Genomic DNA, 218,837 nt, shown 5'->3' with positions numbered 1-218,837 from the left:
GGGGGATGGGGTCGAGCAAAGGGAGGGGGGATGGGGTGGACAAAAGAAAGGGGAGGGAAGATACTTGGAGAGGGGGCGGAGGAGGGGGGGATGGGGTGGACAAAAGAGAGGGGAGGGAAGATACTTGGAGAGGGGGCGGAGGAGGAAGGGGAGAGTGGAGTGCGGGAAAGGGGGAGTGAAGAGGGGAGTATGGTAAGGAGGAGGGAATGTGGAGGAGAAGGAGGAAATGAAGTTGGGCGGAGGTGAAGTGATATGTTTTCAGCTACACAGGGTGCTTGACGTGGTGAGAAGCTGGTTCTTCACACCTCATTAAGGATGAAACAGCCTTTCGTGTCTTACCTGCAAGATGTTGCATTATACACATCCTAGCTAGGGACAGAGCAAACTTCTTAGGTAGTAGGACAGCATGGTACAAAACCAGTGAGCAATACCTAACTTGGCACAAGGCTGGCAGAGTGTGCGTTTAGGCCAAAGGGCCAACACATGATTTGATGCCAGCCAGGCCACACTAGTGAACTCCACTACACCGTGCACAAACCTGCGGTTGGAATAAGGTGTCAAAGGCACCAGGCACTGGAGTAGTACATCTGTCAGGTAGGTTTCAGCACAGCCTGTGGCTTCTTGGGGCCTTGGAGGCCTGTCATCTGTCGTGGCGTGCTTAGTGCTATGTGCATGGTCCTCACAAATGAGCTGTGGAATGATGTCTGAGGGACCTTTTCTGGGGGAGGAATTAATGTAAGAATTTGGATTTTACCTGTGTTGCTTGAACAGAACTGATTTTTAACTTACAATATTTCCGTAATGTTTAATTGAGCATTTTTTCTCAACAATAGGCCAAGTGCAAAACCGGGGGAGGACCACCTAACCTCATGATCCTCAATGAGCTGGAGCAACAAGCCATGTGAATTTTTGGGCCTGCCAGAGCTGTGCGCAATGGCCATTTTGAAGCTGGGGGCTTCACTGAGCAGAATCTCTGACAATTACTTGTACCCCTTCACTAAACACTGAAAAAATGCACATTCAGCCAGCATGACTACATCAAATTACATTGTGATGCATGTCTTCTGCAACTGTTCAGCCTCCCATTGCCATCTTAATTCTTGTCCCTTTTCTCTAGGTCCTTCTCAACAGCAATAGCCTCTCGAAGAAGACACCAAAGAGGAGGAAAGTCTTTCTGAGGAGGCACCATCACGCGCTCCATCACTCGCAAACACCAGTGCCAAGATTGCCACCGCAGCTGAGTTAGAACGGTCTGCACACAGTGATGCACATAGCATTAATGCGCAGGAGCAGGTACTGGTGGCAGGGACAGTCTAGGAGACTGCTCGCCAGAGAACGAGGTCCTCTCCCCTCTCTGCTGAGGAAGACAGAGATGAGGACTTCAGGGATGCAGCATTAAGAAGAAAACCTGCTTGCTTCAACTGCTCCCTGACCCCTCTGCCCATCTTTCTTCTGGTTCTCCTCACCAACACCCAATTCTTCCATCAGTGGTGATCACACACAGGTTGGACATTGATGGAACGATAATCCTTTCTGATGAGAAAAGCTCCTGGTCCCCTGAAAAGCAACATGCGCCCAGTCAATGATGCCACTGCTGCAAATCTCAGAGCTCTTTCATTCTGGCTGTTGGCATCTGTAGTGATTGGCTCTGGTTAAAAGGGCATTGTTGACCTGCTTAATGCAACTGTGCATTACAGACTGGGAGATGCGGGTGATGTCCCTCCTATAACAGCCTAGAAGGAGCTGGAGGCGAAAAAAATTCAGGGCGGTGGTAATTTTCACAGACACCGGCAAAGCATGGTCCCCTCCAGCAGGTAACAGGTCCTGCTTAAGAATGCTGCACAGCTCTGTAACATCCTTCCTGGTGAAGCGCAGCCTCCTGACGCACTGCTCCTCTGATGTCCAGGAAAGTGATCCTTGGCGTATCAACCCAATGGGCTGGGTATGGACTTCTATGAACAGCCCCCTCACCTGCTGGTACTCTAACAGGCCCAGCTGCTGCTTCTGGTTTTTTTTTTTTATTCGTTCACGGGATGTGGGCGTCGCTGGCAAGGCCGGCATTTATTGCCCATCCCTAGTGAGATTTTTTACAACTGAGTGGCTTGCTAGGCCATTTCAGAGGGCAATTAAGAATCAACCACATTGCTGTGGGTCTGGAGTCACATATAGGCCAGACCGGGTAAGGACAGCAGGTTTCCTTCCCTAAAGGACATTAGTGAACCAGATGGGTTTTTACGACAATCCGGTAGTTTCATGGCTATCATTACTGATACTAGTATTTTAATTCCAGATTTTTATTTAATTAATTGAATTTAAATTCGCCAGCTGCCGTGGCGGGATTTGAACTCGTGACTCTGGATTTTAGTCCAGGCCTCTGGATTACTAGCCCAGTAACATAACCACTACGCTACCGTACCCTTATGAGATTTGTTGAAGCGGCTGCTGCTGCTGCTGTGGCTGCTCTTCCTCCAACTGTTCGTCTAATCCTGCTTGAAACTTGAAACATGTTTATGTGGACGGTGGGTGAGAACAAGAGCTTGGCTGTGATGGACTCCACAGTCGGCTATCCTGCTGCTGATCTCTGTCTAGGCTCACGTGATGAAGGGGATTGAAACCTGAAACCTTTGTAGTCTGTACGGTTCTGCTACTTAGGATAAACTTGCTGAGCCATTGGCGAAGCTAAGCCTTTTTACCATTGTTCCAATTAAAAGGAATAGGTAGGAAAACTGAAAACTTCCACACAAGCAAAATCAACAATAAACTTTCATGTTCCTTTTAGCTTTCTTCCCTTTTTTGGTGGGGGGCATCTCTCGCATCACTCACGATACCCCAGCCAAGAGAGTGGGTATACATCTCATTTTGCTCTTGAGCCAGCTGCTGCAAGGTTGAGGAGTGTGGCCCTTCCTTACCTTTCATAGTGCAGCTGAAATCAAAAACTCAAGATGAGAAATTGAAAACATCACCATACATTCATGTGAGTCAGTTGTACACCAATGCAGTCAAATCTATGTGTATAGAATTGTTACAAGCAAATTCCTAGCAGTATTCTAATATATACAAATATCCAGATTGTTCCAAACTACCAATTTTATTCCACATATAGTAACACTATGGAAAGAATTGTTGTAAACAAGAAATAAAAAGAAAAACCCAAAAGCTGGAAATCTGAAATTTAAAAAAAATGAAAATGCTAGAATCTCATAGCAGATCAATATGCTATCTAAAACAAAATGGCCTGGAAGTTCGATGGCACTGTTTTTTAGATGCTGAACTAGCGCCTAAGCCTCTAATATGGCAGGCAGGAAGTGCACGCTACCATAAAGAGATGGAAGTGCGCTACCCGCCATATTGGTATAGGCAAAAGAATTCACGTTCAGCATTCACCCTTTGCATATGCAAAATTAGGTTGCCCCGAACGCAACCGGTGCAGAGCCGGCTGCGTTCAGGAAAAACAGGTTTACATGTGTCCTAAGCGGCAGTCCTTAAAGGGGCCTCTGTGGGCCGCCACCAAAAAGATAAGTTTGCAAAAACTACATATCTGAATGTGGAGTTAGAAGGAGCACAACTGCTCCTCCCAGCTTCACATTAAAACCACAGGCTGCTGCTAACCATCTCTTGCCCCTCCCTCCCTCCCACCGTTTGCCGTTTCAAACCCCCCCCCAACTGCCACCTCAGCCCCCCCATCCCGATGTCCCAATCACACCCCTGTCCCGATTGCCCTCATCCCCAATGCCCCCATCCCAGTTGCCTGATCAACCCTCTCCCAGTTCACGCCCTCCCGATTGCCCTACCTTTCTTGATCACTGCCCTCCCAGTCGCCCTTCCTTTCCCAGTCGCCCCCCGTTCCGATCGCATCCCCTTCTCTTTTAATGACCTACCTGAGGGCCGCTGCTGGCGATACAGGTGCCTGAAATTCAAACCCTCTTCACCGGCAAGCTGCCTTGGGACGCCCAGCAGGTGTCTGCAGCTTGCTGGTCTCATTTAAATGAAGCCCAAGGCCCAATATCGGGCGTGCAGCGGGGCTGACCCTGGATGTTCAGCTCTGGGAAGTAAATACCTCTTAACTCAGTAAATATTCTCCCCACATTGTTCATGTCTATCCTGTTTCTTTGCCATTTCTGCCACAGATCAGCCTGAACTCATTTTTATACCACCTGTTCCCATCTTTAATTATGGACAGCTTCAAATCTATGAGACTCCTGGCATCTGTGGACGGGTTTTACTGCTGACTGACAACACAAGCAGTGAAATTCACACAGATCTGTAAATGGTCCAATGGGAAGAGTGAGGAAAAGAAACAAATGAACAAATGTATTGGCCATCTATCTGTGGAAGACAAGGCAAGAAGGAATAAATAGAAAGGGAAAAAATTAAATTTGAGAAGAACAAATTGAAATTGTATCAAGAAAATGTAAATATTAATAGAAATAATAAACCTAAATAGAAATAGGGAACAGTCACGGTGATACGAAATTTATTGTGTGAATCAGTGATTCTGAAATCTAAAATTCAAGGAAAGTTAGTCCTCAAACAGCAGCCCTAACAAACAATCCAACTGAAAGATAGCGTGACAAATACCTGTGGTGAAGCAAAGTCCAAAGTCATATACTATAAATATGTTTTCAAACTTTTTTAATTCTATTTTTGGCTAACCAATGGGCAGAGAGGGTGTTTACCTAGAAAGGTAAATTACATAAACTACATTTGTCATGGTGAATGAGGATAGCTAATGTTTTAAAACTTGGACTGTATGAAAATATAGATGGATATTTGCAATATCCTAAATGCATTTTGCTACCTTATAAGGTATGGTATGGGAAGGAGACATGTGATGATCCATGAATTTTATATCTGGATCATTGCAGCCAAGCTAGATTTTTCCTTGGCGTTCAGAGCAGACATATAATTATGAATATGACTTAATTCTTTCACATTTTTTATCCCACTTTAATAATCAGCTACATTTCTTTATCTTTTTTAATACAGGGAATAAAGGAAAACAAGACTTGCATATATTTTAAGGATTTCACTAGTTCCTAAAGGCCTTCTGTTTATTTTAAAATGATAACAAAAATAAGTACAGATGAGGGAGACTATTCTGCCCATTTAGCTTCTCCTTCCAAAACAAAACTATGCTCTCCTCTCCATAGAATCTAACTGTATCTTTAATGGTTCTGAAGTGTTTACTTTCACGATCATACCCGGAAGACCATTCCAGGTATTGCTCACTCATTGACTGAAGAAATGCCTCCTGACATCGATCCTGAACCTGCCTCTTACAGTTCATTCCTTTTGCCTCTTGTCTTGCCGTCATAATCTAACTTAAAATAGTCATTGTAAAAAGTTTAAAAGAAGAAGAGTAATGAGACTTTGCTCTTCTTAAGGGTTGAGATACACAAAACTTTAAAAGTGGAAGAATATAAGAAATAGGAGCAGGAGTAGGCCATACAGTCCCTTGAGCATGCTCCGCCATTCAATAAGCTCATGGCTGACCTACTACCTCCACTTTCCCGCCCTTTCCCTTAGTGAATTGAAGGATATTGAAAAAGCTGTGTAAAAAAATCAAATAGTACCCTAAGTGTTATATATAGGGGAATAAAGTACAAATGCTAAAGTACAAATGCCAGGTAATGTTAAACTTATAGAAATTGTTGATTAGTCTACAGTTAGAATATTCGTGTCCGGTTTTTGGTGCCCTACTTTAGGAAGGAAGTTAAGACCATAGAGAGGGTGCAGAAGGATTTACTCATGATACCATGGTAGAGAGGCTTTAGCCATGAAGAGAGACTGTAGAAACTGGGGGCTCTTTTCACTACAGCAAAGAATGTTAAGAGGAAATCTGATAGAGTCGTTCAAAGTTATGGGAGGCTTTGATAAAGTAAATCAGGAACAAACTTTCCACTGCTCAGTTGGTAGTACTCTACCCTCAATGTCAGAAGATTGTGGGTTCAAATCCCACTCCAGAGATTTGAATACAATTGCTAGGATGACACTCCAGTGCATCACTGAGGGAGTGCTGCACTGTCGGAGGTGCTGTCTTTCAGATGAGACGTTGAACTAAGGCCCCATCTGCCCTCTCAGGAGGATGTAAAAGATCCCTTGGCACTATTTTGAAGAAAAGCAGGGGAGTTCTCCCTGGTGTCTTGGCTGATATTTATCCCTCAACCAACATCACTAAAAAACAAATTATCTGGTAATTATTACATTGCTGTTTGTGGGACCTTGATGTGCTCAATTTGGCTGCTGCATTTCCTACATTACAACAGTGGCTACACTTCAAAAGTACTTAATTGGTTGTAAAGCGCTTTGGGACTTCATGAGAGGCACTATATAAATGCAAGTCTTTCTTTCATATATAAGACTCGAAATTTATGTCGTTGTTTAGGGATCATTTTAAATGCAAGCCATTGTGCTAGATGGTACTATAGTTGAGTCTGAGAAGAATGCTTGCTCCTGGCCGGTTCCCATTCTGTAATTTCCAGAGCTACCCCCTTCACTCTAGTTCCTGTTTTTTTTTATTCGTTCATGGGATGTGGGCATCGCTTGCGAGGCCAGCATTTATTGCCCATCCCTAATTGCCCTTGAGAAGGTGGTGGTGAGCCGCCTTCTTGAACCGCTGCAGTCCGTGTGGTGAAGGTTCTCCCACAGTGCTGTTTGGAAGGGAGTTCCAGGATTTTGACCCAGCGACGATGAAGGAACAGTGATATATTTCCAAGTCGGGATGGTGTGTGACTTGGAGGGAAACGTGCAGGTGGTGGTGCTGCCCTTGTCCTTCTAGTTGGTAGAGGTCGCGGGTTTGGGAGGTGCTGTCGAAGAAGCCTAGGTGAGTTGCTGCATTGCATCCTGTGGATGGTACACACTGCAGCCACAGTGTGCCGGTGGTGAAGGGAGTGAATGTTTAGAGTGGTGGATGGGGTGGCAATCAAGCGGGCTGCTTTGTCCTGGATGGTGTCGAGCTTCTTGAGCGTTGTTGGAGCTGCACTCATCCAGGCAAATGGAGAGTATTCCGTCACACTCCTGACTTGTGCCCTGTAGATGGTGGAAAGGCTTTGGGGAGTCAGGAGATGAGTCACTCGCCACAGAATACTCAGCCTCTGACCTGCTCTTGTTGCCACAGTATTTATGTGGCTGGTCCAGTTAAGTTTCTGGTCAATGTTGATGGTGGGGGATTCGGTGATGGTAATTCCGTTGAATGTCAAGGGGAGATGGTTAGACTCTCTCTTGTTGGAGATAGTCATTGCCTGGCGTGAATGTTACTTGCCACTTATCAGCCCAAGCCTGGATGTTGTCCAGGTCTTGCTGCATGCGGGCACGGACTCCTTCATTATCTGAGGGGTTGTGAATGGAACTAAACATTCCCATTCCCTTCTCCTGGTCTCCCATTATCCTTTCTCTGGCTTCTAGTCTCACTACTTATCTGTGGAAACATAGGAACAGGAATAGGTTATTCAGCCCCTCGAGCGTGTTCCGCTATTAAATTAGATATATATATCAACTCCATTTTCCCGCCATTGCTCCATATCCCTTAATACCCTCACCTAACACAAAAAATTATCAATATCTGTCATAAAAATTTTAATTGACCCAGTATCCACAGTCCTTTGGGAGGGGAGAGTTCAAGATTTCCACTACCCTTTGAAAAAGTGCTTACTGATTTCACTCTTAAATAGCCTAGCTCTAATTTTAAGATTATGCCTCATTTTTTTGAATTCCCCCACCAGAGGAAATAATTTGTCTGTGTCTACTCTAATGAATCCTTTATCATTTTAAGACCTCAATTAGATCACCAATCTACCTTTTAAACTCAAGGGAATACAAGCCAAGTCTATGCAACCAGTCCTCATAATTTAACCCTTAAAGCACTGCTTTCATTCTGGTGAATCTGCGCTGTACACTCTGCAAGGCTAATATATCTTTCCTGAGGTTCAGTGCCCAGAACTGAATGCAATACTGCAGATGGGATCTGACCAAGACTTTGTGCAACTGAAGTATTACTTCCTCATTTGTTTATTTCAGCCTCCATGAGATAAAGGCCAACATTCAATTAGCCTTTTTGATTACTTTTTGTGTTTGTGCACCAGCCTTTGGTGATTTATGTACATGAATACCTAAATCTTTTTGCTCCTCCACAGTTTTTAATAACTCACTGTTGAGAAAATATTCTGATTTATCTTTCTCGGATCCAAAGTGAAGAATCTCACACTTCCCCACATTGAACTCCATCTATCATAGTTGCCCACTCACTTAGTCTGTCTATGTCCCTTTGTAACTTCCTGCTGCTATGTACACAACTTACTGTGCCTCCTAACTTAGTGTTATCTGCAAACTTAGATATACAACTCTCTATTCCTTCATCCAAGTCATTAATGTATATGGTGAAAAGCTGTGGCCCCAGTACAGATCCCTGGAAAATACCACTTGTCATATGCCGCCAATCAGAGAACATTCCCTTTATTGCTACTCTGTCTCCTACCTTCCAACCAATTACCAACCCATGTCATAAGGTTACCTCGAATTCCGTGTGCTTTCATTTTTGCTAATAATCTCTTGTTCGGAACCTTATCAAATGCCTTCTGGAAATCCATATGGGCAACATTCATAGACCCTCCCCTTTCCACCATGCTAGTGACCTCCTCAAAAAATTCAATTAGATTAGTCAGGTATGACCTACCCTTCACAAATACATGCTGAGTTTCTTTGATCAGCTGATGCTTGTCCAAGTACTCAGTCACTCTGTCTTTGATCATAGATTCCAGTAACTTCCTCACAATTGATGTTAAACTAACAGATATGTGGTAACCAAGTTTCTCCCTCTCTCCCTTCTTAAATAATGGAGTGACATTTGCAATTTCCCAATCCAAAGCCACAAATGGAAAATTATGACTAACGCATCTGCAATTTTCTCACCTATTTCTTTTAATACTATGGGGTAGAAACCATCAGGTCCTGATTTTTGTTATTACCATTTTTTAACTCATATTAAATCCACTAAATTATTCCTCTTGACTTATTTTTAGGTTCCCTTGTGCCACTGGTATTTTGTTCCCTTCCTACTCAGTAAAATCGATACAAAGAACTCATTTAACAAATCTGCCATTTTCTCATTATCCATTATAGTCTTACCTGCATTTGTCTTTAATACGCCCACATTCCCCTTTAACACTCTCTTTCTCTAATATATTTATAAAATCTTTTGTTCTTAACTTTGATATCCCTTGCAAGTTCTTTTTTCATATTGCCTTTTTGATCCTCATTTCTTTCTTTGTTTCCCTTTGTTGTTTTTTATAACTCTCCCAGTCCGCTGGATTTCTACTTTCCATTGCATTTGTGTAAGTCTTTTCTTTTAGCTTGATACTGTCTCTTAATTCATTTGTTGACCATGGTTGCTGAACTACATAAGTGAAGCCTTTCCCTTTTAGGGGTATGTACTGGCTTTGTATCATACTAATTACTTCTTTGAATACTTCCCACTGTTTTTCTGTAGGTTAACCCATTAACAGTTAAGTCCAGTATACTGTGGTCAATTCATTTCTCATCTCTTTGAAGCAGGGATGGCAGGGCGTGGATCTGTCAGCATACATTAAAATCAAATTTTCTGCCCTCTGGGAAGGTGTGGGGACATCTTACTCACAGGTCGTAGATTTTTTCAATTTTTTTTTTGTTTGGGCACAGTGGCTAGAAATTTATGTCTCCTGTCCTATTTGTTTGGCTTAAGTTGAAGCTAAATGTCCTCTGGTCGTATTTTCCTGGCTTAGGTTAAACCTAAAGTCTGCTCCCGACCTTAATTAAAAATTGTTATTTGCTCAAAAAATTGAATTATCCAGTAATTTGAATTAAACAATTTAAATAAGCAGCACAGGAGGCATTTTGTGCTCGAAAAAATTTGAATTAATGGATAATTTGTGTTAAGTAGCTACAAATTAAAAGGAGTAAACAACATACTATTTAATATTTTATTTACCTTGATGACATTCCTCTTTAACTATCTTCTTTCTAGATTCTATTAATGACTTGGACTTAGGTGTACAAGGAACAATTTCAAAATTTGCAGATGACACAAAACTTGGAAGAGTAGTGAACAGTGAGGAGGATAGTGATAGACTTCAAGAGGATATAGACAGACTGGTGGAATGGGCAGACACGTGGCAGATGAAAGTTAACGCAAACAAGTGCAAAGTGATACATTTTGGTAGGAAGAATGAGGAGAGGCAATATAAACTAACGGGTACAACTCTAAGAGGGGTGCAGGAATAGAAAGATCTATGGGTATATGTGCACAAATCATTGAAGGTGGCAGGGCAGGTTGAGAAAGTGGTTAAAAAAGCATACAGGATCATGGGCTTTAATAAATAGAGGCATAGAGTACAAAAGCAAGGAAGTCATGATGAACCTTTATAAAATATTGGTTTGGCCACAACTGGAGTATTGTGTCCAGTTCCGGGCACCGCATTTTAGGATGTGAAGGCCTTAGAGAGGGTGCAGAACAGATTTACTAGAATGATTCCAGGGATGAGGGACTTCAGTTACGCGGATAGACTGGAGAAGCTGGGGTTGTTCTCTTTAGAGCAGAGAAGGTTGAAAGGAGATTTGATAGAGGTATTCAAAATCATGAAGGATCCAGAAAGAGTAAATAAAGAGAAACTGTTCCCATTGGTGGAAGGGTCAAAAACCAGAGGACATAGATTTAAGGTGATTGGCAAAAGAACCAAAGGCGACATGAGGAAAAACGTTTTTTACACAGCGAGTGGTTATGATCTGGAACGCACTGCTTGAGGGGGTGGTGGAGGCAGATTCAATCATGGCTTTCAAAAGGGAACTGGATAAGTACTTGAAGGGAAAAAACTTGCAGTGCTACGGGGATAGGGCAGGGGAGTGGGACTAGCTGGATTGCTCTTGCATAGAGCCGGTGCAGACTCGATGGGCCCGAATGGCCTCCTTCCATGCTGTGACCATTCTATGGTTGTAGAGCTTGAGTTTCATTAATCTTTCCTTATAGCGCATTACTGTTACACTTAAGACTAGTCTTGATGCTCTTCTCTGCAGCTTCTCCAATGCTTCTATGTTTTTAGGTGGTGTGATCAGAACTGAATGTAGTACTCCACTGTAAAGTGCCAGCATAACCTTTGGAGACTTGAACTTCACTGTTCTGGCTGTACACCCGAGGTTTCTTAATTGCTTTGCCATATTGCTGCCAGGTCAATTTCTATTTATAGCAAAATCATTCAAACTTTCCACATACACAGGCTTACAATTCCATTATAAATAGCAAATAGTGGAAATCTTTCCCAAAGTCTCCCTCTCACAATTCAGTCTCATTCAATGTATACTATTGTCAGTGTCAGCTTGGGCCAATTGGTAGCATTTTCATCTCTGAGTAGTGGGTTAAAGCTCCACTCCAGGACAAAAGGACATAATCTAGGCTGGCACTTCAGTGCAGTAGTATTGAGTGAGTGCTGTATTTTGGAGGTGTTGTCTTTTGGATGAGGATAAGGTGTTTGCAACCTGCATCAAATAGGGAAAATTTCTGTATTATATTTTTATATCTACATACTTAGGTGGATAGAGAAGATTCAGTGGTAGTATTTGAAGAACAGGCAGTTTTTTCCCCACTGTGCTGCCTCATTCATCCCTCAGTCAACATCACCAAAAATAAAACAGTTTTTTCTTTACTTTTTAATTTTTTTTGACCATTGTGCAACCATTTATCAGTGTGAAGTTTCATTTGCCAGTTATCTAATTGCATAACTGATCTAAATCTTTCCAGAAATCTCCAGCTGCATCCTTTGACTCCACTGATTCTCCTATTTAACTATCAACAAATGTGACAAGCAAGCTTGCATTTAGTTTTGACTATCTGACTTTGCAACTCCTGTGAATACTCTGTTTCCTACTTTAATCAATGTCTCATGTACTACCTTGGAGCTAGGTGGCTTTTAGTTTAATTAGGATTTTTTCCATGTGGGACTTTCTCAAAATGTTTATGATAGTCCAAATGTACTGTTGCTCAATTACGTACTCTGTAACACCCATAAATAAATCAAGGAAGTTTCACCCTTTCTAAATCTATGCTGGTCATTTCTTATTGCAGTTACACCCTGATATCCAATATTATAATCATAGAATTTTACAGCACAGAAGCGGGCCATTCGGCCCATCGTGCCAGTGCCGGCTATTTGAAAGAGATATCCAATTAGTCTCTCTCCCTGGCTCTTATAGAATCATAGCATCTTACAGCACAGAAGGAGGCCATTCAGCCCATCGTATTGATAGTTAGTTTGATGATTCCATGGAAGAAAGAAAGAAACTTGCATTTATAAAGTGATTTTATCACATCTCAGAAATGTATTGAAGTGTTCTACACACAATCCAGAAAACTTTGGTGCAGATTGGTAAGAACCAAGACTTCGTGACCCCCTAGTGTGCTCAGGGGTACTACTGTTGTAATCAGATAAAATTATGCAGCCTACTAGCACAGTCTGCCGATAATGGTAAAGAATGATCTTGGAGTATCAGAAGCAGAGTTTGCATTCTGCATCAAATAGGGAAAATTTCTGTATTATATTTTTATGTGACTTAAGATAAAAAGGTTCAATGTGAATTTAAAACTGGCCTCAGCTAGGTGCCGCTGAAAAAGAAATCCATTGTCTCTGTGATAGTATAGCCAATACATGAAAAATCCAAAGATACCCAGTTTCAATCAGAGAGCGACAGCCTTTATTGTTCGTGCTACTGCCTAATTAGATCAAACTGTGTTTGGGGGCTGGGCCATCCTTTTTTGAAAATGCTGATACACGCGAGTCAGCAGACTGGGGGGAACAGACAAAATTCATTATCTTAAATGGCTGTACCGTAAAGGGAGCTTTGTTTTAAGAGGAATGTCAAAAACAAACGGACCATTAGATGGCCAGGAGACTACTTGTGTATACCATATCTGTTTAAGTATTAGAATATTTCCATTGCTTAACCATTAAGAAGAATTAATTTCATCATCAAATGTCTGCTTTAACATCAAAGTAAAATCTGACATGTAATTGAGGGACAGCCCTGTGTTCCCATAGTTCCTATGGTCTCAATTAAAAGAGGCAGCTAACATGGAGGTCCATCTCCGATCAGAGGTTCGGTCAAAAGCTACTAAAAAGAACTGCAAGCAGTTTGGACTGCCTCTTGTCTTCAAACAGTTTATGTATTGTGTAACATATTGTATCATTCGTTTCTGGCAGTATATTTCTGCTTCTGTCTAAAATCTTACTTATCAATAAATATATTCGTTTAGTTTATTAGTAATGCTCTAATGGTGTGGTGTTTACTGCTTTTCAGAGGAGACAGGAGAATGTGATAGGCATCCCACATGGTCTCTGGTGCATTATAATGTAATTAATGGTTAGTCCACCCCACTAATTGCATCTATAAAAGGTGCAAGTTTCAAGTTCAAATGAGGCACTGTCTGCTTATGGAAATTGCCCTCTTGCTGTCAGCAGTAGAGAAAAAAATGTCAGAACGCCTGAATAATAACATCTGGGATTAGTTTGAATGTGAACCATGTTTAACATCAAGGAAGAACTGAAGATTTTACAGGACGTATATACTACTCTGAGTAATGCATCCTTGAACATCCTGAGTGGAATATAGAAACCTGTTGTGCAACACTAATGCTTCATACCATTCTTGAAATACCTATCTAGGGAAACAGCAGCAAAAGTTAAAATATGCAAATTGTACTACTGCAGCATTGAAGCTGTCGCCAAGGCAAAAGTTATAAACTTGGTGTTTTAAGATGTATTTCACAATACGGAATATGAATCAACAAAAAAAAAGCCTCTAATACTGAACAATCTCTCTCATACACAAAATCCCATATCTGGTAAACAAACACGAGCCCGCATCTCTATAAACAGCAGACTCTTCCAACATCAACCCCAACCTCTAGTGCTTGTAATAGAAACTATTTCAGAGGATGTCCCGGCATTAGGTGGTGCTGATTGGATGAGATCGCGTCCCTGCCCCGCACTTGTGCATTGGTGCCGCAGCCTGTCAATCAGCGTGCAGCCCGTCGCTTCCGCTTGTTTTGGGATAGGCTGGTTGGTAAGGGAGTTGCAAGAGGTCGAGGTTGGGGAGACAAGGCTGAAGTATGGCGGCTATTATAAGGAGGTCAGCGAACTTCTTACTCAAATATAGCAGCTATGTTCGCCACTGTTTTGGTAAGGCTTTCTTATTTATTTGCTCAAATTAAACCCTGAGTTTAATTGCTGGCTTGGATATTAGCAATGTTGATACCGAGGGTGCCTAAAGGTTTTGCAGGACATACGAGTCTGAGAAATGTTCCCTTAGGCAAAGTGGAAGCCGACATAACCTAAATGGAATACTGATATTTCTGCTCTTTTGTACATTGACACCCATACAGAAATGCTTAAACAGGCCTTATTTTCATTCGTGCTGTGCAAGTTAGGAAAGCGATTTCCAGTGTTAGAAATCTATCACTTTTATATCTGATTGTATTACATTTACACGTTGTGGATTGTTGCACACCAGTTGATTTGATTGATTTTTTGTTTGTATTGTTAATCCATCATGAAAAGCATTAGTATTTCACTGTGTACAGTAGAATATACAGGACTTAGATCAGTAAATGTTAACATTTTCTTTTTTTGGAAACAAATTTTGTTTAAGTGAAATTCTTTGCATCAAATGTTTGCTCTTGATGGAATTTTCATCATCCTGTTTGCCTAAAATAGAAACAAGTTTGGAGTTCTTGTTAAAAATGATATTGCATTGGACTTTAGTTTGCATATTCTTCTCTAACAAATTAGAGATTGAATTTGGGTTTTTCAAACAAATGAATGCAGAATTGACACTTTTATAGTGCTGCAGAATTACTAGCAATAACTGTACAGTCAAATTCCACCAATGTTATTGTGCTGATTCCTCATGCCCCCATACTTGAAGTTTAAAAACTGAATGTGACTTTTTTTAATGGTGTTTTTTTCCCCCTAATTTTCTGTTCCCAAGGTGCTGACTCTTGATGGGATACACAAATGCTAGCAGCTCTCCAGCATCTCAGCTGAGGGCCATTCCTCATATGTTAGTCAAGACAATGGGTGACAGAAAGCTATTTGACCAAGGAGGGCAGTCTTGTTTGCCAAGTACCTCCATCCTCACTAGGCTACACAGGTTTCCTGTAAAATATATTGAATTCAAAGTCTTTTTCCTCATCCCTTCTTGACCCTGCTCCACCCTCTGTTTGCAAAGTCTACTCTCAATAATCAGCAAAGTGATGGAAGGTGTCGTCGACAGTGCTATCAAGCGGCACTTACTCACCAATAACCTGTTCACCAATGCTCCGTTCGGGTTCCGCCAGGACCACTCGGCTCCAGACCTCATTACAGCCTTGGTCCAAACATGGACAAAAGAGCTGAATGCCAGAGCTGAGGTGAGAGTGATTGCCCTTGACAGCAAGGCAGCATTTGACGGAGTGTGGCACCAAGGATCCCTAGTAAAATTGACGTCAATGGGAATCGGGGAAAACTCTCCAGTGCCTGGAGTCATACCTAGCACAAAGGAAGATGGTAGTGGTTGTAGGAGGCAATCATCTCAGCCCCAGGACATTGCTGCAGGAGTTCCTCAGGGCAGTGTCCTAGGCCCAAACATCTTCAGCTGCTTCATCAAAAGCCTTCCCTCCATCATAAGGTCAGAAATGGGGATGTTAGCTGATGATTGCACAGTGTTCAGTTCCATTCGCAACCCCTCAGGTAATGAAGTAGTCAGTGCCTGCATGCAACAAGACCTGGACAACATCCAAGCTTGGGCTGATAAGTGGCAAGTAACATTCGTGCCAGACAAGTGCCAGGCATTGACCATCTCCAACAAGAGAGAGTCTAACCCACCTCCCCTTGACATTCAACGGCATTACCATCACCGAATCCCCCACCATCAACATCCTGGGGGTCACCATTGACCAGAAACTTAACTGGACTAGCCATATAAATACTGTGGCTACAAGAACAGGTCAGAGGCTGGATATTCTGCGATGGGTGACTCACCTCCTGACTCCCCAAAGCCTTTCTACCATCGACAAGGCACAAGTCAAGAGTGTGATGGAATACTCTTCTCTTGCCTGGATGAGTGCAGCACCAACAACACTCAGGAAGCTCGACACCATCCAGAACAATGCAGCCCACTTGATTGGCACCCCATCCACCACCCTAAACATTCACTCTCTTCACCACTGGCACACTGTGGCTGCAATGTGCACCATCCAGAGGATGCACTGCAGCAACTCGCCAAGGCTTTTTCGACAGCACCTCCCAAACCCGTGACCTCTACCACCTAGAAGGACAAGGGCAGCAGGTACATGGGAACAACACCACCTGCACTTTCCCCTCCAAGTCACACACCATCCCGACTTGGAAATATATCGCTGTTCCTTCATCGTCGATGGGTCAAAATCCTGGAACTCCCTTCCTAACAGCACTGTGGGAGAACCTTCACCACACGGACTGCAGTGGTTCAAGAAGGTGGCTCACCTCCACCTTCTGAAGGGCAATTAGGGATGGGCAATAAATGCTGGCCTCTCCATCGACGCCCACATCCCACGAACGAATTTTTAAAAAAAAACAACTCCAGTCTTGCCTCTTCTCCCACAGCCTTTGGCCCTTTGACTTTGGCTTTCTGTTTCTCCCCACCATTACTAGAAGAGCCTTCAGCTGCAACATCTCTATATTATAGAACTTGCTCCCTATACCCCTCTGATTCTCTTGGTTGAAGGTTTTTAAAGAGAAACAAGTATTCAGTCACTTTTCCCACCAAGACTTAGGATTTGTTCCTTTTTACTTTTCCCTGTGTGAAGCATCTTGGGATGTTTTTCTATGTTAAAGACATTATGTAAATACATATTATTCTGTAGTCTTATTTTGACCCTGGTGATGGCCACATAGAATGGTTACAACACGGAAGGAGGCCATTCAGCCTATCAAGTCTGTGCCGGCTCTCTGCAAGAGCAATCCAGCTAGTACCACTCCTCAGTCCTATCCCCGTAGCCCTACGAATTATGAATGATACATCAGCATGCGCCAGATGTCACAATTTGCTACAGATGCAAAACAGTCTTATTTTTAAAAAGTGAAAAATGCCAGTTATTTAACGCATTTTGTTTCTGATCCGGAGCTGAAATTGAGGAGCATTTTACAGTTTGCCGAGTTTCAAATCAAACAATTGAACTCAATGACTTGAAATTGTTTAAGGCACCTAAATGTATCCGAGCAGAATAATTCATTGTACATTTAATGCTGTAAAACCGCATATCATCTGACATGCCATGAACAACACTACAGGACATAATAGGGTAAATATGCTAAACTGTTAAAAATGTAAAAGAAAGTACCCAGTGTTTTCATCCTGGGAGCTTCTGGCATCCACCTGAAACTGATGAGAACTTTTCAACCCGTGAAGTTTCCTGGCCAAACAACGATTAAACTGGCTCACGTCAGCCTCTGTTTGCTTCAAACAGTTAGGCTTTGTGCATTTAAATCTATGTATATGTATGAAAGTGTCTCATCTACTGCACACATTCCAAATGTTGCATTTTGTTACAGATGCAAAGCAATCTTAAAAAAGAAAGCCAAGCACTTCATCCTGTGTTATTATGACCTGGAGCCTGAAATCTATAAGAAATTTACCGATCTCTAATTGACCTCAGTAGTTTGCAAGTAGCTGCAAATACCAGGATTCCCACAGAGTACTTGAGCCTTCAAGGGACAGGTCCTGATCCTGATCCCAGATTACCCACCATGGGAGATTTGTCTGAATGAAAGAAAGCCTGTCATTTTTAATTAATCCAGCGTTTGATTTGAAGAATGCAAAGCAATTACACATTGCAGCATTAAAGCAACACACACCTACACTTCAGCAGCAGATGGTGCGTTATGTGATATAATGTTCCTGTATTTATAAACAGAAAATCCTCTGACTTATTGTGAGCTGCACCACAGGAGGTCCACTAAAATCTTCATTCTAACTCGGCAACTGGCTCCTGCGGGGAGGGTTGTTTAGGCTGCAGACTTCTCCCAAACTCTGTACAATATAGTCAGTATTGCAAATAATACTGGTTTCAAAAGTTCTGCTTACCCTACCCCTAGGAGAGCATTTCATTAAGTGGCTGGGTAAAATAAAATTTTCAACTCAAGTTAATGCTGACCAAGCTAATTGGGCAATGTTGAAAATGTAAGAAGAGCACAATGCTTTGCTTACTGATCAGGAATTTAGAAATAATGTACAAATCTGGACGATGGAGAACTTTGATTCACATTATTATAAAGTTCAACTTCAGCTGCCAGAGTAACAGCAATGATATTAAATTGGTCAGCCAATGGGGACTCTTATTTTATCTCAATCCATTCAATTCTGTGTTCAGCCAAACATGAATGATTGGCCTGTGTAACTAATTTAATGAAAAAAATCAATGTGTTAAAATGCCTTTTATCTCGGCTTCCTTGTCTGCTATGGAAGGAGATGGAAATGGTGGGCTCAGTTTCATATTTATGACAATATTTTTGATGATGGTGATTTTAATAGGCAAATATCCAGGTTTATTGAGGAACCAATGTTTTTTTCTTCCCTCCATTCACCTATGACCTCAATTTTTAAAATTGAAATTCACATTCAAGTTTAAAAATGGAGATTTAAGTTGATGTTGCTTTATTAATAAACAGTGAAAGTAAACTATAGCTTCAATATCATCAAAAAAATAGTTTGAATAGTCATCTCAGTTAGGCATGTTAAGTGCCACCTTGTCTCAGTTGATAGCAATCTAGTCCGAATCAGAAGGCTGTAAGTTCAAGACTCGCTCCAGGATTTGAGCATACAATCTAGGCTGACACTCCATTGCAGTAATGAAGGTATGCTGCAATGTGCAAGGTGTTGTCTTTTGCATGAGACATTAAACTGAGGTCCATTTACCTGCTGCAGTGTTTCAGATGGATGTTGAAGATCTTATGAAACTATTTGTGTGTGTGTCCTGGCCCCCATTCCTCCCTCAATCAACACCATCCAAACAGATTAACTAGTCATCCATCTTATTTTATTTGTGGAATCTTACTGACTGGAAAATGGCTGCCACAAGTCAAAAATGCTGAGTGGCTGCAACATTCGAGTGGCATTGCACCTGTAAGTGCTGCTGTGTCATGTTGTATGACTTATGAACTTTATTGGAATTTTCTCCTGCTATGATGTGACTAGCTGAGGGATATCAGAGATTTAAGCCATTTTGGAAATGTAAGTCTTTATGTGCACTGATGAGATTTGTCTGAATGGTTCTGAATTGTAGAAATTTACAGCATAACCACAGAATACATTTTCCAGCTGAATTTAATAAATTGCCATTTAATTAGGTGAAATACAGAAATGATACAAACTATTTGAAATAATGGGTTGGGTTCAGGCAGCCGGTTTCGTCTCGGCTTGGGTATCTTAGATTGTGACTGCCAAAGATATTTTAAATCTTAACTGTTTAACTGCATTTGGGCAATAATGTTATCTATTATATATTAAAAATGCTGAGTGGCTGCAACATTCTAATGGCATTACACCTATAAGTGCTGCTGTGACACGTTATGTGACTTATGAACTTTAGTGGGACTTCCTATATTATGTGACGAGCTGCTGTTCTCTCTCTTCCCCGAGTATCCTCCTCTCACCTGGGTCCAGTTATCCCTCTGCCTTCTTATTCTGCTTGACCTAAACTTGCTTGGCCTTGATTCTTTGCGCAGAATGCCATGGGAGATTAATTCGTGTAAAATATTTTAGCCATTTGAGCATATCTTTTTTTTAAAAATCCCTTTTTTAATACATCCTCTGTTGTGCATTTTCAGTCCTCCAATTCTTAAATAGTTTAAAAACTAAAAAGAACAAATATTTTATTTGTTTCCCTTTGTATAATTAAGTGCATTTTTTTTAGATTATTCCAATTCATGAGTTCAGAGAAGAGGAACTAAAATGATTCTGGCATTTTAGTCTTCAGAGGCCCACAGAACTGAACTTTTGGAGAAAAGTCTGAAGTGTTACAATTTATTCAGTCTTTATAATGAGAAATGTGGATGTAAGCAGCCTATTTAACTTGGCCGGTAATCATGGACTATGGTGGAAGAGTGTGAAATTAGTGAGACTAGATCAGCAGTGTCCAAACTTTTTGTTTTTGAGGGCCCTTAGATGCATACCATGGATCCTTGCAGGCTGCATATCAAGTTTAAATCAATACTCCTGTTAACTTGTATGTATCTCAAGCTATAGATTCTAACAGATCTTACTGTTCTGATTTAAAGATTTATCTATCAATGAGGCTATAGCACTGAAAACCACCTTTTCCCAACTCCCAGGTCAACAGAATTCAAACAGGATAAAGCAGGAAGTAAGAAATATAGCACAATTTAAAAACTAGTTTGCCTAGGTTTCTTGGGTTGGGTTGGTTTGCTAAGACTAATGGGCTAAATGATTAGATTATAGGATGTAGTTTGGACAGATCTGGATTAGAGATTAGGAGATTTTTGTCCTGCATAGTGCAGTTGATGATATGGAATAGATTACCATGAAGAGCAGTGAGTTATATTGATTAACTCCTTTTAAAGTACTGGGAAAATGGGGGATTGAGCATTATAAGGACGTGCATAGACACCAATGATTGAACACTATGGAAGGGCTGGGACTGTGAATGAGTCACTTGTAGAAATGAACAGGACAGAGTTGTAAGTGTGAGTTGTCAAGTTAGACTAATTGAAATTGGCTAACTCAGCACAAACAAGAAATCGACCTGCACCTTCCGATCTGTGTGGCTTACCATTACATTAGGCAGTCGCCCTGTGCGGATAAAGTCATCCGGGGAATTTTTTAAATGTTATTATACACTAACTTTTTTGTAAACCATGAATGTAAAATAGCAAAGTATGAAATGCATCACTCTGTCATTGTTAAAAATGATTGGGTTAATAGTGTCTTCCAGATCAATGGCCTCTAAAGCCCCAGTGGGATTCGTTGGGCTGGGCAACATGGGTAATCCAATGGCAAAGAACCTCATAAAGCATGGCTATCCCATTATTGCTGCAGATGTCTTCCCAGAGTCGTGCAAAGAAATACAGGATTTAGGAGCACAGGTAATATCTGACTGGGAACTGCAATATTTGTCATTTGATATACTTGTACAGACTGTGGAACATTGTTAGGACTTGTGTTGCATTTTGTTTAACTGTATTCTAAGAGGTCAGTTTACATTTAACTAATCCTTTCCTCTCCAAGAAATCAAACACTACAATTTAAAGGAACAATACTGTTTAAAAGGAAAATATCACCCTTTTTTCTCGAAAGAAATTCTCCCCATATCCTTCTCCTCAAGGCAATGACTTCTTGGAGTACAGTTCCAAGGGTTCCAGAAGCCCTCCAGCAAATTGAGCCTGGACAGTGATAGAAACATAACAACATAGAAAATAGGAGCAGGAGTAGGTCATTCCGCCCTTCGAGCCTGCTCCGCCATTCAATATGATCATGGCTGATCCTCTATCTCAATACCATATTCCCACTCTCTCCCCCTACCCCTTGATGCCTTGTGTCTAGAAATCTATCTAGCTCCTTCTTAAATATATTCAGTGACTTGGCCTCCACAGCCTTCTGTGGTAGAGAATTCCACAGGTTCACCACCCTCTGAGTGAAGAAATTTCTCCTCGTCTCAGTCCTAAATGTCCTACCCCGTATCCTGAGACTGTGACCCCTCGTTCTGGACCCCCCCAGCCAGGGGAAACATCCTCCCTGCATCCAGTCTGTCTAGCCCTGTCAGAATTTTATATGTTTCAATGAGATCTCCTCTCATTCTTCTAAACTCGAGTGAATACAGGCGGAGTTGACCCAATCTCTCCTCATAGGATAGTCCTGCCATCCCAGGAATCAGTCGAGTGAACCTTCGCTGTACTCCCTCTATGGCAAGTATATTCCTTCTTGGGTAAGGAGACCAAAACTGCACACAATATTCCAGATGTGGTCTCACCAAGGCCCTGTATAACTGCAGTAAGACATCCTTGCTCCTATACTCAAATCCTCTTGCAGTGAAGGCCAACATACCATTTGCCTTCCTAACTGCTTACTGCACCTGCATGTTTACTTTCAGTGACTGGTGTACAAGGACACCCAGGACCCTTTGTACATCAACTTTCCCCAATCTATCACCATTTAAATAATACTCTGCCTTTCTGTTTTCCCTTCCGAAGTGGATAACTTCATTTATCCACATTATACTGCATCTGCCATGTATTTGCCCACTCACTCAACTTGACTAAATCGCCTTGAAGCCTCTTTGTATCCACCTCACAACTCACAATCCCACCTAGTTTAGTGTCATCAGCAAACTTGGAAATATTACATTTGGTTCCCTCATCCAAATCATTGATATATATTCTGAATAACTGGGGCCCAAGCACTGATTCCTGCGGTACCCCACTAGTCACTGCCTGTCACCCCGAAAAAGACCCATTTATTCCTACTCTGTTTCCTGTCGGTTAACCAATTTTCAATCCATGCCAGTATATTACCACCAATCCCATATGCTTTAATTTTGCACACTAACCTCTTATGTGGGACTTTATCAAAGGCCTTCTGAAAATCCAAATAAACCACATGCACTGGTTCTCCCTTATCTATTCTACCAGTTACATCCTCAAAAACTCCAGTAGGTTTGTCAAACATGATTTCCCTTTCATAAATCCATGTTGTCTTTGTCTAATCCTGTTGATATTTTCTAAATGTCCTGTTATCACATCCTTTATAATGGACTCTAGCATTTTCCCTACTACTGATGTTAGGCTAACCGGTCTGTAGTTCCCTGTTTTCTCTCTCCCTCCTTTTTTAAATAGTGGGGTTACATTTGCCACCCTCCAATCTGCAGGAACTGTTCCATAATCCATAGAATTTTGGAAGATGACAACTAATACATCCACTATTTCCATGGCTACCTCTTTTAGTACTCTGGGATGCAGATTATCAGTCCCTGGGGATTTATCGGCTTTCAGTCCCATTAATTTCTCGAGCACTTTTTTTACTAATACTAATTTCCTTTAATTCCTCCTTCTCACTAGTCCCTTGGTTCTCTAGCATTTCTGGGAAGTAATTTGTGTCCTCTTCCATGAAGACAGAACCAAAGTATTTGTTTCATTGCTCTGCCAATTCCCTATTCCCCATTATAAATTCTCCCGTTTCTGACTTAGGGACCTACATTTGTCTTCACTAATCTTTTTCTTTTTACATACTTGTAGAAGCTTTTACAGTCCACTTTTATGTTCCTTGCAAGTTTACTCTCATACTCTATTTTTCCCCTCTTAATCAATCTCTTGGTCCTTTTTTGCTGAATTCGAAACTGCTCCCAAACCTCAGGCTTGCTAATTTTTCTGGCAACTTTATATGACTCCTCTTTGGATCTAATACTATCCTTAATTTCTTTTGTTAGCCATTGTTGGGCCGCATTTCCTTTCGTGTTTTTGTGCCAGAAAGGAATATATGATTGTTGCAATTCATGCAATCGTTCCTTAAATGTTAGACATTGCCTGTCCACCGTCATGCCTTTTAATGAAGCTTCCCAATCTATCATAGCCAACTCACTCCTCATACCTTCGTAGTTTCCTTTGTTTAGATTTAGGACCATAGTTTTGGATTGGACTACTTCACTTTCCATCTTAATGAAGAATTCTATCATGTTATGGCCATTCTTCCCTAAAGGACCCAGCATAACAAGATTATTAATTAATCCCTTCTCATTGCACAATACCCAATCTAGGATAGTCAGTTCCCTAGTTGGCTCCTCAACGTACTGGTCTAAAAAACCATCTTGTACACGCTCCAGGAATTCATCCTCCACAGTATTATTGCTAATTTGGTTTGGCCAGTCTATATACAGATTAAAGTCACCCTTGATTACTGTAGTACCCTTGTTACATACATCTCTAATTTCCTGTTTGATGCCATCCCCTACATTACCACTACTGTTTGGAGGCCTATAGACAACTCTCACCAGTGTTTTCTGCCCCTTGGTGCTTCTTAACTTCACCCAGACTGATTCTACATCCTGATTTTCTGAGCCAATATCCTTTCTCACTATTGCTCTGATTTCATCCTTTACTAACAACGCCACCCCATCTTCTTTTTCTTTTTTGCCTGTCCTTCCTAAATATCGAATACCCTTGGATATTCAGCTCCCAGCCTTCGTCACCCTGCAGCCATGTCTCTGTAATTGCTATTATATCATATCTGTTTACATTTATTTGCCCTGTTAATTCATCTACCTTATTACAAATGCTTTGTGCGTTCAGATACAGTGCCTTTAGATATGTCTTTTTAACATTTTTAGACATCTTAACATTTTTTTGTACTATGGCCCTATTTGTTTGTTTGTACGCTCTGTCCCTCCCTGACTCAGTCTGGTTATCCTTACCCCAATCACTTTCCTGTATTGCTTCCTTGTCTTTTCTGTTTAGCATTCTAGATTTCTCTCCACCCAGACCCTCCCTCCCCCACCCCCGCCTGCCCCTTATTTAGTTTACAGTCCTATCTACCTCCCTAGTTATTCGATTCGCTAGAACTCTAGTCCCAGCATGGTTCAGGTGTAGTCCGTCCCAACAGAACAGCTCTCACTTTCCCCAGTACTGGTGCCAATGCCCCACGAATCAAAACCCACTTCTCCCACACTAATCTTTGAGCCACGCATTCATCTCCTTGATCCGATTGACCCTATGCCAATTTGCTTGCGGCTCAGGTAATAATCCAGAGGTTATTACCTGTGTGGTTCTGCTTTTTAATTTAGTCCCTAGCTGCTCAAATACTCTCAGCAGAACCTTTTTCTAAGTCCTATTTATGTCGTAGGCTGGAAGGCTATTTAATCATGGGGTGCATCACAGATAAGCCCCAATCTGTCCTCCCTCAATATCAGCAAACATATACTTATCAGCAGTGGTTATTGGATAGTAAGAACGAGTTGGATCTATGGCTGATATTTTCCTCCTTGGTTCAGGAATGCTAAGGCCAGTTGTAGTACACCCACACCAATTCACTGAACGAACAATGAAGCCTGAGACTTTCTGGTCTTCACAGCTTGATGCCACACCACAATTTCCTGGTGTCAGAGTCAGCAACCGCAACGTATATTTATACAGTCATTGGGCGGAATTAACAGTTGCTGGTGAACGAACGGCACCCACATAAGGAACATAAGAAATAGGAGCAGGAGTAGGCCAATCGGCCCCTTGAGCCTGCTCCGCCATTCAATAAGATCATGGCTGATCTGATCCTAACCTCAAATCTAAATTCATGTCCAATTTCCTGCCTGCTCCCCGTAACCCCTAATTCCCTTTACTTCTAGGAAACTGTCTATTTCTGTTTTAAATTTATTTAATGATGTAGCTTCCACAGCTTCCTGGGGCAGCAAATTCCACAGACCTACTACCCTCTGAGTGAAGAAGTTTCTCCTCATCTCAGTTTTGAAAGAGCAGCCCCTTATTCTAAGATTATGCCCCCTAGTTCTAGTTTCACCCATCCTTGGGAACATCCTTACCGCATCCACCCGATCAAGCCCCTTCACAATCTTATGTTTCAATAAGATCGCCTCTCATTCTTCTGAACTCCAATGAGTAGAGTCCCAATCTACTCAACCTCTCCTCATATGTCCACCCCCTCATTCCCGGGATTAACCGAGTGAACCTTCTTTGTACTGCCTCGAGGGCAAGTATGTCTTTTCTTAAGTATGGAAACCAAAACTGTATGCAGTATTCCAGGTGCGGTCTCACCAATACCTTATATAACTGCAGCAATACCTCCCTGTTTTTATATTCTATCCCACTAGCAATAAAAGCCAACATTCTGTTGGCCGCCTTGATCACCTGCTGCACCCACATACTAACTTTTTGATTTTCTTGCACTAGGACCCCCAGATCCCTTTGTACTGCAGTACTTTCCAGTTTCTCTCCATTAAGATAATAACTTGCTCTCTGATTTTTCCTGCCAAAGTGCATAACCTCACATATTCCAATATTGTATTGCATCTGCCAAATCTCCGCCCACTCACCCAGCCTGTCTATATCCCCTTGTAGGTTTTTTATGTCCTCCTCACTCTCTACTTTCCCTCCCATCTTTGTATCATCTGCAAACTTTGATATGTTACACTCGGTCCCCTCCTCCAAATCGTTAATATAGATTGTAAAGAGTTGGGGACCCAGCACCGACCCCTGCGGAACACCACTGGCTACTGGTTGCCAGTCCGAGAATGAACCATTTATTCCAACTCTCTGCTTCCTGTTAGATAACCAATCCTCCACCCATGCCAGAATATTACCCCCAATCCAGTGATTCTTTATCTTGAGCAATAATCTTTTATGTGGCACCTTGTCGAATGCCTTCTGGAAGTCTAAATACACTACGTCCACTGGTTCCCCTTTATCCACCCTGTACGTTATGTCCTCAAAGAACTCGAGCAAATTTGTCAGACATGACTTCCCCTTCGTAAAGCCATGCTGACTTTGTCCTATTAAATTATGTTTATCCAAATGTTCCGCTACTGTCTCCTTAATAATAGACTCCAAAATTTTACCCACCACAGATGTTAGGCTAACTGGTCTATAATTTCCAGCCTTCTGCCTCCTACTCTTTTTAAATAAGGGTGTTACATTAGCAGTTTTCCAATCTGCCGGGACCTTTGCCGAGTCCAGAGAATTTTGGAAAATTATTACCAAAGCATCCACAATCCCTACTGCCACTTCCCTCAAGACCCTAGGATGTAAGCCATCAGGTCCAGGGGATTTATCCGCCTTGAGTCCCATTAATTTACTGAGTACCAATTCCTTAGTGATTTTAATCCTATTTAGCTCCCCCCCCCCCCCCCCCCCCCCACCCCTAGAGCCCCCTGTTTGTCCAGTGTTGGGATATTCTTAGTGTCCTCTAACCATTCGTTAGACTCGCTCATGCCCATTTAATTTTGTATGCTTTTGCACGACAAGTTTCTGTAAGTGGGAGATCGAAACATCCTGCACAGGGCAAGCAACTGTGTTGCCACAACCAATCAGATTGAAGAATTGTTAATGACCAGCGCAGTGTCTGAACCAGTAAGTGTAACTATTCTATCAGGTACAGGATGCTAAATAAAGAGAGAGAAAGAAAGATTGGATTAAGAGATAGAGAATAAAGTTTTTAAAAAAAATTATAAGAACACCAACAACAATTAAAACCTGAAGGAATGAGACTCCACACTTGTAAAAGTTAATTTTCGGTGCCAGAGAGTTTGTTTTGGCAGTCGTTAAGACTTATCGCACTGTTAAAAATGATACTTAGACTGACAGGGACATGCCCTAACTTTCTGTGGTAAGTTTAGTTTGTATCTACCATGCAGGTACAAGAACTTCACCCCATTCAACAATGCCTTTGAATGGTGAGTCAGACAGCGAGATGCCATTTTTTCAAAGCTAACGGAGGATCGACGCATCTCAGGCAGCAACTTCTGGATTTTCCTATTTAACCATACATCTATCTGCCTCGCCTGAAGTTGCTGTGCGATTTGCGCGTAAATAACGGTGAGCGCCGTTAGCCTCCCTGTCATTTTGACGGTAAATTCTGGCCCATTAATTTTGTCACCTTCTATAAACTTTCCTCCCTTGCCACTGACTCCATCCCCCTCCCTGGTTACTCATTCAAGCAATGCACAATTTCAACGTCCTGTTTGACCCTGAATTGAGCTTCAAACCCCATACCTTATCAATCATCAAATTTGCTTACTTCTATCTTTGCCTCTGCCCTTGCCTCATTACTGCCACTGTTGAAACCCTTATCTGAGTTTTTGTCACCTCTAAACTCAATTTGTCCAAATCCCTTCCAGCTGGCATCCTGGCTGCCGCCCTCTATATATACTCCAACTCATGCAAAACTCTGCCACTCCCTACTTGACCTGCACTGAGACGTGCTTCTCCATCATCCCCTGTTCTGACCTTCATTGGCTCCATGTCCACATCAATGCATCAAATTGATCTCCAAATCCTCATCTACAGATTCTTCCTCCACAACCTTGCTCCACCCTAACGAGCCAACTTCCTCCAGCCTTGTGTACCCTCCTGTCCTCCTTTGTATCCTCCACCTCTTTCCTCCCTCTGCTGCACCATTGGTGCACAGCTTTGAATTGTCTCTACTTTCTAACTTCCTCCCTAAATATCTCCTCCTCTCTATCTCTTTTAAAAGCTGTCTCAAAACTAATCCTTTGCTCATCTCTCCCAATTCTTCTATAATGGTATTGGTACCTTTTATTCCTTTCTGAAGTACCTTTAGACATTTTGTGACATTAACATACATAAGTTGTGATACAGCAAAGGCTATGGGCCCCGACAACATCCCAGCTGTAGTGCTGAAGATTTGTGCTCCAGAACTAGCCGCGTCTCAAGCCAAACTGTTCCAGTACAGCTACAACACTGACATCCACCCGACAATGTGGAAAATTGCCCAGGTATGTCCTGTCCACAAAAAGCAGGACAAATCCAATCGGCCAATTACCGCCACATCAGTCTACTCTCAATCATCAGCAAAGTGATGGAGAGTGTCGTCGACAGTGCGATCAAGCGACACTTACTCACCAATAACCTGCTCACCGATGCTCAGTTTGGGTTCCACCAGGACCACTCGGCTCCAGATCTCATTACAGCCTTGGTCCAAACATGGACAAAAGAGCTGAATTCCAGAGGTGAGGTGAGAGTGACTGCCCTTGACATCAAGGCAGCATTTGACAGAATGTGGCACCAAGGAGCCCTAGTAAAATTGAAGTCAATGGGAATCAGGGGGAAAACTCTCAGTGGCTGGAATCATACCGAGCACAAAGGAAGATGGTAATGGTTGTTGGAGGCCAATCATCTCAGCGCCAGGACATTGCTGCAGGAGTTCCTCAGGGCAGTGTCCTAGGCCCAACCATCTTCAGCTGCTTCATCAATGACCTTCCCTCCATCATAAGGTCAGAGATGGGAATGTTCACTGATGATTGCACAGTGTTCAGTTGCATTCGCAACCCCTCAGATAATGAAGCAGTCCACGCCCATGCAGCAAGACCTGGACAACATCCAAGCTTGGGCTGATAAGTGGCAAGTAACATTCGTGCCAGGCAATGACCATCTCCAACAAGAGAGAATCTAACCACCTCCCCTTGACATTCAACGGCATAACCATCGCCGAATCCCCCACCATCAACATCCTGGGGGTCACCATTGACCAGAAACTTAACTGGACCAGCCATATAAATACTGTGGCTACAAGAGCAGGTCAGAGGCTGGGTATTCTGCCGCGAGTGACTCACCTCCTGAATCCCCAAAGCTTTTCCACCATCTACAAGGCACAAGTCAGGAGTGTGATGGAATACTCTCCACTTGCCTGGATGAGTGCAGCTCCAACAACACTCAAAAAGCTTGACATCATCCAGGACAAAGCAACCTGCTTGATTGGCACCCCATCCACCACCCTAAACATTCACTCCCTTCACCACCGGCACACGGTGGCTGCAGTGTGTACCATCCACAGGATGCACTGCAGCAACTCGCTAAGACTTCTTCGACAGCACCTCCCAAACCCGCGACCTCTACCACCTGGAAGGACAAGCATAAGGGCAGCAGGCACATGGGAACAACACCACCTGCACGTTCCCCTCCAAGTCACACACCATCCCGACTTGGAAATATATCGCCGTTCCTTCATTGTCGCTGGGTCAAAATCCTGGAACTCCCTTCCTAACAGCACTGTGGGAGAACCGTCACCACACGGACTGCAGCGGTTCAAGAAGGCGGCTCACCACCACCTTCTCAAGGGCAATTAGGGATGGGCAATAAATGCTGGCCTCGTCAGCGATGCCCACATTCCATGAACAAATTTTAAAAAAATAAAATATTACTCAAGTGGGTTATGTTAAATAACAATGAAGTGTGCGGAGTCATACCCTGTAGTGAGTCAATCACACTGGTCATACACAAAAATGCTTTGAAGTTGGTCAAGGAAGACAGAGGATGACAATTGGGCTGAGTAGAGCATTACACAGAAGCGGGCTAAAAAGAGATTGTGTGCTAAGAAAAACTGCAAAGGGACAAAACAGCACATGAAGAAATTGTTCGAAATTTGAGTCGGGGAAGTTTAAAAAAAACCTAAATGATCCAAATGGAAAGTGCACATTTGAGGACAGGAATGGGCATCCACAATCAGAAAGTCTGACGTTCATTGTCTTGGGTCATGCATGAAGAATAGGTGTTGGAGGGCTGTTGATGACCATGAACCACACTGAGTCACCAGTTTATATTATTTATTGGAAGAATTGCTATACAACAACAACTTGCATTTATAACACCTTTTTAATGTACAAAAACGTACCAAAAGCTTCAGAGGTGTAAGCCAAAAATGCCTGCTGAACCAAAGAACATGTTAGATGATTAAAAGCTTGGTCATAGAGTTGGGTTTTAAAGAGATCTTAAAGAAGCGGAGGGAATTCCAGAGAGTGGGACCTAGGTGGCTGAAGGAACAGCCACAATGCACAGGAACAGGAGGAGGCCATTTAGCCCCTCGAGCCTGTTCACCATTCCATGAGATTATGGCTGATCTGTAACCTAACTCCATATACCTGTCGTAGCCCCATAGCCCTTAATATCATTGGTTAACAAAAATCTATCAATCTCAGATTTAAATTTAACAATTGAGCTCGCATCAACTGCCATTTGCGGAAGAGAGTTCCAAGCTTCTACCACCCTTTGTGTGTAGAAGTGTTTCCTAACTTCACTTCTGAAAGTCCTGGCTCTAATTTTTAGGCTATGTCCCCTAGTCCTAGACTCCTCAACCAGTGGAAATAGTTTACCCCAGAGAGTTGAATACATTCAAAACAGAGATCGATGGATTTCTAGATATTAAAGGCATCAAGGGATATGGGGATAGTGCAGAAAATGCCGTTGAGGTAGAAGATCAGCCATGATCTTGTTGAATGGTGGAGCAGGCTCATGAGGCTGTATACCTGCTCCTATTTCTTATGTTTCTCTCTACCTACCCTATCAGTTCCCCTTAATATCTTGGAACTTCAATCCAATCACCCCTTAATCTTCTAAATTCCAGGAAATACAACCCTAGTTGTGTAATCTCTCCTCGTAATTTAACCCTTGGAGTCCAGGTATCATTCTGGTAAATCTGCACTCCCTCCAAGCCAATATATCCTTCCGAAGGTGCGGTGCCCAGAACTGAACACCGTACTCCAGGTGCAGTCTAATCAAGGCTTTGTATAGCTGTAGCATAACTTCTACCCCCTTGTATTCTAGTCCTCTAGATATAAAGGCTAACATTCCATTAGCCTTTTTAATTATTTTCTGTACCTGTTCATGACATTTTAATGATCTATGTACATGGACCTCTAAGTCACTTTGGACCTCCACTGTTTCGAGCTTTTAACCATTTAGAAAGTACTCTGATCTATCCTTTTTAGGTCCAAAGTGGATGATGTCACACTTGCCTACATTGAAATCCATTTGCCACAGTTTTGCCCATTCACTTAATCTGTTAATATATCTCTAATTTTAATCTTCCATCTACAGTGCTTACAATGCTATCTATCTTTGTGTAGCTAATAAAGGAAAGTATTCCATATGCTTTCTCAACCACCTTATCTACCTGTCCTGCTACCTCCAGGGATCTGTGGACATGCACTCCAAGATCCCTCACTTCCTTTACACCTTTCAGTATCCTCCCATTTATTGTGTACTCCCTTCCCAAATGCATTAACTCACACGTCTCTGGACTGAAATCCATTTGCCACTTTTCCGCCCACCTGACCAGTGCATTGATATCTTCCTGCAGTCTGCAGCTTTCCTTCTCAATATCAACCATACGGCCAATTTTTGTATCATCTGCAAACTTCTTGATCAAGCTCCCCACATTCAAGTCCAAATCATTAATATATATACCACAAAAAGCAAGGGACCTAGTTTTGAGACTTGCAGGACCCCACTGGAAACAGCCTTCCTTTCGCAAAACACCCGTTAACCATGACCCTTTGCTTTCTGCCACTGAGTCAATTTTGGATCCAACTAGCCACTTTCCCTTGGGCTTTTACTTTTTTGACTAGTCTGCCATGTGGGACCTTGTCAAAAGCCTTGCTAAAATCCATGTAGACTACATCAAAAGCATCGACCCTCCTTGTTGCCTCCTCAAAAAATTCAATCAAGTTGGTCAGACATGACCTTCCCTTAACAAATCCATGCTGACGGTCCTTGATTAACCCATGCCTTTCTAAATGACTATTTATGCTATCCCTCAGAATCGATTCCAATAATTTGCCCACCACCGAGGTTAGACTGACTGGCCTATAATTACTCTTTCTATTTCCTTCTCCCTTTTTCCAACAATGGTTCAATGTTAGCAGTCCTCCAATCCTCCGGCACCATCCTGTAGCCAGGGAGGATTGGAAACTGATGGTCAGAGCCTCCGACGTTTCCTCCCTTGTTTCTCTTAACAGCCTGGGATACATTTCATCCGGGCCTAGTGATTTATCTACTTTCAAAGATGCTAATCCCTTTAATACTTCCCCTCTTATCCAATATTTATCCCATCCAATATTTCACACTCCTTCTTTACCACAATCTCTGCATTGCTCCCCGCCCCCCCTTTTGTGAAGACAGACACAAAGTATTCGTTAAGAACCATACCACAACGTCTGCCTCACACATAGATTACCTTTTTGGTCTCTAATAGGCCCTACCCTTTCCTGAACCATGCTGGAACCAAAATTCTAGCAAATTGAATAACTAGGGAGGTAGATAGGGCTTCAAACTAAATAAGGTTGGGGGGTGGGGGGAGGGTCCTGGTGGAGAGAAATCTAGAATGCTGAAGAGAAAAGACAAAGAAGCAGTGCAGGAAAGTGGCTGGGGTAAGGATAACCAGATTGTGTCAGGAAGGGATAGAGCTTACAAACAAATAGGGTCCAGGTAAGAAAAAATGGTAAGACAAATAGGGCCATAGTACAAAAAAAATGTTGAGATGTCTAAAAATGTTAAAAAGATAAATCTAAAGGCACTGTATCTGAATGCACGAAGCATTCGTAATAAGGTCAACGAATTAACAGCGCAAATAAATATAAACTGATACGATATAATTGCAATTACGGAGACATGGCTGCTGGGAGCTGAATATCCAAGGCTTAACATTTAAGGAACGATTGCATGAATTGCAACAATTATACATTCCTTTCTGGTGCAAAAGGAAAAGCGGCCCAACCATGGCTAACAAAAGAAATTAAGGATAGTATTAGATCCAAAGAGGAGTCATATAAAGTTGCCAGAAAAAGTAGCAAGCCTGTGGATTGGGAGCAGTTTAGAATTCAGCAAAAAAGGACCAAGAGATTGATTTAAGAGGGGAAAAATAGAGTATGAGAGTAAACTTGCAAGGAACATAAAAATGGACTGTAAAAGCTTCTACAAGTATGTAAAAAAAAAAAAGATTAGTGAAGACAAATGTAGGTCCCTTACGGTCAGAAATGGGAGAAATTATAATGGGGAACAAGGAAATGGCAGAGCAATTAAACAAATACTTTGGTTCTGTCTTCATGGAAGAGGACACAAATTACTTCCCAGGGAACCAAGGGACTAGTGAGAAGGAGGAATTAAAGGAAATTAGTTTTGGTAAAAAAAATAGTGCTGGAGAAATTAATGGGACTGAAAGCCAATAAATCCCCAGGGCCTGATGATGTGCATCCCGGAGTACTAAAAGAGGTAGCCATGGAAATAGTGGATGCATTGGTTGTCATCTTCCAAAATTCTATAGATTATGGAACAGTTCCTGCAGATTGGAGGGTGGCAAATGTAATCCCACTATTTTAAAAAAGGAGGGAGAGAGAAAACAGGGAACTGCAGACCGGTTAGCCTAACATCTGTAGTCGGGAAAATGCTAGAGTCCATTATAAAGGATGTGATAACAGGACACTTAGAAAATATCAACGGGATTAGACAAAGTAAACATAGATTTATGAAAGGGAAATCATGTTTGGCAAACCTACTGGAGTTCTTTGAGGATGTAACTGGTAGAATAGATAAGGGAGAACCAGTGGATGTGGCTTATTTAGAATTTCAGAAGGCCTTTGATAAAGTCCCACATAAGAGGTTAGTGTGCAAAATTAAAGCACATGGGATTGGCGGTAATATACTGGCATAGATTGAAAATTTGTTACGACAGGAAATAGAGTAGGAATAAGTGGGTCTTTTTCGGGGTGGCAGGCAGTGACTAGTGGGGTCCTGCAGGGATCAGTGCTTGGGCCCCAGCTATTTACAATATAGATCAATGATTTGGATGAGGGAACCAAATGTAATATTTCCAAGTTTGCTGATGACACAAAACTAGGTGGGATCGTGAGTTGTGAGGAGGATGCAAAGAGGCTTCAAGGCGATTTAGACAATTTGAGTGAGTGGGCAAATACATGGCAGATGAGGTATAATGTGGATAAATGTGAATTTATCCACTCCTTTGGAAGGGAAAACAGAAAGACCGTATTATTTAAATGGTGATAGATTGGGGAAAGTTGATGTACAAAGGGACCTGGGTGTCCTTGTACACCAGTCACTGAAAGCAAATATGCAGGTGCAGCAAGCAGTTGGAAAGGCAAATGGTATGTTGGCTTTCATTGCAAGAGGATTTGAGTACAGGAGCAAGAATGTTTTACTGCAGTTATACAGGGCCTTGGTGAGACCACACCTGGAGTATTGTGTGCAGTTTTGGTCTCCTTACCTAAGAAAGGATATACTTGCCATAGAGGGAGGGCAGCGAAGGTTCACCAGACTGATTCCTGGGATGGCAGGACTGTCATATGAGGAGAGATTGGGTTGACTCGGCCTGTATTCACTCGAGTTTAGAAGAATGAGAGGGCATCTCATTGAAACATATATAAAATCTGACAGAGCTGCACAGACTGGATGCAGGGAGGATGTTTCCCCTTGCTGGGGGCGTCCAGAACAAGGGGTCACAGTCTCAGGATATGGGATAGGACATTTAGGACTGAGACAAGGAGAAATTTCTTCACTCAGAGGGTGGTGAACCTGTGGAATTCTCTACCACAGAAGGCTGTGGAGGCCAAGTCACTGAATATATTTAAGAAGGAGCTAGATAGATTTCTAGACACAAGGCATCAAGGGTATGGGAGAGTCCTGGAATATGGTATTGAGATAGAGGATCAGCCGTGTTCATATTGAATGGCAGAGCAGGCTCGAAGGGCCGAATGGCCTACTCCTCCTATTTTCTATGTTTCTATGTTTTCTTAGTTATCCTCTTGCTCTTAATGTATTTATAAAACATTTTTGGGTTTTCCTTAATTTTACTTGCCAGTACTTTTTCATGCCCTCTCTTTGCTTTCCTAATTTGCTTTTTAATTTCACCCCTGCACTTTCTATGCTCCTCTTGGCTTTCTGCAGTATTGTGCTCTTGGTGTCTGACATAAACTTCCCTTTTTTGCCTTATCTTACCTTGTATGCTCCTTGTCATCCAGGGGGCTCTAGATTTGGCAGTCCCACCCTCTTTGTGGGAACGTGTTTACTCTGAACCCCTTGTATCTTCTCCCTTGAACGTCTCCTCCTTCATCTGACACTGATTTATCTTCAAGTAGCTGTTTCCTGTCCACTTTTGCTAAATCACTTCTCAGCTTAGTAAAATTGGTCTTTCACCAATTTAGAACTTTTAGTCCTGATCTACCTTTGTCCTTTTCCATAACTATGCTAAATCTAACTGAATTATGATCACTACAACCAAAATGCTCTCCCACTGACACTCCTTCCACCTGTCCAGCTTCATTCCCTAAAACTAAATCTAGAACTGCCCCCTCTCTTGTTGGGCTTGCTATTTACTGCCGAAAAAAGTTCTCCTGGATGCAATTTAAGAATTCTGTGCCCTCTATACCTTTTGCACTGATTGTATCCCAGTTAATGTTAGGGTGGTTGAAATCCCCTACTATTAATGCCCTATTGTTTTTGCACCTCTCAGAAATTTGCCTACGTATTTGCTCTTCTATCTCCCTCTGACTGTTTGGGGGTCTATAGTACACACTCCCAGTAATGTTTTTGTTCTTTAGCTCAACCCATAATGGCCTCATTTGATGATCCTTCTAACATATCATCCCTCCTCACAGCTGTAATTGTTTCTTCAACCAATATTGCCATCCCCCTCTCTATCTCTTCTGAAATCCCTGTAACCAGGTATGTTGAGCTGCCACTCCTGCCCCTGTTTAAACCACGTTTCTGTAATAGCTAAGATATCGTGTCTGTCTGTGCTCTTAGCTCATTTGCCTTATTCACTATATTCCTTGCATTGAGGTATATACCATTAAGCACTGCCAAACTCATTTGTTGTCTAGTCTAGTTTCTAACCTTTATTTCCTCTGCCTTCTAAACTCACTTACTAATTTTCTGCCTTCCATTTTCAGCTCTGTTTCTCGCCCTTCTGAATCTATGCTAAGTTTCCCATCCCCCTGCCAAGCTAATTTAACCCACCCCGACAGCACTAGCAAGCCTCCCTGCAATGATATTGGTCCCGGCCCAGTTGAGATGCAACCTGTCCGGCTTGTACAGATCTCACCTCACTCAGAACCGGTCCAAATGCCCCAGGAATCTAAAGCCCTCCCTCTTGCACCATCTCTCCAGCCACGCATTCATCTGCTGTACCCTCCTATTTCTGTACTCGCCAGCACGTGGCACTGGGAGTATTCTGGAGATTACTACCTTTTGAGGTCCAGCTTCTTAATCTCTTTCCTAACTCAAAATTTGCCTGAAGGACCTCATCCCTCTTTCTACCTATGTCGTTTGTACCGATACGGACCACGACCTCTGGCTGTTCGCCCTCCACCTCCAGAATGTTCTGCAGCCGCTCGGTGATATCCTTGTCCCCGGCACCAGGGAGGCAACATACCATTCTGGAATCTCGTTTGCGGCCACAGAAACGTTTGCCTGTTCCCCTAACTATAGAATCCCCTATCACTATCGCTTTCCTAACCATTCTCCCCTCACACCACCTCCCCCACACCCTACCCCTGTACAGCTGAGCCACCACTGGTGCTGTGGACTTGGTTCTGGCTGCACTCCCGTGAGGAACCCTCTTCCCCCACCAATATTCAGTACTGAATACCGGTTACAGAGTGAGATGCCCCCAGGGGACTCCTGCACTACCTGCCTGGTCCTCATTGTCTGTCTGGCAGTTACCCAGTCCCTCTCTGCCTGCACTCTCAAGCTGTGGGGTGACCACCTCCTGAAACGTGCTATCCACGAAACTCTCAGCCTCACGGATGCACTGCAGTGATGCCAGCTGCTGCTCGAGCTCCTCCAGCTGACGATACATCCTGCATATTTGGTTGTCCAGGACACGGGAAGCGCTCTGGAGTTCCCATGTGGCACAGGCCGGGCATTCGGCGGGTCTGAGCTGCCCTGCCATGCCTCGATTTATTATTGTATTATTAACTAAACTTAACAAAAATAAACTTAAAGGCTTTATATAAAAAAAACGCTCACCAGCTACTTACCAATCAGCTTCTTCCCTTGTGCTGACGTCACTTGAGGTGTTTTTTCACCTCTCTCTCCTCTCTCGCTCCTCTTATCTGTGATCCCACTCTCCGCTCTCTCCTCTCTCGCTCCTCCTTTTATCAGTGATCCCGCTCTCCGCTCTCTCTCTCTCCTCTCTCGCTCCACTTATTGCTGATCCCGCTCTCTCTCTCCCCTCTCTCGCTCCACTTATTGCTGATCCCGCTCTCTCTCTCTCTCCTCTCTCGCTCCACTTATTGCTGATCCCGCTCTCTCTCTCTCTCGCTCCACTTATTGCTGATCCCGCTCTCTCTCTCTCTCCTCTCTCGCTCCACTTATTGCTGATCCCGCTCTCTCTCTCTCTCTCCTCTCTCGCTCCACTTATTGCTGATCCCGCTCTCTCTCTCTCTCCTCTCTCGCTCCACTTATTGCTGATCCCGCTCTCTCTCTCTCCTCTCTCGCTCCACTTATTGCTGATCCCGCTCTCTCTCTCTCTCCTCTCTCGCTCCACTTATTGCTGATCCCGCTCTCTCTCTCTCTCCTCTCTCGCTCCACTTATTGCTGATCCCGCTCTCTCTCTCTCTCCTCTCTCGCTCCACTTATTGCTGATCCCGCTCTCTCTCTCTCTCCTCTCTCGCTCCACTTATTGCTGATCCCGCTCTCTCTCTCTCTCCTCTCTCGCTCCACTTATTGCTGATCCCGCTCTCTCTCTCTCTCCTCTCTCGCTCCACTTATTGCTGATCCCGCTCTCTCTCTCTCTCCTCTCTCGCTCCACTTATTGCTGATCCCGCTCTCTCTCTCTCTCCTCTCTCGCTCCACTTATTGCTGATCCCGCTCTCTCTCTCTCTCCTCTCTCGCTCCACTTATTGCTGATCCCGCTCTCTCTCTCTCTCTCCTCTCTCGCTCCACTTATTGCTGATCCCGCTCTCTCTCTCTCTCCTCTCTCGCTCCACTTATTGCTGATCCCGCTCTCTCTCTCTCTCCTCTCTCGCTCCACTTATTGCTGATCCCGCTCTCTCTCTCTCTCCTCTCTCGCTCCACTTATTGCTGATCCCGCTCTCTCTCTCTCCTCTCTCGCTCCACTTATTGCTAATCCCGCTCTCTGTCTCTCTCTCCTCTCTCGCTCCACTTATTGCTGATCCCGCTCTCTGCCTCTCTCCTCTCTCGCTCCACTTATTGCTGATCCCGCTCTCTGCCTCTCTCCTCTCTCGCTCCACTTATTGCTGATCCCGCTCTCTGCCTCTCTCCTCTCTTGCTCCACTTATTGCTGATCCCGCTCTCTGCCTCTCTCCTCTCTCGCTCCACTTATTGCTGATCCCGCTCTCTGCGCTCTCTCCTCTCTCGCTCCACTTATTGCTGATCCCGCTCTCTGCGCTCTCTCCTCTCTCGCTCCACTTATTGCTGATCCCGCTCTCTGCGCTCTCTCTCTCCTCTCTCGCTCCACTTATTGCTGATCCCGCTCTCTGCGCTCTCTCTCTCCTCTCTCGCTCCACTTATTGCTGATCCCGCTCTCTGCGCTCTCTCTCTCCTCTCTCGCTCCACTTATTGCTGATCCCGCTCTCTGCGCTCTCTCTCTCCTCTCTCGCTCCACTTATTGCTGATCCCGCTCTCTGCGCTCTCTCTCTCCTCTCTCGCTCCACTTATTGCTGATCCCGCTCTCTGCGCTCTCTCTCTCCTCTCTCGCTCCACTTATTGCTGATCCCGCTCTCTGCGCTCTCTCTCTCCTCTCTCGCTCCACTTATTGCTGATCCCGCTCTCTGCGCTCTCTCTCTCCTTTTATCGCTCCACTTATTGCTGATCCCGCTCTCTGCGCTTGCTCTCTCCTTTTATCGCTCCACTTATTGCTGATCCAGCTCTCCGCGCTCGCGCTCTCCTTTTATCGCTGATCCCGCTCTTGGCTTGGCAAAGGGAGGGAGGATGCACGAGAGACCAGTGTCCGAAGAATAAGGAGTTTGGGAGAGGGTTGTAGTGCTGACAAAGGTTACAGAGATGGGCATGGGAGAGTCCATGAAGGGATTTAAACATAAGGCTGATCATTTTAAATTTGAGGCCTGGATCAGCCTGAAACAGTGGCTGGAATTGATTGAGAGTGTGTGGAATTTGTAGCAGGGGCCGAAGCTGATGGCTTCAATCTTCCTAATGTTTACCTGGAGAAAATTGGGCTCATCCAAGACTGGATGTCGAACAAGCAGTCTGACTTGTAGAGATGGTGGAGAGATGGAGCTCGGTGTTAGCGTATATTTGGAAACTGACCCCATGTCTTCAGATGATGTTACCAAGCGGCAGCATATAGATGAGGAATAAGAGGGCCAGGGATGCATCCTAGTGATCTCTAGGGCAGTGGAGTGGGCACGGCAAGAGAAGCCAATGCTGGGGATGCTCTGCCATTAATTGGATAGGTAAAAGTGGAACCAAGTGGGGGCAGTCCCACTGTGCTGGACAAAGGAGCAAATAAGTTGGAGGAGGATGCTGTGGTTGATCGTGCAGCAAGGTCAAGCAGAGATAATGCACCATAGTCACAGTCGTAAGTCATTTGTGACTTTGGTTAGGGCCGGTTTGGTTCTGTGGCAGGGGAGGAAACCTAATTGGAGATATGGAAGTGGAGTTGTGGCACTGGTTTGGGAGGCAACATATGTTCAAGCACTCTGGAGAAGGCACAGTAGTTTGCAAGGACAGAGGGTTGAAGGTGGATTTTTTTTTTTGATGAGGCAGGTTGATGATGGCAGTTTTGAAAAGGAGGAGGAGGAGAGTTAACTAGGAGAGGGAACTATTTACAATGTCAGCTAGCATGGCCACTAGGAAAGGAAGTTATGTTGGGAAGCAATTTAGTGGGAATGGGTTCATGGGAGCAAGAGGTAGGTTTCATGGTGAGATGGGCATGGAGGGCGATGGAAGAGAAGCTAGAGAGAGATTTGGGTTCAGGGCTAGGGCAGGAGGAAGCCTGGGGGAAGTAGCAGAGGCAGCTGAACAGATCGTCTCAATCTTGGTGAGGAGAAGTCATTGGATGAAATACAAATTTTTGATTAGCAGAGTTGCATTGCATTTTCCCTACAAAAATCACATTCTTTAGAGTGAAGACCTTGTTTGTGACTAAACTAATTAATTGTCTGCTAAGAAGTGTTATTCCATACAGAGTAACCTTATTACCTACTACAATGAAGGCAAGTACAAAACACATATCAAAAGAAGCTGTGCAATGAGGCGATCACATCTGAGGCTTTGACCTGCGAAAATCCTGATAGATATCAGGATGTTGGATAATAGAATGTATGATAGAAATTCTACTGCTGTGCACTTTTCCGGTCGCGATAAACTGTTACAAAAATGGTTTAACTGTTTTCTTTATTGATTCTGGTACTGATGCTACGAAAGGCTAGTGTAATACTCAGAGCTGCACTATTCTTACAATGGACCTGTCCTCTGTTATGGATCCAATAATAAACTACTACCTGCATTGATTTATCACTAATCTTTTTATTTAAGAACTATTTAATCGCTGCTAAGTGGCTTGATAGAAACCGTAAATAGATTGCTGGTGTTTCTTTGACTGTAGAGTTCAAACTTTTAAAATAGATGTGAATACTTCAGTTGTGTAGGCATTACTGTTCTCTTCGGTGAATTACAACCTGTTCAAGCTCCAGTCATTGTAGACTGGACTATGGGAAGGGCTTCTCTGGACAGTACAATCTGCTCTTAATTCAGAGCTGCTGAATTCAAATTACCTGTTCATTGAAATCATGCAAAATGTTATCCATTGAAAATGCTTTGAAAACATGTGGCTTATTTCAAACCTCTTAATTCGAATTATTGGTTCACTTGCGTTCCCAGCCCAAATCAGTCCTGACCAGTGAAATCTGATGTTGATTGTGGGGTTGAATTTGAATTAAAAATCAGATGCTTCGGTGTGGCAGTCCTCACTCCACTTGAAGGCCGTGCATCATTGAGTGGAGATGGGGAGGAGTTTGAGAGCATGCCCTAGTGATCAGTACAAAATTTTGGAACTGATCCTGTTTCTGCATTGTGGATTAGCCATGTCAAAAACTGCCAAGCAATCAAGCCCAGGCCCAACCATGAGGCAAGAAATGTTCTCACAAAAATTAACAATTAGGCGAACGATAAAATACCTGAAATTTTATCTCATTACAAGCTCAATGACCTTTTCATTGCCGACGAAACGGGTCTGTCTTTACAAGCTGCACCCAAGCAAAATGCACGATTTCATCAACAATGTTCAGGCCGGCAAAAAGCCAAGCAGTGAATTATAGTTGTGGTTTGCGCTAACGTAACTGGGGAGAAAAAAAAACACTGCTGGTCATTGGAAATTCCAAAAATCCCCAATGCTTCTGTGCTTCTTACTTTACCTGTAACCTGCAGGAAAAACATAAAGGGTGGCTGATGCTCTTTTTCATGCAGCTACTCTTCATTTTAACCAAAGCATGGCATTGCAAAGCAGAAGAGTTACCTTGGTAGTTGACAAGTGTGGAACTTGTGAAGTGTATTTGTACCACCAAACACAGCATACATGATCCAGCCAATGGTTACTCGTGTAACAGCACTACAAAAGATGTCTGGTGCAAAAAGTGATAATCTCACATGATGCTGCCATAGCATTTACATTGGGTGTTCTTCAGGCTAATTCGGCCAGTTACCGCTCCATCATCAGCAAAGTCATGGAAGTTGTCGTCGACAGTGCTATCAAGCGGCACCTGCTCACCGATGCTCAGTTTGGGTTCCGCCAGGACCACTCAGCTCCAGACCTCATTACAGCGTTGGTCCAAACATGGACAAAAGAGCTGAATTCCAGAGGTGAGGCAAGAGTGACTGCCCTTGACATCAAGGCAGCATTTGACGGAGTGTGGCACCAAGGAGCCCTTGTAAAATGGGAATCAGGGGGAAAGCTCTCCAGTGGCTGGAGTGATACCGAGCACAAAGGAAGATGGTAGTGGTTGTTGGAAGCCAATTATCTCAGCCCCAGGACATTGCTGTAGGAGTTCCTCAGGGCAGTGTCCTAGGCCCAACCATCTTCAGCTGCTTCATCAATGACCTTCCCTCCATCACAAGGTCAGAAATGGGGATGTTCGCTGATGATTGCACAGTGTTCAGTTCCATTCGCAACCCCTCAGATAATGGAGCAGTCCATGCCCGCATGCAGCAAGACCTGGACAACATCCAGGCTTGGGCTGATAAATGACAAGTAACATTCGTGCCAGGCAATGACCATCTCCAACAAGAGAGAGCCTAACCACCTTCCCTTGACATTCAACGGCAGTACCATCGCCCCATCGCCCTATCCCCCACCAACATCCTGGGGGTCACCATTGACCAGAAACTTAACTGGACCAGCCATATAAATACTGAGTTTACAAGAGCAGGTCAGAGGCTGGGTATTCTGCAGTGAGTGACTCACTTCCTGACTCCCCAAAGCCTTTCCACCATCTACAAGGCACAAGTCAGGAGTGTGATAGAATACTCTCCACTTGCCTGGATGAATGCAGCTCCAACAACACTCAAGAAGCTTGACACTATCCAGGACAAAGCAGCCTGCTTGATTGCCACCCCATCCACCACCCTAAACGTTCACCCCCTTCACCACCGGCGCACTGTGGCTGCAGTGTGTACCATCCACAGGATGCACTGCAGCAACTCACCAAGGTTTCTTCGACAGCACCTCCCAAATCCGCGACTTCTACCACCTAGAAGGACAAGGGCAGCAGCACATGGGAACAACACCACCTGCACGTTCCCCTCCAAGTCACACACCATCCCGACTTGGAAATATATCGCCGTTCCTTTATCGTTGCTGGGTCAAAATCCTGGAACTCCCCACCTAACAGCACTGTGGGAGAACCTTCACCACACGGACTGCAGCGGTTCAAGAAGGCAGCTCACCACCACCTTCTCAAGGGCAATTAGGGTTGGGCAATAAATGCTGGCCTCGCCATCGACGCCCACATCCCATGAACAAATAAAGAAAAAAGGCATTCTACCTGATCTATCCATCATGGGTGGAGCTGAAAATGGAATCTATTGCCAACTGCTTCTGGCCCTGTAAATTCATCCCACCAGCAGAGGAGGCAGCTAATTTTGACAAGTTGAGGATTCCACACATTACCAGTGGGCGACTCTGAAGCCACCAACCTCTGAGTGCATGAGTTCTCTGTTGTGACTGCCAGCAGACGTGAGTTTTGAATCCATTGATGGTGATGATGATGATGAAGTCCTAACATCTGGATTATTGATTGACATGGAAATTGTTAGTTGCTGCTGGTGAGAATGAGGAAGAGTTTCAAATGACTGGATCCAGCAAGCAGACGAACATAGGGGAACCAGCCCTCACAGCCATGGCATGCAGTTCTATGCGATTGTCGGCCACTTCTTCAGCAATCATGTTGGATGATCTAAAGGAACTCTTCTCTGTGCTAAATAGGATTGACAGTTTTATGGATAAAAGTGCTGCCAGCAGGAAGCAAACTACAGTGATTTAAGTATTTCGCAAAATGATTGAATTTTGCATCTGCCTTCAATTTTGGTTGCTACTGGGCCAGCTGCTACCAGTTTACGGTATTTTGACCCAGAGCACATATAAGCTCATAATGCCTGCCTTTGCCTTCTGATGCTCCTGGGTTTGTTGGCTGCTCTTTGCCAGTGGGAAACTGACTTTTCACTTTTTAAAGGGCTCAGTGATTATAATATAAATGTTAAGTAAAAAATTACTTAGCAGATATAAGTGCTATGAGTGCTTTAAAAAGTGAAAAGTACTGAGGTTATAGAGCACTGTACAGTTTGATCATGACTTCCTTGGACTTGTATTCTACTGTTCAACATTTTTTTGGCTTTGCTGATTGTTGCACAACATTGGTTGGGCATGTTGACTGTTGATTCCACTAGTCTCCTCCAACTTCACCCGTAGCTGATTCAACACTATTTATGGAGTATGGTGTCAGTCTTGGCTCAGTGGTAGTACTCTTGCCTCTAAATCAGAAGGTCATGGGTTCAATCCACACTCCAGAAATTGAGCACATAATCCACTTCAGTGCAGTGTACTTGCCCATAGACTTTTCATGGGCCTTTGCACTGCAAGTTCCTCTTATTGATCCCCAATCCAGCATAGCACCCTCTCCCGGGCATCTGGGACCTGTGTGAATGGGGCAAGCTTCTGTGTATCCCCTTAACTAATCAGATTAAAGCATGCTAATAAGCCACACAGAACCAGAAATGTAAGTTAGAATAGTGAATTCCATGTAAATCAGTTACAGAAAGTGAAATAAAGAGAGGGTAAGAAATATGGAATTATTAGACAGATATGAGACAAAGTTTTTTTAAAAAATATATTTTTTTTTAAATGCCCAGCAACAAGTAAAATGTGAAGGAATGAGACTCCACATTTGTAAAAGTACATTTTCAGTGCCAGAGAGGTTGTTTGGCAGTCATTAAGACTTACCACGCCGTTAAAAGTTTGCTTAGACTTAAAAAAAAACTTGATATACCTTTTTCTGGCGAGATTACTTTGTTTCCATCGGGGCAGTAGAGGAACTTCACGCTGTTGCATTCATTTCAACGGTGAGTCAGCCGGCGAGATCTCCTTCCCGCGAAGCTTCTGGAGGAGCATGGAGTTTCCGAGTTTAAATGCACATGTGAGGTCGCTGGAAATTGCTGTCTGACTTGCACTGAAATAATGGTGAGTCCTGTTCGGCTTGCCATTCTTTTTAGAGATAAATCCGGCCTGTCATCTTTCAGATGAGACACTAAACCATCTGTGCTCTCAGCTTGATGCAAAAGATCTAGCAGAAAATCCCATGCCACTTTTCAAAGAAGAGCAGGGGAGCTGTCCTGGCCAATATTTATCCCTCAACCAACATCACTGAAAACAGTGGTCAGTTTTGTCATTGTTTGTGGGACCTTGCTGTGGGAAAATTGGCTGCCACGTTTCCCTACGTTACATCAGTGACAGCAGTTCCAAAATACTTAATTGATTGTAAAGTGCTTTCAGATGACCTGAGGTGGTGAAAGATGCTATATAAAAGTTCTTTGTGTGTAGTCCATTTTCCCATCCTAATATGAAGTACTTTTTTCCAGCCCACATTAGATTTAATCATCTATTATTCCACCCACCTGCATATTTTGTTTAATTCACTCTAGTTTCTGAGCTGCCACTGCTGATTCTGTTGTCCTTCCTAGTTTGGGCAAATTTGACCAATTTGTGTTGAGTTTCTAAATCTGGATCATTATTGTGATTATAAACAATTGTGATCCCAACACTGATCCACCCCCAACCCAACATATTTCCCCAAAGTCCCTGTGGCTTTCTACTGTCCAACTAATTTTTAAAAATCTATTCCTAAGATTTACCTTGAATCCCCATATTTTCAGTTTCTTGATACCATGTGGCATGAATCAAATTGGCTGAAGACTGCTGTCTTTGATGGTGGGGACCTTAGGACTAAGCCAAAAAGGATCATCCACTTGGCACTTCTGGCTGAAGATGGTTGTAAATGCTTCAGCCTTGCCTTTTGCACTCGCGTGCAGGAATCCACCATCGTTGAAAATGGAAATATTCATGAAGCCTCCTCCTCCAGTTAGTTGCTTAATTGTGAACCAACATTCGCAACTGAATGTGGCAGGGTTGCAGAGCTTTGACCTGATCCATTGGTCGAGAGATCGCTTAGATCAATCCATAAACGTGCTGCTTTGGCTGTTTTGCATGCACATAGTCCTGTTTTGTAGCTTCACCAGGTTGGCACCTCATTTTCTAGTGCATCTGATGCTACTTCTGGCACAAACTCTTTTACACTCCTGGCTTGATGATGGTAATGGAGTGAGGGATATGCCAGGCCATGAGGTCTCAGATCATAATGGTATACAATTCTGCGCCTTATGGCTGCCCAGTTTTCAGCTACTAGAAGTGTACTTAGTCTATCCCACTTAGCACAATGGTAATGCCACATGGGATGATGGAGGATGTTCTCAATGTGGGACTTCGTCTCCACAAGTACTGCGTTTGTTACTCCTACCACAGCTGTCATGGACAGACACATATATGATGGTAGACTGGTGAAGACGAGGTCAAGTAGGTTATTCCCTCGTGTTGATGTTCTCACCACTTGCCGAGCCCAGTCTGGTAGCTATGTTGTTGAGGACTTGGCCAGCTCGATCAGTGGTGGTACTACCACTGAGCCACATTTGGTGATGTGCATTGACGTTCCCCACCCAGAGTACATTCTGTGTCCTTGCTACCCTCAGTGCTTCTTCCAGTACATGGAGTACTGATTCATCAGCTGAAAGAAGGTGGTTGTTGAATTATTGTCTTAGTGTTATGTTTTGCATCCGTAGCTATAAAGAAAGAAAGAACTTGCATTTATATAGTGCCTTTCACAATCTCTGGATACCCCAAAGCACTTTACAGCCAATGAAGTCTTTTGAAGTGTAGTCATTGTTTATAATGTAGGAAATGCGGCAGCCTATTTGCGCACAGCAAGGTCCCACAAACAGCAACGTGATGATAATGATCAGGTAATCTGTTGGTTGAGGGATAAATATTGGCTGGGACTGTTTTCTTCGAAATATGTCATGGGATTTTTTATGTTCGCCTGAAAGGGCAGACTTTGGTTTAATGTATCATCCAAAAGACGGCACCTCCGGTGCAGCAATCCCCCAGTACTTCTCTGGAGTATCAGCCTAGATTTTGTGCTCAAGTCTCTGGAGTGAGACTTGAACCCACGACCTTCTGACTCAGAGTCGCGAGTGCTACCACTGAACCACAGCTGACACCTATGCTTTTCTTCTGTCTCTCTTTGCGTTTCTGATCGTTTAATGTGTTTCTGGATGTTCCTGTATTCATCCCAGTGCACTCTTTCTGCTTTCTCCCTGCAGGGTAAGTAGAGGCCATTTTCAAAAATTTAAATTTTTGATTTGTTGATTTAATTTAATCTGAGCTTGCTGATTCAAGGTATGCATTAACCCTGCATACTCAACATTATGCCTTTAAAGGTGTTCTATTTTTCCTCTACTGAAGTGTTTTTGAACAACCTCTCCTAATCAATTTGCTTAAGTTGTTTGATCATTTCTCCAAAGTTAGCCCTTTTAAAATTAGATAACTGGTTGATGGTCTGATGTCCCCAAATAGTTTGAGCCTTGACTTGGCTGATTTGTTCCTTTTGAATCTCATTAGAATAGTTTTTGTCCACTTTTTGTTTTATAGATCATGGACTCTCCTGCTGATGTAGCTGAGCGAGCTGATAGAGTTATAACTATGCTGCCATCAAGCCCTAATGTGATTGAGGTTTATACTGGTCCAAATGGCATTTTGAAGTAGGTACTCCAGTGTACTGGTTTAATATTTGTTTTAAACAATTTTAGTTGATGACAAAGTAGTACTATAAACTGGAACTTTGTAGTCACAAATTTAATTCTGTAATGTACTATACCGCATATTCCCACTTGACCCACCCTTGATAGATTTTATGTAGTTGAGACATTAAGTCGCTGTACAGAAGTTTCTGAATTAGTGTTTCTGTATAAAACAAATTGTCGTGTTTAATAAACTAATATGGTAAAATGTAAATTTTATTACTGTTAATTTTTAGATTTAAATTACATGTAACCCTTTGTATTTTGTTAAGTTGTAAGACTAGTTATCAAATGGTAACTTTGTCATTGGTGAAGCTTGGTTCTATTCTGCCCAGTTTTAATTATTTTTTTGAACTTCAAAATGTAGTACACATTTCATAACATTTCATCATATCTTGTTAGTGAACTCCTATTCCATGAGTTTATCTTTTTTCCAAACTTCAGTTCTAGACCTAGAACAGCCACAGAGAGACAGTCAGTCATATGACCACTGGGAGGAGGTTACAGTAGGCTTTGGCAAAGGCATGAGTGCAGATTATTTGCCCCCCCGCCCCCCAGGAAGGGCACATGTGTTTTATGAGAAGCGTAAAGAATGAGGAAAAAAAATTGCATTTTTGGGCTAAGATTATTTATTTGGTTCCTGTTTTACTCATCCCAGCATATAAGGTGTTAAAACACTGCAAGCAATGGATAGCCTATTCAATGGACAGCAGCACAGAACCTAGATAGTTGTCTGCATGGGCTTTAGTGGCATTTATGGCCTGCTCTTTTTATGTTCTAGAATGCTGTTGCTAACAAGTGATCATTGGTTAAAGCAGTAATCAGGAAGGGGAGGGTCCATCAATTCAGTCTAACGACCAGTATCCTGCGTATTTTATTAAAGTATTGTTTGAATGGTTGTTTGGCTGTAGTAGTCATGAGAGCTGTGGTTTGTTAATGGGCCGGATTTTGCTGTAAAAAAAAATGGCGAAGCTAACAGCACTCACCGTTATTCTTGTGCAAATTGGACAGTAACTTCCGGTGACCGCACATGCGCAGTTAAACACGGAAATCCGGAAGTTGCTCTATGAGATGCGATGCTCCTCCAAAAGCTGCACGAAAATGGCATCTCGCTGAATGGCTCCCCATTCAAATGTATTGAACGGCACGAAGTTCCTGTACTTACCTGATTAGCTATGAACTAAACTCTGCAAAAAAAAGTCAAGTCAAGTCATTTCAAGTCTAAGTACCATTTTAACGGTGTGGTAAGTCTTAATTACTGTCAAACAACCTCTCTGGCACTGAAAAATAACTTTTATAGGTGTGAAGTCTCACTCCTTCAGTTTTTAATAATTGGGCATTTAAAAAAAAATTAAATTTTAAAAAATATTTTCTTTGTCTCTTTTATCTCTGCCTCTTCATGTTTCTTACATTCTCTTCGTTTTGCTTTTGGTACCTAATTAGACATTGAATTCACTATTCTAACTTGCACTTCTTGATTCTGACTTTTTTCTATTCATTCTTGGGATGTGGGCGTCACTGGCAAGGCCAGCATTTATTGCCCATCCCTAATTGCCCTTGAGAAGGTGGTGATGAGCCGCTGCCTTGAACCGCTGCAGTCTGTGTGGTGAAGGTTCTCCCACAGTACGGTTAGGTAGGGAGTTCCAGGATTTTGACCCAGTGACAATGAGGGAACAGCAATATTTTTCCAGTTTCTGGATGGTTTATGACTTGGAGGGGAATGTGCAGGTGGTGGTGTTCCCGTGCGCCTGCAGCCCTTGTCCTTCTAGGTGGTAGAGGTCGTGGGTTTGGGAGGTGCTGTCGAAGAATCCTTTGCGAGTTTCTGCAATGCATCTTGTAGATACTGCACATGACAGCCACGATGCAGTCTGTGCTGTTAACAATTTTTCGGTTTGGTTAAGGAGGTACACAGCTGCTTGCCCTGTTCACATAGGTCCCAGATGCCCTGTAGAGTGTGCCATGCTTTTTGGATTTCTAATTTTCAGGAATTTACCGTGCAAAAGTTCATAGACTTTCTGACGTTCGTTTGCCGCTCACAGCAAAACCTGGCCCAATGTCATTTGTTCTGACAGCACAGTATCTTGGAACAGGTCATTCAATGAATCAAGCCAACTTAGGAATGATTCTTGGTTAACAGCTGTGTCTGGGATGAAGGCTTAGGTCGAACTTTTTATAAAGAGGCAGGGTCAATGATTCTTTGTAGCTTCTGATGGGCAGCGCTGTGGCTGGCACTTCCGATTGTGGGCTTATCTGAGCTTGTCCGTGCCTAGGTCATTGGTCAGTCTGTAGCCCGCAAAGAGATTGCTCTGTCAAAAACCTCATGGTAGTGTTTTGTCTTGTAAGAAATGCGCAAATATTTTCAAGGGTCAATGTTGAGAAATAGCTCAGGAGAAGTGTCTTTATTGTTTTGACATTGCAAGGAGTGAAGCAAAGCTTGTAAAATACTGTTAGTACAGAATACTGTTCAACTACATATTTGGTTTATAGCCCGAGTCTCAGTCTGATAGATTCATCCACCTACTGAAGACATGGCGAATCATTTGGCAGCACGTGATATATTCTAGTAAGCCAGAGTATGGTGGTAAGGGTTCTCTGTTTGATCCCTGGATCTTGGCTATTTTTTTTAACCTAGGTACTTGGCAGGAAAAGACACAAGATTTTACAATATTACTTAAGTATGGTTCATTAGTGTACATTTTTAAAAGGGCACAGTATGCATGAACATGTTTGGCAAATCACTTTTGTTTAGGAATGGAGAAGACATGTGTTACATGAAAATGGTGAGGGAATGATTTTCAACAGAATATTCAGCACCGCATTGTGTGTAGCAATCTTTTGTTTGTTGCCTGATTCCTGTGAAAATTATGTCCATTTAAAGGTCATGTCTTATTCCTCTGATGAAATTTAATGCAGAAAAATGCACGGTGATACATTTTGGTAGGAAGAATGCGAGGCATTATAAACTAAAGGGCACAACTCTAAAAGGGGTACAGGAACAGAGATCTGGGAGTATATGTACACAAATCATCGATGGTGGCAGGGCAGGTTCAGAAAGTGGTTAAAAAAGCATCCGGGATCTTAGGCTTTATAAATAGAAGCATACAGTACAAAAGCAAGGAGGTCATGATGAACTTTTATAAAACATTGGTTTGGCCACAACTGGAGTATTGTGTCCAGTTCTGGGCACTGCTCTTTAGGAAAGATGTGAAGGCCTTAGTGAGGATGCAGAAGAGATTTACTAGAATAATTCCATTGCTGCAGGAGTTCCTCAAGGCAGTGTCCTAGGCCCAACCATCTTCAGCTGCTTCATCAATGACCTTCCCTCCATCATAAGGTCAGAAATGGGGATGTTCGCTGATGATTGCACAGTGTTCAGTTCCATTCGCAACCCCTCAAATAATGAAGCAGTCCGAGCCCGCATGCAGCAAGACCTGGACAACATCCAGGCTTGGGCTCGTAAGTGGCAAGTAACATTCGCACCAGATACGTGCCAGGCAATGACCATCTCCAACAAGAGAGAGTGTAACCACCTCCCCTTGACATTCAACGGCATTACCATCGCCGAATCCCCCACCATCAACATCCTGGGGGTCACCATTGACCAGAAACTTAACTGGACCAGCCACATAAATACTGTGGCTACAAGAGCAGGTCAGAGGCTGGGTATTGTGCGGCGAGTGACTCACCTCCTGACTCCCCAAAGTCTTTCCATCATCTACAAGGCACAAGTCAGGAGTGTGATGGAATACTCTCCACTTGCTTGGATGAGTGCAGCTCCAACAACACTGAAGAAGCTCGACACCATCCAGGACAAAGCAGCCCGCTTGATTGGCACCCCATCCACCACCCTAAACATTCGCTCCCTTCACCGACGCATATTGGCTGCAGTGTGTACCATTCACAGGATGCACTGCAGCAACTCACCAAGGCTTCTTCGACAGCACCTCCCAAACCCGCGACCTCTACCACCTAGAAGGACAAGAGCAGCAGGCACATGGGAACAACACCACCTGCATGTTCCCCTCCAAGTCTCACACCATCCCGACTTGGAAATATATCGCCGTTCCTTCATCGTCGCTGGGTCAAAATTCTGGAGCTCCCTTCCTAACAGCACTGTGGGAGAACTGTTACCACAGGGACTGCAGCGGTTTAAGAAGGCGGCTCACCACCACCTTCTCAAGGGCAATTAGGGATGGGCAATAAATGCCGGCCTCGCCAGTGACGCCCACATCCCATGAACGAATAAAAAAAAATGAGGGGCTTTAGTTACGTGGAGAGACTGGAGAAGTTGGGGGTGTTCTTCTTGGAATGGAGAAGGTTGAAAGGAGATTTGATAGAGGTATTCAAAATTATGAAAGGTCTCGACAGGGTAGATAGAGAGAAACTGTTCCCATTGGCGGAAGGGTCAAGAACCAGAGGACATAGATTTAAGGTAATTGGCAAAAGAACTAAAGGTGACATGAGGAAAAACTTCTTTACACAGCAAGTGATTAGGATCTGGAATGCACTGCCCGAGGGGGTGGTGGTGGCAGATTCAATCATGGTCTTGAAAAGGGAACCGGATAAGTACTTGAAAGGAAAAAAATGGGGATAGGGCGGGGGAATGGGACTAGCTGGATTGCTCTTGCATAGATCCGGCATGGATTTGATGGGCCGAATGGCCTCCTTCCCTGCTATATAACCTTTCTATGATGACCCAGTGCGTAAAAGTATTGCCAAGTGTATTCTGACACCTACCCTGCGTAGAGTTGACTTAATGTTAACCAGGGCAACGGCACTGACAGTGCAAGTGTCCTCAAAACCCCTAGACTAGGGAGGGGAAAATGAAGCCGGATGCCTGCTCCTGATCACTATTATGTGACCTTTGCTGGAAAGTGTACTTGTGTGGACAGGATCAGGCTCAGCTGTGATAACATCCATGGTTGAAAAGCTGCTGACCTTCACAGGATCTTTTGGGGAAGGTACCAAAGACAGGTGGTGCCACTGAAACTGTACCCCAGTTGCTACCTTCAGGAAAGTAGGGAGAAAGCTGTTTTTTTTGGTCTTGCATGTTTATGGATTTGGCCATCATGTTGAGTTCCTTTTTAAATCTTTTCGTTATGTTACGCTAGAGTACAACTTTTTTTTTCTTGTGAATCAGTGGTCAAATGTTTGAAGTCGAGATTAATCTTAAACTAACTTTGTATATTTTTTGCAGGAAAGTCAAGAAAGGTTCATTGCTAATTGATTCGAGCACTATTGATCCTGCAGTTTCTAAGGAAATGGCTAAAGCAGCAGAAAAGACTGGAGCATTGTTCATGGATGCTCCTGTATCTGGAGGTATGCTTTCTTAAAAAGTAGGGAAATGTTTGCATAAAGGAAATGCTTACAGGAAAGCTGTCCACTGCTGAGGTAGAGTTGTGTTTAACTTGGCCTCTTTCTTGATGGCCACAAAATTTAACTAACCAGAGCAGAAAACAAGGCCTGGATTTTACTTTTCAGGGCGAAGTCAATGTGCGGAGGGGGATGGGTGGGGTGGAAGATCCTTCTGTCCACCCCACCCCTGACCTATTTTCCTGGACTGAGGCTCATTAGACATGCACAGCAGTTTCCTGATGGAAGGGAGCCCATTAGTGCCAGCCAGGAATCTCCAGCAACGCTGTCACTGAAAATCCACAGGCCTGGCCCCACTGTCATTACTTTCATGCGGTGGGCTGGGAAGGAGCGGATAGTGGTGGCTCCAACCAGGAGAGGGAAATCTGGGACAGGTGATGAGTGGTGATAGGTCTCACTGTCCGAATTTTCTAACATTCTCTGCTGTGATTCTGTGTGATTTTGGGAGATCTCCCCAAACACCCCAAGATCTTGTACCTGTTCAGCTACTCCTGCTGTGCATGTCTAATGAGCCTCAACCCATGAAGTGCAGTAAATCAACATGTCCTAAGGGTAGTTGCAGAAGTAGTTTGTCTGGTTCGTGTTTATTATGCATGGTATTGGAGACACTTTGAGGCGGGATAGGTGTGCTAGAAAAATAATAGCAGATTTCCCCATGACATTGCTCACGATGAGTCAGAGGATGCCATGCAGCATACAAACGATTAGGGCCATTGATTTATAGTGACTCAATAGGTCAAAAAGTAATTTTATTATGATGAATGGAACTTGTAAATCAGTGGTTTTGATTACTGTCTTGAACTATGTAGTTAATTTTATCTCCATTTTCTTCTGGAGTACAGGGTACAGAGGAAGCTGGTAGGGAGGCTGCTGCAGGTAGGTAGGAGGTAGCTTGTAGAAATTGTGTTTAGCAGTAATAGTAACAGTGTGGGTTGGTAGTGTTAAGAGGGTTGTCCTGGTGTGTGGGAGCATGGGAAGGTCAAGGAGAACCATGAGAGTGCTCATTAGGGGTAGAGAGCAAAAGCAGCAAGAGTGGGCTAAACGGGAGGGATGGCGGAAACTGAATAAATTCCCTTCGCTCTCCGGAATGTAGAAAGGTTTTCCCCCCTCCTAGTAATTTGGGGAAATTTGTGTTATTTAAAATGGATACCGCTGAGTAATCTCACCCCTCCCACGTGACTGAACGCCAAATCTAGTTTTCAACAATTTTATTACTTTAAAAGGACTGAAAACCCATTCCAAGGACTTTAAGCAGGTTATTGACATTGATGGGAATGTAAGTGGAAGAGGCATCACTGCCCGGGGCTTGGTCAGTATTTGGGGACTGGTTGTGGCAGGGGGACTACTGGAAGGGGATGGCAGGCAGAAAGGGCCACAGACCTGATTTGAAGAGTTCCGAGATGGTCGATACTATGCGCAACTGTGGCGCAGCATCACCTACCTTGGAGACAGGACTCTATTAAGGATAAGTGTAGGGTAAATATGAATACATTGTTCAGTGTGTTGGAAATAGCGTGACATGAAGGTGTTGCAGGAATTAAGTGTGACACAAAAATGCACACATACGCAAAACGTAAAATATTACAAGCAGATTTGCGGTGAGTCGGAGAATTTGTCGTTCTATAGTAATAGAGATGTTATACAATGAAGGGCATAACATCAGGGTCAATGATTTACAGTGACTAAATCAAGTTCTGATTTTGTTATATGGCATTGTGGGATTTTTTAAATCAGAATTACGTGACTCTGTCCGCTATCCTGTGATTGGCCTTTATTTTCTATATATTCCCATACCTATGTGTTTAATTTTTATCCCTTACCATTTTTAAAGCTGCGGATACACAACATACGACAGTTGGAGTTAGATATTTCGCAGTGCTGGAGAAGTGTGGTGTGGACTCGATGGGCTGAATGGCCTCCATCTGTGCTGCAACCTTTCTATGATTCTATGGCTTAGCACAGGAGTGGGGGGTGGTCCTGGGCATTTATGTCATTGGGGGAGTGGTCCTGAGGTTTGGCAGTATTGAAGTTTAGCAACAGTGGGGTGGAGATGCAAGGTTTTGGCAGCGTGGGGGAAAGTTCCTGTGATCTGATATCATGTAGACAGGGAACATAAGGCTTGGCTGAACTGTGGGGGCGGGGTTCTGAGTTCTGCTAGAACTGGGGGATGGAATGTCGGGTTTGGTGCACTGATGGATTCCTGGGGTTTGTCAGCAGTGAAGGGGGAGGGTCTGGGCCTGACAGCACTTGGAGGAAGGAGTGAAATCCTGGGCAGCGCTGGTTTGTAACTTTCTAAAAGATCTTTGCAAACACAAATTCAGTGTTTTGGTATTGGTTCCTGGACCTCTGTGTCTCTGACTCTCACATCATGTACTCTATCTTCCTTGCGCATGCGTGCTCTCTCTCACGTGCCCTCGCACTTTTGCTGCCTATGTGTGTCTCTCGCTTGGATTCTTTCTCTGCTAAGTCATGCTCCCTCATTGGTGCTCTTGTGGGCATGTGCTTGTTCTCTCACGGTCTCTTTTGCTGTCTCCGTGTGTCACGCTCTCTTACTGTATGTCCCGCTCATGCTTTTTTTCTCTCTTGCGCGTGCCTTTCTCACTCCCATGTGCACAGCTCTCACTCCATGCGCACCTCTCTCTGTCTGCACCTCCTTCCCTCTTCCTGTCACATACCTCTCTCTCTTCCCCCGTCCTGTTGCGTGCACCCATATCTTCTCTGGCTATGTCGCTCCCTCTGTGTCTCTGCCTTGTACCTTTTCTATGCTTGACATGCTTTATTAAGTGAATAGCTTTTATTTTAAAATTTAAAACCAATTGAAGTTCTTCTTTCAGTTGAATTTAAATAATTCTCCATAACTGATGAACTGAAATAGTTTTATACGCACACTTTAACATTTTCAATTGAGAAAAATAGTTTATAATTCAAACATAAAAGCCATAACAGGTGTGTAATCAGTAGTTAGCCATATTTGAAATGAGTCTTTCTTTCTTTTTCTTTCTCTCTCTCTCTTTTTCTCTCTCTCTCTTTTTCTCTCTCTCCCTCTCTTTTTTACTCTTTCTCTTTCTCTCTCTCTCTTCCCCCATACACACTATATATAAAAACTTGAACAAAGCTTGCTAAAGAGAAACATTTGAGCTGTTGGGCTGTCTAAATGCTACTGGTGCATCCCGGAAGATTGTGCAAATGCACACGATCAGACTGCAGGGTCTGCCGTCAGCTAACTGAGTCAATGCTCTGGGCAAAATTTGGAAGTCCACTTTTTTGGGTGAGGCTGTGGCCTTGAAGTAATAAACTTTCATGAAGGTTTTAAAAGATCTGCAATTTCTTTTGCACCTTTCATGTAGAAAAACATTGCAAGGCACTTCACAGACAAAAAATGGATGCCAAGCCAAAGAAAGAACTTTTAGAAAAGGATGACTCAGGTTGGTTAAAGTGATGGGTTTAAGGAGAGTCCGAAAGGAGGAGAGGGAGGTGGAGAGGTTTAAAGAGTGAATTCCAGAATGTGAGGCCTAAATGGCTGAAGACGCAGCAGCCAGTGGTGGGGTGATGGGAGTTAGGTTACACACAAGACCAGAGTCAGAAGAGTGGAAAGTTATGGTGGTATTGTTATAGGGCTGGAGGAGGTTAGAGAGATAGGGAGCTAAACACGAGGATGAGAATTTTAAATTGGAGCTGTTGGGGGGATTGGCAACCAATGTAGGTCAGCAAGGACAGGAGTGGTGGGTGAGCAGGACTTGGTGTGAGATAGGATACGGGCAGCAGAGTTTTAGGTGATCTGAAACTTAGAGGGTGGAGAATGGGAGGCCGGCCAGGAAAGCTTTGAAATAGTCTGGAGGTGACAACGGCATTAATGCGGGTTTTGGCACCTGATGGGCTGAGGTAGGGGTAGTCGGGCGATGTCATGTAAGTGGAAGTAAGCCGTCTTTGTGATGAGAGGATATGGTGTTGGAAGCTCACTTTGCGGTCGAATAGGATGGGGAAGTTGAAAACAGTTCAGTTGAACCTGAGACAGGAGCTGGGGGAGGAGGATGGAATCAGTGGCAAGGGTATGGAGTTTGTGGCGGGTACTGAAGACGATGACTTCAGTTTTCCCACTGTTTAACTGGAGGAAAGTGCGGCTGACCCACGACCCCATGTCTGTGGATGATGTTGCCAAGGGGCAGTGTGTAAATGAGGAAGACAAAGGGGCCAAGGATGGTCAAGTAGTACATTTTTGGGAAAAAGGACAATGTAAGGAAGTATACCCTAAATGGTAAGATTTAAAGTAGAGGAGGAGAGAACTCTACAGGTGCTGATACGTAGACGGTGGGTCAGTAGATTAAAAAGAGTAATGTGATTCTGGGTATCATACATAGAAATATTGAACATGAAAGCGATAAAGTGACGTTGAATAACTTGGCATTATTTTGTAAAAGATGTTGGTTAGACCACAATTGAAGTATTGCATGCAACCTGGACAGTTTGTAAGAAGGCTGTGCCATGGAAAGGGTACTAGAATAATTCGTTGCAATGAGAGGATATAGTTATGAAGGTAGAGGAGGCTCCTAACAAAGATCTTCAAAATTATGAAAAATGTTAAGAAGGTGAAAAGTGATGGATTGTTTCCATTCATTTGCAAATCACTGTCAATATGCCATTGTTTTAAAGAATGAAGGGGGGAGTTAGAATTTTGTCAGAGGGTTATTAAAAAAAAAAGTGCTTTATTCTGGAAGGCTATTGTGATTAGAGTAGATAGCTTCAGTATTGACAGCAGAATGATGGGCCAAGTGGAGTCCTCCTGTTTTCTAGATTCTATGAAAGATAGTGCTTGACTTGGTGGCAACTGGTTAAACAGCTGCCTGATATGTCACCCAAGTGAGTCTCTCCACTATCAAAATGGGGAAATATTTCTTGCTGCGTGGAACAGATCTCAACATATGAATCATATCTGTAGTTCTGTGGAAAGCTTTTGATAGAATTGTATTACCATTTGTGACCTTTTAATTTAGGTAAGAAATACTTATATAGTGCTGAGCAGAATTGCACTGCACACTAGGAGCTGCATTTGGCACCAGATTTTTTTAAAATCTGTTAATTAGAAATGTCTTTGTTGTTTGAAATGGCCTCTATGTGGAATACAATAGAACACTTGCATTTATTTATATAGTGAATTATTATTGACGATTCAATGATGAGATGGAGAAATCAGCCTGTGATTGGCTTTTATAACATTGTTAAAAACCTTTGGCATAATCACTAGGATGGCGTTTTATTTTATTTTCTCCCATCTTTTCTCTGCTGAAGGTGTTGATTCCTTGTTGAGGTGCAGTTCTGTGGGCTTGGGCAGCCTGTGGTACGTTGCTCAAATGGGAGAATGTAGACAGTGAATGTCCGTAGGCTATTTGACTGTGGGGATACCATAATCTGAACCTGAACTGACTTCCACATAGATAGGCCTCTAGCAGGGGTCACCAGATAGTGAACAGAGCCCGAGCCTTTTTTCCTGCTTCCCTGGCCTGAAGCTTTAATGCCAATGATAACACCCCTACCACTGCCCCAGCTGAGATTAGCTAACTCAGCACAGATGGAAAACTGGTTGCTTATTGTGTTGTCGTGCCTCTTTATAAAGATTCTGCCTGCTGCTAGTGCAGTTGTCATTAGGTTAAATTTCATTTTTGAAAATTATTTGTAGCATTCAAAACTACTGATGATTGTGTTGTGGAGAAATTCAGATCTTAAAACAATGGTAATTTTTCTTTGCATGGTGAACAATATTTTGCTGCTTGCCTGCTGACTTAATTGTGTTCAGGCTCTCCATTAAAAAATGGTCTCAGGTGGGATACATTATGCAGAGCACTGGACTATAAAATACTATCCTACATTCTATTAGTATGAACAATATTTTGCAAAGATTCAGATTTTTTTTATTAAGTGCCTTGATAAAATAGCATTTTGTCTTCGGTCTCAGTACCTAAAATTACTGATTGAACTTTATCCTGCTTAGGACATCACCTGTCAACACAATGACTGTCCAAAACCCATCTCAAAGGTAATTATTCAAAAGACTCAAAATTGTTCCCCTCTCCCCTTCCCATTTCCAAAAAAAGCTTCAATTAAAAAAAACGCTTCATTGGCATTTTCTTTAATAAGAGATTGCAGCTACTATCCTGGGTTATCTAACCATACACATTTCTGGTCTCCATATTACAGAAAGGATATAGAGGCATTGGAGAGGGTACAAAAAAGTTTCACAAGGATGATACCAGAACTGAGGATATCCTTATCAGGAAAGGCTGAGAGTCTTGAAGGCTGAAGGGTGACCTGATAGAGGCCTTTAAGATAATAGGGTTTGATAGGGCAGATGTAGAGAAAATGTTTCCACTTGTGGGGGAGTCCAAAACTAGAGGTCATAATGCTAATAAATCCTTTGGGGAATTCAGAAGAAATGGCTTTACCCAAGGAGTGATAAGAATGTGGAACGCACTACCAGAAGGAGTGGTTGAGGCAAATAACATAGATGCATTTAAGGGGAAGCTAGATAAGCATATGAGGGGGATAGGAATAGAAGGGTATGCTGATTGGGTTAGATGAAGTAGGGAGGGAGGAGGCTCGTGTGGAGCATAAACGCCGGCGTAGACCAGTTGGGTCGAATGGCCTGTTTCTGTGCTGTACTTTTGATGTAACATTTAGATTGATAGGGTTATTGTATTAGTCTACCTTGTAAATAGGCCTTAATAATTGACCTGATTGTTTCCTAAGAATATTGTTTTTTTCCCCCTCCCCCACTCTTCTCTGAAGCTGGGCTGTGATTCTCCGGGCACCAGAAGCCTGCTGGGACCTTGCTCAAGTGGCTATTCTTTATATTGTTGAGTCTAGACAGTGAGGGACAGCAACCAAGAGCATCAGGTTCAACCGCACACTTAATTGCAGGGTGATTTTCCTCCCCCAGCACCCGCCCACCCCACCCGCTCCCCATCCTTTTCCCTCCTTCCAGTCTAGAGGCTCCATTGCCAATTGTAACACCCTGAACACAATCCTGGCTGAAATCAAGTAACTCAGTACAGATTAGTGATTGAACTTTCCTGGTCTTATGACTCAGAACCACATCATGTAGTATATTTTCCTGCTGAGCCATCTGGGAGCTAAAAGGAGATTTTTAAGCCATGGGTTTGGGCTTGATTCAAACCCAGCTTTGAGCTGAAAGGGTCATGTTCTGATCCATTGCATCACTGATTTCACAGATACTGTAACTTGAAGTAAAAAGCTGTTTTTTAAAAAGTGTTCTTTACCAAAAAGGTAAAATCCTGGCAAGTGTTTTAGTCCCGCAACATTGTTTTAATAGCACTACTGGAATCAGTTACTTCTTACTGGCTGGTACTAATATTGATGTACCTCTTTTTTAAAGTATGCATGCATTTAACATTTTTTTCTTGCATGAATATAACTTCTACCCATGCTGACCAATTAATTACTTTATTAAAAATGTCTCTTTTTTGATCCTTGAATTGTATTGTTAGAGAATGCTGTGTACAGGTTAATAGATAATGTAAATGAGGAAAAGAGCAAATAATTTTAAAACATTGTGGCTGAGGCATGACATTCACCTCTCTTTGGCTTCCACTCGTTCAACTTTTGGCAGAGTCTCACTGCACATTCTGCCTCACATGTGTATTACAAGTTTTGGCAGTTACTGGCCAGCCACAAGTCTGTTATGTTACCCAGGGAAAACTGACATTCTTTTTGGCAAAAGCTGAGAACCTTGCACACCAATTCCTGCTTTAGAGCAGGGACAGCTCCAATCTACTGATCAGTGGAGCAGCTAGTTATGGTTTCATCAGCAAGGATAGTAATGGGTTGTAAAAAGATTTAATACTTCAAAAAAAACCGAATTTGGCTGCATGACAAGCTGAAATTTTTGCTTTTTTTGGCATAACAGTAAATTCTTTAAAGAAAGCATTTGTATTTTTATCATATCTTTCTATTTAAAAGCAATTCAACATATAGAGTAGGAAGTTGAAATGGTACCTATTTATTTCAGTGCCAAAATGAGTATATTCTAATGATTGCATTTTTTAATATGATAGAAGCTGGTAGACACACATGTAATTGTATCAATCTGTCATTGATTTAAGGAGATGTCTGGTATTGTACACATCAAATGCTGAGATTACTTTAGAGGCTTCTAACTTGAGTTAATGACAGCTTTACTCAACTTAGGACTTAGTGGAAAATGAAACTGGGCTGTAAATTACCTCTCCAAGACCATAAAATTTAGGATATGGGGATCGTGTGGCCCTTGATTTAGATTGTTTGTTTATCAGCTGGCGCCTGGTCTGGAGTTGAGATTTGTAGATGTAAATCTCTGACAGAACTTGGAAACTCCTGCAGGCTACTTTCTTTATGACTTAGGGTAAATTGAGTTGAAAGCTGTGCCTTAACCATTAACAATGATACACATACGTTAATTTCTGAACCATTTTACCAAAAGTGCCCTTGTTTGGAGGGTTTGAATTCTGACTCTGTGTTGACAAATGAATTGAGAGGCAGTCACTCGTCATAGATGTGAATATCCTTTTTTCAGAATGATTCACCAGCCCATTAAAGTTTAAAACTGAATTGGCATATTTTGTACTTTTCTCATGACCCTGATGGTGAAGTAATAAACTATTTTACGGAAATCAAACAAGAATATTCAATAATGTCAAAACAAAAATACATTAATTACATGAAGCTTCATTTGACCATATTAGTTTTAACCATCAATTACATATTTTTCTTCCTCCACAATGTGTATTAATTTATATCTTAGCTAGAATCATGAAACTAAAATGTAATAAACATCATCAAAAGTGATTGACCAGACTCTGAAAATAGCATATCTGAAACCGTTGTAGTCAGTTTGGTAGACTCCAGACAGTTACTAAGAAAACAGTTCACCGTGGATGCGCTTGGGATTTCGATCCAACTGGTTGCTAGAAGGGGAATTGATGTTTTCCCTTATGCAGATTAGTCACTGTTCCGCTTTGTATTCATGGCAATATTTTGAAAAATTTTGTCGTCTGGATGTGGGCGATGCCCGTAAGGCTGCATTTATTGCCCATCCCTAGTTCCTCGTTGAAGGGGGTGATAGGTTGCCTTCTTGAGCTGCTTGGCCTTTGTGATGGTGCTCCCAGAATGGTGTTGGGTGGGGATTTGCAGGATTTTGACCCAGTGACAGTGAAGGAACGACATTATAAGACCGAGTCAGGATGGTATGTGACTTGCCCTTCTCGGTGATAGAATTTGCAGGGCGGGGAGATGCTGTCAAAGTGAGTTTGGTGAGTTCTGTTCTTCCTCTTCTCCTTCACCCACAACCTTTTTCCTAATATGTTCCCTTCTTCTCCTGCGGGTGCTGACTCATGTTGGAAAATAGTTCCACAGGCACTGGCTTCCCTCCAGTACCTCGCTCAAGTGGCCCTTTTTCAAGTGTGAGCCTAGTCAGTCAGCGTTGGCCGGCTATTTGGTCATGCAGGGCATCATGAACCCGATTCTGTCCTCACTTAGCTTCCACATATGCGCACATTTCAGTAGTAGTCAGCTGTCCCACTTGTCCTAATTAGTGTGTCTCCCTGATTTCAGAGCACTATGGAAGCCTAAAAGGATGTGGAATGATGTGAAAATGCTGAATACTTAGTTTGTGCTGCTAATTCAAAACTGCAACTTTGTTGAAACAAAATTATTTTGAGACTATGTTGGCTTCTCAACCGATAGTCCAGTCACTCTCCATGAGTAACTGGACCGTTGGCCGTGATGGAGGCACATCCTAAAAGTTGATTTAATTTCAGAAAATATTCTCCTCTGCTTTCCTGACAGTGCTGTCTCGTGCTGAGGTACCGTCCCATGTGTGTCAGTAGCCTTCTGGTATCTTGCTCATGCAGCCATTCTTCACGTGTTCTAGTGGATATTGGCAGGCTATTCAACTGTAGGCAGCATCACAACCGAGATCAGTCCTATCCTGATGTTGCATGTGCATTTTCCAGCAGGACCAGCAGGAATCACTGGACAACAAACTTGAACAGTAATATCCCTAGCCTGGACGCTGAGGCCAGTTGTAGTATTCCCTCCTAAGTTTGGCTAACTCAGCACGAGGTTTATTAGTGAAAAACCAGATGTGGTATTGAATTTTGACAAACAGAAATTCAATGTGCAACACTCTGGGTCATCCCACATCGCCTATATGTGACAGTGTTTTAAAAGCTAGAGGACACCAATAACTGCACTAATTAGGAATATGGAACACCATACCAATTTCCACAAAAGCCAACTAAAATTAAAAGCATTTTACAGTGTAATGTAATTGTATTTGGACCATAAGTATGCTTTTTTGAACCTTTGAGCATTTTGTTAATGTAATGCATTGTATGTGACCTAATATTGTCGTGGTGCCACATTGTTTACCCCTTAAACAAAGATGCAGGAATTGTTTATCCTGGAGAATTTTAATAATCCTCTCGCTGGATTTTAGAATATTCCAAGTCCTTACATAACATTCTGCTGTAAGGGAATAAATTGCAGGCAATAACTGAAGTTTTGCAGAAACTGGCTACTCATCAGCATGTATAATTTTACATTCTAGTATTTAGATGCAATTTTTAAAGAAAATATGCAAACTTGAAAAGGTGCACATATTGTGTCGAATTTTAGTGAACAGTTTTAATGGTTGTGTTGTACTGGGGTTTTCATTTCTGTGCAAGTGGATGCTTTATAACTGGAATAGTGCTGGATTCGCTGGAGCTGACACAGCACTCTTATCATGATATGCATTGAAACTGCCACATCAAGTTACCAGTGGAAGTCGACCTTTCTTCTCCCTCCTTTCTCTCGCTGTCTTCTCTCCCACTACCCACTTTGGGAAGGAAAACTTTTTTTTTGCTAAGTACTTTAAATGTGTGTGTGTGGCCACCTGAAGCAGGCCACACTCACTGAGTGCTCCAGTTTCCTCCCTAACTTAGAGCATTGCCGCACATAGCCGTGCTGATTTGTTTTGAAGGAAACCAGAGTATCACTAACCTCAGCAAGTAAAGCCCAGTCCGTTTGTGAAGTGGCATTGTTAGCCCAGCTTATGGAATGACTGTGCTGAAGTTCATATTTCTGTAGAAGTTGTACAATAATTTGTTGTATCTAACTTACATACATTTTTCAAGTGAATTAAAATACACAAACCCTTTTTTAACGTTAATTCCCCAGTTTGGTTCAGCCGCCAGCCTAGTTGAAACGTAATATTTTTTAAAAATTGACAAACCAAGTTGAAGGGCAAGGCCTGTAGTGAGCACACCAAGGCTGAAGCGTGAAAGAGGACAAAGCACATCAAAGTAGGAATTAGGTGACTCCAGGCTTGGATTTTAAAAGACTGAAGATCGTAGATGAAAAGACTGAGGGAGGTCAAGAATTCTGCAGTTTTGCGCCCTGGGAAAGAATGATTTACTTTCTTGATATGAAAGTAATGTTTTCAATATAGTATTAGTAAATATATTGGAACATATTTGGTTTTGTACAGAAATGTGTTAAGTGCACAGATGTAATTGTGTGAAGATAATCCTTTGAGAGAGAGAGATTCGGGTTAATAATCCAATGTATATAGTACCAGCAGATGGCATTGTAGCCAAACCCGTTCAAAGATCGGAGAGCTGTTCGAAGAGGTACTATTCAAACATAGATCTAACTCGCGTTATTTTAAACCATGCGACAGTGGTATTGGAGAAGAGTTCAATTTGTGTTCTTTGTGAGCAAAAGAAGTTTCTTGTAGAGAATTAATTGACCAGGCAATAGATTCAAGAATCTTTCTTCAGCCAGCAGTTCTGAATTTATTGCCTGCTGGGCATGTTATGGAGGAATTTAAGCTGCTTGTTTGTTTTCCTTTTACTTTAAATCGCAGTGTATGATAGGAAATTCTAGTGAAACACTGTTGGAGAATCTCATTTAGTTCTATACGATATAAACTGGATATAGACCAAAGCAAGTAGTTTTGAAGATAGGATTAAAAGAGAGAGTCTGATATTAAGAGGTGAAAATGCTCTTGATAGTTTCCTGTTAATTATTTGCATATGTGTACATAAGCAACTGTGAAAGGGGGATAAGAATGTGTTGGAAGTCCTGTGAATTGATTTCCAGCATTGCATTGCATTTTTTCTTCATTAGTTCAAGGGTGTGTTTGCTTGCAGGAGTTATTAAGATTATAACATATTGACTGACCCAATGGATACAGCTGTTCAGAATTAAGTGTTTTTTTGGAACTATGCTTATCTGTTATTTTATAAGCTGTTGCAAATATTCAATAAGCCCCCATATGTACAAAAATGCAGGAATTGTTGGATTCTTTGGTCCTTGGGGAAATTTTGATTCTCCTGTCTGAATGCTGTGATTTGTAATTGCCCCACTAGCACTTGTGTCTGTGATCTTGCTGTCATACTCTCTTTGCCTCATACTCTTAGGTACTCCGTTTTCCTTTCTGTCACTACCTGCTGTCTTTCTGGTGTCCTTATGGACTCTGTTGCTGTTTCTGGCTGACATGTACTTTGGCTTCTTGCCTTGCATTTTCATGCTCAGACTGGTGCATTTGCTCTTTGTTCTACCCTATCTCAGTTGCTGCTTTTGCCTAGCACATGTATGTTAACATGGCATTTCCATTTTTTTAAAAATTGGGTGAGTGATCGCTATGTTGCCCTCTCCTTTTACACTCTGCACTGGGGAATTGGTCACTGTAGCCCTACTGATTCCACTGTTAATTTGACCCAAAGTCCAAATGTGCTGCACTGGCTTCCCATTTACATTGATTAAACTGGCAGTCATGACCCAGTGTATTTTTGTGGACCTATGACACTATTGCTTTACTGCGGGTAGATTGATTTACACTATGCAGTGCAGCCAACAGCGAAAGAAGTGTGCATCTGTAATAAGATACACTCCAGTAGTGCAAGAACAACTTTCTTATGGCCAGCTTATATCATAGAGAACTGCATTAACTGGAAGCAGTTCTGCTTGTGTCACCTCCTGGTGCTCTGGAATCCTCTGGTTTACGTTGTGGGGGCAGATTTCAAACACTGACCAAAATGCCTGGTGTATGCACAAGCTTGTTTACAACTCATGGACGACCTTCAGTGGAAAGTCTCTACAGACCAGCAATGTGAAGACAACATTACCAACCTCTGAAGGTTGGCTGTGTGCTCAAATGGCAGCATGTGGCATCTAAAGCCACCAATAGCAACTATTTATATTTGCCACCAGTGGTGTACCTCGGGTGGTGCAGGGAAGAAAACTTGTCGAGGTGGAACAGAGAAGGTTAAGAGGAGATTTGATAGAGGTATTCAAAATGATGAAGGGTCTAGATAGAATAGATAGGGAGAAACTGTTCCCATTGGCGGAAGGGTCAAGAACCAGAGGGCAAAGATGTAAGTTGATTGGCAAAGGAACCAAAGGTGACACGAGGTAAAACTTTTTTACACAGTGAGTGGTTAGGATCTGGAATGCACTGCCTGAGGGAATGGACGAGGCAGATTCAATCGTGGCTTTCAAAAGGGAACTGGATAAGTAATTGAAAGGAAAAAATTTGAAGGGTTACAGGGATAGGACGGGGGAGTGGGACTAGCTGGATTGCTCTTGCACAGAGCCAGCACGGACTCGATGGGCTGAATGGCCTCCTTCTGTGCTGTAATTTTTCTATGATTCTAGGTGGCTGCAATAGCTCTGACCCATTTATTTTCCCAGCATTGATATGCATGACCAGAAATCTTTGTGTTGCTCACCCTACCCCTCACTTGACTTTCCCCAGTGTTGGTTTGTACCCCTTTCTTTTACTCCCATGTATCTCCTTTTCCACCTGTGTGTATATATATATATATATATATATATATCTTGTGGCCTTCAGGAGATGGTTTCAGAAGCTGCTTCAAAGGTAGAGTAAGTCAATGAGTGATAAATGTCTGAAACTGACAGCATTGGATGCTGCAGGCAGCCAAATATTCTGGCTGTAGGTGGTCTGAATGCTCACCCCACACATGAATGGGAATATTTTTCTTTGCTTTGATGTGCTTTTATGGACCATCCTTCAACATCAGGATATGTCTGCAGTCAGTAATTAAAAGTTGTGTTGCAACTTTCATACAGCAGCATATGGATAATGCTTCTCATGCAGCTTGTTTCCCAATTGCAGCCAGTGCCCTAAAATCCTCCCCGCATCATAAGCTGCTTGTATATTGCAACCTGGATCTTGGGAGAGACACCTGTGTGCTGCTCTCCTGCGTTTGCATCTGAAAAGTACAGCTGATCTTCTTGCAAACTGGCTATGCAGTGACTGGTACATTGCTTATACACAGACTGGCTGTGACAGTTCAGCTGGCATGCATGTGCAAAGTACCGATATATCAGCAGTAAGTGGCCGCATGACGGCAATGCCAGGATCACCGTATATGTAACAATGTCACTGCCAGAGTTGTGCTGCTGTTGGAACACATGTTTACTAGTTCCAAGATGACCGTCAGTCAGAACGATCCAGTCAAAAAAAAGGGCTTCCTCGCTGGTCTTAAATTTAAATAAAAAATTAAAATACATTGAAACCTGGTCCTAAAGACACACGCAAACGACGGACAACCATAAAATACAGACACTTCATGATAGTCCCAAATATTTTACATTCTAAAAGATACAAGAGGCACTCTGAAAAGATGGACACTTGGAAACTACAGATGGCAATCAATGTAATAAGTCCTATTTAGTGTATTTTACACAAAACATGGGATACGGGCCCCTGTAAAGATTTTCACGAGCCATGTCACCGCTGCCTAATTACAAGGGGCTGATTGCAATTAAGTTTCCCTGTGTCTAATGACCATGAAATGTAAGGCACATGTTTCTACCTTCCAAGAAGTCGTTTCCACGACGTCCAAGATCCAGTTACTTGCCTCCCACAAGGGCTACAACACGTTGTTTTCCCGCATTAGTGCAGCTGAATCTGTTGCAAGTGCCCGACCGCTACATGAAGTCAAAAACCCATGCTGTAGGATGATGTTGCTGCCAGCTGGATGAGACTTGTGGGTTGATTGCTGGTGACACGAGCAATATAAAACAGCTATATAAGGGAATGGTTTCCAGAGGATTGGGAATTCCAGAACATTGCAAAATCACTTCAAGTAGAAGCTGCTTTATATTATCAATGGGAAATTGGAGGATTGCCAAGGGAGATTCTCCCACTGGCAGAAATGGTGGAAACATTCCATGAAATCTCACTCCAGCTTGTCTTACCTGTCTGTTCCTCTGTAAGGCTCAATATGAGGTCGCCTAATAAAGCCAGTCTCTTTGCCACTGCTTTTCCTCAGCAACAGGACAACCATGGCAGGCTTTTGGTGTACACCATCTGGAGGAGGAGAGGGCAGAAAAGGATGCCAGCAGTCACTCGAGACCTGCTGGCTGCCCAGCCTGTACCACCTGGATTTTTCAGTGTTGGGGAGAGGGAACCCAAGGCAGCAGGAATGGGAGACCCCAGGCAAGAGTGGCAGGGGATTTTGTTTTTGAATGGAGGCGTCCTCATCACTATCTATTTAGGTGCTTCAGTCATGTTGTAGGGAGTCTCCAATTAATCTCTTTATTTTTTGGACCTTGTGCACTGGCCGCTGTGCCCAATGATAAGGGGAGCAGGTGCCTTGCATTTTTGACTTCTATAAGCTGAAGTGTTCTCACTACAATTTGCTTCCACTATGACTATCATCGTTCCACTATAGCCTTTCTTTGCTTTCTTCTTTAATACCAGTTTTAAACATCTCCATCACTTTTTATTATGATTATCAATAGATATTAAGGTGCACAATTAACACAGCAAGCCACCGGACTGCTTTTAACGTGATGTGCCAGGAGTTCTTGGCCATGATTCTTCACAGTAGTGATCTTGGTCGAATCTTCGGAGGTGAAGAGGAGACTCGGTGTTCCCTATGTAAGAGAAGAATTATTGCCAAGTGAATCTAGCAGCTACTTGCAGAGTGCCAGAAACATGGGAACATGTTGCCCAGCTGCCCATCACCTGATCTGGGTACTGGTGAGTGGCTGAACCTAAAGAAAAAATATTCTTTTTAAATGCATCATTTAGCTCCTTTTAATGACAGCATTTGATTTTTTTTTTCGTTCTACTTTTAACCTTCAGAGTCATATTTCTATACATTTTTTCCTTCGTCAAAGAAATCTAAATTGCTGAGAGTTGTATATCCGCCTGCTTCTGATGACTATCCAGCCAGACTATATCTTAATGCAAGTTTCAAAACTTGTGGGAGTATGCTGCGTATTAAAATCATTTTTAAATTGTTTTTCCTCTTGGCATTTATAGCTTTCCTTTGACAAGATACATGATTCTTTAGTTTCCAATCTCAATCTGACAGGATATGGCAAAGCACATTGATCTGGAGCTTCCCACGGATGATTAACTTTCTTTCATAGTTATAAGGTATGCCATAAGGTATTGCACTGTAATTCTGAATTTAAAAAGCCAGAAAAAAATATTTCTGACCAAGTACTTTACCTCCCTCCTTTTCTGTAGCTATTTTATTTTTGACATTAAGATGCTTTGGATTTACGATTATTGCTGGATTGTATAGGAAGCCTGTGTTCTCTTTCCACAGTCTGTGCTAAATTAGCAGATCTTGGACAGAACAGCAGTTGGGATATTACACTCAAACCGTAGCATCTCCGGGCTGGATGAAAACTCCAGCTTGGGTTCTCACTCCTGTTTGTTATCTAGTGACCAATATTGAAAAGTGCGAATGTGTAGTCATCAGGTGAGAACAGGGTCAGGCTTCATGCTGATGTCTTGCAAGGTCGAAAAGCCTGCCAGCACTCCCTGCTTCAAGCTACTCATGAGGAACGACAACTTGGGCAATCTATGGGAGAGCTGCTGACTGTGACGGACCTGTTTTTTTTCTGACCATATATATTAAAATGTCTTATCTGTCTTTGTGGGATAATTGCCTATGTTTCTCTACAGTGGTAGAAGATGAGAAATACCCAAAACTGGCTGGTATATTAGCACCCACTTCAAAGATAATTGTGTAACCTTTGTTGCATTGCATATCATGTGACACAAGTCCATCCAGGTGCAAGAAATAATCTATCACTTATACTTCCATCCATGCTCTTTCAGGGTGCTGCATGCAAAACTCTGAGCTTTGTCCTGAAAGTGTGTTAATTGCTTGTTAGGATAATGCCCTATTGCCTTTAACATAGAAACATAGAAAATAGGAGCAAGAGTAGGCCCTTAGGGCCTGCTCCGCCATTCAAAATGATCATGGCTGATCGTCTAACTCAGTACCCTGTTCCCGCTTTTCCCCCAGATCCCTTGATCCCTTTAGCATTAAGAAATATATCTATCTCCTTGAATACATCTAATGAATTGGCCTCCACTGCCTTCTGTGGTAGAGAATTCCACAGGTTCACCACCCTCTGAGTGAAGAAATTTCTCCTCATCTCTGTTCTAAATGGCATACCCCGTATCCTGAGACTGTGACCCCTGGTTCTGGACTCCCCAGTCATCGGGAATGTCCTCCCTGCATCTAGTCTGTCTAGTCCTGTTAGAATTTTATATGTTTCGATGAGAACACCTCTCATTCTTCTAAACTCTAGTGAATATGGGCCTAGTTGACCCAATCTCTCTTCATACGTCAGTCCTGCCATTCCAGGAATCAGTCTGGTAAACCTTTGTAGCACTCTCTCCATGGCAAGGACATCCTTCCTCAGATAAGGAGACCAAAACTGCACACAATACTCTAGATGTGGTCTCACCAAGGCCCTGTATAACTGCAGTAAGACATCCCTGCTCCTGTACTCAAATCCTCTTGCAATGAAGGCCAACATACCATTCACCTTCCTAACTGCTTGCTGCACCTGAATGCTCGCTTTCAGCGACTGGTGTACAAAGACACACAGGTCTCGTTGCACCTCCCCTTTTCCCAATCTATCACCATTCAGATAATCTGCCTTTCTGTTTTTACAACCAAAGTGGATAACCTCACATTTATCCAGATTATACTGCATCTGCCATGTTCTTGCCCACTCACTCAACTTGTCTAAATCACATTGGAGCCTCTTTGCATCCTCCTCACAGCTCACATTCTACCCCAGCTTTGTGTCGTCTGCAAATTTGGAAATGTTACATCTAGTTCCCTCATCCAAATATCGTGACTAGCTGGGGCCCAAGCACTGATCCCTGTGGTACCCCACTAGCCACTGCCTGCCACCCGGAAAAAGACCTGTTTATTTCTACTCTCTGTTTCCTGTCTGTCAACCAATTCTCAATCCATGCCAGTATATTCCCCCCAATCCCATGTGCTTTAATTTTGCACACTAACCTCGTGTGTGGGACCTTATCAAAAGCCTTCTGAAAATCCAAGTACACCACATCCACTGGTTCTCCCCAATGTATTCTACTAGTTACCTCCTCAAAAAACTCTGGTAGATTTGTTAAGCATGATTTCCCTTTCATAAACCCATGCTGACTTTGTCCAATCCTGTTAATGCCGTCCAAGTGTTCTGTTATCACATCCTTAATAATGCACTCTAGCATTTTCCCCACTACTGATGTTAGGCTAACTGGTCTGTAATTCCCTGTTTTTTCTCTCCCTCCTGTTTTAAATAGTGGGGTTACTTTTGCCACCCCTGCAATCTGTAGGAATTGTTCCAGAGTCTATAGAATTTTGGAAGATGATCACCAATGCATCCACTATTTCCAGGACCACTTCCTTTCGTACTCTGGGATGTAGATTATCAGGCCCTGGAGATTTGTCAGCCTTTAGCCCCATTAATTTCCCTAGCTCTTTTTTTTTACTAATACTGGTTTCCTTCTGTTCCTCCCTCTCACTAGACCCTTGGTTCCCTAACATTTCTGCCAGGTTATTTGTGTCCTCCTTTGTGAAGACAGAACCAAAGTATGTGTTTAATTGTTCTGCCATTTCTTTGTTCCCCATTATAATTTCCCCCATTTCTGACTGTAAGGGACCTACATTTGTCTTCACTAATCTTTTTCTCTTCACATATTTATAGAAGCTTTTACAGTCAGTTTTTATGTTCCCTGCTAGTTTACTGTCATACTCTATTTTTCCCCTCTTAATCAAGCTCTTTGTACTCCTTTGCTGAATTCGGAACTGCTCCCATTTCTCAGACTTGCCACTTTTTCTGGCAATTTTATATGTCTCCTCTTTGGATCTAATACTATCCCTAATTTCTTTTGTAAGCCACGCTTGAGCCACCTTCCCTGTTTTATTTTTGCGCCAGACAGGAATGAATAATTGTTGTAATTCCTGCACACGTCCTTTAAATATTAGCCATTGCCTATCCACCGTCATCCCTTTTAATAAAGTTCCCCAATCTATCATAGCCAACTCGCACCTCATACTTTCGTAATTTCCTTTATTTAGATTCAGGACCCTAGTTTCTGATTCAACTACTTCACTCTCCAGGAAATAAAGGAGTTTTGATATCTATTATTGATTGATTAATTGATTGATTGATTGATCTATTATTGATTGACAGTTTTGATTAATTGTGATGGTAGCTTTTTATCATCCTTTTAGATCAGGTGGATGTTAAAAGCAGAGAGAGGCTTATAAGCTAGCTGTCTATGCTGTGCTTAGTTCCCTTCTTACTCTACTGCTTCATGGACTGGAGACAAATGAAGGACTTTGTGGGTTGACTTTCTCGAGTAAAAGTTTTTCCTTGCACACATGAGATCCAAGTTATCGAAATGATTGGGGACTTTTGTTTTGAAACAAATACAATTGATTAAAGAAAGTATTGTAATCTAGATAAATCAACTATTTTGCCCTTGTTTCTGTTTAATATTCTTAACAAACTCTTTTCCCCCTACCCTACCTCAACCCATCACTTCTCCTCCTCCTCCTCCTCCTCCTCCTCCTCCTCCTCCTACTCTTCTGTCACCATCACAGGCTTGAATAAGTCCACCTCTACCATCTTTGCCTGTCTTGGCATTCTTCAAAGGGCCCATCGAGGCAGCAGTTGTTGCCTCCTTATGAGCAGTAATCCTAACTGCCCCAACCTCCTCAACCTTCCTGCCCAGATATAGCGCCTTTAACATAGAAGAACAGTCACAGCGCTTCACAGAGGCGTAATCAACATATCGTCTTGTCTGCACAGGGGCAGTGAAGGAGTCGAGAGGTGGAGGTGGCTTTTGTTGGCATATATATGGCAGTTGACCAGATGTCTGCAGATGATACCATTGGGTGAAGTGTACATGAGAAAAAGGAGGGAGCCAAGTATAGATCCTTGGGGGACTCCCGAGGTAATGGTGTCGGGCGGGAAGAGAAGCCATTGCAGGAGAAGCTCTGGCTATGATTGGATAGGTAAGAGTGGCATCAAGCGAGGGCAGTCCTATTGAGCTGTACAGTGGAGGGGTGGCATTGGAGAGGATAGAACGGCTGACCAAAGGCTGCAGAGAGGTCTAGGAGTACTCAGAGGAAAAATACACCTTGGTCACAGTATGTTATTTGTGACTGGTTAATGTCATTTCGGTGCTGTTGCAGAGGTGGAAACCGGATTGGCGTGATTCAAACATGGAGTTGCGGGAAATGTGGGCATGGATTTGGGAGGTAACAACACATTCAAGGACTTTGGAGAGGAAAAGGGAGATTGGAGATGAGGTGGTTGTTTGTCAGGGCAGAGCGGTTATGGGTGGGTTTTTGAGGAGATGGTGATGACAGCAGTTTTGAAAGGGAGAAGGAGAGTATCTCTGGAGAGGGAACTATTCACAATGTCAGCTCACATGGGGACCAGGATGGGAAGTTGGGTTGTCAACAGTTTAGTCGGAATGGGATCACAGAGCAGGAGGTTAGTCTCGTGGGTGTGATGAGTTCAGATGGGGCATCGGGAAATAGGAGACGAACTGGAGAAGAGTTCAGGTTGAAGGCAGGGGTGAGTCTGGAAGGAGAAGTTTGGCTTTCTGGGCAAAGGGAAGGGAGGGGGCGGGGGATGAATTCCAGTTCATCGTGTTATTGAATTCATCAAAAGCACCATTTTGTCTTTCATCTGAGTATTGATGGAGTAATACATACAGCAACTATTCCTATAACTTACAGTTCAGTTTTCAGTGGTGTCTAAATGACAGCTGGACTTTTTAAAATTAATTCTCAAGATGTGGGCATCACTGGCAAGGCTGGCATTTATTGCCCATTTGTTTCCCTGAGAAGATGGTGGTGGGACGCCTTCTTGAACTGCTTCAGTCCATGTTGTGAACATGGTCCCACAGTGCTGTTAATTAAGGAGTTGCAGGATTTTGACCCAGTGACGATGAAGGAACAGCGATATATGTCCAAATGTGTGACTTGGAGGGGAACTTGGAGGTGATGGTGTTTCAATGCATCTACTGCCCTTGTCCTTCTAGGTGGTAGAGGTCGCGGGTTTGGGAGGCGCTGCCGAAGATGCCGTGGCAAGTTGCTGCAGTGCACCCTATAGTGAGTACACACTGCAGCCACTGTAGCACGGTGGTGGAGGGGGTGGATGTTTAGGCTAATGGATGCAGTGCCGAACAAGCGGACTGCTTTGTCCTGGATGATATGCTTCTTGAGTGTTGTTGCAGCTGCACCCATCCAGATAAGTGGAGTGTATTCGATTACGCAAACTCCAGTACAAAATAGTGAAGTACAAAGGGTTATTTATTGTAAGTTCTACAGCAAACTATTTCCATTCATGTCGCACGTAAGAGGACAAGTTTTAGTTTATAGGGGAGCTGGATCTATTTATGGAACGTGCCTTTTTACCTTGAACCACAGTTTAAAAACTTGAGACAAACCTTGAATTGTAATGGCGATACACATACCAGGTGATCCTATGTCGAATTTGGGGACGGGCAGGGGAGAATCATACTTACAGTATTAGTCAAGCTTGTGGTCTCATTGAGTATATCATAATAGTATCAAATTTTAGGAAGCTGTGTGCTTATCACTTGCTCGCAGTAACGACTGATTTGGCACAAATTACGCTCGTTTTGCTTACCTAGCAGAGGGAAATATTCATTGCATCATGTCTAGACTAGATTTGAACCCAGGTCACAGAAGCGAAGGATAAGAGTTGAATTCTTTGCTTCAGAAGCCATTTTTCAACCCCTTGCTCGCAAATCAGAATCCGAGAACTAGGTGACCTTTTTTTAATTCGCTCAGAATTAGTTTTAAGACGGGCAGGGACTGCATTCTATTATATACTACTCCCTGGAAACTTGATACTCAGAGTATGTGAGATAAGAACTCAAAACTCCATGAACATCCTTAGCTGAGTCTAAAGCCTGCCGAAGCCTGTTTTGAAAAGACTGGGTTGAACCCAGCGCTTGTTTGTTGTCTTTAAATTTAGTTGAGGCTTCTTGTACTTTGCCACATAACAAACATTTCTGACTAACTGCAACACCTCGTCCAGCCCCACACTTCCCACATTGGCACATAAGGCAGCATTTGAATTTGTCACCCAAGATGTCCCATTCTTTTTATCCAGGATCTCGTAACTCTGGTAGGGAAAGCTCTTTCAGTGTGAACTGCACAAGGGATCTTGCCTATTGTGTGGAAAGGACCAAAGATTTTAGGAATACCTCCCAGGTTTTTGTCACCTGCAGACCAAAATGTTAGGTTTCCCAATCTCTAACCAGCATGTTGTACATTTGATTGGAGGTTATTGCTCTGTGTTAACAATTAACAGGGCTTGAAGCATCTGGTGGCATTAAAGGGCATTCCGCTAGAGCAGCAGCCATTTCATGGACTCAATTATGTTGCATTAGGTGTTCGGCAAATCTGGAAAGCAGCTACATGGAGTTATAGAAGCACTCTCATTAGGCATTATTGTCTTGACATTATTGCCAGCAAAAGCTGGCAGTTTGGCAGGGGTTTGCTAGCCTTAGCAAACAAGCGGTCCAGTTTATAGTATGCCAAGAGATTATGCTTGATATTTGAAGTACAATGAAGAAAGATTGATTTCTGGCCTGTGGCACACAATGTTTGCAGGAAAGCTAAATACATTGTTTTACACTCAAAAGAAAAGGCTAAAAGACTCACTAGGCATCGTCACAAACCTAGCAATTTTCTTTCCCTTAAAATACATCACATTGTATTAAGTTTTTCAATGCATTATAACTACAGATGACCTTCCAGGTTTTTTCTATTTAATCACATCCCTTGAATTTAAAAAAAATCAGTTCTTTTAAATCCCTTCAGGGCCTTGCCTCCCCCAAACTTTCTTCCTCTGACTCTGGCCTTTTGTACATCCTCCCTCCTTTCAACACACCATTCAGCTGCCTAGGCCCAAAACTCTGGAATTTCCTCCCTGAGCCTCTCCTCCTATTGCCTCCCTGTCCTCCTTTTAAGGCCATCCTTAAAACCCAGTTTTTTGACCAAGTGTTTGGCCACTCCTTATAATCTCTCCTTTAGCTTGACATAATTTTTTAAAAAATAAAATATATGCCTCTGCGAAGCCCCTTGGGACACTTTTGTTAATGAAAGGCGCTATATAAATTTATGTTTGTTTGCAATTTATTTGAATTTACTTCGTAATCCCTGATAAACAGGGTTATATTTTATATTTCTAAGCAATTTTTTACACCTCCCCCTCCCCCCAAAGAAATTGTGAGTTGAGTTTGATTTAGTGAAAAGTGAACCTATTCTTGCAAGTTAAGTAGAATGGGCCTATACTCTCTGGAGTTTAGAAGAATGAGAGGTGATCTCATTGAAAAAATAGAAGATTCTAAGGGCGCTTGACAGGGTAGAGGCTGAGAGGTTGTTTCCCCTCACTGGAGAGTCTAGAACTAGGGGGCATAGTCTCAGGACTGAGATGAGAAATTTCTTCACTCATAGGGTTGTGAATCTTTGGAATTCTCTACCCCAGAGAGCTGTGGATGCTCAGTTGTTGAGTATATTCAAGGCTGAGATCGATAGATTTTTGGGACTCTTGGGGAATCAAGGGCTATGGGGATTGGGGGGGGAAAGTGGAGTTGAGGTTGAAGATCAGCCATGATCTTGTTGAAGGGTGGAGCAGGCTCGAGGGCCAAATGCCCTACTCCTGCTCCTATTTCTTATGTTCTTAATGGTGTTGTTGTGTTACTTCTCCAATGTTTATGTTAAGTCCAACTAATTAATTAACTTTGGAAGTTCCATTTTCCCCTGGCTGACATTAGAAATTGGGAAGACAATGCTCTATGCTAACCAGAATGCGTGAGGATGATATATCTGCAACATCTGTCATCCCTTGATTGATAGACCTAATTCATCTAATCTTGCAGGGTAAGTGAGAGTCCAATCTCACAACTTCAGCTCTCAGTTGCAGAGGTTGGTTCCTTAAAAGAGGGGAGCATTGGTGATCTAGAGTATATGATGTAGCTAGAAAGGTGGATTGTAGGTAGCAGTAAAATAGATTTCAACAGATTTTTCAGCAATGTTCATTGCAGAAAGCATGTTGAAGGTTCAAGTTGGACATAGAAATCAAAGAGGATCAGGAAATATTCAATATTAAACAGAATCTTCACAAATGAAAGTTGTGGTTAAATCCTGGATCCATCATTTTAATTCTGGAATCTATAGCACAAGTGGACATCAGTAAAGCATGTTTTTAATCCAAAAAACAAACAGAATTTAATGTTTGCAAGGTACATATCCTAGGAACACAGGAACAGGAGTAGGCCTTTTAGCCCCTCGTGCCTGCTCCTCCATTTGATAAGATCGTGGCTGATCTGTGATCTAACTCCATATACCTGCCTTTGGCCCATATCCCTTAGTATCTTTGCTTGCCAAAAAGCTATCTATCTCACATTTAAATTTAGCAATTGAGCTAGTATCAATTGCCGTTTGCGGAAGAGAGTTCCAAAACTTCTACCACCCTCTGTGTGTAGAAATGTTTTCTAATCTTGCTCCTGAAAGGTCTGGCTCTAATTTTTAGACTGTGCCCCCTACTCCTAGAATCCCCAACCAGCGGAAATAGTTTCTCTCTATCCACCCTATCTGTTCCCCTTAATATCTTATAAACTTCGATCAGATCACCCCTTAACCTTCTAAACTCCAGAGAATACAACCCCAATTTGTGTAATCTCTCCTTGTAACTTAACCCTTGAAGTCTGGGTATCATTCTAGTAAACCAACGCTGCACTCCCTCCAAGGCCAATATGTCCTTCCGAAGGTGCGGTGCCCAGAACTGCTCACAGTACTCCAGGTGCGGTCTAACCAGGGTTTTGTATAACTGCAGCATAACTTCTGCCCCCTTGTACTCTAGCCCTGTAGATATAAAGGCCAGCATTCCATTAGCCGCCTTGATTATTTTCTGCACCTGTTCATGACACTTCAATGATCTATATACCTGAACCCCTAAGTCCCTTTGGACATCCACAGTTTTTAACTTTTTAACCATTTAGAAAGTACCCTGTTCTTTTTTGATCCAAAGTGGATGACCTCACATTTGTCTACATTGAATTCCATTTGCCACAGTTTTGCCCATTCACGTAATCTATCAATATCCTTTTGTAATTTTATGTTTTCATCCACACTGCTTACAATGCCACCAATCTTTGTGTCATCGGCAAACTTAGATATGAGACTTTCTATGCCTTCATCTAAGTTGTTAATAAATATTGTGAATAATTGAGGCCCCAAGACAGATCCCTGCGGGACTCCACTAGTCACATCCTGCCAATGTGAGTACCTACCCATTATCCCTACTCTCTGTCGCCTTTCGCTCAGCCAATTTCCTAACCAAGTCCGTACTTTTCCCTCTTCCATGGGCTTCTAACTTAGCTAACCGTCTCTTATGTGGGACCTTATCAAATGCCTTCTGGAAGTCCATATAAATAACATCCATTGACATTCCCCTGTCCACTACTTTAGTCACCTCTTCAAAAAATTCAATCAGGTTTGTCAGCCACGACCTACCTTTCACAAATCCATGCTGGCTCTCCCTGATTAACTGAAAATTCTCGAGGTGTTCAGTCACCCTATCCTTAATTATAGACTCCAGCAATTTCCCCACAACAGATGTTAGGCTAACTGGTCCATAATTCCCCGGTTTCCCTCTCTCTCCTTTCTTAAAAAGTGGAGTAACATGTGCAATTTTCCAATCTAGAGGGACAGTTCCTGAATCTAGAGAACTTTGAAAGATTATAGTTAGGGCATCCACAATGTGCTCACCTACTTCCTTTAAAACCCTGGAATGGAAACCATCTGCTCCTGGGGATTTGTCACTCTTTACTGCTATTATTTTCTTCATTACTGTTGCTTTACTTATGTTAATTTTATCGAGTCCCTGTCCCCGATTCAATATAAGTTTTCTTGGGATTTCCGGCATCCTCTTTTTCTACTGTAAATACTGATGCAAAGTAATTATTCAACATGTCCGCCATTTCCCCATTGTCAATGACAATGTCCCCACTTTCAGTTTTTAAGGGGCCAACACTGCTCCTGACCACCCTCTTTTTCCTAATATAACTATAAAAGTTCTTCGTTTTGGTTTTGATATCCCTTGCAAGTTTCTTTTCATACTCTCTTTTTGTAGCTCTTACTATCTGTTTTGTGACCCTTTGTTGATCTTTGTATCTTTCCAATTCGCCAGGATCTGTGCCGTTTTTTGCCTTTTTGTATGCCCTATCCTTACGTCTTATACTGTCCCTTACCTCTTTAGTTGTCCATGGCTGCTTTTTTTGGCAAGTAGAGTTCTTGCCCCTCAGGGGTATAAACCGGTTCTGTATCTCGTTAAATGTTTCTTTAAACATTTCCCACTGATCATCAGTCGTTTTACCCATTAACAGATTTGCCCAGTTTACTGTGGACAGTCTCTGTCTCATCCCATTGAAGTCGGCCTTACCCAAGTCTAGAATCTTAGCAGCTGACTCACTTTTTTCCCTTTCAAACACTACATTGAACTCGATCATGTTATGATCGCTATTGGATAGATGTTCACGCACAGTTAAGCTGTTAACTAAATCTGGTTCATTACTCATTACTAAATCTAGTATGGCTTGCCCCCTTGTTGCCTCTAGGACATACTGCTGTAGAAAACTATCCCGGACACACTCAAGAAATTCACTTTCTGACAGTTGCTAGTCTGCTTTCCCCAATCTATGTGAAGGTTAAAGTCCCCCATTAAGACCACTATGCCTTTTTTACACGCTTGTCTAATCTCTGCATTTATACAATCGAGCACTTCAGAGCTGCTGCCAGGGTCCTATACACAACTCCCACTATAGTCTGAGTTCCTTTCCTATTTCTCAATTCAACCCATAAGGTCTCTGTTGGCTGCTTACCTCTCGTTATATCCTCCTTTATCATTGAATTGATTTCATCTCATCTCTAATCAATTAGGCTACTCCTCCCCCTCTTCCATTTTTCCTATCTCTCCTGTAGACCTTATAACCCGGTATATTTAGTTCCCAATCCTGACCATCCTGCAGCCATGTCTCAGTAATAGCTATCATGTCATAACCTCCAATTTGAATTTGTACCTGTAGTTCATTTAATTTATTCCTTGTACTCCGTGCAATTGTATATAGACCTCTTAGTTGGGCCACACATCCTAGCCTGACCTTCAGCTTTGATACTGGGTTAATCGCCTTACGCCTTCTAGTGTTCACTTTATCTGTAGTGTCTAACATACACTTTCTGCTGCTCTACGCTTTTCCCTTTCACTTGTTCTTGAAGAAAATGAGAGAGCAATTAAGTGAGTCTCTAATATTTTTAAAGTACCTTAAGTACAGGAGCTGCACATGAACATTGGAGAAACATGAATGTTATTAAGAAAAGGAATGAAGCTTAATCTTCAAAATTAGAAACAAGTTAACCTAACCTCTGTGATGAGGAAAAATACTTGAGCATCATTTGCAATGCTATTAATGCTCATTGAAAGAGCAAAGAAACCATAAAGGGTATAGATTTGGAAGCATTAGATCATCATGCCACAGTAACCTGCTGGAATTCTTTTAGGAGGTACACTAATGGATATAATTTACTTGGATTTTCAGAAAGCTTTTGATGAAGGTTTACATATGTGACTTTTGAAGAAGGTGAAGGGTCATGAAATTAATAACAAATTAGCTAGTTCAGGGCCAAAAGGTTCAGGGTTTGAAGCCTGGAAGGGCATTTAGCCTTTCATCCTTCCGCGATGGATAAAATGAATACCATAACATCAGGATGTGTGGAAAAAGCAGCAGACTCTGCTTAGTGCTTGCCACACTGTTATGGTATGTGTCCCTGGGCACTTCTGGAGATTTGGCAATAGAAACAGAGAGCTGCACTGCACCCGCTGGGTGCTGTGATAAGCACATCAACTTCCCTTTGTTTTCTGTGCCTGAGTGTGTGTGTTGTATCTCTCTCTCCCTCCCTCTCTCTCTCCCTCCCTCTCTCTCACGGGTACTCTCTTACTCTCATAAGAAGTAGAATATGATGATTGGAAAAAACTCTGTATGGGGGCTAGTGACCAGTAGAGTTGTGCAGGGACCTGTTCTGTATCTCTTGTTCATACTTTTCATAAAGATTGTGGAGGAGATTGTGTCTTGTAATGTAATGAAATTTGAGAATGATACCAAGCTTTGTGGCTAGATGGCAAATATAACAAACAACATTCAAAGTGATCTGGATCAATGGCCACTTAAATGGGGGTGCTGCACGTGCTCATGAAATCATATTCCAGCTCGAGGCTGGAGTAAGAAATGAATTGGGAAATAAAGAGCTAAATTCTACATTTTGAATCTGAGGGATGTGGGGGTGGACAGGAGGAAGTGAGAGAGGGAAGTTTTTATAATATGAAGTTCTTCCTCCCCAGTATCCCATTGAAAGTTTGAAGAACATAATTTCATGGTAGGTGAAATGATTTGCAGCACTGTGCTGCGTCTCTACATGCTAAGTTCAAGACGTAGAGGGCCTGATTCTTGCTGTGTTGACATCAGGCATGGGTTCAACTTTCATGGAGGGAGGTGACCGTTATAGAAATATACAAGATTCTAAACGGTATAGAAAAAGTTAATCCAGAGCATTACTTCAAATTAAACAACAATAGTACAGCAAAAAGGTACAGGTTTGAACTGGTAAAAGTAAAGTTTAGGATTGATGTCAGAAAGTTCTTCTCATGGAGAGTGATCATCACATTGGGTAAAGTAGTTGAGGCAGGAGAGGCACTGCAGGATCTTTCTGTTAAAATGAATAAAATGGCCTTCCTCATCCATATCAAACTTATGATCTCCTCTGTGATCTTCTGTATGTCTTTAAATGGGGCTGTAACGATCTTGATTTTTTCAGTTCTTCAAAGATACTTTCTTTCCCTCATGACTCCAATTAACAACTATCAAGTCTTGCCTTTTGGCTCAGCAATTTATCCCTCTGTCGGTTCTACTGCTTCCTCCATCCTCTGATGGAACGTGCACATTTCCTCCATTGCTAATGCTGTCGCCGGGAAGTTCAGGCCTTGAAATTATGTTGTGGGATATTAGCACACAAATGCTTAATTTGTTAACATATTTATATTTATGTGGGTAAATCTTCCTTTAATATGGTAGAGGAAGGAATTGTAAACAAAAACAGTTACAAACATGGTAAGCATTTTTATGCTAGTAACCGTGCTACAATTTCAAGGCTTCACTTCTTTCACACCAAATTTGTTTCCTCGCAACAGCTTCTAAATGTCTATAAAGCCCAAGTCGATCCAAGACTTAAATGTTGTTCCAGATCTGGGGAGGCTTCTTTAACACCCCTCATGGAAAATACAGGAAAATACATGATGTCTGATAGGCAGCTCGTCTCTCACCTTTAGCTTCCAATCAGTTTATCTGTATCTCTTCCCTCTCCCTCTGTCATGAACTGAAATGAACTCAATGAATGTTTGTAGAAGGATTAAAATGTTTACAAGGAATTGTTCTCTTTATTACAAGCTTCTTAAAGTTACAATACTGTTGGCTATAACTTCTGATGTGATGTACGTCCCATCTCAAGACTGCAGTGTAAATGTTTTTAAACTTCTCCAACATGGTAGAAGTTCTTGTTTCCAACCCTGCTCTGCATCCCGATAGATCAAATCTCTCCATTTAAAGCTTTGCTGTGGAGCACAATGCATACTGTGTGACCAAAGCTATGCATACATTTTTCTTTACATTCATCAAAATTTATTGTGAAATAAAGCTTCCATATTTTTTTCTGGAAGTCATTACAAAATAATAAAGAATGAAAGAAATACCATGCTGGTACTTATTTTCACTTCATAAATAAACTCCTAAGAATTTAATTCTGGAACTGATATTCGGCTGACAGCAACATTAAAGAAGGAAAACAGAAGCTGATGGAGAACCAGTGTCATGTTACCCCATGTCTTAACGGGGTAAAGCAAGATTTAACGTGGAAGTGGAGTGCACCATAAGCAGCATTTGAGATGTTGTGGATATTCATTTCAAATTGATAGAAGGCTAGGCTAGGTTTAGGTTGTCATTAACCACACGTTCAATCAGTGAGCACTTCTGTTTACCTTGTTCGGAGTATACTGGATTTGGAGCAAAACTGATGTCTCCCCTCATTAAGTAAATATCTCCCTCTGTTCGGCCATTGAATTAATCTGCGACTAATGTCATCTGAAACTTTGGAATGTTCCTAATCTGAAGTGTTGAGTATCCACAAAGGATGCAGATTGAGATGTAAATTAAATTTCTCATACTACTGTTAAAGAACAAACATTTTTGTGTGTGTAAGTGGCATGGTAGCACAGTGTGCTGGAGCACCAAAACAAGGAGCCATAAATGGTATAAGATCTTTTTTTGCGATTTATGCTTGAGTATTGCAGTTCCACAGAATAGAGTGAAAACCACAACTCCCATAATGCGTCACTTGCTCACAACTTGAACTCCAAATTACCCACAGCCCAGGTGAAAGGTTTCTGAATGGTAGCTTTGGAAAAATGTGAATCGATTGGCTGGGCTTGTGTGTTTTCCTCATTCGTGATTGGTAGAATTTCCTACGTGTTGGATAACAAATTTACATGGTTATCGGAACAGGAGGTTATTTAAGCCAATCAGAAAAGTTTGATATTACTTTTTATAATTCTGCATTTGTGCAAAACCCTGAGCGGAAGCATGCATTTGATGTGATCTGCTATATGCAAGTATTTTTTTTAAAATTATGTAGGTATCTAGCTTTAAACATCATTAAAGGAGAACATTATTGTGGGGAGGGAGTAATTTGTAATGAATGTGTTCTTCGGTCCAGTGCAGAAGTGGCATTTTGTCCAGGTTTTAACATGCACAAAGAGGAGGGTCTGATGTGTACTTGTGTGACTGATGTAGTGAATTTTACAATACTTGGCATCCAAGGCCCAAGTCTACGATAATCTTTCATTCATTACTTAACACTGATCTATGTTATTGTGTTGTTCTGCTAGGTTGCATATATAGTCAAGTTTCAGTTAAATAAAATCAATCAATGAAGAACAAGATTTGATGGATTTTCTCCTAAATTGATAAAACCACAGCATCGTCATGGGAAGGGAAAAGGCAAATCTTGAGAGACTCAAAACCATGGATAGCCTCAAATCCTCTAGTGCTTGGACGTCAACATTGTTGAATCATTGATTTGATAGGCTACGATAAGCTAAACTCTGAAGTAGCTGAGTCAGAGGATGGTTTTTTAACAATCAACCAAAACTTATATTTGCTAGTCATCGGAGCTCCTCTGGGTTTTTATTTGTAACAGCTATTAGAGATAATCCACATTTTAAAATAGATCAAACAATCTTAAAATCAGAAAACACAATTTTTATTCCATCAAGTAAAAGAATGCTTTCTGTTGATAAAATGAGCACATCAATCTATGTGAACTAATCCTTTTCCTTGATGTCACCAATGGATAGTATGTCCATGAGGCAATAACATTGATATTAATGGTTCGCCTAACATCAGTAATAGGGAAAATGCTAGAATCTATTATAAAGGATGTGATAACAGGACACTTAGAAATTATCAACGGGATTAGACAAAGTCAACATGGATTTATGAAAGGGAAATCATGTTTGATAAACCAAGTGGAGTTTTTTGAGGATGTAACTGGTAGAATCGATAAGGGAGAACCAGTGGTTGTGGTTTATTTAGATTTTCAGAAGGCCTTTGATAAAGTCTCACATAAGAGGTTGGAGTGCAAAATTAAAGCACATGGGATTGGGGGTAATACACTGGCATGGATTGAAAATGGGTTAACAGGCAGGAAACAGAGAGTAGGAATAAATGGGTCTTTTTCAGGGTGACAAGCAGTGACTAGTGGGCTACCATAGGGATCAGTGCTTGGGCCCCAGCTATTCACAATATAGATCAATGATTTGGATGAGGGAACCAAATTAAATATTTCCAAGTTTGCTGACGACACAAAACTAGATGGGATCGTGAGTTGTGAGGAGGATGCAAAGAGGCTTCAAAGCGATTTGGACAAGTTGAATGAGTGGGCAAATACATGGCAGATGCAGTATAACGTGGATAAATGTGAAGTTACCCACTTTGGAAGGAAAAACAGAAAGGCAGCGTATTATTTAAATGGTGATAGATTGGGAAATGTTGATGTGCAAAGGGACCTGGGTGTCCTTGTACACCACTCACCGAAAGCAAACAGGATATACTTGCCTTGGAGGGAGTGCAGCGAAGGTTCACCAAACTGATTCCTGGGACTGCAGGACTGTTGTATGAGGAGAGATTGGGTAGACTCGGCCTGTATTCACTCGAGTTTAGAAGAATGAGGGGGATCTCATTGAAACATATAAAATTCTGACAGCTAGACAGACTGTATGCAGGGAGGATGTTTCCCCTGGCTGGGGTCCAGAACGGGGGATCATAGTCTCAGGATATGGAGTAGCACATTTAGGATTGAGATGAGGAGAAATTTCTTCACTCAGAGGGTGGTGAACCTGTGGAATTCTCTACCACAGAAGGCTGTGGAGGCCAAGTCACTGAATATATTTAAGAAGGAGATAGATAGATTTCTCAACACAAAAGGAATCAAGGGGTATGGGGAGAGAGCGGGAATATGGTATTGAGATAGAGGATCAGCCATTATCATATTGAATGGCGGAGCAGGCTCCTATTTCTATGTTTCTATTAAAGGAAAGGAATTGTTCAGATTAACGTCCCTAATCCTGTCCATAGTTTTTGAAGCATTATCATTGATTACGTTACTCGCCGCAGAATACCCAGCTTCTGACCTGCACTTGTAGCCACAGTATTTATATGGCTGGTCCAGTTATGTTTCTGGTCAATGGTGACCCCCAGGATAGTGATGGTAATGCCGTTGAATGTCAAGGGGAGGTGGTTAGACTCTCTCTTGTTGGAGATGGTCATTGCCTGGCACATGTCTGGCACGAATGTTACTTGCCACTTATGAGCCCAAGCCTGGATGTTGTCCAGGTCTTGCTGCATGAGGGCACGGACTGCTTCATTATCTGAGGGATTGCGAATGGAACTGAACACTGTGCAATCATCAGCGAACATCCCCATTTCTGACCTTATGATGGAGGGAAGGTCATTGATGAAACAGCTGAAGATGGTTGGGCCTAGGACACTGCCCTGAGGAACTCCTGCAGCAATGTCCTGGGGCTGAGATGATTGGCCTCCAACAACCACTACCATCTTCCTTTGTGCTAGGTATGACTCCAGGCACTGGAGAGTTTTCTCCCTGATTCCCATTGACTTCAATTTTACTGGGGCTCCTTGGTGCCACACTCTGTCAAATGCTGCCTTGATGTCAAGGGCAGTCACTCTCACCTCACCTCTGGAATTCAGCTCTTTTGTCCATGTTTGGACCAAAGCTGTAATGAGGTCTGGAGCTGAGTGGTCCTGACGTAACCCAAACTGAGTATCGGTGAGCAGGTTGTTGGTGAGTAAGTGCCGCTTGATAGCACTGTCGACGACACCTTCCATCACTTTGCTGATGATTGAGAGTAGACTGATGGGGCGGTAATTAGCTGGATTGGATTTGTCCTGCTTTTTGTGGCTAGGACATACCTGGGCAATTTTCCACATTGTCGGGTAGATGCCAGTGTTGTAGCTGTACTGGAACAGTTTGGCTAGAGGCGCGGCTAGTCCTGGAGCTCAAGTCTTCAGCACTGCAGCTGGGATGCTGTTGGGGCCCATAGCGTTTGCTGTATCCAGTGCACTCAGCCGTTTCTTGATGTGACGTGGAGTGAATCGAATTGGCCGAAGACTGGCTTCTGTGATGGTGGGGATATTGGGGGGAGGCCGAGATGGATCATCCACTCGGCACTTCTGGCAGAAGATTGTTGCAAACACTTCAGCCTTGTCTTTTGTGCTCACGTGCTGGACTCCGCCATCATTGAGGATGGGGATGTTTACAGTGCCTCCTCCTCCCGTTAGTTGTTTAATTGTCCATCACCATTCATGACGGGATGTGGCAGGACTGCAGAACTTTGATCTGATCCATTCGTTGTGGAATCGCTTAGCTCTGTCTGTAGCATGTTGCTTCCGCTGTTTAGCATGCATGTAGTCCTGAGTTGTAGCTTCAACAGGTTGGCACCTCATTTTTAGGTATGCCTGGTGCTGCTCCTGGCATGCTATTCTGCACTCCTCATTGAACCAGGGTTGATCCCCTGGCTTGTTGATAATGGTAGAGTGAGGAATATACTGGGCCATGAGGTTACAGATTGTGCTGGAATACAATTCTGCTGCTGCTGATGGCCCACAGCGCCTCATGGATGCCCAGTTTTGAGCTGGATCTGTTCTGAATCTATCCCATTTAGCACAGTGATAGTGCCACACAACACGTTGGATGGTGTCCTCAGTGCGAAGACGGGGCTTCATCTTAATGAGGACTGTGCGATGGTCACTCCTACCAATACTGTCATGGACAGATGCATCTGCGACAGGTAGACTGGTGAGGACGAGGTCAAGTAGATTTTTCCCTCATGTTGGTTCGCTCACCACCTGCCGCAGGCCCAGTCTGGCAGCTATATCCTTCAGGACTTGGCCAGCTCGGTCATTAATGGTGCTACCGAGCCACTCTTGGTGATGGACATTGAAATCCCCCACCCAGAGTACATTCTGTGCCCTTGCTAGCCTCACTGCTCCTCCAAGTGGTGCTCAACATGGAGGAGGACTGATTCATCAGCTGAGGGAGGACGGTAGGTGGTAATCAGCAGGAGGTTTCCTTGCCCATGTTTGACCTGATGCCATGAGATTTCTGGGGTCCGGAGTCAATGTTGAGGACTCCCAGGGCCACTCCCTCTTGACTGTTTTTCACTGTACCGCCCCCTCTGGTGGGTCTGTCCTGCCGGTCGGACAGGACATACCCAGGGATGGCGATGGAAGAGTCTGGGACGTTGGCTGAAAGGTATGATTCTGAGAGTATGGCTATGTCAGGCTGTTGCTTGACTCGTCTGTGGGACAGCTGTCCCAATTTTGGCACAAGTCCTCAGTTGTTCATGAGGAGGACTTTGCAGGGTCGACTGGGCTTGGTTTGCCTTTGTCGTGTCCAGTGCCTAGTGGTCTGATGGGTGGTCCATCCGGTTTGTATAACTGGCTTTTCTATTAACAGAGCTGAATTGTTATTTTAAGAAAACTATTAAAACCTTTTTTCCCCGATTTGTGTAGCAAATGTAAACGACTGCATGAGTTTGTAGACTAGTAGTTTAATATGTGATAAACTGCTTTTCTCATTATGTACAATCTTTCTGTTGGGTGTTGATAAATTGCTCCATTATTTTCCCTTTGTTCTTCATGTCTCCTATTTGTAACAAGATTTATAAAGTGGTCAAATTGATTTAAAAAAAATGTATTTCTGCATGTGAAATTGCTCTTAATCATAGGCCAATGCAGCACCTGTTTTGCTTAAAATAATGGACAGTAATTATTGAACAAAAATAGTGTATCAAATGGTCATTATTTTATACCCATTAACCAATGAGAGACACACTATATGTTCTGTTTATTCACTTTAAACATATATGTTTCTCATGTTATTGATAGATATATTGCCTGGTAGGAATATTTGAACTTGTTGCTGGGCACCTTAGTAGTTAAAATACTGCATATGGGAACCCCTGCAGTCACATCAAGCTGTATCAAGAGAATTACTAACCAGGAGTAAATGAGGTAGTTTTGATGAGAGAAAATGTGAATTGCCTGTCTGTTTAAGATTAGTTTGAAGAGTAGTTAGCTGGCTGTAATAGGGCACACTTGAGTAATTGCATTTGTATAACAAGCCCAGCTGAAGAGATCTGACAGGCGTAGAGATTTGTCTGGCGAGGATCTCCAGATGGACATGACCACACAGCAGCTGGGTGGCACATTTCTCAGCATGGTTAGTAATGCCCAGAGTGTCAGCTGTTCCCTATGACCGCGGAACCCTAGTAGACCAGCTGGTGACTGCTGACAGGCAGCAGCCCTGGTAGACTTTCTCTTCAAGCCGGCTGTCAGTGAGCAAAGCCAGCAGGGATGACCAGCACAGCATAACGAGACACTGCTGAGAGTCATTAGGAGAGCTTTAAAAATTGCTTTTGCCAAAAAACGGAATATTTGAACCAGAAAAATAAATTTCTTAATATTTTTGAGTCATTTTAAAGAAATGAAAATCACTCATTTTTCTAAATTACTGTTAAAAAACAATATGATGGCTTTCATTTTTTTAATATATGGCAACAGTTGTGACTCCTCCAAGAGAAAAGGGAAGAAAAAAGGTGGGTGGGAAAGCCTGGCTGTTCACACGCTGTTAGGCATTCCACTAATGGAGCAATTAGTGTTACAGGTCAGCTTTCATAACGTGGATCAAAATAATATTTCTTGCTGGGGGTCGGAGGCATTTCATAATGACATCAAAAACTGTTCTCCAGTGTGGCATGAAGCTGCTTGTTCTACTAAATTGCTAAAACCCCGTTAAAGTAAAGCTGCTGAGTAAAATTTGTTTTTGCTTTTAAATTTGGTTTTGAAACTGAGTTTTTTGATGTTTTACCTTTACCCGGTATTGTTTTACGCAGAACACACTATCTTACAGTTCCGTAAGCTTCTTCCAGTCTTCATCTTATTATGGAACTGCAATAAAACCAGAAGCAGCATAGTTAATCCAAGGAGATGTTTAGGACTTAACAATTTATCCAGTGTAGCAATTATTTGATCAAACTTCATATAAAAATGAAGCTCAATGCACACTTTGTGAAATGCCTACTTAATGTGAGAGAAAATAGATGTACAGCAGCAGAAAGAAACATCCTTGGCCTTCTTTTTCCCCATTATCTCTTATGGACCATCTTTTAGCCAAAAAGAAATTCCAGGCCAAGCTGCCATGCTGATCCATCATACCTAAATACTATATGACTACTTCCATTTTTGCTCCATGTGTGCCTTTGTTTTCTATTTTTGATATGCTGGCAAAGCTACCAATTTGTACTATTTGCATTGATCATGCTGAAATGTGATGCTTGGCAATCTTGTTTTGGCTCCTTGTGCTCACTTTTACTTTTAGTGGAGTGCTGGAGTTGGTGTTGCTGAAGCCAATGCTGAGCATCAGATATCAGCCTTCAGTGGCGTGAAGGGTTTGAAGAAATTCCAAATAGAGAGAGATTTTTAAATTGGTTTTAGATGAAACCTGGCTTGTTCAAAGATGAGGTAATTAAGGCCCTTATCCTGGTGTATTCCAGTAAGATCATCGAGTTGGTTGTGTTCTTTTCTGTCTTTCCCTCCCTCCCTCCTTCTGACAGTTGTGCAGTACAATGAAGACTAGGTTTCACATCTACATTGGATTGGATACTACAGGAGTTTTTGAGGGTATAGATTAAAGCAATCAAATTGAAGGCTAGGTTTCTTGTGTTGAATGGTAAGATTATAATTTTTATTTAATATACTTCAAATGTAGAAATATTCTGTATGCACAATTTTGCTTTATAGTCAAGTCTAAATTTACATAATCATTATGAAGCTGAGATTCTGATCGTATGCATGGTTTAGAAGTTGCATATTTTAGAAATTGTAACCAGCTTTCAGTAATCAATAAGGTTTTTATCACATGAAGTCTTGTTCCAGGTTTTGGTGCCACATATATTATGGGAGTCCAGTAACAGCCACACCTGTCTTGTTTTTTGGGGGGAAAAGTATAATTTTTTTTCTTTTTTCTGAAAGACTTTTAGTTATCTGAAGGCAACCATGTTTACTGAGTAGCTGGCCCATTCTCTCCAACTAGTTCAATTTGGAGATTGCATTTTGAGATGGTTTTACTTTGCAAGAAGCCCAGTTATAATTTTTTTTTAAATCATTTAGAATCATAGAATCATAGAAGTTTACAATATGGAAACAGGCCCTTCGGCCCAACATGTCCATGTCGCCCAGTTTATACCACTAAGCTAGTCCCAATTGTCTGCACTTGGCCCATATCCCTCTATACCCATCTTACCCATGTAACTGTCCAAATGCTTTTTAAAAGACAAAATTGTACCCGCCTCTACTACTGCCTCTGGCAGCTCGTTCCAGACACTCACCACCCTTTGAGTGAAAAAATTGCCCCTCTGGACCCTTTTGTATCTCTCCCCTCTCACCTTAAATCTATGTCCCCTCGTTATAGACTCCCCTACCTTTGGGAAAAGATTTTGACTATCTACCTTATCTACGCCCCTCATTATTTTATAGACTTCTATAAGATCACCCCTTAACCTCCTACTCTCCAGGGAAAAAAGTCTCAGTCTATCCAACCTCTCCCTATAAGTCAAACCATTAAGTCCCGGTAGCATCCTAGTAAATCTTTTCTGCACTCTTTCTAGTTTAATAATATCCTTTCTATAATAGGGTGACTAGAACTGTACACAGTATTCCAAGTGTGGCCTTACTAATGTCTTGTACAACTTCAACAAGACATCCCAACTCCTTTATTCAATGTTCTGACCAATGAAACCAAGCATGCCGAATGCCTTCTTCACCACCCTATCCACCTGTGACTCCACTTTCAAGGAGCTATGAACCTGTACTCCTAGATCTCTTTGTTCTATAACTCTCCCCAACGCCCTACCATTAACGGAGTAGGTCCTGGCCCGATTCGATCTACCAAAATGCATCACCTCACATTTATCTAAATTAAACTCCATCTGCCATTCAACGGCCCACTGGCTCAATTTATCAAGATCCCGTTGCAATCCTAGATAACCTTCTTCACTGTCCACAATGCCACCAATCTTGGTGTCATCTGCAAACTTACTAACCATGCCTCCTAAATTCTCATCCAAATCATTAATATAAATAACAAATAACAGCGGACCCAGCACCGATCCCTGAGGCACACCGCTGGTCACAGGCCTCCAGTTTGAAAAACAACCCTCTACAACCATCCTCTGTCTTCTGTCGTCAATCCATTCTGCATTTTGCTATCTTGTCTAAACCTATGAATATGCAGAACAAATTCTACCGTAGAGAATTACTTTCTTGCATTTTTCTAGTGCCGATTCCTAAATGAATATAGGCTCTAATTTCCCTGTGCAATGGTGATTGTGTTTAACTAAATCTACATTGCATCAAGAATAGCCTAATAACTAATGTTAGAACTTGGATTCACAATCCAGGTGCCAAGTTTCAATTGATGCTTGAAGTCTGCCCTATCCTCACTGGGTGAATTTTTTTAGTCATATGGAACACATCAGCACATTCACATCTTTGTTTTTTATGGGAGAAAGAAAGAGAATAAGAGATTCATGATCTTATGAGTGTGCCTCCTGTTGACCAGTTATGGAATAGCATTAATTATAGCTGTGGAGAAATTAGCAGACCGGACTCTGCCACCCTCTCATTGCCAGGTGAAAACACGATGATAGAGAGCAACTTAAAAAGGAAATATTTGCCTGGAGGAGAAGAAAGGACAAACAATTCATGTAACGAATTTTGTGATCAGGGTGACGCAACTGAAAATTTCTGTGTATGTTGAATTGTGTCAATTTGTTCTATATATTCCCAACAAATGTAATGTAATATTTATGTTGCAGTATTTGGCTATTAAGAAAGAGTATTTAAGAGAACAATATTCAATTTTTGTATCAAGCTAAAAGGTTGTAGGAACAGCCAATCTCAAATTTCCAGTTAAATAGAAATGGGGGCAATTTGGATTAATCTTATAAATTGCTGTGATAATTTATCTTGAAACACTTAACACTGTTTTGATAGGCAACTTATTAATATCTCTGAAGAAGTGTCAGAACTATAATTCCTGATTTTGTGGATTTTAAATTGCCATTGCAACCAAGCAAAGAGCCTTGTTAAGTTTATTCTTATTTAAAAAAGCAGAAGAATTAGGAAACTGTAGCCCACTAGAGGTCATTGTTCAGTTGTAGCCTATTAATGAACCAGAAACATCTGAGAGGGCAATAAATTACACTGTGGATTTTTCTAATTATGAATTCGTGCTTAATCATTCAATGACAAGTAGGTTGTGGCAGCACATCTATGTATTTTGCATACACAGTTATGCTAATGTGCTATTATATTTCAGTGGATGTTGGTTCTTCATCATTAGAGCAGTTCATTAAAGAAAGCTCTCTTGCCAAATCATAATTGCTGATTATGGGTAATAATTAACTTTTCTTCCCCTCTTGATTCTGTCTGTTTAGTCAAAAAGACCCGGTTTGGCTTTTCCATGATTTTCTTTTCTATTTTTTTCTGTTCCGAAGCTCTACGTTGCTATCTCAGCATGCCATTCTGATAGTTATCAGAATTCAAACCCAGGCTAATTAAAAGTCCTGCTGACAGTTATTCTGATCTGACTTTGACTGGTGTTTGATGGTCATTATGGGCAAATAATGAACCAAGGCCACAATTGCAGCAGCTGCCAGCTCTGGACTGTGTTGCAGCTAACTAGTAAAGGCCACTCAGTAGTAATGAACGCTTCTATCGACTGTTTCTCTGCTTCCAACAGAGAAACAATGAAATTACTTTTGCTGCTGTTTTAATTTTCTTTCCTTTTTGGGTAAACCATTCAACATTGCTCTTAGCAATAAAAAGGCTATGTATTTTAAATGAGTAATAATGTCCTTAATGAATTATTGTATTAATAACATTAACTGAAGTGCTTTTAGGAATTGAATAGTATATGAACATTTGCTTTTGATGTCTGAAATCACCGACGGTATACTGTATTTTCCAGATCCTTAAGGGTGCCAATTAAAGAAAAGGCGACCAAATGTCTATAATATATAGTTCATTTCTGCTGAAAAGAAGACGGTACTGAATCTTGTATGGTTTGCATCTTAATTATGGTCTTTGCTTCACCCTCATGAGTTGCTTTATGTGCAGTAGGGATTTTAAATAGGCTCAGATTGATTATCTGTAAAAGATGGGTAGAATGAAGTTTTACATTGATATAAATGTACCACAACAACAAGTTTTCTTCCCCCAAAAATAACCCAACTTGTTCATTAGTTTTTCTGTTACCGTCCACAAACAGGATCACCCAAGTCACCAATGCGTGCGGGTGTGGTGGAATATCACAGGGAACATGTCCCTTTAAAGTCATTCTTTATCAGATGTAACTATCTTGCAGTATGTAGCTCTTGCCTTGGCCATCGCTGTTTAATTCCTTTTACCCCCGTTGGTGAGTAGTCTTTGGCTTAATGCCAAATTCATGTGATATATAAAATGCTGTTGGTTGTAAAAAAAAGTAATAAAAATTATCCCTTATTGAATCTTACCTGAAAGACAGGCCTGTGAATAATGTTTTTTTAAGCTGAAACTTTTTTTAATTGGAAAGTTCGCAGCAAGATGCCTTGGCACTTGATTGGTGCTGCCATCTTGGTTTACTCAAGGATGGGTACTGAATCTTGACTTGAAATGGAAGCAGCAGCCACTAAAATAGTTAGAAAGAACTTGCCTTTATATAGCGACTTTATGTCCTCAGGACGTCAAATAAATTTACATCCAGTGAACTGCTTTTGAAGTGATGTTACAGTTGTTTTGTGGCAAATGCAACAGTCAACTTGCGCCCAGAAAAGTCCCACAGACAGCAGTGAGATAAATGACCAGTTAACCTACCCATTTCTGGAAATGTTGATTGACACCTCTGCCTCTCCAGCTCCTTCTTCTAGATCCTCCTTAAAACCCACTTTGACCAAGCTTTTTGGTCACTCCTCCAAATCTTTTCTCCTTTGGTTCAGTGTCCGTTTATTTTGATTACACCTCTGTGAAACGTCTTGGAATATTTTTCTACGTTAGAGGCACTATATAAATGCAACTAGTGGTAGTATTATAAATGTTAGCCTGGACACTCGGAGAATTCCCCTGAGTTTCTTCAAATAATTCCATGGCATCTTTTATGGTTATCTTTTGGTGGTATATGTGCACAGGTTGTTGAAGGTCACAGGGCAGGTTGAGAAAGCGGTTAAAAAAGCATACGGGATCTTGGGTTTTATGAATAGAGACACAGAGTACAAAAGCAAGGAAGTTATAATGAACCGTTATAAAACACTGGTTTGGCCACAACTGGAGTATTGTGTCCAATTCTGGGCACTGCACTTTCGGAAGGATGTGAAGGCCTTTGAGAGGGTGCAGAAAAGATTTACTAGAATGGTTCCAGGGATGAGGGACTTCAGTTACATGGATAGACTGGAGAAGCTGGGGTTGTTCTCCTTGGAACAGAGAAGGTTGAGAGGAGATTTGATAGAGGTGTTCAAAATCATGCGGGGTCTAGATAGAGAGAAACTGTTCCCATTGGCGGAAGGTCAAGAACCAGAGGACACAAATTTAAGGTGATTGGCAAAAAAAACAAAAGGGACATGAGGAAAATCTTTTTTACGCAGAGAGTAATTATAATCTGGACTGTACTGCCTGAGGGGTGGTGGAGGCAGATACAGTCGTGGCTTTCAAAAGTGAATTGGATAAGTACTTGAAGGGAAAAAATTTGCAGGGCTACATGGAAAGGGCAGGGGAGTAGGACTGGCTGGATTGCTCTTGCAGAGAGCTGGCATGGGCTCGACAGGCCGAATGGCTGCCTTCTGTGCTGTAATGTTCTATGATTCTATGTGCACCTGGACAGGCAGATGGGCCTTCGATTTAACATTTCATCCAAAACACACCATTTCCAACAGTGCAGCAGTACCTCATTGAAGTGTCAGCCTAAATTGTGCGCTCAAGTCCTTGAGTGGAACTTGAAGTCACAACCTTCTGACTCTGAGAGAGTGCTTCCATTGGGATTAGCTTTGTAAATGCACCAGAGACACTGGTCCCAATTGTGAAGCCAACGACATCTTGGCAAAATGTTACTTGTTTTAATTTGAATGTCTTTGAACTTCACACTGTTTTTCTGATGAATACTTAATTAAAAAGCTTTTGTGGGATCTTATGCTAGAGTATATTCCTTTTTAAAATTTGACTAAATTTAGTCTTAACAATTTTTGAGTTGTTTTCCTCAATCACAAGGTCCAATCACATGACTTCTACAAATGCTATGTTATAAATGTTGGATCCCCTGTAGTTGAGTATTTTTGCTTGTGGTTTTGCTCCAGCAGCTGTTGTCGGAGAAGTTCCGAGAACCATAAGCAGGGGAAGAGGGGAAACCGAGGGTGGGGAAGAGATTCGTAGAGAGGAAACCAGAGTTGGAAGGAACTTTGATTCCACCAGTAACTAATGGTAACTCATTGAAATTGCACTGATAACTAATGGTAATACTGGTAACACTCAGATTCCCCTCTTAACCAACAGTAATACAATAACTCACTGGCCTATATGTAACTGGTGTAATGTTCTGATATCCTTCCTATAACTAGTAGTAATCCTGTAACTTGCTGATATTCACTCTGATAGCCAGAAATCCCCTGTGCTGCACAAGGAGCGGTTAGGCTCCCCAGTTGATGCCACTTTTAAAAGGCCCGATCTCTCTCTCTCTGCTTGGACTCTGGTTTGGACTCCGTGTGAAGGTGACAACTCTGAACTGGGAGCCTCAGTCAGAACTGATTTGTACTTAGATTTCACATGTCAAAACTGGCCAGCACAGACTGACCTGAACCAAACTGAGAGATTGCACAAAGGGCCGTGGGCTCTGTGTTTGGGGCACTTCTCACAGAGCACGTCATCCTAATCTCCGCTCAGCACCAACATTTCTAAACTACTCCCTGAGCTCAGACTCAATAAAGGAAAGTTTTCATAGACTTATGGAAGTTACAGCACAGGAGGATGCCATTCGGCCCACGGTGCTGGCGCTCTCTCCTGTAACCCCTTTCCTCCCAGATCTTTTTATATTCTTCCTTTTCAAATTTTTAATCTCATTCCCTTTTTAAATAAAGTCTTAGTCTCTATCTCAATAGCCACATGTGGTGAAGGATCCCACTGCATTATAGCCCTCATTTCAAGAATCTTTCTCCTTACTTCCCTCTTGGTTCTTTCGGTGGGAATCCTTGGTTTCCATTCCCTAGTTCCCTATTTGCCTACCTGTGGAAATATTCTTTCACTATTTACCCACAATAAGGTCCCCAGGTTTCACTCACCCCTTTACTGACTGGTTGGCTCTCAGTACCACTCCCTCTCACCATATTGCTGTTGCTGCTCCTGGCTCTGCAGAAAATGCTGGTCCCCATTCCATTCTCTCCCGCACTTGAGCACCAATCCCCTGACCCACAGTCAACTTCTCTTCCCCCATTCTCCAGTTCCCTTCTCTCCACCAACTCCCCATTCCCCAGTTTCCATCTCTCTCCCCGAACCCCCAGTCTCCATTTCGTTTACCAACCCCCAAGCCCCCATTCTCCAGTCTCCGTCTCTCTCCCTGACCACTCTTGAGCCCCCATGATAGCCGACCCCCGATTGCCGAGCCGGGCTGCTAGAGGCAGCATTCGGGAGAACCGTGCCCCAATCCTTGCACCTCTGATCCTCGGCAGCTCCACCACTTGCTTTAACTGCTCCTGGCTTGCGTACTTGGCTCACCCAGGCAGCAGCTCCCTCCAATACAAACCTCCGGAAGTGTGGCCAGTGGTGGTGGAGGGGGGGAATGGGGGAACAACTAATTGGCTGCAGCACCGATGCACATGCTGGAATTGCTGTTACAACATATTTTTCTCCCGAGTTGCCAATATCAAAGCTCGGGAGATGAATTACTGATTTCGATAGACTCTTGCCGAAACCGGGAGGGTTACGAATCCTACTACAAACGCATTAAATCCATTTAATACCAGTGTGTCTGGAACAGAGAGATACAGGCCAGGAGTGTCTGTGTTGACTTTTTTTGCACCAGAAAGTATATCTTGGGAAATTTTGGTGTGCCTCGTGACAAGTGGAGATGCTTTAGATTCTGGAGCATTGTGTGTACTTCTAGCTGTCAGACAGAATGCTACTACACCATTAGCTGGAGAAGAGCAGCCAAATCAGAGTGAGATTTGGCTGCAGTATGATATAATTTTCCTTACTAAATTTACTCTGATAACATGCCAACCTGGCAGTTAAATGGTAGCATAATAAGGGATTAACATGTACGCAATGGCATAGCAGATTCATTTAGCTTCTGATATTCTCTCTCTTTATGGAGAAATGTATTCATTCTCTTCTGTAAACAATTTTACAACACCAAGTTATAGTCCAGCAATTTTATTTTAAATTCACAAGCTTTCGGAGATTTTCTCCTTCCTCAGGCAAATGTTTCAAGATCTCCTTGAAGCCTACGCATTTATACATATTGAACAATAATAAATGGTGTTTACAGACTGCCCCTGCAACTGCCCGTTGCCAAGGCAATCACCGTGTTCAGACAGAGAGGTGTTACCTGCAGAACCTCCGAATACACATTCAATAAAAAAACAAACAGGGAAAAAAAACAGAGAAAAAAAAACACAGAGAGAGGCAGAAACATCCGGAAGGCAGAGAGAGCCAGCAAATGACCCATTATATTAAAAACAGATAACATTTGTTCGCTGGTGGGGTAACGTGTAGCGTGACATGAACCCAAGATCCCGGTTGAGGCCGTCCTCATGGGTGCGGAACTTGGCTATCAATTTCTGCTCGACGATTTTGCGTTGTCGTGTGTCTCGAAGGCCGCCTTGGAGTACGCTTACCCGAAGGTCGGTGGATGAATGTCCATGACTGCTGAAGTGTTCCCCGACTGGGAGGGAACCCTCCTGTTTGGCGATTGTTGCGCGGTGTCCGTTCATCCGTTGTCGCAGCGTCTGCATGGTCTCGCCAATGTACCATGCTCTGGGGCATCCTTTCCTGCAACGTATGAGGTAGACAACGTTGGCTGAGTCACAGGAGTATGAACCATGCACCTGGTGGGTGGTGTCATCTCGTGTGATGGTGGTATCTGTGTCGATGATCTGGCATGTCTTGCAGAGGTTACCGTGGCAGGGTTGTGTGGCGTCGTGGACGCTGTTCTCTTGAAAGCTAGGTAGTTTGCTGCGAACGATGGTCTGTTTGAGGTTGGGTGGCTGTTTAAAGGCGAGTAGTGGAGGTGTGGGGATGGCCATAGCGAGGTGTTTGTCCTCATTGATGACATGTTGAAGGCTGCGGAGAACATGGCGTAGTTTCTCCGCTCCGGGGAAGTACTGGACGACAAAGGGTACTCTGTTGGTTGCGTCCCGTGTTAGTCTCCTGAGGAGGTCTATGCGGTTTTTTGCTGTGGCCCGTCGGAACTGTCGATCGATGAGTCGAGCGTCATATCCCGTTCTTACTAGGGCGTCTTTCAGCGTCTGTAGGTGTCCATCGCGTTCCTCCTCGTCTGAGCAGACCCTGTGTATTCGCAGGGCCTGTCCATAGGGGATGGCCTCTTTGACGTGGTTAGGGTGGAAGCTGGAAAAGTGGAGCATCGTGAGGTTGTCCGTGGGCTTGCGGTAGAGTGAGGTGCTGAGGTGCCCGTCTTTGATGGAGATTCGTGTGTCCAAGAAAGAAACTGATTCTGAGGAGTAGTCCATGGTGAGCTTGATGGTGGGATGGAACTTGTTGATGTTATCGTGTAGTCTCTTTAGTGATTCCTTGCCGTGGGTCCATAGAAAGAAAATGTCGTCGATGTATCTGGTGTATAGTGTTGGTTGGAGGTCTTGTGCAGTGAAGAAGTCCTGCTCGAACTTGTGCATGAAAATGTTGGCGTATTGGGGTGCGAATTTGGTCCCCATGGCTGTTCCGTGTGTTTGGGTAAAGAACTGGTTATCGAAGGTGAAGACATTGTGATCCAGGATGAAGCGGATGAGTTGTAGGATGGCTTCCGGAGATTGGCTGTTGTTGGTGTTGAGTATTGATGCTGTCGCAGCGATGCCGTCATCGTGGGGGATACTGGTGTATAGTGCCGAGACGTCCATCGTGGTGAGAAGTGTTCCTGGTTCAACTGGTCCGTGGGTACTGAGTTTTTGTAGGAAGTCTGTAGTGTCACGACAGAAGCTGGGGGTTCCCTGTACGATGGGTTTCAGGATGCCCTCGATGTATCCAGAGAGGTTCTCACACAGGGTTCCGTTGCCTGATACGATGGGACGTCCGGGTGTGTTGGCTTTGTGTATCTTTGGGAGGCAGTAGAAGTCTCCCACGCGGGGATTACGTGGGATGAGAATGCGTAGGATGCTTTGAAGGTCTGGATCGAAGGTCTTGATCAGTTTGTTGAGCTGGTGGGTGTGTTCTTTGGTCGGATCTGCGGGTAACCGTCTGTAGTGTTCCTGGTTGTCCAGTTGTCGGTATGCTTCTTTGCAATAGTCTGTTCTGTTCTGTATGACTATGGCTCCTCCTTTGTCCGCTGGTTTGATGACGATGTTGCGGTTGGTCTTGAGAGCGTTGATGGCGTTGCGTTGTGCTCGGGTGACATTCTGGACTGTCTTCTGAGTGCGGCTGATGAATCTGGCATTGACGCATTTCCTGACAGCTTGAGCATACATGTCCAGCTGAGGGCAGCGACCCTCCGGAGGAGTCCAGTTTGACTCTTTCCTCTTCGGTTGCTGTACCGCGGATCCCTCTGTCTGCTGTTCCGGATCGTCGATTGTCTCATTGGGTTCGCTGCTGAAATCTTGGGGTTTGTGGTAGAATTCCCGGAGCCTCATTCTCCTGATGAATTCCTCTGTGTCCGCCGCGAGACTAGTGCGGTCCATTTTGGTAGTGGGGCAGAAATTGAGCCCTCGGCTGAGAACTTCGATTTCGTCTGGTTGAAGGGTGTGGTCGGATAAATTGACAATAGACTTCCCTGTGGTTGCAACCGTGGTACCAGGGGAAGCTTGGTCGTTGCTGGTGGTGATGCCGAGTTTCTCAAGCTTCCTGCTCTTGGTTTTCATGTAGGCAGCGTAGTTCCGTTGCCTCGTCTGTTTGGCGGTATAACGTAGCTGGTCTGCTGTGTCCTGAGTACAGGTTGAGAGTATGGACTCTATCTTGGTTTCGAGGTTGTGGCGTCTGCTGTAGAGTTGGTGTATGAGATGGTTGCGGAGTGTGCGAGAGGTACGGCGGCAGAGTCTCTCAGCGTAATCCGAGTTGTATGTGGACTTGAGTGGGTTCGTGATCTGGAGTCCTTTCGGGATCTTGTCTGCTTTCTTGCAGCTCTGTAAAAACTTGATGTCTGTGTCTAAATGCGCGATCTTCTTGGATATCCTTTCCACTGTGAGCCGGCAGTTTGTGGTGTCGATGGTAGTCATGATGTGGAGATGCCGGTGATGGACTGGGGTTGACAATTGTAAACAATTTTACAACACCAAGTTATAGTCCAGCAATTTTATTTTAAATTCACAAGCTTTCGGAGATTTTCTCCTTCCTCAGGCAAATGTTTCAAGATCTCCTTGAAGCCTACGCATTTATACATATTGAACAATAATAAATGGTGTTTACAGACTGCCCCTGCAACTGCCCGTTGCCAAGGCAATCACCGTGTTCAGACAGAGAGGTGTTACCTGCAGAACCTCCGAATACACATTCAATAAAAAAACAAACAGGGAAAAAAAACAGAGAAAAAAAAAACACAGAGAGAGGCAGAAACATCCGGAAGGCAGAGAGAGCCAGCAAATGACCCATTATATTAAAAACAGATAACATTTGTTCGCTGGTGGGGTAACGTGTAGCGTGACATGAACCCAAGATCCCGGTTGAGGCCGTCCTCATGGGTGCGGAACTTGGCTATCAATTTCTGCCCTGTTTGTTTTTTTATTGAATGTGTATTCGGAGGTTCTGCAGGTAACACCTCTCTGTCTGAACACGGTGATTGCCTTGGCAACGGGCAGTTGCAGGGGCAGTCTGTAAACACCATTTATTATTGTTCAATATGTATAAATGCGTAGGCTTCAAGGAGATCTTGAAACATTTGCCTGAGGAAGGAGAAAATCTCCGAAAGCTTGTGAATTTAAAATAAAATTGCTGGACTATAACTTGGTGTTGTAAAATTGTTTACAATTGTCAACCCCAGTCCATCACCGGCATCTCCACATCATTCATTCTCTTCGACAGCCCAGCTGAGATTCAGTACTCTGAGGAAATGTCTGTTGCTGCATTTGTATACACCAGGTCAGTCAGTATCTGTGAAGAGAAAAGACGGGTTTAAAAGATGTTTCAGGTGTGCAACCTTTATCCGCGTTCTGATGCAGGATCTGTGCCCAAAATGTCATAGCCTGTCTTTTCTCTTTACAGATGCTGACTGCCCTCTTGTGTAGTTCCAGAATTTTCTGTTTTTGTTTCAAATTTCCAACATTTGCAGTTATTCCTTTTTAATTTATCTCATTTGTGCCAGCCTGGTTACATTAGCCATCCACATTGCTGACTCTTCAACCACCACCATGTGTAGATACAAGTGGCTACTCGTGCATGTACTAAACGTCATAATATCTTGCATCAAGTATGTGTGTGATCATGTGCGGTAGTAGTAGTTCTTGTGGTTTAAGATTTGAAGGAGGAAGGGTGAGCAGCCAGTATTAGTGACATAACATCTCTTGGAACATTGTTAATCAACCCAAGGAGTCTTATTCAGACTGCTTGGGGCATGCAATGTCTCTTGGGATGTCATGTTAACTCCTTGTGTTTTAGACTGGACCTGACACTCGGGTAATCCACTACCTTGTGCATTTCTTACAAGGTCACATGATGTATAGATGTGGCATAGCATTTGGGCAATCTGATCTTATTCATGCAAGAAAAAAATATTCTTGTGGAAGAGGATTGCAGAATTTAGCATCCGTTATATAGGGAATAAGCATGAAGATTTAAATCAGCCCCTAAATAAAGAGGTGTATTTTAAACTGATTTAGATTGACTAAGTCATTCATAGTCATACATCTGTGCATATGAAGCCCCTGGAGAACTGTCAAACACAGAAATGGGAATGACAACAGAAACTGGTTACAAATAAAACATGGCATGGTCTTAAACCAATTGTGCATGGTTATCTTTGGCAGAAAAGAAAACTAATTGAACATGATAAAGTGTAAAGTTAATTAACACACACAAGTTTGTTGATTACCTTCACAGGATTATATTGTTCTTTTGCTACCAGCCTTCCATCCCAGCTGTCTCCCTTTCAGAAAATGTCATTGGTAAACAATAGAGACACCATAACAAGTCGTAAATGGCCCCAGTGACAGCAGCCCCTAGTGAAGCTGCATCTGTAGAAAATGATTGTGTCTGATTACCTTTTGAAGACAGCAGTGCACACATTGCATACTAAGTGCCACTTCTGCATCGCTTTACTTTGCACCTGATGTATCCATTACAAAAACAACTAAAATATATTTCCTAAATACCCTTTCACTGCTGCAGCCATTATTATTGGGATTTGAATCAAGTACTTTCAGCATGGCACTAATCTAATACCAAGAATTATGCTCACTTGGTGAAACAGATGTTTGCATCTGTCTAGCACTTTAAAGTAGGGAGTGCATATAAAGCCCTTAAGAGATCACTTGAGCTCTTTTTCTCCTTCAACCACAACAAAGACTTAAAATAAGAAGCAGGCAAAATTCAGACACCTTCAGACTAACCAGAACCTGCTGTTGTAAGAACAGGGATTGAACTGAGCCCATTAGACCAGGGAAAGGTTGGTGTGTGTTTTTAAAGCACTGCATTAATGATTGAGGTTTGAAAGAGGAGAGAAGGACTAAACTACTCGTGCTTGAAATGAGCTGCAGGTTTTTCATTAGAATGCTAGATATTTGATGAACAGACATTCACGGTAATTTTTATATCACATTTCCTGCAATCTGAATTATTTTAACTTTGTGAAATCATAGAAAATGCATAGACTTGATTTTTTAAATCTTCCTTCATATTTAAGCTGGTGAGGGAATTGATGTATCGAATATTTTTGTAAGGATTTGTTACTAAAGATTTATCAACCATTTCCCAAATTACATTTTGGCTGTATTAATTTATTATTCCTTCATCTAACATAAGTGTTTGTACAACTGAAAAACTGCAGCTGTCGAAAGATTAACCAGCTGAGGAGTGTTGTCAGCATTAGTTCAGGTCTAATAAATGACACTATGAAGCTATTTATCAATCCCTAGTCCAGAATAAAAACTATTGGCCTATGATTAATAGTATTCTGTTTGCTGCTTTGACTATGCTTGTGTAATTATTGTGCTTGTTTTTAGATAAGGCATGTTGAAGGGATGAAAAGAAAACTTTAAATATTACAAATCTTTTAAAACCAAGTGTTCATGTGATACTTTCAGGTGTCGGGGCTGCACGGGCTGGCAACCTCACGTTCATGGTTGGCGGATTGGAAGAAGAATTTAATGCAGCCAAAGAATTGCTGAGCTGCATGGGAACCAATGTGGTTTACTGTGGAGGGGTTGGAACTGGGCAGGTAACAAAAAAGAAATCAGAGTTAATTATGGAACTACGTCATTTGATTAAATGAAATGCTCCCATGTGTCAGAATCTCACTTTGAAAGTAGCTTTGTTTTTGTAAATGTAAATAGATAGAACTGATGTACTTTTACAAATACAAATAGACGGGGCTGGTAAATTACTTAAGAAGCATCAATGATTTACAACTTATTCTGGCCAACTCAGAAGAGACTTGTGGGGGGAAGGAGGGAATGAAATTCAACTTCAGCGGTACCGCAAAATGGGTGACAACGAATCGGCAAGCCGCTTTATACTTTTTCCAGAAGTCAGTGGAAAAGATAATCGGGTGGGGTGTAAAATGGGCTGTCGATTTGATGTTGCTTGTTTTGCACTGCCGCTGAGGTCAAATTTCACCCCGTTGGCCTCCCAGGGTGGGAGGTTTATATCTGTAAATGAAACGGGTGTTTCAGGAGGAACTGGGTTAGGGTCCAGGTCAGCTCATTTTAAATTTCCTAATATTTTATGTCATTGTCTGCAGCAGTATGTGTGATTTGTTTTGCTGGTACTGAAGTGCATGCATCATTTTAAAGTTGTTTGCCACTTTCCTCCATTGTGATTTTTGTTTACAGGCAGCAAAGATCTGTAACAACATGCTACTAGCTATTAGTATGATTGGAACTGCTGAAACAATGAATCTGGGAATCAGGTTTGTTTGTAGTTTTTTTTAATTTACTTTTGTCCCCTCATATGCTTTGCTTGAGTTATTATAGCTATTCCCGCCTTTGAACCATATTCCTTGATACTCTCACCTAACAAAAATCTATCGATTTTAGTCTTGAAAATTTCAATTGACCTAGCATCCACAGCACTTTTTTGCCGGGAGGGAGAGGGGGAGAGAGTTCCAGATTTCCACTACCCTTTGTGTTTCCTGATTTCTCATCTTGAACGGCCTAGCTCTAATTTTAGGATTGTGCCCCCTTGTTCTGGATACTCACACCAGAGGAAATAGTTTCTCTATATCTAAACTGTTTAATCCTTTTGGCATTTTAAACACTTTTACTCCCTCAAGTCCAGGGAGTGCAGACTTGAGTGTATTTGGTGCATAACTGGTTTAACTATCTGTTGCCAAATCTGGCTGGACCACATCAAGCAGTATCAGGCACGCGCTTCTCTACCAAAACTGATCACTACTCCAGGATTATCCTGGAAAGCAAAGATAACTGTCTGCTTTTCTCCACTACCAACCGCCTCAGTCAGTCCCTCTTCCTTGCCGCTTCCGCCCTCACCTCCAACAAGTGTGATGAGCTCGTGGACTTTGTCACTAAGAGTGAAACCATCCTTTCACCTGCCTCTGCTGCTTCCCCCCCTCCCCCCACGCTTTCCGTGGCACACCAAGCCTAATCTCTCCCGAGGTTCCCCTAGCCCTGAACCCATGTCTTCCTCTAGTTATTTCTCTTATTTCCCACATCTTCAAGTTTATCTTGTCCATGAGACCCATCTCTTGCTCCTTTGACCCCTTTCCACTAAATTGCTGAACACCCTACTTCTCTTCCTGGCTCCTTGCTAGCTGACATAGTAAATGGTTCCCTCTCTTTGGGTACTGTCCCCTTCCCTACAAAACTGCTGTCATCGCCCCACTTCAAAACACCCACCCTTGACCCTTGCAAACTACCATTCCATTTCCAGCCTCCCTTTCCTTTGAAGTTCTTGAAGGGTTGTCACCTCTCAGAATCGTGCCCAACTTTCCTGCATTTCCGTGTTTGAATCTCTCCAACTAGGTTTCCACCCCTGCCACTGCACTAAAATGGCCCTAATCAAAGTCATAAAGGATATCCTCTGTGACTGTGACCTTGGTGCACAGTCCCCCCCTTGTCTTTCTTGACCTCTCTGCAGCCGTTGACACAGTTGACCATGCCATTTTTCTCCAAAGGTAGGACTGCTCTCGGTTGTATCCACTTTCACCTATCCAATTGTAGCCAAAGCATCTCCAGCAATGGCTTCTCTTACCCCAAAGAGCTAGCCTAGCCCCCTCCTCTTCCTCATCTACATACTACCACTTAACGACATCACCCAAAGACATGGGTCAGGTTCCTCGTGTACACAGATGACATCTAGCTGTGCCTTTTCACCACTCTTGATCCCTCCACTGACTACGTTGTCAGGCTTGTCTTCCGGTTAAACAATGGGTACATCAAAACTTTGCCTTTACACCTGCTACAAACTCCCTACTGTTGCCACCAATTCCATCCCCCTCCCCAGCCCCTTAAGGTTGAACCAAACTGTTCGGATCCTTGGCCTCCTCCATAACATCGCCCGTCTCTGCTCCTGCCTCAGCCTATCTGCTGTTGAAACCCTCATCCATGCCTTTGTCACCTCCAGACTCAACTATTCCAATACTCTCCCATCGGCTTTCCATTCTCCACACTCCATAAACTTCAGCTTATCTAAAATTCTGCTGCCTGTATCCTATCCTGCACAAAGTCCCGCTCACCCATCACTCCTGTCCATGCTAACCTACAATGGTTGCCAGTCCAGCAGTGCCTCAAATTTAAAATTAATGACCCAGAAATTGTTTAGAAAAGAACAGTGAGCTCAACAGCACTCACCTAGTTAGTGGCGAAATCAAGGAGCAAGTTCTGGCATTCGCACATGCTCGGTGAAACGAGGAAATCCAGAACTTGCTCCTACTGGTTCGCTGGCGATCTAACAGCTTTGAATTGAAGGATATCGCCGGCTGGAATCAGTGGAAACAAGGGACCAGCGCCAAATTGCTCATCTGCCCAGCTGGATAGTAACTAATATTGCTACAACACGGATATGCTTAAAAATACCAGGTCTAAACTAAGTTTTAACAGCACAGTAAGTTTTAATGACTGCCAAACAACTAAAAATTAACCTTGAAAAATGTGGAGTCTCATTACTCCTTATTTTAATAGTTTTTGGTCATTAAAAAAAAAATAATTTTTTTTTTACTTTTCCCTTCTGACTCTCTTATTTAATTTGATTATTTCTTACCCTCTCTTTTTTGCTGTCTATAACTGTTCTTACAAATGATGTAAATGTTGTACCTTTCACTTCCTGGATTTAACGTTTCAAGCCTGCAGAAACTGTTCTCAGCTTGTCAAAAATGCTGCAATCTGATTGGTCGAGGGGAGAGAGCGAGCCTCTCACTTCTCCCATGGGTCCTAGCTTTGTTGGAGCTAACGCTGGGCTCTTCTCCGCTTCCTATTAGAGGAAGCACACCCAGCAAAGGCTACGGTAAGTTAGTGGGTTAGTATAAATCTATGGAACGGTGAACACTGTTGGTTCACCGCTCCAAGCAATTTCTGGGCTGTTATCTTTGTGTTTAAGTCCTTTCATGGTCTCGCTGTTCCCTGTCTCTGTAACCTTCTCCAGCCCTATAACCCTCTGAGAACTTTGCGTTCTTCCAACTCTGGCCTTTTAAGCATCCCCCACTCCCTTTGCCCACCATTGGCAGCCATGCCTTCAGTCTTCTAGGCCCTAATCTCTGGGATTCCCACCCTAAGGCCTCTCCGCATCTCCACGTCCTTATCCTCCTTAAGATCTGCCTTAAAATCCCTCTCTTTGACCAAGCTTTAAGTCACACCATCTGGTATCTCCTTTAGCTCAGCATCCATTTTTGTATGATTGTACTTCTGTGCTGCGTCTTGGAATATTTTTCTGTGTTAAAAACGTTATATAAATGGAAGTTGTTCTTGGGTCTGTTCAAAATAAAACTGCACAATGTGATGGGAGAGTTAACATACTAGAAGGATGAGCCAATCCACCTTTTCTCATTCCCAATTTTTTCTTCACCTTCAATAAAATACACTGTCCTTTAATCTCTTAGACCCAGGTTCAAACCCCAGCCAGATTTACAGGATGAAAATCTGCACTGTCTGTTGGCTGTAACTGTTCTAGGCAAAATAAGTTTGAGTAGTCTCAAGTCTAGTTTCTAGTGCCATGAGTCTGCAGCAGAAAAGTGCCCCTAATTTGGCACCTAATTACAATCAGATGGTTGGTGTTCTAATTAGAATAAAAGAAAGAAATAACTGAGTGGTGCAGTAAGGCATGTCGTTTTGAGGTTAGAGTTAATGTACATTTTTGGGTTAGCGTAAAGAGTGTTTTGCTTTGTAACTGGTTACACTGTGCCTGAACTTGAATTACATGATGCTGATACTGGGGGAGAAAAATTGGAGGGAGAAACTGTTCTACTCCTTAGCACCTACATCATAATGAGCATAAAAATCAACCTAAAAAGGGGATGACAATGTAATACCAGGTCCACTTGTACAAACCAGAGTATTCATTGTAAAAGGTAGCTGTGGGCAGAAATCATTTTCTGAAGGTAGAGCTGCAGACAAAGAGGATGTATATTTAAATGTTTGTAGCTTAGTGCATCTTATCTCTCTTAAAAACTTTAAGTGGTCTGGTTAGCAAGTAAAACCATTGACTATCTCAGGGCTCAAGTTTAATGTTCACTCATAAGCATAATATTTTTGAATTTTTCAGTTTTGTCAATTGCCATTCTGGCCATTAGCATGCCATGTATGCTGCCAGAGTTTATGGTCAAATGTCTTGCATCAGTATTGGCTGGGAATTTGCTGCATTGGTGTTATTGGCGACAATCGCCATAAGTAAGACCGTTGTTTGCCCTGATCCTCCAGCCCCGATTGTAGGCCAAAATTTGTTGAGAAACTCACAATCATATGCCACAGCGTTGATGGTGGTGATCAGAAGCGGTCCAGCTGTATACAAAGCTCAGTTTCATTTGGCCAAAGTTTGATTGTTCAATACTTGAAGGTGGAAAAGATAAATAAATTAACCTCAGCACGAATGAGATAAATCTTAGCAGGGGAGAGTTAGTTGATTTTTTTTTTGTTGAATTACTCTTCCAAACATTTGCCAAGTTAATAACCATCACTATTTCAATATGATGCTGTGAAGTCTTTGAATTTTTGAATTCAGATGTAACAAATTCACCCAAAATATTAAAATCTCTTCGAACTATCCAACTACAAAAGGAGAAACTTCTAACCGGGAGAGGCAATAAGACTGGACCCAATGCAACTGGGTGGGATTAGCTTTTCAAACTTACTGCATCTTAAAAAGAAATTTAACATTTGGCCGATGTGCTTATTGATTTGATTCCATTCTTGGAATTCCCAAAGGTCTAGATTTCTGTTGCAGGGTTTCAATCCCAAACCCACTTTGCTCTTGTCAATAAACTGCAAAACTGAGATCCCATTCTAATTATTCTGAGACAGTAAACATTTCAAAATGCCACATTTCGGGGGCATCAACACTCACAAAAATGGAGAGAGGGATAAAAGTTGGGAAAAGCAGTTTGGAGGATGAGTTCAAAGAATGCATTTGAGCCAGTTCTCCAGAACAATATGTCGAGGAACCAACTAGGGAACAGGCTATTTTAGATCTAGTATTTTGTAATGAGACAGAGTTAAACAGTAATCGTATAGTAAAGGATCTTCTGGGGAAGAGTGATTACAATATAGAATTTCATATTGAGTTTGAGAGTGATGTAGTTAAGTCCGAAACTGGGGTCGTAAATTTAAACAAAGCCAATTATGTAGGTCTAAGGGGCGAGTTGGCTACGGTAGATTGGGAAATTAGATTAATAGATATGATGGTAGATAAGCAATGGTGAACATTTAGAGAAATAATTCATAATTTCCAACAAATATACATTCCCTTGAGGAATAAAATTTCATGGGAAAAGTGGACCAACCGTGGCTGACTAGAGAAGTTAAGGATAAGGTATTAGATTAAAAGAAGAGGCTTACAATATTGCCAAAAAAAGTAATAAGCCTGAGGATTGGGAGGATTTTAGAACTCGGCAAAGCATGACCAAGAAATTGATAGAGTAAGAAAATTGAATGAGAGAAAACTAGCAAGAAATATTTTAAAAATTGTAAGAACCTCATCACGTATGTAATAAGGAAGAGATTAGCAAAACGTGGGTCCCTTAGAGGCAGAGACAGGAGAAATTATAATGGGGAATAAGGAAATGGCAGAGATGTTAAACAAATATTTTTTATCTGTCTTCACAGTAGAAGACACAAAAAACATACCAGAAATAGTGGGGAACCAAGGGTCTAATGAGAGTGAGGAATTTAAAGTAATTAAGATTAGTAAAGAAAAAGTACTGGAGAAATTAATGGGACTGAAAGCTTACATATCCCCTGGACCTGATGGCCTACATCCTAGGATTTTAAAAGAGATAGCTGCAGAGAGAGTGTGGATGCATTGGTTTTGATCTTTCAGAATTCCTTAGATTCTAGAATGGTCCCCATGGATTGGAAGGTAGCAAATGTAATCCTGTTATTCATGAAAGGAGGGAGAATGAAAACAGGAAATATAGGCCAGTTAGCCTGACATCAGTAGTAGGGAAAATGTTAGAACCTATTATCAAGGACATGGTAACAGGGCAGTTAAAAAATCATAAAATGATTAGGCAGAGTCAACACAGTTTTATGAAAGGGAAATTGTGTTTGACAAATCTATTAGTTTTTTGAGGGTGTAACTAGCAGGGTAGATAATGGGGAACCAGTGGATGTTGTATATTTGGATTTTCAAAAGGCATTTGATAAGGTGCCACACAAGAGGTTGATACAAAAGATTAGGGCTCATGGGATTAGAGGTAATATATTAGCATGGATTGAGGATTGGTTAATGGACAAAAAAGAGAGTAGGGATAAACGGTCATTGTCGGGTTGGCAGGTTGTAAATGGTGGGGTGCCGTAAGGATCAGTGCTTGGGCTTCAGCTATTTACAATCTATATGAATGACTTAGATGAGGGGATCGAGTGTAATGTATCCAAGTTTGCTGTTGATACAAAGCTAGGTGGGAAAGTAAGTTGTGAGGAGAACGCAAAGGGGCTACAAAGGGATATAGACAGGTTAAGTGATTGGGCAAGGAAGTGGCAGTTGGAGGGAAATGTGAAATTATCCACTTTGGTAGGAAGAATAGAAAAGCAGAATTATTTTTTTACTGGGTGAGAGACTAGTAAATGTTGGCATTCAGAAGGATTTGGCTGTCCTTGTACACAAATCACAAAGTTAACATGCAGGTACGGCAAGCAATTAGGAAGGCAAATGGTATGTCAGCCTTTATTGCAAGGGAGTTGAAGTGTAAGAGTAAGGAAGTCTTACTACAATTATATAGGGTTTTGGCGAGACCACACCTGGAGTACTGTGTACACTTTTCACCTCCTTACCTAAGGAAGGATATACTTGCCTTAGAGGGGGTGCAACAAAGGTTTACTAGATTGATTCCTGGGATGAGAGCGTTGTCCTAGGAGGAGAGATTGAGTCGATTGGGCCTATATTCTCTGGAGTTTAGAAGAATGAGAGGTGATCTCATTGAAATGTATAAAATTCTTTGATGGCTTGACAGGGTAGATGCTAAGAGGCTGTTTCCCCTAGCTGGAGAGTCTAGAACTAGACGTCATAGCATAGTCTCAAGGATAAGGGGTCAGCCATTTAGGACTGAGATGAGGAAAACTTTCTTCACTCAGAGGGTTGTGAATCATTGGAAATCTCTACCCTAGAGGGCTGTGGATGTTTAGTTGTTGAATATATTCAAAACTGAGATCGATAGATTTTTGGACATCAAGGGATATGGGGATAGGGTGGGTAAGTGGAGTTGAGGTAGATCAGCCATGATCTTATTGAATGACTGAGTAGACTTGACAGGCCATATGGCCTACTCCTGCTCCTATTTCTTATGTAAGTACAAAACTGCATAGTGCTTTCTTTACATCACTCAGTTTAGTCAGACAGTCTTGGCACGTGTTCATAGTAAACACCTGTTATTAATGGTCAGGCTGTACTTAGAGGCTTAAAATATCCTTAAAAGTTCTAAATCACAGCATTTATACTTGCTGTTTAACTTATTCTACCATATACTAGTAAAATGAAAACACTTATTAGAGGAACATTGTAATATTTGTTAAGAGCTTTTAAGTTTTGGGAGAATAGGAAATATTAAACATACTAATCAGTCTTGCTGTCTTTCATGGGCTCATTCTTGTGCCCCTATCAGCCCACCCTTCCCACCTCCTTCCTCCACAATCCTGCTTAATAGCAGATGCAGCTTTCAATGTCCAATGCAAAGACTGATCAAAGCAACAAATCCTAGATGATTGGTACTTTAGAAAAATTACAGTTGTCATTTACATATTTTAAACTTTATCTCAAATGTATATAGCTCATTAAAAACAATAATCAGAGCTGCTAAGTTGCCTCTCAGTAACCAGAATGATTGCTCTTACACTATTATGATACTTGCCTAAAATGAAGGGGCTATTTTAAAGTTACATTATTGAAAAGTAGTAATATGATTTTTTGAAGACACTCTTTTGCCAGTTTTTTCACCTCCTTTTCCTGGAGTACAATTTCATGGACACCCCCCAGTTCTTGGTTACTTGAACAATTCTTCTAAGAGCCTGAACAGTAAGGGTTGGCTGTTCAACCGTGGGGCTATTACAGCCAAACATGAACCTGTGCTCACCTGAAGTTTACGTACACTTTCCAGCAGGGTAATAGTTATCATTGGAAACCTTGCTGATTTTTTTTCTTCCTTTCATCCTGGCCGCTCTCTAACTGGCTCATTGGTACACTGGACAGTGCTTTTACCCACTAGGCCAATAGGTGAACTTCAATTTTTGAAGTTACTAGCTATGTATAGCATTATTAAGAATTAGAAAAGCTCCAGTTATTGAGAGAATATTTTGAGTTTCTGCACTACTGTGACCTCTTTTTCTTTAACCCACGCCACACTCCACCGAGTATGCACCAAATGCTCAGAGATCGCGGATGGGAGAAATGCCTGTGATTGATACGAAGACTGATCACCCTGGCACCAATAAAGAGGAACAAGAGCAGTCTGAGGGATTTTCATAGGCTTGCATTACATCTGTTTTTTTAATCAAAAAAATAAACTTTTTCTCAATAGCATAAATCAACTTTATTTTCTTTTTAATATAGTAACTATGTAGTTAACGAACCATGTATCAAACTTGCAGTATTTTTACTTATAAAGGCAAACTGCCGTACTTATTATCTCTGCAGTGCTTTAACACAGTAAAATTATCCTAAATTGTGTCGTTCAATGTGCATTTTCTAGCAGATTTCATTAACAGCAACAGCAATTTTAATGCAACAGTATTTACTGGTGATAAACCTAAAAGGAGACATTTCCTTTCAATTAAAATTTGAAGATGTGGTTGTTTAGCTACTGTGGCCTTGTCTCAGATGTGAGACCATTCCTACCTATTAAGTTGTCATAATGTAACTGAGATAAAAGAGGAGTTTAGCCAGAAGAGACTAATTGGATTGTCAATATATTTTACCATTTACATTTTAAAATCAACTCTGTGGAACAGCCAATTGTGGTCTTTATTCGGTCGTTGAAACTGCAGATTGACAAAGTACAGAACACTACTTTCACAGTATGTATACTGTTTTGGGGTCAACATGGTGCCACAAATTATTTTGTTCTTGGCTATTAAAATCCACTTAGTACACAGCAATGATCATTCTAATTTAAAATGAGAAATATTACAGCTTTGACAGCTGAATATTGAAGGATTTAAAGAGAGGCAGAAAAGAATATTTCCTTTTGTAAATCAAACTGCAATATCCCTTATAAGAGGCAGCAAAAAAGTTATGCTGTCACGTAATACAATTAATACAATTTGACTGCAAGGTCTCCATTACTGGATCGTACTATCAATATGTTCGGGATACTTTTGGACAAAACCCTAAGTATTGAGCAGTTTCTTTTCCTTTGTAAATCAGGTAAATTCTAGGAGTTTTTGGTGTTAGATATCTTCATTGAACCTTTACCAACTGATTAGCATATGAAATTACTATTTTCTAAAATCAAACCAAACTGAAATAGAATGATTGGCTTATCAGCTAAGTAATGAGAATTTTAAACACTGAGACCTTGCAATGCTGTGTGAACAAACATGTTTGGATGTAATTCATTTGTAATTCTTAGAGGCATTAACTTGTGCAAATAAATATATTAATGCCTCCATTTAAAATAGCAGACAAATGAATTAGATCCAAAGACATGAAGTATTCAAATGCTTTAAAAAAATCTTAAAGGTTAATGGAATGTTAGCCTTTTAAAAGGCATCAAGGGGTATGGGGAAAGAGTGAGGATATGGTATTGAGATAGAGGATCAGCCATGATCATATTGAATGGCGGAGCAGGCTTGAAGGGCTGAATGGCCTACTGCTGCTCCTATTTTCTATGTCTATGTTTCTATAAATAGAGGGGTAGAATATAAAGGGGAGGAAATTTTGCTACAGCTAAACAAAGCCCTGGTTAGACCGCACCTGGAGTACTGGGCACAGCGCCTTAGAAAGGATATATTGGCCTTGGAAGGAGTGCAGTGCAGATTCACCAGAATGTTACCTGGATTCCAAGGGTTAGATTATGAGGGGAGATTACATAAATTAGGCTTGTGTTCCCTGGAATATAGAAGATTAAGAGGTGATTTGATTGAGGTTTTTAGGATTTTGAAAGGAATTGATAGGGTAGAGAGAAACTTTTTCCACTGGTGGGGCCGTCTAGGACAAGGGACATAACCTTAAGATCAGAGCCTGGCCATTCAGGAGAGTAGTTAGGAACATCTCTTTACATAAATGGTAAATAGTAGTAAAAGTGTGGAAAACTCCCACAAAAAGCAGTAGATGCAAGCTCAATTAATAATTTTAAATCTGAGATCAATAGATTTTTGCTGGCCAAATGTATTAAGGGATATAGATCCAAGGCGGGTGGAAGGAGTTGGGATACAGATCAGCCATGATCTCATTGAATGACGGAACAGGCTCGAGGGGCTGAATGGCCTACTCCTGTTCCTATGTTCCTAATATGCAGAATAATTTCAGGGCCTTAAGAGTAGCATTGTTTACGTATCCATACTCAGTAGTTTTTTCCTGGTTTCTGACAAAAAGGTCAGTCTAAAGACTGGTGCTTTATATAAAACACAGTTTATACTGGGGACTTTGTTCTTGGGTAAATAGAATAGAATAACAAGTATAAACTCTGGCAAAAATGTTTTCTCAATGTAAAATTAATATCAAAATTTAGCCCATGAGTTGGGATTACTTGTGTGTCTTTTGCCACACAGATGTGCTTCCTGCCTGCTGAATATTATTTAACACTCAAACCCTTTAGTTCTTGCACAGGGGCATTCCATGAAATTAGAGGATCTCAACAATGGGAATGAATATCAGAACATGCAACATTGGTAACTTACGGGCCTGCATCTACCTTTCCTTCACTCTACCTGCTGAGCAGGATGCTGAAAGGCAAGGCTTGGTGAGGTGGGATTTAATGTGGAAAAATGCTGAGGCAATATCAGTTTTTTTAAAAATAAAATCCTATTCAAGGAGATGTTTTGGACAGGTTTTCTAATGTTGCAGACAAAGACTTTCAAAATAAGTCTAGATAACAGTCATGTCTTGTTCTTCATTACTGCCTCAATATATAGATTATATAAACATGAACACAGCCACAAGAGAAGGGCACTTATCCTCCTCAAGCTAGTCTGTAGGAGGGTTGCTCTGGAATTTACAAGCCAGTGAAGAACCAATTACTGCAAGTGTTGGAAATGTGTTAAATGATAACAGACATGTTTGCCATCTTATTGAAGTTTATTTTTCTATTTTTCATTATTAAGATTCTAGCAGGTGTCTGTCTTGGTGTGGTTTCCATTCCCCCCCCCCATCCACCTAAATCCATTCACTTTGTCTATCCTATTCAAAACGGGAGCAAGAGATTTTTATTTTTCAGTGTCAGTATCACAGATTCGAAGCATTTCTTCTTTTGCAATGAAACTTTTTGGTATTTCTAATTATATATTTTCTCCTTCCACCCAAAATATAGTTTTCTCACTTTTTCCTTTGAGAGACGATAAAGAACTTCCCATGCTGCACGTCGTTTAACACAATAAGCAGGTTGCCTACTGCCAATGCTAAATAATACTGCTATTGCTACTCTGTAATTGGCTGTTTTTTAAAAATTCATTCTTGGGATGCAGGCGTTGTTGGCAAGGCTGACAGTTATTGCCGGTCCCTAGTTACCCTGAGACAGTGGTGATACAACTGACTGGCTTGCTAGGCCATTTCAGAGGGCAGTTAAGAGTTAACCATGTTAATGGGGGACTGGAGTCACCTATAGGCCAGACCGGGTAGGAATTACAGGTTTCTATCCCTAAAGGTCATTAGTGAACCAGCTGGATTCACTACATGGTAGTCCAAGAATGGTTACTTCTCAGCTTTTGAAAAATACCGCAGCAGTGTGCCCTTGATGTTTTCAGTGGGTGGCTTGGTATCTAGGACGTGGGCGTAATGGAAAATGGAACTGTTGTGAAATTTATGACCAAGCATAGCCTGGATAACTATTAGGAATTGGAGCCCAGGCTGGCTCTTCCCCCTCCCCTCACAGCCCAGCGATACTGAGGCAAGTTGAAACATTCATCTATCTAAATCAGCACAGAGCAAGGATTTGAGCTGCGATCATAGAATGATACAGCACAGAATGAGGCCATTCGCCCACCGTGCCTGTGCCGGCTCTTTGGTGGAGCTATCCAATTAGTCCCACTCCCCTGCCCTTTCCCCATAGCCATGCAAATTTTTCCCCTTCAAGTATTTATCCAATTCCCTTTTGAGTTATTATTGAATCTGCTATAATCACCCTTTCAGGCAGTGCATTCCAGATCATCACTACTCGCTGCGTTAAAAAAAATTCTCATCTCACCTCTGGTTCTTTTGCCAATTACCTTAAATCTGTGTCCTCTGGTTACCGACCCTTCTGCTACACCTTGCCTTTATGGCTAAAGCCTCCACAATGTGATGCTTTTTCCCATTTAGCTACTGGGGGAGTCCTTAGCCTTAATGTTTGTAAAAAGGATTGGAAAAGTTGGACTTTTTGTTTCTGGCTTATTTCCTGCCTGGGTTATTAATGTCTGGCTATGCAAACTCATAAGCTCTTCTGATCTCATGACATTGTATGACCTGCAATTTGCCCCCTTAAAACTGGTCAACCTTGCTTCCTGTGTTGGCTTATGGAATGAGAGATCTTGACGCTCTTGTAGTAGTTGTACCCTACCTCACATGGCATAATTATTTTGCTGACCTTGTGTTTTACCAGAACACCCTCAGCAAAATCCTACCAACAGCAATGAGATCAATGATTGGTTAATCTGTTTGTGATAGTGTTGGTTGAAGGGAGGAATGATGATCAAGGCATCAGGCGGAACTTCCTTTTCTTAGATCTTTAATGGTCACCTGAACATGCAAACTGGGCTTCAGGTTGACATCTCATCTAAATGACATCTCTAACAATTCCTGATTACTGCACTGGAGTGTCGGTTTAGATGATGAGCTGTTATGAAGCCTGAACTCACAACCTTGAAGCATGAACGCTGCCAACTGAGCCAAACTGATGGTGTATATATAGAATCCTTTTGTCTTTACGCACCCAAAAAATAACAACTTTCCAATATGTCTAATGAGCATTTTCTTAAATGATCTTGAATTTTTTTTTGTTCTCTCTCTCCCTGTCACCAATTTGATTTTCCCCTCACTTTCATTATTTGGTAGTTTATGGAATCACTACTAACACTGACACATATAAAGAAAGCAAAACACTAAAATGCAAACTAGTAACTGAGACAATTAGGGGAGGGAGTACAGCCCAGGCTGAATCCATGGTCAAAGTACTGAGTTGGATCTTACCCAGGGCAGTGGTAGTGGCACAATAATAGGCCTCAGGGCAACTGGTCTAATGAAACAAACGTCATGAAGGGTTTCCACTTCTGGTTTATATAATGTGACCCCTGCTGGACGTGCACATAATTGAATATTAGGTAAAGATGAAGTGGGCTTGGTTGTTATACATGTTACAATCAAATAGCTTGCTGACCCATCCTGTCAAAGCTCACATCTGCATAATGGTAACTCGGATGGTGCTGGTGCTATTGAATTAGATGCCAGCAAGAAATCACTGGCTTCAGGAGGGGAGGGAGATTTGTTTTATGAAAAAATCAAATGTGTCCAAAAGAAGGAGGGAAAATAATAAATTCTTTCATTACTTTTAACAGTAAGAGGGCAGTCAGAGAAAAGGTGTGAATCATGAAGCAGAGAGCATAAGATAGTAAATATTCTGAATAATTACTTCCTCTAAATTGTCATGAGAAGACATGAGCAACATGTCCTCCCCAAACAATGATAACTTAAGTAAAATTAAGGACTTTGATAATGAGATGGGTCTGGGGGAAGAATGGAAGGGGAAGGAGCAGGAGAAGCAAAGGGGTAGGAAGAAGAGAGGAAGGGCTAGTAAGGGAAGGAGAGTGGACAGGAGCGGAGGGGGCCGAATGCATGTCAGAGGAAAATGGATGGAGAGGGAAGGTGAAATGAATAATGAGGGGGCAGTGAGCAATAGAAGCTGGGTGTGGCATTTTGGGGTGGGGAGGAAGGAGAATGCCAGCATCGCTGAGTGGGTATGGGGAGGGAATGGTACCCCCTTGAACAAGAACGAATGGAAGAAAAGTATCAGCTTAGTTAGATTGGAAAGGGGGCAAAGAATGCTACGTTGAATTGATGAGGGAGAAATGTGCTAATATAAACTGGGAGTGTTGGAGAAAAGAGAGTTGTGAAAGGGTGGGAGTTGAATAGCATACACTGTGAACTCAGTCTGGAGAGGATACAGGTCCTTTTTGAACTGGGTTGGCGTGAGGTTAGATATGGGAGAGTAATTGTTGAAAACATTTAAAAGTTTACTCTCTGTTCTCATGCCATAATTTATTGACTATTAGTTAAATTTTTTCCTTAATTTCAATTGAAATAAGAAGGTTCCCTGCACTTGAGATATACGAGTTATGTTCTTCGCATCAATATTTTTGCATTAAATGTTTTATTATTTATATCTGTTTGAGTGATTTTATGATGATGTAAACTTTGATGATAAAAAACTATTTTTATTTACATTATCATCTCATTCAGTTATGGTATCTGTGTAGATTTAGGCCCACAAATCCATTCCAGAATAAATTATTCTTAGTTTCAAATCACAGTACATTTGAAGCTGGAAAATACACCAAATAAGTGTCAAAACTGAAAAAATTCTTGGGGAAGCATGCCCCATTAGACCTCCCTAGGAAATAAAGTTTTCACACTCAGCTCACTTCTCCCTTCTAAATTTCTGCATTCACCATGGCAAAAATTGTATTTTGTGTGTATTTCAGTTTTTTCTCTCTCTATAATACAACTGATATAATATTGGATATACAATAACAACTTGCATTAATATAAGAACATAAGAACATAAGAAATAGGAGCAGGAGTAGGCCAATCGGCCCTTCGAGCCTGCTCTGCCATTTAATAAGATCATGGCTGATCTGATGCTAACCTCAAATCTAAATTCATGTCCAATTTCAACTTTATATATCAACTTTAACGTAGTAAAACGTCCCAAGAAGCTTCACGAGCGATTTTCAAACAAATTTGACACCAAGCCACATGATATCTTAGGACAGGTGACCAAAAGCTTGGTCAAAGAGGTAGATTTTAAGGAGCATCTTAAAGGAGGAGAGAGAGGTAGAGAGGTGGAGATGTTTCAGGAGGGAATTCCAGAGCTTAGGGCCTAGGCAGCTGAAGGCATCGTCTCCATTGGTGGTGCAAAAAAAATTGTGGATGCGTAAGAGGCCAGAATTGAAGGAACACAGACATCTCGGAGGGTTGTAGGGCTGGAGGGTGTTAGAGATAGGAAAGGGTGAGGCCATGGAGGGATTTGAAAACAAGGATGAGAATTTTAAAATTGAGGCATTGCTGGACTGGGAGCCAATGTAGGTCAACGAGCTCAGGGGTAATGGGTGAATGGGCCTTGGTGCACGTTAGGATATGGACAGCAGAGTTTATAGCTGCAGCTCAAGTCATGGCAAATTCATATCCCATTGCACCCTGATTTTACCTACAACTTTTTGTATCTCGTACGCAAGTCCGTTGGATTTCTGTTTTCACAGAAAAGCAAACTGAATTGTGGAATGTCCTCCCAAAACACTAATAAACCCTGAAATCCAATGTAATCAAAAGCTTGAAGCAGTGGACTTGGCCACCAGCCTGTATTTAGGGATGTTTTTCAATTGTACACTTTTTTAAGTTGTCAACTTTTTTGAAGCAGTTTGCCAGTTTTTCTTGTTGCAGCTTGGTGTGATTTAAACATGATTGTTTAAGGCACAGGAGGTCCTCAATGTTGCCTTATGTTGCTTGGCATTGAACTCCAGGCTTTCCACCTAGCCTACAGAAAAAGCTGATTGAGCAGGCCTTTTCAGCGAAAATGTATTTTGGGATTCATTTCAAAGCAATCTTTGGGAGCTTTAAAGAGTACCAACAAAACTCGTGAGCCATTCCATGGGACTATTTCAGCAAGAAAGTGTTGAATCTGGCCTTCCTCAGCCAGAATTAATTGACTTTTTGGTTTCCTTGTGGGAGTGGAGTATTCCCATTGGGATCATAAGCAGACCCCAGAAAATAAGATCTGTTCCTGCTTCCTCCATCATGCTATAACCCCATCATGGTAGCCCTTTTGCCTGTCTGTCTGTCTGTCTTGCTGTTACATTGCTTTAGAAGATGAAGGGTTTTTTTTGGCTGGGTGGGGGGATGATATTCAGTGATTTCACAGTAACTGTCAGCAGAGATAACTGTATTGTTGGGAGTGATTGTAGAGAGTTCTGTTTGGGAACAAGGTTCAACGTAGACACGTTACTAAACAGAGGTTACCAAATTGGGTAGTGAAGTATAACTCTTGGTAACCTGGCAGAGTTGGGAATGTTAGACCTTGCTGTACTTGTACTTTGGTAGCCATTTAGGCCAATAGGCAGAGGGTTTGTTTCATGGTGATCTACAATATAGAAACCTGGAACAGTTTATATGCAATTACCAATCATTGGTATTGTCTGGACCTGACAGCTCAGGATAATGAGCCCTTTGGGTACTGTGTTCCCTACTGTCCTGAAAATGCAGTTCTTCAGAATCCCACCACCAGTTTTTTTTTAATTATCTTTGGTATAGAATCATAGAAAGTTACGATACAGAAGGAGGCCATTCAGCCCATCGTGTCCATGCCGGCTGAAAAAGAGCTATCCAGAGCTATCCGGCTTCATCCCACTTTCCAGCACTTGGACCCTAGCCCTGTAGGCTACGCCACTTCAAGTGCACATCGAAACACTTTTTAAATGAGTCGAGGGTTTCTGCCTTTCCCACCCTCTCAGGCAGTGAGTTCCAGACTTCCACCACCCTCTGGGTGAATGCCGCCTGGTCACTAACCTCTCTGCGAAGGGAAATAGGTCCTCCTTATTCACTCTATGTAGGCCCCTCATAATTTTATACACCTCCAATTAAATCACCCCTCAGCCTCCCCTGTTCCAATGAAAACAACCTCAGCATATCTAATCTTTCCTCATACCTAAAATTCTCCAGTCCTGGCAACATCCCCGTAAATCTGCTCTGTACCCTCTCTCGTGCAATTACATCTTTCCTGTAATGTGAGCAGAACTGTACGCAGTAGTCAAGCTGTGGCCTACCTAGTGTTTTATACAGTTCTAGCATCATCTCCCTGCTCTTAAATTCTATGCCTCAGCTAATAAAGCAAAGTATCCCGTATGCCTTTTTAACCACCTCATCGACCTCTCCTGCTTCCTTCAGGGATCTGTGGACATGCACTCCAAGGTCCCTCTGTTCCTCTACACTTCTCAGTATCCTCCCATTTATTGTGTATTCCTTTGTCTTGTTTGCCCTCCCCAAATGCATTACCCCACACTTCTCTGGATTGAATTCCATTTGCCACTTTTCTGCCCACCTGACCAGTCTATTGATATCTTCCTGCAGTCCACAGCTTTCCTCCTCATTATCAACCACATGGCCAATTTTTGTATCATCTGCAAACTTCTTAATCATGCCCCCCTTACATTTAGGTCTAAATATTTTTTATACATGCACACACACACACACACACACACACACACACAGCAAGGGACCTAGTACTGAACCCTGTGGCTGACTGGAAGCGGCCTTCCAAACACAAAAACACCCGTCGACCATTACCCTTTGCTTCCTGCCACTGAGCCAATTTTGGATCCAACTTGCCACTTTCCCTTGGGCTTTTACTCTCCTGACCAGTCTGCCATGTGGGACCTTGTCAAAAGCCTTGCTAAAATCCATGTAGACTACATCAAACACACTACCCTCATTGATCCTCCTTGTTACCTCCTCAAAAAATTCAATCAAGTTAGTCAGACACGACCTTCCCTTAACAAATCTACGCTGACTGTCCTTGATTAATCAGTGCCTTTCTAAATGATGATTAATACTGTCCCTCAGAATTGTTTCCAATACTTTCTGTTTGTATGTGGAAGTGGAATGAATGAGGAACAATGTTGGATTAACTGCTGTAGGTGGAATTTTCTTCATTCTTTGAAAAATGTTCAACTTCAAATGTTACAAAACTTCTCGCGTCTCCCCTTGGTTTTCTTTCTGATCTAGCATCATTTGGAGTGTCTATACTGTTCATTGTTTTATGCTTCAGTGCTTTTGTTGCCTCTTCATGACTTGGAAAAGAGGCCTCATATACAGCAAATTTTAGGAAGATCAGCTGGTCACTCAGAGACCAGTTTTCTTACAGGAGTGTCCCAGGTGATTTTTCATAGGATTATGGTAATACACTATTTATGTCAAGGGTGAACTTCTTTCAAAGAATGGAGCTAGTGGTATATAAGAACATAAGAACATAAGAAATAGGAGCAGGAGTAGGCCAATCGGCCCTTCGAGCCTGCTCCACCATTTAATAAGATCATGGCTGATCTGATGCTAACCTCAAATCTAAATTCATGTCCAATTTCCTGCCCGCATACTTTAAGTAATGTAACATTTAGCCAATTGTAATATTTGAAGTATTTTCTTAGCAGCAAGACTAACATATTTCAGTTAACATGAATAGACTGTTGAAATAATTGTCTTTAAAAAATGATAACTTAAATTCCTGTGACTCCTATGTTACGGAATTATAATACTTATTGGACTCTTAACGAATGTAATCAAAAATAATACTAGAATAAAATTTAACTGTAATTTCAAAGAGTTTAGGAATGCAGGAATATTTTCATTGTCATAGGAACATTAGGAACAGGAGTAGGCCATTCAGCCCCTCGGTCCTGTTCTGCTATTCAATTAGATCATGGCTGATCTGCACCTCAACTCCATTTCCTGCCTTTGTTCCATATCCCTTGATACACTTACCTAACAATAATCTATCTGTCTCCGTCTTGAAAGCTTCAATTGTCCTAGCATCCACAGCCTTTTGGGGGAGAGCATTCAAATTTCTACTACCTGTGTGAAAAAGTGCTTCCTGATTTCCTTCCTAAATAGCTTAGCTTTAAATTTTAAGATTATGCCCTCTTGTTCTTAATTGCCCAACCAGAGGAAATAGTTTCTCCGTATCTACCATATCAAATCCTTTTATCAATTTAAACTCTTCAATCAGATTACTCAATCTCCTATACTCAAAGGATTACAAGCCAAGTGTATGTAACCTGTCCTTTATAATTTAACCCTCTAGGCCCCGATATAATTCTGGTGAATCTGCACTGCACCCCGTTCAAGGCCAATATATTCTTCGAGGTGCCATGCCCAAAACTGAACGCAGTACTCCAGATGGGGTCTGATTAAGGCCTTATACAACTGAAGCATAATTTTTTCCTCTTTGTATTCCAGCTTCCTTGAGGTAAAGGCCAACATTCCATTTGCCTTTTTGATTACTTTTTGTACCCATATACTGACTTTTAATGATTTGTGTACTTGGACTCCCAAATCTCTCTGCTCCTCTACAATTCCTAGTTTCTCACCATTTCATAAAACACTCTGATTTATCTTTTTTTGTGTCCAAAGTGTATGACCTCACACTTGCCCACATTGAACTCCATTTGCCATTGTTTTTCCCACTCAGTTAGTTATCATTTGGTGTTTTTGTATTTCATGGACTTAATTTACAAAACTGAAAGTATGTATCAGATCAGTTTAAAAACAAACATCAGTCATTCTGTGGTAAATTTTTCAGTTTATATTAGTACACAAAAGTACTAAATACTTAACTTTAGATCTTTATTAACTTCAAAAGAGTTCATTCCTTCATGTGGAGTGGGATAGGATATGGGCAGCAAAGTTTTGAATCAGCAGTTTACAGGAGGCAGAGGACGGGAGGCTGGCATTGGAATAGTTGAGTCTGGAGATGACAAAGGCAAGGTTGAGAGTTTCAGCATCAGATGGGATGAGGCAGGGACAGAGCTGGGCAATGTTACAGAGGTGAAAGTAGGCGGTCTTTGTGATGGCGAGGATATGGGGCCAGAAGCTCAGCTCGGGGTCAACTAGGACGTCGAGGTTGCAAGCTGCGACTGTGGCCAGGAAGGGGGATGGAATCAGTGATAAGGGTATGGCGTTTGTGGCAGGAGCCAAAGATGATGGCTTTAGTCTTTCCAATGTTTAATTGGAAGAAATTGTGGCTCAACAAAGACTGGATGTCGGACAAATGTTCTGACAACTTAGAGGCAGGGAGAGGTTGAGATGTGGTGGAGAGGTAGTGCTGGGTGTCGTCGGTGTATATGTGGAAGCTGACTCCATGGGGTCAATTTTCAGATGGCCGAGCGGGTGCGTTCGTGGCGGGGGGGGGCTCCTAAAATTGGGGATTCCCGGATCGGGTCCAGAGCCCGGCTCCAACCCGCCTACTTCCGGGTTCCCCAATGACGTGAATCGGTGCACGCACAGCCCCCGCATGCGGGACTCCCACCGGCAATCAAAGCCGGCGGGATCCCACTTAAGATCATTATCTGGGTACTTGAGGTCGTTTACAGACCTCATTAGTTGGAGATTTTAGGAGGATTCGGATTTTGGATTACCCAGAGCGTGTTTCCCATGCTGGGGGAAACAATCCCTGTTTAAACAGACGTGTTGCAGCCAGCAGCCAGTGGCAACTGCAAAGGTCCATTTAACAGGTGCGGGGTAAACCCTCTCATTGCAGCAGGGCACTCTGTCACCTCAGACAAATTTTTGCCTGTCACACCGTTGTCTCCACACTCCAAATTATTAAATCATTCCCTAAACTCTGCTGTCCAAACACATTTACCTACTTTGTGGACCCCCTCACACTCACACCGTCAGGATGGTGGTGGGGGGGGGGGGGTCCATTGCTGCATTCATCACTCCATTGGAGGACGAGCAACATCACCAGCCTCGCCAGGCATGCCGTCCACCTCTGCCACGTGGAGCTACACAACACAGTGCTGTGCAACAGGTACCTGCACAAAGTAATCGTGCAACTACACATACACCCACTGTAGGGTGACCCAATGGGTGGTATCAAGGTTGTTCATGGAGAACCTCATGAAAGGGCATTATTGCACAAGCTAGTCAAGAATGGCCAAGACGTGACATTAGTGGTGACAATATAATATGTAATGTGAATTGATCAGAAATCAAATATAAGTAAAAACCATGACAAACCCTCAAACACCCGTGTGCATCCCCTTCATGCTCATGACATGTTTGCCTTACGCTTCCTACTACACATACGTGATGCATGCCCTGTGGCTGCAGCACAGGTAGTGGCAGGAGGGGTGAGGCTGACTGTGAAAGAGATGCACGAGAGGGTGAGAATGAGAGAGAGCCGTGAGATTGAATGAGGATTGGGTTGAGTGGTAGTGGTGGGATGAGTACTGGCGAGGTAAGTAAGTGCAGGTAAGATGAGGATGAGCTTTGAGTGATGTGATAGAGTAGTGTTGGCAGTGCAGAAGGAAATGTGGGGTGGGGGCAGTGATGTGGCAGACGGAGTGTAGGGGAATGAGTAAGTGTACTCACTTCGGCTGACCTACTTAGGTCATTGAAGTGCCTCCTGCACTGTATGCAGGTGCGTGATATGTTGGTGGTGCTGGTGACCTCCTCTGCCACCTCGAGCCAGGCCTTCTTGGTGGCAGAGGCAGGCCACTTCCTCCCGTCCGCCGAGGAGAAGATCTCTGTCCTCCCCCTCCTCCTCACCCCATCCAGTAGGACCTGGAGTGTGGCATCATTAAACCTGGGAGCAGCCTTCCCCCTGGGCTGCTCCATGCTATAATTTTGACTCCTTTCTGCAGCATCAGTCAGTGGAGGACTGCCCCTTTAAATAGGGCTCCTCCAGCTGACAGCCTATGATGCGGGTACGCAGTCCGCCTGCTGCGCAGCTTTCCAGCGCGAAACCCGGAAGCCAAGGTAAGTGGCTTCAATTTACTTACGATCGCGTGCAGAACCCACCGATTTTACTGGGAGTTACCCACACGCCCAGTTGATCCCCCACTGGCAACCCGCCTCCCTCCTAATATCGGGCCCTATGTCTTTGGATGATGTTAACAAGAGGCAGTATATACATGAAGTAGAGAAGGTAACCAAGGATTGATCCTTTGGAGGACTCCAGAGGTAATGGTGCAAGGATGGGAAGAGAAGCCATTGCTGCAGGTGCTTTGGCTATGGCTTGAAAGGCAAGAGTGGAACTAAGCAAGGGCAATGCCACTGAGCTGGACAACAATGGAGGAGAGGTGTTGGAGGAGCATGTTGTGGGCGACCATGTCAGAGGCTGCGACAAGGACAAGGAGGGTCAGTGCACCATGGTCACTGTCACAAAGGATGTCATTTGTGACTTTGATTAGGGCCATTGCAATGCCATGGCAGGGACAGAAACTTGATGAGAGATTCAATCAGTTTACAACTAAAATTGAGCAAACATCTGAAAATCGGCTCTGCTTAGGAGTTCAGCTTATATATTTCATAAAATGAATGTTTTTGTGACCATTGGATTTAAGGTTCCAATATATAGTAAGAGGATACAGTACACAAAGTGTTAATATTACAGTTGAACAACTGTGGTTTGTTCTCCTCTGTACCAGTGGTGCTTTCTGCAGGTTGGTAGAATTATTCTTTAATAGAGGCTTTGGTTATCTCCTACAGATTTATAGGTTTCTAAATGGCAAGAGAGAAAATTGCTATCAGCAAGGATAAATTTGCAACAAAATATTATAGTGTCACAAAAGGGATGCTACCCAAGTAATCATTTGATGCACTAAACTTTCTCAATAGCCAAATTTACTGTATAAAAAAGGAATTGTAGCATATACATTGTTAATGGGTGCACGTGTTAAGGTGAAGACCTATTTTATTTAATAAATTGGTTTGGGTTTTTCTGCACTAAGGGATGCTGGAATGGTTGTAAGTGTGCAAGTATGCCCAGTGACATGTTATTATGAAGATTGACAGCGTCTGTCAAGCATTTTGATAGCCTGAGCAGTAGATCACTCAAACAGCAACAGTGTTCCTATGTAGAAAATATCACATGTTCCCCCCAATTTACAGGGAAACAGCAATAACATTTTATCATGGTTGAGGGCCCAGTAGCTGCTTCCTATTAAACTTGGCCTTTTGGATACCTGTCCAGGATTAATTTGTTGATTTCAAGTGGAAACTCAGTCCCCTCCACTGAAGCATGACTTGCTAGGAGAGGCACAATCTGAATGACAATTATGTTGTAGGCTGGTTTTAGGCCATTACAAACATGGACCCAGTGGAAGGCAAAGATCTCAGTAACTGATTTTAATAACATGTCCAATTTAAACTGTCAGTTATGTGGGCACTTGTGGGATGGTTCGAAGAAGGATAACATAACAAAAAGTTCTAACGTGCTATTATAATGATACACTTGAAAAAATATTTTTGAATTAAAGAATAACGGTCCCCCCAAAGAGATTTATATCCTGTATTAAATGCCAAGTTTTGAAAGTTGCAGATTAAATTGTGAGCTATCTCAGGAGATTTCATTCATGACTGTAATGGTTACTTTCCATTTCTCACATTTAATAAGGAAACATAAATCAAATTAAGATTTTTCTTGTTACCATAGTTATTAACTCTGCTTCATCCTCTAACATCCCTCGACTTCTAAGGTGGAGAGGGGGTGGAGGGGGGATGAATGAAATATAATTTGAACACCGATGCATGCTTTCAACATAATTATTAGAATGTGTTTTAACATGATAATTAGATGTGGAGAAATATAGGCATTTGTCTCGAGCAATTCCCTTTTCAACAAATGACCTATAAACATAATGGGTAGATGAGAAACCATCTTTAACCTAACCTGGTGACCTCTGTAAAATCTAGGGTGAGGAAGACTGCAGAAATAAAGTTGCAGTTCTTAACCTTTGAAATTATGCTATCTATTCTGGAATTATTAAAAACCAAAAATGTTCAGTGTTTTGGTCTCCGTTTATAAAGAAAGCAACATATCTGCTGTGAAGTGGACCTTGGATGTTGAGAAGGGATTATGATAGCTTTTCTGTTTTTTCCCCCCATTGGTATGATTATCTCTTGTGACTTGAGCAGATAGTATTTCATTTTAAAGGCCTGCTTAGGTCATGCTCTACGATTCATGGAGTTTGGAGCCCAATTAGTTCTGAGCCAGGTTATTTTTCCTCCCACATTTAACACACTGAAACAAGATTATGAGCTATTGAAGTAGAGTAAACTATAGGTCAAATTTTCAAAAATTATTTAATTACTATTCCGTGTAACCTAATGAAAATCATTGTTTACTAAATAGAATCCTGTTCTTGCCCTAGAAGTATGAAATGAGTTATTGTATTTTAACATTTCATTTTGATATTTCTACAAAGCAAAAAGGTCAGCCTTGTGTGGAAAATTGGAGGTGCTTCATTAAGAAGGAACATATTTACAATATGTCTTTTTAAAGAAGTCACTTTGCAAATTCAATTTAAATTTGTCAAGTTCTTTTTATATAATTTTTCTGTCCTTACTGAAGGTATTGACTCTCACTGGATTAAGCTTCCATGCACATGCTGCCTGCTGGCATCTAACTTAAGTGGCTATTCTTCACTTGCGAGCCCAAGCACAAGTATCAGCAGGCTATTTAACAATGCACGTAGTTGCAGGCAGACTTGATCATCACCTGACCCCTGCGATTATGCATTTCCATTTAGAGGTGTCACTGGATAGTCATCACCCCTCGCACAATATTATGAAGCTCATTTAAATATTTGGGTGGTACTCCTGCCACTTAGCATATGACACATTGGGAGTGTCATGGGTGTGGGGGCCAGAATGTTGGGCGTCAGCAGTAATGGCAGGGCTTTCTTTTTTTACTGCGCAAAGCGAATTGAGGCACAACGACCGTTTTGTTGATTAGTCATTGGAGGCCAAAGAAGAGAAGCTGCAGACAGAAAGGCCACCCTGCAAGCAAAATGTTCATGTTTGGTGCAGGCCTCCTCTCACGTGTACTTTTCAAATGAATTATGGGGAGGACCCCGATTTACATCAAAACCAGAGTCATAATGAGCCTAGCGTGTGAGAAGTGCAATGGCTCCCAACGAGGCAGGTGTTTCAAATGAATAGAATGCTCCTCAGGTCTCTGCGCCTGATAACAAGGGGAGTCAGGACGCACTAAACATATTGGTCCCATAAAGCTTGCGGTTTTGGACCAATATTTGGTCAGTGCTTTGGCCTACCGATGTTTTCATCCATTTGATGTTGGTCAGCTGAGTTTTATCCTGTAATTCATCCAGTGCGAGGATTCAAGTTTATGTCAAATGTCATAGATTGTACCCTATAAAGGATGTTTTCTAATGTTGCATAACATCCAAAGGAGTGAAGCTTGTTCCAAGTTCAGTGCGACTACATCATCCAGCACAAAATTATACTCGTAGGAAGAACATCTTCTCGCAGTTCTCTCGTGCTTAAGAGTTTTTGAGTGTCACAGGCTTAAGAAGCAATCTTCTGCCTGCAGATCAGGTTGAGATTGCTCATTTGAGAAACCATCCAGTGATGCATTAGTTAAATAAGATGTATGCATTGCCTGATAGTGTTAAAGGTTCTTGGGGACCTTAGCATTAGCCACAAAGCTGGTAAATGCAAACGTTTGTCAACGCAAGTTTAGAAATTGCCAGAACTGGTTCCTCCATCCACGTCTGTGTTGACAGTAGTGTCACTTTCAATGTTTGCATCCAATCTGGGAGATTGGTTGGCTCCTCTGAAGCAGAATTATTCAATTCAGGTCCATTCCATCTATTATGAGGATGGGAGTGTAGGTGTTACCCATTCCAAGAATGAGATACAGCATACCTATGTTCTGGATTGTCTTTTATATCTTTTTGAAGATTAAAATATCCACATTGCTGGGTAGTAGGGAATAGCACATTTCTGGGAATGAAGCTATTGGGATTGGTCCATTATGTGTCAGAGAGAACTACTAGCATTAAAGCAATTTGAAACCGCTAGGTAATGTTAGTGGTGTCACTTTAGACAATAAAGGATCTATGGTGCCAATGGAGAAATATGGGTCCAACCCAACAAAGATTCCCTAGTGAAAATTAAACGTGAGAAATTTCCCATGTAGGGAGGGATGCCAGTACCTATAATAAAGAATCCCTGTGTTTAGACCCCTGTGGGGGTGGTAGTTATATGCCACAGCGATACTCCAGACAGACACAACATCCTACCTGGGGCATTGGGTTAAATTTGTTCACATTCGGACACCCAGGTGTTCAGTTCAATAGATGTGATGGTGACCGGCTTATAGATCCAAGCTAGGTTGGACAACATTGCACAAATGTTAAGATTACTACTGCAGTCAGCTATGGAATGGGGATTTTGGACACAGGTACCAGGACAGCAGCTCACAGTATTGTGATGTATAAATGTATAGTTTCAGGATTTTGGAGGTTTCATCTGAATCATTATTGGCTTTCATCCTTAGAGGAGAAAATTTGTTTGTATAATCAGCATTAACCTCCTCAGACTCAATGCCATTTCTGATATGACTTATTCCACTTCACAGCAATGAGTCAAAACAAACAGAGAAAAAAATAAATTTTTCCTTCTAAAAATATGTAAAACAATTGTTTTTATGGATGAGAAAGAGAAGCAGGGTATTTCTCTTTCTTTATCTTAGGTTAGGTTGAGGGACAGGTGTCCTGATCTTCATGTTTTTCTTTTTTGAGTCATGAGAACATCAGGTCACCAGAAGCACACCTTCAGTTTTGTTGAAGTGTCGTGTCATACTCTGTTTTGTATGACAGTTGATGAAGGAAGCAAAATATTAGTTTACTCAGTTGAGGTGTAGTTTTGCCTCAACCTTTGAACATAGTACAATCTCAACACCAAAACCTCATCCCTGCCTACCCCTCTGTTGTCACACCTCACAATGGAACTGAAAAGATTTAAATTTGAACTTTTGTTGTGGACCTTGTGGTTTGAGCATGGATTGCCATCAAAGATGGTCTCTCTCTCTCAATGGCCTAGTGGATAGGACTAAGTAATACAGCTAGCTGATCTCATCTGCACTAGCGATTGGAGTTTAACAACTGGTGGTAATGCCCCTGGACTAGGAAGAGGAAAAAAAATCAGCTAACATTCCTGCTTCTTATTGCTATTGAGTGACAACCTGCTGGAAATGTGGACATCAGGTGCAGACAAGGTTGGGCTTAGCTCTGATGTCTATAGTGATTAAAGAGCATGCCGCGATTGACTGTCAGGGCTCACACATGAACAATGGCTACATAGGCAAGGGACTGGAGAGCAACTGATGTCTATAGAACTATACACCATCAAAGAGTCAACACCTGTAGAAGAAGAGGGGAAAAGTTATGACAAAGTCCATGGCTTTGTGAGTTGATGAGAGCTAACTGAGGCAAGGACCAGTAGGTGAGAAAGTGTAACTAAAAAAATGAAGCCTTTGCTGAACAAAGTATAAAAAGCCAATTCAACAATAAATTTCCTATAAGTACAAATTTTTAATCAATGTACCACGGTTAATTTTGTAACCCTAATCCAAAAATATTTCCCACTTCATGTTTTTAGTGTTCACCGCATTTAGAGTTGCGATTTAGTTTATGTAGTCTGACTAAAGAAAATGGTGCACATTAAAAGTTCTTAGTACTGTGAGGAAATTGGGGCCAAAGTGTAGCAATATCAGCGTAGGAAAACATGGTGAAAAATTTTAATGATCAGAGTATATGTATTTTTTAACACTATTCAAATTTTGCTCCGATGTAAAGAAATGTATCTTTAGCAGCAACAAAAATATTTTTAATGAATAATTTTAAGCCACTTTGGTGGTTGTTAAGGGCCTACTGAAACATAATACTGGGGGGTTTCCTCAGAAACATAAACATTGTGCATTTTTTTAGATCGGTAGCTACTGATGTGATTAAGCACATCTGCTCATAGTCTCCTCTGAGCATTAAAGTTGGAGGATATGTCACAGCATTTGAAGGTGTCATAGAGTGGACATTATGGAAATCACTGCAATGGGACTGCTGGAGGAACAAAAGATGGATGCTTGTGAGCACCAAGTCGAAAGGAGTCATGACATGTAACAACCTCAACTTGCATTTATATAGCACTTTACAGAGGAGAGAAAGGAGCAGATGTTGAGCCTTTGTGGGAGAGTTAGGAGAGGTGACCAAAAGCTTGGTCGAAGAGGCCAGAGTCTGAGGACTGGAAGGCACAGGAAGAGATACAAGACTATAGAAGTAGGGTAGGGTGAGGCCATGGAAAGATTTGTAGATGAGCGTGGAATTTTAAATTTGATGCCAGAGTAGGTTGGCAAAGAGAGGGGTGATGGGTGAATATGGGTGATTGGTGAGCAGGGCTTACTGCAGGACAAGTTGATGGCAGTGAAGTTTTGGATGATATGGAGGTTGGGAAGCCAGCAAAGAGGGTAATAAAGAAATTGAGTCTAGGGATGATGAAGATGTTTGCAAGAGTTTTTGCAACAACGGGTGTGATGTTGGGGCAGAGACTATCAATATTGCGAAAATGAAGGTATGCGGTCTTATTGATGGATAGGATATGATGTTGAAGTTCCACTATGTGGAGAACAGAGCACCATGGTTTTATATATATATCGTAAGCAAACAGACGGGGAGTGAGATGGAGTTGGTGGCAAGGGTCCAGATTTTTTGACAGAGAACAAAAACAATGACTTTGTTTAATTGGAGGAAATTCTGTTCATCCATGACTTAGTGTCTGACAATCTCACAGCACAGAGGTGTTTGAGGGGAAGAAAGAAAGAACAAACTTTCATTTATGTAGTGCCTTATTGCATCCTCAGAGAATGTCCGAGTAATTCACAACTAATGAATTACTTTTGAAATGTTTTCCCTGATTTGTAGGCAAATGTGGCAGCCAATTGTGCACAACAATGGTCCCACAAACAGCAATGAGATGAATGCTCAGATAATCTGTGCTTTTGGTGGTGATGGATAAATGTTGGCGGGCCATTGTGAGACTTTTTTTGAATTGTACATGGATCATCTTTTATGTCAATCTAATTAGCTGACGGAACCCTGGTCTCATCCAAAAGACAGCACCTTCAACAATGCAGCAGCCACTCAGTATTGCACTGAAATGTCAGCCTAGATAAATTGCAGTGGCTTGAACTCACAACCTTTTGTGACTTGGGAGAGAATGCTACCAACCGAGCCAAGCCGGTAGTAGTGGAAAGGTAGAGCTGGGTGTTGCCACCATTCACATGGAAGCTAACTCCATGCTGCGGATTATGTCCCATGAACTGCATTTTGATGATGAAGTGGAGGGGTAAAGAATGGATCTTTGGGAAATTCCAGAGGTGGCAATTTGGGTGGGAGGAGGGTGGGGGCAGGAGGAAAGGTCATTGCTGGAAATGCAAGGTTGCTTTGGAACAGATCGGTATTGAACCGCGCAATGGCGGTCTCACAGAAGTGGACCACGGCGAATAAAAGAAGAGCTTCCCTTGCCCCATATCATGTCACTCAACAGATTCGGCTACTTAGGAATGTTAGAGGAGCAGTGCATTAGCAGTTTCAGGCCACATAGGCAGGTAGTCAACCAGGTCCACAATCTCATGGCAGAGGAACTGCAGAGCCATTGCTCAGTCATCATTTCTTTATCAGCGGCAGAATAGATGATCACAACTCAGCCCTTTTATGCAACAGGTACATTCCAAGCACCGAGAAGGGGCATTTCTTGCATGTGGTGCAGTGCTCTATAATGGAAATCAGAGAAACCTTGAAAATGCATAATTTTTACCTTGCCTTAATGTGAACTGACACTGAGCTTAATTTTTGACATCTGTTTTACTCTAATCAACAAAAAATGTCTTTTGATAGAAATCAAAGAATAACAATATACACTATAATCTACATCCGTGGGCACTTCATGTTGTCAGCCTTTTCCATTATAATTTTTCTATGCCCGCATTTATAATGGAAGCTACCTATGTAAACTTTTACACTGTGTTAAAACCCACCTGCTAGTAGTGGTTCTGTAGCACCTCAGTTTTACCTCAGACTGTATTGCAGAGAAACTGCTATGCTCCAACCAACTCTACTTCTCTGTCTCCCAAATTGCTGTAAGTTTTGTCAAAGTATTGCATAAAAATAAAGACAGAATGTATGACTTGAAAACAGGGACTGAATTGCATCATCACACCCTGATCCAATTGTTCCCCATCCTCTAATCCCTTTTCATCTGAAGGCTACACTCTATGTTCATTCACCATGGGAGATCAACAAGTATAAAGACAAAATCATTAACCTTTATTTAGTTGTGATGTGGAGATGCCGGTGACGGACTGGGGTTGACAAATGTAAAGAATCTTACAACACCAGGTTATAGTCCAACAATTTTATTTGAAAATCACAAGCTTTCGAAGATTATCTCCTTCGTCAGGTGAGCGTGGGAATCCTTGAACGTTTCGCATTTATAGTCAGAGAACAATACCTGGTGATTACAGATAATCTTTCCAACTGCCCATCGTCAAGGCAATCAAAGTGTTCAGACAGAGAGGTGTTACCTACAGGACCACCGAATATACAAACGGCCAGAACACAAGACAGAGAGAGAGAGGGAGAAACATCCGAAAGGAAGAGAAAGACAGAGAATGACCCGTTGTATTAAAAACAGATAACCTTTATTCACTGGTGGGGTTACGTGTAGCGTGACATGAACCCAAGATCCCTGTTGAGGCCGTCCTCATGGGTGCAGAACTTGGCTATCAATTTCTGCTCGGCGATTTTGCGTTGTCGTGTGTCTCGAAGGCCGCCTTGGAGAACGCTTACCCGAAGATCGGTGGCTGAATGTCCTTGACTGCTGAAGTGTTCCCCGACTGGGAGGGAACCCTCCTGTCTGACGATTGTTGCGTGGTGTCCGTTCATCCGTTGTCGCAGTGTCTGCATGGTCTCGCCAATGTACCATGCTCCGGGGCATCCTTTCCTGCAACGTATGAGGTAGACAACGTTGGCCGAGTCACAGGAGTATGAACCATGTACCTGGTGGGTGGTGTCCTCTCGTGTGATGGTGGTATCTGTGTCGATGATCTGGCATGTCTTGCAGAGGTTGCCGTGGCAGGGTTCTGTGGTGTCGTGGACGCTGATCTCCTGAAAGCTGGGTAATTTGCTGCGAACGATGGTCTGTTTGAGGTCGTCCTCATGGGTGCAGAACTTGGCTATCAATTTCTGCTCGGCGATTTTGCGTTGTCGTGTGTCTCGAAGGCCGCCTTGGAGAACGCTTACCCGAAGATCGGTGGCTGAATGTCCTTGACTGCTGAAGTGTTCCCCGACTGGGAGGGAACCCTCCTGTCTGACGATTGTTGCGTGGTGTCCGTTCATCCGTTGTCGCAGTGTCTGCATGGTCTCGCCAATGTACCATGCTCCGGGGCATCCTTTCCTGCAACGTATGAGGTAGACAACGTTGGCCGAGTCACAGGAGTATGAACCATGTACCTGGTGGGTGGTGTCCTCTCGTGTGATGGTGGTATCTGTGTCGATGATCTGGCATGTCTTGCAGAGGTTGCCGTGGCAGGGTTCTGTGGTGTCGTGGACGCTGATCTCCTGAAAGCTGGGTAATTTGCTGCGAACGATGGTCTGTTTGAGGTTGGGTGGCTGTTTGAAGGTGAGTAGTGGAGGTGTGGGGATGGCCTTAGCCTCCGCAGCCTTCAACATGTCATCGATGACGACGAACACCTCGCTAAGGCCATCCCCACACCTCCACTACTCGCCTTTAAACAGCCACCCAACCTCAAACAGACCATCGTTCGCAGCAAATTACCCAGCTTTCAGGAGATCAGCATCCACGACACCACAGAACCCTGCCACGGCAACCTCTGCAAGACATGCCAGATCATCGACACAGATACCACCATCACACGAGAGGACACCACCCACCAGGCACATGGTTCAAACTCCTGTGACTCGGCCAGCGTTGTCTACCTCATACGTTGCAGGAAAGGATGCCCCGGAGCATGGTACATTGGCGAGACCATGCAGACACTGCGACAACGGATGAACGGACACCGCGCAACAATCGCCAGACAGGAGGGTTCCCTCCCAGTCGGGGAACACTTCAGCAGTCAAGGACATTCAGCCACCGATCTTCGGGTAAGCGTTCTCCAAGGTGGCCTTCGAGACACACGACAACGCAAAATCGCCGAGCAGAAATTGATAGCCAAGTTCTGCACCCATGAGGACGGCCTCAACCGGGATCTTGGGTTCATGTCACGCTACACGTAACCCCACCAGTGAATAAAGGTTATCTGTTTTTAATACAACGGGTCATTCTCTGTCTTTCTCTTCCTTTCGGATGTTTCTCCCTCTCTCTCTCTGTCTTGTGTTCTGGCCGTTTGTATATTCGGTGGTCCTGTAGGTAACACCTCTCTGTCTGAACACTTTGATTGCCTTGACAACGGGCAGTTGGAAAGATTATCTGTGATCACCAGGTATTGTTCTCTGACTATAAATGCGAAACGTTCAAGGATTCCCACGCTCACCTGACGAAGGAGATAATCTCCGAAAGCTTGTGATTTTCAAATAAAATTGTTGGACTATAACCTGGTGTTGTAAGATTCTTTACATTTATTTAGTTACACTATGCGCATGTCCTATCTGTTATCTTGTGTGCTTTCCCTTTTTGAATTGTGAATTTTTTTTTGTTGCTACAACAGGATGTTGGTGCTTACTTATATATGCTCCTCAAGTGGAAGGAGAACCAATGCTCAAGCTTTGACAGTGCAGGTCTAACTACAGAGGATGTGGGAGACATGCTACCTCTTTTGGGAGCAATGCCTAATGAGTTTGCATCAGTCCTAGGAATGTCACCAGCTGTAGTCACAGTGGGCTCCATACTTTGGCAGGTGCTCCAGTCTGCCACTTTATGCTGTTCCAAGGTGTTATGCTGTTCAACACAAGTGTTGATAACAAAGCCCTCTTGCTGTTGATCACTCAATAAATAATTTTGCAAGGGCATGTCCCCTTGCTGTTCAGAGCTCATCGGGAGTCGAGAGTCTTCAACAGCAAAGGGTCTCTGAATCTCTGCACCATCGTTGCGTTTATTCTATTACAAAGTGAGGTAAACTCAATCTCAACTGCTGCTTGGATTTGAGCCCTGAAGCTGGCTGCAGCATCAGTGACCTCTGTTATGGGAAACATTTCAGTGCAGCTGTGGTCTGTGTTAATGTTGTTGGAGTGGATGCTACTAATATTCAGTGGGCATCTGCTGTTCAGATGAAAGTTGCCGCACAGACTGATGTTGGAGATGCCAGAGCCTTTCTGCTCCAAGGATTCCTGAAGTAAAATCATTGCATCTGCCACCAAGATGCTCAACAATGGCCTTGTTCCTTCCTATTTCTGTACCCTCCACAATCTCTGCACTCTTCCAGTTCTTGCCTCTTGCACACTCCAATTTTAATCGCTCCACCGTTGGCGGCAGTGTCTTCAGTTGCCTAGGCCCTCAGCTCTGGAATTCCCTCCCTAAGCCTGTCTGCCTCTCTACCTCTCTTTCCTCCTTTAAGATGCTCCTTAAAACCTACCTCTTTGATCAAACTTTTAGTCACCTGTCCTAATATCTCCTTTTGTGGTTTGGTGTCAAATTTTGTTTGATAACAGTCCTGTGTAGCACCTTGAGATGTTATACTACGTTAAAGGCTCTAAATAAAGGCAAGTTGTTGTTGTTGTTGTTGTGCCGTCTAAAGAAATCCTGAGAGAGACATTTATTGACTGGTTAGTTGTAGAATTCAACAATTTATGAAATAAAGATTAGAATAAGGAAAAGGGAATGTTGTACGGATATTATTTTGACACCATTTATATCCAGCCCGTGCAAGCCAGCAGAGAGTATTGTCTCTTTAAAGTTTATTGACCATGTATTTAATAGCTTGGTTCAATTTGTATATGCTGGGCTACGTTAGAATCACTTTAATGTAATGTCATAAATCCAAAATAAATGCAGTATCATTTTGGAAGACGTGTACTAGAATGAGACAAATGACTGTGTGGGGTCAAACAGCAGATAACTGGTCAACCCTGCTTGCACTTTGACCCTAAATCTACTCATCTGTAACTTTTGACAGGCTAGGGCTTGACCCGAAGCTTCTGGCGAAAATTCTGAATATGAGCTCAGGTCGATGCTGGTCAAGTGACACCTACAACCCTGTACCAGGAGTGATGGAGGGTGTCCCTTCTGCTAACGATTATCAAGGTGGATTTGCTACGACATTGATGGCAAAGGTACATTTATTTTTTAAAAATAAAGAAATGATTAGCACTCCATTTGTTTTCTCTGTCCCCTTTAGATCACCCATGCCACATGCCATTCAGACTACTGTGGGAAGGCAGGAACCCTGCTTAAAGGGTTCTAATGATGCCTGTCTGTAACCAGCTGATTGGAGGTGCTTAAGATGTCTTTCAGAAACCTGTTGTGGTTTGGGTGGATACTCTTCCCATTTTGCTGCTTTCTAGATCACTCCAGGCCAAACAACATGCCCTGGCTGAGAGGGGCAGTTTCAGTGACTTGCCTTTCAGTCCATTTTTAATGCTCTGTGGAAGTGCCTGCCCCTCACTTTGTGCCTTTCCACATCACATGAGAAAGGCAGATACAGTCCCACGCTCTCTTGCACCATGGTGAACAACGCATTGGAACTCCAATTGCTGAATACAGGATTTCCAACAGGTCCATCGGCATCTGTAAAGAGAAAACAGGTTAATGTTTTGGTTGTGGGCCTTTGGAAGATAAGTGAGCCCCTAAATTGGACGGAAGAAAACAAAAAGGTGGCGGGGGGAAGAAGAGAACAGCTAGGAATCACAAGTCAGGAATGTGGACTTTTGTAACAGAGCGGACAATGAATAAATGGCCTTCAAAAAAAGATGCTTGAAAAGATGGCAAGAGATGAAAACTGCTGGTCTCTCTGGAATTAGGAAAGTGCCATGTGTGCACTGCTTACCATCTAGGCTCACTTCATATGAGTGTGCACTTCATAATCAGGCAAACAGAAAATCTATCTGTATAGATTTTTCAATAGCTTGGCTTGTAGATTCTAAAATATGATCAAAAGCAAAATGCTGCGGATGCTGGAAATGCTCAGCAAGTGAGGCGGCATCTTTGGAGAAAGAAACAGAGTTAACATTTCAGGTCGATGATTGGTTTCCATATGTTTCAGATACCTTGACCAAAAAAAAAAGCTGGAATGTACTTGTAATTTATTGTACAGTCATTTGTGGTCTGAATGAGGCCACAGCATTGAGTTCTAAAGTAAGGTTTAATAAATCATTCTCTAACTGTCCCTTTTCTTCTGTATAGGATCTGGGATTAGCACAAAACACTGCCACAAACACTAAAACCCCTGCTCTATTAGGATCCTTGTCCCATCAGATTTACAGGATGATGTGTGCACGGGGCTATGCCCAGAAGGACTTCTCTTCAGTGTTTCAGTTCCTGCGTGAAGAGGAGAATATTTAAACTTGGCCAACACCAAAATGCATCTTGAGAAAATAGTCAAGAGAATATGTCAGTGAGTGTTCAAGTTACTTTAGTTGTCCAACAAAAGGGGACAGGATAATTCTATAGCCATATATCATGATCCCAGAGAGGCTGACTAGTTTCTTAGTGAACAGCTTGTGTAATTGTGCACCCAGAAGTCCCTAATTTAACTATGTGGAATTAGATAATGAAAGTGTTTAGATAATGAAAGTGTTTTGAAACTGGATTGTGAGCACGATGATCAGGAAATTTGATGTGGTATGAGACTGTTACATGTTATGTAGGTTTACTATTTGTTATTGAGGAAATGATGTAAGGAATTTAACTTTGTTTTATGTCTTTTTGAGTTTCATTACCAATTACTTCACTAAGAGATATATTATGAATTTTTCATTTTCGCTTTCTGTTTTATTTTGTTTTCTTAGATCATGCATAGATCAGAGTCAATGACACATTATAAATATATGGCAACTATTAATTTTTTCTTGAAATATTCAATTAAAATGTGATTGTAAATTGAAATAAAATTATGTGCCGGATTCAATCATCAGTGCTTTTGTTTGACGTAATTCGGAATCTTTGGCCAATTTAACTTGAGATCTTAAGGTAGTGTGGTCAGATCCAAGTCCACAGGAAAAGTGGGTTGAGATTGGCCAATCTCATTTCATGTATAATCTTTACAAACTGTCAGAGGGAGGAGACTTTCACCTCCTCAGTCTGACTGGATTTGAACCTAACCTTAAAGAAAATTGAAAATTATTAAGGTAAATAGATATCACTGATTATAAATGGAAATGTCTTCTATATTTTTTAGATCCTTTGTTAGTATTACATGTAGATTTATGTATTTGTGTCCTTGTCCCAGCATCACCGCTGAGACCAATCTTGTCCTCATCCAACAGTCCCACTGACTTCCAGCAGAGGCTACTGGATAGCAATCAGGACCAGGAGCTAACCTCTAGATTTCTCCCCCGCCACACAGCCTGGGAGCAGTAAAACTAATTGTAGTGCTCTTATCACTGCCACAGATGAGATCAGCTAACTCGGCGGAAACTTGCCTTTTAATGGAATAAATTAGTTTGGGGAATCATTTACAAAAAAAAACCCTATCTCATTCTAGTGATTCACTCCTTAAGACAATTTTTTGTGGCAGATGTAGACAACAAAGCCAAGTGATTTTCATAGACAAATGAATTATAACCATTTATATGCTTACAGTGGGTGAATGGGCTGTACTTAAACCTTGGATCCAGAGGGGAAAAGGCAATGGAGACTGATGGGCTGAATCTCCTCTTTCTGCCTTCTGTAGAAGCTGTTCACCAAATGAGTTTGGGCATCTCGATCTCCCTGCATATATAATTGCATTGTATTTTGTAACAATTTAATGCAAGAGGCATGAACAATATATGTATATCAAATACTCCTAATTAGCTTAATTGATTTCCTGTTCTCATTCTTTTCCTCTGCTCTACAAATTGCTTACTGAAAAGACAATATCGTCCAAATTGTTGTATGTAAATCAAATATTTTAAAAATTGCTTGTTTCTGTAGAGCGTAGCATGTACCTTAAAATCCTACGTCCCTTAGCCTGTTAATTATGGAGTTACAATGCCTATTTGAATGCATTTTCAGATTGTTGAGAGCTAAATGTTAATGGAAAACTGAATTCTGGGTCCAGGCCAAATCTGGTATTGGATAGCTGTGGTAACTGCCATTTAATGAAGCTGTTAATCAGCAGATCCACCTCCAAATAGCTCATGAAAACAAACTACTGGAGCTTGTTTATAGATTACCAGCTGGATGCTGATACATAGTGGCAGCTCATTCTTTGTGTATTGGACTTAATACAATTGTGTAAAGCAGTTTAGGGCATGGTGCTCCCTAAAGACTAAGCAAAAATATTTGACTATTGTTTTATCTTGAGGCAGGTCAAAGATCAACAAATAGAGGTAAGTTACCAAAGATCAAGGAGCATGCTGGGAGTTTCCTGGAGTTTCTGCTGATCTTCCATTGATGCCATAATGGCCAATAGGAAGAAGCCCTCCCCCAAACAAAATTCCTGTCAGCTTGAAATACTATGATTGATGGACAGGTAGTGAGGAATTCTCTCACATATGGAGGTAGTACTGAGTTTTCTCAGAGCCTGAAAGTGAACAAAAATTAAAGATTGGTTTGGGAGAAACCTGTGGCTCTGTTGTGTTTAACAAAAAAAGAATTGGATAATAATGTAGATACACTGCTGAATAATTGTTTCTTTCAAGGATTAATTGATTATTCATGCAAGAAACTTTTTTGAACAGTTGGTGCCTAATGACGAAGTAACCATCTGTTTCTCCTTACTTCATGAAAGTGCTCAAAGAAACACCAGTACCAGTCATTTTGTATTTTTAACAGACAACAAGCTTCTGTTAAATATTAACATGATAATCCTGTGAAATACATAATCTTTCAATAGTCTGTATTAGCAACTATAATTTCCAGGAAGTAAGTTCTCCCAGAAACATTATCCAATAACTATTAACATGGAAAATAAGCACAGATTTGCAGAGAGCAGTTTGATCTGAATGAATGCCTGATGTCTGAACGCAGGGTAGGCCAGCAGTTCATTGAACAACAGCTTTTATTGTAAGTCACACTGCATTAACAGTTTGAGTAAAGCAGAACGAATGCACAAGTGCCAAAAAAGCTTGGGAAAATTGTGTGCTTTTCAGGTACTTTCAAAACCGAATTGCAACTGTTCCTCCAGAAATCATTTTACCAGCTCATTGACTGTCCACATAATATCTTTTCAACATATTTGGTATAAAATGCAAATTTTCAACCATATTGGTACAAAATACAGATTTTATTTTTATTCAGTCATACATCTACATCTCATATATTAGACAATTTTAAATTGTTTTATTACTGACTCTATTGCATGGCATTTTACTTAGTTAATCCCAGTATTTTATATTTTATCAAAAGTATGAATTTGCTATTTCTGATTTTTTTTTCCTCCTTTTCTCCAAAAGACAATAATGGATCCTGGGGTAAAGTTTTGCCATCGCGAGCAACCTCCCAGTACCTTATGCAAGTGATCATTATTTGTGTGTGAGCCTAGATGGTAAGAGTGTTGTCAGGTTATTTGACATCATAGCTCAATCAGTCAATAGATTTCGAGCAGAAGCAGAAATTCTGGCTGAGTTCCCAACCGCTCCCTGCCCCCATCCAGGGGTACTGAGAACAAATGAAGCATCCCAACTGAGATCAATTAACTCATAATATATTAGCAATCGAACCTGGGATTTTTCTGGTTATTGTGCCCTGCTCACAGCACTGTCAGTGGCTCCAGTCTGAATTCTGTGAAAACCATTCTCCTAACCTAGCTCACTGTTGGTTTCGCTTTTGGAAGCACGCCAAGACAGTTTACAGCAAAAAAGACGCTGTAGAGCATAAAAAACACAGGATGATCTTTTGTTTAAAACAATTCTGATATATTTTGCTGGTTCTCATTATACCATCTTGCTCAACTATGTGTTTCCAGCTTACACCTATGAATTCTTGCTGCACAGTCACATAGAATGGAATCTGCTAGAGGAAATGGAATAGATTTGTCTGTCACAGAATGACAGGCACATGCAATACACAATATTTTTATATACTAGCAGATCTCTTGTTGGGCTGCTTGCAGTGAGTCAGAGGTCATGTTATTACAATGGGGTGCTAGGGTGTGGGGGGGGGGGGGGTGCATGTCACCAGTAAAAAAAAAATTGAGAAGAAATTTGTAAGAGGTCTCCCCAGAGACAGTAAACTAAGTTTTTTTTTTGATTGGTTCCTGGAAGATAAATGATATTTTCACTATTCATTGCATACAGTTAAATAAATAATCTCAGTTACTGAAATAAATCTTTGCATGTAATATGGGGGAGCAGCTCTTTCCTGTCTGCTTAGGGTGTGGCTTTTTATTGTGAAGGTAAAGCAATATATAAAACTTTAATCTTTTCTTATTTGCATCTTTGCTTTTTTACCAAATATCTCTGCAATAATATTTAGTGTTCTTATTCGCAACCTGTTGGTAAAACATTTTAAATTCAGGACTTTTATTCAGAGCTTCCCTCCAAACTTGAATATTGATGAAGTACTTACACAAGCTGCCATCTGTGAGTTGTGTTTACCATTTCATATAATTTTTTTTAAAAAGTTGAAATGTGGTATTGTTTGAAGTTTAATTTAACATGTTGTAAATAATCATTTGAATATAGCGTCCTAAGTTGTTTCTTCCAGCAGTTAATGCTTTACATTTGTATTTGTTTTATGCTAAAACAAACTAATTACAGTTACATTCATAATCCTCAAAATGGTTTCCACTGTAGGCGACAAGGTTTATAAGTAGCGAGTCCTGACAGGCACACTGCGTGAATCAACTTGGTGTCAATCATAACATTTCTAGAAGTAGTACACACAGGTGCACGCTGGGAGCTGTAGCCCACTTACTTGAATCTCCTCCCCTAATGGGTCTGGAAACTGGCATAAACTGAAGGCTCAGGGTTCTCACATGGAGGCCTCTGTTGGAAACATTTACAACAACAACTTGCATTTATTTGGCACCTTTACTGTAGTAAAACATCCCATGGTGCTTCAAAATTTGACACCGAGCCACATCATGAGATATTATGACAGATGAGGTAGGCTTTAATGGGCGTCTTAAAGAAGGAGAGAGAGGTGGAGAGCTTTAGGGAAGGAATTCCAGAGCTTAAGGCCTAGGCAGCTGAAGACACAGCCGCCAAAGGTGGGGGCGAAGGAAATCGGGAATGCACAAGAGGCTAGAATTGGAGGTATGCAGAGATCTTTGAGGATTATAGAGCTGGAGGAAGTTACAGAGATAGTGAGGGGTGAGGCCATGGAGGGATTTGAAAACGAGGATGAGAATTTTAAAATTGAGGCATTGCTGGACCGGGAACCAATGTAGGTCAGCGAGCACGGGGTGATGGGTAACGGGACTTGGCGCGATTTAGGATACGTGCAGCAGAGTTTTGGATGAGCTCAAGTTTATGGGGGGGTGGCAGATGGGAGGCAGGCCAGGAGATCATTGAAAAAGTAGAGTTTGGAGGTAACAAAAGCATGGATGAGGATTTTAGCAGCAGATGGGCTCAGGCAGGGCGGAGACGGGCGATATTACGGAGGTAGAAGTAGACGGTCTTTGTGATGGAGAGGATATGGGGTTGGAAGCTCAGTTCAGTGTCAAATAGGATGCCGAGGTTTGCAAACAGTCTGGTTCAGCCTCGGACGCCAGGGAGGGGTGTGGAATCGATGGCTAGTGAACGGAGTTTGTGGCGGGGGCCGAAGATAATGGCTTCAGTTTTCCCAATTCAAACACAAAATGCTATTGTGTACTTAAGTTTAATCATTTTCTGATAAATTTTGTAATTTTAATGTTTTTATTACATTACCAATCTTATTTCTTGTTTTAAAGCCCCGGTTCACGAAGAAAGCAAGGTGGTAACTGAGGATTTTCATAAAATATTTGTAGTGATTTGTTTGGTTCAACTTGCATTTATTGCTAAATTTTGCTGATTGCTAATGTTTGATTTGTTGTTTTCATATATCCCTAGTAGTTTCTCATTGGTAGTTTTTCAATCCATTTTCTTTGCATTTGATTCGTATGTTCCTTATCTCTTAGGTTATGACTTGTTGCTGTTCTTTAAATACAAAATTTGACGCAGTGTAACAGAGAAATTTGTAGGCAATAAGATGATACCTTAACTATGTACTCAATTCATCAGTTGATATCATCTGGCGTGTTTCAGTCTTTTAAAAAAAAAATCTCTTTTTTTCACAGCTTTCTCCCCTCTTAAAGGCACTAACTTTTGCTGGGTATGGTTCCACAAGCAACAGCAGTCCTCCAGTACCTTCCCTTGATGTGTGAGCCTAGATAGTGTCAGCAGGTTATTGAACCATGGAGACTATCACAACTTTGCCTGACCCATTGCCTATGCACACACACTTTGCAATGGAGATTACCAAAGTAGTTCAGTACTCCAGTATTCCTGTATTCCTGAGCTTGGAAACTTCTCCAAATCAGTTCTGTGGTGAACTCAGGAGCACTCGGCGTTTCAAAACAAAAACAATTAAAATTCAGTAGAAATTGCTAAGAGTCAAAGGATGTCAATGTCAAATCTAATATTTTTTAATGGATTAATTTTTTAGAAAGGATTCTAGTGCGGCATGGGTAGCACAGCAGGTTAAGCGTGCTATCCTTTCAACTCTGGGATCTGAGTTTAAATCCGAAGTGGCAAATATATGGAGTGTCTGTTTACTTAAAGAATGGTAACTGAAAGGTGACTAATCCACTTTATAGATTATTTTGCTCCTCAAGCCACATACTAATCTCCATTTAAGAGGATAGGCAGCATAAGCCCAAATTTCAGATATGCACTCTTCGCAGTCGAGGGTCCCTACTGGGAGCATGATGTCAGAAAAATGTTTTTTTTAAAAAATATACTTTATTCGAAAAATTTGCAGCAATACGTACAATACAGTTGTCATATCACATTCCAAATGTACACAATACAGATTATACAATTTGCAGGTTACATCAAGTACAATTCAATGTACATATTGTACATAATTACAGTTCATTACAGTCTAGGGTGCCTCATTGCATTACACGCAATACAGATTATTCATTACAGATTCATTACAGGTATATTACATCAATTTGAATTTTACATTCTGCCCAAGGGATTTTTCCCTGATTGCAGCCCCTCTGTATACAATGGCGGGAAGGCTCTAAACAGTTGCCTGTCCCCACAGAGCCTTTGCGGCGGCCGCACCCAGTCTCAGTGTGTCCCTGAGCACGTAGTCCTGGACCTTGGAATGTGCCAGTCTGCAACACTCGGTCGAGGACAGCTCCTTGCATTGGAAGACCAGCAGGTTTCGGGCAGACCAAAGGGCGTCTTTCACTGAGTTGATGGTCTTCCAGCAGCAGTTGATGTCTGTCTCGGTGTGCGTCCCCGGGAACAGTCCGTAGAGCACAGAGTCCTGTGTTATGGAACTGCTCAGGACAAACCTGGACAGATACCACTGCATCTCTCTCCAGACCTTCTTTGCAAAGGCGCATTCCAGAAGGAGATGGGTGACGGTTTCGTCTGCACCGCAGCCTCCTCGGGGACAGCGCGCGGTGGGGCTGAGAGGCCGGGAGTGCACGAAGGATCTGACAGGAAGGGCCCTTCTCACCACCAGCCAAGCTAGGTCTTGGTGCTTGTTTGAAAGCTCTGGCGACGAGGCGTTCTGCCAAATGACATTGACAGTCTGCTCGGGGAACCGACTGACAGGATCCATCATCTCCTTTTCCCGCAGGGTCTCGAGGACGTTGCGTACGGACCACTTACTGATCGCCTTGTGGTCGAAAGTGTTTTTTTGCATAAACTTTTCGACGAGGGACAGCTGGGGTGGAACGGTCCAACTGGACGGAGTGTTCCGTGGCAGCGTGGCCAGGCCCATCCTTTGCAACACCAGGGATAGGTAGAACCTCAGCACGTAGCGACATTTTGTGTTTTCGTACCAAGGGTCCACGCAAAGCTTGATGCAGCCGCACACAAAAGTGACCATCAGGATGAGGGCCACGTTAGGCACACCTTTCCCCCCTTTCCTCCAGAGATTTGTACATCGTGTCCCTGCGGACACGGTACATTTTTGATCTCCAGATAAAGCGGAAGATGGCTCGGGTGACTGTCACGGCGCAGGAGCGAGGTATGGGCCAGACCTGTGCCAAGTACAGCAACACCGAGAGCACCTCGCACCTGATGACCAGGTTTTTGCCCACGATCGAAAGGGATCGTCGATCCCACAGTCCTATTTCTGCTTCACCTTAGAAATACGCTCCTTCCAGTTTTTGGTGCACGCCCCGGCCCCCCCCGAACCAGATCCCCAGCACCTTCAGGTAATCCGACCTGATGGTGAAGGGGACAAAGGATCGGTCGGTCCAGTTCCCAAAGAACATGGCCTCGCTCTTGGTGCGATTTACCCTGGCCCCTGAGGCCAGTTCGAACAGGTCGCAGATGCTCGTCAATCTGCGGACCGACAGCTGATCCGAGCAAAAGACGGCGACGTCGTCCATGTACAGGGAGGCTTTGACCTGAGTGCCTCCGCTGCCTGGGATCGTCACCCCTCTTATGCCCGCATCCCTCCTGATAGACTCGGCAAAGGGCTCGATGCAACACATGATCAAGACGGAGGAGAGAGGACAGCCCTGCCTGACTCCAGATTTGCTCGGAAAGCTTTCTGATTCCCACCCGTTGATTGAAACTGCGCTACTGATGTCTGTGTAGAGCAGTTGGATCCAATTGCGGATTCCCTCCCCAAACCCCATTTTGGACAGCACGTCCATCATGTATGTGTGGGATATTCTGTCAAAGGCCTTCTCCTGGTCCAGGCTGATCAGGCAGGTGTTCACCCCCCTGTCCTGTACGTTGGCGATCGTATCCCTGAGCAGCGCCAGGCTATCAGATCTTCCTGCCGGGTATGGCGCAGGTCTGATTGGGGTGGATCACCACCTCCAGGGCTGACTTGACCCGATTGGCAATGACCTTGGACAGAATTTTGTAGTCCACGCTAAGTAGTGAGATGGGTCGCCAATTTTTGATTTCTTCCCTCTCTCCCTTCCGCTTGTAGAATGATGATGCCTTTCCTCATGGAGTCTGACATGCTGCCTGCCAGGAGCATACCCCCGTACACTTCCAGCAGGTCTGGGCCTATCCAGTCCCACAGAGCCGAGTACAACTCCACCGGTAAGCCATCGCTTCCGGGAGTCTTACTCTTCTCGAAGGAACGGATGGCCTTTGTCAGTTTGTCCAGAGTTAGCGTGTGATCCAGACTCTCCCGCATGCTGTCGTCTAGAACCTCCGTGATAGACGACAGGAAGGACTGGGAGGCCGCGCTGTCTGTGGGCTTCGCGTCGTACAGTCCGGCATAAAAGGATTTGCAGATCTTCAGCATGTCGGGCTGCGAGGACGTGACCGAGCCGTCCTCTTCCTTCAGGCTGCTGATCACAGAGCTCTCTCTGTGCACCTTTTGGAAGAAGAAGCGCGAGCAAGTCTCGTCCTGCTCCATGGAGCGGACTCTGGACCGGAAGATGATCTTGGAGGCCTCGGAGGCAAAGAGCGAGGCTTGCTGGTCCTTCACCTCTCTGAGTTCCTCCCCGACATCGATCCCCATCAACTGAAGCAGGAGAAGATTCTGCATGCTTTTCTGGAGTCGGGACGTTTCCCTCTGCCTCTCTCTCTTGCCTTCTGAACACCTTTGAGGATGAAGAACCTCTTGATGTTCGCCTTGATGGCTTCCCACCAGTGCACTGGGGAATCAAAGAGGGGCTTTATGGTTCTCCAACCTTTGTAATCCCTCTTCAGTTCCTCAATGTTTCCCGGGGTCAACAGTTTCACGTTCAGCTTCCATGTCCCCCTGCCCACTCTCTGATCGTCCTGGAGGTGACAGTCGGCCAGGAGGAGGCAGTGGTCAGAGAAGAACATCGGTGTGACCTTGGTGGATCTGATCTTGAGCTTCGGGGACACAAACAGGAAGTCTATCCTGGAACGGACAGACCCGTCTGGTCTGGACCAGATGTATTACCCCTTGTGACTATACTTCTGAGCCATTAGGGGAGCTCCAGAGTGAATTTTATCTGTGAACTGGATGCACACCGTGCAGCTTCAAAGTTGTGTTCACAAATCATTCTCTTTGGAAACACATTAGTGTAAAATGAGCCATGTAAACATGACTAATTTGTACTAATATAAATTAAATGTAATAGATTATGGGTTCCTTTAATAGATGAACATGCATTTTATTTTTAAATAAAGTAATATGCATTTTCTGATTGGCTTTTCCATAATTGAACAAACCATAAATATCAGAGATTTGTTTGCGAATAGTAACTCCTTAAAGAAACTGCAACACAGGGAATATCTGGTTTGCAAACCAGAAATTTCCCAAGTAAACACGAGGTTAATTCTGGAATATAAAATGGCTGAGTAAGTGCCAGGCTGCTGTAATTTTCACGAGAAGAACTTAAACTGCATACAAGCATAGACTCTGCTTATTGTTAAATTGAATGCACAGACAGGATACTGGTAGGGAGCAGTGAAAATAACTGGACTTCAACTTCATAAACGTAGAGCCATATTAAGGGGAAACCTATTTTTTACTTTAAAATATTTTAATTCCTAGTAGTTCATAGACTTTGTGAAGTTTTCAATTCTATTTGTTTGGGGGAAAGGTTAATGTTATTACAATGAAACAAATTTGGTTTGGGGGGCGGGGTGGGATTTCACTTTTACTTGAAAGAGGCGGAAATTCAATGGAGTGGCCATGCCACCCAACCGAAGCTGGTGCCAGGAGACCCAGACTACTTTCGGGTTCGGGCCTCTTTGAATGCCGTCAGCTAGCTACAGGTGCCAAACGGGGTGCATGCCCTGCCCATTTATACCTCAAAATTGCAGTTGGGGTCCTATCACTGGCATAGGTCTTGATTTGCATATTTAAGCAGCCTCATGCATGAAACAGGCAGACAGGCTGCTCGCACATTTACAGGCCTGCTTGAAATTTGCATCAGGCGGACCTTGGGCGTCAATGGGACAGTCATGGTGTTCCCCCTCCCCGATTTTCAAAAGCCGGAATGTCCATTTTTCAGGCAGGAAACTGGCAGCCAGCAGTTGAAAGTCACCCCCATTGGGTACATTTACTGAGGCACTAACAATTTATCTCAACTGGTGAGTCTATACCTCTTCAATGAAATTCTGAACACTGCCAAATATCCCTGTTATACTGAGTGCAGGTGCCACACCAAATTGTTCCCAAAGTGCAGTTCTGATCATCATCATGATTATGGAGGCCTGCGCTAGTCCACCTCCAAGTGATGATCTTGCACCAATATTTCTTCATTTCCTTCATGAACCCATAATACAGTCTCTCGCAGCACAATACCCATGCACCAAATTTACACTGTTCTAATAGCTCTGCAGTCAGCTCTTTCAGCAAGAAGGAAATGGAATAGCAGAAGTATGTGTCCAGTGAAAACTGCAGTGTATGCACGTGTGCAGCAGCAGTACAGCATCAGTGTGATGCAGTTTAGGATTCTGGTAGCTGCTCGTACATGAAACCTGTAAGAGTAAGAGAAGGCAAGAGTGCTACCAACTGAGTCAAGCTGACACCTAATTAGTGTCCCAGATTATGCTGTCAGTGGGAAAAATTCTGACCATTTTAAAGTATGAATATAAAGTAGAATTTATAGAAAATTGCAGAACCATAGACTAGCTGTGATTATTTTTGGGGAGGTCAAAATCTTCCTTCTACAGCCTTTTGTAAAAATTTTCTTCCCTCCCCTCTGTAGGAATTAACTCCTTGCTTGATAGGTTCCACAGGTGACTACTGGTATTTCACTTTAATTATTATTCTTAATGTGTGAGCCTAGCCACTGAGTTCAGTAAGACATGGGAGAGAATCACTGCCAAGCCCGATCCTCTCCTCACCTAACACATGCACTTCCAACAAAGAACCCTATTCGCTCCTTACTTGGGTGCCGGGGACAATTGTGGTGCCCCTACCACCATTCCATCTAAGATCTGATGCAGAACTGGTCTACAACCAACTGTGCCATTAGGGGAGTCTGCCATTTTAATTTTTAATATATGAAAGTAACAGCAGATGTTGAACCAAATGCCATGCAGAAGTTTGCATAAATAGTGAATGTCACCTCATCCAGAGATAAGATTTAGTGAACATTTTCCAGTAATTAACGAGCTGTTTGCATAAGAATTTTCTTGTTCCTTGATTTCTATTAAAGTCTCAAAAAGCTATTAAGACTAGGTGAATTGAAAATGTCAAAAATACGATTGATAGATTTTTGTTAAGAGTTACGGAACTAAGGCAAGTAAATGGAGTTAATTCGATCATGGCTGATCTGTATCTTGAATGGCGGCACAGCCTCATGGGGCTTAATGGTCTACTTCTGTTGCTATGTACCTTGCTCCTTCGGTATTCAGAGGTTGGCTCTAGTTGTCTCACTGGTACTCAGAGTACCAGTTTGAGCTCTTTAGTGTTAACACTGTTGGAAACCTTAGGTCTTTCCAATGCATGAATGCTGGCTCAGAAAATGTTGTACGCTGATCTCAATGACCCTTTCAAATTACAGCGCTGATGTCGATGGTGGGCCCTAACTGTAGCAGCAGTACTCTAAGGTAAATAAGGTGGCAGTGCTCCCCTGTACAGACTTTCCAATAGATTAAATATTTGCAGTTGTTTGTTGCCAATGGTGCTGTGAACTCCATCCATAATGTAAATAGGGCAATTGACTCTGCACTGGGAACCAAAGAAATTTTGTAATATAAAGGGGGCAATTCACTAACCTGCTGACCTCAGAGCTATCATGGCATAGAAGTGTTGGAAGTGTGAGACAGATTAAAACCTGTTAAGAAATATAGTGCTGTAATTATTTTTCAGACTGAGATGCATCAAAATAGGTGACATGTTTAAATTAAATTGTTTGACTCTCACTCCCAATTGAGTAGACTTAATAGGTCTGTGATTTTTGTTGCTTAGACACCTAAAGATAAATTGAAATTCCCGGCATAGCTGTAGTTTACACCGGCCCGTTTAAAATGATGTAATATCACTACAACGCAATGAAACCCTCAGCCAGTATGATATTGTACTATAGTATAGGAGTATTGTATCTCTAAAACAGTAAAACCACTCCATTATAATCCTAGTTTGGTGTTGTGAAATACTCCCTGTGCAGAGAGATGCAAGACTGAGTCTCTGCTCTGCTGAGTACCTTAATGTACTTTTATATTTAGCACTTCTGCAGTTTGACATCTGTGAGCAGACTGCCTTCCCGATGGCAGAATTGTAGATCAGTGAAAATGTGGGTCTCTGATTCTGCGATCAAGAGAGATGGTTTTAGCAATGTAAGCATTGGGAGCCAATACACAGATTTTGGTCTCTCTTGATCAGAACTACAGAAGTGCTAAATGTAAAAGCGCTTTTAGGTATTTCTCTGCAGGGGATAGGAAAATTGAAATCGATGGAGTGTCCCCACAAAATCGATGTTACACAGCTCATAGTAGCTGACTGAGGCAGGAGCTTGTGAACGCATTGCTTTCTCTGCTGTAGAGACACATGGCTCAGATCAGCACCGCTAATTGGAGAGAAGAGGAAATGAGCCTATACGCGTAATGCACCTTTTTAAAAACAAAGAAAAATAAATTAAGATCTGTTTGGGTGAAGGTCCAAATTGTGTTGTTGCAAATTACGCTCTCGATATATGAGAACAATCCAAAGGAGAGCTAGGTTAGTCGGTTAGTGGAAGAGCTAATTTAGAACTAATAAAAACCTTTGATCTTTGACTTCTAGAAAAGTATGTTTGTCCTGTCTCTTGAAACACAGAAGAGCACCATGGTTTGCTTTGATGGAAGTAGTCAAGTACACTCAGAAGTCTTGCTTTTGTAAACAGATAAATAAATGCTCATCAGCATGTATTTGCATATCACAAACTCTTGTGTGCGTAGCCTTCTCTCCCAATACTAATGAGCTGTGAAGACTCCCTGAGTTTTAAAAAAATGCCATTAACTCATGAATTGGAGTGGAAGTCTGTAAATGGGTTCTTACCTGAGGGGATCTTCATTATTTCCAAGTAAGACACTTAAAACAATAGCTGTTGTTAACAGAAAACAACTGTAAATTTAAATAAGAATTCTTCTTCCTAGCTTGTTCTTAAACTGAGTATAAAGATGAAGTATACTGCTGCAAGAAACATTACAAGTAACTGAAATCTGCTACAACGTGTGTGCTTGTAAACAATTTGCCTGAAGACACTTTTATACTGTCTATTTTTTATATTCCTGTCTGGAGAGAGCAATCTCTGCGCAGCATGCTCCCTGTTTTACTTGTAGTCAGGCACTTGTGGTGGGTGACTCCACTGTAGAATGCGGAGACCCATTGCTGAATTAGTGGAAACAAGCTCTTCACGTTCACATTTGTGAAGTTTTTTGCTCTCATAATTTTGACAGCACATTTGTAGAGCACATTTTGAGTCTAGCATGCTGTCAGCTCCCTGTGGCTGGGACTGTTTGCTCTATGGACTGCAGCCAAAGGAGGGAGACCTGCACATCTCCCATCAGCTGCACTCTTATAATGTAAAACCATCTTATGGTTACCTTAGTAAGGTGAGGGAGGGCAGGAAGAATGCTTGTTGGTGAAACATTTTTACATTCTTTGTTACATCATTTTAGATCAATGTTTTGTGAAGTTGGTGGAAATAAATTGAATTTTCTTAAACGTATTGGGTATTTTTTAACCACATCAAAGAAGTAAGACAACTAGGCTCTCCCACGACCATCCTGGGGGTGAGTGTACCTCTTGGTATGGTATTGGTCAAACGGACCAAAAAGTCTCAGATTTGATCGCTGGTCTGTACTGAGTTGACTGATGGCAGTTTGGCCTCAGTGGCCTGGGACTAGGGAGGAGAAATGCCAAGTAGAGTTCCCATGCTTGATCACTATCCAGTGGTCTCTGATAGAAAGTGGGTGTAAGGTGAGGACAGAATTGATCTCAATTGTGATGCCAGCAGGGCAAAACAGCCTGCTAACTCTATCTAGGTTCACACATAAAGAATAGCTATTGGGTACTAGTGGGTGCTCAGGACCCTTTGAACTATGTCCAACAATAGCTCAAGGCCTTCAGAAGATGAGAGGACTTTTTTTTTTGAAAAGGAAATTCTACGACTGTGAGTAGCACAGAGATACCTATCAGTAACCCTTTTCTAGAAGCATTTTAAAAGCTGCTTTTAGCCTGTCTCTAGTTTAGATTCTGGGAATATGCTGCCTCCCTGCATTTATTTTGCTGAATCCAACCTCCTTATTCTGGTAGCAGAGTCATGGATCGAGATTTTTTTGAGGTTGATGATGCTTCTACCTAGATAAGGCAGAAAATGCTAAATAAACCCAACAGGTCAGTCAACATCTGGAGAAAGACTGGTTAACTTTGCAGATGCAAGATCCTTCCCCAGAGTTGGATAAGGGAGTTGGATTGATTATTGTAAGCATGAGGAGTAGATTCATGCTCTTTCACGGAACCCGACCTAAATGAGTATTAATGGAACCCGACCTAAATGAGTGCTAATGGAATAGCAGCTTTGTGCAATAAAGGTTGAGCCATTTGCACAAATAATGAATAATCTTGCACTATCCGTGTTTCATTTGTGGTAATGGAGATTTATCACTAAACTTCAGAAAGTTACTGATTGGGGAATCCAGAAGTCTTCTACAGGCATGTAAACAGTAAATGGGTAGTAAGAGGAGGGGTGGGGCCGATTAGGGACCATAAAGGAGATCTACTCATGGAGGCAGAGGGGATGGCCGAGGTACTAAATGAATACTTTGCATCTGTCTTTATCAAGGAAGAAGATGTTGCCAGAGTCTCAGTAAAGTTGAGATACTGGATGGGCTAAAAATTGATAAAGAAGAGGTACTTGAAAGGCTGGCTGTACTTAAATTAGATAAGTCACCTGATCTGGATGGGATGCATCCTAGGTTGCTGAGGGAAGTAAGGGTGGAAATTGCCAAGGTACTGGCCATAATCTTCCAAACATGCATAGAAAAGAGGGTGGTGCTAGAGGACTGGAGAATTGCAAATGTTACACCCTTGTTCAAAAAAGAGAGTAAGGATAAACCCAGGAACTATAGGCCAGTCAGTTTAACCTCAACGGTGGGGAAACTTTGAGAAACAATAATCCGGGACAGAATTAGTAGTCACTTGGACAAGTGTAGATTGATTAGGGAAAGCCAGCACACATTTGTCAAAGGCAAATCGTGTTTAACTAACCTGATAGAGTTTTTTGATGAGGTAACAGAGAGTGTAGATAAGGGCAATGCAGTTGATGTGGTGTATATGGACTTTCAAAAGGCGTTTGATAAAGTGCCGCACGATAGGCTTATCCTCAAGATTGCGGCCCATGGAATAAAGGGGGCAGCAGCAACGTGGATACAGAATTGGCTAAGTGACAGGAAACAGAGAGTAGTGGTGAACAGTTGTTTTTCAGACTGGAGGGAGGTGTACAGTGGTGTTCCCCAGGGGTTGGTGCTGGGACCACAGCTTTTCTTGATATATATTAATGATTTGGACTTGGGTGTACAGGGCACAATTTCAAAATTTGCAAATGACACAAAACTTGGAAGGGTAGTAAACAGTGAGGAGGATAGTGATAGACTTCAGGAGGATATAGACAGGCTGGTGGCATGGGCAGACACGTGGCAAATGAAATTTAAAGCAGAAAAATGCGAAGTGATACATTTCGGCAGGAAGAACGAGCAGAGGCAATATAAACTAGAGGGCACAACTCTAAAAGGGTCAAAGCGACAGAGAGATCTGGGGGTATACGTGCACAAATCGTTGAAGATGGCAGGGCAGGTTGAGAAAGTGGTTAAAAAGGCCTACGGGATCTTGGGCTTTATAAATAGATGCTTGGAGTACAAAAGTGTGGAAGTCATGATGAACCTTTATAAAACACTGGTTCGGCCACAACTGGAATATTGCGTTCAGTTCTGGGTACTGCTCTTCAGGAAAGATGTGAAGGCCTTGGAGAGGGTGCAGAAGAGATTTACTAGAATGATTCCAGGGATGAGGGACTTTAGTTACGTGGATAGACTGGAGAAGCTGGGGTTGTTCTCCTTGGAACAGAGACGGTTGCAAGGAGATTTGATAGAGGTATTCAAAATCATGAAGGGTCTAGACAGAGTAGATAGGGAGAAACTGCCCCCATTGGCAGAAGGGTCAAGGACCAGAGGACATAGATTTAAGGTAATTAGCAAAAGAACCAAAGGTGACATGAGGAAAAACTTTTTTACACAGCGAGTGGTTAGGTTCTGGAATGCACTGCCCGAGCGGGTGGTGGAGGCAGATTCAACCATGGCCTTCAAAAGGGAACTGGATAAGTACTTGAAAGGAAAAGAATTGCAGGGCTATGGGGAAAGGACAGAGGAGTGGGACTAACTGGATTGCTTTCGCGTAGAGCCGGTGCAGCATGGAAGGAGGTCATTCGGCCTTTCTATGATTCGTTTGTATCTATATAGTAACGTCATCCTTGGTTTATAAGATGAAAAGGTATTCTTTGATTTCTTTATTTGTTGCCTTTTTGTTTGAGAAACCTTTCTAATACTGGTTGTTCAAACAAGAGAATCCAATTCTCGGAACTCCATCTCAGGAATGCATTTCCAAAGCTCCTCCGATTACTCCTACATGAATAGCAGGCTTACCAACACTCCTACATTCAGTATCAAAAGTATCCTCTGTTTATGTATATGTGTAACTATTGCATCCAGTGAGTGAACAAACCAGAATAATTAAACTATATATATATATATATATATATATAAAGGTATAAGTACTTAAGCCGCCTTTATATTTATAGATGCTATAACTTGTGCTTATCTCAGGGAGCACTTCCGACCATCAAATTGCTCCATTTACATCGCTCATTAATAGTAGGAGAGCTCCAATTACAGATGAAGAACATGCCAGTGCATTTTTTTTTTAATCTTGTTTTGCTGCCAAGTTCTTGCTGGAGTTCATCCAAAATGAACTACACCCTGGCATGAAATTAGTAGCGTATACCCGGCCAAATTGGCATTCAAATTTCACACTAACGTGAAAATGGACTCTACTATCAGGGATTGGGGCCATGCTGTTAGGGACGCAGAGATACAGTAAAGAAAAGAAAGAACGAAAGCACTTGCATTTATATAATGCCTTTCATGACCTCAGATGTTCAAAGTGTTTCATGGCCAAAGAAGCACTTTTGATGTGTAGTCACTGTTATAATGTAGACAAACTTGACAGTCAATTTGCACACAGCAAGGTCCCACCAACAGCAGATAAATGACTGGATAATCTGTTTTGGTGGTGGTTGAGAGATAAATGTTGGCCAGGACACCGGGGAGAACTCCCCTGCTCTTCTTTGAAATCGTGCCATGGGATCTTTTATGTCCATTTGAGAGACAGCACCACTGACACTGCAGCACTCCTTCAGTACCGCACTGAAATGTCAGCCTAGGTTATGTGGTCAAGTCTCTGGAGTGGGGCTTGAACCCATAACCTTCTTGACTCGGAGACGAGAGTACTTCCACTGAGCCATGGCTGTCACTTCCATTGTTTCAACTGTGGTTGATCTCCAAATTCAGCATAAATATTTCCAGAAACAATGAAATGCAGCAACAACTCAATTCCATCCTGAACATGCCCTGCAAAGTGGCTATTCTTCGGCCTAGATAGTGAGTGTCAACAGGTTTTTCAATCATGTTCACAGCTGACCCTGATCCTGTACTTGCCTGATTAGGTGTCAGCCATGGCTTACTGGTAGCACTCTCACCTTCGATTCAGAAGGTTGTGGGTTCCAGTCCCATTCCAGAGACTTGAGCACAAAATCTAAACTGACACTCCAGTGCAGTACTGAGGGAGTGCTGCACTGTCAGAGGTGCCATCTTTCGGATGAGACAGTTCACTGACATCCCTCTCAGGTGAACATAAAAGATCCCATGGCACTATTTCGATGAAGAGCAGGGAAGTTCTCCCATGGATCCTGACCAATATTTACCCCACAACCAACATCACAGAAACCGATTATCTGGTCATTATCTCATTTCTGGTTGTAGGACCTCGTGTCCAAATTGGCAGCCATGTTTCCTACATTACTACACTTCAAAAATACTCCATTGGCTGTAAAGTGCTTTGGGACAACCTGAGGGTGTGAAAGGTGCTAGATAAATGCAATTCTTTTCTTTATTTCCATGTATGCACATTCCAATAGAGGTTACTGGACAGTGATCATGAATGGAAACTGACTTTGACTCTGTATAGCAAAGAAAAGTAAGGTCAAGTGTAGCACCCCCTATCACCACAGGCCTGGCTGAGATTGGCAAATAGCACAGACCAAAGACTGAACCTGGAAACTAATTGGTCTGTATGGCTCAGGGGATGCATTTAGTCAATGAGGCACCAGTACAACTTGACCACCCTATTTCACTGGAACTACAATTCATGAATACTTCTGAATGATGCTGTTACCTGCAAAGATGTATGCATGTATTCAGGTCAGTGAATAAAGGCTACAAATTAAATCCCAGCCATGTAACTAAAAAAGCAAATAAGAAAAACTGTTGATGGGGTAGTCTTTTACATGCTAAGCAAATATAAGGCTATATTCTGTGCCTGTTAGTTCTTGCCAATATGCACCTAAGTCCTTCGGGCTTAGGGGGATGTGCACTCTCTATCCAGCAAACAAACTCTACCTGTGTGGATTTCCCAGTGGCTTGATTTGGAGACTGTTAAACATGGTGATGGATTTCTGCATTTGTCAGAGATTAGGCTGACAAAAAAGAACATTTTAACCATGACTGTTCCAATGCAGAATGATGTTACTTTTGATCTCATCGGTTCAGCATAAAAACAACTCTTTAACTGCAAGTTAACACAGTTGAGTCAAAATGTTAATTTCATCCTGAAATCTGATCTCTGTCTGGCATTATAAATGTCCCTTCAGCAGCTGCTCCAAGCCAATGAGGCTTACTTTTCCAGACACCTACTAGTATAATCTGATAGGTACACCTGTCTTCTGAAACCCTAGCACTGTGCTACTTTTCTTTTCTGTCTGGCATTCTCTCTTACCTACTGCTTCGTGTTCCTGATGAGATACAAATGTTACAAAAAATCTGAGAAAATGTGTACATATTTTTTTTCATTGTAACCTCCTCCCTCCCTTCATCCCACCATTGGCAGCTGTGCCTTCAGCTGCTAGGACCCCACACTCTGGAATTTCCTCCTTAAAGCCCTCTGCCTCTACCTCACACACTTCCTTCAAAGACCCTCCTTAAAACTCACCTCTTTCACCAAGCTTTTGGTCACCCCTCCTAATATCTCCTTCCTTTGGCTTGATTTCCATTTTTTGACTGATTACACATTTATGAAATTCCATTGGGACATTTTTTAATATTAAAAGTACTATATAAATGCAAGTTGTTGGTGTATCAAAGTAAACAACTCTGATTCATGAACACTGGAGCTGGTACTAGGAGCCAGCTGCAAATTCACACATGCAAATGCTACAGTTGTAATTTAAATGAAGCCAAAGCCAGTACTGAAGAAAGCAGGGATTTACACACTGTGCCAAGTGGAACCCTGCTGGCAAACAACACAAGATGCAAGGAATTTATACACCACAGCATCAGTAGGAGAAAACAACAGTGAGACAGTCTGCTGAACACTTACATCTTCACACTCTAATTGCAGACATTAGAGGGACAGTCTCACGTCTTTGCCATGCTGGTGTGGAGACCTTAATCAAGGATGAGGAGACGCATGTCTACCTGGAAAGCCTAGAGGTGGTGTTTACAATGGATTTGGGCAATGAACAAAGTGACTGATATCACACATGCAGAAAAGGGGTAATTGTCCTTAATTACCCAGACAAATAACAGAATATCGGGATAAAGACTTACTTCCTCACTAGATAAGCCATTGATTCAGTCAGAAGTCTTTGAACAAAGATTTGAAGGGGCAGCAGACGTAAAGGAAAGTTAAACTATCCATTCAAGATAATAAAGGAAATGGAAGGACTATATAATGACAATACTAGAAGCATATAGTACTCCAGGCCATGAGACTAGTTTTAATATAAATGTCAATATAAAAATGTAGATAATGTAAATGTATATAACAATGAAATATACATTTGAGAGATTTAACTTTTGGGAGCAAATTTATCAATAATGTGAAGTGGAATCTGTACTCTATTACTTCAATAAAGTAAAACACTGTTTCTCTAATGGCTTAGCTGTTAAAGACAATGGCCCAGATTTTCTTGGATCTTGTGACACTGTAATGGCACATCTACGGCATAGAACAAAAAGAAAGTGGGAATTATGGAGGAAGTGACTTACGCCATTAATTACGCCACTCCATATTCTCCTGAGACTTTTGTGCCGTTCCGCCGTTACCTTCACTGAAAGCAGAAGGTAATTATCATAGCTCCGCCCCCATTATAATCAATGGTAATCACGATTTTACTGCATTTAAGCAACTCTTCATGCCGCTGCCACTTAGACTGAAAAATAATGACGCTGGTGTCCTGGAAGTGGCGTGCTTTTATTAACTTTAATTCTCTGATTGTATTTAAATGATGTGCTAATTTTTATACCAGACAATACTAAGCATTATACTTTCAGTATTGCACGAAACAAGATATACAACATACTAAATTTTAAATATATAGCAGCACATTAAATATTAAACACTGTGGCCTAGAAATTGCTTTTAAAGTAACAGCCTAACAGCGCTCACCGTTATTAAGGGCGAAATCGAAGAGCAAGTTCCGGCGACCGTACATGCGCAGTCAAATGCAGAAATCCAGAATTTGCTCTTCCTGGTTCACCAGCAATGTGACAGCTTCACCTTAAGGGGATATCTCCGGCTACAATCAATGGACCAGCGCCAACTTGCTCTCCTGCCCAGCTGGAAACCAACTAATCTCGCCACAAAACAGGTACGCTTAGTTTTTTAAAAGTCTAAACTAAGTTTTAACGGCGTGGTAAGTCTTTATGACTGCCAAACAACCTCTCTGGCACTAAAAATTAACTTTTAAAAATGTGGAGTCTCATTACTCCAGATTTAATAGTTTTTGGACATTTAAAAAAAATGTTTTTAATTAAAATTTTAAAACTTTTTTTTGTTACTTTTTCCTTCTGTCTATGTTTTCTCAGTCTTTTAATCTTACCCTCTCTCTTTCGCTTTCTCTATATCATTTTATAATACCTTATCAGGAACATCCCAGTTTTTAGTCTGTGCTGTTTGTGAATGAACTGCACTTCCCGGTTCTCACAGTGTGGCTTGCTTCAAGCTGATTGGTTGAGGGGCCTTAGAGATCCTTTCACCACTCACACAGCCCGGGAAAGAACGCTGATGTTATTTGAACTCGCAGTTCAAGGAAATTGCCACCAAAAAGAACGCGGTAGCTTAGTGGGTGAATTTACATCTAATGAGCGGCGACCACTGCAGGTTCGCAACTCGAAGCAATTTCCAGCCCACTAGTGAATACTACACATACAGTCTCAAAATGTCATGCTATTATATACAATACTATACTAAACGGGTCTATACAGTGCGGCACTGAGTGTAACTGTATAGCAGTATATTAAACATTATTTTACAGTACTATACTAATTGTATCTATACAGAGATATATCAAACCTGCCTATAGACTATCACACTAAATGTGTGTATACGGTAATATATTAAACACTATAAATGCACACTACACTATACCTTTTATAGATATATACATATACTAAACATTATATGCAGCACCTTGCTCAAAATTACATAGAGAACTACACTTATACAGAAGTGCACTGAATAGTTTCTATGCAACAATATGCATTATATCGTATTGCATAACATATAACTGGTGTGTATATCACTTTCCTCATTTTATCGTGACAATGTATTTCGTTAAATTAAGCAATACAGTGTCAGCAATGGTAAACAATAATGAGAGCAACAGGAGAACAATTGCGATCCCAGAGTTTGTATGCTTGCGTCCAATTCCATTATGATTGACCAACTTTCCCTTCATAAAATAGTTGTCCTTTTGTGCATAACATATAGAGCTCATTCGCAACTATTGGTCTGCTATTCACCTTCTAATAATATGTGAGAATCTGAGGCCGCAACTTATGTAAGTCGGAGATGTTTGGAACTGTAGTTCTTGGTTTAGAGGAAAATTATCTGCCGAGACTTCAATAGTAAGCTGCTGAAATGTATGTTTTTTCCTAAAAAGAACTAAGAGGACCTGAAGGAAAAGGGCTGTAGTATTACACCAGCAATGAGAAATTACTCAGCCTTTTCATTGCCATGTTAATCATAGTAAATTACTTTTCAGATGTTTAACTGTGTCTAAATGGTTCCAAAATAACACTTAATTCAATGACCGTTGGCTGCGCTGCTTCTGATTCACCGCTATGGCGTTACCACGTATTCTAATTAGAAAACCAGCAAAATAAGGAGTAAGGGATGAAGGACTTCAGCTATGTGAAGAAACTGGAGAAGATGGGGTTGTTCTCTTTTGAACAGAGAAGGTTAAGGGGAGATTTGACAGAGGTGTTCAAAATCATGAACGGTTTTGATAGAGGAAATAAGGAGGAACTGTTTCCAGTGGCAGAAGGGTCGGTAACCAGAGGACACAGATTTAAGGTGATCGGCAAAAGAGCCAGAGGGGTCATGAGGAAACATTTTTTACCCAGTGAATTGTAATGATCTGGAATGCACTGCCTGAAAGGATGGTGGAAACAGATTCAATAGTAACTTTCAAAAGGGAATTAGATAAATACTTGAAGGTAAAAAATTTACAGGGCTATGAGGAAAAAGCAAGGAAATGGGACTAATTGGATAGCTCTTTCAAACAGCTAGCACAGGCACAATGGGCCAATGGACGCCTCCTATGTTGTGCCTACTATGATACTATGAAGTTATAAATGGCAAGACTGGCACACTAGATGGCAGAATTTACAGTGTATGTCGCCGATCTCGCCGTTGCAGGAAAATCTGGGCCAATATCAAGTGAGCTATACAGGGCCTAGGTATGATATCCGGTCTAGCAGTTTTTATACTGGCACTTGTTTAGGTTGGATTCTACAATATTAGTATCCATGAGCTAGCTCCTGGCATTTAGAGTGCTAAATCTGGCTCTCTTATTGTAAACCCAGTCTCTCACCTTAAGTAAGTTAGTGGCTCTCAGGTGAGCTGACGGTGGGGAAATATAGTTGGGCTCAGTGAGCCTGAGCAATGGAGAGGAAGAATCAGCAGGGTTCCTGTTCCTGATTACTGCTCAGTGATCCTGCTAGAAGAGTACATGTGTGTGGACATCAGGTGAAAACAGAATTGGGCACAGATGTGATGTCCTCAGTGGTGGAATAGCCTGTCAACACTCACTGTCTTGTGGCACACATGAAAATAATTCCTTGGGCAAAGTACTGAAGACACCTATGGAACCATACCCCAGCAAGAGGTCAATATTATAAGGAAAAAAGGAGGGAAATTGGAGAAGGAGATAAACATAATGGGCCAAATCTTCCTGGAAAAATAACGGCAAGCTCACGATGCATGCTGTTAATAATGCGCAAATCGGCCAGCAAGTTCAGGGGAATAAGAGATATGGTGTGAGTTGTGAATCTTCAGAATTTGCTGGTCGATTTCCCATCAATCCTATGCTCATTGACCTACATTGGCTACCGGTCCAGGAACGCCTCGATTTTAAAATTCTCAATCTTGTCTTCAAATCCCTCCATGGCCTTGCCCCTCCCTATCTCTGTAACCTCCCCCAGCCCTACAACCCGTCAAGATCCCCGTGCTCCTCCAATTCTTGCCTTTTGCTCATCCCCGATTTCCATCACTCCCTGATATCCATCACTCCACCATTGGTGGCTGTGCCTTCAGCTGCCTAGGCCATAAGCTCTAGAATTCCTTCCCTAAATCTCTCCGCCTCTCTACCTCTCCTCCTTTAAGACACTCCTTAAAACCTACCTCTTTGACCAAACCTGTCCTAACACCTCCTTATGTGATTCAGGTCAAATTTTGTTTGATTACGCTCCTGTGAAATGCCTTGGGATGTTTTACCACGTTAAAGACACTATATAAATGTAAGTTGTTGTTGTTGCTGTTGATTTACACCACTCCACCATTTGCTTTGCACAAATGGCATCTCGCCCTTAGCCTCTCCATTATTTTTAAGAACTTGCTGGATTTGCACATTAATTGCCCACTAAACTCACTGCAGAAAGTTAGGCCTTTTAATTAACAGCATAGGTACCCTATTAACAATGTGATAATTGTTAATGGAATGCCAATTAATATCTCCAGCCCCGAAAGGAAACAATTTACACTGTTGAGTCTAATTCCTGCATGTAATAAATTCCTAGAGATTTTTTTTTAAATTCTTACTTTTCCTTTCTGTCTCCTTTTTCTCTCTCTCTCTCTCAATCCAATCTTTCTTTCCCTCTCTATTTCTCTTTCTGTACCTGATTTGACTTTAATTCACCCCTCCTTCTCCATTGTTCCTCTGTTTCTTTCAATCCATTGGTTAAGGAGATACACTGTTGGCCCCATCGTTCGCTAAGGTCCCTGTTGCCCTATAGCTCGCACTTCCAGCAAGTTACAGTGCAAATTATATTCGAACTGAAGGGTGCAGGAAAAAGTGTAACTAATGGTGCACACAGTGAGATGCCCCACTCCAGCAAGATTTGGCCCAAAATGTGTCTCATAAATGTCCTAAAGTTACTTTGAAATCAGTAACTTATTATTTAGGCAAACTGTGGCAGTCATTTTGAACACAGCAAGATTTCACAAACAAGTCAATCTATTTGGGTGGTGTTGGAGCTGAGCTTCCAACTGCATATCCTCTATCACTAAGACCGCTTACTTCCACCTCTGTAATATCGCCTGTCTCTGCACCTGCCTCAGTTCATCTGCTGCTGAAACCCTCATCTATGCCTTTGTTACATCCAGACTCGATTATTCCAGTGGTCTCCTGGCTGGCCTCCCACCTTCCACCCTGTATAAACTTGAGCTCATCCAAAACTCTGCTGCCCGTATCCTAACTCAAACCAAGTCGTGTACACCCATCACCCCTGTGCTGACCTACATTGGCTCCCGGTCCGGCAATGCCATGATTTTATAATTCTCATCCCTTCATGGCTTCGCCCCTCCCTATCTCTGCAACCTCCTCCAGCCCTACAACCCTCCAAGATCTCTGCGCTCCTCCAATTCTTGACTCTTGCCTCCCTGATTTTCATCGCTCCACCTATAGCAACCGTGCCTTCAGCTGCCTAGGCCCTAATCTCTGTAATTCCCTCGCTAAATCTCTCCGCCTCTCTACTTTTTTCTCCTCTTTTTAAGTTGCTCCTTAAAACCTATCTCTATGACCAAGCTTTTGGTCACCTGTCCTAATATGTGTGTATGACTGGACAGATCAAGGAAGATTCGAGCAAGAGCCTATGAAGATATGGTGTACATGTAATTTTAATCATGCTGCCTGGAAATGAAACAGTTGAAACTAAAATGCTGAAATAACCTATGCTTAACGCAGCCACTGTAATCCTAGGTAATATCTTTAAAAGAATTTAGTAAGAATGCTTTGTTGAGAGATGCTGCTCGTGGTCGACCAGCCTTATCTTAATTACTGTAGCTATGGACAATACCTGTCTCTTAAAGAAATTAGCCTGTTGATGATTAGCTCATGGCTGATCGGCCTCGTCTCCTTCCAGTCTAAACTCATACAGCTGACAATAACCAATCAACCTTACCTTCCCTGACGTTATTATGTTGGAAAAAGAATGTCACATTTCGAGGTTCCAGGTGTAAGGGTCGGGCTTGTACCGATTATAAGACCAGTATAAGTACAGGCAATAGTAAGAGATCAGTAGGAGAGAAAGAAGCTACAAAGAAGAAGGAAACACCCAAGCAGGTTGAGCATCTCTACTCAGAAGAGAACGGGGTAATTTTGTTCTCTTCTTATAACTACAGCTTGAGCGTTGTAATTGTTTTAATTTGTGCTTGGTTTGATCACCTCAATAAAGAACTCTTCACCACCCACAATCTGTCAGGGTCGGATTTATTACATGTGGCTCGGTGTCAAATTTTGTCTGATAACATTCCTGTGAAGCGCCTTGTGACTATTTTATTACGTTCGATGCATTGTATAAGTACAAGTTGTTGTTGGTTGGCCAGGACATCGTGAACTTTATGCTCTTCTTTGGAATAGTGCAAAATAATCTTTAACATCCACCCGCACTTAGTTTAACATTATCTGAAAGTCAGCACCTGTAATAATGCAATATTTCCTCAGTACTGCACTGGTGTTTGCTCAAGCTCTGGAGAGGAGATCTGAAGCTGCAACCTTCTGACTCTTTGTGGTCAAGTTGGTTCCAAGATGTCACCCCGGTGATGCAAGACTAAAATTAAGGGATCCTCTCTGGCAAACATGGTATTTGATACTTGAGCTGAGTAGGTCTGTAGTACTCCAGGCCACTGTTGATGATTGACCAGCCAACTTTTGTTTACTGCCTGAAAGGAAAGACCTATCACTAGGGGCTGTTATTCTTCCCACTCAGCTCCAGTTAACCCTGAAAGCCAGTGCCTTAGAGTGTTCCTAGGTGGACAAGCAGCAGAAAGCTTACCATTGGTGCATGCTGGTAAATTGCTCACTTTTAGCCTGTTAACCTCCGTCACACTAGGGGATTCCTAAGCTTTGGCTCTTGCCAAACAGTACTGTTGTTCTTTGCAGTTAGGTAAGTGGGATATATTCCAGGGGGGGGGGGGGCAGCGTGCATATTGTACTTATGTGGATTTCTCAGTAGCTTGATTTAAAGACATTTAAGCATAGTGATGGTGCAAGTCAGACACCAGGCTAATCAGAAAAAAATCTTGGTTGTATTGGTCTTTGGGACCACAATCTGATGCGGTTCTGATCTGTACACACTTCCAGCAGGAACGTATCTGTTCACTTTGGGGCAATAATAATGGCCCCTAAAAAAAGTTTTTATAAATTGTAACTATGCATGCAAGGATTGACTTAGAATGTGGGTTGTAAAACAACATCACTGTGTAATTATACTACAACTGGAAACTGAACATGCTCTGTTCTGTTAATGCCTGCTCTACAAAAATACTGTTGTAGTTATGCTGTACATTGGGGATTGAGATTCAGCTCATTCTGGAGCCATTCCACTTCTCTAAGTGCAGTATAATAGGGGCATCTGATCTTTTACTTGAGAAATGAACCAGGCAGTGTTCATACCCTGAGGATCTAGTTTCATCAGATTCATGTTGATTGGAATTCTAGATGAAAGTAGAGATCAGTCGTATAGACTAAGAAATCTTGGATGTTTATGTTTGATAATAGATTTCAGGTTTTATTTCCTCCACAATATGATGTAACTGCAATATTTTTGTAGTGAGACATTAGCAAAGTAACTTAGGCTCATTATGAGACTACATTTGACAGCAGCATTGTAATGGGGGAAAGCAAAATCCAGTCCGTTGTGACTTTGTCTGCACTGACTGGCATTAATTAACATGTTCAGAATGACTAAATAAAGTATATATTGAAAATAACATTTTGTGAACTTACATAAGCAGCTTGTCATCAGAAAGGGGCTCGTGTAGCCCATTTAAAACTGATAGTGTTTGTTACAAACAAATTTAGCAAATTCAGCTTTCCTGACCGAATTAATATTACTGGTTCTTTCAACACTGCTGAAATAAAATTAAATTAAAAATGCACAAAGGATAAGCATGGTCTTACCTGAGGGAGACAATTTCTTTACTTCTTGTGTCTGGGATATAGGCGAAGGTGAGGGATGGATGACAGAGTCGCCGTTTCCAGGGAACAAGCACTTAGAAACTGCAAATATCAATCTTGCTCTTCCCGGAGGTTGAGAGAGGGTACAATTCACCCTGTGGGGATGTCTCTATTTGTCACTTTCTTTGACGACATGAATAATCTCTGCTTTATGGCATGCAACAACAATAACTTGCATTTATATCGCTCCTTTAACATAGTAAAAGAGCCCAAGGCGCTTCACAGGAGCATAATCGTACAAACAAATTGATAATTTCTGCTGAATGGCACACATGTAGTTCTTGAATCCAAACAATTTTTTAGTTAGTTGCAATTGAAATGTATAACAGAATTGATGATTGGAGCAAAGAGTGGATGTAGTGGGGACTGCTAAAGACTTATTGCATACTTCCTCTGTTTGGCTCAGCTGGTAAATTGAAGGTTACTGCTGTGTGAACTGATCTCAGACAGTGTGCCAGTACGGGACTACAAGTAGCTTAGGCTAGGAAGGGGTAAAACAATCAAAGTTCCTGCTTCTGATCGCTATCCACTCACCCCTTCTAGAATGTGTGCACCTTCAAACTCCCAACTGCCTAGCTTTTGGCTCTCTATTCACTACGTTATTTCTGCGGCCATTGATCTGCTCGACCATTCTCTTGCCTCCACCTTTGATGCCCATATCCCAGTAAAACTTATACACTCTCCCATCCTGTTCATTCCCCCTGGTATGACCCCCATCTTCGCTCCCTCAAATCCAAGGGGTACAGACTTGAGCCTATCGGGTGCACAATTGGTTTAGCCATCCATCATTAGATGTGGCTGGATGACATCAGGCACTATCAGGTCTCACTCTCCTCTGCCATAACCGCCCACTACTTCAGGATCATCCTGGAGAGCAAAGATAATCACAGATTCTTCGTTCCATGACCAACCAACTTCTTAAACCACTTGCCCCACCGTCCTCACCTACAACAACAAGGGCAATGAGCTCATTGACCTCTGTCACTAAGATTGAGACCATCCGTTCAGCTGACTTTGCTGCATACCCATTTCCCTTTGCCCACCAAGCCAAACCTTGCCCCCAGCCTCTCCTCTGCCTTAGTCTTGGTCCCGTGTCTTTCTCTCCTATCTCCCCTTATGCCCTCTCCAAGCTCATTCTGTCCATGAAATCCACCTCATGCTCCCTTGACTCGATACCTACTAAACTGATGAGCACCCAACTTCCCTTCCTTGCCTCCATGTGGGTGACATTATTAATTCTTCAGGTACTGTCCCCCTCCCTTTCAAAACTGCCATCACCACCCCTTCTTAAAAAACCCACCCTCAACACTTCTGTCCTTGCAAACTAATGCCCCACCTCAACTTCCCTTTCCTCTTTAAAATCCTTGAGTGTGTTGTCGCCTTTCAAATCTGCGCCCATCTATCCTGCATCTTCACGTTTGAATTTCTCCAATTAGGTTTCTGCCCTTGTCAAAGGCACTTAAACGGCCTTAATCAGAGTCACAAAGGATATCCTCTGTGACTGTGACCATGGTGCATTTATAGCCATATTAGGTTGGGCAATATTCAGGCATCCCTTGTGGCCACTTAAAACTGGTGTTAGGCTTCTGGAATATGATAGGAGTCTTACAACACCAGGTTATAGTCCAACTGTTGGACTATAACCTGGTGTTGTAAGATTCCTTACATTTGTCCACCCCAGTCCATCACCGGCATCTCCACATCATGTGGATGTAGTATAACTAGTGCTATACACCATTCTATCCTCCAAAATTATATCAGGAAATGTGCCACAAAGCAGAATATAGTTAATGATAAAATAAATATTAGAGTGCTTTGAAAGGTTGTTTCTTTTTGTCTTAATAGGATAATCAACAAAAACACTAACAATATGCATTGACCCTAAGGGATTTGGAAACAAGATGCCGGGGCTTATGAAACACAGCATGATTTTGTTTTCATGATATTTTTAGTGGGTTGGCAAAATTTTAGGCAAGTAACAAATTAATTTCCTTATTTCATCAACTATAAATATCAAGCAGCTGGCTGAAACGCAAAAGATCACAAAGATTCTGCTAATAAAAGAAAGCCAGTGCTTGAGTAATATCCAAACATGATGCAGGAATAGCAGAGGTGTGATTAGGAAAGATTGGAATATATTCACATCTTAGGGGTCATTCAAAATCATCTGACAAGCCTTCCAAAACATGCCAGGTTTTAACATGCCACATTTTAAAGATAGAAACAACAAAATTGCTTTCTGAAATGAAACTCATGCAGCATGTTAGCACACCAATGTATTCCAGATAATGGGAACACACAGATCGAGACCTCAGGTCCCCACATAGTTGGGAAGAGGCACCAAGCAAAGGCCAAGCAATTCTCCACAAGGAAGTTTGCAAAATTAGAGAGCAAGTGACTCCAGACTGTTGTTACACATCTACAGCTGTCAGTTGCAGATTAGAACTGGGAATGACTTCAGAACGGGTCACCTGTCTTGACTTTCACCTTAGGGAAAGATCCATGACATGACGGCAAATCTAAGAAAAAGGACCAAAATTAAACAACCTAGAAGGGAGAATAAACAGTGAAGTTGACATATAATGTGATATAAAAATTGCTAACTTGTTACAACTATCTTTAAACTGTTGGCTAAATTGTAAATGCTTTTTGCCATTACATGACTTTTTAATAGCAAAATAGAAAAGTATAAAATATAACATAAAAAGAGACATTCCTGAATTGACAACGAGGGGCTCCTCCTCTCCAGTTTCCCCGTACCCTCAGCACACACACCAAATAACATGACTAGGCTGTAAGAAGTAAAGCAGAGTATAATCTATGCTAACACTTCAGTGCAGTATTGAAGGAGTTCTACATTGTTGGAGGTGCTGTCTTTCAGATGAAACATTAAACTTAGGCCATGTCCGCATGTTCAGTTGAATGTAATAGATCCCACGGCACTATTCAAGGAAGAGCAGGGAGTTCTCCTAATGTCGTGGCCAACATTTATTCCTCAACTAACACCACAAAAACAGATTAACTGTTATTTTTCAGATTGATGTTTTTTGGGACCTTGTTCTGTACAAATTGGCTTCTGTTTTTGCCTCCGTTGGCAGTAGGACATAGTCAGGATGCGAAAGGGACTATAAAAATACAAGCTTTTTCTTTCTTTTAGCGTTTTACTGCCAATGTATTACTTTGGAGTGCAGTCACTGTTGTTATGTCGGCAAAGAAGCTAAGATTACTCATCTGCATTTAGTGCTGTTCTGAGAATTGTTCCCATCCAAAACTGGATACACAAAAATTAACAAAAAAGTGAGAGAAAAGGCAGACTTTTACATATTAAGCCTTGTTAAAGACCAATATTAAAAACCTCTTGCAGAATTACATCAGAGTAAAGGGATACCATTATACCATTTTAAAAAATCAACCAGTTGCAAAATTGTAATTAATATTTTATTTCTGTTATGATTTATTTTAGAATATTTTTGTTGATTACATAATCAGGGAAGTGGCTGGAAAGACTTGGTGAACTTAATGCGAATGAGTTGCAACAATAAGAAGAGATATTGTCATTAACCCCAGGTATGTTTCAACAATTATATCCTGTCAATTGCCTTTGTTCTTCCCACTCACCTAATATCTCTTTGTCCATTTTTAATTTCTGCTCTTTTCTTCACATTTCGCCATACCTTCTGGCTTAATTTCAATCTCAGACCTGGATATCCTCCCCTCCATTCCTAAATCCAGGCTATTTAGTTAAAAGCGGGGCACCAGCCAATTGTTATTGTCTGCCATACTGATAATGCTCCTTTTATCCCAGCTGTCTGCCTCTTAACTTCAATACAACTTCCCATCCGTAAACTTGCCTCCGATTCCAAGTGTCTTAACGTTAGCTTGCAATCTCTATGTAGAACCTTATCAAATGCCTTCTGAAAGTCCATGTATCCAACATCCATTGACCCTCTATCCATCAGGACTGTAACAGCCAAGGAGCTGTATTTGGGTAGTTAGACATCTTTTACATAAGATCACGTTGACTCTCCCTAATCAATATCTAACTTTTCAAGTGCTCACTTTATCCCTGATGTTGGATTCTAGCAATTTTGCTGCTTAAGTCACTGGGTTGTGGTTATTTGGTTTGTTTCATCCTTTTTTGAATAGAAGTGTAATGTTTGGTACCTTCCTGTCCTCATGTACTATCCCTAAATCTAGTGTGCTTCGGAAGATTAGAACTAATGCATTCCCAATTCCCCCATCTATTTTTGTTAATACCCAGGGTGGAAAGTTTCTGGGTTTGGAGATTTGTCTGGCTTCAATCCAATGGTTTTGTTCAATACAATTTTTCCATTTATATTAATTTTTGTAAATTTCTCCCTTTCGTTAACCTCACGTCTTTCTTGTAACTATAGTATTGTATCCTCCTACTCTACTGTGAAGACCAAAGTAAAATATTAATTTCTGCCATGCCCATATCCTCTATTATTATCGTATCTAAACTCTCCATTACCACTCTCTTTTTTATGACATACTTCGAAAAACCTTTGATATTATCCTCGATACCAACTGCATTTTTTCATACTACTTTTTGCCTTTCTTATCATTTTCCTGGTCTCCTTTTGTTGCTCCCTATAATCCTTCCAGTACTCATCCTTGTCACTATTGTTTATCCTTATATAATCCTTCCCCTTTTGTTTTGTACTGGTTCTAAATACTCATATAGACTATAGGTACATCATCCCAGAAGTATTCCTTTTGCTTTTCAGGATGTATACTTGCTTTGTAATCCACTGTTTATCTCTTGAATAGATTCCATGTTGATTTTTAGATTACCAACTGATAATTTCTCCCATCCTAATACAGCCAATTGCTTCCTTACACCTCCGATGTTAACCTTGTTTAAATTCAAAGCCTTGGCTTGTAACCGTCCCTTCGACTGGCTGGTGCAGTGGATTAGCACACTATCTTGTCACCTTTAAGACCCTAGTTCAAATCCAGCACTGATCGATGAGATAAAATTCTCTTCTTCAAGCCTCATAGTGAATTCAATCATATTATTGTCACTGTTCCCAAGGTGCTCCTTTACTACCATATCACTAACTATTCTGGTTCATTACTCATAACTAAATTAAGTATCGCTTGCTCCCTTTCAGTGTTGCAATAATGTGTAGCCTCAGAAACAAACTGCCAAGCAGTTTTATAATCCTTAATCACAGCCATAATAATATCTACTGATTTTTTTAATAAACATTTTTATAAATACTTAATAATTAACACAAGAATTATTATTAAAAAACACATACCCAATTATTTTAAATGTGAAAAAATGAAGTGTACCTTTTTATTTTGCAATTATACAAGAAAATTTCATGGCTGCACAGTTTTTTGCTGACTTTGGGCAAAATAATTAATTTGTTTGGCAACATTGAGCACACTACTGCATTAAGATTCCAAGTATGTCCATTTTGTAAGGAGTGGATTATTCAAATAATTGAAAGTACTGTACTTGCAATTTGTACAAGGGATGCTACAATGCTTTGGAGACATTTTCACCATAGTGTTGTCAGTGAGATATGAAACTCTATGACTGAATGTTAAGCATGATTATACAGCTGATCACTGAAGCGATAATCCAGTACTGGAGACTATGAGTTTTGAATTGCAATCTTGTTTTTTTTTGTTTCTTTTTTTAATTGTAGAGAAATTAAATCAATTGCTGAGATATACAGCAGGCTGCAATTAAAGACTGAATGATTTAATAAGTGGTGTACATCCCTTAAATTGCAAAACAACTTCAAAGAGTTCTTTAATGAGAATGTAGTCTAAACCTCATTTGCATGGTGCCTTTTAATTATGTTTGTCGTAGTTCAAGCTAAATTCAGAATTAGTTTATACCGTGTAAGGGATTTACTGCATGGATTGAATCCAAAATGTTGGCTATGATCAGGGATGGGCTCTGACTACATTCACTCTGGATGCACATCTCAGAAAATCTAGAAAAATAATAAAAAGACATTAATGGCCCAGAATTTCCTGGAGATTTGTGCCATTGGATCAGATCAGCCATGATCTTATTAAATGGCGGAGCAGGCTCGAAGGGCCGATTGGCCTACTCCTGCTCCTATTTCTTATGTTCTTATGTTCTCATTGGAATGGCACATCTATGGGTCCGTTTTCCAGAGCAAAAGACACAGGAAATTATAGCGTAAGTGAGTTACGCCATTATTGATACTGTACCATAATTTCCTGGGACTTTTGCTCTGCTCCGCCGATACCCTCGCTAAAATCGTGAAAAGTTGATTATCATAGCTCTGCCCCCATTCCAGTCAATGGCAATTGTGAATTTCCTGGAATTAGGTTGGTTTTCTTGCCCCAGCCACTTAGACTGAAAAGTAATGGCGCAGTTGGGGCCTTAGTCACCTGATATCAACGTGATTTATGGTTCGCACATAGTTCTCTGCCTGGGAGGATCATAAAAGCTGTGGAGCTTCAACTCTGCAGTATGGAATCATGTGAATGGACTTTATATATATATATAATGAAAATAGTCTTTGACATTTTACCATCAAAAATAAATTATCATTGTGTTCATTCTGAAGTAGAGCTCTTGAGGTAAGTGCAAAATCATTAAATCATGTCTTCAAAATAATTGATTAAAGAAAAGTAAAATCTCTGCTTTCTTGATATATTTAATTCTGAGCTAAAATCCATCAAAATACTACCTCTTCATCATTGTTCTGTTCGGTTTAGTGTATATTGTGTGCACAGTGTAGACGACTAAAGTGCCTGCACATGCCATTGATGAAAGTGAGGGTTTGTTTAATTAGAGTCTTTTTAGGTAACTTAATGTCATCTTCTAAATAAATGGTAAAATAAAATCTCTTAGAATGTTCCTGCAAACTGAATACAGCAGCAAAGTGTGTCCCTAACTCAAGCAATTTTCTGCAAGTGATCAAGTTCAGTATAGTGATAGGATTGGAAATTCAGCATTCTCAGGTCATGCCAATATTGATCTGCTTAACTGGTTCATTGATGCAGATGGGGTAAGTCATTGGCTGCAGTGCTTCTGAGGCCCCTGATTCGCCATTATGCTCACTGAGGCATATTCAAATTACTTTTCCAGGAAATTTCGACGTAAGTTCACAATGAGAAGATTGACGCGCAAATCAGAGTAATTTATGGAGTACATTGCTGATGGTGCCGTTCCAGGAGATTCTGGGCCATTCTTTTTCGATTCAAATCATGGTGTTGTCATAGAATTCATGAGAGGAATTCCTTCTTAACTAGTTTTGGATCTTAAATGTGTCAAACTCTAAAAATAACTTAAGCAAAATCAGTTAAATGTATTCATGCATATGGTAAGTGTACTTCCAGATCTTTGTCTTGTCGCTCTGTGTAGTGTACTGTTAAACACTCAAACATGAAGTCCTGAGTTTGGGGAGAGGGGCAGTGGTGTTAGTGTTGGATTACTCTACAAAGAGCTGATACATACATGATGGGATGAATGGCCTCCTTCAATGCTGTAAACTTCCACGCTTCTATGGAGGTTAAATTGGTCTGTTTTACATTGAACCAATTTTCTTTCTATTGACTTCAACTCCAGTCAATGGAAAAGAAAATCGTGGAGGGTGTAAAGTGGGCTGCCGATTCGCTATCGCCCGTTTTGCACTACTGCCAAAGACCAATTTCACCCCCTATTTTCATTGTAACCCAGAAATACTTGATGCGTTGTGGGTTCTTCTAGAATGGAGTCAGATGCAAGAGGGCTCCAAAACATAACTTCACTTATGTTTTCATAGAACTTTCTAGCTTCCACCTAAGCCATTAAAACCCTGCAACTCCATACCACCCCAACTCGGTTTATACCCACTTTCTCTATCTTTACACTGACTCAGCCCTCTCTCTGTTGGTCTTTATTTACATTGTAAATGTATAACATAGTACCTAACCTCCAACACTGAGGCCAATTGGAGTGGTGATACCGCTGCAGCAGCTCAGAAATGCTAACTCAGCATCAAACCTGATTCTCTCCTCATCTGAATAGTTCAGGACCAAGTCACACATGAACCATCAGGACAACCAACTTTTAGATATAGCTGATCCCTAGGTGCAACATATTGATTTTTTTTCTATTTTTATTAGTTCATCCCCCTAAAAATAAAGCAAACGTTGATTTAACTATATGGAGAAGCAATTTGTATTTAAGAATATATTTCCATATTAGGCTATGGGCAATTTTACGAATTTGCACTCTCAATGCTTTATCCATTGGAAGCACATGTCAGGCATGGAGGTCATGTATTATATTGAAAATCCTGCGAGTCCCACTAACCTCCATACCTATATTCCCAATGTGCATTCCAGCAAGACAAAGCTCTACATTGGTAGAACAAATTTATAAAGTTTCCCATAAATTTCCCTTTATCACATCCCAATTAACTGATATTATCTGTAATATCACTCCTGGACTCTTTCACTTTTGCTATTGTTACAATGAAATTTAAATGTTCTATTTATTACTTTACTATCTAAAGAAGATGCTTCTGGTTTTGGCAGCTTGGAATAATTATAAACTACACTGTGAAATACTAGATTATTAGTTACACTTGAAGGAAAACAAATATGAGTTTTAATGTTACAATAAGAAAATAAATGTGTTTTGAGCCACTTGTCTCTATGATCGCTGAATGTAGTTGGTTTGACTACTCAAAGTGCTTGAAATTTGACCAATTTAATTTATTAGTCTTTTTTAAATTCATAGCATAATGAAGCTAAGGATAACAATATGTTCATTTTTATTGTATATTTAGTTTGTATTTAACAATTTTGAATAAAAGGAAAAAATGAAGCTGCCCATAAACACTAATGATGATTTCCTTTTTCTTTCCACCATGCATCGTTCATTGTCATCCTGTGCTGGGGAAATGCCTTCTAATATGAAGCTTACTTAGGAACAAACATTTGCATAACTGTTACCTCAGAGCCTGTAACCCTGTACTAATTGGCTGATTATAATTAAAATGATTAACTGAGAGTAATTTATATAATTAACCAATTATTGCACACTGCAGTGAGTGGTCATTTACTAGCCCTAATATACACTTTGCCACCCAGCATGAGGACATTTCATCTGTCTCTGTTACCCATTTAATTTTACCCTCTACTAACTGTGGCCTATTTTGTTAGTAGTTGGAATGCAGTGATATAATTTGGAAATTTCTGCCTTTGAAGCTGGCTAAGATGTACACAGTTGAATAATCATTTGATTGCCAGGTACAATGTGAAGATAAAACAAAATCACACTTCTGGCAAATCATAGAATCATAGAAGGGTTACAGCACGAAAGGAGGCCATTCAGCCCATCGAGTCCATGCCAGCTCAATGGAAGAGCAATCCAGCTGGTCCCACTCCCCCGCTCTATCCCTGTAGCCCTGCAATTTTTTCCCTTTCAAGTACTTATCCGGTTATCTTTTGAACACCCCCTCAGGCAGTGCATTCCAGATACTAACCGCTCACTGCGTAAAAAAGTTTTTCCTCATGTCACCTTTGGTTCTTTTGTCAATCACCTCAAATCTATGTCCGCTGGTTCTTGACTCTTCCACCAATGGGAACAATTTCTGTCTATTTATTCTGTCCAGACCCTTCATGATTTTAAATACCTCTATCAAATCTCCTCTCAACCTTCTCTGTTCCAAGGAGAACAAACCCAGCTTCTCCAGCCTATCCACGTAACTAAAGAATTGGTCAATAATTTACAATGTTGCTGTTTCACATTTATACTCAGCAAACTAGCCATATACATTTTTTTGTAATTTGTATTAATTATTAGTGTGAACTGGATTAAGTTCAAGGCATATTCCAAAATGGCTGCTGCAGATCAATTTAACCAGAACTTAAATATGTGACATGAAGATTGGTCTATCCTACAGATTTCATGGTAGAAAACAATGAGAAAATAGACTCTTAGAAACAAAGGGCTCCATGCCCATGTTTCAGGAATAAATGTGCGCAGGAGGTATTCTGAGAAGTGGTGTCTCGTGCCATAAATTTGGTTGTGTTGTATTCCTCTGTTGTTTTGTGGCCTGGTACAGGCACTGCTATCTGTGAGTTTAGCTGGGCTAAGACTAAACCAAACTAGAGTGCTACGGTCAACAGAAGTTTCATCATTTCAAATATCGTTAGCTGATGTGTTTTACCTGTGGTGTAGCTTCATCTGACAAAATATTTGAAGGAAGTGAGATCACTGTGTCGCGTAACAACCAAGGTATAGAAAGTGCAGGGGTGAAATTAAAAAGGAAATTAGGAAAGCAAAGAGAGGGCATGAAAAAATATTGGCAAGTAAATTCAAGGAAAACCCAAAGATGTTTTATAAATACTTTAAGAGCAAGAGGATAACTAAGGAAAGAGTAGGACCTATTAGAAACCAAAAAGGTGACCTATGTGTGGAGACGGAAGATGTGGGTATGGTTCTTAATGAATACTTTGCGTCTGTCTTCACAAAAGAGAGGGACGATGCAGACATTGTAGTTAAGGAGGAGGAGTGTGAAATATTGGGTGGGATAAACAGAGTGAGAGAGGAAGTATTAAGGGGATTAGCATCTTTGAAAGTAGATAAATCACTAGGCCCGGATGAAATGTATCCCAGGCTGTTAAAAGAAGCAAGGAAAGAAATAGCGGAGGCTCTGAGCATCATTTTCCAAACCTCCCTGGCTACAGGCGAGGTGCCAGAGGATTGGAGCACTGCTAACATTGTACTGTTGTTTAAAAAGGGAGTGAGGGATAGACCGAGTAATTATAGGCCAGTCAATCTAACATCGGTGGTGGGCAAATTATTGGAATCAATTCTGAGGGACAGGATAAACCGTCACTTAGAAAGACATGGAGTAATCAAGGACAGTCAGCATGGATTTGTTAAGGGAAGGTCGTGTCTGGCTAACTTGATTGAATTTTCTGAGGAGGTAACAAGAAGGGTAGATGAGGGTACTGCATTTGATGTAGTCTACATGGATTTTAGCAAGGCTTTTGACAAAGCCCCACATGGCAGACTGGTCAAAAAAGTACAAGTCCATGGGATCCAAGGGTAAAGTGGCAAGTTGGATCCAAAATTGGCTCAGTGGCAAGAAGCAAAGGGTAATGGTCGATGGGTGTTTTTGTGACTGAAAGGATGTTTCCAGTGGGGTTCCGCAGGGCTCAGTACTAGGTCCCTTGCTTTTTGTGGTATAAATTAATGATTTGTAAATGTAGGGGGCATGATTAAGAAGTTTGCAGATGATACAAAAAATTGGCCGTGTGGTTGATAGTGAGGTGGAAAGCTGTCGATTGCAGGAAGATATCAATGGACTGGTCAGGCGGGCAGAAAAGTGGCAAATGGAATTCAATCCAGAGAAATGTGAGGTAATGCATTTGGGGAGGGCAAACTAGTCAAGGGAAGGCACAATAAATGGGAGGATACTAAGAGGTATGGAGTAATGAGGGACCTTGGAGTGCATGTCCACAGATCCCTGAAGGTAGCAGGACAGGTAAATAAGGTGGTTAAGAAGGTATATGGAATACTTTCCTTTATTAGCCGAGGCATAGAATATAAGAGCAGGGAGGTTATGCTGGAACTGTATGAAACACTAGTTAGGCCACAGCTTGAATACTGTGTACAGTTCTGGTCACCACATTACAGAAAAGATGTGATTGCACTAGAGGAGGGTACAGAGGAGATTTACGAGGATATTGCCAGGACTGGAGAATTTTAGCTATAAGGAAAGATTGGATAGGCTGGGGTTGTTTTCCTTGGAACATAATGGGACTGAAATCCGATAAATCCCAGAGTACTAAAAGAGGTAGCCATGGAAATAGTGGATGCATTGGTTGTCATCTTCCAAAATTTGATAGATTATGGAACAGTTCCTGCAGATTGGAGGGTGGAAAATGTAACCCCACTATTTAAAAAAGGGAGAGAGAAAACAGGGAACTACAGACCGGTTAGCCTAACATCTGTAGTAGGGAAAATGCTAGAGTCTATTATAAAGGATGTGATAACAGATAACTTAGAAAATATCAATGGGATTAGACAAAGTCAACACGGATTTATGAAAGGGAAATCATGTTTGACAAATCTACTGGAGTTTTTTGAGGATGTAACTGGTAGAATAGATAAGGGAGAACCAGTGGATGTAGTTTATTGGATTTTCAGAAGGCCTTTGATAAAGTCCCACATAAGAGGTTAGTGTGCAAATTTAAAGCACGTGGGATTGGTGGTAATGTACTGGCATGGATTGAAAATTGGTTAACCGACAGGAAACAGAGAGTAGGAATAAATGGATCTTTTTCAGGGTGACAGGCAGTGACTAGTGGGGTACCGCAGGGATCAGTGCTTGGGCCCCAGCTATTCATAATATATATCAATGATTTGGATGAGGGAACCAAATGTAATATTTCCAAGTTTGCTGACGACACAAAACTAGGTGGGATTGTGAGTTGTGAGGAGGATGCAAAGAGACTTCAAGGCGATTTAGACAAGTTGAGTGAGTGGGCAAATACATGGCAGATGCAGTATAATGTGGATAAATGTGAAGTTATCCACTTCGGAAGGAAAAACAAAAAGGCAGCGTATTATTTAAATGGTGATAGATTGGAAAATGTTGATGTACAAAGGGACCTGGGTGTCCTTGTACACCAGTCACTGATAGCAAACAGGATATACTTGCCATAGAGGGAGTGCAGCGAAGGTTCACCAAACTGATTCCTGGGATGGCAGGACTATCATATGAGGAGAGATTGGGTCGACTCAGCCTGTATTCACTCGAGGTTAGAAGAATGAGAGGGGATCTCATTGAACATATAAAATTCTGACAGGGCTAGACAGACTGTATACAGGGATGATGTTTCCCCTGGCTGGGGGGGTCCAGAACGAGGGGTCACAGTCTCAGAATACATGGTAGGACATTTAGGACTGAGATGAGGAGAAATTTCTTCACTCAGAGGGTGGTGAACCTGTGAAATTCTCTACCACAGAAGGCTGTGGAGGCCACGTCACTGAATATATTTAAGAAGGAGCTAGATAGATTTCTGGACACAAAAGGCATCAAGGGGTATGGGGGGAGAGTGGGAATATGGTATTGAGATAGAGGATCAGCCATGATCATATTGAATGGTGGAGCAGGCTTGAAGGACCAAATGCCTACTCCTACTCCTATTTTCTATGTTTCATTAGGATGCTGAGGAGTGATTTAATTGAGGTGTACAAAATTATGAGGGGCCTAGATTAAGTGGATAGGGAGGACCTATTTCCCGTAGCAGAGAGGCCAATAACCAGGAGGCATAGATTTAAAGTGATTGGTAAAAGGATTAGAGGGGAGCTGAGGAAAATCTTTTTCACCCAGAGGGTGGTGGGGGTCTGGAACTCACTGTGGTCGAGGTAGAAACCCTCAACTCATTTAAAAAGTACCTGGATGTGCACCTGAAGTGTCGTAACCTACATGGCTACGGACCAAGTGCTGGAAAGTTTAATTAGGCTGGGTGGCTCATTTTCAGCCGTCGCGGACACGATGGGCCGAATGGCTGCCTCGTGTGCTGTAAATGTTCTATGATTCAGTGAGGTTAAGAGTTATTCTTTTATCACAAAGAAAAAGATGTTGATGCACTACAATAGCAACGGAGCGGATTAATAAAGATTGTTGAAGTGGATAGTGTGTGTTTGGAATATTTTACTCTTAATTGAATCTAGCTGCAGTTCCAATTACAGATCATACTCTTCTGTTGCTTTTGTCAGTTGTTAATTGCTATTGCATTGACGCAGTTGGGTTATTTTAAACTCCAATGAGGACTCTTGAAATTTTAGCTGCAAAATTACAACCTGTAATTTGTGTTTAAAAAATTACAGTGAAGATAATGTTTTTTGAGATACATGGCCTGTCCTATCCTCATGCAAACAGACCTACCGGTGACTAATAAAAGCTATGGGATAACCCTGGTTACATATCTATCACCTATAGTTTTTCCCCTTTATTTGCTATAGTACATATGTGCATGCATATGTCTCTTTAGGACAATTCCATAGGGAGAGCAGTAATGTACTGCTGTGGGAAATAATGGGATTTTGACACATAAGCTATAATGAATCCATCTATAGTTTGCCACAAAATAAAAATGAAATATTAAATGAAAATTGATCTTTTTTATGGAAAGAATGAATCTATAATGAAAGCAAGAGATTGTCTAACAAAAATCTCTCTGCATTTAGCATTGTGCAACAGATGCCACGATCTGTATTAGTGCCAATGAAATATCCCAATACAGTACCTGTGTTATGACCAGCCTTCTGGGTGGCATAGTGGGAGACACAGTGCAAGTGTGCAAGTAAGCCAGGTTCTTCCTGAAAGAAAAATGAGCTGACATTAGAGCCCAGCAGATGGGTCACGTAGCTCAGGCTACCTGGAATGAGAAAGGCCAAGATTGACTCTCCTCACTGCAGGCACCATCAAGCCCTCTATAACCTTTGACTATGGTTAGCAGCAATGGGAAATGGGCTTGATTTCAGCTGTCAGCTCAGGGTAGGTAACTGTCTCACACAAACCTGACAGAATATCCCAAAGACAACAAGGACATTTTAAAAAAAATCTTTTTTCTGTGCTTTTTTTTAACCTTCAACCTGCACCTTCAATGACCATATTTGTTTCAACAACTATTAGTAAAAAAACACACACACAACCAATGATAGCTCCACAGCTGTGTCATGTTTGAAATATGAGTGCATTGTGTGTTGGTGACTTTCTTGTGCCTCTTATACATTATCCTGCCTATGCAACAACTAAATTGGGTGCAACAGTACTTCATTATTTTAATTAAGCTTATTGCAAGAGTAATCATCATTGCCATCAGTATCAATCATTGGCAATTTTTTAGATGATCAGTGTAAGTGATGAAGGCCTCTGCTGACAGTAAATGATGGTATTGCTGGTTCTATCTGACACTTCATTGGACTTTGCAGGGCTGTTCTAAATACTCCTGGGTTCACCACATAAAGAACTATTTATCTATGACAAAAGCTGGGTCTACAGCATATTTGTTTTTGCTTCCCAAATGGATAGACACTTAATATCAGCAAAGTCCATCCTTTAGCTGTTGACAGCAAAGCTATCTGCTGCTGTTCTGTACAGTTATTGGCTAGACAGAATAGGACCTTTATTGTGGCTGCTTAGGTTACTGTCTGAAGACAAAATGCAGATATATAAAATTCTTTGCTTGTAGTTTCGAAAACCTTGCTGCTATTAGACTAACAGTTGTAAATTTTATGAAATAAACATGGTGCGATTACCTATATAATAGGCTATTGCACAGAAATAGTTGATGTGCAAAATAAGAATTATAGAAAGGTTTGACAATTAAGTTTTAAAGAGATGAGTTTTTTGGGGTGGGTGAACAAAAGTTTCTTAAAAATGTTTTTGAGAAAATAAATAAATAAATGTTTGGTGTTGGAAACTTTTCAGTCTTCAGTCACTTTCAGTCCATAAAATGAATCTAGTCTCTTAGGTTGGCTGAAAATCATTCCCATTGACTAGCAGATACCAAAAAAATTAGTAAGGCTTGATAAAGTGCATTTGTGGACTTATTATGGATAAACTTTAGCGTAGATAAGAAACCCATACAAAACCTATATTCAGTTTTATTTCTGGTGGTTTCTGAACATAATGTAGCATTCTAAGTTTCATTGCAGCAGAACTGTCCCCTCAATTAGCCTTTATGTTTGTAGTTGTGTATGGATTTCTTTAAATCATACCTATATAAAGGGAAGGTATGACTTCTGCTTAAATTAACCCTTTTTAATATACAGTATGCAGTATAGATTATACTGTGATTTATTAAAAAAGAAAGAACGTGCAACTTACATAGCACTTTTCACAACCTCAAAAGGTTCCAAAGTGCTTTGCAGCCAATGAAATACTTTTGAAGTGCGGTAAGCATAGCAGTCAATTAATAAACAATTTGGTATAGATATTTGTAAGAATTCATCTTATGTAGACCACTAAACATATATTTTAGTACTTAAAAAAAATATATAGAATATGATTCATAGTCATAAAATACAAATATATATCACATGCTTCAGACTTTATTATTATTGCTAAACAGTAATCACTTTTTTTCATTCAGTTTTACAGGGAATCTTGTAATAATCAAAATATTAGTAATTTTTTAAAAATAGAATTCCGATTTCCTGATTAAGCTGGTAGACACATTGCTTTTAAAAATAACTAAATTTAAATATAATTTGCAGATAATTGTACTGACAATAAAAACAAACAAATAAAAAAGTACTATCCAAAAGAAAGTAATTTTAGGATAAAAATACTTGCAGCCAAAAACAGGAGTTACAAAAAGAGGATTTAATGTTTACTAGAATTCAATATACTTTCTTGCTGACATCTGAGCTTGGTTGGATATATATTCTATTTGTTTGCAATTGTGTTTGTGTGTAAAAGTTACAACAGCTCATTAAATGTTTGTTCCTGCTAAGTTAAGAAAAGCTAATCCCTGTGTGATTGTCCACTACTTTTGCTTGTAGGCAATGTCTTAATAACATCAGTACAACAGGATTGTGTTATTACATTGAAGGCTATTGAACTGTGCTGTCCCAGGAGAGGTATTTAGTCTTGGGTCTGAGAATTAATAGCATTGCTGTCTCATTATATGTCTTGAAACTGTAGTAGTGAGTTCATAGTTCTTTTTAAATCAACAATATTATTTTTCTTTATATGCTAACATTTCATCACAGTACATTAAATATAGTAGTATAATCCAATAAAAGCGAATATATAATTTTGAAGAAAAATATTCTCCTCCTAGAGAATGACACTATTATATAAGATCATGATAAATATGGATGAGGTAGGCCTATCGGCCCATCGTAGTTTATCTATCCAGAAAGACCCTAAAGCCCCCCTTCCCCCCTACCCCATTTAGCAAAAGCGCCTTTAAATTCAGGGCTGAGGAGGACGTCAGGAAACAGTCGAAAGGAATGTCTTGCCACCACCTTCTCAAGGGCAATTAGGGATGGGCAATAAATGCCGGCCTCGCCAGCGACGCCCACATCCCATGAATGAATAAAAAAAAAATTCAGAATATTAGAAAATGCATGAGACAATGTCGATTATTTCCTGTGCTGGGTGTCCTGCCTAGTTCTTTGATAGAGAAGTTAAAACTAATCATTTAGCTTTTCAATGACTTTATCGTTAACTGAGCCACAGAAATCAGGAAGGGGCTCCCAGGATGAATCCTCAGTGTGTGCTGAGTTAGCTGATCTCAGCCAAGACAATACCATTGGAACACTGCCATTGTCCTTGGGCTAGGGCAGGGCACATCAGACAACATTCCTGCTCCTGATTGATATCTAGTGTTGAAAAGTGCAAATGTTGTGTGGATGGGAATCAGTCTGTGTTGTGATGCCCCCTGTTAGCTGCTATATTTATACTCACAACACCAGGTTATAGTCCAACAGTTTTATTTGAAAATCACAAGCTTTCAGAGGCTTTCTCCCACTCACCTGACGAAGGAGAAAGCCTCTGAAAGCTTGTGATTTTCAAATAAAACTGTTGGACTATAACCTGGTGTTGTAAGATTCCTTACATTTGTCCACCCCAGTCCATCACCGGCATCTCCACATCATATTTATACTCAGTCCATTTTCCAGCGTAAACCAAACCTAAAGGTCTTGCCTATGACATGTGAAAACAAATAGTTACATTAAGAGTGCAGTGGAACAGAAGCTTAATCTGCAAGTCTTGAAATAAGTACAGAAAAGTGCTTTTTTCTTTGCAGTGGCGCATTTAGAAATTTGGTATACCTGCAGTTTTGGCAGTCAGTTGTTGATTTTACAAGCTGGAAAATTACAAATTATCCAAAATGAAAATAGTACCTAAGATTGAGTTAGAAGATTGCGAGGACAAACTCACAACACATTGGGACTCAGGACATAGGACCACAGTAACTGTGTTAATGTCCACAATACACTTTGCAGCCTCTCTGCCTCAGCATTATCCAGTGAATCAGGGAGTAGAAGGGACTGGTAATATGGAACTGCCTCTGGTGCTATGCACTGGGTGCTGCAGACACAATTCCAGCTTAGTTCTGAGTCACAGGTTCCAACTCAGCTGTACTATGGGTCAGAAATCACTCCCAAAATAACGGAGGAGCTCAACAGCGCTCTCAGTTTTTAGTGGTGAATTAAAGGAGCAAGTTCCAGCGTTTGCACATGCGCAGTAAATGTGGAAATCATGAACTTGCTCCTAGTGATTCGCCGGCGATATGACAGCTTCGAATTAAAGGGCCATGGCACGCTGCAATCAGAGAAATCATTGAAAAAGTGCAAACTTGCTTATCTGCCCAGCTGGAAAGTAACTAATTACGCAACCAAACAGCTACGCTTAAAAATGCAGGTCTAAACTAAGTTTTAAAAGAACTGTTAGTCTTAATGACTGCCAAACAACTAAAAATTAACTTTTAAAAATGTGGAGTTTCATATTACTCCTTATTTTAATAGTTTTTGGTCATTTAAAAAAAAATTAAATTAAAAAATACATTTTTTTTTTACTTTTCCCTTCTGTCTCTTTAATTTAATTCAATTATTTCTTTGGCTATTTATAAAAAAAATTAAATTTTTTTATTTGCAAAGACATCCAGAATGCTAACTTTAAATGAATGAAGTCTGCTTGCCTGCTTGAGCAATGCAGCCTGAATCTGTGGGTGTGACTTCTCTTCCTGACAGATTTTGAGGGCGTGCCTTTACCTCACAGAATTTTCTGGCCGCGAGGCAACTCACACTGCTTAGAGGCTTGGTTGATAGCGCACAACTTTGTTTAAAGTTGAAATTCAAGTAATTGGACGCCACAGACCTCGCAGTAAGTATTTTCATTAATTAAATTCACAGGAGCTGCGGTGAGCGTTACCTCACCACTCTGCGCGTTTTCTGGCCCATTGTAACAAAGCTTGAATTGCAAGGGGGGTGGGCCACTGCTCCACAAATACATAGCTGGGCTCCACAAATAAACAATTGGCTCTGCATGTGCACATCCATGCTTAGTAGCCAGAAGTACAAATACACTACTAGCCCCAGCCCAGGCAGCGAATTCTGGAAATATTTTTGAGTGATATCAGCAAAGAGTCCCAGACCATACGTTCAATTTATATATTTAAATCATACAACACAGAGGGAGGCCATTCAGCCCATTGTGCCTGTGTCGGCTCCTTGGAAGAGCCATCCAATTCGTCCCAATCCCCTGCTCTTACCCTATAGCCCTTCAAGTTTTTCCTTTTTAAGTATATGTGCAATTCCCTTTTGAACGTTACTATTGAATCTGCTTCCACCACCCTTTCAGTCAGTGCATTCTAAATCATAACAACTCTTGCGTAAAAAAAAATTCTCATCTTCCCTCTGGTTCTTTTGCCAATTAACTTCAATCTGTGTCTCTAGCAAGTGAAAACAGTTTCTCCTTATCTACTCTATCAATACCCCTCATAACTCTGAAATAATTGGAGGTGGCAAATCACCAGACAGGTGCACTGACTAAGGAGAAAGCTAAGGTTTGAAACCTAATTTATTTATTTATTTGAACGTAAGCTTTACATTTTTCTATGCCACTCATAATCGTTGCCACGGTGAGCAGAGCCCGAGTGTTCCGATCTCTGAATATTGAGTTGACATCCAGCGGGGTACTCACGTCCAATAGGAGTGAAGTGGCAACCCCCCATTGCATCTAGTCAGTCCCCCTAATCAGGCTGACCTATTGCTTGCCCCCAAGTCCATGTTCCAACCCAGGTTTGTGCCTCTCCCCACTTACAACCGATGTAAGACCCCAACTTGCATATTTAAACTGTCTTTTGTTGGAAACAGGCAGGTGTTCTGCTCTTCTACTTACAGGCCTGCCTGAAAATTGCATCAGACGGGCCTTGGCATCAATGGGACAGCCGAAGTGCCCCCTGATTTTCAACTGCCAATGTCTGTTTTTCAGGCGAGAAACGGGCGGTGAACGGTTGAAAATCGCCCCCAATTCTCATTTTTGTTTAAAGAACTGTGATTTTTTTTTGGTGAATAAGTCACATTTCAACAGCAGTAATTTCAGAAAACTACATCTTTTAAAGTGTACTTTTTATTAAAGGTACATACCATAAGCCACATCACTAATCCAAATCTAGGTAAAGAGGGACCATAACTGGACTGACTGATGCACGATCAAAGCGATTTTGAAGAAAGTTCCAGGAATGTGAAAAGCTCAGGTAGTGTAAAGTAAATGAGACATATGTTACCTAAATTGCATTTCACTGTAACTGCCACTTATAATGCTATTTAATCTGAGTAAAGCACCAAGTGCTTCATAATTTTATATTACAGCCCATTGCACTGCAACATTTTTCAGCTTTATTGTTTTGCGGTCCACTATCACAGGATTATACTGATCCTATATTTGAATTGTAAAAAAATTGAAAAATCTTTATATGAGCTAGAGTCCAATTAGCCACTGAAAGCTAGATTCCACTGGGCCCTGTTAACAATCTCTCACACCAAAATACATATTATATGGACTACAATTAACAAAGATGAAAATCGATCCAACATGCAATAAAATGAAAGGCAAATAAAAAAGTAAAACATCATGTACAAATACTGTAAATCTGCCAGCTTCCTCCACGGCTCAGTCAGTAAACGTGCTGCTCATCAGGAAAGTCCCAGGTTTGATCGTTGGCCAATGATGAAATCCCTGATCTTAGTCAGGATGGTGTTGGAGCTCTACAACTGGCTTTGGAAGCCCGGGCAAGGGACTAGAAAAAAGCACCAGTAAGGTTCCTGTTCTCATTGCTTTCCATTGACCCGTGCTGGAAAGTTCATGTCTGAGGACATCAAATAAGGCCAGCATTGGGTACGTCCATCATCCTACCTCTCCATGGTTGAATAGCAGATCAAGAGTCACTCACAGTTGAGGAATGATCACTTAGGCAGACTAATTGAGGACTGTCAGCAGCAGTAGATCTCTTCCACAATGTGAGTTAACACCCTAAGGAGAAGAGGGAAAAGAAACTCCTATAGTTCTGAGTATTTCTACAACTCTGCTTTAGATTCTTCTAGTCTAGAAATGTACAGAAAATAATTTAGCTCTGGATTTTTTTCCATTGTATATGAAGTGGCATGAGCTCAGAAGGTAGCAGAGCTGTATGGTAGATATAATTATGTTTATTTTCAAAACTGAAAAGTTCTTTGAGTGCTCAAAGGATTATATTAAGAGATTTAATCCATTGAACCATAAAGGTTTACATCACAGAAGAAGGATATTTGACTCACGGAAACAGTCCCTGGACAGGTAAGAAAGGAATGGGGGAGGAATTGAAATGTCCGCAATCGGGGAGTGGAGAAGCCCAGGGCAGGGGAGGCCCAAGATATCCTTCTCCTAGCCCACAAAGAACCTTTAAATTTTTTTTTAAAATCTCACTTACCTGGGCCTCCTGTGACTAGGATGTCTCCAGTTTTTGCTGGTTGGTTTGAGACTGTGCAGGCCTTAGTTGGGCCCATGGTTAAAATGGTGTGTGCGTCCCAACGATGAGATCGGAACGCAACATTGCCATTGACATTAGGCCCCATTCCTCGGGTGGGCACCTTCCCGTGTCTGAATTCAGGCAAGTTAAAATGGTGGGTGTCGGGCACATGTTGGGAACGCATACAATCCCCTCCTGCCATCTTATATCCTCGCCAACACCATTCCTGATAGTAACTCACTGGGTTAAAATCGACCCTTATGCCAACATTCAAGATTAGATTGGATGAAAGAAAAAGGGTTAAAGGGATATGGGAATAGAGCTATTTTCCCACATGGAGGCTAAAGAGCCGACAATGACTGGTTGGGTGGAATGGCCTGTTTTTGTGTTGTAATTTCTATGTATTTCTATAATGGCATGTTTTACTTAGGCACATGCTAATAATCAGTTGTGAGGTAATGCGTAGGAGGCAGGCACTGGTTATCTGTAAAGCTGATTCAAAGGATGGTATTAATGCTGTTTTCCGCTGCTTTCATTTTCAGAGAAGTTCATTGGAGAAGTATTTTGTGTTAAGTTTATCATTAAATAGACAATATCACCAGTGTTAGTTACAGCCATTGACCCAACTATTCGGTGGTCAGTTGGCATTCTAATAGGATAGTGTAGAAAAAAATTGCAAATCTTGTCAATGAAAATAAAATAAATTGCGGCACTATTTCTGTTTTTCTTCTAAAGTGGTGAAATTCTGTCTTTGTTAATTTTAGCAAAAAAAGTAGATGTGTAGAAAATGGTGAAATAAGGCCTTTTATTTACCTCTACTTTTATACTAGTTTTATCATTAAATTGCACCCAGAATAAAACACGTGAAAGAAATCTAAAAGTAGAATATAGCACAGCAAATTTTTTCCACATTGACTCCCCAAACTGGCCATCAGAGTCTAAATTTGTGCAATGTAAATGATGAGTGGTGACAGAAAAAATATGGATTACATAGTCTCACAGAGTTTCATCTCATATTATGGAGCAAAATTATGGTTCAATCCTGATCTACTGTGCAATTTGTCACAAAATTAAGCTTAATTATATGGTTGTGATTGTAATGAATGCAAATGTACATTAAAATTGTCTTATCTTGAGTGTTTTTTCATTTGATCAGGTTCGATCCATGGCAGAATCCACTATATTGTATTGAAGCTGGACATTTTAGTTGTAAATTATTACAGGATTAGAAATAAGAAGTTCAGCAATCTTGAAAAAATGTTTCTAGGTATGCTGCCAGCGCTATGGTTAGTGAAGCCTGTAGGTGTGGCGTTGGGAGGGGAGAACATAAGGATTAAACATTGATTTACATAAATGAAAGTCCTTAAAACGTAACTATGCAAGAACCTTTTGACCAGATACCTGAGGCCATGCTCTATGTACAATACAATAGTATTTAATTTGAACAATTTAGCTAATTATTCAACTGATTCAACGTCTTGAAATTATTTGGTGTGAATTATGATCATAAGAATGCTTAATGCATTTGTATGAATTTTTTCGTCCACTATTTCAATGGCGGCAATAACCAATTTTTTTGAATAAGGGGTTAACAATTCAGTTAAATTGGTGCACAAAAGAATTTAATCTAAACTTGTTAAGTGTTTGCATGCTAATATTTGCACAGCATTATTTGAAGGCTAAAATTTGTAAGCAACTGCAAGCTGCTGAACAGTATAGGTACAGTGTGGATTCTACTAAATGCTAACCACTAAGCTCAGCTATCTGTGTACAAACATAAGGAGAGGGCACAAAAATCTTCCTTACAGCATGCCCCAATAATTTTATTATCTGTATTACTCCCAAATTATTCAATGCAAAATTTTTCATCAGTTCAATTTGGTTCAATAAATCATTTTTTAAATAACATAATTTAACACAGTATTCAACACAATGCAATATTCCAGGCAATTAACATTTTTTGTTTTGCCTTGATTTATTAGGGGTGATTTTATAGTATATTTCAGCCAGGGAGTCTGCGTACCAAGAGCGGAGATCAGGAATTCAGATTCAGTTTTCCATCCAAAGTGGATGGACAGAAAATCATGCTGAGTGTGTGCCTGAATTCTTGTTTTATGATGACAGCAACTTGCATTTATGTAGCACCTTTAACGTAGTAAAATGTCCCAAGGCACTTCACCGAGGCATAATCAAACAAAATTTGACACCGAGCCACATATAAGGAGATATTAGGACTGGTGACCAAAAACTTGGTCAAAGAGGTGGGTTTTAAGGAACGCCTTAAAGAAGGAGAAAGAGGTAGAGAGGCGGAGAGGTTTAGGGAGGGAATTTCAGAACTTAGGACCAAGGCAGCTGAAGGCACTGCTGCCAAAGGTTGTGTGATAATCGGGGATGCACAAGAGACCAGAATTGGAGGAGGGCAGAGATCTTGGAGGGTTGTAAGGCTGGAGGAGGTTACAGAGTTAGGGGGGGGCGAGGCTGTGGAGGTGACTTGAAAATAAGGATGAGAAGTTTAAAATCAAGGCATTGCCAGACAGATTTGGATAAGCTCAAGTTTATGGAGGGTGCAAGGTGGGAGGCCGGCAAAGAGAGCGTTGGAATAGTTGAATCTGGAGGTAACAAAGGCATGGACGAGGGTTTCAGCAGCAGATGAGCTGAGGCAGGGACGGAGACGGGCGATGTTACAGAGGTGGAAGTAGGCGGTCTCGGTGATGGAGAGGATATAGGGTCGTCATGTTCTATGTTCTTTAACAGAGAACAAGCAGAAGGCTATTTTTGCTTCAGTACCCCTGTTTCTGGTTTATACCACAAATTCATATCTATTTAGAAATAAAAAATGTTTGTCCCCTGGGAGAGTGGTTGAGGTAAAGGAGTCATTTAAGAAACAGCTAGATGTTGTTGGGTTGGTATTCCTAGCAGAATGGGCTGAAGGGCCTTCTTCGTCCAAACCTATTTTTTGATCTTGATTCACTCTACCACTTGAGGACAATGTTGATGGTCAGAGAGGGGTGGAATTAAGAGAAACAAAGTATTTAAAAAAGGAGAGTGTAATTATTTACTTTGATCTTAGTTCATGGAAAAATCCCGTCTCTGGACACTGACTATGGATGACACTGCTTATTGGGTGATTCAAGTTAGATATGTTTAAGCAATTTAAAAAAATGTTTATTCTCAGGATGTGGACGATATTAGTAAGGCTGCATTTTTCCCATCCCTGAGGACGGTGGTGGTGGGCTTTCTGCTTAAACTCCTGCGATCCTTGTGGTCTTGGTGCTCCCGTAAAGGTGTAAAGTAGGGAATTCCAGAACTTTGACCCAGCGATGATGAAGGAACAGTGATTTATGTCCAAGTAAGGGTGACATGTGACTTGGAGGAGAACTTGGAGTTGACGATGTTGCCTTGATCTTGTTTCTCTTGTCCTTCTTGATAGTAGAGGTCGCAAGGCTTGGAGGTGCCATCGAAGTAAGCTTGTCAAGTTACTGCAGTGCATCCAGTAGATAGTATATACTGCAGCCACTGTGCATCAGGGTGGAAGGGGTCGGTAATGAAATTAGTGGTGGTACACTGATCAAGCGACTGCTTTGTCCTGAATGATGTTGAGCTTCTTGAGTGTTGTTGCAGCTGCAACCATCCAGATGAGTGATGAGTGATGAGTATTTCATCACACTCCTGACTTGTAGATGTTGGATAAGCACTGAAGGGCGGGAGCTGGGCCATTCACCACAGAGAACCCACCCTCTGATCTGCATTTGTAGCCATGGTGTTGATGTGGATGGCCCAGTTACGCTTCTGGTTGATGATGGCCCCTGCCTGTGTCCCCCCCCCCACCCCACCAAATGCTGTGGTGGAGTACTTGGTAATGGTGGTGCCATAGAAAGTCAAAGGGGGTGGTTGGTCCTTTTTTTGTTGGCAGCTATATGGTGCAAATTTTACCTGCCATTTGTCCCCTGGTCTATGTTAATTCAGCTCATTTTAGCCTTAGCTGAGGCAGTGTTTGAGGTGCTACAATTATAGTAGAAAATGTTTAAGAGGGTATTCACTTTGAAATCTCAATCCAAAGTGAGTGCAATCTCATACATAACTTAAGAGCACATGCCACTGGAAACAAGTTGCATGCCTCTCTTCTCACATGGGCATTCTCCCCAGCAAGCAATTTCTTTTTATTGACAAGAAGCCATCTGTTACGATAATATGCTTCCCTTGGGTTCTGAGAGAGAGAGAGAGACTAGGTTTGAGTGTACAATATTTCTTTAAGCTCCTGAAGTTGTTCAATGAATTATGTAGAACTGTACATCTCTTTGAAACATATTGATTTTGTAAGTGCAAGAGTAGTGACAGCTCCCTTTGACAACCATCAACATTCTATTTCATTGCCTTTTCTTATCTTACATAATGTGTAACAAGAGTTCTACTGTTACACACAGCAATACTACATAATCTTCAGCACTTTGTAGAAGTAAAGTTTCAATTTGGATGCTATAATCTAGTTTGTTTCTGACAGTTACGGATACTGGCAAAGGAAATAACCTTAGATTTAGCCTCAGCAGTTCATTGTATTGCCTAATTTTCTAAATGTGTTTTACCTGATGGTGTTAAAAACTGTCAGATAAAATCATTTTGCTGCTGTCGGTAAGGGCTTACCACCAAAAGGAATGTAATCAATTAATTGGGGTCAGATTGGTGGAGTTAGCTACCCAATCTTGATTTTCCATTTTTTCCTATCTGAGTGGGGACATGGAGTTACTGTTGGGGCTTGTGGAAGCGATCCTACTTCTACTGACACTCCACCCGAATTTTGCTCTTTCTTGGTCAATGCTGCTGTTGGTGCTGATAAAGCTGGTGGGTGCCCAGCTACATGTAAATGCTATTTTGCAGCTATGTCAACATATTAACACATACCATTATGGACAGAGAAAAGCACTAACTTTTTTAGCAGTAATGCTTATTTACTTCTTAAAAAAAAATTATTTGCCCTATTTTAAAATGAATCATCCCTTTGTTGCCTTTGTCTGTGCATCACAAACCATTTCCTGAGGGAGAAGGCAAGTAGGGAATCTGCTCCTAGACTCTACCATCAATACTTTGTGATCATGTGCTGTATTGTATAAGACTATGATGGGAATTGCCTCAGAGTTGCTCCAACCCCACCAACGTAACTGTGCCAGTGGTGCAATGGAAATCCTGTTAACGCGAGTTTATGGCAAAGTTAAGGTGGTGGAGCAGGAGCAACTCTGAGGAAATTCTTTATATTATTTAATTGCATAAGTATCCAGCAAAGGGATCCAGTGATAGAGGTAATGGTCTTATTCATTTAATAAGCTCCTAGCTGAAAGGTGTGTGGTCAGCAAATTAGAACATACACTGCTGGCAAGAATAAAGACAGAGACAATGATCTTGTATAAGGAGAAATGTCTCTTCAATTTTATTCAAATTCAGTTCCACAGCGTATTGGCGACAAGAATTGGCAAAATTAGCTCTTATAGGTGAGACAAAAAACTGGCCCTAAAATTCGAAGCGTTGACTTGCGCCCATGAGTCCTGAGTTGCATCCACCAATACACTGTAGAGCCGAATCCTCCAGAATTTAGTGGGACAGCTTATTTAAGTATCAATGGAGGATCCATTGGCACAAATCCCATGCAATAAAGTACTGTACTAGGGGTGCTTGGAAATTAGAGGACAACCTTTAAAAAGCCAGCACAGAGGGGCACAAGAAGAGGACAAAGTTTTGTGACTGTGATCTCCAAACCATACTGGGTGAGATTCAGCAAAGGTAAGACAGGCGACCTGGTCTCCAGAGGAGAAAACTGCAGATAATGTCTCTTGGACTGGGTGGAGCGAGGTGTCTCTGGCACTGAGTGTCAACTCTATCAACCCCAGAACTCCAGACCAGTATTGCAAGAAATACCTGATGAGAGCAAGCAAGCAAGGTAGCATACCAACCATTCTCCCTTGTCTTCCTTGGGCACCAGCACATTCTTCACCCTCTAAATTAACAGCTGCACAAAACCAACAAAAGCTTGCATTTATATAGCGCCTTTGACATAGTAAAGCATCCCAAGGCACTTCACCGGAGTGCAATCAGACAACATTGACACCGAGCCAAGGAAGGTGATTTTAGGATAGATGACCAAATGCTTGGTCAAAGAGGTAGGTTTTAAAGAATGTCTTAAAGGAGGAGAGAGAGGTGAAGGGGTTTAGGGAGGGAATTCTAGAGCTTAGAGTCTAGACAACTGAAGGTGATGGAGCGAAGGAAGTGAGGGATGCACAAGATGCCAGAGTTGGAGGAACACAGAGATCTTGAGGGTGGTAGGGCTGAAGGAGGTTACAGAGATACGGAGGGGCAAGACCATGGAGGGATTTGAACACAAGGAGAAGAATTTTAAAATAAATCGTTGGTGGACCAGGAGCCAATGTAAGTCAGAGTGCACAGGGGTGATGGGTGAACAAGACTTGGTGTGAGTTAGGATACGGGCACTAGAGTTTTGGATAAGCTCAAGTTTATGGAGGGTGGGAGGTCAGCCAGGAGAGTATTAGAATAGTCAAGTCTGGAGGTAACAAAAGCATGGATGAGGTTTTCAGCAGCAAATGAGCTGAGGCAGTGGTGGAGACGAGCGATATTACGGATGTGGAAGTAGGCGGTCTTGGTGATAGCGAGAATATGGGGTCGGAAGTTCAGCTCCGGGTCGAATAGGACACAGGTTGTGAACGGTCTGGTTCAACCTTAGACTGGCCAGGGAGGGGGGTAGAATCGGTGGCTAGGGAATGGAGTTTGTGGTGGGGACCGAAGACAATGGCATCGGTCTTCACAATGTTTGATTGGAGGAAATTTTGGCTCATCCAAGACTGGATGCTAGACAAGCAGTAGAACTAACCCTCCATATTGCACTCTTATTAAAGGGGGCACTAACTCAGGATAACTAACAGTTATATTCAGTTGCCACATTTCACTAAATTCATTCAATCTTTTTACAGGAGAAATTTGCACACAATACCCATGAGGGGAAGGGCACCAGAGGGGCATCTCTTAAAATCAAGAAGCTCATTCCCCTATGAGCAGTAGGCTGTGAAACCCAAGGAAAAGATTAACTATGAAACAATCCTCTTTCACTACGCTTATCAGAATCTGGGACAGTCAATGCATCAGTTTTGTACATAAGACAGTTAGCAGTGAAGTGCAAGTTCCAGAATGTGAACTCCAAAAGTAGATTATTGAAGATTATATTTCAGGAAAATTTTGTCGACACAATTAGAGAAAGAATGTGATCTGAACGAAGTGTTGGAGCTAGCGCAGTCAATTAAGCTGTCAGAAAGCAGCACAGTGGATGTAGACAATGAGCCAAAGATCACTGCCAAGAATTTGAATATTGCAAGCAATTGAAACCGAAACAAAACAATACAAAAGCTCAAGACAATTATCTCAGTAGTGGTGCATATGAATATTTGGGTGGGTATCCAGTAAAAGTAAATGATGTCAGTCCTGTGTGAAAATGAACTATTTTTCACACTGTTGTTGCTTGTTAAAAAAAAAGTATTATAAGGAACAAGCAAGCTGTGATGAAGCCACAGTACCAGGGCTGTGGACAAAAGGAAAACAACCCTCCAAATCAGAAACAAGACAAAGCCAATGGTAGTTCAATACTAAGAAAACCACAGAAGCCTTGATGGTTGCAAGTCCAGCTGATCTTGGAGAAATGTTAACTCAAATTGATAATTCCACGAATTGTAAAGCCAGCAGTCCTTTGCTATCTTTCACAGAATAGCAATGAAGCCAGATCGAATGAGAATATCCTGCAATTGGATGGAGAGCACTTTTTTACAGGTGACTGCAAGGTTGGCTGTTCAAGGAGTTGAAATTCCTCTTTTAACAAAAGTGGGAAAAGTGCCTATTTTTTCTTGATATATATTAATGACTTGGACTTGGGTGTACAGGGCACAATTTCAAAATTTCACAAATCTTGGAAGTGTAGTAACAGGATAGTAATAGACTTCAAGAGACGTAGACAGGCTGGTGGAATGGGCGGACACATGGCAGATAAAATTTAAAGCTGAGAAGTGTGAATTGATACATTTTGGTAGAATGAGGAGAAGCAATATAAACTAAAAGGTACAACTCTAAAGGGGGTGCAAGAACGGAGAGACCTGGGGGTGTATGTACACAGGTCGTTGAAGGTAACAGGACAGATTGAGAAAGCGGTTAAAAAAGCATACGGGATCCTGGGCTTTATAAATAGAGGCATTGAGTACAAAAGCGAGGATGTTATGTTGAACCTTTATAAAACACTGGTTAGGCCTCAATTGGAGTATTGTGTCCAATTCTGGGCACCGCACTTTCAGAAGGATTTAAAGGCCTTAGAGAGGGTGCTGAAAAGATTTACTAGGGATGAAGGACCTCAGTTACATGGAAAGACTTGAAAAGCTGGGATTGTTCTTCTTAGAGCGGAAAAGGTTGAGAGGAGGTATTCAAAATCATGAAGGGTCTAGACAAAGTAAATAAAGAGAAACTGTTCCCACTGGCAGAAGGGTCATGGACCAGAGGACACAGGTTTAAGGTGATTGGCAAAAGAACCAAAGGCGACATGAGGAAAAACTTTTACGCAGTGAGTGGTTAGGATCTGGAATGCACTGCCTGAAAGGGTGGTGGAAGCAGGGTCAATTGTGGCTTTCAAAAAGGAATTAGATAGGTACCTGAAGGGAGCCTCTTCAAACCTCCACAGGGTCATCTGGAAACATCATCCATCACAATGCTTAAGGATTCCCCACACCACCTTATGTTTATGGCCTCATAAGGGTTGGGTGGAGGCTCCGGCCCCACAAGGCCATCTCAGCAACATTGGTGCATGGCCATGATCTGGGCCCTAGCTGAGTTTGCGGCTGTTCCTCCCGGACTTTTGGTGAGATTCCACCAGAAGGGACATGCAATTCCCAGACTCCACTGGGAACTAATCTTCAAAATTGGCTGAAGAATTCTTAAGCTTCTTTGTGTGAGACAGTATGCAGCTCTAAAAGTGATCATTCAATGAAATCAGACAAGAACCAAAGAAAGACACCGCATTATAAGGTGTGATATTCTGTCAATGTTCAGATAGATAGTACCATATAAAAGATACACACAAAACATTGCTGAATATGAAAGAAGAAATATCAGTAAATGATGATGGAAACATAATTGCCATACCTAAAACATTGTAAGATCATCCAGTGAGCCTCACATATAGTGATCATCAATAATCTAAGACAAAATCATTACTACATGAAAAAGCTGTAGTTCCCTGGCATCAACACAAAAACTGAGGAAGCTGTGGAGTCCCGCATAGCTTGCCAGGCAAGACATGTTTAAAACAAATGAGAGCCACTTGCAAGGTCTGAATTTCTAGAAAGTGAGTGCTCAGTACTATGAGCCTTTTCCATCTGGAAACTACCTGCTTGTGATCATTGAAGATGACTCAAGGTTTCCGGAAGTTGGAGGTCTGAAATCAATGCCTTCTTGAATCAGAGTACTATTCTTGGTCAAGACCATTGCAATTTATGGAATTCTGAAATTGCCAAGACTGGTAATAGTCCACCATTTAACAGTTAGAATTCCAATAATCTTCGGACGGTCTTGATTTTCATCACAAGGGGATAACACCATATTGCCCAAGAATCAATGGGGAAACAGACAGATTCATGAGGATGCTTAAAAAAACAGCATATCCAAAGTTGAAGAAAAATGGTGGATCAAGAAGTGGGATGTTTATGCCACTGCGCACAAGAGCAGATGGGAAGCACCTGCCACAGCATCATTCAACCAGAAAATGAGGATTTCTATCCCACATAAAGCAAAATAAAGCTGAATTATCTGATCTGGAAGAAAGGCAAACAGTGAAAGAACAAGATGAAGGAAAATGCTGATAAGGGAAGGCACACTTAAAATTTAGAAATGAAGGAAGGAAGCACATGGGTAGATAATGCAGTAGGCCAGGACTGCTGCTCCGCACACGCTGCATGCACCTGTGCCCCACGTAACTGGACTCCTCTGACAATGTGAGGGCATCTCATTTAAATATTGATCCAAGCATGATGCACTGGGAATGCCACGCTGACCACATTATTGGGTCTCAGCAGCTATTAAAGGGATATCTGTACTTGTAGTGAGGTAAGCTGGAATTGCTCAATTTTGCATGCTCAGCCCCTCCTTATCCTCATTTTAATATGTTCCCTGCACATGAAAAATGGATGCACGGAGCCTGGCTGGCAGTGTAGTTGATTTGGGGGACAGGTGGGAGGGTTCCAATCTGCATGGAACATATGCAAGGAGGTACAGTGACTTAAGAACTTCAGTATCAGGGTCTTGTCTTGCCATCTGATCTTCATTAGTCATCTCAAGCAGCTTAGGTGTAAGTGATTCAGTTTATTAATGTGGCATGCTTATGTTGTCCACAGGCATAAAGCGGGGTCTTCTGAACAGCAGCCTTGTATACATTGAGCTTGGTCTACAGGCTGATGCCTCTCTTGTCACAGAGGCGCTCATGGAGTTTGCCAAAAACAAAGCTGGCTTTGGTGATTCTGCAGGATGCTTCTATATGGATATGGACTTCTCTAGATAGGGTGCTACCCAGGTAGGTGAACCAGTCCACAGCCTGAAGCATGTGATCACCAAAAGTGGTTTGACTTAATGATAACCAAAATTACACAGGGTGCAGACTTTTTAAAAAAATGTCATTTGAGGGTAACTCTCGATACACTTACTTTGTTTCTTAAGTCCACACACCAGCTGCAGCTGAGGAAGCAGGTGATGACCTGCTCCAAGGCCTTTGCCAATGCCACTATGAACCAGTTGCTTGGAGATGGGGATGAACAGCCTCCATAATGTGGCAAAGCTCAGCGCATCTCCATAAGGCTAGGTGACTGATATTGGGAACATTGTGATTTGAACCTGTATCTCAGCACTCTGCCCCGTGTCACTTTTTTCTCCTTTTTCCAATTTCACCTCCGTTCTTTTTCCGTCTTGAAAGTTGTAAACTCATACTGGAACAAAGTTCATTGGTACTGCACCCTTCCAGTACCTCACCCAAACGGCCATTCTTCATGTGTGGGCCTGGGTATTGAGAGTTGGCATCATATTCAACTGTGGGTGATCTTGACCCTATCTTTTCCCACTGTCCATGTGTGGATTCCCAGCACTGATTATGAGCAGAAACTCTACCTAATAATTTTTTTCTAGCCTCCCTATCCAAAGGACACTGAGGCTGGTTGTAGTGCCTTCACCAGCACCCTGGCTGAGATTGGTGAATTCAACACAGATCTAAGATCGATCCCAGCACTAAACTGTTCCTACACCCACTGAATCATCTGAGTACTAATGTGGATTTTGTTATATTATTTGTGATTTCTGCTCAGTGCTAAATTTTCAGGTGGGTGTAATGTATCCCCAGAGTCAGATGCCTATCCCTGTCCTTGAAAGGTTATATTGCTGTCATATTAATAAAAGTGAATCATAAGCAATCATGATTACTGGCTGATCCAAAGGAAAGTGCACCATGTAGTAAGTATACTTCACACAGACTCTCGTATTAAGTTGGAATCAAAATTCTCACATCGCACTGCAGGATATATTTTATACTGAAGACAGCTGAACTATGAGAGATAAGTCAATTTGATGTATCCCACAGTTCACTATGTGACCACATTTGGTGGTGTTACCATGTACATGTGTTGTCAAATTAAGTAAGCACTATTTTATTAGTTGAAAATCAAATATTAATGGAACTCGTCTCCCCTAGGTCGATGCCATGTAAACTGGGATACAAATGAAGTGATGGTTAACAAATGAATTGGATTATTAACACTGAGTGTATCTGTTTCTCTTTTGAGTGTCCCTATGGTGTCGTGGTTAATGCACTCACTTCCTACCATTGCTGCTGTTGGCCTGAGACCCAATGAACACTCTAGCCAACAGGCCATTTGTAGGTAATGAGTTTTCCCAGTAGTCAGATATTGGTTATCCATAGCAAAGACAAATGAGCACTCTGTCCTTCTATCCCATACAAAATCCCAACTACCATCTCAGCCAGGGAGGAATATAAGTGTTTGAGGGCTTAGATGAAACCATTTATCAGTCACTCAATCACTAGCCTTTAGGACAATAGAATATATGTTACCAATTATAAACAATAAAGAAAAATAGATTCAATACTTTAATTTAGTTCTACTCCAGTTGTCTCTAGAAATCCCGATTTCCTTCTCAGCTGAACTCCAACCGCATTCTCACTCTGTGCTTGCCTTGGATTTCTTATTGTTTGAATCAGCTATTTCTCCATTTTACTTACCTAAACTTTTATATCCTGCTAATTTCAATACCTTAATTATCTTTAACATTTTGAATATTGGCAGAGATATTGATTAGAAAAAATGCTCATTCCATCACTGTGGCCCTGAATTTACCCCGTGCAACACTACCACACAAATGCTTAACACGTTCGTCTAAAATTACTTCCCCACTTTTTCTAGCATTTTGTACAGGTTAATGCCTTTGTTAAAGTAGCAATGAGAGGAATTGAAGACGTTAAGTTATGCTGGTATCCAATGGCATAATTTCAGGGCCTATGATTAAAATGTGTGCTATGGGCCTGTATTTTAAAAATCTTTTTATAATATGCTGCACTAAAAATTTAGAGATTATTATTATTGCAAATGTCGTATGACAGAACAGGACAAATCATTCAATAAAGGATAAATGTCAATACGTCTTGATTTTATTTCATTGTAATCCAGCCTCAAAGTTTTAATAAGAATATATAATTTCTGTTATCTATTCCCTAAAGTGGTTATTTTATTTAATGCTGCTTCACTCTGCTCAAATATGATTTTATTTTTTAAAAACTGAGTTTCAGCCAGATTTGGGTATAGGTTTAGATTTTGTTTAAATTCCGATCATCCCAGCAATTGAAATTTTACTTTTTGTAGTTCCAATCTGACCCTAATATTGTAACCTTATTTCATTTTACTTCATTCTGCCCTTAGACTGGATTTTTTTATCCAGTTTGAGTTTCATTTGCCCAATAAGGTGCTATATTTGATCTAATTTCACTCCAGCCTACCCTGAAGTTGATTTGTTATTTAATTTTACTCAGTGTAGCCCTGAAGACAATTTTTTCAAGTTTTTATTTTAAGTGTTTCTTTTTGCCCCAAGTTATTATAGGTTATCTCAAATGATTACTTACTGCTGGCTTAGAGATTTGATTTACTCTTGATGCTAAAATGATACGGTGCGAGAATTCAATAATTGTGACGGAGTTTAAATATTGCGCTATTATAGCGAACAATATCCACGCTGTAAACATTATTCTAAGCTTCAAATATAAGTACCCTAAAGCAATTTTCAATGACTTTACAACATTTGAAAATACAACATTTAAAAAGATAGCATTGCTTTAGTGTCTGCCTTTATTTCCCCATCAAAGAATCAAATTGCATGATAGAGGGGGAGAATACTAGATACTATTGCATGTAGGAGGACGCCCGCTCTACATTCAATGTATCAAAAAAAGATACAAACAAATGCTCCGTGCTAAGCCAGTGATTTAGCTGGAGTCCTCAGCAATGCAGCATATTAGTAAATTGGAATTATGCAAACCTCTATCTGATGTAAAAATGTACTAGCAGTATCATTACAGAGCAAACACTCCTTGTTTTAGAATGGAATTCAAATAATCAATACGGGCTCAAATTTCCTCAGAAGCTTCAAGGTGCTTTTGCTCTTAATATTGATAAATGCATTGATGCAGTACTCAAATAGCAATTTACAGACCACTATGTGCATGCAGGATTATAACATCAGGCTGTGTATTTGATTTGGTGGAGTGGATGGATTGTTATGACAGCCGGCACATACTGTTAAAGGAACAATTGTGCTTTTTCAATGTGTTAGCCATACCGTAAAAGAATCTTATGAGTGATCTGCAAAGCAGTACCACAAATAGATCAGAGGTTATAAAGTGCTTGATCTAATATTTTTTTCTGGGCACCAGTATATTGTTGACATGGGTTGGGTGGAGGGAGCACTGACAAAAGAAGCTATGTACAATTAAATCATTGTTCCAACAGTGTCACAGGGCATGTCAAGGCTGTATGAAAATATCATTTTAAACATAACTATTAATATAAACATGAAAAGCTTCCATTTTAAGACTAGCATCACAAACAAGTGGCCTCTGAAGGTAGATTCTTTAGGTTTTTAAATTAAATGACTGCATTTTTTTCATAAACTGGCATCCACAATGTCTTATTAGGAGCAAGAGCTCATTTTCTTTTTTTTCTCTTTGTTTGGTTTTAAAAAATAAAACAAAACGGGGCCAATTTTCCTCTGACACTCCTGTGCTCAAGTGATACGGAGCACACCGGGAGTGCACTGTCTGGAAGGACCTGATCCATCCATAATTCTGGGTTCAGATAATTAGCATGAGCCAGGTGTGGGTAGTGCCTGGGATTGGGCATATTGGGAGGATGTTTGTGAACTGCTTCCACCACCTCCTCCCTGCACTGGCTTTATGGTCGTTGTACCTGGCTACATTAGGAAGTTGCTCTTTTTGCTGGCTGCATTTTGAAGTTAAATTTTTCTGTATTGACCGCATCTTTATTTGGAATTCCATAATTTGTTTTCCCTATATCTGGAAGTGCATTTTTTTCTTGGGTAATTGTGTCTCATGCCTGGCAGCACTGGGGTAAGGAGCTGGGTCACCTGATTTGAGAAAGAAACCATAAAGATCTTGGTGCAGGAAGTGGTGCAAAGGAGGGGAGCCTTATGCCCCTGGCATGCTGCAAGGTCATGAAAAGTGTGGGCTGAAGAGCCTGATAGAAGGTGGTAGACATGGCAAATGCCATCAGCAGTGTCCGGAGGAGGTGGTAGCAGTGTAGAAAAAAATTCCAATGATCTCACCAGGAGGGGATTGATTGGCAGGTACTATGCCACCTCTGACTTATGCTGTGAGTTGACTAGTACAAGCATGATCTCTTATCTCTTTACCCATGAGTTTGTTCTCTTTCTCTCCACCTTCCTATTGATGCTCCATTGTGTATTTTCTACCACCTCCCTTACCCAATGCCATCTTTGCACCAGCATGCCTGGAACAAACCACTGACAGCTCTTTCCGTGACTGGCATCTGTAGGTTGCATATTTATGTCTTCACAAACCCCGTGGAGTGCATTTTCACACATGGGAGTAGGCAGATTCAATGCAACCATTGCTGGATATTGAAATCCTCCTTTTGCTTTTATAGAAGACCGTGCACAACAGGAGGCAAATGCCATAATGGGAGAGAGACAGCAAACTGACATGGGCAGAACCAATTTGAGGTGTGTGTCCTCTAAGAGCAGGGCTGGGATGTGGAGGAGGAGGCCAGAGATGGTGAGGTATGACCCCAGTTCAGGGTAAGTACAACACCTATCAGTTCCTTTACACTTTATCTTATTTACTCACACAAGCGCTGACTTGCAAGCTTGCATACATTAGTGGCTCCATGCCAGCTATTTAGCGAAAGCTGTTCTGCAATAAATTGTTCTGTGGACGTGCTCCTTAAACTATCTCTGCCGGTATGGCTGAATAAGCTGTTATGGGCCCTCTAAACAGGACTCACCCAACGCCTCATCTGGTGTTAATTGTATCCATGTGATTTATATCAATTAATGTTAATTGTATTCAGGTGGTGTGTATCAATTGGGGACTCTCTTGTATTCATATATAAGTGAGCTTTTCTAGGGTGTGGTGTATGTAATGTGGAGCTCTCCGAATAAAGGCTTGAAAGCAACTGAAGACCAGGCTCTAGTATTCTATCCTTCACACTGGGCTATCCAGTTTGTAACATCTGGCACCTCATCACTTCATTTCACTGTGACAAGCACTAGCACAAAGCCATCCACAGCAGAAGTGAGCAGGAGCAAGTGGAAATGGTCTTGAAGGAACAGAAAGTTGCTCCTCAGAAGGTGAGGTCACCTCCATCCACAGCTAGTGGGACCAAAGATTCTGATCTCTGGGGCTCAGCTTTTTAAAAAAAAGACGCTTTTAGGGCACAAGACATTGTTGAAGTCATTGGGGGACATGCCTAGAAGTTTTCAACAAAGAAAGGAAAGAAGAAAGAAAGAACTTACATTTATATAGCGCCTTTCACAACCTCAGGACGTCCCAAAGCAATCAAGTACTTTTGAAGTGTAGTCACTGTTGTAATGTAGGAAACGTGGTAGCCAATTTGCGTACAGCAGGTCCTACAAACAGCAATGTGATAATGACTAAATAATCTGTTTTAGTGATGTTGGTTGAGGGATAAATATTGACCAGGACACCAGGGAGAACTCCCCTGTTCTTCTTCGAAATAGTGCCATGGGATCTCTTGCATCCACCTGAGAGGGCAGTCAGGGCCTTGGTTTAACGTATCATCCAAAAGACGGCACCTCCGGCGGTGCAGCACTCCCTCAGTACTGCACTGAAATGTCAGCCTAGATTATGTGCTCAAGTCTCTGGAATGGGACTTGAACTTACAATCTTCTCATTCAGAGGTGAGAATGCTACCCCCGAGCCACAGCTGACACGGCGAAACCCTCATCTATGATTTTGTCACTTCTAGCTCGACTATTCAAATGCTCTCTTGGCTGGCTTCCTATCTTCCACCCACCCTAAGTTTCAGCTCATCCAAACTCTGCTGCTTGTATCCTATCCTGCACCCAGTCCCATTCACTCATCACCCCTGTCCTCACTGATTGTACATTGACTCCTAGTCCCCCCAATGCCACATATAATTCTTATCTTTGTATTTAAATCCCATCATGGCCTCACCCTGTTAGCTCCCATCATGGCCTCACTCTGTTAGCTCCTCCAGCCCTACAATCCTCCCGAACTCTCAATTTTTCTGACTCTGGCCTCTTGTGCACACCCCCCCCCCCCAATGGTCTGGAATTGCCACCCTAAAGCCCTCTGCCTCGCCACTTCCCCATCTCCTTTAAGAGCCTCCTTAAAATACACTTCTTTGATCCCTCTTAATATCTCCTTCTTTGGCTCGGCATCTATTTTTGTTGATTATGACACTGCAAAGCTCCTTGAGGCGTTTTTCTACGTTAAAAGTGATATATAAATGCAAGTTATTATTATGCCCTTTGTCACCCAGGCAACAATGCCAGATTATCACCTTGGGTCTGTTTCTCTCTGATCTCCATGGGAAAATAGATGTAATTGTTTGCTCTTGCAAACAAGGCATCAGTCACTTGGTTAATGCAGCCATGCACTGCTGATTGAATGATGTTACTAATGTCTGTAAAGAAGGTGGTAACCTTGACTGCCAGTGGCAATGCTTTGCTTGCCCTGTTGCACCAGGTCATATAGCTCTCACACTACCTCTCTGATGAATCTAAATTTCCAAGGGTATTGCTCCTCTATTGGGGTCAGAAAAGTCCTGCGGAGCCAATAGATTCATGCAGCAGGGTAACAGTGGGCAAGTGTCCTCCTCTGATTATACCTGACCTCCCAGGCATCCAAAAATGCTTCTTGTTTCTCCTCCTCTTCTTCCTCCAAGTAGTACATGTATAAAGACAAGTCAATGGGACTCCCAATCTGCTAAAGGGGATAGTGGGTTCTAAGAACTCCCAGCTCTCCTTAAGAATGTCTGCCCACAGTGCACTCCTAGTGCAGCAATAAACTTGACAAATATCCCAAAAGACACTCATGTATTTCTCACCAACTTGCAGCATATCTTTTACAATTTGCCAGCCTCAGAAATTCATGTGCATTTTCCAGTAGGGGTCACTGGGTACCTCATCCCCACCCCCACCCCCACCCCCACCCCCACCCCCCTCTGTCTATCCCAGGATTAATGAAGCCATTTATAACCCCAGCTGAAATCAGCTTTCTCAGTACAAACCAGGGATTGAACCTGGATCCTGCTAGTTTGAATGATTCAGTGGTACAGGAGGTGGTGCTTTCTCCACTGGATCATCAGGGATGTCGTCCAAAAAAAAAAGTTTCAATAATTAAATAAAAAGTACTACTATTATATATTACTACTATACAGAATGAAAAAGTTAATATCCATATAGCCACATAACAATTTTTAGGAACTGGTAAAGGCATTAGAACTGAAAAAGCTCGTCCACTTTTCAATGATCAACCCCATTACTCACCTTCGCAACATGTCCCTCAGTCACTTTTTTCTTCAAAAATGCAAGCATTTGTCTATTGAATTGTCCACTTCAATGCCTTTTCCTAATGTTATATTGGGGGGTAATATTAGAATATATTCAGTTTACCTACTTAGTTTTGGAGTCAGAAGTATGTCCAATTTTTGGGAGCACGTAATTGAGGGTATACTGAGTATACCCACATTTTACTTTTTGAATCAAAGGTATGAAGGATGATTAAACACAATGGTCCTAAAATTCCATGGCGTTTCTCCCAGTCTCCCGCTGTAACTCCAGTGGGACACGAGTGGAGCCATCAAGGAAACAGTGTAAATGGCTATTTACGCCATTTCCCTAGGGGTTCCATTAGTCTCCCACCAGAATTATAGTGAACTCCTACAGAATGTCAGGGCTAGTTTGTTATACTTAGTCCTCAGCAACATAATTATCCCACACCAGAAGGAATTTTACAACTTTTTACTCCCTTTCAAGAGTCTTGTCTTCTGGAACTGCATAATAAAAATTACCTCATACTGTGTTAATCCTCATAAATATTGTATCCCCTTTATCATTGTATGTATAATCCACAATCATATGCAATCCCCATTGCAATTACATACAATGCTTAATCCTCACTCATATATATTTCCTACTTCGTGACATTAATTTTTCCCTCCATGAACTTATTAATAAGAAATCGTCATCCTCCTATTAAATGGATAATGTTGAATGATTTGTGGCCCATGAAGGGATTTATCCTCACCAATCACTGAAACCTGGTATCTAATTAATGGTTATGGTACATCTCATCTTTGGAAGGAGAGGCTCTTATTTAAGATTCTTTGAGATAAAACTATAGAGTATTCCGTGAGTTTATTGACCCCAGTTTTGAGCATTACATTTTAATGAAGGCTCAGAATAATCATGATATGATGAAGGATAATGAGAAGTGGTAATTGAACAGCACTCCTGATCTTAAAATTGGCAAGTCTCATGTTGTGAACTTGATTGTATTACCTCTTCCCTTATGGGATCCAAAGAAGTACATGAGATTCTAGCTTCAAAAGCACAAGTTGGCAAATCATACAAGGTCAAGGTGATGTGGGCAGCCATCTTCTGATGAAGATTGTACAATTCTGTGGCAGTTACTATAATCAAGAGCTAATTTCTACACTATACTATTGCATTATTCGTGATTTAGTTTGAGATCAATGCCTAAAAATTACTGTTGCTAATATTACTGGATGAATGCTTAGCACATTCCTCTGTCCATCCCTTGTGTGCTCTGCAATAAGTCCAATTTCCATAATCTTTGCTCATAATTTTATTTCCTGTTACTGAGGATCATCTTTGTTTCTTGCCTAGAGAGCGACAAAAGGAAATCTAATTATGGTGTTCAAATTTATGAAAGGTTTTGAGAAAGTAAACCAGAAAAATTATTTCCACTGGTTGGTGAGTCAGTCACTAGAGAGCATACATTTAAGATGATTACAAAAAGAACAAACGACGTGGTTAGGAGGAATTTTTTTACACAGAGGGTTGTTAGACCAAGGAATGTCCTACCAAAAACACTGGTGGAAGCAGAATCCATAATAGCTTGTGAGAGCCTAAGTGCCAGCAGGTAAAAAAAGGAAGATAAAATGGTCATTCTATGACCTTCTGTATATATACCACTGCCTAGCAACCCTTAGCATCGATTACACATAGATGTGATTTACATATGGTGTGCTACACTCCAGAATAGCAGAAAATGGCATGCAGGATGAACATGCCCTGAATTGCTACTTTAATGAAATCCCCATCAGTTCGAGGTGGGTGCTTTCACTGCTGATGGTCCTGCCCATTGAAACCGTGTCAGGGCATAAAATGGATGGAGTTCCAGTGGGATGATACACCTGCCTATTTTATGCAACCTAATTTATGCCACAACAATGGGCAGCTGGCAGTGGAAAATTTAGTTGTGCAATTTTGGAGATGAAGATGTTGTCAAAACTGATGCGCACAGTCATATTCTCCTCAAAAGTACCTGTAGGGTAAACATCTTATTCATTGATATAGATCGTGGCTGTAGTGAGATTGAACTTTTGGTCTAACTTTTGAAAAGAAATCTAAAATGAAATGTAAAACAAGTATTTTTTAAGAGAAATAAATCATTGGTTAAAAAGTTTAAAGAAAGAAAGAACTTGCATTTATATGGCACCTTTCATGACCTTAGGATATCACAAAACGCTTTACAACCAATGAAGTACTTTTGAAGTGTAGTTACTATTATAATATAAGAAACATGGCAGCCAATTTGCGCACAGCAAGGTTCCACAAACAACAATGAGATAATGACCTGTTTTTTAGTGAATGTTGGTTGAGGGATAAATATTGGCCAGGACATCGGGGAGAACTCCACTGCTCTCCTTCGAAACAGTGCCATCTGACCTTTTATGTCCACCTTAGCAAAAGTAATGTTACCAAAATAAAACTAACATTTCTGCAATATGACACACGAACATTGTGATGTTAAAACAAAAGCAAGGTAGAGAAAACATCATTGATGTAGCAAAATGACTATGAAAATTTATTTCAAAATTTTGGCAGAAATTTGATACAGAAACCAGGTCATTTTTAACTGCAGACTTTTATTTTGCAAAAATGAATAACAATTTATTTATCAGAAACATAAAGATTAGATATTATATAAAATTTGTGATCTGCGTTGTAGTATCTTTCATTAAATCTGATATGTAATAATTATTAGACTGTACCTTTTTGTTATAGATTAAAAAAAGCCAAAATATTGAATTCAATTTATCCTTGAAGTATTAATCAGAAAAAAATGAAAAAAAAACAGGAAAAGGATTAATCTGAACCTGCATGTGTTGGTTATGTACTTTTCCTTATAAAGCTACAGAGCATTACAAAATACCTGGCTATTTTCCAGGTTTGTGGAGGTTATAATACCAACCATTCTTCATTGTGACATGCCCAGCAACTGCAAAGAAGGAAATGAAAATAGTAAAAAAGGTACAATATTTAGTTAAAAAAGGGAGGAAAAGATGTGAAAGAATGACTAGTTTCTCATCTCTTTTCTAACTGAAAGTCTGTATTTAATATAAATCACACCAATCCAAGCAGCCAATCCCACCTGAAATCCCCTCTGCAAAACACGTTAGTTTGAATTTAAAAATAGTTCAGTTCAGAATCGCTAGCATTAGGTAAACTCTTAAGGTTCCAATATTGGATTCCAGAATGTGGTAGGAAAACAATTCTGATCCAAGGTTATATTATCTTTAGGTTTGGGTGGGATATCCTTGAAGATATAACATTTAATTTGACAATGTAATTATCAAATGCTTCGGGTTTATCAGTACGTGTTTTGAAAGCTTCTGAACTTTTTTAAGAGAATAGTGCATACGTTTTGCCTGTCTGGCCCAGCTAACAGCTTCTGAAGTGAGCTCAGCATAGTCGAGGATCTGATAGTATACTCTACAGTATTTACTGCTTATCATAAGGTATCTGCCAAGTGCAGGCTTATCTAGTACAATGCAATATATTAGGACTTTACATATAAAGGAGGGTTTTTAACTGCTCTGAATTGAAATGTCTTCTTCTGGATATTGTTCTCAAGTTCCTCTGAACCATTAAGAAAATCGAGCAACCTAGCTAGATGTTTACTAATCAAATACAAATTTTAATGGTTTAGTTATGCCATACATAGTCTTTTTTGCCCAAATTTCTGCCCCATTCTCTTCTCTTCTGTAGGTACTAACTCTTGCTGTGGTACGGTTTCACAAATGTCAACACTCAATCAACCATTCTTCATTTAGGAATCTAAAAGCAAGTGTTGGCAGGTTATTTGGCCATGCAGTTATCACAGCCATGTCTAGTGCTTAACTAATGTTGACTTGCACATTTTCAAGCAGGAATCACTAGAGAGTGAACAGGAGTAGGAACCTTGGCTGAGTAGCTTTGAGGCCAATCACAGTGTCAAGACCAATCCGCACTGTTGCCCCAGTGAGATCAGCTATCTCAGCGCAGACCAGGGATCGAACCTTCCTGGTCTGTATGGCTCCTTACCACACCAGGTGGCATTTACCCTTTCAACAACAACAACTTACATTTATATAGTGCCATTAACGGAGTAAAATGTCCCAAAGTGCTTCACAGGAGTAAACCATAAGAGATAGGAGCAGGAGTAGGCCATTCGGCCCCTCGAGCCTGCTCCGCTATTCAATGAGATCATGGCTGATCTGATTTTTACCTCAACTCCACTTCCCCGCCTTTTCCCCATATCCTTTGACTCCCTTGCTGATCAAAAATTTGTCTAACTCAGCCTTGAATATATTCAATGATTCAGCCTCCACAGCTTTTTGAGGTAAAGAATTCCAAAGATTCACGACCCTCTGGGAGAAGAAATTCCTCCTCCTTTCCGACTTAAACGGGTGACCCCTTATTCTAAGAATATGCTTCTAGTTTTAGATTCCCCCATGAGGGGTAACATCCTCTCAGCATCTACCCTATCGAGTCCCCTCAGAATCTTGTATGTTTCAATAAGTGTTAACAACCAAAGGCCACATAAAGAGATATTAGGACAGGTGAGGTAGATTTTAAGGAGGACAGGGGGGTAACGTAGAAACATAGAAAATAGTAAGCCATTTGGCCCTTCGAGCCTGCTCCGCCATTCATTATGGTCATGGCTGATCCTCTATATCAATACCATATTCCTGCTCTCTCCCCATACCTCTTGATGCCTTCTGTGTCTAGAAATCTATCTATTTCCTTCTTAAATATATATATATATTTTTTTTATTCGTTCACGGGATGTGGGCGTCGCTGGCAAAGCCGGCATTTGTTGCCCATCCCTAATTGCCCTCGAGAAGGTGGTGGTGAGCCGCCTTCTTGAACCGCTGCAGTCCGTGTGGTGACGGTTCTCCCACAGTGCTGTTAGGAAGGGAGTTCCAGGATTTTGACCCAGTGACAATGAAGGAACGGCGATATATTTCCAAGTCGGGATGGTGTGTGACTTGGAGGGGAACGTGCAGGTGGTGTTGTTCCCATGCGCCTGCTGCCCTTGTCCTTCTAGGTGGTAGAGGTCGCGGGTTTGGGAGGTGCTGTCGAAGAAGCCTTGGCGAGTTACTGCAGCAACAGTGCGCCGGTGGTGAAGGGAGTGAATGTTTAGGGTGGTGGATGGGGTGCCAATCAAGCGGGTTGCTTTATCTTGGATGATGTCGAGCTTCTTGAGTGTTGTTGGAGCTGCACTCATCCAGGCAAGTGGAGAGTATTCCATCACACTCCTGACTTGTGCCTTATCGATGGTGGAAAGGCTTTGGGGAGTCAGGAGTTGAGTCACTCGCCGCAGAATACCCAGCCTCTGACCTGCTCTCGTAGCCACAGTATTTATATGGCTGGTCCAGTTAAGTTTCTGGTCAATGGTGACCCCCAGGATGTTGATGGTGGGGGATTCGGCGATGGTAATGCCATTGAATGTCAAGGGGAGGTGGTTAGACTCTCTCTTGTTGGAGATGGTCATTGCCTGGCACTTATCTGGCACGAATGTTACTTGCCACTTATGAGCCCAAGCCTGGATGTTGTCCAGGTCTTGCTGCATGCAGGCTCGGACTGCTTCATTATCTGAGGGGTGGGGAATGGAACTGAACACTGTGCAGTCATCAGCGAACATCCCCATTTCTGACCTTATGATGGAGGGAAGGTCATTGATGAAGCAGCTGAAGATGGTTGGGCCTAGGACACTGCCCTGAGGAACTCCTGCAGCTGACTCCTGCACCTGGGGCTGAGATGATTGGCCTCCAACAACCACTACCATCTTCCTTTGTGCTAGGTATGACTCCAGCCACTGGAGAGTTTTCCCCCTGATTCCCATTGACTTCAATTTTACTAGGGCTCCTTGGTGCCACACTCGGTCAAATGCTGCCTTGATGTCAAGGGCAGTCACTCTCATCTCACCTCTGGAATTCAGCTCTTTTGTCCATGTTTGGACCAAGGCTGTAATGAGGTCTGGAGCCGAGTGGTCCTGGCGGAACCCAAACTGAGCATCGGTGAGCAGGTTATTGGTGAGTAAGTGCCGCTTGATAGCACTGTCGACGACACCTTCCATCACTTTGCTGATGATTGAGAGTAGACTGATGGGGCGGTAATTGGCCGGATTGGATTTGTCCTGCTTTTTGTGGACAGGACATACCTGGGCAATTTTCCACATTGTCGGGTGGATGCCAGTGTTGTAGCTGTACTGGAACAGCTTGGCTAGAGGCGCAGCTAGTTCTGGAGCACAACTCTTCAGCACTACAGCTGGGATGTTGTCGGGGCCCATAGCCTTTGCTGTATCCAGTGCACTCAGCCGTTTCTTGATATCACGTGGAGTGAATCGAATTGGCCGAAGACTGGCTTCCGTGATGGTGGGGATATCGGGAGGAGGCTGAGATGGATCATCCACTCGGCACTTCTGGCTGAAGATGGTTGCAAACGCTTCAGCCTTGTCTTTTGCACTCACGTGCTGGACTCCGCCATCATTGAGAATGGGGATGTTTGCAGAGCCTCCTCCTCCCGTTAGTTGTTTAATTGTCCACCACCATTTACTGGATGTGGCAGGACTGCAGAGCTTTGATCTGATCCGTTGGTTGTGGAATCGCTTAGCTCTGTCTATAGCATGTTGCTTCCGCTGTTTAGCATGCATGTAGTCCTGAGTTGTAGCTTCACCAGGTTGGCACCTCATTTTTAGGTACGCCTGGTGCTGCTCCTGGCATGCTCTTCTACACTCCTCATTGAACCAGGGTTGATCCCCTGGCTTGTTGGTAATGGTAGAGTGAGGAATATGCCGGGCCATGAGGTTACAGATTGTGCTGGAATACAATTCTGCTGCTGCTGATGGCCCACAGCGCCTCATGGATGCCCAGTTTTGAGCTGCTAGATCTGTTCTGAATCTATCCCATTTAGCACGGTGGTAGTGCCACACAACACGTTGGATGGTGTCCTCAGTGCGAAGACGGGATTTCATCTCCACGAGGACTGTGCGGTGGTCACTCCTACCAATACTGTCATGGACAGATTCATTTGCGACAGGTAGATTGGTGAGGACGAGGTCAAGTAAGTTTTTCCCTTGTGTTGGTTCGCTCACCACCTGCCGCAGGCCCAGTCTAGCAGCTATGTCCTTCAGGACTCGGCCAGCTCGGTCAGTAGTGGTGCTACCGAGCCACTCTTGGTGATGGACATTGAAGTCCCCCACCCAGAGTACATTTTGTGCCCTTGCTACCCTCAGTGCTTCCTCCAAGTGGTGTTCAACATGGAGGAGGACTGATTCATCAGCTGAGGGAGGACGGTAGGTGGTAATCAGCAGGAGGTTTCCTTGCCCATCTTTGACCTGATGCCATGAGATTTCATGGGGTCCAGAGTCAATGTTGAGGACTCCCAGGGCCACTCCCTCCTGACTGTATATCACTGTACCGCCACCTCTGGTGGGTCTGTCCTGCCGGTGGGACAGGACATACCCAGGGATGGTGATGGAAGAGTCTGGGATGTTGGCTGAAAGATATGATTCTGTGAGTATGGCTATGTCAGGCTGTTGCTTGACTAGTCTGTGGGACAGCTCTCCCAATTTTGGCACAAGTCCCCAGATGTTAGTAAGGAGGACCTTGCAGGGTCGACTGGGCTTGGTGTTTTGCCGTTGTCGTGTCCGGTGCCTAGTGGTCTGATGCCGGGTGGTCCGTCCGGTTTTATTCTTATTATGACTTTTCGTAGCGAGATTTTACAACTGAGTGGCTTGCTAGGCCATTTCAGAGGGCAATTAAGAATCAGCCACATTGCTGTGGGTCTGGAGTCACAAATAGGCCAGACCGGGTAAGGGCGGCAGGCTTCCTTCCCTAAAGGACATATTCAGTGACTTGGCCTCCACTGCCTTCTGTTGCAGAGAATTCCACAGGTTCACCACCCTCTGAGTGAAGAAATTTCTCCTCATCGAAGTCCTAAATGTGCTAGACCCCTCCAGCCAGGGCAATCATCCTCCCTGCATCCAGTCTGTCTAGCCCTGTCAGAATTTTATATGTTCAATGAGATCCCCTCTCATTCTTCTAAACTCTAGTCAATACAGGCCTAGTCGACCCAATCTCTCCTCATATGACAGACCTGCCATTCCAGGAATCAGTCTGCTGAACCTTCGCTGCACTCGCTCTATGGCAAGTATATCCTTTCTTAGGTGAAGAGACCAAAACTGCATACTATACTCCAGGTGTGGTCTCACCAAGGCCCCGTATAACTGCAGAAAGATATCCTTGCTCCTGTACTCAAATCCTCTTGCAATGAAGGCCAACATACCATTTGCCTTCCTAACTGCTTGCTGTACAAGAACACCCAGGTCCCTTTGTACATCAACATTTTCCAATCTATCACCATTTAAATAATACTCTGCCTTTCTGTTTTTCCTTCCGAAGTGGATGACTTCACATTTATTCACTTTTTACTGTATCTACCATGCATTTGCCCACTCACTCAACTTGTCTAAATTGTCTTGAAGCCTCGTTGCATCCTCCTCACAACTCACAATCCCACCTAGTTTTGTGTCATCAGCAAACTTGGAAATATTACATTTGGTTCCCTCATCCGAATCATTGATATATATTGTGAATAGCTAGGGCCCAAGCACTGATCCCTGCGGTACCCCACGAGTCACTGCCTGCCACCCTGAGAAAGACCCATTTATTCCTACTTTCTGTTTCCTGTCTGTTAACCAATTTTCAATCCATGCCAGTATATTACCCCCAATCCCATGTGCTTTAATTTTGCACACTAACGGACAGCAGCAGTTCAAGAAGGCAGCTCATCACCACCTTCTCAAGGGCAATTAGGGATGGCCAATAAATGCTGGCCTTGCCAATGATGCCCACATCCCATGAACGAATTAAAACAAAACCTCTTATGTGGTACTTTATCAAAGGCCTTCTGAAAATCCAAATACACCACATCCACTGGTTCTCCCTTATCTATTCTACCAGTTACATCCTCAAAAAACTCCAGTCGGTTTGTCAAACATGATTTCCCTTTCATAAATCCATGTTGACTTTGTCTAATCCCGTTGATATGTTCTAAGTGTCCTGTTATCACATCCTATGTAATAGACTCTAGCATTTCCCCTACTACTGATGTTAGGCTACTGTAGTTCCCTGTTTTCTCTCTCCCTCCTTTTTAAAATAGTGGGGTTACATTTGCCACCCTCCAATCTGCAGGAACTGTTCCATAATCTATAGAATTTTGGAAGATGACAACCAATGCATCCACTATTTCCATGGGCTACCTCTTTTAGTACTCTGGGATGCAGATTATCAGGCCCTGGGAATTTATTGGTTTTCAGTCCCATTAATTTCTCCAGCACTATTTTTTTCTAATACTAATTTCCTTTAATTCCTCCTTCTCCCTTGGTTCCTCCTTCTCCCTTGGTTCCCTGGCATTTCTGGGAAGTTATTTGTGTCCTCTTCCGTGAAGACAGAACCAAAGTATTTGTTTAATTGCTCTGCCATTTCCTTGTTCCTCATTATAAATTCTCCTGTTTCTGACAGTAAGAGACCTACATTTGTCTTCACTAATCTTTTTCTTTTTACATACTTGTAGAAGCTTTTACAGTACGCTTTATGTTCCTCGCAAGGTTACTCTCATACTCTATTTTTCCCCTCTTAATCAATCTCTTGGTCCTTTTTTGCTGAATTCTAAACTGCTCCCAATCCTCAGGCTTGTTAATTTTTCTGGCAATTTTATATGACTCCTCTTTGGATCTAATACTATCCTTAATTTCTTTTGTTAGCCATGGTTGGGCCATTTTTCCTTTTGTGATTTTGTGCCAGAAAGGAATGTATAACTGTTGCAATTGATGCATTTGTTCCTTAAATGTTAGCCATTGCCTATCCACCATCATACCTTTTAATGAAGC

At 41.8% G+C, this 218,837-nt stretch overlaps 1 protein-coding gene across 2 annotated transcripts; it reads left to right on the top strand.

The window, feature by feature from the left end:
* The first annotated feature begins 14,065 nt into the window (after positions 1–14,065).
* On the top strand, positions 14,066–141,382 carry hibadhb (3-hydroxyisobutyrate dehydrogenase b). 2 transcript variants are annotated; one of them, XM_068002472.1, is made up of 8 exons: positions 14,066–14,198; positions 20,977–21,137; positions 47,746–47,855; positions 53,092–53,213; positions 104,811–104,944; positions 105,558–105,634; positions 139,433–139,589; positions 140,659–141,382. In XM_068002472.1, exons 1-8 carry the CDS (start codon positions 14,129–14,131, stop codon positions 140,815–140,817), a joined length of 990 nt encoding a protein of 329 aa, XP_067858573.1. In that variant the 5' UTR covers positions 14,066–14,128; the 3' UTR covers positions 140,818–141,382. The 2 variants fall into 2 exon arrangements, with proteins under 2 accessions (XP_067858573.1, XP_067858582.1); XM_068002481.1 differs by lacking the exon at positions 20,977–21,137 and having other exon boundaries at positions 14,072–14,198.
* Positions 141,383–218,837: the final 77,455 nt, after the last annotated feature.

Source organism: Heptranchias perlo, chromosome 2 (genome assembly GCF_035084215.1).
Source record: "Heptranchias perlo isolate sHepPer1 chromosome 2, sHepPer1.hap1, whole genome shotgun sequence".
Lineage (NCBI taxonomy): Eukaryota > Metazoa > Chordata > Chondrichthyes > Hexanchiformes > Hexanchidae > Heptranchias > Heptranchias perlo.
This window is presented reverse-complemented; position numbering and strand designations above follow the sequence as displayed.

Coding starts and splice junctions, on each gene's coding strand:
- hibadhb (XM_068002472.1), top strand. CDS start 14,129: ATGGCGGCTATTATAAGGAGGTCAGCGAACTTCTTACTCAAATATAGC. Junction 21,138..47,745: donor TACAGGATTTAGGAGCACAG/GTAATATCTGAC, acceptor TTTGTTTTATAG/ATCATGGACTCTCCTGCTGA. Junction 105,635..139,432: donor ACAATGAATCTGGGAATCAG/GTTTGTTTGTAG, acceptor AACTTTTGACAG/GCTAGGGCTTGACCCGAAGC.